General features: G+C 42.3%; 6 protein-coding genes and 2 pseudogenes across 15 annotated transcripts; 4 read left to right on the forward strand and 4 right to left on the reverse strand.

Annotated features, from left to right (window-relative positions):
• The first annotated feature begins 228 nt into the window (after positions 1-228).
• Positions 229-9,055, forward strand: CORO6 (coronin 6). Of its 5 annotated transcripts, none has more exons than XR_014298265.1 (12): positions 229-439; positions 1,595-1,849; positions 3,298-3,420; positions 3,857-3,986; positions 4,083-4,264; positions 5,394-5,535; positions 5,673-6,055; positions 6,142-6,287; positions 6,629-6,686; positions 6,785-7,015; positions 7,110-8,236; positions 8,925-9,055. XR_014298265.1 is itself a non-coding variant. In XM_082678056.1 (12 exons), exons 2-12 carry the CDS (start codon positions 1,652-1,654, stop codon positions 7,230-7,232), a joined length of 1,536 nt encoding a protein of 511 aa, XP_082534182.1. In that variant the 5' UTR covers positions 229-439; positions 1,595-1,651; the 3' UTR covers positions 7,233-8,247. The 5 variants fall into 5 exon arrangements, 4 of the variants coding, with proteins under 4 accessions (XP_082534182.1, XP_082534179.1, XP_082534180.1 ...); XM_082678056.1 differs by lacking the exon at positions 8,925-9,055 and adding an exon at positions 4,900-5,019 and having other exon boundaries at positions 5,394-5,513; positions 5,951-6,055; positions 7,110-8,247; XM_082678053.1 differs by lacking the exon at positions 8,925-9,055 and having other exon boundaries at positions 7,110-8,247.
• A 288-nt stretch (positions 9,056-9,343) lies between these two features.
• ANKRD13B (ankyrin repeat domain 13B) lies at positions 9,344-15,090 on the reverse strand (the record flags this gene model as incomplete). The annotated part of the gene is given in 15 exon segments (XM_082678057.1): positions 9,344-9,605; positions 10,087-10,163; positions 10,242-10,405; positions 10,523-10,675; positions 10,800-10,957; positions 11,051-11,181; positions 11,402-11,466; positions 12,194-12,322; positions 12,325-12,352; positions 13,377-13,443; positions 13,520-13,709; positions 13,799-13,942; positions 14,536-14,581; positions 14,669-14,793; positions 14,928-15,090. Coding segments are annotated over 15 exon segments (1,878 nt in total), but the record flags the coding sequence as incomplete, so codon positions are not given.
• Positions 15,091-29,403: 14,313 nt separating this feature from the next.
• GIT1 (GIT ArfGAP 1) lies at positions 29,404-44,676 on the forward strand. Of its 2 annotated transcripts, XM_082678370.1 has the most exons (21): positions 29,404-29,479; positions 35,009-35,142; positions 35,608-35,720; positions 35,842-35,947; positions 36,455-36,672; positions 36,758-36,852; positions 37,189-37,231; positions 37,870-37,974; positions 39,336-39,384; positions 39,854-39,926; positions 40,500-40,597; positions 41,022-41,133; positions 41,262-41,395; positions 41,502-41,654; positions 41,766-41,996; positions 42,087-42,140; positions 42,331-42,417; positions 42,537-42,610; positions 42,717-42,899; positions 43,030-43,093; positions 43,270-44,676. In XM_082678370.1, exons 1-21 carry the CDS (start codon positions 29,428-29,430, stop codon positions 43,480-43,482), a joined length of 2,391 nt encoding a protein of 796 aa, XP_082534496.1. In that variant the 5' UTR covers positions 29,404-29,427; the 3' UTR covers positions 43,483-44,676. The 2 variants fall into 2 exon arrangements, with proteins under 2 accessions (XP_082534496.1, XP_082534497.1); XM_082678371.1 differs by lacking the exon at positions 37,870-37,974.
• Positions 44,677-45,086: 410 nt separating this feature from the next.
• Positions 45,087-50,238, reverse strand: TP53I13 (tumor protein p53 inducible protein 13). 3 transcript variants are annotated; one of them, XM_082679555.1, is made up of 8 exons: positions 49,937-50,238; positions 48,858-49,429; positions 48,597-48,665; positions 48,314-48,355; positions 46,540-46,668; positions 46,203-46,403; positions 45,537-46,092; positions 45,087-45,450 (listed from the first exon to the last, which is right to left on the reverse strand). In XM_082679555.1, the coding sequence occupies exons 2-8, from the start codon at positions 49,170-49,172 to the stop codon at positions 45,338-45,340; spliced, it is 1,425 nt and encodes a 474-aa protein (XP_082535681.1). In that variant the 5' UTR covers positions 49,173-49,429; positions 49,937-50,238; the 3' UTR covers positions 45,087-45,337. The 3 variants fall into 3 exon arrangements, with proteins under 3 accessions (XP_082535681.1, XP_082535683.1, XP_082535682.1); XM_082679557.1 differs by having other exon boundaries at positions 48,858-49,312; positions 50,144-50,221; XM_082679556.1 differs by having other exon boundaries at positions 50,144-50,206.
• A 721-nt stretch (positions 50,239-50,959) lies between these two features.
• ABHD15 (abhydrolase domain containing 15) lies at positions 50,960-56,056 on the forward strand (the record flags this gene model as incomplete). The annotated part of the gene is made up of 2 exons (XM_082679798.1): positions 50,960-51,840; positions 53,882-56,056. 2 exons carry the CDS (start codon positions 50,960-50,962, stop codon positions 54,405-54,407), a joined length of 1,407 nt encoding a protein of 468 aa, XP_082535924.1. The 3' UTR covers positions 54,408-56,056.
• Positions 56,057-60,307: 4,251 nt separating this feature from the next.
• TAOK1 (TAO kinase 1) lies at positions 60,308-154,439 on the reverse strand (the record flags this gene model as incomplete). Its single annotated transcript, XM_082678589.1, has 19 exons — positions 60,308-70,134; positions 77,717-77,899; positions 78,792-79,004; positions 81,899-82,138; positions 83,957-84,160; positions 88,167-88,295; positions 90,716-90,952; positions 96,137-96,271; positions 99,873-100,076; positions 101,959-102,126; positions 104,594-104,675; positions 106,221-106,314; positions 117,402-117,493; positions 120,130-120,243; positions 122,258-122,354; positions 122,917-122,962; positions 124,609-124,710; positions 127,564-127,635; positions 154,308-154,439. The coding sequence occupies 19 exons, from the start codon at positions 154,437-154,439 to the stop codon at positions 69,673-69,675; spliced, it is 3,006 nt and encodes a 1,001-aa protein (XP_082534715.1). The 3' UTR covers positions 60,308-69,672.
• LOC309837648 (dynein light chain Tctex-type 1-like) lies at positions 72,140-72,494 on the forward strand (annotated as a pseudogene). The gene has a single exon. The product of its transcript is annotated as a dynein light chain Tctex-type 1-like (transcript).
• LOC309837776 (lysine-rich coiled-coil protein 1-like) lies at positions 113,479-114,291 on the reverse strand (annotated as a pseudogene). The gene has a single exon. The product of its transcript is annotated as a lysine-rich coiled-coil protein 1-like (transcript).
• Positions 154,440-257,962: the final 103,523 nt, after the last annotated feature.

Genomic DNA, 257,962 nt, shown 5'->3' on the forward strand with positions numbered 1-257,962 from the left:
CAGCGCCCAGCTCTGGGTCTGGGAACCTGGGCCTCCTCAGCCCACCCGCTAGGCGCGGAGCGCGGAGGAAAGCGCACAGCCGGCGCACACACGCAGAATTACTTTTGACGCTTCTCGAAGGCCCGCGGACTGGCCGCGCAGAGTGTGCAGCACTCGACTTTCCCGCCGCCGGAGGGGGCGGGGCCTATGTGACCCCGCCCCTGCCCTAGGTCCGCCTCCGCAGGTTGATGGCAGCGGCAGCTGGGACTGCAGCGACGCCCGGCCCCGAGAGTCGCAGGCAGCGGCCGGAGCGCGCAGCCGAACGCCCGGGCCCCAGACGCCGCGGACACCACGAGAGGCAGTTCCGGTGCCCTGACGCCTCCCTTGGTCCCCAGCGCAGCCCCAACCCCCTCCGCAGAGAAGTCGCAGCGTGAGCGCCCCTCGGCCGGCCCAGGACCAGGTACCCACCCCCCCACCGCCGCCACCGCAGCCAGTGAAGCGGGCGGGGTGTCTGGAGGGGACAGAGGTCTGCGCCCCCTCCCCCCCACCCGCCGCCAAATTCGGTCCCGGGCTGGGCGGACTTGGTGTCTATATTTGGCCGAACAGCGGCCCGCGCGCCCGCGGGGCGCAGACACCTCGTCTCGCAAGAACGCAGTGCCAGGGCAGGAGGCCGGAGAAGGGTGCGGGGAGGCCGGGCCTCAGGCCGGGAGCCGCAGAAGCGTCTTGAAGGGCACAAGGATGCCCGGGGCTGGGGAGGGGCTGGAGTCGGTCGCTGGGGCTTTGGAAGAGCTCGGTGTGTCTCCTGGGGAAGAGCTTAGCTCAAGCCCCAAGCGGGAGAAAAGGCACCTCGCCCTCCCCACTCCACGCCTGAAAATCTGGCTCTAAGCCGGGGGGAGGGGGGTCGAGGACCCCACCCCCAAGAGAATTTAGTAGGAGAGAGGACCCAGAGGAGAAGTGGGGCTGAAATATGGCCGGCAAAAGCCAGAACACAGTGGTGAGGGCCTCTTAGAGAAGCCAGTGCAGAGAGAAGTGGGAGGAGGAGAGATCCACCTTACACTGTGTCCCCCCCACCAACAGCATGGGAGGAAACTGATGAAAACAGTAGCAGGAAGAGCTCAGGTGAGCTAACAGGAGGAACTTCTCCTTGGCAAATTTTTAGAAAAAGGCAAAACCCCATCCACCTAAACTATGCCACAGATGCTGAGTTTAGGATCTTGAGTGGCTGCAGTCCTAGCCCCACAAATGGCCTTAAGCCAAAGCCTCTGATTCTGGACGAGATGCCTCTGGGAGATAAACCACTTCCGTGAAGAGATGCTCATCCAAGCCTGGCAGCGGGAGGGCAGCCTGGCATTGAGGCTCCTCCCCAAACCACTTCAACTTCCAGGAAGCTTTCAGGCCCAGTCAGGCTCCACTGTCCCCCCAGCCTGGCTCTCTAAGGAGAAGTCAGGCCCCAAATCCTAGCCCCTCGAACTAAGCAAAGAACTTTCCCATACATCACCTTGAAGAAAACTCCCTGCTTCTAGGACCGGACTCTATATTAATGTATAGCTGACTCTTGGTCAGATAACCCTTCTCACTTGCCACTCCCCCAACTCTTCCTCCCTCCCTCCCACAGCTACGGGACTAAGGACCAAAATTTGGGCACCGAGATCCTCCATCTCTGCCCCCAGCTATGAGCCGGCGCGTGGTTCGGCAGAGCAAGTTCCGCCATGTGTTTGGACAGGCGGCAAAGGCTGACCAGGCCTACGAGGACATCCGTGTGTCCAAGGTCACATGGGACAGCTCCTTCTGTGCCGTCAACCCCAAATTCCTGGCCATTATTGTGGAGGCTGGAGGTGGAGGTGCCTTCATCGTCCTGCCTCTGGCCAAGGTGAGAGATGAGGGGAAGGAAGCAGGTGGAGGACACTGGCTGTGACTCCTGGGGACTCCTGATAGCCGCCTGTGTTCTCACCTAGTTCCATTCCTCAGTCAGGAGGGCAGTCTATGTGGACTGACTACTCCCTGTTCCCCAATCACTCAGGGACCAGTTGGGAGGCTCTGTCACCCCTCCTAGAACAGCAGCATCACATCGGCCCCCACCTACTCACAGCCCATCCCTTCTCCATGCAGCACCCTGTTCCCAGCAGGGACCAGGAGCAGGTGATGGATACTTGGGAAGCAGTGGAGACAGAAGCTGGCCAGATTCTGTTCCTATCTGTCCTGATGCCACACCCCTTATGTTTTTGGTGTCAGGATTTTTGTACGCAGCCCAGGGTGAGCATTGGATTAAATCACACCCTGGAGCAGCACACTGAGGACAGGGTCAGGCTCTGTCTAAGGAGTTCTTGGCCATCTCCCCCATTCTGGTTCTTGCAGTGAGGTAGAATGAGAGCAAAGGGCCAGGGGACATGACATATAAGGCCAGAGCCCCCTCTACTCCAGGGATGGGGGCCAGGCAATGACCAGCACCTTTACTGAGTAGCTTCAAGCCCCTCAGCCATCTCTACCCACAGGATGGCCACTCCAAGGCATGACCTTGACCTGGATTCCGGCTCCTACACCTTGTTAGGGGAGGCCCCACAGGTGGCAAGGTCAGGATGAGGCCTGGCAATAGCCAGTGACTCACTCCAGGACAATGCAGACACCATCCAAGGACATCATCCCCTGGGCTCAAATTTCAGCCGGAGCCACCTCCTCCCCCAGTACAAGTGCCATTCCAATGCCACACGGCCACCCCTCTCCCCTACCGCCTGGTCTGGGTTGATGCCAGCCCCTGCAAAGGCCTCAGAGCCCCCACAAACATACCATAAAGATTAAAAATAGATGGGCCCCAGCTCAGGTTGGGAGACGGCAGGCACAAGGAATGCCTGCTGCTTGTGGTTCCAAGGTAAAGCCATTGACAAGGGGGAGATCTGCCAACTGTGGCTAGGAAAGGACTGTCAAGCACTGCATTGCATCTTACCTTGACCTATTCCACCAGGGGCTTCCCATGGACATTTCAGTTGGGAGAACAGGCCCAAGAACAGTCTCCTCCAAGTAGATGTTTTTAGAAGAGCACTGTACTAAGAAGTCAAGTCTTGGCTCTACCAGTATCTTGCTGTGTGTCCTTGGTTAAGTTATCTTACCTCTCTGTGTCTGATTCCTTGATGTGAAATGACTTCAACTCTGTCTTCCGTGAAGTAGAGGAAGTAGGCCGGATGGGGTTGGAAGAGCAGAAAGGGGGTGGGTTCTGCAAAGAGAAAACAGAAAATAGAGAATTGAGATGTAAACAGATCCACTCCCCACCCCCTGAAAACACACAGGACAGTGGCCCCACATCTCCCTCTCTGACCCCTGCAGACAGGGCGAGTGGATAAGAACTACCCACTGGTCACTGGGCACACTGCCCCTGTGCTGGACATCGACTGGTGCCCACACAATGACAACGTCATCGCCAGTGCCTCAGATGACACCACCATCATGGTAGGAGCCAGGTGGATGCTGCTGGGCTGTTGGGCAGGGGAAGCAGGGAGGGCTGCCTCACTTGTGCTGCAGAAGGTGGTGAGGGAGGTGCTGAGTTCCAGGGCCCTGCCCTGTCCAGCTCCCAGGCTATTTTTAGCTACATGTCCGCCCCCTCCCAGGATGAACTGCTTAGGACTAATTTTAGCCATGGCTACCTTGGGGCCTGAAGAGCAGGGGGGCAGTGCTTTGAAGTCTCCCTGCTCTTGTGAGTAGGCAGGTCTCTGGAAAGCTGACAGTGCCACCTCCTGGCTCCCAGCTGCTTCTGCCCTATGTGGGCAGCATCACATCTTGTCCTGCACTTGACCCTGGGGAAGGGGGGTGGGGGAAGTAAGGGAACAGCAGAGTGACAAAGTGGGCTCCTCATCCCACCTACCGTATGCCTTTTCCTTCTATCTAGGTGTGGCAGATTCCAGACTATACCCCTATGCGCAACATTACAGAACCCATCCTCACACTCGAGGGCCACTCCAAACGTGTGGGCATCCTCTCCTGGCACCCCACTGCCCGGAATGTCCTGCTCAGTGCAGGTCTGGGGGCCTAGGGAGGGGTCCCTACCATAGATTGGGGGGTGTGGGGAGTGGCAAAGGCAGGGCCAGGTGACGGTGCCTGGCCATTCTGGGCAGGTGGTGACAATGTGATCATCATCTGGAACGTGGGCACTGGGGAGGTGCTTCTGAGTCTAGACGACATACACCCGGACGTCATCCACAGCGTGTGCTGGAACAGCAACGGGAGGCTGCTAGCCACCACCTGCAAGGACAAGACCCTGCGCATCATCGACCCCCGCAAGGGCCAGGTGGTGGCGGTGAGTGTCTGGCCTGGCTACGTCCCGACCCCTGCCCCAGGAAGCAGCTGTCAGGCCACTGTACCCACAACCCCCTGAGCCCCTCGTCCCAGCTCTCACCTCCTCCACCTCAACCCCAGACACGAGCCCTACCCCGCCGTGTCTGCAGCCACAGCCCCTGCCCTAAGTAAGCCCCCAGCCCGCAATTCTCAGCCCCGCTCCTGTTCCCTCCCCTCCCCTGCATCTCAGAAGCTCAGAGGAGGGCTGCTCGATTTGTGACTGAGGAGGGGAGAAGCTGCAAACTCTACCCTCCCACCAGACCTGCATGAACCGAACCTGCGCCCCCGGACCCCTCTCCTCCCAGCCGGCACCCAGCGCCATCTTCCGGCGCCTGAGCCTGACACTGGCTCGCGGGCAGGCCCCTTTCCAACCTAGCTGACCCGCTGGGCGGGAGATTTGAGGCAACCCTCGCGCGTTGTTTGCCCCAGCTGGGTGCCCAGGGAGGGCGGCGGCACCTGCCTCACCAGCCTCAACCTAAGGCGGGGCGCTGGATGCGCGGGGCACGTGCACGTCTGCGCGGAGTGCGCGCGGCGGGCGCGGCGGGAGCGGGGCGGGGCGGCGCGGCGGGCACTCTAACCCACTAACCCCGCGAGCAGGAGCGAGCCCGGCCTCACGAGGGCGCCCGCCCGCTGCGGGCCGTCTTCACCGCAGACGGGAAGCTACTCAGCACCGGCTTCAGCAGGATGAGTGAGCGGCAACTCGCGCTCTGGGACCCGGTAGGCCAGGCCGCGCCGGGCGCACGCGCTCGCTCCTTCGCTGGGTCAGCCGGGAGCGCTCTCTCAGACCGTGGCCCGCGCCCAAGACAGCTGAAGCGGAGCGGGGAGCTCCCGTCTGGGAAGCGCCTCTCTGCTCCCCTGGGAAGCCCGCAGGCATCCCCTGCTCTGAGGGCGCTTAAGGGCTCAGAATCTGCAGAGAGAGGCCCGCGCTCTCCAGGCCTGGGGCCAGCCAGGAGACGCCAGGAAACTGAATATTTAAGACCCCTTTTGTCTCCGCCCCCCACACCCAAGTCAGCAAGTTGGTTGCCCGGCCCTCCAGGCTCCCCAGGGCAGGCAGCTGGGTGACGCCTCTCCCTGTCTCCCCCTCCCCCCAGGAGAGGTTTGCGGCCCACGAGGGAATGAGGCCCATGAGGGCCGTCTTCACGCGCCAGGGTCATATCTTCACCACGGGCTTCACCCGCATGAGCCAGCGAGAGCTGGGCCTGTGGGACCCGGTAACGCAGCTGGACGCTTGGGGTGTGTGCCCCGGGGACTGGCATCACGGGAGAGGGGCCAGGCGCCCCCCACCCGCAGGGCATGCCCACCTGGACAGGGCTGGAGGCTGCTGCCCTCTTTGCAGCGCCTGCCATCCTCACACCCACCCCTCTGCCCAGTTTTGCTGCGTCGCCTGAAGGAGCCCACGCTGGCGCCCCCGCCTGGTGATGCCGAGTCCCTGGGGGTGGTTTGCGGTGACTGCATGCGGCGGTGCAGGGGATATAGGTGCGGGGGACCGAGAGTGGTGTACAGGTGTGGGGTCTGCAGCTCTCTTCACCAGAGTTGCCTTGGGAATGCGTGGGTTTTGGGGAGGGCACGAAGCGTAAAGGAGCTTCAGGGGATCCAGAGCGGCACGGCGAGCGGGACAGGGCTGGTCACGCCTCCTGTGCTCGGGCAGAACAACTTCGAGGAGCCAGTGGCACTGCAGGAGATGGACACAAGCAACGGGGTCCTACTGCCCTTCTACGATCCCGACTCCAGCATCGTCTACCTGTGTGGCAAGGTGCTCGCAGCCGGGAGGGGAGAAGAGGGGGCTGGACCGAGATATCGGGGGCCCGCCCAGCATCTCCGAACCGACTGGTTTTGCAGGGCGACAGCAGCATTCGGTACTTTGAGATTACCGAGGAACCACCTTTCGTGCATTACCTGAACACGTTCAGCAGCAAGGAGCCGCAGAGGGGCATGGGCTTCATGCCCAAGCGGGGACTGGATGTCAGCAAGTGCGAGATTGCACGGTCAGCAGCTTTGCCCTTCCCGCTCACCTGCTTCTGTTCCCAGGTCCCATCCGGGAAGACTCGGGGGCTTCCCCGATAGTGTAGTCTCTGGAAAATAGTGGGTTTTCGGGGGTGGGGGGTGTCATACGGGCTTGTTTCCAGTGCCAGCCCCAATGCTACAGGCTTGACATTCTCTGAACTTCAGTTTCTTCATCTCTTAATGATGATAAACACCCCATTAGGGTGTTTAAAGTGCAATGCATGGTAGGCACTCAGCAAGTGTTGGCCTCTAACCCCTTGGTCCCGGGCAAAAGTTAAGGGAGTCGGAGCCTGAGCGTGTGCCGATCCCCGCTCCCTTATAGGTTCTACAAGTTGCACGAAAGAAAGTGTGAACCCATCATCATGACTGTGCCCCGCAAGGTGAGTGGCTGGGAGAGGGGTTGGGCAGGGCTCCGAGGCGGAAAGGAGCGGAGCAGTCCTGGCACCCTGCTCGTTCTCGTGTTCCCCTACACCTGCAGTCAGACCTGTTCCAAGACGACCTTTACCCAGATACGCCAGGCCCCGAACCGGCCCTAGAAGCGGATGAATGGCTATCCGGCCAGGACGCCGAACCCGTGCTCATCTCGTTGAGGGACGGTTACATGCCCCCCAAGCACCGCGAGCTGCGGGTCACCAAGCGCAACATCCTGGACGTGCGCCCGCCACCCGGCCCCCACCGCAGCCAGTCAGCCAGCGACGCCCCCTTATCGGTAAGGCCCCGCCCTGCTCCACCCAGGCCCAATCTTCACATCCCCCTACCGCACCCCGCCCAACGCCGCCTCTTCCGTCCTCTGCGTCCAACAGCAGCACACCCTGGAGACGCTGCTGGAGGAGATCAAGGCCCTGCGCGAGCAGGTGCAGGCCCAGGAGCAGCGCATTACGTCTTTGGAGAACATGCTGTGCGAGCTGGTGGACGGCACGGACTAGCGCATCGCGCCGGGGACGCTCCAAGCCGGGAGGGCAAAGTGGGGCGGAGCGCAAGCACTCCCGCGCCGCCCCGGCTTTGGGTCCTCTGGACCCCGCCTCTCTGGGCCTGGGCCGGGACTAGGGAGGGAACTCCGCCCCTCGCGGGAGTCCTGGACAAATGAAGCGTTGCGGACACTCGCGTCCGTCTGGCGCCTACCGGGCTGTGTGCCTCGTACAGGACTCAGCAGGAGCTGGCCTTGGAAGGCCCAGGGTGACGGGGGCCTCAACAATGGTGCTGCACGGCAGGCAGTGTCCCCTTTGTTTCCCTTCCCGCCCAGGGCAGGGAAAGTGCTTAGTATTAGCGCAATGCTTGGGGATGTTGGGGAGCTTGGGCTTGACCTCAAAGGGGTAGCGATTTGACGGGTCTCCCCAGACTGGGGAAAATTACAACGCTTCTCCCTGTAATCAGCTCACTTGACTCCACCACCCTGAGTGGTAAACTCAACGGGCGTCACCCGAGTGCTACGGACATACACAAACGTTGGCTGTACAGCCGGACCCACGGGCTACACCCAGCAGTCTACGGCAGAGGGCTCTCTTCCTTCTCTCCATCTGCAGGGGAGAGGACGGCTTCCTCGCGGCACTCCCGCAGGAGAACCAACCAGAGAACTGGCATGAGGAAGCAGGTTCACACCTCCCCCCTCCCAGACACACACACACACACACACACACACACACACACACACACACACCCCAGCCCTCTGTTGCGGCCTTGACTCTAGGAGGAAAACAAGACGTACTGAATGAAACATTTTACCAAGTGCTCAGTCTGTGCCTCCTGCATGGGTGGGGATGCTAGACCCCCAGCCCCTGTAAATGCCACCACCAGACTCCTGGGGGCCCTGACAAATGCAACACTCGGCTCAGGACCCACCAGACATCCTCTTACTTCAGAGCCCTCCCCACACTGAGGTTCAGAAGGAACCCTCAACCCGCAGATGGGCGTTCTTCCCCAGTAAAGGCAGGTAGGAAAAGCCTCGGGTTTGAAGCCTCTTTTATTTGTGCCTCAGAATCAGTCTGGTGCCCCTGGCATCAGGGAAGAGGGTGAGAGGAACAGCTTCCCTTTGTTGTTTTCTTCCATCGCTTTCGTGTCCCTTCCAAGCCTCACTGGCTGAGCCAGGAAGGCCAGTCCGAGAGAACCCAGACAAGGGTGTGCAGTGGGCCCCTGCCCCTGGCGGGGTCTGTGCTTCTCTGGGTGGTGGGGTGGGGCAGGGGAGAGCCGGGGGTTAGCACCATTGGATGAAGGGTTTCGGAGTCAGCCCCTGGGTGGAGGGAAAGTAGGATGCACAACCACAGAGGGCTAGCAGCAGCTGGTGGGAAGGGATGGATGGTGGTGCCAGGGCCCTGGGCGACCCCTGTGTCCAGTCTGGTGTTTGCCCCACGCCCACTATGCCTCCCCATTCGCCAAGACACCACGAGGGAGCCAGGCCTTGCCCAGACCTGGGGCCACCTTGGGCACCCTCCCTGATCACAAAAACGTGCCTTGGGGATGGGGACTCCAACCTCTGGTCACCCAAAGAGAAGCTGGGACCACCCTGAGACCCGGGAGGGGTGTGGGGGCTGGGGGAGCCGGGCACCCCGCTAAGTGCACTTGACGCTGAAATGCCGGGGTGGGGGAGGAGCTGGGCCCTTGACGTGCTGGTTTGTGTCTAGGACGAAGCAGCCACACAGCACGTGGGGAGCTCAGCTGCCCCCCAGGGGTGAAGAGCGGAGATGCAAAGGCTTCACGGGCAGTGTCCTGGAGTGGGGTCAGTGAGCAGAAAGGAGGACCGGCCAGAAGGAGCAAGGGATGGAGACAGTGCTCCTCTAAGGACCATCTCCTCCTCAAACGGCCTGTCTCCGCCCTTGGACCGGTCCGAGCCCAGGGGAGTGGGGTGGGGTCAGGATACAGCAAAGCAGGGGAGCCGTGCCAGCTGCCTCCAGGAAGGTACCCCACGGCCGGGCCGAACCCCTCCCCATCTGGTGCCGGGTGCGCCGCTACGCCCCCGAGGCGGCGGTTCGGGTCTCCGGACTCAGCTCGGAGAGCGTGCAGTAGGGGCGACTCTCGCTCCGGGGCGGGTCCCGCGGGGCGTGGCCAAGGGGCCCGGCAGTGGGCGCTACTGCTCAGTCAAAGAAAGCCGCAGGATGCGCTCCAGCTCCTCCTCCTCCTGGCGCGCGCGCCGCCGCCGCTCCTCCTGCTCCTGCGCAGACAGCTCCATTGCCAGCCGCAGCTGCTCATCGTAGCTCCGGAACACGTGGCCGCCTTGGCCTGGGCGCGGGCTCGGCCGAGGGCTGGGGACCGACGCCAGGCCCGCAGGGGTTGTGGACTGGCGCTGCGGCGTGGGCGGAGCGCTCCTGGAGGCAGGTAAGATACGTCGAGGGCTCTGGGCGCCCGTATGCGGGGCGGGAGACGGTGTGGAGGCCTCGGGACAGTGCAGGCCTCAACACTCTCCAGTGGAAGCGATGAGTCCCGCGTCACCTCCCTGGCTCCCTCCCACCCGGTAGGAGCTGACGCCAGCTCCTACAAAGCCCATCCTCCCAGTCTTCTAGAACCCCAGCCCCGACATTCTGTCTGGCGAGGGTCTGTGAAGGCTCTAAGGCCGCGTTTGGAGTACTGCTCACCCACCCCTGAGTCAGGAACGGGTGGTGGTGGTAGACGCCATCTTGAAACCAGTAGGGTCCCTGATGGCGGTACCACGGTTCCTCTGGGCCAAGAGGGGTGCTCATGCGGCAGTGTCCATACGCACCGTGACAGGGCCCTGGTGTTCTCTGTGCATGTGTATGGGAGTGGGGGAATAGGCGTCTCCAAACCCTCTCCGGACGGGCGGGCACTGACCTGTCCTGTCGGCGACCCTCGTAGGACATGGGGTGAGTGCCCGGTTTGCTGTTGGTTAGCGCCTCCCAGATGGTGACCTGGGCGGAGGCAGGGGTAAGCCAGTTAGCTGCGGCGGCACCGCAGTCCGGTGGCCCCGTGCGGCCGCGGGGACGCACCTGGTCATACTCACTGCCCGCCTCAAGCAGGCTCTGCTGGATGGCGAACTGCAGCAGGTCGTCATCGTCGTCGCGGGTGGCGGCCTCTCGCTGGCCGCCCAGCACACTGTAGCCGCGTGGGGCCTCGAACAACGCGGGGGAGATCTCGCAGCCGCGGCACGAGGCTGGGGGCGCCGGGCTGTGGGTCAGAGTGGACCAGACCTCCCCTCCCGGCCACTCCCGGGGAAGTGCTCGGTGGGGAGGGGAAGTGAGGGCGGGCTCAGGGCGGGACAGGGTCTCACTCGTGGAGCTGGAGCTGCTGACACTGGAGGAGTCACTGCCCGGGGAAGGGGTCTCGCTGCTGGGGCTGCCTCGCACCAACGGCACCGGCTCATCGCAGCCATTGAGGTTCCCGAAGGTGATACGGGCGTTGAGGATGTGGAAAATCGGGATTTCTGAGGATGCAGAAACCATCAGGCACCACCACCCACTCCCTCACACCTTAGGTACCCACTCTTTACCTCCTCTAAGCCCCATCCTCCCAATAGCTGCTCAAGGGAAATGGGGGTGGAGCCTCACCAATCTTGACAGGGAATCCTGGAGGCAGGCGCAGGGTAATGAAATCCCGGAGCTTGGCAAAAAGTGCATTGCTGACGGCCATGAGGTCAATGATGGGGGCCACCTGCTCACACAGGGACAGGGGATGCTCCTCACACAGCCACAGCTTGGCCTTGAACCTGCACCCCAGATCCCAAGGGGTGAGGGACATTGTAGAAGCCATGGCCTCCCAGCCCTGCCCACCCTTCCCCAGCACCACCACGGGGCCTCACTTCTGTGTCTTGGTGGTCAGTTCCATGGGTCGGCCCATGTCACGGTTGCCAAGCTCAAAGTTGGGATTGAAGTACTCTTCTGCGGTGATGGCAGTGGGGTTGGCTTGGCTCAGAGTCTGAGTGATCAGGGTCTGTACCACACAGGGAGGGGCTTATGAGCCCTTCTCAGTCCCCGAGGCCAGGCCAGCCACTTGGTATTACAAGCCCCGGATCTGTCCCCCCGCCACTGTGGAGCTGACAGGGCCTTGGGCATTGTGGAAAGAAAGAAAGTCCCCACAGGGTGCCTCCCAGACTTCCTCCTGATCCCCAACCAAACCCTTCCACAGAGGGGTACCCCTTGAACACACTCACCCCATTTTGGGGGCCCCCATGCTGCTCAGCAATTCCCAGGAAGGACTGCAGAGGTGTCTTACAGCCTGCAAGAAATATGGCATTTCAGAGGACACTGCAGTCCTCAGAAGTGACAGCACCCAAGACCCAGGGAGGAGGCTGGTCCCTGGAGGGAGGGAGGATTGCTCGCCCACACCACACACCCAGGCACCTTCACCTGAAGGTGATTGAGGACTCCAAGGGGCAGGGGCAGGGGCAGGACCACCATAAGCACAGCTGGAATAAAAGTAGGCCTGGGGCTCAGGAGAAACTTCCAAAAGTATTTTGGGGTATGCATGTGTATGTGTTTTCCTTCAGGTGCATCCACGTTAACTTCATTTTGTTCTCTTGTGAGGTGGGAATTATGTCTATCCACTTTAGACAGACTAACTGGTGCCCAGAGAGTCAGTTGTAGTATCAGTGGGCACAGAGAATCAGTGGCAGGGCCCCTGTCCTTCTGCCTAGGGTATGTCCCACTAGACTAGAATGGCCAACAAACAGTGTACATGACATTCCCCCCTGCCCCAAATCCAATGCAGATATTAGTAATCGATTGTAGCATTCCTTCCCGTTGAGCCCAAATGTTGCCTTAGAATCTTAACAGCACTCTAGGCAACAACTACCGATCACTAGGATTTGGCACTTGAATTGAAACCTATTTGCCTGAATAAGCTATCCTGGCTCTTGCTAGGATGTCAGAGGAAATACCGATGGAGGTGCTTGAGTGGGGCTGGTTCCTCCCCCCCACTCCCCCATCCACCTCTTCCTCATTACCTTTGACCTTGCCCTTGTGCTGTTCTGAAAGATGCTCTGTCCGTGTCCGGGTGATGAGCTCCACATTGGATGCCCCATATACCTGGGGACAGATGAGGAAAGGACTCACAGACAGCTTTGGTACCCCTACCCTGCCCCTAAGGGCGTTATGAACACTTCCTACAAAGAACGGTCAGGGGAGGGGGGTGCTGTCAGTTCCAATCTCCAGGCCTTTGGGCAAGTAATTATATGAAGTTATTCATTCAGTTCTCTTATTCATTCAACAAACATTTTGTGAGGAGCCTTTATAAGCCAGGCACTGAGGCAGCCGTCAGGGATACAGTGGTGAACAAGCATGGCCAGACATAATCCTTGCCCTCTTGAGGCTCACAATCAAGAAGACAATGGACAGTAATAACACAGTGTGATACATGCTCTAATGGGGAGAGCACAGGACTGTGGGACCAAAAACCAGAGGCCACAGCCCAGCCTGTGAAGCAGGGAAGGCTTCCAGGAGGAAACAACAATGACACAGAAACTTGCATTGGTTAGACCCTTCACCACATGGCCCCACATGGGTGATATGGGGGTCCCAGAGTGACTGCTGGGCGTCCCCCACAACAGTCTTCTTAGGGGTAAAGGCCTGGCTTTGGAGTCAGCCAGCTGGGTCTGAAGTTTAGCTCTGGGCAACCTTGTACTGGCCACTTAGTCACTCCAAGCCCCTGCTTCATCATAAAATGCGCCAGTACCCTACTTCATAGAGTTGTGAAGATTAAATGGGAAATGGTGGAAAGGGCTCGATAAACCTCTGTAAAATGGGAATAATAATGCATCTACCCGAAAGGGTTGTGGTGAGGATTAAATGAGTGTGTGTGTGTGTGTGTGTGTGTGTGTGTGTGTGTGTGAGAGAGAGACATACACACATATATACATAGACGTGTGTGCATGTGTACATAGACACACATACATACATACAAGTACATACATTTAAAATGTCAGAACAGAGCCTTGAACATGAACATAATATTTGGTGCTCAATAAATGCCGGCCATTCTCATCAGTTGCCTCTTAGTCTCATGACCTTGCCTCCACGCTGCATTGCCTCTGCACCTCCAAGGCCGAGAAAGCATGGTCAGGAAACCCCTGCCCAGCTCGCTATAGGCAAGAGTGTGGTGGGGCTGGCACCCGGGAGCTATGACCTCACCTTGGCTTCATACCCATTCACCATCTCGGTCTTCTCGCTGCGCCAGCCCAGGATGCCGGTCTTGTTCCTAGGGAAGCAGCGTGGTCTCGGTGAGGGGGCATCCACCGGGCTGGCTCCAGGCTTCCGAGGCCATGCCCACTCACCTCTCAAAGGAGATGTTCTTGGTGTCGAGCTGCGTGGTGACGACGGGTGCGGTGAGCCGGCTCAGCACCTGCTCCTCGGTGGGCTGGGCAGCAGCCAGCAGTAGCTCACGGTCCTGCCCAGCCAGAGCCAGGGTCTCTGTGTACACCACCCGGCGGTCGTGGTCAATCTCCATGACCACGGCGCTCGTGTCTGCCAGCCGCAGAATAGCACAGGGGGTCAGGGGTCTCAGGGGGCTGTGCCCAGCCTCCCCACCCTGCCCCATTTCCCGCCTGCCTGACCTTGGCCCCTGAAGACAAAGCTGCGGTTCCCTCGCTGCCACGTCATGTGGTCAAAGCCCAGAAGTGTGGTGTCTACCCGAAGGTTCTGCCCACTCTTCCACACTTTGTAGGTGTCACTGGGGCAGATCTTGGACACCAGGGGCACTAGGTTGAAGAGAAGGTCAGAGGTGGCTTCAGTTTGTCTGGCCCACCACTCTCGGCCACCTCAGAGCATGGGGGTCAGGGTCAGGAGTGTGGCTGGAAAAGGGTAAGGGAACCGGTGGGAAAGCAGCCCCTGCCCCAGTCCCCCCCTACAAATGTAGACCACAGGCACTCAGAAATGAACCACCTGAGGCTGGGGACAGGCATGACTCAGCCACCACCAAGTCCCTAGTATCCACCATTTAATTCACTCACTCAACCTTTCATCTAGTCTTCCAACAAATATTTATTAAACACCTGCTATGTGCCAGGCACTGGGGATACAACATTGAACAAGACAGGACCCCTGCCCTCTTGGAGCTCACCTTCTAGTAAGGGGTGACAGGTAACAAACAAATGAGCCAGTCATTACAAAGTGAAGGAAATAATGGAATCAATAGAGGCATCGTGGAAAGGCCTCAGGAAGAGGTAGCAATGAGCTGAGAGCTAAGAGGTGAGAAGGAGCCATGGGAGAGCGATGGGAAGAGTGCTCAAGACAGGGAAGCAGCAAGTGCAGAAGCCCTGAGGTGGGAGAGGCCCCCGTCAGCCCCTCTTACCCCAGCTAGTGAACTCCCATTTCATCTCCACGTAGAAGTCCTGGGCCTGGAGGATGAAGAGGAGAGTGGCTAAGCCTGCGGTAGAGATAGTGTTCAAAGACCGTGGTGGGGAGGCTGAGAAGCTGGACCTCACCTTGCGCAGCTTCTCCAGGAGCACAGGGATGCCTGCCAGCCGCTTCACCACCCGCTGGTAGTCCCGGTACCGCAGCACCAGCTGCACCAGCTCCAGGTCCCGGGTACTCACAGCTTCCTGAAGCACTGGGGGCGGGGTGTGGGCAAGAGGCGATGTCACAGGGCAGGACCCTGCCTTGGGCTCCCTTCAGCCAATCAGAGGTGAGGATATGATGCCGGGAGACCCAGGCTGTGGGGCAGGGGTGAGTAGGGGTGCCCACCTGTCCAGCCGCTGCGATTCTCCCTGCCCACATCTGCGCCGTGTGCCAGGAGCACGCGGGCACACTCGAGGTGCCCCAGGGTGGTGGCCAAGTGCAGGGGAGTCCGCCCACGGGGATCCAGCTGCTCGATGTCCACCTGGAAGAGGTGAAGAGGTTGCCCTGGTCACTTCTGAGGTAGCCCATTTAAGCCTAACAGCCGCTAGGCAGGCAGCAACCACCTAGCTGTCCTGTCTTGCCCATCTCAGAAGGCAATGGAAAAAACAGACACAATGAGCTGGGGTCAGGTGAGGGGAAAGGGGCTTGCAGGAGAGGGCAGGAAGTAACTCTGAGAAAGGGAAGGACTTCCTTTCCTGTCCACCTAGGTGCCCTGACTGGGTTCACTCTTCCAAGGCCCAGCGGGCTGCCTGTGAAGAGTAAGCCTGGGGCCAAAGTGTGGTCTAGAAAGACCCTTGGCCAGGGAGGGCACCTGAGACAGGACCTATCCTAGGGGTCCAAGATCACACCTTCAGGAAGGGCCACCAATTTAGATCATTGACATTATCCCTGAGAGGTTTAGCAAACAGTTGCAGTAATACATTGATAAGAATGAAAGAATATGTTCATGGTACAACTTCAAACCCATGTCCTATGCCTATGGGACACTATGTATTAACATTTTTTATAAATACTATTATTGTTTTGTGAATAACATGATTATATTACATGAGATTTTTGTTGCATGATAAAAGCACATGTTTGTTAAATATTTAGATATGTTTCAGGAAACTACGACTTCTGCTTAAATACGTGAACTGACTACATGTATGTAACTCCTTTTCTCCTCCCCAAAACTTGATTAAAATGCCAGGAAAAGGCTTCTACTCCAATATGGTGAGATAACTGAAATTACCCTCCCACAAAACAGAGAAAGCTATTGCTTCAAAATATATGAAATAATTGTTTTCAGACATTAGGCAACAATTAGTCCAGGACTGTGATCCCTGAAGTAAGAGAAGCAAACAAGGTGGGCTCTATGATTGCCTAAGTTTCTACTTGGAGGAATATTCCAGACAGCAGTTCAGGTAGGGGAATCCCCAGCAGAGCATGGTAGTCTTGCTGAGGAGTTAAGGAGAGAGATAGGAGTTCAGGGAGGCTGAGGTAGCTAGAAGGTGCAGGGCAGAGTTCCAGGAAGAAGTGAGCTATGTAAAAAAAAAAAAAAAAAAGCTCCAGAAATCTGCATATGGTCCCTTTGAGTCTTTGCTGAATACTAAACTTCACATGTGTGGAGTGAAACTCAACAAAACCAGGCAGAAAAGGAACAACAGGCTGATAAATTCTCAGAGCTCACCCATGGTAGGGAGACATTCAAGCTCCAACCTGCTAGAGTAGAGAGTCCTTGTTGATTACCCAGGGTATTCAAGAGACCCAAGAAGGGTTATACCTTAGGAGCAGGAATCCTATCCCAAGAGAAAAGGCTCACCCAGACCTAATCTAGTAAAGATTAAAAATAAGCTCCAAAGGATCAAACTGATTTGAAAGTAAGTTAGGCTGCCAGAACAAAGTCTAACAGTCTCTAATGGAAGACAACAATATCCCGATGCTTAACATCACAGCATTTACAATGTCCAACATCCAGTTAAAAATGACTAGACAAGCACAGAAGTAGGAAAATATAAAACCCATAATCAGGAGAAAAATCATTTAATAGAAACAAAGATGAATGGCTCAATATGCTCAAAAGTTTAAAGAAAAACACAACATTCACAGGGAAAGCAATGGGAGATAAAAAGTACAATATCTGAAATGAAATTTTCACCGGATAGCATTAACAGTAGACTAGACACTACGGAATAAAAAGAAAATCAGTGAATTTAAAGATACAGCAACAGAACTGTACAAACTGAAGAACAGAGGAGAAACAAAGTATCAAAAAACATTCAAACAGCCTCAGCAATCTGTGAGACACTATAAGGCATTCTAACATATGTATAATTGGAGTCCACAGGATAGGATAAGGAAGTGGAGGAATAAGACAAATTTAAAGAAATAGCCAAAAAATTTCCAAATTTGATTTTAAAAAAACTACTGTAGTAAGTTGAATGGTGGTGCTCCCACAAAACATATGTCTGCATCCTAACTGCTAGAACCTGTGAATGTGGCCTTAATTGGAAAAAGGGTCTTTGCAGATATAATTAAGTTAAGGATCTTAAAATGAGATCAGCCTGAATTATCCAGGTAGGCCCTAAATCCAGTTTATAAAACACACACACACAGAAGTTCCATGTGAAGATGCAGGCAGAGACTGAAGTTACGCAACCACAAGCCAAGGAATGCTTGGAGCCGCCAGAAGCTTGAAGAGACAAGGAAGGATTCTCCCCTAGAGACTTTGGAAGGAGTGGAGCTGATACCTTGAAGCTGGGCTTCTAACATGATGAGAGAATACATTTTTGTTGTTTTAACCCACCCAGTCTGTGGTAATTTGTTGCAGAAACTAATACAATGATAAATCCACAGAACCAAGGAACTCGATGAATCCCAAGGAAGAAAAACACCAAAAAACCTACGCCAAGGCCCATCATAATCAAATGCTGAAAACTAATGATAAAAAGAAAATCTTAAAAGTTTAAAAATTTTTTTTATTGGAGTATAGTTGATTTACAATGTTGTGGAAAGGATTTTGAGAATTGAGACACGCTATGTATATAAGGACAAATATAGGAAATACTACATAATTTTCACCAGTAACCATGCAAGCTAGAAGACAACAGAATGAAATCTTTGAAGTGCTGGCGAAACAACTGTCAACCTAGAATGCTATATCCTGTGAAAAATATACTTCAAAAATGAAATGGGGGAATAAAGACTTTTATGGACAAACAAGAGCTAAGAGAATTTATCACCAGAAGACATGAAAGAAATATTAAATGAAGTTATTCAAGTGGAAGGAAAATGATACCAGATGGAAACTTAGATCTATACAAAGTAATGAAGATTGCCTCAAAAGGTAAATGTGTGATGGACTTCCCTTGTGGTGCAGTGGTTAAGACTCTGCACTCCCAATGCGGGGGGCCCAGCTTCGATCCCTGGTCAGGGAGCTAGATCCCACATGCATGCTGCAACTAGGAGTTCACATGCTGCAACTAAGGAGCCTACCTGCTGCAACTAAGACCCGGCACAACCACATTAAAAAAATAAAGAAAAGTAAATGTGTGAGTAAGTATAAGAATGCCAATAAAATATTTAAAACCCACAAGAAAGTGGCTGGGGCATCACAGTTGACTTAAGGGAACAGAAGGTACTAGAACCCAAGCATTCACAGAGGGAAACCCCAGTGATTAGCAAGCTAGATTCCCCCCTTAGCACCCTTGACAGGTGCAGAACATGCAGGCAGTGGGAACAGCAGGGGTAGGAGAAAGGCTCAGGACTGAATACAGGGGGGTCTGGTTAAAATTCAGAACCCCCTCCCCAATCTTGTAAAGCTGGGAGATGTCCCCCCTTCCTCTCCACAGGATGCCAGGGGTGTATTCTTTATAGAAATTGAGCTTCAGATGTACTGAACTCGGACATTGGTCTGAGGATGAGGTCACGGGACTGAAAACTGGTGAACAGTGAAAGCCCAGTCCCTTCCCTGCCTCAAGTCCTGAACCACGGGCAGCCAGACTGCACATAACACTGCCCCTATCCTACCCCTAGCAGGAGACTGGAGAATTCTTTCTTGCAGGAACCAGAGGCACCACAGACCTCTGGGTACAGAAATCTGGGGATCCTACCAATAAGCAGGCCAGTCATCTTAGAGCAGCACCCATCCGTTAATAAGCTCCACACCCCCCATCCTTAAATATGCCCCAAGAGCCGAGGGTGACTGGACACTTGAGGAAAGCTGCCAACCTGAAAGATACCAAAACATGCAAATAGATGCTAAAAACCCAGAGGAAACAACTGCCAATGCAGGAAACAGAAGAAAAAAAATTTGGGGGGGGGACAGTAAGTTACACCCTGAGAAAAATATGGAAAGGAAATTGAATTCATGAAACAAAAGGGGACGTTCTGACCTGTGACTTCTTTCTCTTGCTTTTTTTTTTTAATTAAGGGTACTTGAATGAATTTATTTATTTATTTATTTATTTTTGGCTGTGTTGGGTCTTCGTTTCTGTGCGAGGGCTTTCTCTAGTTGTGGCAAGTGGGGGCCACTCTTCATCGCGGTGCGCGGGCCTCTCACTGTCGTGGCCTCTCTTGTTGCGGAGCACAGGCTCCAGACACACAGGCTCAGTAGTTGTGGCTCACGGGCCCAGTTGCTCCGCGGCATGTGGGATCTTCCCAGACCAGGGCTCGAACCCGTGTCTCCTGCATTAGCAGGCAGATTCTCAACCACTGCGCCACCAGGGAAGCCCTCCCTTGCTTTCTTTATGCCAGCCATACCTGGACAGCTTTACCTGCCCCAGTTCTCCCATCACAGTAAACGGCACCTCAGTTCACTCCCTTTCCAGGTAAGAAACATTAGGACTGTTTTTATCTCTTCTTTTTCTCTCACCTTCCATATCTAACCCATCAGTAAAATTTGACCTTACAGGCTGTACCTTCAAAATAGATCCAAAGTCATCTTAGTTTTCACCACCTTCAGGCTACCCTCCTGGTCGTGGCCACCCCATCTGTCACCTCATTCCGCCCACTCTTCTCTTGGTTCCTCAGGTCTGTTCTTCACAGGGCCCATCATAGGTGCTGTCCATTCTGTGAAATATTCCTCAGGTCCTGACGCCCCTTAGCTCAAAATCTCTCCACGGCTTCCCATCCAGTTGAGAAAAGAATCCTGGACATCTCTTTGAACTCACATGCTCTCCCATCTCTCCAAGCTCCACTCCTGCATATCAGCCTTCTCCGGAACCATCTTCTCCTGGGTACTAGCAGCCACAAAGCTGCTTCTCTCACTTCATTCAGGCCACCGCTCACATGTCACCTCCTTAGAAAGGCTGGTCCTGACAACCCATCTCAAATGTCAGTTGCTATCTATCTATCTATTGTCCCTTATCCTGCTCTAGTTCTCTCCCAACATTGAAGTGCTTATTTATTTTTTCATTGTCTCCCTCTCCTAGACTGTGAGCCCCACAGGGGGACGGTCTGTCTTGTTCAGGGCTACATCCCCAGTCTCTGGACAGCCTCTGGCACATAACTGGTGCTTGATAAATGCTTATTAAACAAATGCATAGATGACTTTTTAAGGGACATGGGGAAGGAAGGCAAGGCAGTAAAGTGTAAAATTGATTAACCGGTAAATACTTGTAGAGGTATATTGCTTATAATTATGGAGGCAAATACCAGAACAGCCTAAAGAGTTCAAAGTGGTTGCCTCTGGGAGGAGTGGGAAAGTAGTGAGGACTGCTACCTTCTAGCAACAGTTACATATTTTAAACATGAGTGGGAACTCCTTCGTCAAAAATAAGACATTTAAAATAATTCAGGTTTATATAATTTGTATAACCCTGTGTTGGCATTTCTTCATTTCTAAATATACTGGGAGCCTCAAAAAAACCCCAAAACTGTGCGTGGCCCCTGTGAGCGGCCCCCCTGCTGCTGCTCTACATGAGCTCCCCAGAGGGGAGGAGAACCTCTTACTGGTTGAGCTGGGCCCCTCAGGGTCCGACCTGGGTGGGGTCCTGAGTCCTGGGGTGGGAGTGATGCAGGATCCATAGACCCTGAGCTGGCTGGGTCATGGGGGGTGTCAGGAAGAGGCCTTCCCATGGGGCCGCAGCCCAGCCACCCATGCCTCCCACCGGCCCCGCCCCAGATGCTGCTGCCGCTAACAAGGCCCCAGGGAGCCAGCAGGGCCCGGTCCCAGGGCTCCAGATGCCGCCTGCCTCCTTCCCCCTCAGGTGCCCCAGCTCCAGGCTCCACAGAGAGGCTGGCACTGCCTGCCAGGCAGGGGTGCCCTCCCTACCCACACTCCACAGGAACTCTCCCGACTCCCCAGGGTCCCCAAGACACCGCTGTCTTCCGGGGCCGACATCAGCCCTGCGTACTATCAGCCGAGCCCCAGAGGAGTTTCCCCCTCCCGTCCCAAGCCGGGCCTGCAGTGGCAGAAGCACCTTGCTGGGGGCCCAGGCGGGAGAATTCATTAACTTCCTCGGCAGAGGCCTGCTATTTAATTGCTGGAATGAAAAGGTTTCCCAGGAAACCCAATAGCCAGCCCTCCCCACCAAGAGAGCGGAAACTCTGCACCCCAGCGGGCCTCAGCTGGAGCCCAAAGCAGGGGTCTTTCGAGCTTAGGAGCTGGGGCTCCCTGAGCAGAGTCTCCCTGCTTCCACTCAGGCACCTGCCTGCACACACACACTCGTACCTGCCTGCACACACACACCTGCATGCACACACACACTCGTACCATAAGGACACACACTCTTACTCCTGCCTCCACACTCACTGTACATGTGCACCCCTAAGTGTACAAGCACATGTGTGCCCAGCTGGCCTCTACTCATGTAACACACGTATTTGCTAGCACATTTGCACATGCACACTCCTTGAACCCACATGGGCTAGCAGGGTATTTTTCAAAGTTGTTTAGCATTAGCAGAGTCCTTTTGGTAGGTGAAATCTTATAAGAACATTCCGAATGTACAGACTAAACACAGGTGCTGGAGAAGCAAGGTGAGGGGCCCAGAGCCTGGGGCCCCTTGCCTGCTCAGCCTGCGGCTCCCTTCCTTGCCCCGCTCCATCCCCCAGCCCCAGGGAAGACAGCCAGAGTCTGGTATGGCCACTGCTCCTCTGCTCTCCCACCAGGCAGGCCTGAGCTCACTCAACGGGGGGAGGGAGGCAAGATGCTTCCCCAAGTGGAGTTGGGCCAGTGGGGGTGGCACCTGATGACTCCCCCTCCGCCCTGCCCCCTCCACCCGCCCCTCCGCCCACCCCCTCCATCCTGCCCCACACAGCCCCTCCCCCTCATCCCAGACACATGGATATTTGGTTTCTAGGGTTTGTGGCTCCCTCTCCTGAGCTTCCCGACTCATCAGCTGTGGTGACGGCCCATACCCAGGACTGCCTACTTTGCGAGGAGACGGGATCACAGGTGCTCCTGGCACAACAGGTACTTAGGGTGAGGCAGCCTCTGTCTGAGTATCCGGGGGCCCCACGATCCCATCTCACCTGCCTCTAGGTCAGAAGGATGAACCAGGGAAAGCAGGAAGGAGGACCATGGTGGAGGCAGCCGCCAGAAGAAAGAAAATGTTTCTCTAGGACCACAGTCCAGCCCCCTCCAGAGTGCCTGTTGCCTGGGAAGAATCCTGCTCTCCTTGGCCCTCCCACAGGGAGCTATTCAGTCTAACCTCCACCTCCCACCCCCAGGGAACACCAGGGACGCGTGACTCCAAAACCAAGGCCATGCCCAGCTGTCTGGACCTCAGGCCTCGTGCCAGCCAAGGGGGAACTGGCACATCCACTACCCTACAACCCCCTGCCCCCTCCCAACCTGGCAGAGCAGGTGTGTGGCAGGAAGCAGGGCACCCAGCAACCATTGTATTGCTGGGCATTGGCTAGGGGTGATCATGGACTCTTCCCTTCACCAAAAAACACCCGCTGAGCACCTCCCATCTCCCCGCCACTCCCTGCTTCCAGGCCCCATGAACCTGCTCAGAAGCCTGCCGTGCCATCCCCCTCATCCTTGGCCAGCATTGCCAAGCCTGCCCACGGGAGGGCTTCTGCAGGGCTTTCTTGGAGTGAAGAAGAGGCAGCTATGACAAGTGAAGACCAGGGAAACCCAGCTGCTGTGTGTTTGAGGAAAACCCAGCTGTTTTCTGTGACAGTGGGTGCCAGAAGGACCAGAGATCAGGGACCCCCAGATGAGATGCCTGGGGTCTACCGGGTTTCATTATGATGTTAAGTGGCTGCCCCCAGACCCATCACTGCAGGAAATGGCTGGGGTGGGCATCCTCAGTTCTCCCTGGGAGTCTGAGGCCCTGGGGACTGAGCAGTGCACATCTGGATGCAAGCATCACTCTGGGTCAGTCCTGGAGTCGAAATACAGCCAGGGGGCTCTCCCACCCAGACTGACTGGCATTCCCCTTCTTGGCACCCCTGACTCCTTTATGGTTGAAGAAGGGTTTAATCTCAACCAATGCCCTATATTCCCCCTGGCTGGATCAGGGCAGGCAGTATCCGTTTCAGGAAGACAAAAACTCACCAGGGTGAGGGGATGAGTGGGTGGGGATGGGGTGAACCTGGTCCCTGGTTTCTGTGGCAGCCTGAGGGGAGCAAAGAGGAACACACTCAGTGGTCCAGACCACCCCTACCTGCAGCGGGTTCCAGTGCTCCCCATGCAGCCTCACCCCAGGAAGATGACTGCTGACCTGAGGACTGTCAATCAGAGAGGCCTGGGTGAAAAAGCCTTTTCTTCTAAGGCATTCTGCCTCTCTCCAATCTCTGCAAGAAAAGGACCACCCACCCCTTGGGCAAGGGAGTGTGACTGAGGTGATCCGGACATTCAGCCACTAGCCTTCTTCCTAACAATTCTTCGACCAACCATCAACCATCCCATTGGGAAGTTCCTCTCAGATCATACTTAAATCCCTCCAGCTGTAACCTCTATCAGAGGCTTGTCTTCTCTTGCCCTCAAGGGGAGGAAAGCAGAGAATGAGCCAGAAGAGGCTGGACTGTTTTAGCACCCTGCACATCACACTGTACTTCCCTGTTCACACTTGCTTCACCAGAACGGGGTTTCCTGGAGGGCATGGGCTGTGCCTGGTTTGTTCATCTCTGTCCCGCAGGATCCACCACTCTGACCTCGCTTCCGTTACCAGTGGCTGCAAACCACTTCCTTTATGATGGATAAACAGAGATGTGGTCTGAGGAGCAACCTGGAGCATCCTTGTGAAAGCAGAGGTAGAATGGAAGTAGACACCCCGACCAGAGATGGAGGCTCAGGTCACCCCAACACTTCCTGGGACTGCTATGCAGAGCTGGGTGCTGCACTGGTCTGAGGGCTCAGTGGTGGAATTCAGAGACACACTCTGACCCTCACTTTGCTCACCATCTGGGGATGTCCTGCTCTCCACCTCACTCTTCCCTTGGGAAGCAGACAGCTCCTCAAACTGAACTTCCTGTGACTCAGGAAGTGGCCCTCAAAAGGCATATTCCCAAAGGGACAACGCCTTAGCAAACCACTCCCAGCCCAGGGCCCCAGGATCTCAGATCTAGGCCAAGTCTGCAGGCCTCAACTGGAGACAAACCAGGGCAGGCTGGGCCCAGCTCTCGCTCCTGCCTCCCCACCCTGGAGGGTTAGTCGTCCATGCCACGAGTGCCTACCTGTGCCTGAAGGCCAACGGTGGAGTTGGGAACTACTTGTGACCTGTGCCTGCCTGCCTGCCTGCCCTGGTCCTAAAGAACGGCCAGGAGACCCCATCCCTTACCTTATCTTCTTGGAGGCCACCGCCCAGCCAAAGCTGGCTGACCCACCCATTCTCACTGACTAGAGGAACCTGGTAGCCTGCTCTGTGTGCAAACCCTCGAATCCTGCCAGAGTCCAAAGGGCCCCTCGCTTCCTCAGCGCCTTGAAGCCAGGCCCCAGCACCAGAGGGCAGGAGAGCGCCTTTCAGCACCTGGACAAGGCCCTACAGGGCTAAAGCCAAGAGGGTCTCTCTCTTTACTCCCCATTCCTGAGCCGGGTCTGAGGGATCCAGGGGCTCTGCCCAGTCTGAGCAAACAGATAAGCGCTCATCGTGAGGGTAGAGGGCACTGGGTGGGGCTGGAATGTCTGGGAGTGTCACAGCCTCTTTGATCCTTGACCCGTGACCCCATCCCTACGCAGGCCTTGCCCACCTCCGCACACTCACGCGGGAGGTGTTGCTGCCGAGCTGAGTGGGGCGGACTCTCCTACCGCGTGGAACACAGATGGAGCCGACAGCCCCTCCCCGCAGCCCTCACTGCCCCCGCGGAGGAGGGGCACGGCGTCCCCTACCCCAATCTGGGAGGGTCCGGAGCACGTGTGGGCCGCCAGTCCGGGCCGGAGGGAAGCGGGCGGGGGCCGCTCCCATCACCCTCTCCGGGTCAACAGCACAAAAGCGGCGGCTGCGAACAAAGAAGCGCTGCAAACTCGCCAGGGGGGCGGGACAGCCCGCGCCGCGCCCCCTCCCCAAGCCGGGCGGGCGTGCCCGGCCATGGGGTCCTCGCGGCGCCCCGACGGCGCTCTTACCTGGCCGGCGCGGACCTCTTTCTCCAGCTCGCGGTGGCGGTTGTGCCACACGAGGTAGTGCAGCGGGTACTTGCCCTCGGGCCCCTTCCTGGCGGAGGCGTTGGCGGGGATCATCGCCCGCTCCTCATGCCGGGGCCGCGGCGCCCGGCCCGGGAGGAGGGACCGCGCCAGAGCCAGGGCCCGGAGCCGCGGGGCGGGGGGCCAGCGCTGCTTGTTCGCAGGGCTGCGGCTCGGGCATGTGCTAGCGGCGCCGGCGGGCGGGGGTGGCGCGCCCGGAACGGTGCGGGCGGCGCGGGCCGCGGGCGTCCTCGCGAGGCGGCGGGCTGCGCGGAGAGGCCCCCACCCGCCCGGAGAGGGCGCGGGCACTCGGCGGCGCGGCGCGGACTCGCGCCTCGCCTCCCACACCCCCGCGTACAAAGACGCTGCTCGGCCGAGGGAGCAGGCGCCCACAGCGGGCGCGGGGGCGCACGGGGCGAGGGCCCCAGGGACGCCGCCACCGCCGCCGCAGGGACGCGCGCCCGCAGCTGCATAGCCCGGCCCTCAGCCCGAGCGGTCGGCTAGGGATGCGGGGATGCGGGGGAGAGAGGAGGGGGACGTGGGTGCCCTGGGCAGTGCTTGTTATAACTCGGCCCCGCGGCATCATGGGGCTTGTAGTCCGCCTCGTGGAACTGGGGGTGGCGAGTGACCGGAGAAGGTCCCGCAGTGGCCCCCTGATTCACTGAGAGAGTGGGGAGGGAGTCAGGCCTGGCCGGAACGGAGGCAGTATCCTGACGCCAGTTGGACTGGGGCGCACCGCCACCCGCTGGCATCTTGCCTTTTGCTGGGGAAGGAGGGGGTTACAAGGCCTTGCTCAAGCCTTAGGGGTCGCGGGAAGGTGTGGCCTTCAGGATTGAGTTTGGGTCCTAGTGGAACGTGAGCAGGATCCAGATTCCAAGAAAAGAGTGACTGATGGAAGGAATCCTGAGAAAGGTGCGGGGCGTTAGTAAGGGTCACTGGAGCAACCAGGAATCTGGCACCTGAAATATTGCGTAGGAGTCTTCCCTGCCTTCTTTCAAAATTCAACTCCATCTTCCACATTTGACGTTAGAAAGAGAATGTCTATTAAGACTGGGAGAACAGACCCCTCCCCCCATACTCTGTCCTCTGCAAGGACCAGAGTGGGGCTGGGCAGAGACAGCAGCAGGTGGCAGCTCCCCACCTCCACCCCATGTGGTCCCCTCTGGAGAGGAAGTGACTGATTCCAGAGACTAACTCCTTCCTGAATAACCCCAGGGCAGAGAAGTCTTTCCAGAAGGGTGCCTGCAGATGCCGTGATAAGTGGAATTGCCCTCTGGGACAGCCTATTGCAAGGGCTGGTAGGACCTGGAGTGGATAGGGATTGGGGTGTCTGAGAGAACCTGAGTTTGAATTCCTCCTTACTATCTGCCTGACCTTAAGCAGATTGCTTAAATTTCCTGGTTTCTCGGACCACTCACCTCTAAAATGTGACACTAAATACTACCTCCTCGGGTGAGCTAAGGATAGTGACTGCCCTGGAAATGGCGCATCCCTCCCCCAACCAGGCGGACTGGGACAGGTGGCGGGACCAGGCACAGAGCCTTCTTGAGCCCACCTTATAACAAGACAGGAATAAGGGATTCCATACCAGCCCTACTTAGAACAATCCAGGAAGCATTTTTGTGAGAGGTGCTAGCAAAAGTTTGCAAACTCTCCGAGCCTCTCTCAGGTTTCTTTGTGTGGTCTTCGGTCCTTCCTCCTCCACACCCTGCAGTGCCAGGCCCCGGCGGGAAAGGATGAGGGAGGAGTGGACAGCCTCGCCCCTTTCTCCAGGCTGGGAGGAGCCAGCTGGCGTCTCCCGCAGCCGGAGACCGCTGCCCACCTCCACCACGAGGGGTCAGCAGAGTGTCGTGGCTGCTGCCAGAGTTGGGGAGGAGGCTGGAGCGGAGAAGGGACGGCTAGGAGTGGCCGGGAGAATGCCTGTACATTTCCTCATTAAATTGTTTTTAGAGTCTTTTTGTGATCTCTCTTTAACTGTCCTGCTTCCTGAGGTGGCAAAGTCTCCAAAGGGAAATTCTGAAACCCTTTTATCCCTAGCCCCAGACCCAGAAGCTCGTCTGTGGCGGGGCTGGGGGCTTCGGGAACAAAGTTTGGAGAGTGGAGCCCTGCTTCGGCCACTCCCAGGTAGTCCCAGGGCCAACCAGGAGATGGGGCTAGCGGGGTGGGGGGAACGGGGTGACTTATCCTTCCTCCCCTGAAAAGGCTTGGGGCTTAAGGAGGCGGGGAGCTCAGCCTGGATTGGTTGGGCGGGGGGGGGGGGGGTGCTATCCTCTGGGCAGCCGGAGTTTCTCTTTTTGCCAAGCGGCCCTGGACTCTAAACTCAGGTCGCTTTTCCTCCGGCCTGCGCGCTCCAGCTGCCACGTGCTCGAGACGCGCCCACACAGCAGAGAAACAAAGACAGCCAAGCAATGGGGTTGCCAGCAGCCGCCTCGACTTCTAATAAATGAAATTCCATAGCTGGGGGTCGATCGGGGGTGAACGGGCGGCCACAGCTCGTGGGCTGTGCGCCCAGGAAGAGCGGACAGGCCGCTCCTCCCATCGCCAGGGATGGGGCCACCAAGCCCATGGACAGACTCCTCGGTGGAGTGCAGCACAGGGCGGCAGGTGGTGTTCTCCCTCCCCCGCCCCCCCCCCCCCCCCCGCGAGGTATCTTAGCTCGCAGAAACCCTGCCAGAGGAGCTGCTGGCTATGGGGGGAGGGGGTGCCTGCAAGAAGATTTTTTTCTAAGGTGCGATTATAAATATACCTCGTGGATCGCAATCTCAAACAAACTTGTCAATCTGGGCTGCAGCGAAAGGCGATGGAGGCAGCTTTGCATATATTTCGGGTGGTGTGACTCATGAACATTACTTGTCTCCCCCAGGGAAGCAGCCTGCCACCCACAAGTCACTGCTGCTCTGGCACCGCTGGGATAAAATCAACCAACTCCTGCACCCCTGCCCAAGGACCCCCCTCCTGCTCCCTTGTTACACAGCAGGACTACATGCCGATGGGGAACCCTTCCCTAATCTGGGGAACCGTCCCTTAATCATGTCACCACTGACCTGGCCCTTGGGCCTGGGCCTGGGCACCCCTGCCCTCTCCTCACAGAGCTCTGGCCTTTTGCTGCTGCAGGGATGGGGGTTGGGTGCACGTGGGGCACACGTGTATGGGGGAGCATGCTCAGTCCAGGGGTGCACCCACGTGCGGCCTGCGCCTTCTCTCCCTGTCCACTCCCGCCCACCTCCAATGAGTCTCAGTGTGAAGTCCAGGAAAAAAGGCCACCACAAAAAAGGTCCCTGTATGTTATATGCACACGCCCTGGACACACACACCCCTGGTGGCTCAGAAACACCGTTGATATATACAAGACCGATGCGAAGTGGGTATTACTGCACACAGGCACAGTGGTCACTCCTCAGGAGGTCTTCAAAAAAAATTGCCCAGATTCTTTCCTCTCTGGATGAAAGCATGGAGGAGGGATAAATGTCTTTTTAGCCCGGTGGCAGGGGATACACTGCATGACCTCTGGCACCTGGGCGTCCATATTGCTGGCGGTGTGCGTAGTCAGCAAGAGTGTGACCACACATACACCTGGACACACAGGCGGACTCATGGGGGACCAGGATGCCCAACTCACCCCAAACAGAGACAGGTACCCTGAACCACAGCGGGTACCCTGAACCACAGCCCCTTGATGAGGAAGGGGAGCCCGGGCCTCCAGCTCCTTACTCTCTTCTCTGATCCCCAGGGGTCACTGCCCCCGGAAATGAAGGGGATGGGGTTGTGAGGCAAACTCACACCGTCTGGGGACAGGGGTGCGCCGGAGCCGAGGCCTGGGCCGTAGGAGGCACTGCCGGCTCTGGCCTTGCGGCGGCCGTGGCCCCTTTAAGCGCCCCCGCCCCCTCCCGCCCGCGCTCTCGGCTTCCTTTCTCCTGGAGGCGCGGCAGGCAGGGCCTGGCGGCGGGGCGGGTGTGCAGTCTGCCCCTCCCCCGGTGGGACGGGCCTGCGCCGCTTCCTGCAGGAGCGGCCGGGAGCCGCGCAGGGGGCGGAGAGAGAGAGCGGCGAGCGGCGGAGGGGCTGCGCGGGGCGGCGCGGGGCGGTGCGGGGCGGAGGGCGCCCGAGGGCGAGCGGGCGGGCGGGCACGGCGGGTTCCGGGCCAGCCTCGGGGGCGGACGGTTGGCCGGGCTCGCGGAGCCTAGCCGAGGCCTTGCCGGAGCTGGGCCGGGCTGCAGGGGCCGTCGCCGCCCGGGCCCGCCGCCCGCGCCCCCCACGCTGGCCCAGAGGGCTGCGGCCGCGTCGCCGCTGAGGATGTCCCGGAAGGGGCCGCGAGCGGAGGTGTGTGCGGACTGCAGCGCCCCGGGTAAGCGGGGCCGGGCCGGGGGCGGGACCGCTCACCGAGGCACCGCCGGGCGGGCGCCGGGGCCTGGCGGGAGCGCTTTGCGGGGCCGGAGGGCGGGGCGGGGCCGGGCCGGGGGCTGCGGCCTCCGGCCTCCGGTCTCGGCCCCAGCCCGGGCCACTGCGGAGCCGCGTCCTTGGCGGGAGGGAGGCCTGGGGGGCCGCTGTTTCCTCGCGTCCGTGGACCGGCGAGGAAGGACATTACCGGCGCCGCCTCCCACCCCTCAGTATGAGGGAGGAGGGCAGCTGGCTGCCCCCCCTTCCATCTCAGTATCCAAACGGAAGCGCCAGCCTGGGGTGGCAGGAGGGCTGTGGCAGAGGCCGGCCGGGTTTAGGAGGTGGGGGCGAGTGTGGTTTTGTGTCATTTCAGTGCCACCCCCGCGTCTTGCACCTGCTGCTCGCATGGTCTGCGCGCCCGCTGGGGTGGCGGAGGGCAAAGGGCAGAGAGCTGGGCAGATGGGCCAGGGGGGCCTGGATACTGTTTCCTCGGGAGCAGATGACGGGGTGGCTACTCCTAGGACTCCCTGCCCCGGGTTCCCAAGGCTCCTCGCAGGGCCTGGTGTTCAGGGCCACCACGAGCCTGGGCATCTTCCCCCGAGGCGTCCCCAGGCCTGGTGACTGGGAGCAACGAGACAGCTTTTACTGGGTTCCAGTAAGGCCTACTTGGAAGGTGGGCTTGGCGTTACCGCAGCCTGGGCACAGACCCCTCCCCATCCCCTAGCCCAGTCTGGCCAGAAATGGGTAGGGAGCAGTGCCGAGGGGTGCCTAGATTCCTGGGATCCACCTGGCTTTCTGGCCTGCCTCTTGGCTATATTTACCGTGGTGTTTCCCTTCTCCTTCCCAGCAGAGTCAGGTCCAGGCTGATGTAAACCCCCCTCCCCCGACCTACTGAGGAAGTGAGGATCAGTGACCCAGAGAGGCTGCTCCATTCTGATGTGGGAGGACACTGCCAGTGATGGGGCTCAGCAGCTGGCCTGGGGAAAGGAAAGCCCTGGCCCTTGACCGGCTTCTTTTTAGAAAAGGCGCCATCTCCCTGGGAGACCTCTGGGCAAGCTCGGGGGAGGGTGGGGTTGTCTGTGAACCTCTGGGCACAAAATAAGTGTGAGAGTGTGGGGTGCTGTTTTGTGGGCCCGTAACTTGCAGCCACCCTTTGGACAGGACCAGGACCCCAACAGGGAACTGTGGGTGCCTGGCAGAGGCACGGTGATCTGGGTGGTTTTGACCCTGAGGCCTCCTCTTAGGGCATGTCATGGTCTAGAGGGCCTTGAAGAAACTATCTGAGGCAGGGGGCGAGGGGAGGAGAGAAGGGGTGTCCCTACCCCTGATTAGTTAGAAACTCTCTCCTTACCCCAGCTGCAGGCAGGTCTGGGGATGGAAGGGCTGGGAGGAGAGCTTGCCTTCTGTCTGTCTGTCCGAGGCTGTTCTGCACCTCTGCTGGGCAGACGTAGCAGTGGGGGAGGGCAGGTAGGACTGGGAGGGGGTTGCTTAGTAAACACTTTATCAGGGAAGCCTGGATTTTGGTGTTGTTTTTGTTTCCAGCTTACTGTGTGACTCATGGCAAGACTTTCCTCACTCTGGGTCTCAGTTTCCTCAACTCTGAGGCAAAGAAGTTGGAGTAGAAATGGTTTTTGAGGACTGTTCCACCTCCAAGTCTGTGGTCCTGATTCTGGGCCAGGGGGACACTGGGCAGCATTAGCAAGGCAGTTGTCCTTTCTCTGCTGCATTTGACTGTTTGGCTGGAAGCCTCTGGATGTCCAGTGGGCATGGGCAGGAGTGGTGTGTATCTGTTGTGTTGGGGTGCCCAGCTCCCACCCCCAGTCCTCATCCCACAGAGCCATTTGTGCCCCCCTGGAATCTCCTTTTCCCCTGATCCAGAATACAGGTCAGGGAGAGGCAGATGGTGAGGTCAGGATGGTGGGGCGTGCAGGGTGCTGATGAAGTCTTGCTCATCCCCCCACCCCAGCACCTAGCATGGTGTCTGGCACATCGCAGGCATTCTTCAAGTGTCTGGATGCTTCTCAGGACCCCAGCTGACTCTTTGGGGCTACCCCACACCCCGACCCTATGATGCATGGCGTGGCATTTTCAGTTTGGGACCTGTAGCAGCCCAGGTAAGAGGCTTGAGGGAAACCAGCAGTTTGGAGCCCAGGCCCAGAGCCACCTCCTTGGTATATGCTTCCTACCCAAAGTCGTAGGCTTCTCATTGTGATAGGAGCCCTGCAGTCCCAGCCCTAGGAATGGGGTCGTGGCCTTTTTGTGGTTGGTTGATTTGCAGGGTCATGGAGGTGAAAGGTAAGATGCAGCCTGACCCAGAAGGGCCCTGTCCTCCCTCTGCTCACAGGCCTGGGCACACGGGACAAGTGTGAGTATGCTGTGAGACGGCTGGGCATAGCCTGGCTGCTCTGGCGGCTGGTGCCACCTCATTAGGCACCGTCTGTGTCCCTGCCTGCCTTGGGAATCCAGGAGAGGGCCAGGGGTCGGGGAACCCTGGAGAATGTTTTCCTGCCCCTCCACTCACCCTGCCGCACAGTCCTGGCTTCTCTGTCAGGGGCCTGCGCCTTACACCACAGGCCTTCAGGCAGCCTTCCCACTTTGGCAGCCCCAGGCACAGGCGTGAAGACCTCAAGATGCCCATCCTGCAGGCACCTGGAGTGAGCAAGGCTGGCCACCAGCTAGGGACATTTGGGAACTGGCAGGCTCATTTGTGTTCATAATGTAGATTATGGGGTGGGGTGAGCGATGGGCTTCCTCTTTTACTGAGGTATAACTTATGTATAGCAAAGTGCCTTTATCTTATTGTTCAGCCTGGTAAGTTTTTACCTGTGTATATACTTGTGTAACCACAGCTCCGATCAAGAGGTAGAGCATTCCTATCACCTTATAGGGCTTTCTTGTGTCAACGCCCCCCAGAGGCAACCGCCATTCTGACCTCTATCCCCATGGATTACTCTTGCCTGCTTTCAAGATGGTGGGCTTCTCCCTCTTGTCTAGTGAGGAAATGGTCCCTAGATAAGAAGAGGCTGGCTCCGGGCCCTGGAGGTCACCAGTGGCTTTGGGTGGTGATATGTATTCACCTTAATAGAGGCCTCCATGGGGTTGGTGCTGGTGAACATTATCCCAGGACCCCTCCTGCCACTTGCTCACACGTACCAGACGCCCCCCCACCCCACGACTGAGGCAGAAGCCCAGGGGGAAGGTTGGCAGGGTACTGAGGAGGAGACCACATCCCCTAACCCTTCTGCCCCCTACCCTTCTGCCCTGAGTTTGGTCCTGGAAGCCTGTTTGGGGGCAGGAGTCCCTTAACCTTAAATTACAATAGCCATTTGACTCTCAGAAACCCTTCCTGGCCCTTTGGCTTAGGAACTGGCCTAGGTGGGCCTTGGGGGCTCCTGCTTGGGTAGGCCCAGGCCTCTTGGACATAGGGAGTAGGTAGTAAGGTGACCCATCTGTGTCATCCAGAACTGAGCTGGCACCAGTGTGCCCCAGACCAGGACAGTGTCCCCTGCCCACCCTTCCTATTTCAGGTCACCGTGGAAGAGAGGGAGAACCCCTCCCCCAGGCTGGGGGAGTGCTGAGCAGAGCCTTGGACCCCTTTCCCCAGATCCTGGTCACTGCCTCATTCAGGGGCTCACCATGTCTGGTCTGGCCCTGGATATCTGGCCGCCCTTCCCAGGTCTGGCTTCTCCGGTAGGGCCACGGGCTTGGGGTGGAGGCCTTAGAGCTGCCCATTTATGATCCTGGCCTGGGCGGCTCCCTCCTGACAGGAAACCCCACCATTTCAACAAGAGGAATTCAGGCTGCGTCATTTCCAGCTTCCTGCCTGGGCTGGCGGAGGGGGCTGGCAGGCAGACCCCTGACCCAGTGGTGTTTGGGGGTGGGGGGGAAAGGAGCTTTACATGCCTGGGGGGGCCTCACCGTTTGGGTAAAGCCAACACTAAAGTTTGCTCTAGGGCTCCCCCTCTTGGCACAGATGGCGGGTCCTTTCCTCGTGGGCCCCTCAGCCTCCGAGGAAGGTGTATGGCCGGTACCTCCTGCATCCCTCTGCCCTGTGTTGGGGGGATCCCTAAAGAAGTCCAGACCCAAAGAACTGAGCCCTCCTCCTTTCACCTCCTGTTTCCATGCCATGGAGGGGACACTCACCACGGCAGAGCTCAGGCTGTATCCTGACTCAGTTTCCTCACAGTTCTCTGGCGAACACTGGTAGAAGTCCTTGCAGGGAAGGGTATGAGAATTGCCTTCTGGTTGGAGAGGCTCTCATTACCCCAAGCCTGTCCCCTCCCCTGGTGGGGGCCGCTCTGGACAACATGAGCACTAGGGGCGAGGCAGAGAGCCAGTCCCCACCCCCTCACCCCCCGCCAGGACGGGGCTTCGTGAGACAGGCCGGGGGCCTGGGCAGAGCACAGTGTCCTGCGAGAGAGGCTCCCTGCCCCCACTCTCCAGTGGCACACAATGGCTGCTTTCTCCCCCGTGACCTTTCTGCAGCCTGAGCTGTATGCAGCTGTCTCCTCCCCCTCTCCCAAGGGGCCTGGGATGGGTGGCATCTCCCCTGCCCTGGAGAAGGACCCCAGGAGTTCCCATCCTGCTCTGGTCCCCCTTCTTGCTTCTAAAGTTCACTTCTCCCCAAGGAGTGGAGAGTGGCTCCCATGGCCCTCGCCCACTTGGGGCTGCAACAGCAGCTGGTGTGGACATGGCATGGTCTCCAGCGTCTAAATGCCTGGGTTCACATCCCAGCAATCCCACTCATTAGCTGTGTGGCTTTGAATAAGCACCCTTACCTCTCTGAGACACTGCTTCCTCATTGGTAAAGCAGGGGTAGCATTTCCCACCTTGCCTGACAGTCATTAGAGGTACCGTACTTACGGCACCCAACTGGTACACAGTGGGTACTCAGTCAGTGTTAGTTCCTTTGCTCTCTCCATCCCCCTTAAGAGGGGCTCCAGCTCACCCCATCACTGGTGGTGTCAGGAGACTCGGTCATGAAAGGGGCTCTTACCTGCCAGGATGAGGACAGAGGCGGGAGCCCTCAGAGGGGTGTGATGGGTCAGGCAGGTGAGCTAGTGGTTCTAAAAGAAGCCTGAGTGTAGGAGAAATGTGGCACTGATCCGGACACAGGAGTGCCTAGAGATGTGTGGCGTGCAGTCCTTGGGGACTTCTGCCTCCCTGGGGCCGGGCTAGGGTGGCAGCCTTGTTCCCTGGGGAAAGGCTGTGGAACTGGTCGCAGTGGCTGCAGGACAGGAAGCTTTGCCCGCTGAGTAGGCCCTGGGGACCACACCTCCCCAGAGGGGCAAAGACCTGTAGGAAAGGGCTTGGCTCTGATGGGAGTCCCTCCCACCTCCAGAGCTCAGCGTCCTCATCGCTGGTCCAGCTCCCAGAGCCTTGGGGGACTGAGTGAGCAAATGTACGTGGAGTTCTAAGCGTCGTGCGGGCCCAGGGCGGTGTTCAGGAGGCCTCGCCCGTGTCTGGCTGTGGCTGACCCTTCCCCCCACCCCGGCAGACCCCGGCTGGGCCTCCATCAGCAGGGGTGTGCTGGTGTGTGACGAGTGCTGCAGTGTGCACCGGAGCCTGGGACGCCACATCTCCATCGTCAAGCACCTTCGCCACAGCGCCTGGCCCCCCACTCTGCTGCAGGTACGGGCTGTGCTGGGCCGTGCTTCCTTCCCCGTAGCGTGTGCTGAGCGCTGGCACGTTTCCCCACCGCACCCACATACACAGCTGTCTGGATCCCGCAGCTTCCGGGGGCAGCACCCACCCAGGGCAGAACCCAATCCTGACCCTCTCCACCCGGGCGCCGGCCCACACGGAGAGGAGGCTTCCAGGACCGGAGTCACACAGACCTGGGCTCTCACCCCAGCTCTGCCACCTAGTAGCTCGGCCATGTGGTGTTGAGTTTAACGTCTCAGAGCCTTGGTGTGCCCACCATGTCACCCGAAGTGCTAAGCAGGACCCGCATCCTTGGCTGGGATGGCCTGACTGGGTAGGGGTGCAGCGGTGCCAGGCACACAGTAGGCCTTTTAGTACTGTGTCCAGCCTGGTGCTCGGAGGTGTTCCCCAGCGCGCAGTGGGCATTCTCACTCTGGCACCTCTTCCCTACAGATGGTGCACACACTCGCCAGCAACGGGGCCAACTCCATCTGGGAGCATTCCCTGCTGGACCCCGCGCAGGTGCAGAGCGGCCGGCGCAAAGCCAACCCCCAAGACAAAGTCCAGTGAGTCGGGCTCGAGGGGTGGTGGCTGAGGTTGTGCGCTCAGGGGCAGGAGCCTGGGAGGTCGCTGGGCAACTGGCCTCTCCCGCTCTGCTCCCCATTTCCTCCTGCGTGCTCCATGCAGCCCCATCAAGTCAGAGTTCATCAGAGCCAAGTACCAGATGCTGGCTTTTGTGCACAAGCTGCCCTGCCGGGACGACGACGGAGTCACCGCCAAGGACCTCAGCAAGGTTTGCGGGGCCCCACAGCGGAGGGCTGGGCCTCTCCTCTCCTCACCCACAGTGCCATCACCACTGAGCCCTAGGCCCCCAAGGCAGCCAGGTCAGGCAAGCATGGTGGGCACGGTGGAGGGACGAGATTGCGTGGTCAGGCCGCGTGTGAATAAGGCCCCTCCGCTCCCAAGTGGACACACGAGGCTAAAATTCTTCAGCTGCCGCCCGAAAGGCAGAAAACTCTGGGCAGTTTCTGAGCCTCCCAGAGCCTCGGTTTCCTTATCTGTAAAATGGGAAAGAAATAGCATCTACCACAGAGTTAACAGCTGTGGTAGGTGGTGACCGACTGCAGCTGTGATTAATTGGCATGAACTCCTAGTGGGAAGCCCTCTGTCTCCTCGACAACCTAACTTCAGCTGGGCCCCTTGGAGCTGGTAGGAGTCCCAGGCGGGCCTGGACCAGGGGCCGCTGGAGGTGGGAGGGGCCCCCCCCACACCCGTTTGTGGCACACTCTGCTCCTCACAGCAACTCCACTCGAGCGTGCGGACGGGAAACCTGGAGACGTGTCTGCGCCTGCTGTCCCTGGGTGCCCAGGCCAACTTCTTCCACCCAGAGAAGGGCACCACACCGCTGCATGTGGCTGCCAAGGCAGGGCAGACGCTGCAGGCCGAGCTTCTCGTAGTGTACGGGGCTGACCCTGGCTCCCCTGATGTTAACGGCCGCACACCCATTGACTATGCCAGGTGAGGGTCCGCTGAAGGGTGAGGCTCAGGTGGGTGTGGGGAGCGGGCTGCGGCTGTAGGGCTGAGCCATGCCCCCTCCCCACAGGCAGGCGGGGCACCATGAGCTGGCGGAAAGGCTAGTCGAGTGCCAGTATGAGCTCACTGACCGGTTGGCCTTCTACCTCTGTGGACGCAAGCCGGGTGAGCAGTGTGTGGGGCAGGCTTGGCTGGGCCAGGCAGGTGGGACCCAGACACACCCCAGCAGCAGGTGCCATGGTGACAAAGCCGGCTGGGGAACAACGTTGCTAGGCAACTGGCTCCTGTGAAATTGCTGCAGGCTCTGGGCTGCAGCGTGTTGGGGTAGGGAGTGGGGGTGGGCATAACTTCCAGCCAGTTCCCAGGGCTCTTGGGGGTGGCCTGCCCTCCTCCCTTCCCCTGTCGCTTCTGGGTGCCAAGCCCTGCTCGTGGCAGTGAGGTGGGCTCCCAGCTGCTAAGGCCACCCAGCACCAGTGACTTGGCATTTTTATTTTTATTCAGATCACAGGAATGGGCATTACATCATCCCACAGATGGCAGACAGGTGAGTGCCCACCTGACACCCCTTCCCAGAGGCGGCTGGATGCCCTGTGGGTGCCAGACCCCCAGAGCCGCCCCCACCCCCCAACTCTTCAGCTTTAGGGGCCTGGGACCCCCACCCCCATTCCCCTTCGGGGCTGGAGGCACAAGCATATCGCAGTCCAGTCCTCACTCCCTAATGCTGGGCCCCAAGGCAGGTAAGAGATGTTGACTCAGCACACGGCCAGCACAGCCTAACCCCCGTGGCTGTCAAGCACATGGGGTTTGAGTACCAGAAACAGCCCCCCTAGGAGCAGCGGATCACTGAGTTCTGTTCCCAGTGGCACTGACCCCAACTGTAAAATCTTTAGACAAATTTTTGCTCTTCAGTGAAAAGGTGGTGGGCCCTGGGAGTTTGACTAACTTTGGGATTCTGCCAGGCCAAAATTGGGCAGGGGCTGCGGGCCCAAGGCCAGTAGAGGTGTTTCTGCCTCTTATCCAAGAGGCCCCAGGAGCTCAGGCTCGGGGTGGGGGTGGGGGGTGGGGTGGGGGGATGCTCACCCAGCTCACAAGATGGATGCTAGCGCCACCTGGTGGCTGCCCGCGATGGCCAAGCTGTGCCTGCTGGCCTGGATCTGGAGAGGAGGCTCCCTCCCTCTCCAGAAGCCAGTGTGGCCAGATGGGGATGGTCAGACCTGGGCACCTCGGATCCCTGAACGCCCAGATCTTCTCTCTGCTGAGACCCCAAGACACCCCGCTACTTTTCTGGTCTGATTTTGCCTGATGTGTCTGCCTGCTTGCGTGTGTGTTGTAAACGTGTTCTCAATGAAATGTTAACCGACCACCTTCCCAGTGCCAGCTGTTCTTGCTGCTGGACCCAGAGGTAACTCAGGCGTGATCCCTACCCTTAAGGAGATCACAGCCAAGAGGAGAGGCACCCTAGTCAGTTGTAGTCCATTGTGGGGAGTGCAGCAAAAGAGGCAAAGGCATAGACGTCAGAAATGCTGTGCCAGGAACTACAGGCAGACTGTGTAGCTGAAGCATGTGAGAGGCAGGGAATCCCAGGAGCAAGACTGGAAGAGAGACGGGGCAAGAGAGTGGCCGGTCCTGAGCCCCAACAAGAGCTGAGACCACCCCAAGAGCAGAGAGGTTCCAACACGGTCGTGTGGAGTCTGCTCTGCCGCTTACTGGCTGTGTGGCTTCAGGCAGGCTCCTTAATCTCTCTGAGCCTTAGTTACTGCTCCTGGAAATAAGGGTGATTTTCTTTCTGGGCTTCTGAGAGGATTAAATAAGATAGTGCCTGCAAAGCATTTAGCGTTTTTATTTCGTTTATTTTTTTGGCCGCACCGCGTGGCTTGCGGGATCTTAGTTCCCCAACCTGGGCCCCCGGCAGTGAAAGCACCGAGTCCTAACCACTGGACCGCCAGGGAATTCCCTAGCATATTTTTAAGTGAGCTTTTTGTTGAAGTGTGCCATACATAACCTGTTACTATTGAAAAGTTCTTAAGGCGAGGGGTAGCGCAGCCAGATGTGTCAAAAATACCTTGGCTTCTGGGTGAATAAAGGGGTGCAGGGGCAAGACTGGAAGCGGGAAGATGGGTGAAGAAATGTTGCAAAAGACCAGGCAGGAGGATGGAATGGCAGAACCTGGGGAAAGCCTGGCTAGGGCTTGAGGCTGAGGGAGGTTGCAGGTGACCCCCAGGAGCTGCCGCTGGTGCGGTGGGTCACTGAGAGGAAGAGCGAGCCGGCCGAGGAGGGGCTGGGGGGAAGACGAGTTGGGCTTGGTACACTCTGGGTCTGGTGTGTGCACGGCGACGGGTCTGAGCTTGACGTGGGAAGGCGTTTGCTGCCCTGCTCCTGGGTAATTGCTGCCTCTGTCCTGTTCTTCCCTCTGCTGCCTTCCTCTGGACTTAGATCTCGGCAAAAGTGCATGTCTCAGAGGTATATGGTGCCTGCTCGGGGACAGGCTCTGGAGGTTTGGTGGGGCAGGGAGGCGTTTGGTGTGCAGCACCTGGGGTGTCGTCTCCCTGGGATCCTGCATGTTTGGGAGGTCACTGGCAGGGGCCTGGCCACCGCTCACATCTGGCCCCTCCCCTCTTCCCCATCCCGTCTCCCTCCTTCGTCCACAGCCTAGACCTGTCCGAGTTGGCCAAAGCTGCCAAGAAGAAGCTGCAGGCGGTGAGTCTCCTCGGGCCCCTAAGGCTTGGAGCTGCCCTCCATCTCTGACCCGCCCCCGTCCCTGCGACGGCTGTCCCTGCGACGGCTCCCCCTTTCTCTGACCTGGTGCCCTCTTCTAAGTCTTGGACCTGCCCCTCACTCTAGTCTCCTCAGTCGCCTGTCCTCCACCTCCGCACCCCTCGCCTTTGACCCTGGCTCTGCCCTCCTAAGGCTCCCAGGGCACGAGGCGCATCTCTAGCTACCTGGGCACTAACCAGTCTGCTTTGGTCTCCCTCTGCCTCTCCCACCTCGGAGCTTGGCAGGCAGACCCCTACCCCAGTTGCCAGTTCTGAGACTGGGGGGAGGGCTGGGCGGCACAAGGGACACACAAATCGTTTTCGACATCTTCTAAGATCCTGGTGAGCTGGCTTGCTTGGCACTGGGGGGCCAGTTGATCTGACAAAGCCTGGGTCCCCGTCTCCGCCTCCAGCTCAGCAACCGGCTTTTTGAGGAACTTGCCATGGACGTGTATGACGAGGTGGATCGAAGAGAAAATGACGCTGGTGAGCCGGGAGGGGATCGAAGTCTTGGGCAGAGGGGACAGCGCGCCTGCCTGCTGGGGAGGGGCTGGGACCTGGTGTGGCTTTGGGGTCCTTTTACTGGGACTAGGAAGAGGTACCGGGGGCTGGTCTGCCCGGCAGGCCTGCACGTAAGCCCCGGCCAGCTGTGAGCCCAGCCCAGCAGGCAGAGCATGCTGAGCTGGACGCGGCCAGCTTGCTCCTCCCCCCAGCGCCCTGGACTGGGGCTCCTCTGCTCTGGCTGCCTCCCACTTTGGCTCTCTCCCCAGTCCCACTCCGCCCCCTACATCCCTTCTTCCTGGCCACAGCCAGATTCCAGCCCAAACTCCCGGTTGGCAGGGGCTGGCGGGAGGGAGTCGCCTTGTTCTGTTTGTCAGTCCCCAACCGGCCTCTCCCTGACCCAGCCTTACTTCCCCTGTCCGGAGACCACCCCTTTCTTGAACACCAACACTCGGTGGGCATGGGGAGGAGCTCGGAAGGCTGTGCTCCTCGCTTTCCCACCTCCACCCCGTGGGCCTGGCCACCGCGGACCATCCGCTCCCTGCCCCTCCCCCCCAGTGTGGCTGGCAACCCAAAACCACAGCACCCTGGTGACGGAGCGCAGTGCCGTACCCTTCCTGCCCGTTAACCCTGAATACTCAGCCACGCGGAATCAGGTGAGTGGGCTGGACCGGGGGCGGGGGCGGGGGGCTGGGGCGATGATCTCCCCTCCTGGGGTCACCAGCTCTATGGGTCCTGCCCTTCCTGGCAGGCTGCTGTCTGGGCCGAGTCTTCCCCACTCCTGGCTGCGGCCTCTCCCTGGCCCCGCTGGCTCTGGGATTTGGGGATGGGGAGGAGGCTGTTCTTTGGAGCATTTGGTGAGCAGCCCCCTGGGGAGGTGTTCCAGCCTCTTCCTGAGAGCTCCCCTAGGCACCCCGAATCTGTGTCATTCCCCACCCCCTGCCCTGGCCCGGCGAGCTGGTCTGGCACGTTTTAGCTGTGGTTAAGTCAACTGTCGGACGGCCTGGCTGCTTTGTCCCCATCTCTGTGTGTCAGCCCTAAGGGCTTTCTCACACCGGCCTGGCCCTTTCTGCCTCTCAGGGGCGACAGAAGTTGGCCCGCTTTAATGCCCGAGAGTTTGCCACCTTGATCATCGACATTCTCAGTGAGGCCAAGCGGAGACAGCAGGGCAAGAGCCTGAGCAGCCCCACAGGTGGGAAGGGCGTGGATGGGGGCGCGGTGGTGGGCACTGTTCCAGGATATTCTCTCTCATGGCTCCCTTCTGGGGGTGGCATGGTAGATGGGCCGTGTGAGCCCTGAGTGACAGGCCTGTGCCCTCAGACAACCTCGAGCTGTCTGTGCGGAGCCAGAGTGACCTGGACGACCAGCACGACTACGACAGCGTGGCCTCGGACGAGGACACAGACCAGGAGCCCCTGCGCAGCGCCGGTGCCACTCGGAACAACCGTGCTCGGGTCTGAGCGCTGCCCCTCCCCACACCTCCACCAAGGCCCTGCTCCATCCTCTCGTAGCTCGGGCCTCGGGGACAAGGGGACTGACGGCTCACATCTCCTTCTGCAGAGCATGGACTCCTCAGACCTGTCGGACGGGGCCGTGACGCTGCAGGAGTACCTGGAGCTCAAGAAGGCCCTGGCTGCCTCCGAGGCAAAGGTGCAGCAGCTCATGAAAGTCAACAGCAGCTTGAGTGATGAGCTCCGGAGGCTGCAGCGGGAGGTGAGGATGGGGGCCTCCCAGGGCCCCAGTGCGGGGAGGAGTTACCCCCTCCTGGAGGTGGTGGAGCTGCCTGGACCATCCGGAGTGTCTTGACACCACTCTCATTCTCAGATCCACAAGCTGCAGGCCGAGAACTTGCAGATCCGGCAGCCGCCAGGGCCAGTGCCCACAGCCCCACTCCCCAGCGAACGAGCGGAGCACGCGCCCATGGGGCCTGGCGGGAGCACCCACCGCAGAGACCGCCAGGCCTTCTCCATGTATGAACCGGGCTCTGCCCTGAAGCCCTTTGGAGGCCCGCCTGGGGATGAACTCACCACCCGGCTCCAGCCTTTCCACAGCACCGTGAGCTGCCTACGGGCCTCGGGGTGGGGGGTGGAGACGGGGCTGGGACCACTGCAGGGCCCTCCATGACGCCCACTGTGCCACCCCCAGGAGCTGGAGGATGACGCCATCTATTCAGTGCACGTCCCTGCTGGCCTTTACCGGGTAAGCAGGGCCTGAGGGAGGTGGGTCCGTTCCCACAAATAGGTTGTGAGCCCCAGCAGGTGCCAGGCTCTATGCTGGACGCTGGGCACAGGGATGACTAGACACACATGGTCCCAGCCTCACTGCAGGGAAGCCGCAAGGTGGGTGGGGGGGAGGAGGAGACTTGACTCCAGCCCTGCCTGGGTTTCAGGTCCGGAAGGGGGTGTCGGCCTCAGCTGTGCCCTTCACTCCCTCCTCCCCACTGCTGTCGTGCTCCCAGGAAGGAAGCCGCCACTCGGTAATGTGCATCCCCAGGGCCAGAGAGATGGGCTGAGTGAGATGTGTGCTTGGGAGGTGATGGGCGGGGGGTCTGTGAACGTGCACCTTACCTGCCACCCCTTCCCTGTACCCCTCCAGAGCAAGCTTTCCCGCCATGGTAGCGGAGCGGACAGTGACTATGAGAACACGCAAAGTGGGGACCCGCTGCTGGGGTGAGGCACCCGGGGGAGGGGGGGTGAGTGGCCCCTGAGCGTCTGTGAGGGTGTAGGCAAGCGGCCTCATGGCTGGAATGCCTCCCTCTCTCCTCTCTAACCCCAGCCTGGAAGGGAAGAGGTTTCTAGAGCTGGGCAAGGAAGAGGACTTCCACCCGGAGTTGGAAAGCCTGGATGGAGACCTCGACCCTGGGCTTCCCAGCACAGAGGATGTCATCCTGAAGACGGAGCAGGTCACCAAGAACATTCAGGAATTACTGCGGGCTGCCCAGGAATTCAAGCATGACAGGTATGGAGGTGGGCGGAGGCTCGTATGGACTTCTGGGGTGTTGCAGAGGGGAAGAGAGGGACCAGTGTTCCACTGTCCCTGGGAACCTTCCCTGAGAGCCCTCCTAATTTACCCTCCCCTCCCCCCATAGCTTTGTGCCGTGCTCAGAAAAGATCCACTTGGCTGTGACTGAGATGGCCTCTCTCTTCCCAAAGGTACAGGGGCCAGAGAGGGGAGCAGGACTGGGCGGCACCTCAGGTGGGGCAGGGCCTCAGGGCGGGGCAGGTGTAGAGGATCTGACAACTACCTGAGTGGAGCCATGGACACACTGGGCCATATCATGGCTCGTGGTTTGAAATCCAAGGCCCGACTCCCTCTGCCCTCCCTCCAGAGGCCAGCCCTGGAGCCAGTGCGCAGCTCCCTGCGGCTGCTCAACGCCAGCGCCTACCGGCTGCAGAGCGAGTGTCGGAAGACGGTGCCCCCAGAGCCCGGCGCCCCTGTGGACTTCCAGCTGCTGACTCAGCAGGTGATCCAGTGCGCCTACGACATCGCCAAGGCTGCCAAGCAGCTGGTCACCATCACCACCCGAGAGAAGAAGCAGTGACCACTCTCCCTGCACCCTCACCCGCACCCTGGGACCTCACTGGCCATGGGAGCTGGGCCACTCCAGACACTAATCCCCACCCCAACAGAGCCGCTGGCACAAGTGCCCTTAGTGCTGCCACTCTGACCTGGCAGCCAGGTGCCCTGGTGCCCGTACCCCTCAAGCCCCCAAGGATGGGGAGGTGAGGTGGCAGGAGCTTCTGTCCCCTACATTCCATGCACCTCTCCCTGTACATAGCATCCCCTCCCCCTCTAGTGTGCCGGGGCCTACAAGGCGTCACTCCCAGCCCCTTGCCCTCTAGGGCACCCTCAGCAAAGGGTCGGGTGGGGACACTCCAAATGGGGTGGTTCCCTTACATGCACCCCACCCCCATGAGCCAGTCCAGCCCTATTGGGGGCTGAGCGGGGGCATCCCCCCTTGTACATAATACCTGTGGATGTCCCCACCCTGTAGCCACCAGCCCCCTGCTGCTCTCCTTCAATGCCAAACGGCCCCAGCCTAGGGCACAGGCCCCAACCTGTGCTCCTGGGGTCCCCAGCAGCAAACACTGGAAAAGTCTTTTTTCTCTCTCCTCTCTCCCACCCCTTAATTTTAACGTTGTGGTAACTGAGTGTCCCTGCGTGCCTGCGTGTGAGTGTGCGGGGCGGCAGTGCCGTTCCGGAGGCCTGGCCTGACTGGAGTTTTGTGTGGGGGGGGAGGGGACCAGAGCAGCGGGACCCGTGTTGGGCATTGGCCCCTCCCCCCCCCATCCTGGGGCCAGGGACTGCCGGGTAACCAGCTGGGGTCCTGCCCTCTGCCTCCCCTCATTGTTCCCCCCACTCATACCCTTTCACTATGAACATAAAAGGAAAACCACTTGGCTCCATCTCTCTTCCCCTCCCTTGTGGAGGGGGACTGTGCTGGTTGGGGCAGAGAACTGAGCACCTGAGCCTGGGGCTGGCTCCCCGGGGTCCCTGACTCAGCTGAGAGCCCCCTCCCTGTAACCTGAGAGGCCAGTGCGTGCAGCATCTGGGTCCCTGGAGCCTGGGCTGCAGCCTGGGAAGGCTGAGAGGCAGATGGCAGCGCCCACCAGCTCCTCTCCCCGTCCCGCCTCTGTCCCCGGGGGCCAGGCTCTACCTGTGTGGTGGTGGTGGTGGGCTGAGTGTCAAGATGTGTGTCATGTACATTTGTATCAAAAATAAATAAGTGACCATGTGCCCTTTCTGATGCTTAGGGAACTGTGGGAGGGATTGGGGAGGTGGCAGACGTGAAACGGAGAAAGACCAACCTGGCAAAAGTATGAAGCAAGTGAAGACCACGACTCTTCCAGCCCCTGTACTTGAGGGAAGGGAAGCCCCTGTCATCTCTTAGAGGAGTCCTGGAAATAACAATGTTTCAGTAAATACCACCACCATCCCCACCACCTGCTCACCCCTGGTGGTGGGAGGGGTCTATCACGCTACTAAACCCCAGTGTCTGAGGCCAGGCTGGCAAGACGAGACAGGCCAGTGAGCGTCCAACTTGATACTAGAAACCCCCTACCTCAAACACGACCCAAATGGCCTAGGACAGTGCCCTGGGTGGGAGGGAGTCTGTGTGGCAGATGCACAAGCTCAACTCCAGGCTCTACTAAAATAATTTAATAAGAAAAACGGAGTTTTTGCAACGGAGGCTGAGACAGCTCCTTTTTCTCTCCTCCCTTTCCCCTTCTCCATCCCTCCCAGCAAACCACACACTAAGGACCAGCCCTTTTACAACGCTTGGGCAGGACTGCGCCATCTGGCCACCAGGGGGCGGCCCTGCGCGCGGTCCACGTGGCGCAGCCTCCCGGCGGGAGGAGTAGCCGGACCTGCCACAGTGGCAGGGCTGGGGCAGGTCACTCGGAGCTGTCCCCATCCGGGCCGCTGTCCGGCGTGGGCGGGAGGAGGGGTCTCCGGCGGGAGCGCTTGACCCGGCGAGGGGGCATCTGCAGCCTCCGCTTCAGCACCGCTATGGGCAGGGTGGGGAGCTGTCAAGGGCAGGGAAGCCATCGGGAGCGGGGCGGGGCGGGGCAGGTGAGGAGGGGAGCTTCTCACCAGCCACTGTGTCCTGGCTGTCCACTGTGGGCTCCCAGTAGATGCTGTCCCCACGCCTGAAGTTTCGGTGCAGCCGCGTGCAGAGCGTGGCCAGGGTGAGCAGCACCAACAGGAAGGTCAGGGCCATGGCAGCCCAGGCGGCCTCCTCCGTGCGCGGGGTGGGGCCCCGGGCTGCCCGCGGAGGCGCTGCTGCCCGAGCGGCCGGGGAAGCCTGACTCGGACAGGCACAGGCCCCTGGGCTGCTTTGCCCTTTGGGCACCTGAGCCTCTAGCCTGGAGCTGACACTGCTTCCAGGCCCCCCAGGCAGCAGTGGGCCAGTGGGCACAGATGGGGCATTATCCCTTGCACCCTGGGGTCCCAACACAGGCTGCTTGGCCTCCATGCTCCGTGGGGAAACAGAGCGGAACCTCAGGGCTGAGGGGGTGGGCTGGAGACCAAGGGCAGCCCGCAGCCCACGCCTCTTGGCACCACTAGGGAAGAGCTGCCTAGGCCCTCTAGATGCCACCTCTACGCCTGGGGGCCTCCAGCTCCGCAGAGTAAAGGCCAAAGCCGTGGCCTAGGAGGAGAAGAGACAGCAGTCACCCTTTCCCTGCCCAGATTACCCAATGACACCACCACCCTGGGCCACCAACCCAATGACCATCAAGCCTGGCCAGCACCCCTCACCTGCACACACCCTCTCCGGCACAGCCTCCCTCTGCCCGGTGTTGGCACCAAGGGATAGGGCCCAGAAAAACTGTCAGAGCGAAACCATGCTTTCTCCTTCTTTTGCTTCCGCCGCCTCCTCCTCTTCAGCCAGTGGGCAGCCCAGGCTGGCTCTACCCATGCCATCTCCAGTGCCACCCCCCATGCTGCCAGTACCAGGGGCTATGAAAGGAGGTAACTGTTAGAGCTAAGACAAAGATGGGGAGCAAGCAAGAGGAGGCCCTGAATTCCCCTTGCCCTGCACGTGGGGCTGCAGCCCCTGCCAGTGCCAGACAACCACCTTTCAGCAACCACTCACCCGATCCTGGGTGAGGCTGGAGTCAGGGGCCAGTAAGGGCTGGGCCATGCAAATGTGGGCCAGGAAGGCAAGCTGGAGCTTCAGCCAGGGGTGGGCACAGGGATGGTAGAGGAAGCTGACATCCTCAGCCTGGAGGAAAGGCATGGAGACATCAAGCCAGGTCCCTCCCTAAGAATCCCAAGTTCTCCCATCCTGGGGGGCCAACTTAAAGGGACTCCCAGGATGGCCAGATGACCCTTCCACCTTCAGGGCTCAGGAAAGGACAAAGGGCCCTGGATACTGGCATGCACCCCCTCTTGCCTCTGAGCATTCCTTTCATCCCTCCTCTCCATGCACTGCCACCCCTCAAAGCTCACAACTTCTGTGACAGCATGCGTGGTTAACCCTGCCAGACTCAGACCACACTCTTTAGCTGTATTTCTCTGGACCTGCCACGGTGGCTCTACAGGTTCCCGGTCTAGACTGTAAGCACCCCCCAAATAGAGACCAGCTCTTCTATGTATTGCCCCATCTATATATTCAATCTCATCTCCCCAACGCATCCAAATACAGGGCACAAAGGCAGCAGGTGCACAATCTCAGGATGGAAACACTTCATCAGTTATGAATTATTCTTTGATTGAGCTGACCTAATGCTCAGCACTTGTGCCAGATGCTGTAGGAGATGCCAAAAGAGAACTCCTGGACTCTCCTTGCAGGGAATGCAAAGGAAACTCAGGGGAACAGAACTAATGCAAATGAAAGCGCAAACTAATAAAACTCAAAGTGATTAGTTGTTAAATTACAAGAGATAGGTTATAAGCATTACACAAATTTGGAGAAGGTGATGAATAAATAAGGGCTAATATGATCAGGCAAGGTCTCAAGAGAGAGCTGACTCCTATGCTGGGTTTTGAAGATGGATGGGGATGGATGGCAGGAGGGCAGGGAGCTGCCCCCTTCAAGTCAGAATACGCCAGGTGTTGAGGGGAATAAGCAGGTGCAAAAGTACAGGGGTGGGAATAAGCCTCGAACTCATACGTGTGGTCAGCAGACCAACAAAACGAGAGGAACCAAAGATGTGGGGAGGTTGGATGAGGTTTACTTAACGAGGTAGAGCCTGAAAAACAAGACAGGGGAGTATGGCCATGATAAGGCGAGAAATAAGGAGCCACTGGTTTCTGAACAGTGGAATGAAAGGGCTGTTTGGGAAAAGGAATCAGGTGGGTGGCATGAGCTCTTTTGGCCTGGAGCTATTACAAGGATCAAAAAAATAGATATTTCAGAAGGAAAACCAAAGGGACAGAGAAGCTATCCAACCACTGGCAATGAAAATAGGCAGCCACACAAGGTGAACCCACAGTTTGGTTGGTAACCTGAGGTACACACACTCCTTACAGCTTCCTATTTTCCAAAGTGCTGTCCCACACTATTTGTTAACTCCTCATGGGGAGGGACGTTACTAATAACCTCTCTTACAGAAAAATGAGGCCCAGAGAAGTCAGGAGACTTCCAAAGTCACACAGCAGAGCTGGAGCACAGGTTGTTTTTTCCTACTACCCTCAGAGTTTCCCTTGCAGCCTCCTGCCCACACAGCCAGCTACTCAACAGGATGCCTGAGAAGCACTTGCAGAGGACCAAGGCCTGTGGCTCACTGTCCTGGGACTAAGAACATTGCCTCTTACTGGGGGGAGTGGTAAAGAATGGAGCTGGTGAGCAGAAAAGGTGGAGAAAGCCTGCGAGGAGCTCGCTGTTTCCAGTGCAGACACTGAGGATGCCTCCTGCTTGTACTTACCTGCCGTGGACTCACCCGTGTGTAGGTCACTCTTGGCGACACCTATACAGGGGGAGAGAAGAGAGCTTAGAGCCCATGGGGGACTCTGGGGGGGGTGGGGTGGGGAGAGAACAGCAGGCCCGTGCCGTCACATTGGAATGGAGACGTTGGTGGCTTGAGGGCCGGAGGAACCGGCAGAGGTGCTCAGAGGGTGGCTGTGGAAGGTGCCGCGAGGCCAGGGCGGGACTGGGCTGCCCCTTCACACTCCTCTCTCCCACTCTCCCACCGCCCTCCAGGCACCCACCTGTGGGGGCAGAGGCCACAGGCCCTCGGGACAACGGGCTCCCGCCTCCTCCGCCGGCTCAGCCACCACCTGTGGGTTCAAGGCGCAGAAGAGCTCGGGCGTTTGGCCTCGGCGCGGGCTCTGCCCTCTCCCTCCCAGGCCCAGCCCTCCAAGGGGAGAACTCCTAGTCCCCTCTCCGCGCGCCACTCCTTCCAGCACGAACTTTTGGCAAAGCGCTTTGAGATCCCGGGCCGAAGCCTTCTCGGGAGCGGGTCGCCTTACCTCACTGGGACCCAGGAGCCCCGCCAGGGCCGCCAGGAGCAGCAGTTGGGGCGGAGGCGGAGGAGGCGCCATCCCGGCCCGCCCCAGCACTGCCCGCAGCCCAGCAAGCCAGGGAGCGCGCGCCGCCTGGCCCTGCCCCCGCGCACCCACGCCGCCCGCGTGTCCACGTAGACCCCGGGCTCGCGCGCGCCGTCCCGCCCCGACCCCAGACCGCGCGCCGCGACTCTCCAGGCTCACGCGCCCCTCCCCTCGCCTCGCCTCGCCCCGCCCCAGTGCCCGCCCACAGCCCGGGACAGTGCGCGCAAGCGTCCTCATCCCCAAGCCGGAAAAATTGCTCGGAAGCCGGTCTTCTGCGCGCAGCGCTGCGAGGCAGGCGGGACCACCTCCTTCGCCCGGGCACTTGTCTCAGCGGGTCTCCGCGGCCTGCAGGGAGCAGCTGCAGCTCCTGGGTGGATCTTGGAGCGGGGAGGAGGGCGGGAATTGGGATTCCACTGTGAACTGGGTGGCCCAGGAGGGGAGACGGGTCCGCTCCTTCGGCAAACCCGCTTCAGACTTATCAATGTGACCTGCATCTAGAAGAGGGACCGAAGCCTGAAGTCCGAGCTGCAGAAGGAAGAGGGTCCCCACTCTAGAGCTACACCTTCATCCCATCCCACTCTTGCCCTCGCAAATAGCGCCCGAACACGGAGGAGTCTCCAAGGGTCTCAGGCCTCCACGCTCCCCAGACCCAGAAGTCCCAGGAAGCTGGAGCCGGGCTGGGGGCTGCTTTCTTGCCCACGTCCGCCTCCGCTTTCGTAATTAGCCCAGCGGGGACAAGCAGATGCCCAAGGAGACTTTGGTCACCGTGAGGTGGAGTCACAGGCCTCGCCCCCAGCAGGGAGCGCTGGCCAGACGTCACCTGCAGCGGGTGCCCGCTCTGCCGCCCTCTCCCCGGTGCCCTTCTCCTCGGCCCGGCTCAGGATTTTGAGGAAAGATGGGAAAGTGGGTGGAGGATGAGAGTTGAAATGCCCAGCCCAAAACTTTGAAATAGAGCAAGACCGTCTCCCACATAGCTGTGACTTGCAAGGGGTATTTCTTACCCTTCCCCCATTCCCCGGTAATTGCCAGTTATTGAGCTGATGAAGGGACTGCCATCTATCCCCTGCCACGGCCGGGTCGCGGGGTGATAGGCATCCCCCTCCAAGGGCACCTGAGTGCGTCTTTTCCTCCAGCCTATTCTCGGAGGTTTGGGGCTGTTTCTTTTGGGGAAGTCCTTCCTGGGGAGCGGTGGTGAGGATTTCCTCTACCTGAAGCCAGGTTCCAGGGGAGCCCCACGCTCCCGGGGTATCGGCACAGCGCACTAATGCAGGCAAGGGAACGAGCATTCCCCGGCTCTCCAGCCTCCTGCTGCTAACCCGCGGTCGGGGCACGACGCCGGCCCTGGCCCTCGCTGGCCCTGAGCCGGACCCCCGCCCGGCCGGGTTATTGCGCAGTTGCGGGTGCCCGCGGGGCCGAGACAAACACCGAGGTCAGAGAGCACAGCCGAGCCTGGCGACGGAGGTGCGGGTGGTGGCTCCGGCTGCACTGCAGCCGCCCCGCGGGAGCCCGGGAGCCCGCGCCGGGAGCTGCGGTTTATTCACTTCTCCCTTTTGCTACTTCTCAACAGCGGCCCCTGAGGGCGCAGCGACGCAGGTCTCCCCGGTAGCTGCACACCCTACACACCACGGGGATTCTGAGACTCATCCCCGTTCCCCAAGCCTCGGTCTCCAAGTCTCCCCACTTTTCTGCCCCCCACACCCCACTCCTCGGCTTGCTGCCCTCCCCACTCCCTTCCGTCTCGCCGGCGCGTCCTCGCTCCCTCCCCGTGGCCTCCGCTCCTTTCACCTCTTGCTCCTGCTTGTCGCAATCACTGTACAAAGGGCCGTGGGCGGGAGTGGGGGGCGGGTGAGGGGAGCCGGGACCGAACTGGCTGTCTCTGCGGGGCCGCGGCCAATCCGGAGTGCACCCCCTCCCTCCCCGCGGGAGGGCCCTGGGCGGCCGCCGCGGCCCGGCGGAGCCGCGGCCAGAGCGGGGAGCTCGACCTCCCCGCCGCTGCCGCCCGCCGGGGGCTCTCCGGCCTCGCCATGCCGCCGTGGGGCGCCGCCCTCGCCCTGCTCCTGGCCGCGCTCGCCCTGCTTGGCCTGCTCGCCGCGCTGCTGCGGCGCCCCGGGAGGCGCGCCGTCGGAGCGAGGACCCTGCCGGGGGCGCAGGGCCAAGACCACGAGGAGGAGGTGGACGGCGCAGGCCCCGCGGACCAGTTCAGCGACGGGCGTGAGCCTCTGCCCGGCGGGTGCAGGCTCATCTGTAAGCCGTCGGCGCTGGCCCAGTGCCTGCTGCGCGCCTTGCGACGCTCGACAGCGCTGGAGCCGGGCCCGCGCTCCTGGCTCTCCGGGCCCCACCTGCAGACCCTCTGCCATTTCGTGCTGCCGGTGGGGCCGGGGTCCGATCTGGCCCGGGAGTACCTGCAGTTGGCGGACGACGGGCTGGTGGCCCTGGACTGGGTCGTGGGACCTTGCGCCCGGGTTCGCCGGGTCACCAATGCCGGGGGCCTCCCGGCGGTGCTGCTGGTGATTCCCAATGCCTGGGGACGCCTCACCCGCAACGTGCTCGGCCTCTGCCTGCTGGCCCTGGAGCGCGGCTACTACCCGGTCATCTTCCACCGTCGCGGCCACCACGGCTGCCCACTGGTCAGCCCCCGGCTGCAGCCTTTCGGGGACCCGTCTGATCTCAAAGAGGCCATCACTTACATCCGCTTCCGACACCCCGCAGCCCTGCTGTTCGCGGTGAGCGAGGGCTCAGGCTCGGCGCTGCTGCTGTCCTACCTGGGCGAGTGTGGCTCCTCCAGCTACATGACCGGTGCAGCCTGCATCTCGCCGGTGCTATGCTGCCGCGAGTGGTTTGAGGCCGGCCTGCCCTGGCCCTACGAGCGGGGCTTTCTGCTCCACCAGAAGATCGCCCTCAGCAGGTGGGTAACGGCGGCTGCAGACGAGCAATGGGGGAATAGAGGTTTGGGGCTGAGAAACGGCTCTGCCTGGTTTTGAATCAAACAGGTTTAGAGCAATTTGGGCAAAGTTTTCCTCACACACTTCCTGAAGCGTCCAAACCCTCTAGTCTGGACAGAATCAGGGAAGCAGGTTTAAAAGCCACAGACGGACTCAGCATCATTAGCTAGAGCAGGGACTCCTGACCTGGGGCCCCCTGGCCTCACTCACCTCAGCCCCAGCGTGTCCTAGCAACCTGAGCACTTGCCCCACCCGCCACAAGAGGCAGCACCTGACACGGACATCGCTTAGTCCATAGCTTGTCAAATCAGCAAAGAGGGCTCTGGAAGCAATTGTGACTGGTTATCTGTCCAGAATGTTTCCTCTGAGCCTGGAGGTGACAGGAATCAGAAATTTGGTGGTATTTGATTGATTAAAATTCTTTAGACCTGACAGATGTTTTGCATATTCCCAGGTATATACTCAATATTTAATGCAAAAATTTTAAGAGTATTTAAACATTTTTTTTAATCTCCAAAAAGAAAAGAATCTACCACCAGGGTGACAGGGGAGAATTTTCCACTGAGAAGGCCTGAGTGACATTCCCACAGCAAATAACCAGGCCTCTGCTTACACCGTTGTTTTTCTAGGAGATGGAAGAACGAGGTCAAAGACATGATGGCAGCAGTGTGGTGTGGCAGAAAGACCTAGGATGTGGGGTCAGACCCACTTGGGTTCAAATCCTGAATTTCCAGCAAGTTAGCTAACCCCTTTGAGCTTCACTTCCCTCTTTAGTTAAATGGAGTTTATAATAACCACTTCCCAAGGTGGTTATAAGCATGAAATAAGATAATGAAAGTAAGGGGCCTGGCACCAATACATGGTGACAATTGTGATTTCTCTTTCTTTCCTTGCCCTATTTTGCCTCCTGTTCTAAGAAGGTCAACCCTGAGCTCAGCAACAGCCCATGTGCTACCATGGCAACCCAGAGCCGCTGGAACAGTCCAGGGGCAAGGTACTCTCACGTGGCTTAACTGCCAGTTTCCATCCCCAAATGACCACCCTCAGTACTGACCCTGGGCTCCAGCTGGAGGATAAGGTAAGGGAAGTGGAGAGGAAACCTGGGCCTTTAGGAACTGCCCTGCCCATGGAATTTTGGGATTGCCAACTTGGGGCAAGCCTCTTTGAATGTTTGCAGGAAACACCTATCCAAATTCAGCTGGCTAAGGCTGAATTAATCCAAATAAAGGACTGAGCTGCACATCCTGGCCTCCTGGTCAGGGTGCCAGGCCCTCTCCAGGGAGGTGGAAACAGCAAAGATGTCCCTCTTTCCCAGAGCAGTTGCTCTCAGGCTCCCATTTGGGGCCTCACCCAATTAATTACACTCCCAGTCACTTCCTCCGCCACTCAGTCCTCTCTAGGAATACCTGCCCCACTGATCAAGGACACACTCATTTGTCATCAGCTGGATAGCATAATATCTTTTTAAAAAGCAAACAAACTAATACAACTTAAAGTAAGATGTTAATGTTGGGGGATGTCACTTGCTAGTTTGGATAGTCTGAGCCACTGAGTTCTTCCAAGAGAGGTTCAGGAGGTGACATTTCATAGCAGGTTCCCTACAGAGGGTCTGAAGATGAGGTCTGGAGGAGAGCTGTTGCAATAACTCAGCGGCTGTAAAGTCAAATGCTGCCCCAGGGCTGGGGAGGTAATGCCATGAATGACTGTCCTGGTAGAAACTGTAACACAGGAAGGAGGGAGGAAATACCCTGATTGTTGCCATGCCAGCCCATGTCGCCAGATCTCCCCAATCCCCTCGAGAAGCCAGATAGATGCATTTTACGTGAAATCTCCTGATTTTAAATGATGGCAATGACATGGAAGTTTAATACATTATATGGCCAAAGAAAGCCTCTGTGGTCAGAATCTGGCCTGTGGGCTGCCACTCTGTAACTTCTGCTGTCAATTTATTTTCCAGTTCTTTCCTCTCTTTCCTTCCTTCCCCATTCAACTTCTTTCTGCCAGGTATGCCACAGCCCTGGAGGACACAGTGGACACTGGAAAACTGTTCAGGAGCCGCTCCCTGCGAGAGTTTGAAGAGACCCTCTTCTGCCACACCAAGAGCTTCCCCATCAGCTGGGACACCTACTGGGACCACAACGACCCCCTCCGGGATGTGGACGAGGCAGCCGTACCTGTGCTATGCATCTGTAGCGCCGATGATCCTGTGTGTGGGCCCCCAAACCACTTTCTGCCAACTGAACTCTTTCACAGCAACCCCTACTTCTTCCTCCTGCTCAGCCGCCATGGAGGCCACTGTGGCTTCCTGCGCCAGGAGCCCTTGCCAGCCTGGAGCCACGAGGTCATCTTGGAGTACTTCCGGGCCTTGACTGAGTTCTTCCGAACGGAGGAGAGGATGAAAGGGCTGAGCAGGCGCCGAGTTTCGTTCCTAGGGGGCCGGCGTCGCTGGGGAACCCTGCCAAAGCGGGAGGTCTCTCCCTCTTCCAACCTGGAGGAGATCTTTAGCTGGAAGAGATCGTATACAAGGTGAGACCTGACCCAAGAACCCGCCAGCCCTGCGAGGAAGAAAGAGCTGGGCACGGCTGAGTCCTGAAAAGGCATTGAGGACTGAATGGGGCAGGCAGCTTCAGCTCTTTGCCCCTGATTCAGCCCCTTCTCTCTTAAACTGGTCTGTGGAAAGAGATGGAACTTCAGCAAGCTAGCGTTCATTTGCCCCTGAGCAGAACTCCTGCCCAGGCCCTGCTCTACACATGCCAACTCATCCTGGTTCAGCAGCTGGGCATTCCCTGTCACTGTCCCCTGTCACCGACTTCATAAGCCAAAGAATATCTCCATGTACGTCCCTGGACTCAAGAGAAAATGCTCGCTTACAGCAAAGATACAAAGGAGATGAGTTTTGTGAGCCATTGGGCAGGTCTGTGCCACATAAATAATCAGCTCTGTGACGCTGGTTCTCAAGCTGGAGCCACTTGATGTAGTGAGGACAGGATGTTTGTGTCTCGATGCTACTTCCCTCGTTTTTTTCTGCGGCTGTGGCGTTCTGCTGACTTCATGTGGTGGCAGACGTGGAAGTGGCTCACAGAGCTAACGCGTCTTGCGTTGACTGTGAGATAGGCCCAGAGGCAGTAAGTGCTGTGCTGAGACTGGGTTGGGGAGGGCAACCAGCTAGACAGCGTGAACGCCTGCGTCTGGAATACCAAGGGCCAGTCTTTCGGTTGAGTTCTGCAGGTCCTGACTGGGAGTGGGGCTGATCTGGGGCTTCAGCCTAGGACCTCAAGACTCACTAGAGAGATCCCAAGGATGATTTTAGGAAGAGGAAATCCTCGCAGCGTCTGGTTGACCATGGCTCAAGGAGCCAGGCTCTCAGACATTCTAGCTGCTCCCTCCAGTACCATTTCGGGGGATTACTCCAGAGAGTTCTAGTGAGAGGTGTTTTTCTCCTGAGATGTGGGCTTTCTCTAAGTGGTAAAAGTATAAACCTCATATCTTAGGTGTTTTTTTGGTTAGTTGCCCTGTTTTCTGACACTACTACTAGCCTTTCCCTCTCCAGACCCTGGAGAGACATCTGGGACCAGAGAAAGCAAACAAAATTTCCAAGAGATTGGCTAGAACTGACTCAGTGATTTATGAATATTTCACATTACCATGCTTTTTCTGCTCAGTTATTCAAAAGGCCATCCATGTAGATGCAGGAAAAGCTTCCTCCTGGATCTGACCACTCAGTGACTGATAGGCTCTTTGGTTTTATGAGGACTAATGCTTAAGATCAGAGTAAAATAAGGCATTGTACAGATTGACCCACACCTTGGTTTGGATTAGGCCATTAAGCAATACAATAGGACATCCAGTTCCTCCCAGAAAATCCTTGCCCTGAAATTTTAATTGGTCATCAAGAAAGAAGGCACCTGTTTTGACAGGAAGCTCCATACTGGCCTCACAAATAGCAAAGCAATTTGAAGAAGGAGAGATGTTTACCAAAAGCCATATCCTAAGGCTTGGTATGAGGAACTTTTGGGGCCATGATTTTAGGTTTGGATAATTTTAGCCCATCCTTGTTCCTCTGGATCAAATAAAAAGAAACTCTGAACTATCCAAGAATCTAAACTGAAATGCAGACAACATTCAATTGTCTAAGGCACATTATCCTGTCATGAAAAAATTCCCTCCCTCCTTTCCCCACTTCTTGTTCCTCCTCCTCTATGTTCCTCATCTAACATTCTCTCACTATTTCTGAGCAGGAGAGATAATAAGGAAGTGAACCCTAAAGAAGCTGTTCTACTTCTGGTTAACGCCTGGGTATAAGGCTTGGCAAAGAAGAATTACTGACATCTGGCCAGCCCCCTCCCCCAGCATCTGGTACAGTGGGGATTTCAGCTTATTAGGTTTTGCAGTCCCATATGCAGGACCCTATAACCATTCAGAACTCACTGCAAAATGGGGAGCAGTCCAGTGGTTTTTAACCACCCCCACCCTCACCACCCAGGATTAAAGGGCCCCTAAGGGCTAAAATCCAGATTGTTTCTCTAGGCCAGATACCACGGGACTCTGGTTAAGATAATAGCTTTGGGAGAAATCATGGTTCCTTTTTTACAGGAAAGCCAGCTTGTGGGGTGGGGTGGGGGAGGATATATATATATATATATATATATATATATATATATATATAAAATTTTTTTTTCCAGTTATAGTCTTAAAGCTCTGTGAACAGCAGAACAGCCCTTGTCCCTTGGATCCCCTTGGATCCACAGCCCTAATGACCTAAACCCTAAAGTATTTCTCCTCCATGCCCCTGTGCCAGAGGTACTCATAGCCATTCTCAGGAAGCTACCTCTCTCTCATCTTCTCATCACCATTTGGTGACATCGCTGCTTTTCAAGCCATTTTTGCCAAGAAAGCGTAGTTCCTGTTCAAGCAGGTTTGGGTGACCCTGTCCTTCAGTGTAACGATGAAGGAATCACCCAAATTGGCTCTGCTTTGGTTAATAGCTAATTATATGAAACCAGATGGAGGAACCCCAGGCACACATTCTGAGAGAAGGCATGGCCCTAAAAACGAAGTGACAAATTATGAGTTTGGGGAAGCAAGAAACAAACAACAAAACAAACAAAACCCAAAGAAGTACCACTGAGTTGGGAGTTTTCCAGGTAGCAAGTCTTTAGCAATCCTCTCAGGTCTCATTCACTTGCTTGCCTCCCTTTTGGTCTCTTCATTATTTATAAACACCTTCAAATGGTAAAGGGGGAAAAGAAAACACAATCCAATTACAATAAAGGAGGCATAATCTCAGACCTGAGTTATCTGTCTCCACCCACTGGATCAGAATGCAGGAAGCAGACAACTGCTTCTCAAGGTTTTCTTGAGTCCTACTAAGTTCTGACCTCTGATACCAAAGACTGTGCTAAGCTGTAACTTAATTCTCTTAAAGATTTAGTATTTTATGTATTTATGCATAGGTTTCCAAGGTGGCTTGGCCAGAGATGACAATAATAAAAAAACATAGCACCAAATCCTCATTTTGAGATGTCATCTCTGTTTTGAGTGAAGATATCCTTGCTAAGACTTGAGTACTGTTAGAAAAGAGGTCTTGACACAGGAAGTGTCATCTTAGCTTTATATATAACCTCAAAACCACCCCAGAGTCAGAAGTTGCTCTGTACTCATCTTCCACCCAGACTGCAGGATCCTTTGTCAGTCAGTCACCCTCAGTAATGCCATGGTTTCTTCCTTTAGAAATGAACTTTAGTATAAAGTTCCCACCCTGCTTAAACAGGCAGAGATACTTGGCCACTTTGGCAGAACTTGCCAATGATACCAATGATTCAATGATACCAATGATCCTACAGCCAAGCCACAAAAGATGGCATCAGAAACTGTTTTCACTAGTTATGACAGTTTGTAGAGTTAAGATTAAGAAGTTATACCTAGGGAGTGTCCAAGTGCCCAGGGATGGAACGAATGCCTTAGGAAGCAGAAGGTCCTGCATCATTGGTGGTATACACAAGCTAGACTGCTCCTAGGCACATATCATGGAGGGGACATGTGCTGAGAAATAAGGGTGGCCTACATTAGATATAAGGTCTCTTCTCATCTGAGAGTCGGTGACTGGAAATAATGCTAACGAGCTCAGTGGGTTGTAAAGACTTCTGGTTGGTTTATGGGCTTGAGGATCAGATCATAGACCTGATCCAAATTCTGGGAGTTGGGAGATGATATAAAGATTTTAATGAAAATAACCCTACCAAAGTGACCAGAGGATGTTTTAAGACATCTAATAATTATGCTTTGAAGTATCCAGGAAGAGCTAAAAGTTTAGAGGAAAAGTAGAATTTCATTAAAACAAAAAATAAAAGATATTAACACTTAAAAAACAAATGTCTCTGGCTCCTCCAGCCTTCCTGTGTAATAAGGTATCTTGCTCTAGTGTCTATCACTAGTGAGATTGAAGAAAAAATTCTCTCAGCTTGTTTGCCTCTGAATAATAAATTGCAGTCTCCCTGCAACAATGGAACGTCATCCTTTTTTAAATCTCCACAAACAAATGTGCTGTTTGTCTTCTTCTTAAGTCGTCTATGTACTGAGCTGTGCTTACCTACCTGTGGAGTTAACGGAGCCTCACTGCACATTCTCTATTTGCTGGTTGTTGCTTCACTTCTATAGATCTAGGCTTGTGTCCCCTAACACTAACCAGCGGAACCTCTGTTTAATCAACAACCAGGCCTCCTGCTCTGGGCTAATAATTTCCCAGCAGGCTCAAAATTCCCTGATCATCAGTGGTACCTACACAGAGATATCTTCCAGTGGGCAATTAGTAATTTGTGTGTTGGATAGAGCACTGAAATAGTTTGGAGATGTGGGTTCTAGTTTCTACTTCACTTGTGACTCATATGAGTTTGGGCAAGTTATGAGTTATTCCATATGCAAAGACTGAGACTGTGAATAGGCCTTAATTAAGGTCTGTTAGGCTATAATGAAATAGTAAAAGCAGACGGATCCCATTCTTCAAGCCCATTTAATTCCTCAACCAGAGCTCAAAGACCTCTATAATGAGGTGGCATCTGCTTTCAGATCAGAGTCTATATTCTGATTCTTGTAAGGCCAAGGATTTCCAGTTATTAATTCCACTGCAAAGTTGGGAAGGGCCTGGAAGAGCAGCACCTTTGAGGCTTACAAACTGGGTGCTGGGTTGCCCAATTGAGGACAAACTCTCCCCACCCCCTTCCCAAACACACACACACACACACACACACACACATGCGCGCTCTCTCTCTCTCTGATAACCATGTTATGGCTAAGAGGTTATACATTGGTTCATTTGTTCCAGCCAAAAACTATCTGCTTTCCTATTTCTTGTAAGTGATGGTCAGAAAGGATGTGACTTTTAAGATCTCAGTTAGTAGTGATGGGGCTAAAGACCAGAACCCTAAACCACTGCTCTTTATGCCATACTTTGCCTTTTCCTAGTCAATCACTGGCTAAGATGACAGTAAATAATGCTCATTTTAAACTCCATAATGTAAAGGGTGTTAACAAAAGGAGAAAGAATTTGTCTTCAGAGCTGCTGCACAACTCTTGTGGCGGAGCCAACATGAATCTGTAAATGGCACCCCTAAAGTTATTACACAGCCTGCAATAAACAACACCCTCAGCAGCCTTGTCTCCCTCTTATCCATAAGAACAAGTATCTGAAAGTATAATTAAAGTCACTAATTGCCTAGGACATATATAGGAAAACCCTGGTTTGGCAGCTGGCATCACTGAGATGTAGATGATAGCACTAACTTATAACCCTGGGGCTGTGGAGCTAGCCAACCACTGTGGTGATTTTTTAATTTATGTTAAAATTTCTTTTATAAAAAAAAAATTTCTTTTATAGTCAGGTAGGATGGGCTTTAAACCCTATAAACCCTAAGCATAACTCAGAGCATCTCTGATGTGTTTAGTCAATGACAGCATTTGTTTTGGGTTGCTGACATGGTAGAAGCACCTAACTCTCCATCCACTGTAGTTTGAACCGCTCAATTGTGGGGATAAAGCAGAAAGAACTCTTGTTTTTTAAACCCCCTTTTAACTCAACCAAATTCAAGGTGGGATGTTGGGAAATGCTGGAGATAGAACACCTGGAATCAAATCTTGGCTCTGCCACGTAGTTGTTTGACCCAGGCAAATTAAACACTACATAAATGCTAATTAATCTCAAAATAGCTCAGCATCAACATTCTAGGAGTTTAGAAGCTATGTTAAAAAGTTAAAAGTGCCATTTTTCTGATAGTCTTCTATTCAATAAAGTAGGTAATCTCAACTACACTTTTTAAAATGACAACACTTAAAACTATTTTCTAATAGAAAACAACATATAAACCCCAGCCCAAGAAACTCCTTCCCTCCAAATTAAGCCTTCTGACAAAGTCATTTTAACAGGACTGGATTAGATACTCTACCCCATTCAGGGCTGAAATGTGATGATTTTCAAATCTGGGAAAACGAACCCAGGTGAAACCACCTTGTGAAGCTTTGTACAAGGTCCAAGAACTGCATACATCTATGTGTCCATGTGTCTGGGAGGAACTGTAGTTACACAGACCACAACATATGTCTATATAAAACTTAAGAACCTGCAACAAGCCATTAGAAGCTAAAGTAGAATCATCTCACATCCACAGCACAGTAGGCTACTTCACTGTCTGGGCACACAGAATTCGAGGCAATTAGTCTAGAGGGTTTTAGTCTACACTAGGGAGCTCATTCTTACCCATATCTTACTCATTTTTGTAACCCCCCAATGTACAGCACAGTGCCTGAGATTCAGTAATTACCTAGTAAATAGTCACTGAACTGAAATATACTTTATCTTTATGGGAATACAATTACTTAAAAAAACTGAGCAGACACTCTGTGTACTAAAATTACTTTATTACAGTTGATTTTTTTTAAACATTTCCTTTGCTATGATACAAAGGATACTTACAAACAAAATATTACATATGACCTTGTTTTCGCTCTTATGTTCTGACAACTTGGTAACAGCTTTAAATGCACAATCTATACAATTAATACAGGTTATATATGAACTATAAGGTATGTTGAACCAGAAGAATACTGACAATATACTGTACAATAAGCCTTACCAATTAGTGCTGCGGACCATTTCTACCAAAAGGAAAATGCACATCTGTACAGTCACCTTTACCAGCTGGTGCTGACAGTGAGGGAGAGGCTTCTTCCCCATTGCAACCCTTGATAAGCCTCCCCTGTGGGTGTCTGTTTGGTCCGAAAATTAAGAGGACTGTGTATATTTAAAATTAGTCTCCGGTAAAGTGGCAGAACATCACTTTCAACATGAGAATCTCTTGCCAAAAAAATCAGTCCTAGTTTTAAAAGACCACAGGTCCTTTGTCCACCATGAAAACCCTACAGGCTCAAGGGCTTTAGGAGATGAGAAGATGAAGGCTGCCAAAAAAGGAGGCAAGAAACCAAGCCAAAATCTAGGTCTTGCAAAATCATCATTTTTCTTCCCTTCACCAAAGGGAACTAGAAATGTACAAATTCATTGATGAACCTCAATGATAACATATCAGTTAGCTGATAACCCTCATTTTATCTGGACCCCTGACTTGTGGGAATAACTGAAAGAGATTGTGAATAATATATACCACTTTTAGAAAAGAACCTCTTGCTTAGTTAAAATATTCCCTTTAGCCACCAAAGCTGGTCCTGGGCTATTACAGGTGTGCATTCATCTCTCAATGGTCTACTCAGAAATGATAAGGTTACAGCTTTTTTTCTTTTCTTTTTTCTTTTTTTAAATAAAAAAGCAATTGACTGAAGCATTTTTCTTTTTTTAGGTAAATAGCAAAAATAAAAATAAAAACCAACCCTGGCATTTGCACGAATAATGCAAATGGAGCGATATGGCCTTTAAGGTAATGGGTTAGTAGAAAGGAAGAGAAGTGAAGAAAATCCAGAGAAAATGATGTACTGATTTTTCTTTTTAAAAATTTCTACAATACATGTGCAAAAAAATCATGCTGGTTGAGGAAAACAAAAGTAAATGAGTATATAAAACTAAAATCATAAATAATATGTTTGGATGACTGGTAAAAGCAGAAACCAACCTGGGTTACAAAAAGGATTATACATTCAAGATGCTCTTAAACCCAGTGGGATAACTTATGTTAAAACTGTGTTAATAGTTACGTTAAAAATCTCAAGTTTGTTTTTAAATCTTCACAATACAAGCAAAGCTGTTTTAAAATATACACTATACATATTTCTCATAGTCTCTCCAACCTCATTAATGCGCATTAGGCTATCTTTTTCATGTACTAAAACAAGGGGGTTTTGAAAGCTAAATTGCTCAGAGTAACTCATCCATTATTTAAATGTTTAAGTTTTAAATGGGTTAAAATTTTTAGCAGACCTACATAAATAGGATTTAGCAACACAAGTGTTAATAAAAAAACTCTAAAGCACTTACAAATTATCAGGTTGAAATAGTCTCGGGAACTTATGTGCACTATACTTCAAAATGTTATTTACATCAGACCATCACTTTTGTAAAAATTTCCCTAAAAAATAAAAAACAAAATAAATTTGGAGAATTAACCCACTCTAACCTAGCAGAGAAGGATCATAAAAGGAGAGGTAAAACAATAACAAAATTATCTCTTAATAGAAATCCCACATATCCCTCTCTACTTGGATTTTGCCCTATGAAACCACCTGCAATTCCTAATAGGCTCATTTATCAAGTGGCAAGATAACGTGGTAAAATACCTTGTCAGATAGATTACTGGCCTCGAGTGGACTTCCTAAAAAAAATTTTCCTACCTGTGTCTCCTGCTTGGATTATTTTAGGACACGTGTATGTAATTAATTGGAGGGGCACTCTAAGTAGGCACAACTCCCATTTAATGTGGAATAAAAGGTCTGACATAAAATGCTGCTGGGAAGAAGGGGTGGTGGTTTCTTTGATACTATGAAATGCAAGAAAGCACATTTGGAATAGGCACCAAAAAAGAGCTTTCTGGCAACATACCAGGGGCAGCCAACATCTTAATAAACTAAATATACTTGTCTATGACCAAAAAAGGGTTAGAAGGGTTCCAATATTTCCCCCCAGGTTTGTTTGATATGTGCCCAATAGTCACATGGCCAGCTGGAATCTGCAAACATTAAGCAGTTCCATCCTTTCAAATCACATAATTCATTCCATGACCATGTGTAATTTATAGAAACAATAATGTTCATGCTGAGGCAATGTATTTGAGGGCTCAGAAAAAGCAAACTGTGCCACTGAGAGAAACCTGTTCCCATACAACTGGTCTTCATGCTTTCAAGTGGCCCAAATATACCCTTGATGCTAAGCCAAGCCATGCAAAAGCGAAGAGTACACACTTTTCATTAACACTGGTATCTCATTTCTAAACTTCACTGACCTCAGAGTTGCCAAAGAAACATGAGTAATGAAGGCACACAAATGAAGGTTCATGGATTTAAAAAAATGCAATTCCCTCATCTATGTTTACCAGCTTTAATGACAAAGAAATTGTCAAAGGATTGACAAAGGAATACATGTAATTCTGGAAATAGGAAAATGCTCCAGAAATGGGATCAATGTGCCAGTAATAAGCATAGTTCATTTCATTTGAAAATTCAGCGAGAGCCCAATAAACAATTCCAAGCCATAATGTTATCACCTGCATAATTTACATAAACATTAAAACCCTTGCACTTTATAGACAAAACACACTTCTGTAAACATGGCCACTGGGGGAGGGAGGTTCCCTACCTCATTCATGATTGAGGACATGTAATCATTGTATTAAATAAAATGACTTTGCTTCAAAAGATTTTAAACCTGACCAATGGTTGAGCTTAATTTCTCCCTGTTTAACAACACTGAAGCATTAATTCTAAAAATGTTACCTAGGATGGTTTCAGGGTTAGATGCTAGGACCACAACTGGCAATGACAGCAACTCCTCTCTAGCTGGCACAGACTTATAAACTTTAGTACAAAAACAAAAAAATACAGAAACTAGGTCAATTTGTTAGCTAAATATTTACAGATAATTACATGATTTCTTCACTCACAATTGCTAAAAACTATGAGTGAAAAGGAAACTGTGCAGGTTGAATTACCCGTAATTTAGGGGGAATTCTGGGGTATCAAGATACCCTTTTCATTCATTCACAAGTCTCATCTTCTCTCTACTTTTTCATGGTAAACTACCTACAGATGTCCAGATTAGTATATCCAATGGGCATCCTGTTTCAGAGGATTAACCTTTTTCTCTATTTAAAGACTCTCTTGTACATTTAAAAACAAAACAAACCCAACACAATCAAACATAAACACACACACACAGACACATACACACACACAAGCTCTGAAACTTCAAGAAGTTCTGATTGCTGGGTAACAGTTAACAGTGATGGTGACATAGTAAATGGCTCCCCAGTTTTAATTCTCTGCCTTTATTTTCTTTAAAGGATATCTATTTTGGGGTGCGTGAGAGGGAAGTGCAAGTTTAAGAAACCCACAACAGGCAGATAAGGTGCATGCTAATTTACATATTTCTTATGATCTGAAGACTACCATTAGGCCAAATAGATTCTCTTCCCTTGCATGAGTGAAATTTTGGAAATCTGAATATAAACAAGGGAAGAATTAGTTAATGTGACTTTAAAGGGGGCTACCAGAATTCAGTAGAAAATATAAATGCACAATAAAGGAAGAGTTCTCAGCTTCACTTTCTTTTTCTAGACAGTGTTTAATAAAACTTCTTTACAAATTAAGTCACTTCCAATGTAGACTTACTGTAGTGATTTAATAAAAGTGCAGACAACATAACCAGACACACAGCAAAATAGACTTCAATCAGTAGTCCTTGCATACAAGAGGCAAGTCTGCTAAGTGTACAGCACACTCTTCATCCTTTAAGGAATCTGAGGATGGAAAATTTCCAGTTCTTAACAACTAAGAGTAAGTGAGTGCCTTTTAATAGGCAATGCTACAACCTGGTTGGGGGGCACTATCATGATAGATGAGGGAAAACAGAGAATTTGTTTCTCTTTAATAAGGATCTGTATTTTGGTAAGCAGCTCCAAGATGACAGCCCAAGTTTTAGATTTGTTCCTTAGAGAAAGCAGTTTTCTAAGAAATAAGAGCCTCCTCTTCCATCATTATAGGAGATTCACACTTATACACCTTAAATATATTATTTTCTGACTGGAACATACACTAGACACTTCACATTGTGAGCATGGAACAAAATGCAGGGCCATATAAACTACTTAGGAAAGGGTTGCAGTGTTGGGCCAAATCTGTGCTTGAAAAGTAGTGCCTCCGAAGGGGTGGAAGGTGCATGAAGAACTTACTATTAGCAAGCAAGAGGAGGCAGCTAAAAGGAGAAAGCCCCTTGCCAATACCAAATCCTTCTCTCCCAGTGGCCATTTCCTGTTGATTTTATAGTTTAGGAGAACCTTAGATGCTTTAGCAGTAATTCCTTTCTTGGATGTTTTGGTCCTTAGCAAAATTTATAATAATTATTATCAATGGAGTAAAAAGGGTAAGAGGATCAATGGCACCACTACTAAGAAATATGCATGGAGTGCACATGAAGATTATGTGACTTATTGGTTCTTTTTATCTTTGCAGAGGAATCACCACCAGTGTTTCTAGTTTCCATGGTTCATTTCTCTCTGCATCACCTATCTTTCATTGCATCATGACACAAACTCACAGAAACACTAACTGGCTCCTTCCCCAGCACTATTTTACTGCATTGCAACTTATGGTTCCACATTTTACTTAACTTTCTTTCCACCCACTCAAGTGCTAAGAGGGGATTAAAATAGAAAAGATTGCATCTAATGACCACCTTCTCATAAATATCAACCCAGAGTACTCATTGTTAAGAAACACATGCATTCTTGCCTTAACTGAGGACTAAAATAATGAAACAAAATAACAGAACCTTAAGTGCCCTGATGGAAATGTACAGTATGAATTATATTCATCAATCTATACACACATATAGACACTCATATGTATATACAATATATACATACAAATGATAATAACTATACCAAAAATGTGCATATTTAACACAGTTTTTAAAAGCCAGTAGATTATGGTATAATACAATTTATTTCCACTAGTGAATGGCACAAATGGAGAAATGCAAAGGAGGTGTTTCAAGTACAATAAAGTCATTTTTCACAGGTGAAAATAAACAGTATTATTCCAGTGTCCAACACAATGTATTCTATAAAAGTTTAAAATGCCATTTAGTTAAAGAAGTAGAAAGCTACTAAAGTCTGCCTTATGGTCTGAAAAAGACACTCATAGCGTTTTCAATTTTTGAAAAGGGGGTGAGGAAAAATAGGTGGGAGTGGGAGAGAGTCAAGGACAGTTTCTTTAGTGTACTGAATGATGTTTACCTGATGTCTAGGCAGCTGAAAATCATAATGACTATGCTAAAAAGTTCAACTCACCAATAAATCCTTGGCCTAGAGTACCAAGCATATCATATCTGTGGGTGTGGCTTCAAATGCAGGACTACTCATCTCTAGGCACAGAAATGACTAAAAAGAATGGCAGCTCTGAATAAAACTAATAAAAACATATTTTCCAACTAACTTTATCTATATAATGAAAATACTTTGATACTTTAATTTGGGGTTAGAGCTGACTTTAATAAGGGGAAAAATATGTGCAAAAGGAAGGGAATCCCATTAGGAACAATATATTTCAAGGTATGAGGTTTTGCATTTTTCTAATGCTAACTTAAAAAAGGGAGAGACAGTGAACACAAGAAACTTTTACTGCCAAGCTCTGGATACCAGACATAGCATTTACGACTTTCTGATATGCTGGACAAATATCCCATACTTTTTATTTTCTTAAACACATATATATCAAGTGAACACCAACAATGGGGAAGAGGTAGTAGTAATTTAATCAAATGTTGACGTCTGTACACTGATTCAGAAAGTGCCTGCTTCTTTCTTCAGAATCTCTCAAAACCTTTCAAATTTTCCTGCTACAAGCTTTACTCTTTGATAATTCCTACCATGTATGATATTCCTCAGAAGTTAGATCTTGCAAACACACACAAGTCAATTAAGTTGAACCATTTTTGCAAACTATATATATTTTAATTAAAATGAACTTAATGGAATAATCCAGGTATAGTCATGGCCTACATGTAAAACTGGTTGCCACACAATTAAATCAGATACAAAGACCTACTGGATAGACATTTGGAGTCAGTATTCAATCACAATTTTACAAGTACATATGATCTGCATGAACTCAATAACTCAATTTGACTAATTTAAGTCCACAAGTGGACTTTAACATGTATTATTGGTAGTATTTTTTATTTTAAAGAGTTTTGTATGTAAAACTGAGCTGCACTCCTATTCCATGCCTCCAGTAGTATAGAGGGGCCAGACCTAATAAGAATTTTTTTAAAGGTATCAAATTCATATTTTTGGACATTAATTTTAAAGCTCTCTCCTATCATTTTCCTCCAAATAGGTAAATATCTCAATTTGTTTGAAATCCTGTATAATAGGTGAATGCAAAATGATAGAAAATTAAAAGCTCCTTTCATTAGATAGACAAGAAGTACATGTCACGTTCACCTAAAAACTGGTGATCTCAAGCATGGCCAAGAGGACAATGTACCGGAGTGCTACCTGAAACACTGCCTAAAACTGTGTGTGAATTCTACTGTGATCTTGGTTTTTAAAAGATTTACATTAAAATATTAATTTTTCTTCTAGTTACCTTTAAATGAATGCCAGAAACTCCTAAAGGGGAGGATTCATGGAGATTAGACTGACATACCTGGGGAAGACTTAAATTTTGTTGAGAAAGCCAATATTTCAACAATTATAGATTACTGTTTGGTCATTAGCCTGGTCTAGGTGAAGAGTATCATTGAGAGGGACTCAGAAAATTCTACCTTGGAGTTCTCTGACTATTACAAAAAGCAGGATCCAGAGTCAGCAGCAAGGGTTCTTCAAGACAAGGGAGGGGTCAAGACAACTTGTAAGAAACTCTGATTTATCACTGAAAAGAAAGTTTTTTTCCTTCAAGTCATACTCACAGCTTCCTACCCACCTTCAACTCAATTTCCACACTAGCAGTGGAATACCAAGTAACATCTAACTTTCAGCATTGGGTTGATCCTTCATTGCAAAACAAAACAGAACAAAACAAAACAAAACAAAACACGCCCCTCTGTGGGAAAAAAAAAAGTTAGCGTTTGTCAAGAGATTCCCTGACCACTATAACTTACTTTACTTTTTTTTTAAAATTTGCCAAACTTGCTAGTTCCTTTTCAGTAGTACTTTAGCACTGAGGCTAGAGACTTCTGGAAGTGGTGTTTCCTGTTGTGTGATGTTAACATGATGCCAAATAGTCACTAAGTCTCAAGGAACTAGAAGTTTGTAAAGTATTGCAGCAACAAAAACAGCAATTAAAAAAAAAAAGAAAAAAAAAAGAGGACCTGCACATGCAGCAAAATCTACAGTGGTGATGAGGATTAGTCAGCAGCTGGTAAAGTCATTGGCTCAGTGACTCCTGGTTCACTATGGCAACTAAGCATTTAAATAATTGGCTATTCTACTTGTAAACAGGAAATCCCATAAGCCAAAAGGGGTAATCAAATTATGTCTATGTAGTGTGGTGAGAATTCCAATAGATGGCAGTTTGCAAATATGGCATCATTCAAAACTCTCTGGCATTTGATTTGTATTGGCTATATGTTCTTTGTTTCTGTACAAAGTAAAAGTACTGTTTGGGGTCTTGGGAGTTATAGAGCTTAGCTAGGATAAGATATCACAGTATAAGCAACAAAATGTCAGGATATAGAGGCTTCATCTCTTCACTATGCTGCTGAACATACCCACCATATGAACTTTCAGGGGTCTCTCTCACCCTTCTGGTCTTCCCCTTTAAAGGCTCACAGGTTCGTTGATGCAATTCCCACACAACTTGTCATCTCCTTACATCTCCCATCTCACCATGCCACAAAAAAGGCACAATTGAATGGACCAAAAAAAAAAAAAAAAAAATCACTGACAAATCTATGCAGCATTCAGAAAAAGAACTAAATTGTTTTCTACTCTCTGAAAAAGTCAATGGAACCCTTTAGTGTTCATGGATTTCCACATTCTTTTTCACTCCAAATGAGGCTGAGAAGTCAGACCAATTTAATAAAGAAAATACATTGGTGAGGGGACACAGATGTGTTTCCATAATAACTTGTTTCAGCATATGCTGCCTGCTGTGAGTAGCTTATAAGAATTTGGGGTATGGAGAAAGGCTTTAGATTTTTTCACGACCTTCTTAGGATATAATTGCCCCAAAGTGATGACTCAAGACACATTCCTGCATTCTATTTTTGCAGTGTTCAGAAAATACCCCCTAACTAGCCAATTTCTTGTAACCACATGCTTGAGATATATGTGTGTGTGTATGTGTGTGTGTGTGTGTGTGTGTGTATGTATATGTATACACACATACATATCTATTCCCCTTTTCAAAATTTCTCCGAAAGTTAAAAAACAAAAACAAAAAAACAAAACCCGGCAGCCAAATACTATGACATCTCAATTAGTAAACACAAAACAGAACGCTTTACAAAAATGAATAAAATATACCATATGCACTCAGCTTCCACACTGTAGTACCCAAGTGAGGAGGCTGCTGTGACGATGTCTGTAGGCAGTTTCTTTTGGCAGACAGCTCCAGCGGAATTGCCACTCTCAATTATTAAGTTATGTATAAGACATGTGTGACCCATTGGATATTTGTGAAGTGACACTCGTGCTTCTGCTCATGCCCTGCTCCGTCCGTCCCCCAGAAGCTGTCCGCCTTAGAGCCTGAGGGCTATTGCGGACTCCCATACTGCTACCTCGAGGTACCCCTTGCATTGGCCCTGAGGGGTGACCCCACGGCTGGGGTCCACCTTGCATTGGATGGCCCCAAGCCTGTGGTGGGCCACCCATGGGATGACCCCAGTGAGGTCCTGGACCCCCAGTAGGATTGTGAGACCAACCAGAAGCTCCTGGGTAGCTGTGGCTGAATGCCTCAGGGGAGAGATTAGAAAGGACCATGTTACTAAAACCTAGTCTCATGCTTTCAGAGTCAAAGGCTTCAATTTCTCTGGCTTGACGTTCCAGCAGGCTTCGTATTCGTTCTGTGCGTTCATTCTGCAAAGCCAACATTTCTTCTTCAATCTGATGGGGGTTAGGAGGAGAGAAGCAAAAAGAAAGCTGATTTATTTTTTAAAATCTACAAACTAAGGAAGTGATAATTACTCAGCTTTGAAGTGAATCATAAAAAAGTTCCCTCTGGCTATTTTATGGCTGTACATTCAAAAATCAAAGAGATGTACTATAGAAATAATACATAATTTATATTTCTAAAATGTATAAAATCAAGTTCTTAAAAGCAAAGGCAATAACCTCTACTGAAATAATAAATCAAGGCAATTATCACCAATGGCTACTAAATCATTAGGTAAAACACTGAATAAAAAAAAAGTGGGTGAAGGGAAACTAGCTTCATCAGACACAGCAAAATCTCACTCTAATAAAATAAATGTGGGGGACTTTCCTGGTGGTGCAGTGGTTAAGAATCCGCCTGCCAATGCGGGGGACATGGGTTCGATCCTTGGTCCAGGAAGATCCCACATGCCACGGAGCAACTAAGCCCGTGCACAACAGCTGAGCCTGCACTCTATAGAGTCCCAAAGCCACAACTACTGAGCCCACATGCCACAACTACTGAAGCCCGCGCGCCTAGAGCCCGTCCTCCGAAACAAGAGAAGCCACCGTAATGAGAAGCCCACGCACCAAAACAAAGAGTAGCCCCCGCTCGCAGCAACTAGAGAAAGCCTGCGCACAGCAATAAAGACCCAATGCAGCCAAAACTAAATAAATAATTAAATAAATAAGATTAAAAAAAAAAATAAATGTGGTATTGGTGTAGGGACAGACTATTAGTGAAACAGAAATAAAGATCTCAATTTGTAGGTTTTTAAAGCAGGACAAAAGCATTAATTAATTAATTAATTCAATGGGGGAAAAGATGGATTCTTAAACAAATGACACAGGCACAATTGGCCAACCATCTGGAAGGAAATAAAAATGGCACCCCATCTTATACCACATTCCAGATAGACCAAAGCCTTAAGTGAAAAGCAAACAAACAAAAACTAAAAAAAAGTTAGTTTCTAGGGCTTCCCTGGTGGCGCAGTGGTTGAGAGTCCGCCTGCCATTGCAGGGGACACGGGTTCGTGCCCTGGTCCGGGAAGATCCCACATGCTGCGGAGCGGCTGGGCCCGTGAGCCATGGCCGCTGAGCCTGCGTGGTCGGAGCCTGTGCTCTGCAAGGGGAGAGGCCACAACAGTGAGAGGCCCGCGTACCGTGCAAAAAAAAAAAAAAAAAAGTTAGTTTCTATATACCTAGAAATTAGTGGTTGGGTAGCCATCATCATCAGTTCTGAAAAACTGAAAGGTATTACAAATAAATGTAGTTGACTATACATATATTTTTTTAAATGTAAAATAATTCATAATAAAGTCAAGAGAATGAAAAAAAAAGTTGATGGAGAACTTTTTTATGACTGGTCAAATTGATAATTGCCTAAACCCACTGATCAATATTAATGTCACTTAAAAGGGGGACAGCTAGACATTATGTATCTTTTGATGTGATGCAAAAGGAAGTACACAGTAACCCTCATGAAAATTCCTTGCAAAACTTAAAAACTGAATCTAAATATAATCATGCCTCTGGATCTCATTACCAGTTTATATAGGAAATATGAAGTAAAAATGAGAATACATTAAACGACACCATGAGGACGCAATCAGCCAAATCCAGATTTTGAGAATTCCTACAGAACAAATGATCCAATCCAAATGGAGGGAAAAAAAAAGTGTAGGGGAGAGGCCCCTATTATAGACTAATTAACTTAAAAGACAATTAACCAAAGCAATGTCTGGACCTTGTTTGGGCCCCAATCCAAATAAGCCAACTTAAAGAAGACATTTCTGAGATAACAGGAGAAATTTAGGCATGGACTGAGTATGAGGTAATATTTAAATTTTATTATCAATTTTGTTAAATATTATGATGGACTTATGATTATATTAAAGTAAAAAAGTCCTTATCTATATTTAGGAGTGAAATGATGCTATGCTAGAATTTGCTTTAAAATATCCCAGACAGAAGGCAGAGGCAAGGCACTGAAGGAAAGATGGAAGACTACCAGGCTACCAAGGAGACTGCTTTTGTTGTTGATGAAGTGAGCAACATTGTAAAAGAGGCCATAGAAAGAGCCATTGGTGGCAATGCCTATCAGCACAGCAAAGTGAATCAGTGGACCACAAACATAGTGGAGCAAACCCTAAGCCAACTCACCAAGCTGGGGAAACCATTTAAATACATTGTGACCCGTGTAATCATGCAGAAGAACAGAGCGGGATTACACATGGCAAGTTCCTGCTTCTGGGACAGCTCTACTGATGGGAGCTGCACTGTGCGATGGGAGAACAAGACCATGTACTACATTGTCAGCGCCTTCGGGCTGTCCATTTTTTTTTTTTTTTTTGCGGTACGTGGGCCTCTCACTGTTGTGGCCTCTCCCGTTGCAGAGCACAGGCTCCGGACGCGCAGGCTCAGAGGCCATGGCTCACGGACCCAGCCACTCCGCGGCATGTGGGATCTTCCCGGACCGGGGCACGAACCCGTGTCCCCTGCAATGGCAGGCGGACTCTCAACCACTGCGCCACCAGGGAAGCCCCAGGCTGTCCATTTGACCACCTCGTCCAGCCTGTGATTTTCTCCTTTTGTCCCAACGTTTCTCTACCATCTTCTAACCACCAGCCATCTAGTCAGTGATCACCTGTCTCACTCTCTTTAAGTGTGTTTTTGTGGCACTCTCAAAATGCAGAGAAAAAAACCAAATAACCACACTGTTCTGTGACCTGCACATCCTAAGTCAGAGGAATCATCACTGAAGGTAGTCAGGAGCCTGTCCTGACACTTGTCTTAACTTTGAATGTTTCTTTTCAAAGGTGCTAAAAGCCTAAATCTGCTAAGTGTGAAACTTTCTCTAATCTGAAATGATTCAAACACACTAATTTTCCATACTTGTACTTTTGTTAGAATAATACATTATTCTAATTAAAAATATATATATATCCCAGACATTCTTTCCCCCAAGAGTGTGTGTGTGTATGTGTGTGTGTATGTAGTGGGGGGAATAGATAAGAAAATATTAGCAAAATACTGATAAATGTTGAAGCTGGGTGATGAGTACTTGGAATTTCATTGTACTAAGTCTCCCTACTTTTGTATATGTTTGAAAATTTCCATGAAAAAAAGTTTTTAAAAGATAGGAAAAAAGAGAATTTGTAAAGGAGCATTAAATAATCATGTTTCAAGATATTTGAGAACTTAAGCCAATAGTCATATTGCTATCTGTAGAAATCTAGCTCAATAAATGTTTACTTTCTATGTGTCATTTTTAAGTGCCCTTAAGAAAAACACAGTTTAGCATGGGAAACACATGCAAATAAAAATTACAATAGAATATGGTAAGATGTAATAATAGATTTATAAAGTATAGCAGAAATACTAAGGGACGGAGTGATTCACTCTACAGGAGAAGGAGACTAGGGCAAAGAAGTCTTCTTAGAGGAGGTGGTAGAGACTGGATTCTGAAGGAAGAATACAAGTTTACCAGGAAGACAAGCAGAGGGGAAAATATTTTCAGCAGAGAGAACATGTGGGAAAACATGGACAAATGGTAAAAATAAGAAGTGTTTGGAGAATTACAGATCGGCCAGATGGACTCCAGTAAGAAGAGTTTGAAAATTATCGAAAGTTCTAAATACTAGTGTTACAAAGATTTAGAGAGGGCCATTCATTTGAAGATTGAAGGAGAACTTAGATTAAACATGAATGCTTCCTGTGAGGTAAAGACATCAAATTGTTAACTGTGGTGATCTCTGAGTGGAAGGATTAAGGACATTTCTGTTTCTCTATATTTGCCAGGTTTTAAAAAATGACTGTGTATTTATAAAATAATTTCCCCACTCTTTTCATATCTATAGATAAAATACCCAATTCTTTGGAATTAAACTTATTTATCTCTAAGGATTCAGAGAACTTCAAATTTTTAAAGTATGTTATATGTAAAAAATTTTAAATCCATTTACTTAAAAGCACTTATTTTAATTTGAAGGATCTAATAAATGATGGGAAAGCACTCAGCATGTAACTGATCTGAATTCCTTGCATATAATCTGAAGGAAACTCATGATAAAAATATTAAACACATTAATGCTTATGAACCTTTTATCCAGTAAGTACTGCTTCAATTTCGTTTGCTGATTAGTTTTGCCATTCAAGAAACTCAGAACATTTTTCAATTAAAGAAAAATAAAACCTAAGATTTGTGATAGGTTACACTAATCCCCATTTCTTTTAAAACATGTTATTTATTACTGCAAATTAGAAAGGTGGTTTCACTGGGTAGATAAAAGTTACCATACTTAAGACTTGAGAGGCTCTCTCGACCTATCTTCTTTGAAATCAAATGTGATATTTTTGTGTGAATATTTTCAGTTCCACAAAGAAAGATCCTGTAAGATGTTCCAGTCGTCAATTCTCACTTAAAAACTACCAACCATGTTTGTTGATACTTAAGTGAAATACTGAAAGAAAATTAATTGAAATGATAAAACTAAAAAATGAAAACATTTATATTTTGGAAATACTGCCACTTTTCATGCACATATAAAATTCACAGGGAATCAACTAGGCGCCAATAAAAAATAAATTTTTTTTTAAATTCATAGGGAATTTAACATTTATAGTTATGTTGTCATTTTGCTGAAAATTTTAATGTAAATGAAATATGAGAAAAGTCATAAAAGGACCTTATGTGAGTCAAGTGAGGCCTACTTTTACTTTGTTGGTGCCTCAACCTACAGGAACAACTCTTGGTTCATTTCGAGATTAAAGCAAACTTCAAAGAGAACTATTCATCATGAAACAAGTAATATTCACTCTGGTTCCACCTCTATTTGTTTTCAGATTACTGTTTCTCATCTGTACAACGAGTAAGTGCCAAGTGCAGAAAATACAGCAGTTAAGATTTTTCAAAGTTTCTGTAGAGAGGATACCTGGGTTTGGTAGCTGCCAACTGACCCCAAACTGCTTTACATGCATGTCACTTGAAATGTAAATATTAGCCCTAGTAGCAACTCAAAGCACTATAGATTCATCACCCTACTGTTCCTTTATTATCTGTCATACTAAATAATCTTATGTATTTTCCCTTATCAAAGTAATATAAACCACATTAAAAAAGTAAAATATAGGGAATTCCCTGGTAGTCCACTGGTTAGGACTCTGTGCTTCCACTGCAGGGGGCACGGGTTCATCCCTGGTCGGGGAACTAAGATCCTGCATGCCGCGTGGTATAGTCCCCACCAAAGAAGTAAAACAGAAAAACAAACTATTCTATCATGTTAATATAGCCACTTCTAGCATTACTTCAATTCACTTTAAGTGTGATTGTTCTTTTTTATTTTAGTCAACACATCATAAGCATTTTTCTATATTAATACTGTCTTTGTAGCCATCATTTAAATGGCTGAATAAGATTTTATTAAGTGGCTTGGCCATAATTACTTAATTATATCTCTATCTTAGATGGTTATGTATTTTAAACCATTATAAACTATGCTATAATTACCATATTTAGCATCTTGCTTTTCCTATATTTGGATTTCCTTAGAATAAATTCTCAAACACTTAACATTTCCAAAGTACAATATATACTTCCAGAGGGAAGAGATATGGGGACATATGTATATGTATAACTGATTCACTTTGTTAAAAAGCAGAAAGTAACATACCACTGTAAAGCAATTATACTCCAATAAAGATGTTTTTTATATATATACACACACACACACACACACACACACACACACACTTCCAAATTGCTTTGCAAAATGCATTAACATTATATGAGAGTGCCACTGCACCTTCACCAATGTGTATCAGTTTTATGCCCATATTTTACTAGGCTCTGTAGAACATACAGGCTTGGTTCATATAGTGAAATAAGATTGTACCTAAGACACTAATCAGCCCTAACTCTGAACCACTAGGTGGAGCTAAAAATACAAATACACAGTCCTACCCCAGTATCCTTGGGGGAAGGGTTCCAGGACCATTCCTCAGATACCACAATTTGAGGATGCTCAAGTCCCTTATCTAAAATAGTGTAGTGTTTGCATATAAGCCACACAGATACTCTCATACTTTAAAATCACCTCTAGATTACTTACAATACTCGATACCATGTAAATGCTCTGTAACTAGTTGCTGGGGGCATGCAGCAGATGGCAGTTTTACTTTTTGGAACTTTCTGGAATTTTCTTTCCCCTAATACTTTCAATCAGAGGTTAGTTGAATCCATGGATGCAGAACCCACAGGTATGAGAGGGCTGACTGTAAATAGTACTAATATTTCTCTCACAACACTGTAGGGAGTTTTCATTTTAGTGATAATTTTTTGAAGCATAAGAGACAGAACTTTAGGTTGAATTTTAATAAGCAAGTTGGAATCAGACAGATTTATGAAATCTGTACATGGGACAAACTAGATTTTTCTCAAAATTTATATGTGTTTATATCTTTCCCATCTTGAATGAGAAACATAAGTGAGACAATTTTTAGAGGCAAGAACCTCTTGAAGAAGCCAGTAATGAGAGCTATGCCAGAAGAAGAGTAACATCTTATTTAGGTGGGTTTTTTTAAGAATGTATTTTTTAATTTAATAAGGAATTCTATTTTTATCACAAGAACTGCAGGAAACAGAGGAAAATCTATGGAGCAATGGTCTAGAAACCATGACAACTTTTATTAAGTTAGCCAAGTACTAACATACAAAAGGATCAATGGAGCTAAGACTATCACCTGTTGGGAACTTATGGCTCAGGAATTCTGGAACATAGCTCTGAATCCTAGATACAATTATATTCTACTACTTCTCATGGCAAAACTTTCCTCTTTATCTTTCAAAATCTAAAAATCTTCTGTCCATCAGTCTTTCCCCAAAATACACACACACGCACACGCACACACACACATGCACAGCTATAATACCTTAAAGGATGGAAAGGAAGTGAATCTGGGGATTTTAGTTCTATTCTCTAATATATCTGGCAAAGAATAAGTGAAAAAAGAGAGAAAGAAAGAAAAAAAGATACATCTAGAAGTAACATTTTCAGCTTGTGTAGAACTGGCTTTACCTTCTGTCCCCTAGTACTCTTCCACCAATCTGTATAGTTCCAGGCCCAGGATAGAAGAGTAAAGTATATATTCCAGATCCTTTGCCCCTGCCTCTCTCAGGCAATTACTAAAGTTCTTTTTCTTCACTATCCAAGTTTTTCTCCAATCTCTTTAGGTAGAGCTAGGTACACAAAAAAAGTGAGGAACATGGAGCCAGAGCTACTCTCTCACAATTCAACTGTCTTCACATAACACCATATCCTTCCTCTAGCAATTACTATTTAACTACATTCCTCTGATGTTTAGAATTCATTAATTATAATAAGGTTTATTACTGAAACAATAATTTTAAAGAAAAACACTACCAAAACTAGAATTAAGGAAATATGGTATGGTGAAAACAATCTAACGCCACCTCTGCTAATATGAAAATGTATTTATAAAATGTTTCTGATGAAGGCAAATACTAGCACAATTAACTTCCTTCTATTATCTATACCTTTTGTTCTAAGAGTGCCCTGCGGAGGGAGACCCTCTGTTCAAGTTCCCGAAGCTCTCGATCATGTTGTGCCTCAGCTTGCATCTTGATTTTGCTCTGATATGCATTTAACAGCTCCAGTTCCTGCTGCAGCTGCATCTTTAAAACCTGGCACTCTGCTTCCTGTGCTTCATCCAAACGCAGCTGAAAGAGAGGAAAAAACCCAGATATATCCTACTGTGAGCTATTTACCCATGACCTATGGAAAGGAGGTGTGAGAAAAGACAGACAACTCTTTTGTAGGATACACAATTGTTCTCTCTTGTATCTTGGAGTAAACATCTCTGGAAAAGGAAGGCACAGTAACCAGTGATGGTAATATGAAGATAAAAGCTATCATGATCTATTAGGAGGATGCCTGAATAATTATATTTTTCTTAAGAAAAATCTAGAATCTGATTAGCTGATGTAAGACTCTCAATCTCTTCTCTGCAATGGAAATAACTACAGAACAGGGACCAGCAAACTATAGCCTCCAGACCAAATGTGGACAGCTGCCTGTTTTAATTAATTAATTTGACAGTCCACTAGTTAAGAATGGCTTTTACATTTTAAATGGCTATATAAGTACCCACATAATTATCCTCAATTTTGTATCACGGACTACAAAACCTAAAATATTTACTATCTGGCCCTTTAAGAAAAAGTTTGCAAAACTCATATAGAAAATATTTTGTATTTGCCTTCACTAAAATGTGACCATTTGGATCCCCAATACAGTACTACTTTTTGCTCACTGCTTAACAAAGCTGCTGCTCTAATCCTCCTATACCGTTGGGATATGTGCTGAACACCTGAGGCAGTGGCAGAGAGCCTATTTAGAACCTCATGACTAAATGTATCAATGAGAATTCTATATAAATCATGCCTACCTCCAAGCAATGCAGAGAACAGGAAAAATATAGATAACCACCACTATTTCTCAAGCTGTAGGAGAGCTATCACTTCCAACCAGTATTTTAATTGCTGGGATTTCATTCAGGTGGTGGGATGAAAGGGGCACTGAATTTGTTTTGCTTAAATAAAATGAACTCACAGCTTGGGTGGACAGCATTTCATTAATGCTGTGGTCATACTGTTCAGCCAAGATGGCTAACTTCCGGGTCTGCTCCTCCTTGAGACGTTTCAGAACAGCTTTGTGCTCACTCTTTGGTGTAGTCTCCAGTAGGTGATTTCTTAATGCTTTGTACTGTCTGGTTTGGATTTTGCAGGTGTCCTGAAACTGCTTTTTTATTTGGAGTTCTTTAGACTGGGAAGGAAAAAAAAGATGTATATAATTTTTAACATATGGCATTTGTTATACCTTATGCTTGTATGAAAATAAAGGCTACTAGGAGACGAGGAGATGAAAAACAAAAAGGTCAGACCGTAAGGTTGCAGGTACAGTACTTTTCCACTTGGTTATTAGGTCAAACCATTGCATTCTATGTATTTCTGTGACAAAATCTCTAATTTAAAACATTAGAATATCAAGAACCTTACTTTTTTCATAGGACTTCAGGTCATACTCATTATTTTACTAGTACATTTAGTTACAAGTAAATTTTTTTTATAGATTTTTTTGATGTGGACCTTTTTTTTTTTTTTTGCATTACGCGGGCCTCTCACTGTTGTGGCCTCTCCCGTTGTGGAGCACAGGCTCCGGACGCGCAGGCTCAGCGGCCATGGCTCACGGGCCCAGCCACTCCGCGGCATGTGGGATCTTCCCGGACCGGGGCACAAACCCGTGTCCCCTGCATCAGCAGGCGGATTCTCAACCACTGCGCCACCAGGGAAGCCCGATGTGGACCATTTTTAAAGTCTTTATTGATTTTGTTACAATATTGCTTCCGTTTTATGTTTTGGTATTTTGGCCATGAGGCATGTGGGATCTTAGCTCCCGACCAGGGTCTGAACCTGCACTCCCTGCATTGGAAGGTGAAGTCTTAACCACTGGACCGCCACGGAAGTCCCAGTGGCACCACTCTTAAATACTGTCCTTGGTTAACAAAATTCTTCCAAGTTAGCCAGGAATGGGACAATGACATTTAGACATTCTCTTCTACCTCTGTATAACAGCCTCTATTCTTTTAAAAGTTTTTATTTTTAAAGGATTGTGCCAAGAAAACTAATTATTCCACATCACTAGCCTAATGAGGGAAAAAGAAAAGCTCCTTGAAAAATGTTTTTTCTATAAGAAGAGTAATACTTGTACCAAGAATAAACTATATCCCTCAATGTTTGACTCAAGTGAAAGCAAGATGAATGTAAGTTACAGTTGTTTCTACTCATTTAACACTGACAAAACATCATCTGGATGCCAGATGAAGAAACAACAGAGCAGGCGTATATCCAACCCATTCCATAGACATAGTACCCCAAACCCCCCACCCCAAATCCTAGTCAAATTACATAAGTGCTAAAACTGAAGTCCCCCTACCTCCCTTTAAAGTCCTGGAAAAAGTTGGAAGAGGCAACCATTACTTAGGTAAATAAAAATGGATAACTTGGCATTAAAATCAAGTCAGTTTTGTTCAAATTGAGTAAGCAGACAGAAATACATAACTAAGAGGAACATGATGGTTTTCTTCCCTAGTAAAGTATCAGAACAATCTCCTTTATGGAAAATCTTGAGCTCATCTGTCATCAGAAGGAGACATTCTATTCTAAATCTGACTACAATTGTGAAACATTATTTTTTGCCTCACGTTTTGTATAGTATCTGTGAAGATTACACTAGTATTTACAAGCTTTCAAACTGAAAAGGCAAAAACAAAAAACAGGAATGGTTAAACATCAAACAACTCTATGCCAAGCCCTACAGAAATGCAGTCATATTAAATTTATGGTATGATGATAGAAAACTAACAAGTTTTCAGTCTGGTTTATTTCTGGGTGCTGCTGACTTTAAAACAGTCATTAATTTCACAGACATGTTATTTAACTAATCTTTTGGTGGGAAATTGTCTATTCTATAGCCAAAAGAGTATATACCTCTCCACTACAAAGACAAAATAAATTTGAAAAATCATTATGAATTCCAATTTTCTAAGCAATGACTAATGAAGATTATGTGAGTAGTCAACATAAGCTACTCTGTAAATGATGTTAATTAGCTGTTCGGAAAACAAAGTGAAATTTTACTCAGGTTCACAAGGAAAGGGTAAAAACATCTTAACTTTGCTTCTATACTTTTGTTCAAGACAGCTTGTTTGAATGGAGTTGAGCGGGAATCAATAGGTACCATTCGGTGTGGTGTAGCTTCTAGATTTTGACACAGATTACCCCTGTGAATGAATTTCACTTCACTCCAGGACAGTTATTCAGATAAGGGGGTAGGGTTTTAAAAGAAAATACTGTGTTGGGCTTCCCTGGTGGTGCAGTGGTTGAGAGTCCGCCTGCCGATGCAGGGGACACGGGTTCATGCCCCGGTCCAGGAGGATCCCACATGCCACGGAGCGGCTGGGTGCGTGAGCCATGGCCGATGAGCCTGCGCGTCCGGAGCCTGTGCTCCGTGACAAGAGAGGCCACAGCAGTGAGAGGCCCACGTACCACAAAAAACAAAAAAACAACAAAAAAAACAAAACATACCCCAACTACCACGCCATGGTCTCACCTACACTACCAAATACATAAAGAAAATAAGCAGAATGGGAGTAACACTGTGGTGATTCCACTATTCCTCTTAAGATAAGCACACACAGTGAAGGGAGAGGGGGTAAAAGGCATTTTTTTTCATTCACTGGCTTCTGTACTGACTAGGAATTTACTGTCTTTTTTGGATACAAATCACACTAGGAGCAAATAAGATTCCAAAACTGTATTACTTGGAACAATAAAGAGAAGCCAACAGGTTACTTAGCATGTTGACGTGTAGACTGTAATGTCAGCATTGGACATTTGGGTACATTAAAATAAGAACTTTGATTCTTATTTATGGCATTTGCTACAGTTAAATTTTTTTCGGTACTCTACTGAGAAATACATGAGCAAAAGTCTGTAGCTACAGACACTCCATGTCAAAACTAATTAAACATGCTTAAAATGAAAAGAAAGAGGTTTATTCAATTTCTTTACGACAGATTTCTGTCTTAGACTTTTACTGCTTATATGGATGCCTTTTATCCCTATTCTCCTTTGTCAAGAAGCTTAGGCTAAAGGTACCTTCAGACTCTTAGGCTGTTGTCGAACCTCCATGACATGCTTTCGCCTTAGTTCTCGTTCTCTTCGCTTATTATATTCCAGCTGGTTAGTGAGCTCAGTTTGATGCTGCAGTCTGATCAACTCACAGCGCATCTTCTGAATTGTGTTGAGGTGGCGGAACTCCAGTTCTTGCATGGACTCATGCTGTCGCAGCAGCATGGCGTGCTCTAAGTCCTTTTGAGTCTGTCTTTTATTTAACTCCTAATCCATAACACAAAAGACAAAGGTATAATTTACAATGCTAGGGAAAAAACTCCTAAGAAATAGAATAATCAGGAAGTAGATGTAATCCTCAGATTCAATAATGACTGCATAGTAAATATTAGATTTTATGACCTTTACAGCAGTAAATGGGCAATTAGTAGCACCAATTTCCTTATTCTATTCATTTACTATTCATTAATACTATTTTATGCAATAAGCTTAAGACATAGCAAATCTATCTCAGTAGGCTGAATGTCCTTCCTTCTTTCTTTTCTTTCTTTATTGTTTCCCAATTTTATATCTGAAGAGAACTCGTAAGCCATTCTTTGAATTTCTTCAGAGTATCCTATTCAATTCTATTACAGGCAGTATACCCAGCACAGTATAGTGAATAAGAACATGGATCTGGCTCTGCTACCTATGAGCAGTCCTTGGGTTAATTGTTTAAACTCTCTGTGCTTCAGTTTCATCACTTTTCAAATGAAGATAATAATATTGCTATTTCACAGATTTAATGTGAGGATGAAGTGAGTTCACAAATGGAAAGTTCTCAGAACAATACGTCACACATGCTGCTCAACAAATGTTCTAATTCTTTTTTTTTTTTTTCAGATTAAAAAGAACAAGCATAAAACACACACACACACAGAAGTCAAACCTACCCCCTTTGCCCCTGCAAACCCCTTCTCCAGAGGCCAACAGTTTGGTGCAAATGCTTCCCAACCTTCCCCATGCTTATCGTGAAACATCTATTACACAAAAACATACAGTTTTAAAAACTGAATAACATACATTATAGGCATATAATGTGCTTTCTTCACCTAACAATATAATGGATATACATCCAGATCAGATCAGTATATACAGATCTTTTTTTTTTAAGTTTCATAGTAAGCTTCTGCTTTGCAATACCATAATTTTCCATTTTTTGCTTGATAAAGAAATTTTCATTAAATGTTTATTCATGATGCATCATATAATCATGTTATTATTTCTTTAGGATAGAGTTCTAGGAGTGGATTTGATAGATAAAAGCATATCTATCAATATATCAGTATCAATTTATATTCTTAGCAACACTGCACATTTCCCAATGCCACTACTAGGATTCAATGTTGCTAGTCTTTATATTATTTAATTGATGCAACTGTTTTAATTTGAATTTATTTAATTATTAGTGAATTTGAACAATTATGCTATACTTGAAGTTTATTTTAAGCCACTCTTGTAAATAAATTAATCTGTGCTCACAGGTATCCCTGATAGTGAGAATATGTTTTCACTGGCATAAGAGTTTCTACATTTGCTCAATTAATAATTACATGATTATAAAAAATGTGTTAAATGATAACACATACTTAATGGCACCCATTTCAGTTCAAAAGGTATAAAGTATCCAATAATTTTATGGTATTTAAAAATGAACACCCCTCTCATTCACAGACTTAATATGTATTTAATAAATATTTATTGAATACCTACTATGGGCCAGATACTAGGGGGATATAAAGACCGGAACAAAACCAGTGACTTTAGAAAATTTCCATTCTAGGCAGGACGAGAAACTTACCCCCAAAAAGTGTGTATGTGTAAGAGAGAGAAGTGCAAAGAAGAACATTTACAGAAGAAGGATTTGGACATTAGGGAAGGCACTTCTGAGGAGGTGGTATCTGAGGAGAGACATGAAGGGAGGAAGCAAGCCATGTAGATAATCTAGGGAAGAAGAATTCAGGCTGAGGGAGGTACAAATGCAAAGACCCTGAGTCTGGGAAATGACAAACATACTTTCAGGAAATATTCTCGTTTCAAACGTACCTCCCTGACAAGGTCCTGTTCCAAGTTATGGCGCCCAAGTAACATTCTTCTCTTGAAGCGACGGCATTCCAGCTCTAGGTATTGTCTCTGACGCCGTAGAAGATTAGCCTCTTCTTCTGCTTGGAAATGCTGTATATTCTCCTTCTGCTTTGAAAGCCACTCCTGTTTTTCTTTTTTTGGGGTGCTCTGATTTTCATTCAGCTCCTGGCAACATAAAAAACAACTCAGTTCGGGCTTCCCTGGTGGCGCAGTGGTTGAGAGTCCGCCTGCTGATGCAGGGGACACGGGTTCGTGCCCCGGTCCGGGAAGATCCCACATGCCGCGGAGCGGCTGGGCCCGTGAGCCATGGCCGCTCAGCCTGCACGTCCGGACCCTGTGCTCTGCAACGGGAGAGGCCACAACAGTGAGAGGCCCGCGTACCGCAAAAAAAAAAAAAAACCAAAAAAACCAAAACTCAGTTCAAAATACATAAAAATTAATTGCATGAACATATCATCTGGTATTTGGTGCATTTAAATAAAAGTACTTAATCTGTGTCCTTTCTAATGCTCAAGGCAGGGCAATGACCTTAAGGAGGTAGGTAATATTTTCCTTTTCTTGAGTTAACCGGTGAAGTAGGACAGGAAAGAGAAATGTATGCTAGAAAACATGCATACCTTTTAGCTTTACACAGCTACATTTATGATGGTTACTAGTTTTAAAAGAATACAATATTGGTAAATGAAGTAAAACACATCATTCTTTAAATGCTTCCCAAGAAGAGACATAAGGCAGTGCTTTCAGGTAAAAATTATTTATATGAATTAATATTAGGGCAAATATACATCTAATGTGTCACTTCTTGGTTTCTGACATTCTAAATATTAAGTTTTTGGCAAATTATGGATAGACTCAGTATAAAAGACTTAGAAATTAAATGGAAAATCAACAAAACCATGGGAGAATAGAAACCCTTTTTATGAATCGTATTTAACTAAACAAATCAAAACCAGTGCTTTTCTATAGCATTTAAAATATCACCTTCCACGGTCCTGTGGACACAAGGGGGGGGAAGGGGAGGGTAGGAAGAATTCGGAGATTAGGATTAACATATATACACTATCATGTGTAAAATAGAGAGCTAGTGGGGAACATGCTATAAAGCACAGGAAACTCAGCTCGGTGCTCTGTGAAAACCTAGATGGGGGAGATGTGGGGGGCGGAGGTGGGAGGGAGGTCCAAGAGGGAGGGGATGTAGGTATACATATAACTGATTCATTTCATTGTACAGCAGAAACTAACACAACATTGTAAAGCAATTATACTCCAATAAAAAAATAATAAAAGTGAAAATAAAATATTACCTTACATGTGGTACATATATACAATGGAATACTACTCAGCCATAAAAAAGAATGAAATAATGCCTTCTGCAGCAACATGAATGGACTCAGAGATTATCATACTAAGCAAAGTAAGTCAAAAAGAGAAAGACAAATACTATATGATATCACTTATATATGGAATCTAAAATATGACACAAATGAACGTTATCTACAAACAGAAACAGACTCACAGGTATAGAGAACAGACTTGCTGGTGGTGGTGGGGAGGGAAGGACTGGGAGTTTGGGGTTAGTAGATACAAACTATTACATATAGGATGGACAAACAACAAGGTCCTACTGCATAGCACAGTGAACCATATTCAATATCCTGTGATAAACCATAATGGAAAAGAATATGAAAAAGAATATACATATGTAGAACTGAGTCACTCTGCTGTACAGCAGAAATTAACACAACATTGTAAATCAACTATACTTCAAAAATATATATATATATTATCTTACAAACTATCTAAATGAAAATGCATTTATATTGGGCCAGATGAGAACACTGACAATGCGCTCAATGAGGCAAACTCTAGGATGATAATTAATACTAATATATCTTCAACCTAAAAAGCAACAATGTTGCACAGTATATAAATAAGCCATCTTTCCTAGGTATAAGATAATTTTTCAAAGACTACTAACCTTATGGTCCTTCCCCTGGTTTTCAAGAAAGAGATCAGTTCTTTATAACTTTAGTTCATAAGATATACAAACACATAAAAAAAATTTTAGTAGTTCTAAACTTAAGGGTATATGTGTACACACGGAAGAGAAAGGGCACATAAATAATCACCTGGGTATATTTTTCAAAATCTTTTGCCAGGGAACTTCTCCACTAAGATTCTAGTATATCCCTTCCTCTATGCTAAAAATGATTGTTTTAAATGAACTCACACACATAAATACACACTAATTTGGCTTCTAAAAGAAAACGAATTTATTAGCTGGACTACCTGTTATATGCTTAAAGGATTACCTAAAGCAATGCACCCATAAAACGAAAATCTCATTTCACTGGGAAACGGATCTGTAAAACTGCATTTTGTTGGATATTTATTTACAGTTGGGGACCTATTTACAGTCTTTTCAAACCCAATGTGCCAATATAGAGTTTGGCTTTTGTATTACAGTCACAGGAATATATTACAGGTTATACCCTTTAGAGTTAGAAAAATCTTTTCAATGAAGCTCAGTTAGCAGCGTATACAGAGCAAGCTTTTGTGCCAACAATATGTCCATAATAACATTTAAATAAGTGACTATAAATTCCTACACAAACAAAAGCATTACTAGCAAAGAGATTACTATTATTTTATCAAGACCAATTAATTTATCAGTGCCCTAATAATTAATTACATGGACTAAAAATTTCAGTCAATCAGTCTGTAAAAGGGGGTCTAAATTGAGACATATCATTTCTCTCTCCTGACTACTATCCTGAATAGTTACCCCCTTTCAGAAACTGCCTTGAAACAATCAAGGTGTTCTTCAAAGTCAGACTACATCTGCTTTTAAAAGAAGTTCAAAAATGCAGCACATGGAGAGCAAATAAATATGAAATCGTGGAATCGTAAATAAATAATCAGCATGTTTTGCTATTAAAGAAAATGTGATGAGCAAATATGCCTCTTATCCTTACTCTATGAACAAATTATTGTAATCTTCTGAGCCAAAAGTAAGAAGGAATGGTCTAAGTTTTTCTTTTTTTTTTTAATATATTTATTTATTTTTGGCTGCGATGGGTCTTCGTTGTTGCACGCAGGCTTTCTCTAGTTAAGGCAAGCAGGGGCTACTCTTCGTTGCGGTACACGGGCTTCTCATTGCGGTGGCTTCTCCTTGCAGAGCATGGGCTCTAGGCGCGTGGGCTTCAGTAGTTGCAGCACACAGGCTCAGTAGTTGTGGCTCGCAGGCTCTAGAGCACAGGCTCAGTAGTTGTGGCACATGGGCTTAGCTGCTCCACGGCATGTGGGATCTTCCCGAAGCAAGGCTTGAACCTGTGTCCCCTGCACTAGCAGGCGTATTCTTAACCATGAGCCACCAGGGAAGCCTGGTATGGTCTACTTTTAGAAAAAGAAATGTGTGGCTTCCTTTCACAGCTCAAGTATATTTTGGGGGGGACTCCCTTCCTCCCCAAAGTAGCGGGGGCTGGGGCAGGAAAGGGATGCTGCAGGTGACAATGAGGGCCTGGTCTCACCCTCCCTCTCTCAGCTGCCCCTGCCCTGCCAGTCCCCACCTCGGCATTGTGGCTCCCCTGTAACCTTTAATTTCATCTGTCTCGAGGGGAGCTCTGTCTGTCCGCGTTATTTATTGCTACCCCTGCCTGGTCTCTTGCCCCCACACCTGGCCCCAGGGCCTGTACGGAGGGACATGAAATAAATGTCCTGAAGCCCAATACCCGTCTAGATCCTGATGATTTCAGACCCGTCCTTGGGGAGCCTGCCACCCGCCTCCTTGCCCTTTCCTGGGTCCTCAGGGATTCTAGCCCTGAGCCCAGGCCAGCCGCCCTTAAGTTGCTTCCACATCGATCACAGCTCAAGTATTTTATTTCTCGTGAGTCAGTTATTTAGTAAGTGCATACGAAAACTATTATAAATAAAATAATTTAGATTTTTAGGAGATGATTCTTTTTAGATCCTACTCAATTGAAGATATCTGTTGAAGAGTAACTGTTGAAGAATAACTGATTAAAGTTTGCCTTCATTCAAACTGGTAAACATTTAGTGGCCACAAACAACAGAAGAAGAATTTATCCTAATGGTTCTATGAGTCAATCAACATCAATAGATAAAATCAGTAAGTAGACAACTGGCGTGAAAATTTTTATAAAATAGATACCTCCTTAAGCTGTTCTTTTCGAAGTTTATATTCTCTTTTCTGGGACTCCAAAAAGCTGTTTAGTTCTTTCTTCTGTTGGGCCTGAATATGTTGCTGAAACTTTTTCTCTTCATTGGCCATCACTTTAGCCTATGGGAAATTTAAAAAATGGATCAAATTAGTTAAGTAGATTCAAAGCAACAGTTTAATATATACCACTAAGGATATTTTTACCCTTAAGAACATAAAATCAGTATAAGCATTACCAATACCAATTACTCAGCATCTTATTATTTGAATTTCAGAGAACCAGTAAAATGGAACTCATCTTTAATATGTTGATCTTTTACAAAATCAAAATGTTTTCACCTTTTTAAAAATTTTACATGTCCTCCCCCAAGAAAATAAAACAGATATATATCTATCCACAAATATAATTAAGTAATGACCTTTTATCTAGATTGATTTGTATATTAAATAATGTAATATACTCCTCTTCAAATTAAACCCTGACCTTTTTTTTTTTTTTTTTTTTTTTTTTTTGCGGTACGCGGGCCTCTCACTGCTGTGGCCTCTCCCGTTGCGGAGCACAGGCTCTGGACGCGCAGGCTCAGCGGCCATGGCTCACGGGCCTAGCCGCTCCACGGCATATGGGATCTTCCTGGACCGGGGCACGAACCCGTGTCCCCTGCATCGGCAGGTGGACTCTCAACCACTGCGCCACCAGGGAAGCCCCAAAACCCTGACCTTTAACTTATATATTAAGTAATATGAAAATATTAAATATTAGATACATATCATACTGTTTTATTTTTGATTATATAGGCAATGCATATTCATTGTAGATCATTTAGGAAATACAAGAAAACACAAAAAAATCTTGTATGATTTTACCACCCGGAGATAACCAATATAAACATTTTGGTGCACACCCTTCCTATTTACTTCTATGCATACATACATTTTAAATAAATCTGTAATCATATTGCACATCGTGTTTCATGATTTGCTTTTCTAAATATGTATCTACCTCTTCCCGAGTTATTAAAAATACTACCCCATGTCCAACAGGATTCTAAATATCTATACATTCTTTCATCAAATTACTTCAAAAGCAAATTATTTACTCTGTAAATTATTTTGCCAAATTCTCTATTATGAGAGAGTAGTTCTTCTATTTTAGGGGGAAAGGCTGAACAGGGTAACTATAATAAATAATGCCTCAATGTGGACAAGCCAGACACATTTCTAGATATTGTGTGAATTTACAGAGAAGCTTACATTTTACCTGACAAGTGTGACTATCAAAATAAAATTTAACTGATGGGACATCAAAAACATTAAAAGAAAAGGTCTCACGTAACAAGAATCCTAAAAAAATATACTTAAATCATATAGTAAAATGACACTTATTTGTAAAAAAACAAATGGGCTGGGACTTCCCTGGTTGTCCAGTGGTTAAGAATCGGCCTTCCAATGCAGGGGACGCAGGTTCAATCCCTGGTTGGGGAACTAAGATCCCACATGCTGCAAGGCAACTAAGTCCACGTGCCTCCACTAGAGAGCCCGCGTATGGCAAACTACAGAGTCCACGGGCTCTGGAGCCCACGTGCCACAACTACAGAGCCCATGCACTCTCGAGCCCATGCGCCACAACCAGACAGAAGCCTGTGAGCCGCAACGAAGACCCCGGGCGCCACAACGAAAGATCCCACGTGCCGCAACCAAGACCCAACACAGCCATAAATGAAAAAAAAAACCAAAAAACAAATGGGCTGGGACTTCCCTAGTGGTGCAGTGGTTAAGAATCCGCCTGCCAATGCAGGGGACACGGGTTCGAGCCCTGGTCTGGGAAGATCCCACATGCCACAGAGCAACGAAGCCTGTGTGCCACAACCACTGAGCCTGAGCTCTAGAGCCTGTGAACCACAACTACTGAGCCTGTGTGCCACAACTACTGAAACCTGCACGCCTAGAGCCCGTGCTCTGCAACAAGAGAAGCCCTGAACTGCAACAAAGAGTAGCCCCCGCTCGCTGCAATTAGAGAAAGCCTGCGTTCAGCAATGAAGACCCAATGCAGCCATAAATAAATAAATATTTTTTAAAAAACCCACAAATGGGCTAAATCTTAATCTGAACCTCTTTTATTATCTCTAACATTCTCTATAATCTTCAATTATTCTCTGATATTAAAATGCTGCTATAAATTTAAGATAGGTCTCCAAAAATCACAGAGAAGAGAATCATGAATGATTTTTCGAGACCTAAATCACCTATTGATAGGTGATTAACAAACTCCTCAGATAATCAGGGTACCTAGGGCCTAGAATGGTTGCATGATTTACCCACTGTGATACTATAAAACTATCAGTGTCAGGAAATAATCCCACATCTGTTGCTTCCCAGACTCAGTACTTAATATTACACAATTTATATAAATGTTTCTTCTTTTCCCCAACTGATTTGCTTGGTTCTGGGGAAGATATATCCTAACATCACAATGCCATCTTGGTTAATTCTGAGATGGTTACAATCTAGAGTAAATAAAATAGTAATACTGAATTGGCCACCTCTTTTTCCATAGCAGCCTGATGTTTCTTGATAAGTTTCTCCATTTCTGCAGCAAAATTGTTACGTTGTGTTTCAAGATCTTTGTCTAATCTGAGGCGATGTTCATCCATCTCAGCCTTTAACTTATTTTCCAGAGTCATCAGCTGCTTTTGATGTTGCCTCCTCATTCTCTTATAGCCAGACATTTGTTCTCTAAGCTCAGAGTCCTGCTCATGTTCTTGCATTTGCCTTGTAACCTAGACACACAAACAATGGAGAGAAAAGAATAAAATTAAGGAAAACATTTTTATTTCAGAAGCATTTTAGAGCACTCTACTACTTAGCCAAGTAGACAATCACTGTAAGAGATTCCAGTGAGCAGTTTCCAATTAAATTTCCAGGCGGTCTCCTAAAGAAATAGACACGCTGGTTCTAAAATTTATATTGGAATGTAAAGGACCTACAACAGCCAAAACAATCTTGAGGGAAAAAAAGTTGGAAGACACACATTTCAGTAATCCAAACAATGTGGAATTGGTGGAAGAATAGGCTGAACAGATCAAAGGAACAGAATAAAATCTAGAAATAGACCCAAATATATTTAGTCAATTGATTTTCCACCAAAAAGTCAATTCAAAGAGGAAAAAATGTGTTATCATCAAATTCTGCGGACGCAACTGGTTCTCTGTATATAAAAGCAAAAACAAAAATCTTGACTTCTGTATCACTCTATATACAAAAATTGAGAATGATTTGACATAAACACAAAATCCAGAATCATAAAGTAGAAAAAAAACCAAAATATCTTCATGACCATAGCGCAGGCAAATATTTCTTGGGCAGGACACAAAAAGCACTGACTATAAAGACAAAAATGTATAAACTGATTTTTTAAATTAAGGTGAAATTCACATAATATAAAATTAATCATTTTAAAGTGAACAACCCAGCAGCATTTAGTATATGCACGATGTTAGGCAACCACCACCTCTATATACTTAAAAGACAGCTGTTATGCAGCTGCTCCCGATTCTCCCCTTTTGGTAACCACCAACCTGTTTTCTGTCTCTATGGATTTATCTACTCTGGATATTTCATATAAATAGCATCATATGTGACCTTTTGTGTCTGGCTTCTTTAATTTAGCATGTTTTCAAGGTTCACCCATGTTGTATATAGCATGTATCAGTATTTCATTCCTTTTTATAGCTAAATAATATTCCATTATTTGCATATACCATAATTTGTTTATCCATTCATCCACTGGTGAATATTAATATCTGTGTTGTTTCCACTTTTTGGGTATTGTGAATAGTGCTGCTGTGAACATGTGTGTAGTGTACTTGTTTGAGTAACTGTTTTCAATTCTTTTGGGTATATACCTAGTAGTAGAACAGCTGGGTCATGTGGTAAATCTATGTTTAACTTTTTGAGGCATCATCAACTGTTTTCCACAGCAGCTGAACCATTTTACATTCCTACCAGCAATATACAGGAGCTCCAATTTCTCTGCACTCTCTCCAACACTTGTTATTTTGGTTTTTTTCCTTTTCTTTTCCTTTTTAAATTCATTTTTATTTATTTATTAAATTTCTTTTTTTTTGTGGTACACAGGGCCCCTCACCGTTGTGGCCTCTCCCGTTGCAGAGCACAGGCTCCAGATGCGCAGGCTCAGCGGCCATGGCTCACGGGCCTAGCCGCTCTGCAGCATGTGGGATCCTCCCAGACCAGGGTATGAACCCACGTCCCCTGCATCGGCAGGCGGACTCTCAACCACTGCGCCACCAGGGAAGCCCTTTCCTTTTTTTTTTTTTTTTTTTGCGGTACGCGGGCCTCTCACCGCTGTGGCCTCTCCCGTTGCGGAGCACAGGCTCCGGATGCGCAGGCTCAGCAGCCATGGCTCACGGGCCCAGCCGCTCCGTGGCACGTGGGATCCTCCCAGACCTGGGCACGAACCCGTGTCCCCTGCATCGGCAGGTGGACTCTCAACCACTGCGCCACCAGGGAAGCCCTCCTTTTTTTAAAAGATATTTGTACCTTCCTGTTCACTGCAGCATTATTATTATTTTCTAAAATTTATTTATTTATTTATTTTGGGTTGCATTGGGTCTTCATTGCTGCACGCAAGCTTTCTCTAGTTGCAGCAAGTGGGGGCTACTCTTTCTTGTGGTGCACAGGCTTCTCACTGCAATGGCTTCTCTTGCTGCGGAGCATGGGCTCTAGGCGTGCGGGCTTAAATAGTTGCAGCATGCAGGCTCAGCAGTTATGGCTCATGGGCTCTAGAGCACAGGCTCAGTAGTTGTAGCACACGGGCTTAGTTGCTCTGCAGCATGTGGGATCTCCCCGCACCAGGGCTCAAACCCATGTCCCCTACATTTGCAGGCGGATTCTTAACCACTGTGCCACCAGGGAAGGCCCTCTTTTTTTTAAAAAATAGCCATCCTAGTGGATGTGAGGTGGTACCTCTTTGTGGTTTTGATTTGCATTTCCCAAATGACAAATGATATTGAGCACTTTCATGTGCTTGTTAGCGACTTGTATTACATTCTTCGCAGAAATGTTTATTCAAGTCCTTTACCTATGTTTCAATTTGGTTGTTTAAATTGGAATTTAAAACTAAATAATTTTAACCTCTCATCAAGACAACAGTAAGAAAAAGACTAGGTAAACCACAGATGAAGAGAAAACATTTGCAAGATATATATGAGATATAATACTTGTATCCAGACTATACAAAGAACTCGTACAAATCAATATTATAATGTGAACATCTGAGTAAGAAACCAGGCAAAAGAGTTGAAGAGACACTTCACTAAAGAAGATATATGAACAGACAATAAGCACATGAAAAGGTGCTTATTATGGTGACATCTTTAGTCACAGGGAAATGCAAAAAACAAACAAAATAATCCACTATGAGATTCTATTTCACACCCACTACAATGGCTAAAAAAAGTGACAACACCAAATGCTGGAGCGGATATAGATCAACTGGAACTCTTACACATTGCTGATAGGCACGTGTAACGGTACAACCATTTTGGAAAACTTTTTTTTTTTTTTTTTTTGCGGTACGCGGGCCCCTCACTGTTGTGGCCTCTCCCGCCATGGAGCACAGGCTCTGGACACGCAGGCTCAGCGGCCATGGCTCACGGGCCTAGCCGCTCCGCGGCATGTGGGATCCTCGGACCGGGGCATGAACCCGTGTCCCCTGCATCGGCAGGCGGACTCTCAACCACTGCGCCACCAGGGAAGCCCTGGAAAACTTTTTGACAGAGGAAGTTAAACATATATATACCCCATGACTCAGCAATTCTACTCTTAGGTATTTACCAAAAAGAAATTAAAACATAATGTTCACATAAAGGCTTGTATAAGAATGTTTATAACAATCTTATGGGTAATAGCCCCAAACAGGAATCAAACCAAGTGTTCCTCAATAGAAGAATGGATTAAAAAATTGTGGTATATTCACACAATGGAAATATATTTACAGTAATAAAAAAGAATGAACTTTGATGAACACAATATAGATGAATCTCAGAAACATTAAGCTGAGCAAAATAAGCCAGACACAAAAGAGTACATTCTGTGTGATTCTACCTATATAAAATCCAAAAACAGTTAGAACTAACAATAGTGAAGAAACGGAAAGTGGTGGTCATGAGAGTGGAGACTTGACTAAAGAGGGGTATGAGGGAACTTTGTGGGATGACAATAAATTTTAATTTTTTTTTTTAGTCGATGGTTAACATAATGTGTACCACTAAAAATACTTCAAATTGAATACCTAAGATCTACGCATTTTATTGTATGAAAAAAATCCAAGGCATAAGTCAGCCTGAGTTATGGTACGTGGTAATCATATTGAATAATATAGTTACTCATATCTTTGTACACAAATATACCTACTCTCTGAATGTTTTACTTGAAATAAATGGACTTACTAGGTTTAAGGATATGGATCTTAAGTTTTCTAAAACTTTTTTTTTTTTAATTTATTTATTTTTGGCTGTGTTGGGTCTTTGTTGCTGCGCACAGGCTTTCTCTACTTGTGGTGAGCGGGGCTACTCTTTGTTGCGGTACAAGGGCTTCTCACTGCAGTGGCTTCTCTTGTTGCAGAGCACGGGCTCTAGGCACGCAGGCTTCAATAGTTGCAGCACACAGGCTCAGGAGTTGTGGCTCACGGGCTCTAGAGCACAGGCTCAGTAATTGTGGCGCAGGGGCTTAGTTGCTCCACGGCATGTGGGATCTTCCCGGATCAGGGCTCGAACCCGTGTCCCCTGCATTGGCAGGCGGATTCTCAACCACTGCGCCACCAGGGAAGCCCTAAAGCCATAACTTTTTAAGACTGTCCTTACGGAACTCCCTGGCGGTCCAGTGGTTAGGACTCCTGGTTGGAGAATTAACATCTGCAAGTCATGCAGCGCAGCACAACTAACTAACTAACTAACTAACTAATTAACTGACGAAATAAATAAATAGTGTCCTTAATTAATTTGAGGGAGCCAAAATTTGAGACAGAAGGCTTGCTTGGGAAACACTTAATATGTGCCCAGTCACAAAGATGTTTTCCCACAAGCTGGCCCCTGTCCAGGTATTTATTAAAATAGTCATGAAAAAATTAAGCAATCATTGTTTGCTACTTGCTCTCTTCAAAGAATTATTTACATGTTGTAGAATAGTAGGAATGACTTGACTTATGGCAGGGGATGGTGTTCTTGACCTTAGACATCATTCAGATTCATGGGCCACAGCATGGGATTTATAAGAGCTGCTATGTAGTTGATAATTCAGATAACTCCTATATATTTTTTTCTTTCTGTCATATTTTCTACTAACCTATTTTCCCTTTGATATCTTAACGTATTTTCTTTCTATCCCTAGTAAGGATCCTTTATCATGTTTTGGACTTACATATCTGACTGATTAGGGTTATGAGTACCCCAGTAAAACAACATCCTTGTAATGAACAAATAATCCATTTTTATTATTTGGGAAATCAGAAGAACTACATTTTGAGTACATCAAATTGGATTACCTGCTATTTCCCAAACATCCCCTCCCTCATTTTGGTCAATTCTTAGGTGGAAATTACATTTTTCCTCTCCCCTGCGCCTAAAACCAACTAATTATTAAAGGCTCAGATGATTTATTTTATAAATACTCCCTTTATGCCCCGATTCAAAGGTAATCTGAATTCCTATTTAGTACCTTTTAGCCCTCTCAAGCTAATTCAATATATTCAAATATATTTCTTATTTGTGTACACATCTCTCAGAGTGCTTTGTATAATATCTTTCTCATAAGAGGAAATTAAATGTTAAATAAATGTTTTGCAAAATAAACCCAGAATAAAAAAAAAAAGAGATAATTATACTTGAGTATAGGTGCCAAGGTCCAACATGAAAAATATATTTCTAATTTGCAGTAGTACATACCAGTGATGCCGTCCGTATAGTAGCAAAGTGTTCTCGATTACGGTAGTGTGATTTATGACGAGATACTTGGGGTGGAGATTGTGGATCTGATGCCCTTGTTCTAGGATCTCCCTCTTCTCTGTAATTTTCTTCCTCCTAGGCAAAGAAACAGACATTACGACCTAAGGCCAACACAGTTCACGTGAACTTTCAAGAAAGTTAAAGTTTAAACACAACTTGATCAATAAATCTCAAAGACATAATCTTAAAAAGCAAAAACAAAAAATGGGAATGCTGACATTTTATTTTCAACACAATTTGAATCAGGAGACATTATTTCCTCAGTGTATGAAATAGCACACAGATTCATGATAAGGAAATGTATATGGCTAGAGTTATTAACAGTCATTAAATGCAAAATTAAAAAGTTTTAACATAACTTAAAAACGAAGATAATAAAGCATGCAGCCAGTATTTTAAACAGCAGTAATAAAATTAATTACTCTAAGGCTCTTGGGCTTTAAAAGTAATAATATAGTTTAAAAAGATCTTTATAATACTTCTGCCATTTGTCCAAGTAAACAAAAAATAGTTATACAAATTTTGAGAACTTATGTCTTTCTTGACATATACCTTAGTTCATTAACTGAAGAGGAAGTCAACTAGCAACCAACTAATTGTGGGAATAATCTTTTTACAGCTAATCCTCTTACCTAAGAATATAAAAATTAAACATGGTTTTTCCCTAAATAACACTACTTAACTAAATCATTCTTGAAAACTGTGTGTTAAAACATTTGTAATATAAATTTTTCCATTTTAACCATTTTTACGTATACAATTCAGGGGCGCTGATTACATTTTCAATGCTGTGCCACCATCCCCACTATTTCCCAAACTTTTCCATCACCCCGAATGGAAATTCTGTATCCATTAGCAAAAATTCTCCATTTCATCCTTCAGTCAGCCCCAGGTAACCTCTAATCCACTTTTTGTCTCTATGAATTTGCCTATTCTAGATAGTTCATATAAGTGGAATTATACATTATTTGTCCTTTTACATCTGACGTATATCACTTAGCATAATGTTTTCAAGGTTCACTAATGTTGTAGCATATATCAGAATTTCATTCCTTTTTACAGCTGAAAAATATTCATCGTATGTATATACCATGGTTTTGTTTATCCATTGATCTGTTGAGGAACACCTGGATTGGTTCCACCTTTTAGCTATTGTTCCTAATAACTTTCTAGGTAACACTAAGCTGTGAAGTTTAAAAGGAAGCATTCCTATTAACTGCTAAAAGGAGTTATCTGATCTTCAAATATTTTCAAGAAAATTCAAAATGTTGCATTTGAAAGTATGAAGACTAATGTACTAAACACCAGTATTTCCTAAACCCAGAATTTATACTTTTCTTTAATTACACTATATCTTAAAGATGTAAACATTATGGATAACGCAAAAGTCACTTTTGGTCACCACCCATCCTAACCCATTCTCCCACTCTTCAAAGGCAACTGTTATATTATAATGAATTTCATTAGTAAACCTACTAGTTTTTTTTTAATCTACTGTTTTTAAATACTTTATTTTCCATCTAAGTAACTTCAAATAATACATTATACATAGTATTTCTGTATTTTTTCTTCTAAGATTTTTAAAAATATTCTTTTTGTATTCTCAAAACATTAGTTTCCCAAATGCAGACATTACATTGGGAATTAACAAGCCTACTGCCATTCTAAAATAAGTTACCTAAAATTGTTCAAAACTTCTGAAACAGCAAAGAAAATAAAAGAAAAATCTCGAAGGGGATTAGGAACCAAGATGGCGAAATAGAAGGACGCGCTCTCACTCCCTCTTGCGAGAACACCAGAATCACAACTAGCTGCTGGACAATCATCGACAGGAAGACACAGGAACCCACCAAAAAAGACACCCCACATCCAAAGAAGAAGCCACAATGAGACGGTAGGAGGGGCACAATCACAGTAAAATCAAATGTCATAACTGCTGGGTGGGTGACTCACAGACTGGAGAACACTTTTACCACAGAAGTCCACCCACTCGAGGGAAGGTTCTGAGCCCCACGTCAGGTTCCCAACCTGGGGGTCTGGCAACGGGAGGAGGAATTCCTCGAGAATCAGACTTTGAAGCCTAGTGGGATTTGACTGCAGGACTTCGACAGGACTGGGGGAAACAGAGACTCCACTCTTGCTGGAGGAATCAGACTTCCTGACTTCAGACTATACTACAAAGCTACAGTAATCAAGACAATATGGTCCTGGCACAAAAACAGAAACATAGATCAATGGAACAAGATAGAAAGCCCAGAGATAAACCCATGCACTTACGGTCAACTAATCTATGACAAAGGAGGCGAGGATATACAATGGAGAAAAGACAGTCTCTTCAATAAGTGGTGCTGGGAAAACTGGACAGCTACATGTAAAAGAATGAAATTAGAACACTACCTAACACCATACACAAAAATAAACTCAAAATGGATTAGTGACCTAAATGTAAGACCGGACACTATAAAACTCTTAGAGGAAAACATAGAAAGAACACTCTTTTACATAAATCACAGCAAGATCTTTTTTGATCCACCTCCTAGAGTAATGGAAATAAAAACAAAAATAAACAAATGGGACCTAATGAAAGGTAAAAGCTTTTGCACAGCAAAGGAGACTATAAACAAGACGAAAAGACAACCCTCAGAATGGGAGAAAATATTTGCAAACAAATCAATGGACAAAGGATTAATTTCCAAAATATATAAACAGCTCATGCAGCTGAATATTAAAGAAACAAACAATCCAATCCAAAAATGGGCAGAAGACCTAAAAAGACATTTCTCCAAAGAAGACATACAGATGGCGAAGAAGCACATGAAAAGCTGCTCAACATCACTAATTATTAGAGAAATGCAAATCAAAACTACAATGAGGTATCACCTCACACCAATTAGAATGGGCATCATCAGAAAATCTACAAACAACAAATGCTGGAGAGGGTGTGGAGAAAAGGGAACCCTCTTGCACTGTTGGTGGGAATGTAAATTGATACAGCCACTATGGAGAACAGTATGGAGGTTCCGTAAAAAACTAAAAATATATTACCATATGATCCAGCAATCCCACTACTGGGCATATACCCAGAGAAAACCATAATTCAAAAAGACACATGCACCCCAACGTTCATTGCAGCACGATTTACAATAGCCAGGTCATGGAAGCAACCTAAATGCACATCGACAGACAAATGGATAAAGAAGATGTGGTACATATATACAATGGAATATTACTCAGCCATGAAAAGGAACGATATTCGGTCATTTGTTGAGACGAGGATGGATCTAGAGACTGTCATACAGAGTGAAGTAAGTCAGAAAGAGAAAAATAAATATCGTATATTAACACATGTATGTGGAACCTAGAAAAATGGTACAGATGAATTGGTTTGCAGGGCAGAAGTTGAGACACAGATGTAGAGAACAAACGTATGGACACCAAGGAGGGAAAGCCGCGGGGCAGGTGGGGATGGTGGTGTGCTGAATTGGGCGATTGGAATTGACATGTATACACTGATGTGTATAGAACTGATGACTAATAAGAACCTGCTGTATAAAAAAATAAATAAAATAAAATACAAAAATCCAGAAAAAAAAAAAAAACTCCTCTTAAACTAATCAGATGAAGAAAATTATTTACCAAAGTTGAAATTTTTTTTCACTGAAATCCAAATACTCACAGGTTTTAAATGGATGACAGAACTATTAGACATCACTGTGTGGTCTCCCTCCATCATGTCTAGCTCACTCTTGTCATCCGAGGCATCTGGAAGACTGTTAACACTACTGCTTTGGCTACTGGCACTGATGGACATACTGGGAATAGACTGATTACTTCCAACACTATTCACTGTTCCTGTCCGTCCAACACCATGATCTTGTTCCTAAGGAAAAAGAGCATTAGGTTCAAATATCTGTATCTCTTCCGATTTCTTGAACATAAGCACCAAGCACACTGCTTGGCACACAGTCTTTAGAAAGTCAGAGGTGTATCATGAGACATTTCCTTTATTTGGTGAGACCAGGAAGTTAACCAACTGCTAACAGAAAAATAAACAAATAAAAATGACCAACAGGTAAATAAACAAAAACCAAACCAACTGTGTGAAAAAGGCAGTTTATCAGTTTTGGGTTATTTCCAACGTACAGCATTTTCTCTAAATTGTTTGACACTTTTTGAAATTCATTTTTACCACACATCTCATGGGTTATATAGAGAGATTCTGCTCATTTCTCAATGATTCCCATCGTTAAAAGAAGCTTTACTATGTATGCCAATGTGCACTATGAAGGGACTGGATTTAAAGAACACAAAACCCTTTTTTCCCACCTGGGATCTTACACGGGAATTCCGTGTCGGTCCAGTGGTTAGGATTCTGCGCTTCCAAGAAACAAAAGACAAGCCCCAACCTTTAAAAAAAAAAATCCTAGAAACAACTCCTTTTAGTTGTTATTTTTTTGTTGAAGCCTTTTGAAGTGTATTTTTCTTTCTTATTTAAAATATAGTCTCTAGCCTATCCTTCTACCACCAAATAATTTAATTCCTATTTTTCTGTAAATTAAAAATTATGTATTACATATATATTTAATCACAATCACAAGAATGTTTTTGTGAAGTAACCAGGCAAGCCATGGTATCTGGGTACCAACATTACAATAGTCTTACCATACCAAAATTCTATAAGATATGCAGAATTTAATAAATATGGACACATGGTATATATAGAGGAACTTTTCTTATGTCTCTAGCCTAACGGAGATGCTGTTATAGATTAAACTACATGAGAATCTTATTAATTTCACAACTTTACTTTACCACAACTTTGTTTCATATATCTAGAATAACCCAAAACAATTTTCAAAAGACTATCAAAAGAACTAAAAAATAAAACAAAAAATACCCAAAACTGTAGGTTAATAAAATCTTGCATTTTATAGTTCATTAATTACGTAGCACTATTAAAAATAAAAGTAATTAACTGCTGCTCCTAGTTTCAGAATGCAAAGTGATCTCTCTCACTGGAAAACAGAAAAAACAAATCAAAGCTCTGGAATTCTGACAGAAGCAAAGAAGAAAACTGAAAATATTTACAGTAAAAAAGATAGCTTTATATGTATATTTCCATGTGAGAAAGTTCTGTAACATATCCATTGCAAATTTATATTTCCATTCTCCCTAAAAGGCAACAGGGAAAGAACTTGACCTTAAGAGTGACAGCTATTTGAATTTGAACCCATATGGCTCTACCTACAGTGAGTTAACCACTGACCCTTGCTTTTACTCATTTGTAAAATGAGTATTTTAGAACTGCGTAGATGGAATCAAAGTATGCAGAACTGAAAAGAAGTGTCCCTGGAAGAATGCTTGGTAACTTTCTAATGACTTGTGAGTGAGTACTGTCAACTTCCAGAGTCTATAGTTTCAAATACTTTCAAAAGCATGTCCCACACAACTGGACAAGCAGGCAAAAAAAAGGGTTCAGTGTCCAAGATATTTGAGAGGGACCAGATTAAACAAAGTTGAACCAGTTTCTTTAATACAAGACTTCTCAGAGCTTTACTATGTATGCCAATGTGCACTATGAAGGGACTGGATTTAAAGAACACAAAACCCTTTTTTCCCACCTGGGATCTTACAGGACCAGTGTTAAGAAAACACAACCTGAGAACCACTGATGTAAGAGATTCGTGATGTAAAAGACAAGTTGCATAAGTAAAGAAGCCAATGAAGAGAGCTCAATATTTGCATCATTTCTAAATTATTACCTCTTCTTCTTCCTGTGCTTCTACTGCTGGTCCATTATGTGCCTCCTGGAAAAGGAGTTTCTTCATCTTTCGATACTGCAGATTGTCCAGCTCCCTTACTGCATCCTTTGTCCTCTGAATAAGATCTATTAACACCGTTTCAGGGCGCTCCCGAAGAACAAACATGTGCTGGATAAGAGAATGTAAAAGTCAAGTTGAAATCTATATATTTTTCAGTTAGTACAAATGTACCCCTTCTTAGACCCTAGAGATACTATCCTGAATAATCATGATAGATAACGCATATAATCTATAGCTATTTAATTCTATTACATTTCTGACATCTTATATTTATGAAACTGTCATTTACATATATTCACTCTCTGCCTACGTAACTACCCCCGTACATTTTATAAAAACTTTGCACATCATACTTTTGTTGGTCAACTGAAAATGCAGAGTTGAAATGATAAAAGGGTTTAATTAAACACTAAGAGGTAAGTCCAGTTAGAGCCCTAAACAAAGGCTAAATAAAGGTTTACATATTCTTATAACTGTTGATTTCACAGAAAAGGCACGTCAGTTCTGAGTTTTATTAGGTTTCAACAGAAATGCATTTACTGATGGTGAATTATGTAATATAAACCTGGATATTATGGTTTTCTTTGTATGTTGCATAAACAATACTCTTCATAAAACACTAGCAGTTGATTAAAAGCCATTATATTATTAGTGATTTTTACCACTAACATTTAATAAAGCTTAACGTTATCAAATAAAGTAGAAAGAACAATTCCAACTTTAGAATATCACTGCTACATTTTGATACCTTTCTTTTCAGAAATTTTCTATGTATAGACTTTTGTTTTGTAGATACAGTTAGTATATAGATTGCAGAAAGATACCTTCTGTCCTTGAGTTCATGAGATACCCTTGAATTTTTGTAACACTTTTACGTCCTTTGTTAGCCAAATTTATTTCTTCTCTATGCAGAGTCCTAACTATATCATATTTGATTCTACTTTCACTATCATAAGTATTGTTATTTCAAACTCATAAACATGATGCCTACAGAATATTTCATCAAATCTTTATGGCATAATTATTTAACCATTACCCTAATTCTGGACAGTTTATTTCCAACTTTTAATTCTGAGATAAATAGCTTCATATGTAAAAAACACCTTTTTTCTATTAATTTTTTTCTTTATGATGGATTGTGAAAGAAATGTCATCAGGCCAAAGGGAAAGAAGCACTTGATAGCTACTTCCTATCGTTTCCAATAAGGCTGTGCCAATACACACTATGGACCAGGTAAATGAATACTATATACAGACTTGGGACCTAATCACCAAATACCAAATACCTAGGCCTGGTGGGTTGGGTTATACCCAAAGAGCTTCTTTCACCTATATTAGACAAGTGTAAGAAGCAAATCACATTCTTCCTTTTTCCTAAGCCTTAGCTTGGTATGTACCACTATTTACAATATTCAGTCTTCTTACCCAAAAATAATATATTTAGAAATATTTCTAAGTTTGACAGTTTTCTACATATAGATCTTGCTTATTTTTCACTAATATAATTCCTAGCTTTACTAAATCTTTTGTTGCTATTGTGAGTACCAATTTATTCAAGCTTTCATTTCTGACGGTATGAGTGCGCTTACTGCCTAAAATTCCCCAAGCATTACTGAAACTTTATACTGCTCTTCTACATGCTAAAGTTGCAAATAATACTATTGAATATATATAAGATCCTTTCAATTTCTTTGTATCTTTAATTGATGTGCATTGGTGAAAATAAACTGAATCCCTCTGAAATTCTAAAACATTCATATAAAAATAGGCTACTTAAATTTTAGAGTGAAAAATCAACAAGATTTCTTAGGGTCACAAAGAGAATCAAATCTACTTACTATTGCTTTATGTAGATGTTTTAAGAACTATATTAAGTTCAACAATACTATTACTGCTATTAATAAGACAGTCAACTGCCAAATGAAGTAAAATTTTTGAGAACAGGAAGCATATACCAATCATTTATTTAAATTAGGCAATGAAAGTTAGTGAAAACTGAATAGAATTTACATGATTTAAAAAATATTTTCATTGCTAAGTTAGAAAAATGTATTTCCAAAAAGGATAAATGATATCCATTTTAACAGTTTCTTTTAAAATCTCTTTCCTCCCACAATATTTTTGTAAATATATTACATGTCATTTCTTTCTTTCATATTATTTTAATACAGGACAGAAAAATACATAAAGTATGGTAGATATAAAAATTAGATCCAAAGTTAAACTATGCTTTACCAACTTTGAAATATGATATTGTTCCACATGAATTAAAATTTGTAATTATAACTCATGAATATATTATTGCACATATAAAAATTTAGCCATTTGGTACTATTTTGGATATTTAACTATATCCAAAATAACTATCCAGACACAGTAAAAACAATCAATTTTCAAAAAATAAATGAAAAAATTTAGCATCTAAGAAGAGTCTCAAGAGAGAACAGTATACAAAATTAGCAATTTAATTAAAAACTAGTAGAGAATACTTAATACTGATGCAGAATCAAAGAAAAATAAAACACATTCTTAAATAATTTCTTAGGGGTAGAAAACAGAGTATAATTTAACTGACCTTTAAAAGTTCCTCTGATGTAGGGCGATCTTGAGGGATTTTCTGGAGGCAAGAATCTACAAAGTTGCGAAAATAATCAGACCTATTGTAAAGGAAAGTATCAAGTGAACATATTGCTATTTCCTTTAAAAACATCCACAAAACAAGGCATGTGCCTACTGGTGGGAGGGGGGATGGAAAAGAAATGATAAAAAAAGGAGATACTATATACATTTCATATATATCTATGAAAAGTTATCTAAAGCAACCAATGAATCTTCACCATTTTCCGAAGATAAATTTGCACAGATTATTTTAAAATTCTGCTCCCACATTTAAAATATCATAACTCATTCTATATTGAGGGAAAATTAGAAAAGCCAATATTTTCCTTTTAGCATTCAAATCTAAGATAACTTTATTTTCTTTTCCTTTCTATAAGCCACCTTTCTTTCTTCTTTGCCCCCTGGATCATCTTCTGTATAGAGTGATTCAGAATATCACTCCATTTGCTTTGAAGGGAGCATTTTGTATACCTAAGTATTTGATGTCCTAGAGCAAATGGATAAAACTTCCATTAAATCCAGAAAACCAATTGAGATATTTTTTTAAAACATCAGAAGTCTTAACACATTATTATTATATAGGGTTACTGATGAGAGTTCAATGAGTAAGCCAGTAATAATTTCTCCATCGATGTTTGTAATATTCAAAGAAGACCTTAAGTTCTTTACAAGCAAAAAAGGAACTCTTTTTTGAATCCCCAACGTATCAATTGAACACAGTGTGAAGACAGTCTGTGTTCAATATATTTATTACTTATATGTACCATAATACTAAAGTCTGAGCCAAAAGATTCCTTCTATGTATATCTACAAAACTACTAAGAACTATGAATGTGTGTTAATTAATCCTTAAAAAATAAAGTATTGCTAACTTATGCATCTACCTTTTTAAAAATATTTATTAAATATGCTACATATACCCCTGGAATTTTTCAAATGCTAGATACACCTGAGGAATTAATTTCCCAGTAAAATTTTCTGATAAAAATCCTCATTTTCTAAAACTGTCAATCAGTTCTCCATAAACTTTTTTACATGAATGAATGTAATTTTATCACAACAAGGAAGCACTAGAAGAAAAAAAACATTAAGCAGTCTGAATAACAAATGTCATAATAACAATTAGAATGATTCCAAAGTTATGAATTATCTGGTAATTCTGATAAATCAAACCATTTTACCTATGTCTTATACTATATAAATTATAAACCATTCTCCAACTGAACTTCACTACAGGTTGTGGCAATCTATATTTTAGTTATAAAATATTATGTTTAAATCATGCTATTTATTATATAATCAGGGTTATGTATGTTCCTAAAGTTCAAAAAACTAAATATAATTTTTTTGTGAAAAGCAAATACTTTTTGTTTCCATGTGGCATCATCTATCCTTTGTTTCTGAACTAAGTTATATATATGCTAAGAAAGCAGATATAATAAAGGATAAACATGATATAACCTATTTTAATATCTTTTCAGGTAATACATTTTACCTAATTGAAATGAAATCACTTTGATAACATTATGAAAAAGCATTTAATTTATACAATGTCGAGTAATATATCTCTTAGCAATACTCACCATTCATTAGACTGTAGTGTAGGGGATTCATTTTGGGCTATGTGATATAAGGCACTCATTGCATTCATATTAAATAAAGGAGGCTTCCTTTCCGCTGTAAAAGAAAGAAAACTTTCCTGTTAAAATATGTGCCTGTTATACAGGGACATACAAGTATTGTTAAAGTTTTTTTGTTTTTGTTTTTTTTTGAAATAATTTTAAACTTAGCAAAAAAAATTTCAAGTAGAGTTCAAAGAACTTTTTCAAGTGAGTCAATGTACAGTAAATTGCTGGCATGATGCCCCACCCTTCCTAAATACTTTAGTGTATATTTCCTAAACATATTCTCATACTAAAAAACCATAACACAGCCATTAAACCGACCATTAATACTGATACATGACTATCATCTAAATCCTCAAACCCCATTCAAGTTTCAATCGAGTATCCCAATAATGTCCTCTGTAGCAAAAGCGTCCTTTGGTCATTTGCATCCTTCAAGGAAATTATCTATTTTATCTAACTTGTTAAATTTATTAACAAAGTTGTTCATAGTATTTCCTTATAATTCCTTCCTTCCTTCCTTCCTCCTTCCCTCCCTCCCTTCCTCCCTCCCTCCTTTCTTTTCTTTATTTTTTGGCTGTGTTGGGTCTTAGTTGCGTCACAGGGCCGGGGGGGTGGGGGTGGGGGGGTGGGGTGGGGTGTCTTCGTTAAAGCGTGAGGGATCTTTCATTGCCGCATGGGCTCTTCGTTGTGGTGTGCAGGCTTCTCTCTAGTTGTGGCATTTGTGCTTTCTCTCTCTAGTTGTGGTGTGCGGGGGCTCTGTAGTTTGTGGCACGCGGGCTCTCTCGTTGAGGTGTGTGAGCTCAGTAGTTGTCACGCATGGGTTTTAGTTGCCCCCACGGCATGTGGGATCATCGAACCTGCGTCCCCTGCACTGGAAGGTGGATTCTTTACCACTGGACCACCAGGGAAGTCCCTATAATTCTTTTAATACCTGTAAAATCTGTAGTGATGTCACCTCTTATTCCTGATATTGTGTCTTCTCTCTTCTTTTCCTGATCAATCTGGCTAGTGGTTTACCAATTTTATTAATTTTCTCAAACAACTAGCTTTTGGTTTCACTGATTTCTCTATTGCTTCTCTGCTTTCTATTTAACTGATTTCTGCTTTGATATTTTATTCTCTTTCTTCTGCTTATTTTGGGTTGAATTTCCTCTTCTTTTTCCAGTCTCTTAAGGTGAGCTGAAGTCATGACCTTGACAATTTTGAAGTATAAAAGACTCTTGAATATCCCTCAATTTGGGTTGGTCCTAATAATTAAATTTGGGCTATACAACTTTGGCAGGAATATCACAGAAGTAAATGTTATATTTTTCTAATTTATTCTATAAGATGATGTATGATTTCAAATGGTTTCATTATTGATGGTGTTCACTTTGATCACTTACGGTGGTGTCTACCAGGCTTCTTCACAGTAGTTTCTCTTTTTGTCTTTGTAATTAATAAGTATTTTGTGAGAAGGTACTTATATAAATATCCTGTTTTTCATAAAACTTTCATTTTATTCTTTATTATATGGACTTGTAGACTTATATTTATTTAATAAGTTATAACCTGCTATTATCATTTATTTTGATGTTCAAACTGCCTCACATTTGAGCATTAAGAACCTTTTTATGATGGCTTCTATTTTTTTCACGTGGCCCCATCACTCCTTGATCCTTCCTTGCTTTCTGGCACACTAAGATGTTCCAGGAGCATCTTGTACTTTCCCCACTCCAAGAAACTATGGCAACGGATGTACTCACTGCTACTGAGGTGTCACTGTTCTTAGATCCTCTCAGTGGATAGAGTTAGGGCATACATGCACATTAAATATCTATATTTGTTTATTGAAAACAATTGAGTTCACCATAATATCACAAATCCAACCCAATACCATAGTATTTATTCCAGCTTATCCTCTTCCCATGATTTGTAATACCCCTCTCTGACAATGAAAAACCTCACTCTCATTATCTTTAATATATTTTCTTATTTGATAAATTTCCCCTGTATGTAACCAGCTGATTTTTGTGTATGATATAAGATAGTGGTCCATTTTCTTTTCTTTTCGTTTTTTGGCCATGTCATGTGGCTTGCAGGATCTTATTTCCCCAACCAGGAAATTGAACCTGTGCCATGGCAGTGAAAGTGCTGAGTCCTAACCACTGAACCACCAGGGAATTCCTGATACTGGTCCATTTTCACTCTTTGCATGTGGTTTTCCAGTTTTCCCAATACCATTTACTGAAGAGACTGTCCTTTCCCCATAGTCTATACTTGACCTATTGCTGTAAATTAATTAACCATATAGGCATGGGTTTATTTCTGGGCTCTCTATCCTGTTCCATTGATCTATGTGTTTGTCTTATGCCAATATCATACTGTTTTGATTACTAAAGTTTTCTAATACAGTTCAAAACAGAAGTATGATGCCTCCAGCTTTCTTCTTCTTTATCAAGATTGCTTTTGCTATTCAGCGTCTTCTGTGATTCCATACAAAGTTTAGGATTGTTAGTTTTATTTCTGTGAAAAATGCCATTGGAATTTTGATGGAGATGGCACTGAATCTGTAGACTGCTTTGGATAATATGGACATTTTAACAATATTTATTCTTCCAATCCATGAGCACAAAATATCTTCCCATTTATTTGTGTTCTTTTCAATTTCTCTCATAAAAGTCTTATAGTTTTCAGTTTACAGGTCTTTAACCTTCTCAGTTAAATTTATTCCTAGGTATTTTATTCTTTTTGATATGATTGTAAATGGGATTGTTCTCTTAATTTCTCTTTCTTATAGTTTGTTATTAGTGTACAGAAATACAACTGATTTTTGTATACTGATTTTGTACCCTGCAACTTGACTGAACTTGTTTATTAGTTCTAACAGTTTGCTGGTGGAATCTTCAGGGTTTTCTGTATATAATACCATGTCATCTTCAAATAGCGACAGTTTTACTTCTTCCTTTCTGATCTGGATGTCTTTTATTTCTTTTTCTTGCCTATCTGGACTTCCAATAAAAGTGGCAAGAGTGGGCATCCTTTTCTTGTTCCTGATCTCAGAGGAAAATATCTTAGCTTTTCACTGTTGAGTATGATGTTAGCTTTGAGCTTGTCATATATGGTCTTTATTATGTTGAGGTATGTTTCCTCTATACCCACTTTGTTGTGAATTTTTATCATAAATGGATGCTGAATTCCGTCAAAAGCTTTTTCTGCATCTACTGAGATGATCATATGATTTTTATCCTTCATTTTGTTAAAGTGATGTACCACACTGATTGATTTGTGCATTTTGAACCATCCTTACATGCTTGGAATAAATACCACTTTATCATGGGGTATGATCCTTTTACTGTATTGTTGAATACTGTTTGTTACTACTTTGTTGAGGATTTTTGCATCTATGTTCATCAGGGATATTGGCGTGTAATTTTCTTTTCTTATAGTGTCCTTGTCTGGTTTTGGTATCAGAGTAATGCTGACCTTGTAAAATAAGTTTGGTAGTGTTTCCTCCTCTTCTGTTTTTTGGAAGAATTTGAGAATGACTGGTATTAATTCTTCTTTAAATGTTTGGTAAAATTCACCAGTGAAGCCATTGGGTCCTGGACTTCTGTTTGTTGGGAGGTTTTTGGTTACTGATTCAATCTCCTTACTAATAATCAGTCTGTTTAGATTTTCTGTTTCTTCATGATTCAGTATTGGTACATTGAATATTTCCAGGAATTTGTCCATTTCTGTTAGGTTGCTCAATTTGTTGATGTATAACTGTTCATAGTAGTTTCTTGTGATTCTTTAGTATTTCTGTGTTATCAGATATAATGTCTCCTTCATCTCTTATTTTATTTGAGTTCTCTTTCTTTTATGGAAAGTCTATCTAAAGATTTGTCTATTTTGTTTATCTTTTTAAAAAAAAACCCAGCTCTTAAGTTTCACTGTTCTTTTCTATTGTCTTTTTAGTCTCTATTTCACTTATTTCTGCTCTGATCTTTATTTCCTTCCTTCTACTAACTTAGGACTTAGCTTGTTCGTTTTTTACTAATTCCTTGAGGTGGAAAGTTAGGTTGTTTATTTGAGATTGTTCTTATTTATTAGAGTAGGTATTTATCACTATGAGCTTCCCTGTTAGAACTGCCTTTTTTAATCATTTAAAAAAATTTTATTGGAGTATAGTTAATTTACAATGTTGTGTTAGTTTGAAGTGTAGAGCAAAGTGAATTTGTTATACATATATGTATATCCACTCCCTCTCTCTCTCGTTTTTTTTTTTTTAGATTCTTTTCCCATATAGACCATTGCAGAGTATTGAGTAGAGTTCCTTATGCTATACAGCAGGTTCTCATTAGTTATCTAGAACTGCTTTTGCTGCATCCCATGTTTCGCTGTTTTTTTTTTTTGAAATCCCATTTATTACTTTGATTTTCCATTGTCCCTTAGTGGTTTTTTTGGGGGGCTGCATCGGGTCTTAGTTACAGCATGTGGGATCTTCGTTGCAGTGCACGGGCTTCTCTCTAGTTGCAGTGGCGCGCGGGCTTCTCTCTAGTTGTGGTGTGCGAGTTTTCTCTCTCTAGTTGTGGTGCGTGGGCTCCAGAGTGTGTGGGCTCTGTAGATTGCAGCACATGGGCTCTTTCGTTGAGGCACGTGAGCTCAGTAGTTGTGGTGTGCAGGCTTAGTTGCCCCGAGGCATGTGGGACCTCAGTTCCCTGACCAGGGATCAAACCGGCGTCCCCTGCAACTGGAAGGAGGGTTCTTCACCACTGGACCACGAAGGAAGTCCCTGCTTAATCCCATATGTTTTAGTATGTTGTACTTCTATTTTCATTTGTCTTGAGATATTTTTTGATTTCTTCTTTGACCCACTGAGTGCTCAGTACCATCTTGTTTACTCTCCATATATCTGTGAATATTCCAGTTTTCTCCTTATAATTGATTTCAAGTTTCGTACGACTGTGGTTGGAAAGGAAGTTTGATGCGATGTTAATAATTAAAAAAAAAACTTAAAAAAAAATTTTTTTGGCTGCGTTGGTTCTTCATTGCTGCGTGTGGGCTTTTCTCTCTAGTTGCGGTGAGCGGGGGCTACTCTTCATTGTGGTGTGCGGGCTTCTCACTGCGGTGGCTTCTCTTGTTGCAGAGCACAGGCTCTAGGCGTGCGGGATTCAGCAGTTGTGGCACGTGGGCTCAGTAGTTGTGCCTCATGGGCTCTAGAGCACAGGCTCAGTAGTTGCGGTGCATGGGCTTAGTTGCTCCGCAGCATGTGGGATCTTCCTGCCCAGGGATCTTACCCACGTCCCCTGCATTGGAAAGTGGATTCTTTACCACTGGACCATCAGGGAAGTCCCAGGTATTTTCATTTGTCTTGAGATATTTTTCGATTTCTTCTTTGACCCATTGAGTGTTCAGTATTGTTTTGTTTAATCTCCATATATCTGTGAATGTTCCAGTTTTCTTCTTATAACTGATTTCAAGTTTCATACGATTGTGGTTGGGAAAGAAGTTTGATGTGATTTTAATCTTCTTAAATTTATTAAGACTTGTTTTGTGGCCTAACATAAGATCTATCCTGGAGAACATTCCGTATACGCTTAAGAAATACGTGTATTCTGTTGCTTTGAGATGAAATGTTCTGTGTGTGTCTGTTAAGTCCATTTGGTCTAATGTGTCATTTAAGGTCAATGTCACATATTGACTTTTTGTCTGTGATCTAGTCACTGATGAACACGGGGTATTAAAGTCCCCTACTATTATTGTATTGCTGTCGATTTCTCCCTTTAGGTCTGTTTATGTTGTTTTATATATTTAGGTGATCTTATGTTGGGTGCATAAATATTTACAAAAGGTATATTCTCTTGCTGAACTGACTTCTTTAATCATTATGTAATGCCTTTCTTTGTCTTTTATTACAGTCTTTTTTTTAAGTCTATTTTGTCTGACAAAACTATAGCTACCCTAGCTTTCTTTTGGTTTCCGTTTATATGGAATATCTTTTTCCATTCCTCACTTTCAGTCTCTATGTGTCCTTATATCTGAAGTGACTCTCTTGTAGGCAACATACAGATGGGTTTTGTTTTTTTATCCATTTAGTCATTCCATTTCTTTTGATTGGAGAATTTAGTTCACTTACAATTAAAGTAATTATTGATAAATATATGTACTCATTGCCATTTTGTTAATCGGTTTCTGGCTGTTTCATAATTCCTTTGTTCCTTTCTTCTCCTCTCACTCTCTTCCTTTGTGAATTGATGACTATCTTTAGTGTTAAGTTTGGATTCCTTTCTCTATATCTTTTGTGTATCTACTAGAGGTTTTGCTTTGTGATTGATATGAAGCTTACAAAATATGTAAAACAACATATTTATAATAGTCTATTTTAAGTTGATAACAACTTAAGTTAGAAAAAGCTCTACACAGGGCTTCCCTGGTGGCGCAGTGGTTGAGAGTCCGCCTGGCGATGCAGGGGACGCGGGTTCGTGCCCCGCTCCGGGAAGATCCCACATGCCGCGGAGCGGCTGGGCCCATGAGCCATGGCTGCTGAGCCTGCGAGTCCGGAGCCTGTGCTCCGCGACGGGAGAGGCCACAACAGTGAGAGGCCCACGTACCGCCAAAAAAAAAAAAAAAAAAAAAAAAAAAGCTCTACATTTTTACTCCCCACCACCACGTTTTATCTTTTGTTTGTTGGTTTTGATTTATGTACTTTTTTGTAGAAATTAGAACTTTATTATATTATAAACATTTCCAGAATATAAACTCATTTTGTATCAAGACTTTTTGAAACGTTTAAAACTGTATGTAACTTAAGCTTATTATATAATGTATGTCATTTTCCACTTTCCAATCTAGAAAATAGACTGCAAGTTAGATCTAATGAAGAAAAAAAAATCAATGTAAGCTGCTTCACAGAGAAAACTAATGAATATAAAAACACCCACCCCAAACTAACACCCAATCAAGAAATAGATTCTATAAAGCCTATTAATCCTCCAATTTAAAATAAATGACCTCCCAAGGGAAAAATACTTCCACCATCATAGCAATTTGATGAATAAAAGCAGAGCCACCCTCATTAAGGGAAATTACATTATGTATAAGAAAAATGTAGTAATGATTTTAGGAGCAGAAAAGTAATTTCCATTTTGGAGAGCAAGCACACTAAATGTTTTCTGTTCACTTAGCCTTTGTACCTGTTCACATGAAAAGAGCGATATGAACATAAACATCATAAAACCAAGCTCCTTAACTATTTCTTCAGTTTAACCTCAGGAGAACCAATGCAAGAGCTTCAAAATCCAAGGGCAGACTGGTCCCAAAGCATCTCCTCTTCTGTCCTTTCTTTCCCTTGTTCCTTTTTCTCTTTTCTACGCTTATGCTCCTCTTTCTTAGAGGCTACACCTCAGCTTTTTTTCTCCTTTCGGTTCTTAAGCTTTTCTGTACTGACTCTGACTGTTTCCACCTCTGTTTCTTTGGATGCTCTTGTGTTTGTCTAAATCTATTTCCTCATAAGCTTTCTTCCTCTTATGCTTGGACCACTCCTCCTCTGGTTTTTCCTGGCCTTCCTCTGGGTATCTTTCTCTCTTCTGATGTATCTGTTTATAACTAGCTTGGCACTGTTTTCTGAGGAGAGGTGCCTGTAAACTCCAGATCGTACACTGTATGAGCCACAGTTTTACTCTTGTTGACTAAAGTTCAGGGATACTGGTTTTCCTGAGAAACAGTCCCTGGTGAATTGACAGTAGTTCAGGGAGTCCAGTCTCAGCCTGCTGTCATGAGCTGATAGTCACTGAGGTAACCGCTTCTCCACTGCTTGTGAAATATTGCACGGTCTTCGGTAGGTCTGGACGGGTTCATAAGGGAGTCTTTGATCAAACATTCTACACCTGGGTCTAGAATTAACCTCTTATTTGTATCCACAGGTTTCCAAATAATCCGCTCTCACCTTTCTGAAACAAGTCTTTGGCTCTAAGCCTCTGGCTTTCTGCACTTTGATATAATCTTCAAGTTCATCTTGAAAAGAGTCAGATGTCTTCCTTGAATACTTCATTAGGTTGACAAAGGATTCTGCTTATCAGGTTGAGAACTTGGTGGAAAAATTTGATCATATTCACCCATTAATTGCTTCAGTTTTTTAGCATGAACTTTCTCCAAATAGTGAGACTGTGCAACAACTGAGGAGCTAAAAACCATGATGTAGAGATTAAAAAATCTATTTTTGTCCAATACTTCACTCCCATTCACCTCATAATGTGAAATCCATTGTGATTCAAATTATGGCACTATTCCTTATAAGCCTTTTATAAAAGGTATCTGTAAAAAGTTCATTCTTTGCTCATTCAATGTGGTATCTTCTCTGAGGCAGGGGTGGCCATCTACAACTACCATCTGCCTCTCCGCCAATGCCAGCTGGTGGATAGGCCAAGGTGGAGGAGGCGGAGAGGCAGGGACAACCGCTGCCTCTGCCGCCACCGAGTAAGCGTGGTGGGAGCAGGAGGTGGAGACCGGACTTCCTGAGAGGAAGTCGCCACCACCACCAGTGGCTGAATGGACAGCACCACCACAAGGCCGCCATAGCTGCAAGGTGCACCACTGATTTATGTTTTTGATGTCACAGTTTACATCTTTCTATCCTGTGCACACATTAACAAATTACTGTAGTTATATTTATTTTGATTTATTTTCCTTTTACTCCTTTTAAAGTTCTGAAATTTTACATCCTCAATATATACTTTTATAATCAGAAAAAAGTGGTAAATTTATTTTTATAAACACGATTGTACAATCATTCCTGAAAACAACAAACCAGGGATCTTTTCCATCAGATTAACTGTAATCAAACATATAAACTCACCTATGAAAAATCCTGCACTTTAAGATTTCTTGGTCATAGGACATAACCAAGCTATGATAAAACAGTTTGCTTTAATTCACTATCTTTAACTATTTTAAAGTAAAAGCATGTAACAGATTTAGTTCCCAAGACTACAAATCTAATTTGCATGCCTATAGACCTGTACTGTCTAACAGGGTACCCCCTAGCCACATGTGACTATTTATATGTAAACTTATTGAAATGAAATACAATTTTAAGGGACTTCCCTGGTGGTCCAGTGGTTAAGACTCAGAGCTCCCAATGCAGGGGGCCCGGGTTTGATCCCTGGTCAGGGAACTAGTTCCTGCATGCCAGAACTAAAAGATCCTGCATGCCACAACTAAAGATACCGCATGCCACAACTAAAGATTCCGCATGCCGCAACGAAGATCCCACACGTGGAAACAAGGAGCCTGCATCCCACAACTAAGACCCAGCACAACCAACTAAATAAATAAATATTTAAAAAAAAAAGAAAAATACAATTTTAAGTTCAGTTCCTCAGTTACATTAGCCACATTTCAAGTGCTCAAAAGGCATGGAGACACAGAATATTTCTACCAATGCAGAGTTTTATTTGCTTGTGCTCCTCTAGACCTTTCCCTTGGAACCCAAAGCAGGCTTAAAATATAGTTCCTGAACTTAGAACAACTTCATAATTCAAAACATTTGTAAGTAAAATTTTTTAAAGTGATTATGAAAGACTATTTATAAAAGTTGAAGATGCCAAATGTATGCCTAAAACTCTAAGAATTTCTTTAAGACATCTCACTCATTTGAAATTATCCAAAGGCAGTCACATCTTCTGAAGTTGCTTTATTATATAAGCATAAAAACTCTCACTGTGAAGTAATTCTATCTTGTGAACTACAATAAAAAGAAGCTAGAAAAGTCTGGAAAAAAGAAACCATTTCACAGAAACTGCAGAGTTTAGAGAGGTTTCTTTCCGAGCAGTACAATTAGCCAATGAATACTTTCTAATCAGATAAATACTAAAATATATCAATGATATCTAACAGGACCATTAATGCAATTTCGCTATCACCAAGGGGCACATATATGCATCAGCCAGCATAAGAGTGTAAAAATAACCCATGGGCAGAATATATTAACCAGCTTTTTTACATTTATACCCAGGTTTCTTAAGAAAGTAATTAGGATCTACCAGTAGGAAGAAGAATCAAGAGAAAAAGAATTTAAGACACTTAAGGATACTTTCAAATGGAAGAAACATTTTGCAAACCTCAAACTGAGATGAAGAGATCAGAGGAGAATGGCATTATGGTAATCGCCAAATCTCTATTTACTGCTGTTATCAAACTTTAAAATAAATATGATTTGTCAAAATTACACATGGTTTTTTTTTTTTTTGCAGTACACAGGCCTCTCACTGTTCTGGCCTCTCCCGTTGCGGAGCACAGGCTCCAGAGGCGCAGGCTCAGCAGCCATGGCTCACGGGCCCAGCCGTTCCGCAGCATGTGGGATCTTCCCAGACCGGGGCACAAACCCGTGTCCCCTGCATCGGCAGGCGGACTCTCAACCACTGCGCCACCAGGGAAGCCCTACACATGGATTTTTACTTTAATGTGTTGTTTTCAATTCTTGGTCACTCCTAGAATGGTTCAATTAAATATTCTTGTTTTTAAATAAAGTTTAATGGAATGCTCTTATAAGAAGGAAAAAAGAAAAGGATATTGGGCTTGTGGGGGGAAGCCTGGGGAATCAAGAGCAAGAGGATGGCCATCATCTTCAGTTACAGTGACAGTTCAATTACCCACCTGGCTCACTTACATTGGGAATGTTAGTGAAGTTATGGTGGTCCGCTGCTTTAAGCATAGTTCAATTTATGGGCAACAGAATGTGTGCATAAAATTAAACTACTACAATATGTATGCAGCCTGACAGCTAATTCTTAAATCTAACTCAAAGTAGTAAGTATCCTAGGTAAAGGTAAGTAACTCATAAATGCTTCAGAGACCATCTATAGATGGTAAATCTACTAATCACATACATATTCCAAGTGTTTAACAAATACTCATTAATAATAAGACATAGATACCTCAAATTTAATTAATACTATAGTGGAAATTATTTTAGACCTAATTTTAACAGAGCAAATACAATATACCTAAGCTAATATATATAAAAATTACCAGATAACCAAAATGAAAACTATGTAATAAACATATTGCTCCCCTTAGCAACCAACATAAAAAATAAAAAGCTGTAATTTGGTATAGAAATTGAGGTAAAACTTTGATCAAAATTTACTACATAGTAATAAAGAACATGCTTACCTAGTTCAATACACGTTATACCAAGAGACCATACATCTACTTTTCCATCATACTGTCCTTCATCCATGGCTAAAATTACTTCTGGGGCCATCCTAAAAAATAAAATGTCATTTAAATTAAAGTTAAAAGAATGTATACTATTCTTTTAAAATGTAATGACTATCTACATGGAGAACACCTGGTGTGAATTCCAGGCAATATATCTGGACATTAAGAATTTTTATAATATGAAATAAATGTATTACAGGTTGTGAGGTAAATATTTACCTTTGCATATACAGTGTGAGACTCATTCTCACCATGTGTCATGATCATATAACAGCATCCTAAAGGAAGGATCCCCTAGAGGAGGGCTGTATTCTGCATCCATTCAAGTCTGCAAATTCTAATACTGTATAGCCTTTAGGCCAGTGATTCTCAAACATTTTGGTCTCAGGATTCCATCTAATTTTTGCTTGAAAGATGGAATTTTACCATTGGCATTGAATACCATAAGTTGTTTCCCTTGAAATGACAAACTCACTCCATTTATTTCAGGAAGTACCTATCACAATATCCAACGCTGAATAAGCATAGCTTGTCAGCCTTTCTTTCAAATTAGAATAGTGTCCCATGATAAAAGTGGCTAGGGCAGCTCACAACTAAAACAATCACAAAATTATCAACTTTATAACCAACCAACGACGGTGTCTTGGTGATAAAATGAAACACAGGACTTCCCTGGCAGTCCAGTGGTTAAGACTCCACGCTTCCATTCATTGCAGCGGGGGTGGCAGGTTCGATCCCTGGTCGGGGAGATCCCACATGCCACTTGGCGCAGCCAAAAAAACACAAAAACCAAAACAAAAAACCCCCAAAAAAGCCTACAAAAAACGAAACACTAATTCACGTCTTCAACTAGAGTCTGTGGTTCTTGATGATACTTTACCTTATACTTCATATGTATTTGGTATTAAGCACAGATAGGTACTTATAACAGTTGCTGACGGCTTCAATAAGATTATTACCAGGTATCCCTGTGTGTGTGTTTGTGTGTGCGTGCACATGTGCATTTGTGTAAAGACATATAAATATGAACCTAGTTCCTCTGTTCCAAGTACACTATATACAAATTAACCAATATGTTTACTTTATTGTAAACTTTCAATTGTCAATGTGTTCTTTAAGATGCTGAAGGAAGTTTGAGAAATTATCAAGAAAAGTTAAACAAGTAATTTGTTTTTTTATTGCAGAACTTTTGAGGGCCTTTTTAATATCTAATATTCATCATTAATATCTAAAGAGGGGAAGCACTGAGAAATATTATACACTCACAGAACCCTTTTTTATGGGGGGGACTCTATCTAAACTAGGGTTTTACATAGAAATTTTTGGTCATCTAGAGCAGTGGTCTTCAAATTTTTTATTCATTTATTTACCTTCAATGAATTTATAAAAACTGTGTATCCCTTGCACACTTTTGAGTTGATATGTAAATTTTATAAATTTAATAGCTGCAAAGGATATAATGCACAGTGTATGTATGTATATTGTGTACGTGCTTTAAAGATATTAAAAACTTGGAGCTGCAGAATTAGTTCATTCAATTTATTAAAAACACTGCCCTATAATCTAGTTAGCAAAATCAGTCTTCATGGTCATATCAATCAGTCAAATCAGAATCACCTTCTGCCAGAAAAAAGTCTGAATTCAATGCAAATAACATGTTTATGTGTCCCCACGACAACCATGTCAGTTATGAATTCTGCACTAGAAAAAAAGGAGAGAAGGAAGATAATTGGGGAGAAAGAAAAAGCAAAGGGTAAAAGGAATGGAAGGCAGATGACTGGAAAGGTACAAGGACCTGCCAAGAGTTTTGTCCTGACTCTTCAATATCTGACAGATGCTACATCTTCTCAAATTGTTCCTCTGGTGTTACTTTGAGGCTTTTACACCACAGAGCAATGCATCACTGTAATATTCAGGGTGGGTTAGAAGCCTTTCTTTTATGAGGCAGGAGAAGGGAGATTTGAAAGGCAGGTGAGAAATATGACGTAGTGGGCCTAAGACACAGCTCTCAGCATACATAGAAAAAGAGGATACATTTGAAAGTTGAAGATCTGGAAAATTATTCCCTTTAAACTTGCTGACATTAATAATGAATTATTCATGGATAAAATTAGATGATGTCTAGAATGTTTCAAAATAACTGAGGGGAGAGGAACAAAGGGAGAGGTGAGTGCATAGGGCAGGACTAGCCATGGGGATAAAGTTGCTGGGCTGAATGAATGATACGTAGGGTTCATTATACTTTTGTCTAGTGTTATATTTGAAATTCTCCATAATAAAAAATAAAAACAAAAAACCCCAGAGAACTCCAAGTCCACTACCAGTCTTTAGGTACTCCTAGTCTGAAGATCAATGATATATAGTAAATATAAATCTAAAGAAAACACACACATTTCCACTTAGCATTTCTATCTTTTCCCCACTTGAATTTTTATTGAATGTTTTCACTCCCACACCCAATATATGATGCAGATAATCATAGGAAGGAAACTGTAGGGGGGACAAATTTTAAAAATGGGGGATGTAAGGGGAGCACTCCAAATCTATATTTGAAACTAACTGTAATGCTTAAAGTTAAAATGTCCAAAATAACATAGTATTTTCAGGAGAAAGACATCTTAAAGACGCGCAACCACACATATCAATTATGAAGATCAAATCCAGGTAAGATTATTCTTACCAATATGGCGTTCCCACAAAAGAATTGGCAGGAGATGCCATGGAAGCGGATCCAAAGTCAGCAAGTTTCACCTGGCCTGGCTCTGTCAGAAGGATATTTCCTGCTTTGATATCTCTGGGTTTAAGGAACACAGAAAATTATTTCTCTTTCCTTCACTGGGTTGTGTAAAAAAATGATAAAAATCAAATAAAAATTTGTAAAACAGAGAAGGAGAAATCAAAATAATTAAGTCCTAGGATAATCTCTCAATTGGGATGAGAATTAAGATCCAAATTAGCATACAAAAAATACAGAATTCATATATAGTAACAATTTTGTAAAAGAGAAGGCAAAATAGCAGTAAAAACAAGACAGAAAATCAGGTAATTAAAGTGTATAGTCTTCATTTGAGGTCCTGTTTATTGGTACAAATAATGGTTTTAAAAATTAAATTTAAATAGCAGACCACTCCTTCATAATTTTAAGATTTCTGAGTAACCTACTTAATGTAAAAAAAAAAAAAAAAAAAAAGAATTTCATGCCCCCAATTTTTAAAAAAGGATTATTCATATCATTTCCACCCTCAGGATATGAAATGAAAACAAACATATGGATAATGTAATATCCATGATCCCAGAAAATTATGGATATTTATAAAATGGGACTGTATGTCCAACGGGCACCATAACATACACTTAACCTTTCAAAAACAGAAAAACTAAGCTTCCGAGCACTTGTCAATTCTTACTATTGTAATGGACATAATACTAAATTAATCTATTTTCCTTCCATTTGTTTTTTAAAAATGAAGAGATATTTTAGGGAATTCCCTGGCAGCGCTTTTACTGCCTTGGGCCTGGGTTCAATCCTTGGTAAGGAAACTAAGATCACACAAGCTGTGCGGTGCGAAGACCTTAGGTTATAATTCTAAATCTTCTATTCACTTACTTACTAGTATGTAAATTTCTCTTGGACCTTACAATCCTAATCTTAAAAAAAAAAAAATCACATTAACTCACAATTGACTCTACTATATAGTTTAACATGTATTGCTTGATTCACATATATAATCAAAAAATGTTAATTTCCTTCTAAAACAGGTAAAACCAATACCAATGCTAAAAATGCATTATGGAATGGCTTAATTTTACTATTCATTATCAAGGATCATCAAGGATTAATACTCAAAGCATAAAAAGTATTAAGTATCATTTATTTATCCCTATCATGGAATAAATCTGGCATTATCAGTTACCAGGAAGACAAGATCTAGGTTTAGTTCTAGTCTAAATCCACCTGGCTTTGTAAACTTTGGGAAATTAGTCACAAATTGGGGCATCAGTTTCTTCACTGGTAAAATGAAAAAAGTAAGACTATATAATCCCTAATGTCTTTTCCATTCCCCAAATTAAATGATTCTACAATTAATTTCAATTAAATGTGCACAAATCTATAAAGTGCACATACAGGCATACCTAAGAGATGCTACAGGTTTGATTCCAGACTACCCTAACAAACAGAATACACAATAAAGCAAGTCATATGAATCTGTTGGTTTCTCAGTGCATATAAAAGTTATGTTTATACTGTAGGCTACTAAGTGTGCAGTAGCATTATCTCTAAAAAAACATTGTATATACCTTAATTTTAAAATATTTTACTGCTAATAAATGGCAAAACAATCATAATGGTAACATCAAAGATCAATGATTACAGATCACCATAACAAATAAAATGATGAAAAAGTCTGAAATACTGTGAGAATTACCAAAATGTGACAGAAACACAAAGTGAGCAAATGCTGTTGGAAAAATGGCACCTAGAGTCCTGCTTGACACAGGGTTGCCACAAACCTTAAATTTGTAAAAAAACGAGGTATCTGTGAAGTGCAATAAAGCAAAGCATAACAAAATGAGGTATGCCTGAACTTCGGAAAATCCAGCAACATGTGTAGACAAAGATAAAAATTATCCTAAACAAAGAGATCAAGTGTACTAGTATGTACTTTTAAACATGGACAATCTAAAACACCTCAGTTTATAAGAAATGGTTTTATTTGGCTATAACCAACAAAACTTTCAGGGTTAATAAGTGAATAATGTAACAAGCCATTTGCTTGTTAATATATAATAATTTTCAAAGTGCTTACCTATGGATCATGGTATGAGAATGTAAGTAGGCTAATCCCTGGAGAGCACCATGTGTAATTGCTGCTATTTCCACTTCTTGTAATGGCTTTTTGTGAACTTAAAATAAGAAAGTTATTTGAAAATATTTTTATAAAGAACATTTTTGTTTAAAAATACATACCTAATATATAGGGCAATTTTTAAAAACTAACATTTAGCAAGACGGGATTTCCTTCCAAAGATAAGAAAATAATGCTATTGAACTTTTCAACTAGTATACAGTTGTGCCTAGCTGTTAAAGTATATAGTCCACAGCCAATTTTCCTCTAAGCTAACAACATTAAGCAATTATTTGGTGATTACAAAAACAAAAGTAATAAAAGTTCTCCCTTTATTCTAATATCTTCATTCTGAACAGAAGGAACAGATGGAGCTGAATGACAAAGATTCCAAAAAAACTTGAGTCAAAATGAGAGAAAAATCCCTTTTTTTTTAAAATCCCTTTTTTTATGCTATTACATTACATTTAATGAGGATAGTGCATACTATGCAGAGAATATAGAAAGGTTAAGATTTTTATTCTTTCTGGAAAATTTGTACATTACTTAAGAAACCTCTTATTGAATTCTCATTTTATTTTGCTAATACTATTTTTTCTTAATGATTAAAGGGAACCTACCTTCTAGTAAATCTGAAGCAGATCCTAAACAATATTCCATTACAAGCTACATGGGAAGAAAAATTATATAAGTATTAAAATATATTATTAAAAAGATTCTACTTGAGATAAAATAAATTCACCAAGGAGATCAAGAAGACAGTTTGAAATAAAACAAACTCTAGTCACCATTTACCTTAAAAAATGAGTATTTACGTATCTAGTAATATATTAAGTGCATATGTAAAGTTAAGCTAATGATACATTAATCTTTTACAATACCAACATATAATCATTTGTATAAGATGTGTATTTCATATATAACTACTACTAAAATTATAAAGGAATATACACATTCTGTTACTATTAATCTATAGTACTAAAGCAATACTTTAGTAATCGCTAGGAAGCAAAAAACTGTCCTTTGGAACTATATATACAAAGCTTAGGTTATAGTTAAAGCAAACACAGAGCACCTTCTATGTGCCAGATATTTTATATATATTAAAGCTAATTAAGGGACTTCCCTGGTGGCACAGTGGTTGGGACTCCACGCTCCCAATGCAGGGGGCCCGGGTTCGATCTCTGGTCAGGGAACTAGATCCCACATGCATGCAGCAGCTAAGAGTTCGCATGCCACAACTAAGGAGCCTGCCAGCCACAACTGAGGAGCCAGTGAGCCACAACTAAGGAGCCCACCTGCCGAAACTAAGACCCAGTGCAACCAAATAAATATTTAAAAAAAAACGAATTAAATCCTCACAACCACCTTATGAGGTAGGCCCTATTACTATCCTTATTTTACAAATGGAGAAACATGAGAGACAGAGAGGTAATCTCCCCAATGTCACTGCTTTTTCTTTAACCACAGCCTTGTATTTAGGAGTACTGCCATCACCACCAAAATTAAACTGGATAAAAATGCACCAAACATTACAAATCTAGGTTCAGGATACTAAAATGATAATTAGCTGTGACTTATTAATTATTCAAAATAAGGGATCATTCCCATTTAAAGAAAATTTAGCCTCTCTCTTAAAAGATACAGTTATGCCCACAATGCTACAGTATTACTACCGTGTCACCTCAGCAGTAACAATGGGGCAATATTAATCACCACTTCTTGTAACAAAGTGTCTCAATTCTCTAGCATTAGTATTATTCAGCCAAGGAATCATAATCAGTTCAAATTTCACCAGGACTCAGCAGGACTTCACCAAGATCTTTGTGGTTAAATAGATTACAATATGTTTATGTCAAAGATAGGCTACCTTTCATCCTCAAGTAACAGGATTGCTTTCACAATGTCTGATAAACCATTTGAAGAATGATACTACTAAAAAATGTCAGAGAACATTTTACCATGTACCATGTAATATATTATTAAAAAGATTCTACTTGAGATAAAATAAATTCACCAAGGAGATCAAGAAGAGTGTTTGAAGTAAAACAAACCCTAGTCACCATTTACCTTAAAAAATGAGTACAAGAAATGTACATAAAGGTCAGCTAAATCTCTGCAGTAAACTCACAAATCATACATTCCCTCTCCTGCCTAGGAGCTCTAGGAAAAGCTGCTCTCCCTCTCAGAATGAACTAACATTTCAAGGTGTTTCTGCATGGCCTTACACAACCATTTTGAGACATTCTTGAAATAATTAACTCTAAACAGAAACCAACTAAAATTACAGCAAGGAGGAAGCATATACCTACCCATGCTGTGTGCTCACGTAAATAGCAGCCTTTGTATTCTATACTGTTGGGATGTTTTATTCTTTGTAGAAACTTGACTTCCTTAATAATATCCTGCCATTTCTATGGGGAGGAAAAAAACGAATAAAGGAAAAAATTATGAACAGCTGCTTTTCCTGAGAAAGTTATATAAGAAAAAAGTTATCAGATTAAGAAGGGTTATTGAGAACATTAAATTTCATTTGTAATATGTAAATATATAAATAATAAATTAAAAAGTTATGTTCATATAGTTTATAACTCAATTACATAATTTATAAAATTGTTTCATTCAAGGTAGGACAAATTTTAGTTTGGTAAAACTTATCATCAGTGAGTCTTATTAAAATTTTATAACCACACACCAAACATGCTGATGAAAACTATATACCATATTTAGTGATTTTTCTTCAAAAGTTCATCTTCCCTTCTTATTTGCAGCTTTTTCATGTATAATTTACATACCATAAAGTTCATCTATTGTGTTTTTGGGTTATGTGTTCTACCAAACGTTAAGGTTTTGTTTGCTTTTTAAATTCAAACGAAGATTTAAACCCGTAAGTGCACACTTCCTAAAATAAAATGCTAGAGAACAATTAGTTATTATATGGGAAAGTTCACAGAAAAAAAAAAAAACAGTATGAAAACATTTCCCTACATATTTTACTAAGAGCATTCCTCAATGACACCTACCAGGAAATACAGATAAACCTTCAGCCATAAGCTACTCCATGACAACCTTAGACACTTAGGCCATGTCCTAAACATAGTTACTCTTAAGAAGCAACCAGAGAACTCTAAAAATACTGTTTACTGGGTCTACACCCAGAGACTCTAGAGGCTTAGCAGCTGTGGGGTGAGAATGAGGAATCTATTTTTTGTTCTTGTTTTCGTTTTTTCAACCTTTACCACTGACTTGGGCCAGATTTCTAAAAGCAGGGAAACTGGCATAATAGGAAACTTTAAAAAACGTTTTGTACTAGAATGTAAGATCATACATCGCCGATGTTATTTCACAAGCCCTCAACAAAATACAGCAAAATATGTTCACAGTGTTTTATATAAAATGTGTAAGATATAAGATGCTAAACTGAGAAAATGTTTCATGGCCTTTAAATTTCAAGTCTGAATGATATTTGAAACTTTCAAAACAAAACAAAACCCTGCAATTTTCAATTGAAAAAAATTTCATGAAAGACGTTAATATTAGATGTGAAAAGATGATGCCCTAAATGAAACTTTTTGTTCTAGGTGTGACTACTCAAACAGACTCCAACACAGTACAAGTTTGCCTATGAAAGCTTAGTTCAGAAGTTGTGCTACAGAATAGAATATAAATGAGAGTAATCCTGTAAGAAACTGAGTTTTTTAGGTATCAAAATGATGGAACAGTGATACAATCATAATAGTGTTATCATATTCATAGTATGATCATTACAAAAACAAGATTTATCATAAAATAAAGAGATTCCAAAAAAGTAGAAAACCAAACTCTTTAAAAACTAAAGACTGATCCAGCAATTCCAACTCTGGGCATATACCTAAAGTACTGAGACTAAGGACTCAAAAAAATATTTGTGTAACCCATATTTACAGTAGCATTATTCACAATAACCAAGAGGCAGTAGGAACCTAAGCATCCATTGACAGATGAATGGATGGATAAATAAAATGTAGTGTTTTACACACACACACACACACACACACACACACACACACACACACACACACACACACTAGCTTTAAAAAGGATAGAAATTTTGACACATACCACAACATGGATGAACTCTGAGGACATTATGTAAAGTGAAATAATCCAGTCACAAAAGGACAAATACTGCATGATTTCACTTACATCAGATACTTGAAGTAGTCAACTTCATAAAGACAGAAAATAGAAGAGTGATATCCAGGGGGTGAGGGGAGGAGGGAGTGGGGAGTTATTGTTTAATGGGTAAAGAACTGCAGTGTTTCAAGATGAAAAGAGTTCTGGAGATGAATGGTGGTGATGGATGCAAAACAATGTGAATGTCCTTAAAGCCACTGAAGTACATACTAGAAAATGGTTATGATGGTAAATTTGTTATGTGTATTTTACCACAATTAAAAATAATTACATTGAAAAATTAAAGACTGACAGATTCTATTTTTTAAAAGTAGACTATATTTCATAAAATAAATTTATGCAATTAAACAAAATAAATATACTAAAAAGCACTACTCACAATATTAGTGAACTAAAGTACACTCAGTGTAGTATCAATAATTGTATTTTTTTTATTTTTCAGACTAGATATATATTGTCTGCTGATTAAAGTTTGCTTAAATCAGCCCTTAAAGTCTGAATCATTAAAAAAATTACATCCAATATAATTTACTGTTAAATGCATCTTATTCTAGTTTACTCTTTTAGAAACTGATAAGCCTTCTATGATAAAGATAAAGTAATGTATTATACCACAGTTAAAAAATTAAAAGCAGGGGGACAGGTAGGCTTTTGGAATGCCAGTAATATGCTGTTTATGGCTCTAGGTACAAGTTAAAAAGGTACACTCAGTTTGTGAAAGAAAATACACTGAGATATATTCTTAATATTCATATAATTTTAGGTATGCTACACTTTTTTGAAAAAATTCCCAGCTACCCTCAATTAAAAACAGGATGTCGGGCTTCCCTGGTGGCGCAGTCCGCCTGCCGGTGCAGGGGACATGGGTTTGTGCCCCAGTCCGGGAGGATCCCACATGCCGCGGAGCGGCTGGGCCTGTGGGCCATGGCCACTGGGCCTGCGCGTCCGGAGCCTGTGCTCCGCAGCGGGAGAGGCCGCAGCAGTAAGAGGCCCGCGTACCGCAAAAAAACAAAACAAAACAAAAAACAAAAAAAAACAAAACAGTATGTCTTTTTCTAACATGCCAAGAAGAATATAAATATTTCACCTACCTCAGTGGACTGCTTTCCACTATAAGACATTTTCTTGATAGCCACCACTTCATTGGTGCGCACATCTCGTGCCTAAAAAAACAAAGAAAGAACTATTGTAAAAATTAACAGATTAAATCTGGGCAATAATTTCTTTGAGAATAAAAGCATTTATGAGCTACCATGTCAAAAGGAACATCGAAACTGCCTTTAAAGAACATTAAAAACAAAAGAACCCAATAACCATATAGTGAAACTTATCAAATCATCCAGAAACTGGTACTTTGGAAAGAAATATAAAGCAGGGTTTATCTTTGAGAGATCTAGTTAAGAGGAAAAAACAGAAATTTGAATAGTACTATAACAGAGAGACAAAACAAGACTAGTATATGTACAAGCCTACGCTAATCAATTTTGAAATCTCAATGAAAGGGACAATTTTCTGGAAGGAATAAATTACTAAAACTGATCTAAAGAAGAAAATGTAAGAAAAACAAACAATGGTGGCAGACTGAAAAGAACACCAATGAATTGTCTTTAAAATACTCTTGAGTGGGGATTTCCCTGGCAGTCCAGTGGTCAGGACCCCGGCTTTCACTGCCGAGGGCACGGGTTCGATCCCTGGTCAGGGAACTAAGATTCCGCAAGCAGCCAAAAAGCAAAACAAAACATAGGGACTTCCCCAGTGGTCCAGTGGCTCCGAGCTCCCAGTGCAGGGGGCCTGGGTTCGATCCTTGGTCAGGGAACTAGATCCCATGTGCTGCAACTAAGAGTTCGCATGCCGCAACTAAAGATCTTGCATGCCACAACTAAAGATCCCACATGCTGCAATGACGATCCCACACACAGCAACAAAGATCTCACTTGCCACACGAAGACCCAACTCAAACCAATAAACAAATATTAAACAAACAAACAAACAAATATAAAATACTCTTCAGTGGTGGGCTTCCCTGGTGGTGCAGTGGTTGAGAGTCCGCCTGCCGATGCAGGGGACACAGGTTCATGCCCCGGTCCGGAAAGATCCCACATGCCGCGAGGCGGCTAGGCCCATGAGCCATGGCCGCTGAGCCTGCACGTCCAGAGTCTGTGCTCCGCAATGGGAGAGGCCACAACAGTGAGAGGCCCGCGTACCAAAAAAACAAAACAAAACAACAACAACAACAAAACTACTCTTCAGTGGAAAATAGTTTTACCAGGTGAACTTTTCAGGATGTAAGGGGGGAAAAAAAGGAAAGTTAGCCCATTAATTTTAAGAAGGCAGTATAACCCAATAACTAAAACCTCACAAACAGGTTCCTTAAAAAACTACAAATAGAACTACCATATGACCCAGCAATCCCACTACTGGGCATATACCCTGAGAAAACCGAAATTCAAAAAGAGTCATGTACCAAAATGTTCATCGCAGCTCTATTTACAATAGCCCGGAGATGGAAACAACCTAAGTGCCCATCATCGGATGAATGGATAAAGAAGATGTGGCACATATATACAATGGAATATTACTCAGCCATAAAAAGAAACGAAATTGAGCTATTTGTAATGAGGTGGATAGACCTAGAGTCTGTCATACAGAGTGAAGTAAGTCAGAAAGAAAAAGACAAATACAGTATGCTAACACATATATATGGAATTTAAGAAAAAAAAATGTCATGAAGAACCTAGGGGTAAGGCAGGAATAAAGACGCAGACCTCCTAGTGAACGGACTTGAGGTTATGGGGAGGGGGAAGGGTGAGCTGTGACGGGGCGAGAGAGAGTCATGGACATATACACACTAACAAACGTAGTAAGGTAGATAGCTAGTGGGAAGCAGCCGCATGGCACAGGGATATTGGCTCAGTGCTTTGTGACAGCCTGGAGGGGTGGGATAGGGAGGGTGGGAGGGAGGGAGACGCAAGAGGGAAGAGATACGGGAACATATGTATATGTATAACTGATTCACTTTGTTATAAAGCAGAAACTAACACACCATTGTAAAGTAATTATACCCCAATAAAGATGTTAAAAAAAAAAAAAAACTCACAAACAGCACAAAATAGAAAGTTAGGTATCAATTTCACTTGTAAATATAGACAAGAAAACTCTAAATAAAATTTTTAAAATATTATAGAGCATTAAAATAATTTTTCATTTGGATAAAATACACAAATATATACAGTTTTTCATTTGGATAAACTTACAGAAATGCAAAAGATTCTAATACTAGAAAAAAACATTTCATAATTTACCACAATTTGTAAAAGTTAAAGGGGGAACAAACAAATTATACACACACACACACACACACACACATATTTATAAATGCTCAATAAATCCTGAAAATGCAGAAGTGCCCAACTCTAAATGTATTCAATTGCAAAGAAGGCCAAACTCTTAGGAAACAAATTAGAAAGGTAATTCTTTAACATGATAAATCACCTCTATTGTAAACTACTGCTAATCAGGCTTAAGAATGCTAAAATGCTATCACAATTATTACTTAACATTGTTGAGGTAATTCTGAAAAAAGGTAATAAAAATGTAACAGAAACACGACAGTTAACTAGAAAAGCTAAACTTCCATGTGTTAAAAAAATGATTATATATTAAGAAGGCACATGAGACTAGCTGCAAAATATTTTAAATGGGTTCACTAAAAGTATCAGAACCACCTCAAATCATCTGTTGGAAGACTCATCTTCAATTCAGATTTTTAATGAGTTCCCAAAGATAAAATGTTCTAAATTAGATTATGGTGATGGCTGCAAAACTCATATTTACTGACAATCGTTGAAATGTAGGCAGTAAATTGGTGAACTTATGGTATGTAATTTATACTTTAAAACTTGTTAAAAAAAAGACAGCACATATGTGAATTTTATCTCAACAGGGTGGCTTGGGGAAAAAAAAAAAAAAGGCACTCAGTTAAGTGGGCCCTGGGAAACCTAATCACATTCCAATTTCAATTACCGGTGTACTGGTTAGGAAACTGGCACCACTTATTGTAATGGGTGAAGCGGATCTATCCACAGACATCCTGCTTGAATATAAATTTATTTTTCCAAAATGTTCTCTGCTTATCTATCTACGAACCTCTTTATTTTAATCATGTCTAAACAGCTATACTGCGCTCTTCTATAAGAGCTGAGATATAATTTACATGCCATACAATACACCCATTTTAATGTGTACAATTCAGTGGCATTTAGAACATTCACAGATATATGCAACCATCATTATAATTTTACAACTTTCATCACCTCAAAAAGAAACTCCAAATTGTTCATTTAGAAATGGTCAAACGGTAAATTTTATGTGTATTTTATAATAAAATTCTTTTCTTCATTAAAAAAAAAAAAAAACCCATTCGGCCCTAAGCAACAACTAATCTACTTTTCCATGTCTCTAGAGATATGACCATTCTGGACATTTCATATAAATGGAACTATGTAATATGTGGTCTTTTGTGACTGGCTTTTTTCAAGATTCATGACTAATGATATTATCTTTTCATGTGCTCCTTAGCCATTTGTACATCTTTCTTTGAGAAATGTCAATTCAGATGCTTTTCCCATTTTTAAATTGGGTTGTCTTTTGATTGAGTTATAAGAGTTCTTTATATATTCTAGGCACAAGTCCCTTATTAGATATATGATTTACAAAATTTTTTCTCCTATTCTATAGGTTGTCTTTTCACTACTTTGAAGCACAGAAATTTTTATTTTTGATTAAGGTTAATTTATTTTTTTCTTTTATTGCTCATGCTTTTGGTGTCACATCTGAGAATGCTCTGCCAAAACTAAAGACATGCAGATTTACCGCTATGTTTTCTTCTAAGAGTTTTATAGTTTTAACTGTGACATTGAGGTTTTGATCCATTTTGAGTTAATTTTTCTATAGTTTCTATAGTATGAGGTAAGGACCTAATTTCACTGTTTTGCATTAAACAGCTACACTTTTAATTAGCCTAAGACAAAGCTTAATTTAAAAGCGGGTATACTAAATGCAATGAAGTATACTGGGTTAGATTCTAGAACAGAGAAGAGACAGCAGAAAAACTGGTAAAATTTAGTACACAGAATATAGTACATAGTTTAGTTACTAGTATCCTATCAATGTTGATTTTTTAGTTTTGATAAATGTACCATGATTACGTAACATATTAACATTAGGGGAACTAGATGAAGATTATAGGGGAAAACACTGTACTAACTGTGAAATCTGCAAATCTAATATTATTTTAAAATACTAAATTAAACTAAAATTTGACTATTAAAATCCAAATGTACTAGTAATGATGATTAAAATTAAATGACCAAGTTAAAAGGAGATACGACTTTTGCTTATTCATGTTTTTAAAAAGCAAAAAGTAAAAATACTTAATGTTCACAAACATGTTTTTCCCTCCCTTCAGGATCACATATTGTGCTTACTTAGTCTTCTCTAATCTAGAACAATTCCATAACCCCTCTTTATCTTTCATGATATTGACAGTTTTGAAGAATACACAGTGGTATTTTAGAGAATGTAACTAAATTTGTACTTGTCTGACATTTCTTCAAGATTAGATTCTGATTATACACCTCTGGCAAGAATACTATAAGAGTGATATTGTGTCCTTCCCAGGGTATCATATCTGGAGGTATACAATGTGTCCACTCCTCATTGGTGTTATCAATTTTCATCACCCACTAAAGGTGCTGTCTGTGTTTTTCCAATGTGTATAGTTAAAGTTACTGTTTCCTACCTTGTATCTAACAATCTGTGGAGAGATACTTTAAAACCATGTAAACATCCTGCTCATCAAAATTTTCCCTTAGATTTAGCAAACATTAAAGATAATAGCCCAAAACAATCTTCACTATGACAATTACAAAATGCTCATTTCCTCCCCCCACCTCTACCATTCCCTTCACATTTATCAGTCAGGCATTCTATTATAAGGAAAACACCCCCCTTTTCATCCATCCATCCATCATCTATCATGGAAATTATGAAGTCCTATTTTATTAAATGGGTTATAATCCATTACTATCTTTATAAACTGATGTTCAAATTGTTCCAGATTTGGCCAGTGGGAGCCCCTCTAAGCTGGCTCCAATGTCTTTTTGACAGGCCCCATTTTTTTTTTCTTTCTTTAAAGCACTTTTTAACTTTCTGGCACAAGGTCTTCTAAGGCTTATCATTTATGTTCCCTGCCCACTGCAACAAAATGAGACATTCCTCCAATAAGTTCTTGTTCCTTTTAGTTAGGAATTAAATTCGAGATCTGAGTGCTAAGTGTGCTCATTACTACTGGGTGTCATTACAAATAGAATCTTGCAGCAGACAGAGCTAGGAGATGCACACACACATATATGAGATATAATTATTTCATATTAACACTGTTAATTCCTATCCAATCAAACACACAGGGTTCTTCCTTACCTTCCCCACTTCCATATTTCTTTCCATATTTTCACAGTTAGGATCCTGACCCCAAACAACATCAACATTATTCATTACTCAATCCTCCTCCTTTTTTTTTTTTTTTGGTCACACCACGTGGCTTGCAGGACCTTAGTTCCCCGACCAGGGATTGAGCCCCGGCCACTGCAGTGAAAACGCCCAGTCCTAACCGCTGGACCACCAAGGAATTCCCACTTAATCCTTTAACATATAGTTTCAGATCCATCACACCCATACAAATATGAAACAAGTCTATTAAGAAGGGTTCAAGATTTGCCTACAGTTTCCCTCTCCCAACCAGACTGAGAGTATACAGTTAAAATACTACGTACAAAAGTTACTCCTATTAGTTCTATTTTTCCCTTCAATGTGGTTATGTCTGAAATACAGTTGGGTTCATTGTTCCTGTTTGCCTTTGATGTCAGTGACAACCTTCCCCCCATACATATTAATTTTAATTTTTAAGTATATAAAGTATTTATTATCCAAAGAGGTATATTCAAACAAGAATCATTCCATCCTCTATCTCTTCATATCCATTCCTACAACTATCACCATTTTATATGTTGAACTTGGTTGTATAATTTCATCAAACTATATATTTAATATCTGGATATTTATTATATATGAATTAAATTAAATAAAATCAATTTTTAAAATTCCTACCAGCATATTGAATGGCTATTTTTCAGGGATTTTCTCAGTGGGGTTCTTTTATTGGGCCTATTTCTAAGATTCTATGTATATTTTTCCTTTTCTCTATATTTCTCTATATTAGTGTATTTGGAGAGGAAAGGTATAAGCATAAATTCAGACAAAACTGTAATATAGAAAAAGGGTTGTTTCTAAAATATCAATATCCTGGGTCCCTCTTCTCTATTTTGTGTCCAATCCAGAAATTAAACAAACGTGAACAACATCAAACACACACATACACATGTGTACACAAAATTCTACAACTTATATACCTAAATGTTAATAGTAGCTGTCCGTGGGTAGTGAAATTATAGATGGAGTTTTTATTATTTTTGTCTCCAATTTATAATTGGGGTATAAACCAAAAGCTCAAATTGTTAAGAATTTGAACCATATATTCTCAAGGGAAATAACATTTTATTATTAATAAATTACTAAATTTATTAATTAATAAATTGTAGTTTCATTCCTAAGGTGCCCATAAAAAAAGACTAAACCCGTAATACTGCCAAAATATTAAACATCTGTACAATACTTACTGTTTGAGGGGGAAAAAACAATTTTTATACAAAGAAGAAATCAATGAGTGGAGTTTTCCACTATAGATTAAGAAAGGAATACTTAGAGATGTTTTATGACTTTAGAATAGTATATCGCTGGCTCAATCTTAAAGTTACAGTCTTTAAAATAATAAAATATATTCCTTAACTACCAATTTTATTTCCTAGAAATTTTAATTTCTGAAGTGTATATTATCTTTCTGAAGTAAAAAAAAAAAAAAAAAAAAGAGTCAACTTACATCCTCCCCACTTTTTGGGAAAAAGTCCCTTTCTGGTTACTAGTGAGTTAAAAAAACTTTTTATCTTTGAAATTATTTTAGACTTAGGGAAACGCTGCAAATATAGTACAGAGAGTTACCATATACCTTTCACACAGCTTTTGCCTAATGTTAATATCTTGCATAGTAAAATTATCAAAACTAAGAAATTAACACTGGTAAAATTATTAACTACTAACCCCAACCACTATGCCACCAGGGAAGCCCGATTTTTCCATTTTAATTAATAAATATCTTTGGGGCTATACTTGAGATTATGCATATATCCTGTTTCATCTCAAACTTTAACCTACTAATTTTAGCATCTACTAGTGGATCTTGGCTGCAACAATTATTTCCCTTAGTTCTTCTACATTTAATAAAAGGAATTTTTATTCTTTATAAATATGTGTATATCTGTGTGTGTGTGTGCGCATGAGAGAGAGAGAGAGAGAGAGAGAGAGAGGAGTGCGCATGAGAGAGAGAGAGAGAGAGAGAGGGAGAGAGAGAGAGAGAGGAGTTCCTACTGATACCTCCAATTCCAATCCAACATACAACAGGGTTGTTTCTAGCCTTCCTCATTTCCTTACTCCTAACTTCTTTCTTGGACATTAAGAAAACCGCTTCTCGAGATAAAGATGGCAGAAGAGAAGGACGTGGAGCACACCTCCTCCCACAAATACATCAAAAATACATCTATAGGGCTTCCCTGGTGGCTCAGGGGTTGGGGGTCCGCCTGCCGATGCGGGGGGCACGGCTTCGTGCCCCGGTCCGGGAGGATCCTGCGTGCCGCACAGCGGCTGGGCCCGTGAGCCATGGCCGCTGGGCCTGCGCGTCCGGAGCCTGTGCTCCGCAGCAGGAGGGGCCGCAGCGGTGAGAGGCCCGCATACCGCCAAAAAAAACCAAAAAACATCTTCATGTGGAAGAATTCTCACAGAATACCTACTGAACGCTGGCAGAATATCTAATACAACTAAAACTGCAAGAAAGAGCACCACGTAACAGAGTCGAATGAAGAAAAAAAAAAAAAAAAAAGGAATCAGGATGGGACCTGTGCCCCTGGGAGGGAGCTATGAAAGAGGAAGGTTCCCTCAGTCTGGGAACCCCTTTCACTGGTTGGGAGATCAGCTGGGACAGATACGGAGCTTCACAGGCTCAGAGGAGAGTGCAGCAACCAGACTGTGGGAGGCAGAACAGAGAGAAACCAGCACAGATGGTCCTGGACACCTCGCTGCACTTCCCAGCCCGAGATGCACATCTGCTGGTGCGTGCAGGGGCTGAGTGCTGCAACTTGGGCTTCAGTGGACAGACCTGGGGAAAGGGCTGGGGATGGCTGTGTGGAGACAGACGGAAGGAGCTGGAGGGTGCTCTGGGCTGCAATTGGGGGTGTGCGCAGGATAGAGCCTGGGGCCACAATAGAAGCCACATAGTTAAACACACATGCAAAGGGAGGGACGGGGCCCCACCATAGCAGCCTCATTCTCCACGAGCTCACCTGAGCTCACAGTCAATGTGGCTCCACCTCTACCACCTCTGTGCTGGTGGGTTGTCCCCATGCAGAAGTGGGGCTGAAATCTGAGCCTACCCTCAGGGGCTGTGAGACTGGTGGATTTACATGGCTACTGGCAGCTTTGTAAGCTCTGTGCCTGCCGGACATCCCAGTGGATTACTGTTGCTTCCAAGGCTGGGGTGGTCCTGTGTTAGTAGCTACAGGCTTTGCGGACACAGGCATGCAGAGGCAGGGCCAGGACCTGGGCTGATTCTGTAGCCCCCATGGAACGTCCAGGTGCCTGACTTCAGTAGATCTGCCCTACTGGCTTTGTGAGCACAGACCCTGAGGGATATCCAGGCTGACTGCCTGCATTCCCTTGACTGAGGCAAGGCTGAAGGTAGTGCCAACAACAGTGTACTTTGTGAGTGCACATAACGTGGCAGGCAACACCACAGAGTGCAGTTCCTGGTGGACAGCTCCTGTAGAGGAATACTCAGTGGCTCCTCTCCCAGCGGAGGTGCTCCAGTCCCACCTACCTCACATCACAGCTCAGAAACCGATCTAGGGGCTTCTATTACAACAACTGAGGAGCAGACCTTACCCCCGAAAGGGCTGTGACAATTACAGAGCAAATGCGAGGCCCCACTCAACATCCAGTGCAGGCTATCTGCTCACTACACCACCAATCACACCTCCTATCAAGAGGATAAAAACCACTACACACTGAAGAAAGACATGGCAGGAACCCATATTAAAAACAGTCCTCGCACCAAAAGTATCAGACTCACACAGGCTACACAAGGATGCTCCCACATAAAAACAGCCCTTCAAGACCACAGTAGATAAGGGTTTCTCTTAAATGCACGGAGTCAGAGAAATATAAGTAAAATAAAGAAGCAGAGGAACCACTCCCAATTAAAAGAACAAGAAAAATCTCCTGAAAGAACAAGCAATGAAACAGACCTCTCGAGACTTCCCTGATGGCACAATGGTTAAGAATCTGCCTGTCAATGCAGGGGACATGGGTTCGAGCCCTGGTCCAGGAAGACCCCACACGACGCGGAGCAACTAAGCCCATGCACCACAACTACTGAGCCTGCGCTCTAGAGCCCACAAGCCACAACTACTGAGCCTGCGTGCCACAACTACTGAAGCCCGCGCGTCTAGAGTCTATGCTCCACAACGAGAAGCCACCACAATGAGAAGCCCGCGCACCACAATGAAGAGTAGCCCCCGCTCGCCACAACTAGAAAAAGCCCACGCACAGCAAAGAAGACCCAACGCAGCCAAATAAGTAAATAAATTAATTTAATTTAATTAATAAAAAAAGAAACAGACCTCTCCAGTCTATGAGATCCCGAGTTCAAAAAGTAATAAAAATACTGAAGGAATTAAGAAAGCTATTGATAAAAATGCCACCCACTGTAACAAGGAATTAGAAACTATAAAGAGGAGCCAATTAAAATTAGAAAACTCATTTGCTGAGATGAAAGCTGAGCTAAAGGCAAAGAATAGCAAGCAGGGGCTTCCCTGGTGGTGCAGTGGTTGGGAGTCTGCCTGCCGATGCAGGGGACACGGGTTCTTGCCCTGGCCTGGGAAGATCCCACATGCTGCAGAGCAGCTAGGCCCGTGAGCCATGGCCGCTGAGCCTGTGAGTCCGGAGCCTGTGCTCCGCAACGGGAGAGGCCACAACAGTGAGAGGCCCGCGTACCACAAAAAAAAAAAAAAAAAAGAGGATTGAGTGACGAATACTCAATACTGCAACTACTGAAGCCTGCGCACCTAGAGCCTGTGCTCTGCAACAAGAGAAGCCACCGCAATGAGAAGCCCACCCGCCACAATGAAGAGTAGCCCCCGCTCACTGAAACTAGAGAAAAAGCCCGCATGCAGCAATGAAGACGCAACGCAGCCAAAAAATAATAATAATAAATAATAAAATAAAAATTCATACATAAATATTATAATATTATTATCAAGCATCTTTCCCAACCACAACAGTATGAGACTAGAAATCAATTACAGGAAAAAAACTGCAAAAACACAAACACATGGAAGCTAAACTATATAATATTAAACACTAAGTAATCAGTGGGTCACTGAAAAAATAAAAAAATACCTGGAGACGAATGAAAATGGAAATACAATGAACCAAAAGCTATGGGACATAACAAAAGCAGTTCTAAGAGGGAAGTTTATAGCAATACAAGCCCACGTCGAGAAACAGGAAAAATCTCAAATAAACAACCTATCCTTAAATGTAAAGGAACTAGAAAAAGAAGAACAAACAAAATCCAAAGTTAGTAGAATGAAAAAAATTATAAGATCAGAGCAGAAATAAAGGCTAAAAATACAATATAAAAGATCAATGAAAATAAGAGGTGGTTCTTCAAAAAGATAAACAAAATTGATAAACTTTTAGCCAGATCCGTTAAGAAAAAAAGAGAGGGCCCAAATAAATAAAATCAGAAATGAAAAAGAAGTTACAACTGACATCACAGACTACAAATGTATTACAAATGAGATTACTAGGAACAATTATAATAAATAATATTATAATGGACAATATAAATGTCCAATGTCCAATAAAATGGACAACCTAGAAGAAATAAATAAATTCCTAGAAACATACAATCTCCCAAGACTGAATCAGGAAGAAATAAAAAATAGGAAGAGACCGATTACCAGTAATGAATTGTATCAGTAATCAAAAAATTCCCAAGAAACAAAAGTCTAGGACCAGATGGCTTCACAGGTGAATTCAACCAAACATTTAAAGAGTTAACACCTATCCTTCTCAAACTATTCCAAAAAGCTGAAGAGGAAGAAATGCTTCTGAACTTATTCTACAAGGCCAGCAAGATTTGACAAAAATCAACATCCATTTACGATAAAAACTCTCAACAAAGTGGGTATAGAGGGAATATACCTTAACATATTAAAGGGCATATATATGACAAACCTGAAGACAACATTATACACAATGGTGAAAAGCTGAAAGCCTTTCTTTTAAGATTAGGAACAAGGATGACTACTCTCGTAACTTTTATTCAACATAGTACTGAAAGTCCTAGCTAGTGCAATTAGGAAGGAAAAGGAAATAAAAGACATCTAAATTGGAAAGGAGGAAGCAAAATTATCACTTTTTGCAGATGGCCTGATACTATATATTAAAAAATCCTAAGGATGCCACCAAAAAGCTATTAGAACTCAACAGTGAATTCAGTAAAGTTGCAGGATACAAAATTAATGTACAGAAGTTTCTTGAGTTTCTATACAAATAACAACTATCAAAAAAAGAAAGCAATTAAGAAAACAATCCCATTTATGTAAAATTACGTCAAAAAAAAAATTACCTAGGAATAATTCCTCCAAGGAGGTAAAAGACTTTTCTCTGAAAACTGTAAGACATTGATAAAAGAAACTGAAGATTACACAAATGGAAAGATGTATTTACTCATGGATTGGAGAAATTCATATTGTTAAAATGCCCATACTACTCAGGGCAACCTACAGATTCAATGCAATCCCTATCAAAATACCAATGGCATTTTTCACAGAACTAGGACAAATTATTCTAAAATTTGTACGGAAACATAAAACCCCAAATAGCTAAAACAATACTAAGAAAGAACAAAGCTGATGGTATCATACTCCCTGATTTCAAACTGTACCACAATGCTACAGTTACCAAAACACTATGATACTGGCACAAGACAGACACACAGATCAATAAGAGAGAAAAGAGAGCCCAGAAATAACCCACATTTATATGGTTAATTAATCCATGACAAAGGAAGCAAGAACATACAATGGGGAAAAGACAGCCTCTTCAATAAACGGTGTTGGGAAAACTAGAAAGCTACATGCAGAAGAATCAAATTGGACTACTCTCTCACACCATATACAAAAATAAACTCAAAATGGATTAAAACTCCTAGAAGAAAACATAGGCAGTACACTCTTTGAAATCAGTCTTAGGAATATTTTTTCAGATATGTCTTCTCAGGCAAGGGAAACAAAACAAAAAATAAACAAATGGGACTACATGAAACTAAAAAGCTTTGCACAGGGAAGGAAACTGTCAACAAAGTGCAAAGGCAGCCTACTGAATGGGAGAAGATATTTGCAAATGATATATGTGATAAGGGGTTAATATTCAAATTATACAAAGAAATCATACAGCTCAACATCAAAACAAACAACCGAATTAAAAAATGGGTAGAGGGCCTGAATAGAAATTTTCCCAAAGAAGTCATAAAGATGGCCAACAGATACATCAGGGAAATGCAAATCGAAAGCACAGTAAGATATCATCTCACACCTGTCAGAATGGCTATTAAACAGACAACAAATAACAAGTGTTGATGAGGATATAGAGAAAAGGGAACCGCCGTGCACTATTGCTGGGGATGCACACTGGTGCAGTCAATATGGAAAACAGTATGGAGCTTCCTCAAAAATTAAAAATAGAACTGCTAGACAATACAGCAATTCCACTTCTGTGTATTTTTTCACAGAAAACAAAAACACTAATTTGAAAATATTACACGCACCCCCATGTTCACTGCAGCTTTATTCACAATAGCCAAGATATGGAAGCAACCTAAGTGTCCAATGGATAAAGAAGATATGCTGCATATATACATACACACATATATATAATGGTGCGTGTCTGTGTGTGTGTGTGTGTGTGTGTGTGTGTGTGTGTGTGTGTGTGTGTGTAATGGAGTATTACTAAGCCATTAAAAAGGAGTGAAATCTTGCCATTTGTGAAACCATGGATGGACCTAGGGGATATTATGCTAAGTAAAATAATTATGCTAATTAAAATAATTATATGCTAAGTAAAATAAGTCAGACAGAGAAAGACAAATATATGATTTCATTTAACATGTGGAATCTAAAAAACAAAACAAACAAAATGGAAACAGACTCATAGATACAGGGAAGGTACAGGTGGTTTGCCAGAGGAGATGGGGGTGAGGGGGTGAGTGAAACAGGTGAGGGAGATTAAAAGGTGCAAACTTCCAGTTAGAAACTAAGTGAGTCATAGGGATGAAATGTACAGCATGGGGAATACAGGCAATGATACTGTAATAACTTTGTATGGTGACAGATGGTAACTAGATTTATCACGGTAACCATTTTGTAACATATAGAAATATCAAATCACTATGTTGTGCACTTGGAACTAACATAGTATTGTAGGTCCATTATAATTCAAAAAATAAAAAAATTAAAATACTATTTAGAACAGAATTAAATGAGCTATGAGTAATTAAATAAGAGCACAATACTACATGTTATCTCTTCTCACCATCTGAAAGTAAAGGAGTAAAGGCAAAATTGGCTACAGGCCTAAGGACAAACTTCATGCTGTAAAGAGCAAAAAAAGACAATATATACAACCAATCATTTTGTTACAGACCAGGAAACTGTGAATATCCATTTGAGAGCTATTTTAATGAATTAATAAGAATGATCTGAAATCACCATATCAATTAATTATATGTAAATTGTCTTTCTATAATTCTTTCTCTTAAATAAATTTATTTATTTATTTTTGGCTGCATTGGGTCTTCGTTGTTGCACACGGGCTTTTCTCTAGTTGTGGCAAGCAGGGGTTACTCTTCGTTGTGGTGCACAGGCTTATTGCTGTGGCTTCCCTTGTTGTGGAGCACGGGCTCTAGGCGCATGGGCTTCAGTAGTTGTGGCTCACGGGTTCTAGAGCACAGGCTCAGTAGTTGTGGCACACGGGCTTAGTTGCTCCACGGCATGTGGGATCGTCCCGGACCAGGTCTCGAACCCCTGTCTCCTGCATTGGCAGGCGGATTCTTAACCACTGCGCCACCAAGGAAGCCCTTCTTTTTTATATTTATATCTTTTTTCTTAAAACATTAAACAATTTGCTGTACCAGTGAAAATATAAAACTTGCCAAGCCCCTAAAAGAATACAGATTAATAAAATCTTACACTAGGAAATAAGAGGTAAATATTACATCTGTTTTTAAAATAAAGAAAAAAACTTTTACAAAGTAAATAAATGACTTCACTGGGATCATACATGGTCTGCCACATTTGTTAGGAAGCTTGGTTCCAAAGCCAGTGTTCTATGGCCCATCTACAGACATCATGTTGGTTCTATGTAAGGTACTGGAAACTAAAAGAGAACGTTTATCTTCCTGGCAATCTAGAGATAGTGGTCCTTTTGGATATCTGACTCTTTGGTTTGGTTTCAAACACTTTATTATGATGCCAGTCCTTGATTAGCTTGTCTGAAGACAGCCAGAATACCTGGCTCAATTGAAGTATTTTAAAATTTAAGGTGACCCCTACTGTCAATTAATGAAAATTCAGACCTATATTTTAAGAACTATTTTTAGTCACCTAAAAAAATTTGATGAGAAGGTCCTTCCTGTATATACTCTATAGAAAGACACTGCACATTTAGCCCTGTCATGAGGCTGGGGTGAGAGAGCACATAAAATCAGAAGCACACTTTCAGGTGTGCACACTCACATATGCAACACACACATACACACACTGCCACATGGGTTTAGCTGATACTACAAAATATGAATGTTAGTGACCTAGAAATAGAATGACAGCAAAGTTAGTCAGTTGTGAGCTACAGTTAAACTTTGCTCATCTATATGGTACATGTTTCCCAGACATCAAAACAATTAACAGAAAACACCTGCTCTGAGCAGTTGTCCCTGACCCCTCTAAGCTTCCATGCAATGGTTCCTCAGGCGGCCCTAACCAGAACCTAGGTTTCTTTTCTTTATATACATACATACATATATATATATATATATATATATATATACATTTTTTGGGGGGTGCTGCACCATGTCTTAGTTGCAGCGTGTGGGATCTTTTAGTTGTGGCAGGCACACTTCTTAGCTGCAGCACGCATGTGGGATCTAGTTCCCCGACCAGGAATCAAACCCGGGCCCCCTGCGTTGGGAGGGTGGAGAACAAGATATTAAACATTTTAGGCCTTGTGGGCCAAATACATTTCTTCTTTTTCTGTTGCATACTCTTCCTTTTGTTTTTCCAAATGTAAAAATCATTCTTAGTTTGAAAGCTAAATGAAAATAGTTCACAGGTTGGACCATGAGCTATACTATAGATATAGACCATGGCACCTACTATAGATAAATCCTTGGTTAACATTTTGCCACATTTGCTTTGAAACTCTTTATCTAAAAATATATACTGTTATCATTACATTATCATTCTTTTATTATTGAATAGGACTTGAGATAAATTCCTACTCTTGGTTCCAAAGAACTTCATATATTTCCTGAGAACAAGAACATTCTCTTGAAAAACAAAAGATCAAATTTAGGAAATTTAGCATTGATATAATACTATTATACAGTGCATATATAGTCCATATTCAAATTTCACCAACTATCTCAATGTACTTTACAGGAATTTTTTCCCAATCCAGGATCACCCATTGTGTTTAACCACCAGGTCTCTTCTAAGCCAGCTCCTGATATCTAGCTTAGAACAATTAGCTTTTGTTGCCCCTGCTATACTTAACTCTGGGACTATGAGACTTTCTCTCCCAACCACAGCTCTCTAAAATAATCCAGCCTGGGTAGGACAAACCCAGAAATACTGCACAAGGAGGTCCAAGCACTAGAGAATCTCTCCCTGCCCACCACTCCCCCATCCTCAGTAAATAATTCTCTTCCGTGAGTGAGGCACCACAGTGTCCACCCTCTTATCTTGTCAGAAAACAAGTTCTTTTGATTCTATCAATTTAAGCTTTAAATTCACTGCCACTATCTAGTTTGAGCTCTCAGCATTTCTTTCCAATTATAAAATCTTCATAATCAGCCTCCCTTCTTTTATCTTTGACACTTGCCAATCTCTCTTCTACACTGCTACAAAAATAAACTTTCTATGTCACAAATGGAAATATAATATTTCTGTTGCACTTCAGTGTTCCCTCAAGACTTCAGATTAAAGCCTACATTTTTTAGTATTTAGTGGAGGAGGTTCCCTTCAGGAGCCTTGCTTGTCTTTCCTTTTTACCTTTCTCTAATCCCATCCTTAGTTCTCATTACAACCTTAATTCAAAACACACCCACTTCAGTTCTGGATTTTGGATAATGCAATTTTATAGTTTTATTTAAAATTTTAAAATCATTGATAATTTGCTAATACGTGATTTAACTCAGTCCCTTTAACGAAAGGAAAAGGACAATAACTTTCCTCACTGGATAGATCATATGGGCAGGTCTGAAGAAGACAGAAAACCTACTGAAATTCTCTACTTTTCAATATCAACAATGAAAGACCAATTGCTCCAAAAACACATATCTTGGGCTTCCCTGGTGGCACAGTGGTTAAGAATCCTCCTGCCAATGCAGGGGACACGGGTTTGAGCCCTGGTCTGGGAAGATCCCACATGCTGTGGAGCAACTAAGCCCATGCACCACAACTACTGAGCCTGCACTCTAGAGACCACAAGCCACAACTACTGAGCCTGCACGCCACAACTACTGAAGCCCGCGTGCCTAGAGCCTGTGCTCCGCAACAAGAGAAGCCACTACAATGAGAAGCCCATGCATCGCAACGAAGAGTAGCCCCCACTCACCACAACTAGAGAAAGCTCATGCACAGCAACGAAGACCCAATGCAGCCATAAATAAATAAATAAAAATAAAAAAACAAAACCACATATCTTTAGAGTAGGATATATGAAAAGTCTACGCAAGTACAAATAATATCAAACATAAATCAAGGGAAACTTCACCACTAATTTTTGCCATGTTTCTGTTAGACTGTCCCAAAAGCCCAAACAAGAATCAAAGCAGTCAATGTATGTAAAACAATTGTATGAAACTACTGGAGAGCAACAAATGTAGGCAAAGCTTTAGAGACCAGAAGCCTTGAGAGAAGAACAGTATCCAATGTGAGCAATAAATTTACTCCAGCTTCATCCTTGAACTTGTGGTATTACAGGAAAACAAGAGTCCAAGGAGGAAGCTAGGCTGAGGAGAGAAGCCAGAGACAGGAGCTTCCAAAGCGTCTGGAACTTAAAAAGCACAATCATGGTTTAAGAAGATGTGGTATATATATGATGGAATATTACTCAGCCATAAAAAAGAGTGAAATATTGCCATTTGCAGCAACATGAATGATGCAGAAAATACCATACAAAGTGAAGTCAGACAGAAAAAGATAAATATTATATGATATCACTTATATGTGGAATCTAAAAAATAATACAAATAAATCTACATACAAAACAGAAACAGACTCACAGACATAGAAAACAAACTTCTGGTTACCAAAAGGGAAAGGGAGGGAGGAAGGGATAAATTAGGAGTGTGGGATTAATACATACAACTACTATACATAAAATAGATAAGCAACAAGGATTTACTGTATAGCACAGGGAACTATATTCAATATCTTACGATAACTTGTAATGAAAAATAATCTGAAATATATATAACTGAATCACTCTGCTATACACCTGAAACATAATATTGTAAATCAACAATATTTCAATTTTTTGTAAAGGTTAATATATTGGAAAAAAAGGCATAATCACAGAAGAGGGAGCTGAAAAGAAGCAGCTCAAAAATCTGCGAATTCTCCTCAAGTGAACAGTCAACTCCTAAGTATGTACTGCCTAAAACTCCCAGAAACCCAAAAGAAAACAGCAGTTGGAAGACTAAAAAGGTAAGCAGAGCTTTCAGAAGACAAAAAGTGCTGGAGAGGAGGTTGGAATTCAAACCCCACCAAACTGCTTGAGCTTTTTTTTTTTTGGTAATAAATTAATTAATTAATTAATTAATTTTATTTTGGCTGTGTTGGGTCTTCGTTGCTGTGCACAGGCTTTCTCTAGTTGCAGCGAGTGGGGGCAACTCTTCGTTGCAGTGTGCAGGCTTCTCACTGCAGTGGCTTCTCTTGTGGAGCACGGGCTCCAGGCGCGTGGGCTTCAGTAATTGTGGGTCTCGGGCTCTAGAGCACAGGCTCAGTAGTTGTGGTGTACCGGCTTAGTTGCTCCGCGGCATGTGGGATCTTCCCGGCCCAGGGCTCGAACCCATATCCCCTGCATTGGCAGGCGGATTCTTAACCACTGCACCACCAGGGAAGCCCTAGACAGTCAGTTGGGATTCTAGAAGAGCCATGGTTTAAGAGTAAGGGCAAAGGCCTAGTAATAAGGGCAAAACTGACATCAACTAGCCCTAATAAAGCCTAAAACCAAGCCTCAAGGTGATTCAACACTATACTATCAGCTTACCAAAAGAAACCACAACTGTCTTTGAAGAAAAATAGAACCATCCAAAACATCTACAAATTCTCCTCTAAAAAGAAGAGTAACCAATCACAAATTGTAAGGCATGCTAAAAAGTGGACCAAATACTGAAAAGGAAAAAACTGGAAATATAAATAGGCCCAATGTAGACTCAAATACTGGAGTTACTGACAGTCTTAAAAAAAAGCGGGGGGTGGGGGGGTACTTCCCTGTTGGTCCAGTGGCTAAGACTCCAAGCTCCCAATGCAGGGGGCCTAGGTTTGATCCCTGGTCAGGGAACTAGATCCCACAGGCTGCAACTAAGAATTTGCATGCCACAACTAAAGATCCTGCATCCTGCAACTAAAGATTCTGCATGCCACAACTAAAAGATCCTGCACGCCACAACTAAAAGATCTCGCATGCTGCAACTAAAAAAAAAAAAGATCCCTCATGCCTCAATGAAGATCCCACACACTGCAACTAAGACCCAGAGCAGCCAAATAAATAAATAAAATATTTTTTAAAAAAAAAAGGGAATCAAATGGACATTTTAGAAGTAAAATGTATGAGAAAAACTGCACAAAAAACAGGAGAAAGTTGAAATACTGTACAGGTTTTACATTGTTTGAGAAGTGGTAAAAGTGCTCATTTAAGTTAACTATAATAAGTCAAGAATATATAGTACAATCTCTAGGGTAACAATTAAAATAATAATAAAGGACTGTATAACCAAAAGGTTAATTGTGAGAAAAAATATATTAATCATATCTTCTAAATTGCTGTAATCTGACGCTTTGACAGCTAGGGCCTTGCTAACAGGAAGAGACTATACTCCCAGAGCTAGCTAATTCCTAGAGAGAAAAAACAAGCACTTCTTTCATATACAAACCACAAATCCAGAGCCTGTATCTCCAATGCCTTCACACTATGAGCCCCTACACCATATTCTAATCACCACAGGGCCAAGAGCCAGACAACCAGGGACAGCCCCTCTACCCACGGCCTGCTAAAATTAAAGTAGTTAATCCAAAACTTGCTTACCCTGCTTCACTTGTTTATTCCCACAGAAACCACAAGGCTCTTGCCCATGCTTTTTCCCTTGCTTTCTCACTTATACCAGTGCTTCCCCAAGTGGCCCTCTCTGGCATGGCATGCCCTCTTCTCTTGGAATCTATGAGTATAATAAACTATCTTTTCTTTTTTTTTTAAAGACTTATTATTTATTTTTGGCTACATCGGGTCTTAGTTGTGCAGCACTCAGGCTTCCCTCTAGTTGTGGTGTACAGGCATAGTTGCCCCACGGCATGTGGGATCTTAGTTCCCTGACTAGGGATCGAACCCGTGTCCCCTGCATTGAAAGGGGGGATTCTTTACCACTGGACGATCAGGGAAATCCCTAAACTATCTTTTCAATGGCAGTTGTTACCTGGTCTTTGGTCTTTCCATACCTGAATTAAAACCTATATTTTAAAACAAAAAAACAATAAACACTTGATTAATTCAAAAGATGGCAAGAATGAGGAATAAAGAAAGAACAGATAGGACAAACAAAAATCAAATAGGAAAACAGACTTATGCCCAACTATGTTAGTAACAGCATCAAATATAGATGGGCAAAACACTCCAGTTAAAACAGAGATAGAGAAAAAGCTCCTTGACATTGGTCTTGGCAGCAATTTTCTGGATATGACACCCAAAGCACAAACAACAAAAGCAAAATTAAATAAGTGGGACTGCATCAAATTAAAAAGTTTCTGCACAGCGAAAGAAACAATCAACAAAATGGAAACGTAATCTATGGAATGGGAGAAAATATCTGCAAATCATGTATCTGATAAGGGGTTAATATCCAAAATATATACAGAACTCATAAAACTCAATAGCAAAAAACAAACAAACAAAAACAAAAAACCAACCTAATTAAAATATAGGTAGAGGACCTGAATAGACATTTTTTCAAAGACGACATATGTCAACAGGTACAGGAAAATATCACTCATCATTAGGGAAATGCAAATCAAAACCACAATGATATGTCACCTTACGCCTGTCAGAATGGCTATTATGAAAAAGACAAGTGATGACAAGTGTTGGCAAGAGTGTGCAGTGGTCATAAACTGGTATGGCCACTATGGAAAACAGTATGGAGGCTCCTCAAAAAATTAAAAATAGAACTACCATATGATCCAGCAATTCTACTTCTGGATATATATCCAAATGAATTGGAACTGCGATTTGAAGAGATATCTGCACCTCCATGTTCATTACAGCATTATTCACAATAATCAAGACATGGAAACAACCATATCTTGAAGTGTCCATCAAAGGATAAATGGATTAAGAAGATGTAGTGTGTGTCCATACAAACAACAGAATATTATTCAGCCATGAAAAAGAAGAAAATTCTGCTGTTTGCAACAACCTGGATGAAACGTGAGGGCATCATGCTATGTGAAATAAGTAAGACAGAGAAAGACAAATACTGTTTATTATCACTTATATGTGGAATCTAAAAAAGCTGAACTCAGAGAAACAGAGAATAGAGTGATGGTTACCAGGGGTTGGGGGTAGGGAAGATAATGGCCAAAGGGTACAAGTTATAAGATTAACAAATTCTGGGAATCTAATGTACAACATGGGGATTACAACTAATAATACTTTATTATATACATGAAAGCTGCTAAAAGAGTAGATCATAAATGTTCTCACTACAAAAAGGAAATGGTAATTATGTGGTGGGATGGAGGTGTTAGCTAATGATATAGTAGTAATCATTTTGCAATATATAAATGTATCAAATTAACACACTGTACACCTTAAACTTACACAATGTTATATGTCAATTATATCACAATAAAGGTGGAAAAAAATTCGTGGGGGAAAAAACAACAAAGATGAGAAATACTTTAGAATAAAGTTCCAGAAATAATAAATGAAAAGGAAAAAGAAATACACTACATAAGCATTAACCAAAGAAAGCTATCATTAATATCAAAGGAGATTTTAGGGCTTCCCTGGTGGAGCAGTGGTTGAGAGTCCGCCTGCCAATGCAGGGGACGCAGGTTCGTGCCCCAGTCCAGGAAGATCCCACATGCAGCAGAGCGGCTGGGCCCGTGAGCCATGGCCGCTGAGCCTGCGTGTCCGGAGCCTGTGCTCCGCAACGGGAGAGGCCACAACAGTGAGAGGCCCGCGTACCACACACACACACACACACACACAAAAGTGGATTTTAAAGCAAGAAATACTAAGAAAGGTAAAGAGTGGAATTTTAATGATAGTGGGACAATTCAACAAGATACAATAATCCTAAATTTGTACATTCCCAGTAACATAGATCAGAAATGTATAAAGTAAAACAAGATGCAGCTAAAAAGCAAATTAGATAAATCCACTATCAGTGGAGATTTTTAAATACCTTTCAGTTACTGATAGAACACACAGACCAAAAACAAACTAGTAAAATCAGAAAGAACCCAAAAGATCTGAAGAATATAACCAAAAAATGTTACCTACTTGACATACATAGATAATCACGCCCAATAAACTGCAGAATATATATAATTTTCCAGTGCACATACTAGAAGAAAATATTCACAAAACATATATTGATTGACCAAGTATCCTGGAAATTCTACAAACTCAATTTAAAAAGAAAGCCTGATTTTCAAAAAATGGGCAAAATATTTGAACAGATACTTCCAAAGATATGTGAATGATCATTAAGTCTGTGAAAAAGAGCTCAACAACATCAATCAGCAGGGAAGTGTACATTAAAACCTAACTGAAATACAATTACACACCCATCAGAATAACTCAAATTAAAATGACTGTCAACATCTAATGCTGGCAAGGATATGAAGCAAAAAGAATTCTCATACACTGTAGATGGGAATGTAAACTTTCTACTTAGTGAAAAAGTCTGGCAATTGGCATAGAACTAAACATACACCTGCCCTATGATCCAACAACTCCAACAAATCTTAGGTATTTACTTAAAAGAAATGAAAAATTGGGTCCACAAAAAGACTTGTAAATCAAGACTTTAAATCAAAAAAGGTTATAAAAAACAAAGAAGGACATTATTTATTAATAAAGGTTCAATACAGCAAGAAAATATAACAATTATAAACATTTACACACCTATGGACAGATCAGTAAGTATATACAGTTCTACAATAATAGTTGGAGACTTCAATAACCCACTCATAATAAAGCAGAGGACAACCAGACAGAAGACAAGCAGGGAAATAGAGGACTTAACACAATAAACCAACTAGATCTAACAGAATACGCATTCTATACACAACAATAGAATACACATTCTTCTCAAGTGCACATGGGACATTTTTCAGGACAGACCATATGTTATGCCAAAAATCAAGTCTCAGTAGATTTTAAAAGATAGATATCATACAAAGTATCTTCTCTGACCTCAATGGGATAAAGTCAGAAATCAATAACGAAAATGGAAAAATGGAAAATTCACAAAATTGTAAAAATTAAACAGCACACTTTTAAACAACCAATGTATCAAAGAAGAAGTCACAAGGCATATTAGAAATACTGAGAGCTGAATTAATACAAAAATACAACATATCAAAACTTATGGAACCAAGTGAAAGAAGTGCTCAGGAGGAAATTTATAGCTATAAACACATTAAAAAACAAGAAAGATCTCAAATTAACCTAATTTTACAACTTAAAAGCCAGAAAAAGAAAAACTAAATGCAAAGCTAGCAGAAGGAAGGAAATAATAAAGATTAAAGCAGAGATAAGTGAAAGAATCAAAAAATAGACAAAATAATTGAAACCAAAAGTTGGTTCTTCAAAAAGATCAACAAAATTGATAAACCTTTACCTACACACACTAAGAAAAAAGAGAAGACCCAAATTACTAAAATTAGAAATGGATGTGGGAACATTACTACTGATTCTACAGAAATAAAAAGCATTATAAGAGAGTACTATGCCAACAAATTAGACAAAATGGGCAAATTCCTAAAAACAAAACCTACCAAGACTAAAGGATGAAAAAATAGAAAACCTGAATAATATTACTTATTATTATTACTTACTGTAACTAGTAAAGAGATTGAATAAGTCATCAAAAATTTCCCAAAGGGCTTCCCTGGTGGCGCAGTGGTTGAGAATCTGCCTGCCAATGCAGGGGATGTGGGTTCATGCCCCAGTCTGGGAAGATCCCACATGCCGCGGAGCGGCTGGGCCCGTGAGCCACGGCCGCTGAGCCTGCGCGTCTGGAGCCTGTGCTCCGCAATGGGAGAGGCCACAACAGTGAGAGGCCCACGAACCCAAAAAAAAAAAACAAAATTTCCCAAAAAAGAAAAGCCCTGGACCCACTGGGCGCTTAAATGAGAAAACAACCTGATTAAAAAAATGAGCCAAAGACCTTAACAGAGGTCTATATACCAGGTATATATCTGTATATATCAAAGAATATATACAGGTGGCAAATAAGCATTTGTAAAGATAGTCCACATCATATATTATCAGGGAAATGGAAATAACAATGCGATAACACTACATACTAATTAGAACGGCCAAAATCTGGAACATTGATAGCATCAAAGGTTGGTTAGGATTCAGAACAACATGAACTCTCATTCACTGCTGGTAGGAATGCAAAATGGTACAGCCACTTCAGAACATAGTTTGGCAGTTTCTTACAAAATTAAACACACTCTTACTTATCTTATCCAGCAATAGCACTTGGTATTTGCTTAAAGGAATTGCAAACTTACGTCTACACAAAAACCTGCACACAGAGCTTTTTTCAGGGCAGTGAAAATACTCTATATGATACTATAATGATACTTGTCATTATACATTTGTCCAAACCCAAAGAATGTACAACACTAAGAATGAACCCTGATATAAACTATGGTGAGTATGCTACGTCAATGTAGGTTCATCAGAACATAGTTCATTGAACAGTACAAAACATTGCTAAACAAAATTAAATAAGACCTAAATAAATGTTTAGAAAGACATGCTGTGTTCATGGATTGTAAGACTTAATATTGTTAACATGCCAATACTACCAAACATGATCTACAGATTTAAACAATCCCTATCAAAATTCCAACAGGCTTTTTCACAGAAATGGAAAAGCTACTCTTTAAATTCATACAGAATTGAGAGGGGTCCCAAATAGCCAAAACTGTCCTTAAAGAGAATAATAAAGTTATTCCTGATCTCAAACTCACTACAAAGCTACAGTAATCAAAACATGCTAGTATGCTAGTGTGGTACTAGCATAAAGACAAATGGAATAGAACAGAGAGTTCAGATATAAATGTATACAATATGGCCAAGTGATTTGACAAGGATGTCAAGACAATTCAGTGGGGAACACAGTCTCTTCAACAGATAGTACTGGGACAAATGGATTTCCATATGCAAAGAATGAAGTTGGACCTCCACCTCACAACATATACAAAAATTAACTCAAAATGGATCAATTACCTAAATAGAAGAGTTAAGACCATAAAACTCTTAGAAGAAAACACAGGGGTAAATCTTTATGACCTTGGATTTGGCTATGAATTCTTAGACATGATAGCAAAAGCATGAGCAACGAAAGAAAAAATAGATAAACTGCACTTCATTCAAGGTTTAAACTTTTGTATATCAAACGACATTATCAAGAAAGAGAAAAGATAAACTACAGATGCAAGAAAATATTTTCAAATCATGTATCCAATAATTTAATATTCAAAATACATAAAGAACCCTTACAACTCAACAACAAAGAGACAAAAAACCCAACTTTTAAAACAGGCAAAAGACTTGAACAGACATTTCTCCAAAGAAGATACACAAATGGCCAATAAGCACATGAAAAAATGCTCGACATATGTCATTAGGGAAATGCAAATCAAAACTACAAGATACTACTGCAGGCCTAGTAGGAGGGCTAAAATCAAAATAACAGACAATAATAGGCATTTGCAAGGACATGGAGTAATTGGAACAATGGTACATTGTTGATGGGAATGGAAATGAAGCAGCCACTCTGGTGCAGTTTGGCAGTTCCTCAAAAAGTTAAACATAGAATTTCTATGTAATTCAGTATTTTCACTTCTAGGTACATACCAAAAATTGAAAACAGGGACTCAAATAGATACTTGTACACCAATGTTCATTGTAGCATTTATTCACAATAGGCAAAAGGTAGACATAATCTAGTGCCCATCAACAGATGAATGGTTAAACAAACCATGGCATATACAAACAATGGAATATTATTTAGCTATAAAAAGGAATGAAGTACTGATACATGCTACAACATCAAAGACCCACCAAGTGATTATGCTACACATTATGCTAAGTGAAATTAGCTATACATGCAAGTACAAATATTGTATGATTCCACTATATGAAATATCTAGACTAGGCAAATTCATAGAGACAAAAAGTAGATTAGAGGTTACCACCAGCTGGGTAGAGGGGGAAATGAGGAGTTATTGCTAATAGATACAGAGCTTCTGTTTGGGGTGATGAAAAAGTTTTGAAAATAGATAGTGGTAATGGTTGTAAACATTGTAAGTATAATTAATGCCACAAATTGTACAGTTAAAATGGTTAAAATGGCAAATCTGGTGTTTTTTGGGGTTTTTTAAGTACAAAATACACACATACGCACACAAGAAAAAAAACTTTGGTACATATCCTTCTGCCAAATAATAATCCTAGATTTCCACAAAACTAAAACTGACTCTGTAAGGAACTTTACAGAAGTCAGTGTTCTGCAATATTTAATTCTATAGCAATGCAAGTCATATGACTCCTAAAAACAGTGTGCTAAAAATTCTAAACACTAAGTCAAAGTAAAATAATATTCGTTTCCATTTTTTCAATAATCCAAGAAACTCAATAAATAAAGCTATTTTCATATTATACACACACACACACCTATGCATGTAACTATATAATGGACTATGGCCTCTGTCTGTCTCTTTATATTATTGTTTTTCATTTTGCCAGGACTGGATTTTAAGTAAATCCTGGTCACTGACATTAAGCCTTTAACACTTACAAAATACACTGCTCCAAAGCTTCCATGGCCAATTTCTCTGAGATCTGTGAAGAGCTTCTCTGGATCTTCTTTGAAGAAGAGCTCTGCAATTTCAGGGTCCTTCAGGCTGCCCGCACGGTTAGTTGATGGCATCCTGCTGGGCAATCAGCTGTCTGATTCTAATTTTATTTTGCTATCCCAATCCTTGGTTCATCTGTATGAATGAAGCCACGCTGGCATAAACTATTGTAGAGAAATAAGAAAAGAAAAAAGTCAGGAAAACCAAAAGCTGCTAAGAATAATTAGTATAAGATCATTTTCTGATAGTATATACAAAATTATCTCAGGCCTAGAATTTCACTGAGAAGGAAGTGTGATCTACTAGTGCAGTAGTTCCTAAATCTGGCTCATCATCACGATCACCTGTGGTGCTTAAAAAAATGAGTCCTACTATACATAGGGTATTACTGTACATATACTTTTAAAAATTAACTAAATCTTTGTATCTTGGAAGGCTTATCTAATCCTTATCTAATTCTGAGGTAGTGAGCCCATTGGCAGAAGAGATAATAGAACACACAGACCATTAAAAAAACATGCATGACAACTTAAGATGTACCAGTAATAGGTTTCTAACAACAGGATGATTTTCAAATATAAGAAAATACACAAAGGATTTAACTCAGTTAGCTGTCTTTCTTTTCCTTTCAGATACCATATGCCAGTGTTCAATCAACTCTAACACAAACATTCCAAAGAAAAATGCAGTAGGAGAAAGTAATGAATTTAATGCAGACAACTGCTTCCCCTGTAAACCTGATTCACATTAAAATATGGCCTTTATCAAATCTGCTGCATTAGATAAGTAGACATTACAGATAACCAATAAATTCCCTGGTGGTTCTGCTATCAGTTCCTCTATATCAGATACCCAATTTAAAAAATGGCTGTCATTACTGAGAAACTTCAGAACCTAGGTTCTGGAATGTTACTACCTGGATATGAATCCTAGCAACACTATTTATAAACTGCGAACTTGAGTAGCCTTATTTTCCTAATCTGTAAAGTGAAAATAATATCCTACCTAATACAGTGGTTGTAAAGGTTAAATCAGTTAATAAATACAAGCATAGACTAGTACTCAGGCATAGTAAGCACTACATTAAATGTCAGCTATTTTAACCTAAATAAATTCACCAATCAAAAAAAAAAAAGAAAACCCTCCAAAATGTATTTCATTTGCCTCCTAATTGATTTCATTAGACTCTAGTCAATTCTCCCCCACTTCACACAACTTTTAAGCAGGTAACTACTGGTCTCATTTTTAGTGAAGTCAACTGAACCAATTTTAATTTTTGGTAGAAAACTTCCTTGTAACTACACAAAACATATTTACATGTCTTTTGTACCTCCTTAAATTAACACTCCACTGCAATAAAAACATTTAAATTATTAATTTGTATTTCATTTCTAACACACTTTCTAGGCTGCTCCATATACATTTACCAATTTTCCTGCTCTGCAAGTTCCCTGCAAAGTGTTTCAATTATAGTTCTAAGAATATGTGATCACAGAAGATTGAAGTAAATTCCATACAAAGTATTATTATTCAATTAATCCACCTATTTTTTAAAAACCTGCAGTGTTACTTAAGACTTATTTAAGAACTCTGAATGATCAAGTTATAGTACCTTTATTACCAGAATTATTTTACATTAAAATTCTCTAACCAGTTCCATGATTTGCATATTCCTATCTGCCTAACAAATTCCCACTCAAAATCTTTCAAGATTTAGATTAAATGTAATGTGTAAAATTTTAACTAGACAGGTAGGCACAATGTGTCTCATTCATCTTTATATTACCTGTCTACATCCTACACCATACCTCCAACAGTTAATATTACATAAATATTTGTTGAACTAAAAGAACACACTTAATTCTTCTCTAACACCCCTTAAAATGATTTCGTTTCCACAAATATTTACCAAATAGTATACATGAGAATATGATATGCGAAATATTTAAGTTAATAGTAGAGAAACAGAGTAAATTCATAAGGACAGCACCCTCCAGAAAATCAGAGAAAAAAGAAATGAAGGAACTGGAAAATCTGCTGTACCACATACCGAAAGATAATACAAATCTATTGCTATCAGTAGAATGTTAAAATAAGACAAGTAAACCATTAATCTAAAAGAGTCCAGAAACAAACCCATGTATGTGTATCTCGGAATTCAGCATACAATTAAAGGAGAAGAAATAAATTTTGTTAAGAAAACTAAGAACCCATTCGGAAAAAATTATAAGAATTATATAATGATATCCCTATCACATACCTTACATAACCATTACTGCTAAATGGCTTAAACAAACCTCTCAAATCAATGAAGAAAAAAAAGTATTTGATAAAATAAGTGTTGCCGGGAGACCCCAATAGCTATTTGGAAAAATATAAAATAACACCTGTTCCTCAAACTGTAATATCAGAATTACATATGGGTCAGAAATGCAAAAATTAGAAAAATGAAACTATATAAGTACTAGTAGGAAATGTAAGTTCCTCTGTAATCAGGGAATGTAGAAACTTTCCTAACTATGATCCAAATCCAAAACAATAAGGAAAAAGACAGATATATTTAACAGGTTAAAAAAAAAAAACTTGGGAGAAGGGGCCATGGAAAAAGACACTCCAGACAAAAAGGACAAATGATAGACTTGGAAAAAAATGTCTGAAACTTACGTTTACAAAGGGTTAGTATTCCTAATATGTAAAGAATTTCAAAAAAACAAGCAAAAAAAGACAACAACCTAACATTCTTACATTCTTAATTGGTAGTTTCTAAAAACAGCACCCCTCCCCCAAGAAAACACCACCACCACCAACAACAACCCGGAGGAGATATGGGAGGAAGGAAGGAAGGAAGGGAGGGAGGGAGGGAGGGAGGGAGGAAGGGAGGGAGGAAGGAAGGGAGGAAGGAAGGAAGGAAGGAAGGAAGGAAGGAAGGAAGAAAAGAAACAACCATGAAATCTATGAAAATACATTCAACATCACTCAAAGTCTAAGAAATATAAATTAAAACTATCCTAAAATTTCATTTTGTACCTATCAGAATGGCAAAAATTCACCACACACTGATGGTGGGATGGAAGAGAAATCTGCACTCTCATATAGTAGCAGTGGTAATGCAAAAACAGTACAAAACCTGTGGAGAAAAATCTAGCAAAATCAAATATGCACTTACCATTTCACACAAAATTCCCACTTAAAGAATCCATATCAAAAATACTTATACAAAATATAAGAAATGATAAATGTACAAAGTGAGGAACTAGGGGAATCCCCTGGCAGTCCAGTGCTTAGGACTCCTCACTTCCAACTGCAGGGGGCCCAGGTTTAATCCCTGGTCAGGGAACTAAGATCCCATAAGCCATGCAGATGTCCAAAAAAATAAAAAGATCAAAAAAAACCAAAGTGAAGAACTGGAACTCATTACCTTGGTGATGGGAATTTGAAATGATACAACTGTTCTGGAAAACTGTTTAACAGATTCTTATCAAGTTAAATAAACATTTATTATGAGATGGAACAGTTCCTTAACTAGTTATCACTTACTCAAAAGTAATGAAAACAAAGGCACACAAAAGGACTTGTACACAGCAGCTTTATTCATAATAGCCCCAAACTGCATATAATACAAACGTCTATCAACAAATATATGTATAATAAAATTGTGATACATTCACACAATGAAATTCTTTTCACAGCAATAAAAAGGAATAAAACTACTGATCCATGCAGCAACCTAGATGAATTTCAAAAGCATTATGCTCCAGCAAAAAAAACCAGAAACCAAACAGTAAAAACTGTATGATTCCCCTGAAAAATTCTCAAATAGGCAAAACTAGTATTGTGACAGAGTCACTGTTGTTTGGGGTCAGTTGGGGGAAGAAAAGGGGAACTGACCATGAAAGGGCTCACAAGGACTTTCTGGGGTAATAGAATCTTCTATTACCTTGACTGCAGCAGTGAATTACTCTTGTCAAAACTCCAACTATATTAAAATAGATGCCTTTATGTATATTATACCTCAATTAAAGTAATAACTTTAAAAAAATTAAATAAATGTCTTAAAATCTAAGATAAATATATGTAGGGATTTCGCTGGTGGTCCAGTGGTTAACACTCCATGCTCGCAACGCCAGGGGCCCGGGTTCGATCCTTGGTCAGGAACTTAAAATCCCACATACCACAAGTAGAGAAGCCCACGTGCCGCAACGAAGACCCAGCACAGCCAAATATTAAAAATTAATTTAAAATATATATATATGTGTGTATATATAAGTATATAAATATATGTATATATATACATATTTATATATATAAGATATATATATAGCAAATTTATAAACAAGGTATGGAAAGATATGTATTAAAATGTTATTATTTTCTCTGATAAAGTAGGGCTGTGAAGAACATTACTTGTTAACCTAGACATCTATATTACCTGAATTTTTATAGCAACCACTTTCAACGTTTTAAAAAATTTTAAATTTGAGAAAAATAAAATAGAATACTTTTTAAACTAGAAGAATACACACTCCAAATAGAGAGAACATCCAAAAGGCTATTAGTACTTTAACTTACAAAAGACTAATGCATTAAAAAAATCTGTATATCAAAAAATTGAGTTGAATGCAAAAACTGAAACATCCAGAGCACCCAAAATTAAGCGTTATTATTATTCCTTAAAGATAGAGATATCATCCAAATCACTAATCAAATACCTAATCCACCAAAATATAAATGGCCAAAGGATATATATATATCAACATGCCATAAACAGGCAATACAAATGATTGGGGAGAGAAGTCAAAACTTGAAGAATAATGGGTATGGCCACGAGTTTTCTGATTCCATTTTCCTCCTTTATCTCCCGTCTCTGACAGAAGAGTGTGGCCTCAGTTACAAAACTATGTTCAGGGTGCTGACAAGAAAACACTTAAAGAAATTCTCCCCCTGTCCAAAGGAGCAGGAAAAGGGAACCCTGTGATCTGGAGATTGTGGGGGGAAATGCCTTCTTTTGGTCTTTTCTTTTCTCTCCTCAGCCATAGAATTGCACTGCCCCAGCAACAGAAAAACCCAATGAGAAAACCAATCTCTCTGGCCAGAAAAACTGGGAAAACAGACTCTCTGTCATCCAAAAAGTATTAGGGGAATTCCCATTATTTTTTTTCCTCCTCTCTCTTCTTTCCCCACTTCACTTAAGGGCAGCCCCAGTTACAGCGAACTGTACAATGCAGAGGTGTAAAAGCTCTGAGAGAAACCTGTCTTTCTGGAACTGGGAAAAAGGCCACTGGAAACTGAAGAGTATGGGGGAAATTATGGAGAGGAGAGAGCTGGAAAAGAGATCCCCTAATTCTGTGTACAAACCAATACAAATAATGATTTACGTTTGTGTAAAACAGTCTCAAAGAGGTGCAGCAGAGGCTACGCTAAAGAGAACTAATCTATGATATAAACCACTGCCCAAGTCCCAGACTATCACTGAGAGGCACAATGCAGGGCAAATCCAAAGAGCACAACAAAGCTTTGTAAACAGAACTGATATTAGAGCCACCACCCACAGAAAGTGAGACAACTTGCCATCTAAACTGGTAGGTGTCTGCTAAAACAAACAAACAAATCAACACTCTCCAGAGGACAGTAACAGGATCAGAAATGACAATACTCAAAATGTCCAAGATAAAATCCGAAATTACTCTACATGCAAAAACAAATAAACACACAAAACAGACACACACACACACAATTGGAAAATGTGACAAATTATCAAGGGAAAAGAGGACCAACAGATGCTTATTTTGAGATGATGCATGTTGGAATTATCACATAAAGACTTTTTTTTCTTTTTGGCTGCATTGGGTCTTCGTTGCTGCGCTCGGGCTTTCTCTAGTTGCAGCGAGTGGGGGTTACTATTTGTTGCGGTGCACGGGCTTCTCGTTGTGGTGGCTTCTCTTGTTGTGGAGCCCAGGCTATGGGTACATGGGCTTCAGTAGTTGTAGCACGTGGGCTCAGTAGTTGTGGTGCATGGCCTTTAGGGCACGCGGGCTTCAGTAGTTGTGGTGTGTGGGCTCAGTAGTTGTGGCTCGTGTGCTCTAGAGCGCAGGCTCAGTAGTTGTGGCACATTGGCTTAGTTGCTCTGCAGCATGTGGGATCTTCCCGGACACAGGCTCAAACCCATATCCCCTGCATTGGCAGGCGGATTCTTAACCACTGCACCACCAGGGAAATCCCCACATAAAGACGTTAAAGTGGCTATTATAATCATAATAAATGAGATGATGGTTAACACTCTTGAAACAACTGAAAAGACAAATTCTCAGCAGAGAAAGAGAAACTATAAAAAAAGAACCTCATGGGAAATTCAGAACTGAAAAATACAGTATCAGAAATTAAAAAAAAAAAATCATTGCATGGGGTCAACCACAGAACATAGATGATAGAGGAAAGAGTCAGTAAACTTGGAGAGAGCAAATGAAATTATCTAAATTGAGGAAAAGAAAAAATGATTGAATGAAATGAATGGAGCCTTAGTAACTCATAGGACTATATCAAATTGTCTAAGTTTCACATTACTGGCATTCATATAAGGAGAGGAAAAATAAATTGGTAGAGAAAAAAAACTTTCTTGGTAATGGCAGAAAACTTCCCAGATTTGACATAAAGATATAAATTTAGAGATTCAAGAAGCTCAGTAAACCCCAAAGAGGAAAAATTCAAAGAAAATCAGGCCTAGACACATCATAATCAAAATGCTAAAAAACAAAAATAAACAAAAATTTGAATGACCACAGATTTTCATAAAAAACAATGAAGTCCACAGAAAGTAGAATAATAGCTTTTAAAGGTGATAAAAGGAAAGAACTGCCAACCCAGAACAGAATCCTTTAATCTATCTTCTTTACGAATGAAAGCCAAAAAAGAGAGAGAGAGAGATTCTTACCTAAGGGAAAACAAAGAGAATCCGTTCCCAGCAGATCTGCTCTAAAAGAAATGCAAAATATTAAACAAAAGAAATCTAGAGTGGCTACATTAATATCAGACAAAACAGACTTGAGAACTAGGAAAATCACAAGGGATAAGGAGGGACATTACATAATGAGAGGATTCCACTATCAAATCCTAAATTTGTATTCACCTGACTGACAAAAGAGCTTCAAATAAAATGAAGCAAAATTGATACAAATGAAAAGAGAAATAAGACAAGTCTATAATTATACTGAGAGACACCAATACTCCTCTCAGAAATTTAAAGAAAAACCAGTCTGAAAACACACAGAACAACACTGTAGAACACCACTATCAATCAACCTGACCTAATGACATTTCCAGAATACTACACCTGACAGAATATACATTCTTTTCAAGTGCATATATGATAGTCCCACAGAGAGATCATATTCTGAGCCATAAAACATATATTAAGCGTGAAAATTTTCAATTCATATAAAATAAGTAATCTGACCATAGTGTAATTAAGCTTAAAATCAGTAACAGAAAGATAACTTAAAAAAAAATTTATTTTGAAATGACTCATGTTGGAATTATCACATAAAGACTTGGTTTTTCCCCAAGTAACCCATGGTTCAATAAAGAAGTTTCAAGGAAAATTAGAAAAGAATGAGTTGAGTGAAAATAAAAATACAACATAAAACTTGTAGGATACAGCTAATGCAGTGTTTACACAGAAACACTGATTCTGTATTGGAAAAACAAGACAGATCTCAAACCAATAATCTAAGCCTCCACCTTAAGGATCTAGAAAGAGAAAAGCAAATAAAACCAAAAATAAATGTAAGGAAGTAAACACTAAAGAAGAGAGTAGAAATCAATGAAATTAGAAAACAAAAAGCCAATAGAGAAAAATCAATAAAACCAAAAGCTGTTTTTTGGTGTGTGGGTCGGGGGGACAGGACAGCGGGATCAATAACACTGAAACCTCTGCCCAACTAACCAACGAAAACAAGAACAGAATCAAATTACCAAAAACAGAAATCAAAGGGGGGAATATTCCCATACACCTTATGACATTAAAAGGGATAAGGAAGTACAATGAACAGCTCTAAGCTGATAAATTTGATAATATAGATGAAGTAAAGTACTTGACAGATATAAACTACCAAAACTCAATCAAGAAGAAATAATCAAGAATAGGTAAGAATAGACATATGTATATAAAGAAATTAAATTCAAATATTTTCACATAGAAAACTCCAGTCCATTGAAATTGGACAGTTTCATTGTCAAATTCTATCAAACATTAAAAGAATAATACCAATTCTACATAACCTCTTCAAATTATGAGAGAACATTCCCAATTAATCTTATGAGGCCACAACTACCCTATCAAAACCAGACAAGAACATTAGAAAAAAAAGGGAAAATTTCTAACTAATATCCTTAATGAAGATAATAGCTAAAATCCTCAACAAAATATTAGCAAATCACAGCAACATGGATGCAACTCGAGATTATCATACTAAGCAAAGTAAGTCAGAAAGAGAAAGACAAATACCACATGGTATCATTTATATGTGGAATCTAAAAGATGACACAGGGACTTCCCTGGTGGTCCAGTGGTTAAGACTCTGCCCTCCCAATACAGGGGGTCCGGGTTTGATCCCTGGTCAGGGAAACAGACCCTGGATGCCGTAACAAAGATTCTGCGTGCAGCCAAATAAATAAATTAAAAAAATAATAATAACTAAAAAATAAAAGATGACACGAACCTATGAAAAAGAAACAGAATCAGGGACATAAAGAATAGACTGGTGGTTGCCAAGGGGGAGGGGGATGGGAGAGGGTTGCATTGGGAGTTTGGGATTAGCATATGCAAACTGATACATATAGAATGGATAAACAACAAGGTCCTACTGTATAGCACAGGGAACTATATTCAATATCCTGTGATAAACCATAATGGAAAAGAATATGAAAAAGAATGTATATATATGTATAACTGAGTCACTTTGCTGTACAGCAGTAATTAACACAACATTGTAATTCAACTATACTTCAATAAAAAATGTTTTTAAATTAGCAAATCAAATCCAGAAATATATAAAAATGATACTACATCACAACTAAGTAGCATTTATCCCAGAAATGCAAGGCTGATTCAGCAGTCAAAAATTAACATAATTCTCCCATTCTAAACAGACTAAAGAAGAAAAAACACAGGATCATATCAACAGAGGTAGAAAAAGGATTTCACAAATTCAACATCCATTCATGGCAAATACTCTCAAAAAACTAGGAATAGAAGGGAACGGCATTAACCTGGTTAATGCTATCTACAAAAAACTACAACTAACACAATACTTAATGATTCAAGACGGAAAGCTTTCCCCTAAAGATACAGGGAAAGCAAGGTAAGAATCTCCACTATAATCACTCCTATCCAACATCACACTAGAAGTTTTATAAGTAAAGAAAAAGAAAGAAAAGGAATAAATAACAAAAAGGAAGAAAAAAAACACCTCTAGTTGCAGACATTACTGTGTACACAAAAAACCCCCAAGGAACATACAAAACAGCAAGGGAAGAAAATGGAATATTCAGATATAAGTCTAAAATATTTGAGTAGGGGCTTCCCTGGTGGCGCAGTGGTGGAGAGTCCGCCTGCCGATGCAGGGGACATGGGTTCGTGCACTGGTTCAGGAGGATCCCACATGCCGCGCGGCTGGGCCCATGAGCCATGGCCACTGAGCCTGCGCATCCGGAGCCTATGCTCTGTAACGGGAGAGGCCACAGCAGCGAGAGGCCCAAGTACCACACAAAAAAAATAAATAATAAAAAAAATAAAATATTTGAGTAGAATTTATATAGTAAGAACGATAAAACCCTGATGAAATAAATCAAAGTTGACTAAACAGATGTACCATGTTCATGAACTGAATGATTCAATATTGTTATAAGGTCAATCCTTCCCAACTGATTTAAAAATTTGACAATTCATAGATTCAAAGCAATCTCAATCAAAATCCAACAGAATGTTTTTGTACATATCAAAAAACTGATTGTAAAATGTTCATAAAAAGGCAAAGAATCCAAATTAGTCAAGACAATTTTTTTAAAATGTATTTATTTATTTATTTTCGGCTGGGTTGGGTCTTCGTTGCTGCATGTGGGCTTCTCTCTAGTTTTGGCGAGTGGGGGCTACTCTTCATTGCGGTGCACAGGCTTCTCGTTGTGGTGGCTTCTCTTGTTGCCGAGCATTGCTCTAGGTGTGCAGACTTCAGTAGTTGCGGCGTGTGGGCTCAGTAGTTATGGCTCTCGGGCTCTAGCACGCAGGCTCAATAGTTGTGGTGCATGGGCTTAGTTGCTCCGTAGCATGTGGGATCTTCCCAGACCAGGGATCAAACCCGCGTCCCCTGCACTGGCAGGCAGATGCTTAACCACTGCGCCACCAAGAAAGTCCCTGGTCAATTGATTTTTGACAAAGGTACAACACAGAAAAAAGATAATCTTTTTTGAAAAATGGTGTCATAGCAACTGGACATCCATATGTATAAAAATGAACTCTGACTCATACCTCATACCTTACAGAAAAATTAAGTCCAAACATGGTTCATTTATCTCAGTGTTAAAAAGTTAATGCTACAAAACGTTGAGAAGAAATCACAGGAGAAAATCTTTGTAACCTTAGGTTAGTTAAAGAGTTCTTAGATTTGACACCAAAAGTATAACCCATAAAAGTCAAAACTGATCATTTGGACTTCATCAAAATCAAAAACTTTTACTCTTGCAAAGGACACTTTTAAAAGAAAAGAATGAAGTCAAGCCAAAGACTGGGAAACATTATTTCAAGTCACATATCTCAAAATAGATAAAATATATAAATATATAAAGAACTCTCAAAACTCAATAATGGAGTACAGAGATGCATACTTGAATGATAAAACTATAAAGAAACTCCCAGATGTTATCACTATAAAAGTCATGATAGGGCTTCCCTGGTGGCGCAGTGGTTGAGAGTCCGCCTGCTGATGCAGGGGACGCGGGTTCGTGCCCCGGTCCGGGAAAATCCCACATGCATTAGAGTGGCTAGGCCCGTGAGCCAGGGCCGCTGAGCCTGCGTGTCCGGAGCCTGTGCTCCGCAACGGGAGAGGCCACAACAGTGAGAGGCCCGCGTACAGAAGAAAAAAAAAAAAAAAAAAGTCATGATAGGACTTCCCTGGTGGCGCAGTGGTTGAGAATCCGCCTGCCGATGCAGGGGACACAGGTTCGTGCCCCGGTCCAGGAAGATCCCACATGCCACGGAGCGGCTAGGCCCGTGAGCCATGCGCGTCCGCTGAGCCTGCACGTCCGGAGCATGTGCTCCGCAGTGGGAGAGGCCACAACAGTGAGAGGCCCGCGTACCGCAAAAAAAAAAAAAAAAAAAAAAAAAAAGTCATGATAGTGGTTACTTTAGGGGAAAGGGGGAGTTGTGACTGGGAAGAGACACATGGAGGAAATTCTGGACTGGCTGGCAAAGTTCTATTTCTTGCCTTAGATACGGGATTTCATTTACAATAGTTCATTAAACAAATTCATTTATTTTGTGAATTCTCTATATCTATGTTTGATTTTACTCCCCCAAAACTTAGCTACTGATAGCCTACTGTTGAACAGAAGCCTTACTGATAACATAAAGTCAATTAACACACACTTTGTATGTTATATACATTATACACTATATTCTTACAATGAAGTAAGCTAGAGAAAAGGAAATGTTATTAAGAAAATCATGAGGAAGAGAAAATACATTGACAGTACATACATGTATTTACTGAAAAATATCTGCGTAGAAGTGGACCCGTGCAGTTCAAGTCCACGTTGTTTGAGACTCAACTGTAGTTTTTGCAAAGAGGGCAATACAACAAAATCATATGGATTATTTTTAGTTAATTATGGCTGGTATTTTGAAAAACATTCACAAGTCTATAGCTTTCTTACATTCCAAATTTTCAACAATAATCATATGTTTGATTTCTACAACCAGGAAAAAAGATTTAAAAAAATCCAACAACATTTGTGCATATTCTTTGGATTGTTAGAAGACAGAAGAGATGAACATAAAATGTATAAAAAGTGAGAACGCCAATAAAGTTAGAAATCCCTGAAATATATCATTACACTGTTAAGCTAGAGTTAATAGTATCCACTGCATAACTGCTTCTTTTCTATACATCCTCAAATTTCCAAAAGTAAAGTACTTTATTATAAAAATCAGCACCATACTGGTTGCCCTGTACCCATGCAGAACATTGCTACAATAGAGTCATCAATGTAAAACTGACAAAGGTACTTGATTTGAATCTTGTCCATTTTTATAAGCTGTCATGAAAAACTAGGAAAAGAATACAGCACAGAGGAACTTTCACAGCAACCCTAATCATAAACTCCATAATTTCTGCTGAAAATGAATATTAGGTACATGAATACCCTAAGTACAGGACTAATATAGCCTGATAAACTACAGATCAGGCTTAAAAGATATAAATATTTGTAAAAAGTTCTTAAAGGTACTATGAGACTGCATATACAATCTTCTTCAAAAAAAAAAAAAACAAAAAATAGGCTATTAGGTTACATTTTAAAGATACCTAATCTGTCCTTCGGGGAAAATATCATTATTGTAACTCACCATATCCTTCCTACTAAAAGAGAAGAGTAAAAGACATTAACAATCCTATAAACAGCAAATGAGATCTAATTTGTTTCTGGTTCCACAAAAACAGATCAGAGAAGCATATCATTTATTAAGCTACTGAGGGCTGAATGTAAAAGATACATAATTTTTGTAGGTGATACCATTTTATTCAATCCTAAAACATAGATCGCTAAGAAAGCTGATGAAACTAGAATAAAAACCCAATATACTTTAAAATCTCAGACCCAAAAGGATTTTCAGAATTAAGTAACTGCTCCACATTTGCAAACCACAGTCAAATAATTGACAATAACATCAGTCAAGCCACAGAAAGAAGATGGGGGAAGGGTGCTGATAATCACAGCATATTCAGTATTACTTGAGGAATGCTCCTTGGAGGAACGGTGATGATGTCATAGTATTCCATCTTTTAAGAACCTTCAGATTTTCACAAAAAGGACATTGTTGGTCTTAAGCAACTGCTTCAATACCATAACGCCCTTTTCCCTACATGTTACTCAGAGGGTTCAGGCTTAGAAACCAGCCAACTTAGTCAAATGTTCAATTACTTTAGAGAAAGAAAAATTGTCTCTTTACACAGAATTGGCAGAGACAGATTACACTGTCTACTATGTCTTCCCTCAAAAGAAACACACATATACACAAATCACTTTACCAATAACTGAGAAATGTCATCAGTAAGATAAATTTGACATTACAGGAATTCACATCAACCTTAATTGACAGAGAACTGATTTGATGTCTGGTGCTTCAACCTACTTGTAAATATTATACATTATAATTAAAAAAGTTTAAGGTTGGAAGAAATTAAGAGAGTATTTGGTTTCAAAATACTTTTCTCAAAATGGCATTTTGAGAAAATGCCTTTTCTCAAAATCACAGGGCAAATTAGTGGTGGGAAATACAGAATCAATTACCTGAACCACTGTTTACTACTTCAAACTGAAATGAAGAGAAAGGTGAAAAGCAAAAATAATATTATTAAAGAAGTCACTGGGTTGTTGGGTAGGAGAGAATGCATAGGGCAGTATTATGAATATTGTTTAATTTTGAGCATTGATAAAGATATGAAGATTCAATTTTTTTTATAAAACAAGATATAGGTGTATAAGTAATATGTAACCATTTATATAAAAATAAAAAATATATCTGTATACACACAGGTAATCTATGGAGGGATTCATCAGAAATAGGGGTGTTTAGGAGACTTTTTTTTTCCTATGAATCCTTTCTACCTTTCAAGTTTTTATTCCCCAAATGCATGTATTATTCTTCTTTTAATTTTAAAGAGAGATACAGGTAATACTCTTTTCAAGAAAGGCCTTACAGGGACTTCCCCGGTGATCCAGTGGTAAAGAATCCGCCTTGCAATGCAGGGGACGCAGGTTCGATCCCTGGTCAGGGAACTAAGATTCCACATGCCACGGGGCAACTAAGCCTGAGCGCCACAGCTACTGAGCTTGCGCACCTCAACCAGAGCCTGCATGCCGCAAACTACAGAGCCCAAGTGCTCTGGAGCCCACACGCCACAACTACAGAGCCCACACGCCCTGGAGCCTGCGACAGAGAAGAGAAGAGAAAAAACAACTAGAGAAGAGAAAAAAACCCGCATGCCACAACTAGAGAGGAGCCTGCGCACCACAATGAAATAGCCCAAGTGCCTCAAAAAAAACAAACAAACAAACAAACCAAAAAAACCCCCACGTGCAGCAACTAAGACTCGATGCAGCCAAAAATAAATAAAACAAATTTTTTAAATGTATTAAAAAAAAAGGTCCTTACTTACACAACCTTATTAGTTACTCCAATTAGACTAACCAAGTGAAACTTTTGCGCACCTTTCACATCTTAGATGTAACAAGCACTTAAAATCTTTATAATTAAGATTAGGGAGGGACTTCCCTGGTGGTCCAGTAGCTAAGACTCTGTGCTCCCAATGCAGGGGGCCCAGGTTTGATCCCTGATCAGGGAACTAGATCCCACATGCCTCAACTAAAGATTCCACATGTTGCAACTAAAGATCCCACTCACAACTAAGACCTGGCAGAGCCAAATATATAAATTTTTTTTTTAAATCACAATAAAAGAAAATTACACACCAATATCCCTTATAAGTACAGATACAAAAATTTTCAACAAGATATACCATGAGCAAATGAGATTTATTCTAGGAATGTCAGGGTAGTATATGAAAATAAATCAGTGTACCATACCATATTAATAAGATGAAAGAAAAAACAATCATCTCAACAGAAGCAGAAAAAGCATTTGACAAAATCCAATACCCTTTCATGATAAAAACACTCAACAAACTAGGAAAAGAATGGAATTTCCTCAACCCACAGGTATCGTGATAGTTAATGGTGAAAGACTGAAAACTTGCCCCCTAAAATCAGGAACAAGACAAGGATGTGGCTCTCAATACTTCTATTCAACATTGTACAGGAAGTTCAAGTCAGGGCTTGACAAGAAAAAGAAATAAATGGCATGTAGACTGGAAAAGAAATAAAATTATCTCTTTTCACAAATGACATAATCTTATACATAGAAAAACCTAAAGAATCCACAAAAAACTATTAGAACAAATGAGTTCAGCAAAGTTTCAGGATATATCAATACACAAATATCAGTTGTACTTCTATATACTAGCAATGAATATTCCGAAAATGAAATTAACAATTCCATTTACAATGTCACTAAAATAAAACAAATATTAATAATAATATATTTTAAAAGTACTTAGGAATAAATTTAACCAAAGTGCAAGACTTAGAAAATGACAAAACATTGTTGAAAGAAATTAAAGACCTAAATAAATGGAACAACATCATGTGTTCATGGATTGGAACACATAAAATGGTAATACCACCTAAACTAATATATAGATTCAAAGTAATCCCTAACAGTTTCCAAGCTGTCATTTTGCAGAAATGAACAAGTTCTTTCTAATATTCATGTGTAACTGCAAGTGACACAGAATAGCCAAAACAATCTTTAAGGATTTAGAACAAAATTGGAAGACTCACCCTGCCCAATTTCAAAGCATACTACAAAGCTACAGTAATCAAGACAGTGTGGAACTGGCATAAGGATAGGCATATATACCAACAGAAAAGAACTGAGAGTCCATATTTACAGTCAAATGTATGGGACAATAAACCCATATATATGGTCAAATGATTTTCAGCAAAGGTGTCAAGACCATTCAGTGGGAAAAGAAGTCTTTTCAACAAAAGTTGGTGAGATAACTGGATATCCACATGCAAAAAAGAATGAATTTGGACCTCCTCTTCACACCATATATAAAATTTAAATCCAAATGGACCAAAAATGCAAAAGCTAAAACAATAAAACCCTTAGAAGGAAACATGGGTGACAACCTGCAAGACCCTGGATTAGGCAACAGTTTTTCAGATATGATTCCAAATGCACACGCAAAGAAAAAATAGATAAAATGGACTTCATCAAAATTTAAAAACTTTTGTGCATCAATGGACACCAATCAAGAAGGTAAAAAGACAACCCACAGAAAGGGGGAAAATATTTGCAAGCAATATATTTGATAAGGGTCTAGTATCCAGAACATATAAAGAACTCTTGGGACTTCGCTGGTGGCGCAGTGGTTAAGATTCCACACTCCCAATGCAGGGGGCGCAGGTTCAATCTCTGGTTAGGGAACTAGATCCCACACGCATTCCGCACCTAAGAGTTTGCATGCCACAACTAAAGAGGCTGTGTGTCTCAACTAAGGAACCCACATGCCACAACCAAGACCTGGTGCAACCAAATAAATAAATATTTTTAAAAAGAACTGTTAACTGGGTTAATCCAATTAAATAACTCAATTAAAAATGGGCAAAGGATTTGAACAGACATTTCTCCAAAGAGGATACACAAATGGTCAATAAGCACATGAAAAAATTCTCAACATCATTATTAATTACAAATCAAAACTACAATGAAATACCATACCATACCCACTAGAATGGCTATAATCAAAGAGGCAGAAAATAACAGGTGTTGTGGAGGATGTTAAGAAATTGGAACCTTCACACATTGCTGGTAGGAATGCTAAATGGTACAGCCACTGTGGAAAAGTTTGGCAGTTCAAAAAGCCAAACACAGAATTACCACATGACCCCACAATTCCACTCAGCAAATCCATCTTGCATTTCCCACCCAGGATAATGGCATGGCTATTCCTTGTGTCTCCGAGGTCAGAAAACTAGATGTGACCTAAAAAGAAACGAAATTCAGTTGTTTGTAGTGAGGTGGATGGACCTAGACTCTGTCATACGGAGTGAAGTGGGTCAGAGGGAGAAGGACAGATACCGTATGCTGACATATATATGAAATCTAAAAAAAAAAAAAAAAAAAAAAAAATGGTTATGAAGAACCTAGGGGCAGGACAGGAATAGAGGCGCAGATGTGGAGAGTGGACTTGAGGACACAGGGAGGGGGAGGGGTGGGCTAGGACAAAGTGAGGGAGTGGCATGGACTTGTGTATACTGCCAGATGTAGAATGGATGGCTGCTGGGAGGCAGCCGCATGGCACAGGGAGATCGGCTTGGTGCTTTGTGACCACCTAGAGGGGTGGGATGGGGAGGGTGGGAGGGAGACGCAGGAAGGAGGAGATATGGGGATGTGTGTATGTGTACAGCTGATTCACTTTGTTGTAAGGCAGAAACTGGCGCACCATTGTAAAGCAATTACACTTCAATAAAGATGTTTAAAAAAAAAACCCAAAAAACTAGATGTGACCTTTTAATTTTTTTCCCTTCCTCTTTTTCTCCTCTAACATCAAGCTAATACATTGGTAAACCCAACAGACTTGCATCTCCTCTATTCACTGTGGGTAGCCTAGTTCAGGCCTTAATCATATCTCACCTAGACTAATGCAGTACCTCCTATCTGGACTGTTTGTAGTTTCATTCTCTCCAATTCATCTTTCTTACTGTTTCTCTAATTTTTTCATTAATATATATAAGTACAAACTAAGGCAGGAAATTCTTTTTTTTGGCCATGCTGGGCGGCATGTGAGATCTTAGCTGCTTGACCAGGGATCAAACCCATGTCCCCTTGCAGTGGAAGTGCAGATTCCTAACCACTGGACCACCAGGGTATTCCCAGGAAATTCTTAAGAAAAGTCACAAAGTTACTGCTCACCTTTTTATTAAATTCAAATAATACCATAACACTTAAAGAATAAAGTTCAAACGGTATATAAGGCATTCAAGAACTCCACAATCTGGCCAAATCCTTCCTTTCCAGTCTTTTCTCTTAGTGTATCTATCCCTTAATCATAGCAATGTCCAGCAAAAGCCTCCATGACACCTGAAATACTGTCTACATTCTTAACCAACCTATCCTACTATTTCCAATACAGCTTCAGAACTTCAATTTGAAATTAGTGATTCCTTTCTCTTTACTATATAAATTTTCATTTTGTATCTCTATTTTAATACATATTTTTAATCTCGTTGTTTTTTTTTTTAACATCTTTATTGGGGTATAATTGCTTTACAATGGTGTGTTCGTTTCTGCTTTATAACAAAGTGAACCAGTCATACATAAACATATGTTCCCATATGTCTCCCCTCTTGCATCTCCCTCCCTCCCACCCTCCCTATCCCACCCCTCCAGGCTGTCACAAAGCACCGAGCCAATATCCCTGTGCCATGCGGCTGCTTCCCACTAGCTATCTACCTTACTACGTTTGTTAGTGTGTATATGTCCATGACTCTCTCTCGCCCTGTCACAGCTCACCCTTCCCCCTCCCCATAACCTCAAGTCCGTTCTCTAGGAGGTCTGCGTCTTTATTCCTGCTTTACCCCTAGGTTCTTCATGACATTTTTTTTCTTAAATTCCATATATATGTGTTAGCATACGGTATTTGTCTTTGTCTTTCTGACTTACTTCACTCTGTATGACAGACTCTAGGTCTATCCACCTCATTACAAATAGCTCATAATCTCGTTGTTTACATGCCTTATATTCCCAGGCGGTATCATAAGGTTCTAGAGCTCCTGCATACATAGAGCCTAACAGTTTTACACAGCCAATCAAAAAAAGAACAGTTTGTTGAATGACTATTTAAATACCCTATCATTTCATTTATTTCTAAGACTCTATGCAAGTTTAGGTACGGGTAGATATTTTTAAACTCATTCCAATTATAAAACCAGATAATTCATTTTTTTAAAAATAAAAATAATTTTATTAAGCATATAACAGTTATTTCCATGTAGATTTCAAAATAACTTCAAATCTATCTGCTTCCTACATATTACCCATCTTGCTTCTGGTGTCTGCCCCCTACTGGGTGAGGCTGGTCTAGAGGCTTGTGCAGACTTCTTGGTGGGAGGGGCCAGTGTCTGCCTATTGGTGGATGGAGCTGGGTCTAGGCCCTCTGGTGGGCAGGGCCATGTCAAGGCCTGTGTCTAGAGGTGGCTGGGGGCTCAGGAAGTCTTCAGGCAGCCTGTGTGCTAAAGGGTGGGGTTGTGTTCCCACCCTGTTGGTTGTTTGGCCTGAGGCATCCCAGCACTGGACCCTACAAGCTGCTGGGTGGGGCCAGGTCTTGCTGCTAATGACCCAAGCAAGATGTCTGCCTCAAGCAAGAGTTCACAGAAGAACATTACCCGATACCTCTGCCACCAGCGTCCATGCCCCAGGGTGAGCCTCAGCCACCCGCTACCTCCCCAGAAGACCCTCCAAGACCAGCTGGTAGGTCTGGCTCCTAGGAAATCACTACTTTTGCCCTGGGTCCTGGTGTGCACGAGACCTTGTGTGCACCCTCCAAGAGTGGAGTCTGTTTCCTCCAGTCCTATTGAGCTCCTGTAATCAAGCCCTAATGGCCTTCAAAGCCAGTGCTCTGGGGGCTCCTCCTCCCGATGCCGGACGCCTAGGCTTGGGAGCCTGACGTGAGGCTTAGAGCTCTCGCTCCTATGGGAGAACTTCTGAAATACAATTATTCTCCAGTTTGTGGGTCGCCCAATCAGGTGGTATGGGATTTGATTATATCACAAGTGCACCCCTCCTACCAGCTGTCTCATTGTGGTTTCTTCTTAATGTCTTTGGATATAGAATACCTTTTTGGTAGGTTCCGGTCTTTTTTATTGATGGTTTGTTCAGCAGTTAGTTGTGATTTTGGTGTGCTCGGGAGAGGAGGTGAGCTCAAGGTCCTTCTACTCCACCATCTTGTCTCTCACCCCCACATATTACCCAGCTTAATTGCTTGAATTACACTGAGCACGTACTTTAAGACAAAATTTTTCTCTAAGTTAAAATTTAAATTTAAATCTGTGATTACTTTCCCAAGATCAAATCTACCATTAAATTGTTTTGCTTACAAATACAGTCATGTCCCAAGGAATTACACTAATGTAAAATCTATATAATAGAATTTGCATGATTAATTTTGCAAAGGAGGGAATGGTGACTCAAATACTGTATCCTACTTTGTACAGTCAGTTCTGCTATAACATTTAGTTTTAAAACAATTGTAGTACAATGTGAATTATTCATTTACTTATGTGCAATTTCATCCCTGAGAAACACTAGATGAGTGCAGCAAACTGCACCCAGCTGAACCAAGTCTATTAATTGTGTTTTCTTATTTTCTGTATTTTCAATGTTCTGGTCCTCTCAGGGCCAGTCAATTCTTAGAGACAGCAAACAACTAACCTGAGATCATATCTTTCATATGTAAACCAATCAATCCAAAATCCATATTTCCAACTACGTCTTTTACCTAGCTCTTACACTCCAGGCCAGTATTCCCCTGCCCTAATCACTCCAGGGCCAGGTACCAGACCCTTCCTTAGGACAGCCCCTATAGCTCAGAGACCACTGAATTATTAAAAGTAGCCAATCCTAAAACTGCTTAACCTGCCTCGCCCAGTTCCTCCCACAGAAACCACAATAAAGGCTCTTGCCATATTTTCCTCCTGCTCCCTCTGCCTCCTGACCAACCTGGTGCTTCCCTGTGTGGCCTTAGATGGCTTGGTGTCCCACCTCCTCTTGGGAACTGAAACAAACTATCTTTTCAATGACAGTCATCTTCTGAACTGTTGGTCTCATCATACCTGAAAAATAGTAAAACCTACATTTTAAAACACCAAGCCATATAAGAATAAACAAAACACACACACACACCTTAAACATATATTAGCTACCTTAGTTCACCGCATGTGTTATATACATGCCCAACCACATCTGGTGTTAAAGTTTTCTATCTGATTTTAGATAACCTGTCTTTTGTCACTTCACAATAACTCCCACTAAATCAACTTCCACAACAAACCTAAGGTCTCTTTCAGTAAGTTCTGTATTTATTGTAAGATTTATATATTTATTAATCATTTAACATGTGTAAAACTATGCTGTTTTTATTAGGTTCCTATCTTTTTTTATGTGACACTAAAGTTTTTGAGTGTTGGGCTCCTAACCCCATTTTTCCCATAAGCCCTGTAGTTTTCACTACATAATTTAGCATAACATGGTGATTTTTTTAGGAACACACATGTTGTGTTATAGCAGAACTGACCATACTTGTATCTGAGGTTCAGTATTATTTTCTAAGAGATATAATGACTCTGTAAACTGTATTTTCTTTCTAATAATATTGCAAATTCCTTAATCGTAAGATACCAATTATATAGTTCTCTGGTATATATCAATAAATATTAATTTGCTACTGAACCCAAATAACTGTTCTAAATACCTTCTAATAGGGTTCACTGAGGTATAATTTACATTCAGTAAGATCCACCCATTTTAAAGGTACAGTTCTGATATATGTATATACGGTCTTGATATCACCACCACAATCAAGAATACTTCCATCACCCCCAAAAAGTTCCCAATACCCTTGGTCCAATTTTTGTCACTATAGTTTTGTCTTTTCTAGAACTTCTTATAAATGGAATCATACGGCCTTTGGTGGCTGGCTTTTTTCATTGAGTATAATGCCTTTCAGATTCATCGACGTTATTGCTGAGTAGCATTCAAGTGTATGGATATAATACAATTTGTTTATCCATTCTTCAGTTGATGTTCACTTGAGTTTTTCCATTTTCTGGCTAATATGAATAAAGCTGTTATGAACATTATTTGTATGTGTCATTGTTAGCACATGTGTTTGCATTTATCTTAGGTAAATTCCTAGGATAGGGATTGCTGGTAAACATACATTTAACTTTCTAAGTACGAACTGGCCACAACATTTTGCTTTCCCACCAGCAATATATGTTGTTAACATCCTCACAAACACTTGGAGTTTGTTGGTCAGTCTCTTTTCATTTTAATATGAACTAAATAAACATTCTTTACTTTTCCATATAATTAATCTGATAAACCACTGAAATTAATTAGATGTCAAAGACTGCTAAAATGGCATCAAAGATACAAAAAGTAATCAACCTACAATAATTTAAAACTTAACCCTACTCCAGGGTTACAGAAATAGAATTTGGAACTGCAAGAAACCATGGAAGTAAAGCCTATACTTTTAGCTGAGGAAACAAAGACAAGAAGTAAAATTACTCAGACAATAATAATAATAGGGACTTCCCTGGTGCTCCAGTGGTTAAGACTCTGCGCTCCCGATGCAGGGGGCCCAGGTTTGATCCCTTGTCAGAGAACCAGATCCCGCATGCCACAACTAAAGAGCCTGCATGCTGCAATGAAGATCCCACATGCCGCAACTAAGACCCGGCACAGCCAAATAAATAAATAAATATTTTAAAAAAGAATGTATGAGAAATAAGAATGTATACTGATTCACATTTCTGGAAAGCAATGCAGGACAAGGTATCAAGAACCTGCAACGAAGACCCAACATAGCACACACACACAAAAAAAGAACCTTAAAAATATTCCTGCCCTTTGACTCAATTCTACCTCTGGGAATTAAAGAAATAATCATAACAAATATGTTCATAACACCATTTAATGATCTTTATCACTAGAGAGGTGACTAAATGAATCCATTTGATGAACTTCTTTAAAGCCATTTAAAAATTTTCATTTTCCAAGAATATTAATGGCATGGGGATGTTGCCACAATAAAAGCTTTAATAACAGGTTGACTATATTGTATAAATGCAATTTTGAAAAAGAATAAGTAATGTGCCTTAAGCACATTATTGTGCCTTAAGCACTATACTAAGTATATTGCATCCATTATTTAATTTATCCTCTTAAAGGCACTAAGTAGCTCCTAAGTAGAGATGTTATGAAAATTAAGATTTTACATATAATATACTTAGCAAAGTACCTGGCACAAAGCAAACAATAATGTTTACTTTTACTATCCCCACATTAAAGATGTGAAACTCAAGATTCAGAGAAATTAAGTGATTTGCTAAAATCACACTGCTAATAAGTGGTAGAACAGAAATCTGAACTCAGGAGGTTTAATTCTAGAATCCCCATTCTTAACTACTACCCCATATACTGCCTACATATTAAAGATACAGAGAAGCAATAGTAAAGGAAAAATACACAAACAGTGATATTTCTAGGTGGTAAAAAATCAGGTTTTTATCTTCCAAATGGTCTACATCTATACACGAATTACTTTTTAAAAAAATAAATTTATTTATTTATTTTTGGCTGTGTTGGGTCTTTGTTACTGTGCACAGGCTTTCTCTAGTTGTGGCGAGCGGGGGCTACTCTTCATTGCGATGTGCCGGCTTCTCATTGCAGTGGCTTCTCTTGTTGAGGAGCACGGGCTCTAGGCGCGCCGGCTTCAGTAGTTGTGGCTCGCGGGCTTAGTTGCTCCATGGCATGTGGGATCTTCCCAGACCAGGGCTCAAACCTGTGTCCCCTGCATTGGCAGGCGGATTCTTAACCACTGCGCCACCAGGGAAGTCCCTATACATGAATTACTTTTAAAACTACTTTTTTTCCAGAGAACTTTAAAATATCAGTAACACAAATGCCAATATTACAATACCTAGAAGTTTAAAAATCTGCAACAAAAGCTTAGTCTTGCTAGTTCAGTATCACAGTACTTTCAAGAGCGGCAATATATTTTCTGGTAAAGAGGAACCACTGATCTAAGCTCAACAATAAAAATCTAACAACTTGAGAATAGTTTTTAACTTATTTAAGAACTATTCATCAGATCTCTTTTGTTTTCCAAGAAAATTTTAAAATAATTAAAATACCCAATATGCCCAAATATATAAAGCAAAACTGGGGTGATTTATCAGCTCATCATCAAATGTGATGGGGAAATAAAGAAAAAACACTTCCCTTCCGGTATAGCTATTCCCATTGCAGATCTACAGTAATTTGGGTAACTGTAGTTTAGATAAGCCAGGAATAGTTCCTTTGTTACCAAAAGGAAGGAAATATTTAACTTCAATATTGAAAAGAGATTACTTTTAAATTGTTATTTTAGACTTAGATTAGCACTTTGTGCCTTCTTTTCACTAGTCTTTCTCCAGGATCTATTCTTGGTTCTGTCATTCTCCAAAGGAGAACTGTCCTAATATACTTGCCTTGTGGCTTTCTAGACTGCAGAATCTTTCCACATTCTTTTATTAGCTCTAATGATTAAGAGTCAAACTCTATTTACTTTCTTTTTTATTACCAGTAACTCAAGAGACTACAACTGTGATGAAGCCCTGAAAAAGTTGTTATTAGGAACAAAAGAATGAGCAAGCTTATTTATTCACTACATAGAAAGTTCAAAGGTACTATTAACACCATGTGTTTGACATCTCCACTTGAATAACTCAAAGACACTTCTAACTCAACATAATCTAACCTCTTAGATTAGATAACATAATCAATCAACAACATAATCAATCTTCTTTCTGTGCGTCAAATATAAAATAAAATGAACCAATCTAATGTATCCAACTGGACAATTCAGAAACCTAAGAGTTATTTTTTGACACTTCCCTTTCCTTCACTCATAACCCAATCCATCATCATGTCTTGTAGTTTTGTCCTTTTATATCTTTCTTAAATCGGTCCACTTTCCTCCATCTCCACAATCACCTACTTATTCTATCCAGGCTATTACTTTACCTTACCCGGGCTACTTATTATAACAAACTCCTAAAGGGTGCCACTGCATCCACTCTCGGTCCCCCTCCAATTCATTTCATCTACTACAACCAGAATGACCTTTCAAAACGCAAATCTGATTATGTCATTCCCTCTCTTTAAGTGCTCGATGTTTTTACACTTTACTTTGGTTGAAACAAAAATCCTTACCATGACATTCAAGAAACTGAATGGTCTGACACTACCTACCTCTTTAGCCTCATCTCCTTCCAACCTCCAGTGCTCTGACGACATGAGCCTCTCAGTTTATCACTATGCTCCTCTTTCTACAGAGCTCTGAACACACAGTGACTAAAAACACAGGTTCTGAAATCATATTATTTAAGTCCCCAAACTGGATCTGCCAACATACTAGCTGTCGGCAGTTAACTTCTTGGGCAAGTAACTTAATCTCTCTGACCTCAGCTTTCCCATCTCTAAAGTAGGGGAAATGATAATACCTATGTCATGGGGATTTTGTGAGGTCTGAATGAATTATGTGCAGAAAACACAGTGCTCAAAATTATTAAGTACACTTCATGCCAAACTCCTCTCCATTTCAATTTCTGGTTGTCATCTCCACTGGGAAACTTTTCCCAACCCAGTTCTTCTTCCAGGCAAAATTAATTGGTTTTCTCTGTGAGTGATACCTCCATTAAATTTGCTTATACTCAATTAGCACTTACATCATCTCACTGTACTGAATTATTTGTTTACATATGTATCTCACCTAACCACTAGGTGAGTTCCTTAAAGGAAGAAGCTACCTTATTTATCTTTGAATCTTACGTACCTAAAAATGTCTCTCATAGGGCTTCCCTGGTTGTGCAGTGGTTAAGAATCCACCTGCCAAGGCAGGGGACACAGGTTCGAGCCCTGGTCTGGGAAGACCCCACATGCCGCAAAGCAACTAAGCCCATGCGCCACAACTACCGGGCCTGAGCTCTAGAGCCCGCGTGCCACAACTACTGAAGCCTGTGTGCCTAGAGCCTGTGCACCTAGAGCCCATGCTCCGCAACAAGAGAAGTTACAACAATGAGAAGCCCGTACACCGCAACAAAGAGGAGCCCCCTCTCGCTGCAAATAGAGAAAGCCTGCGCACAGCAACAAAGCCCACATACAGCCAAAAATAAATAAATAGATTTATTTTTTTTAAAAAAGACATACCATGCAAACACTGTTAAGGGTACCAGGGTAGCCTTAGGTATACACCCAAAAGAATTGAAAGCAGGGGCTCAAAGATACATATACCAATGCTGGAAACAGCATTATTCACAATAGCCAAAAGGTGGAAACAACCCAAATGTCTATCAACAGATGAACGGATAAACATGTGATATATATATACAACGAAATATAATTCAGGCTTTTAAAAAGGAATGAAATTCTGAGACATACAACAACATGAATCAGCCATGAAAACATTATGCTAAGTGAAATAAGCCAAACACAAAAGGACAAATACTGTATGATTCAATTTATATGAGGTACCTAGAATATGCAAATTCAGAGACAAAAAGTAGAATAGAGATTACCAGAAGCTGGGGGAGGGGGAATGGGAGTTATTTTTTAATGGATACATAGCTTCTGTTTGGGATGATAAAGTTCTGGATACGAATAGTGGCTCTGGTTGCACAACATTGTGAGTGTACTTAATGCTACTGAATTGTACACTTAAAAATGGTTAAAATGGTACATTCTGTGTTATGCATATGTTAACACAATCTTCAAAAAATGTTTAAAGATTGCTGGAGTAGCCATATTACCAAAGGACCTTCCAGAGACGGAAAATTACCAAAGAAAAAAAGGGGTATTTCACAATGAGAAAAGGACAATTCATCAAGAATTTACAACAATTCTAAATGGGTATGCACCTAATAACAAAGGTTCAAAATACATGAAGCAAAACTGAAAAGAAAAATAGAGAAATGAATAATTATAGTTGACATTTCAACATTCCTCTCTATAACTGAGAGAGCAAGTACAGAAAAGCAACAGGTGTACAGAAACTTAACACTCAAAATAATTTGACCTAATTCACATTTAAAAAGCACACCATCAATAAATGCAGAATACATATTCTTCTTAAGCTTTATGGACCATTAACCAATCTAGACTATACACTGGGCCATAAAACAAGTTTCAGTAAATATAAAAGAATTAAATTCACACAGAGTGTGTTCTCTGACCACACAGAATTAAATTAAAAATTAAATTAGGAACATTGCTGCATATCTGTATATTAAACAACATATTTCTAAATGACATGATTAATCAAAGAGCAGGACACAAAGGAAATTAGAAAATATTCTGAACTGAATAAAAGTGAAAACATGATATACCAAACTCTGGTTCACAGCTAAAGAAGTACTTAAAGGGAAATTTCATAACATTAAATCCTTATATTAGAAAACAAGAGGGTACCTTCCCTGGCAGCCCAGTGGTTAAGAGCCCTCACTGCCAATGCAGAGGACGTGGGTTTGATCCCTGGTCAGGGAACTAAGATCCCACGTGCTGTGCAGTGCAGCCAAAATATAAAAGAAAAAAAAAAGGAAAAAAGATTTGAAATCAGTAACGCAAGCTTCCAACTTAAACAAACAAGAAAAGAGCAAATTAAACACAAACATAAAGAAGGTAATAACAGGGATTTCCCTGATAGCGCAGTGGTTAAGAATCCACCTGCCAATGCAGGAGATACGGGTTCAAGCCCTGGTCTGGGAAGATCCCACATGCCGCGGAGCAACTAAGCCCGTGCACCACAACTACTGAAGCCCACGTGCCTAAAGCCCGCGCTCAAGAAGAGAACAAAGAAGCCACCTCAATGAGAAGCCCGCGCATCACAACGAAGAGAAGAGTAGCCCCTACTCTCTGCAACTAGAGAAAGCCCGTGAGCAGCAACAAAGACCCAACTCAGCAAAAAATAAATAAATAAAATACATTAAAAAAATTTTGTGACCTTAGTTTATAGAAAAATTTCTTAGATATAAAACCAAAAGCACAACCCATAAAACAAACTGATAAAGTAGACTTCATCAAAATTGAAAACTTCTGCTCTTTAAAAGATACTGTTAAGAAAAAACCAAGCCACAGACTGAGAGATAATACTGGCAAAACATGTATCTACCTAATAAAAGGCTTATATACAAATAAATAATTCATGACTAAATAATAACAAACAATCATAACTAAATAATAACAGCCCAATTTTAAAATGGAGATGGGCAAATAATTTGAACAGACACTTAGCTGAAGAAAAGTATAGATGGCAAGTAAGCACATGAAGAGACATCAAGGAAATGCAAACCAAAATCACATGAATCTCCTCCCCATTTAAGGGATGGGCTAGACTTAGTGACTCACTTCCCAAGAACAGAGTAGGGAAAGGGAATATTAGTAACTTTACAGTGGTGAAACCTGGCAAACACTACATTAACCAAGCGAGGAAGGCTAACATCATCAGTGTTGTCATGTGGCTATCTTGTACCTCCAGATATGACGTGATAAGAAAGGCACTAAGGGACTTCCCTGGCGGTCTACTGGTTAAGACTCCGTGCTTCCACTACACGGGGTGCAGTTCGATAAGATCCCACATGCCGCGCAGCAAGGCCAAAAAAAAAAATAAAAGCACTACACCTCTACAGTATTCTTCCCCAAAACCCATCATTTCAGGCTAATCATGAGAAAAACACCAGACAAACCTAGACTGGCGGACATTCTTTCAAACAAGAAGGACATACAGGACTGAGAAACTATCATATTCCAGAGGAGACTGTGACAGAAAGAGAACATTAACGGAAAAACTGGTGAAATCCAAATAAAGTCTGTGAGTTAATAAGTAATATGCTCATGTCAGTTTCCTTCTTTCTTTTTTTAAATTGAGGTATAGTTGATTTACAATGTTGTGTTACTTCACGGTGTACACCAAAGTGATTCAGTTATACATATATATACATATTCTTTCCCATTATGGTTTATTACAGGATATTGAATATAGTTCCCTGTGCTATACAGTAAGACCTTGTTGTTTCATGTCAGTTTTCTTAGTTTTGACAAAAGTACTATTAAACACACAGTCTCAGGATATTTATTAATTATAAAGGGGAAAATCACAGTAGAGAAATCCAACAGATACCACCTTAAGCAAAAAAACCACGTTAACATCAACAGTAAAACATACCAACATCATGTATCATATCCCTGATATGATGCACTGAGAAGGCCACAATACACTCTGCAATATTCTTAGCAAAAACATATCCTCAGTCTAATCATGAGAAAACACCAAAGAAGTCCCAAATTTTTGTTAGTGTTGTAACGTATTTTATTTTATTTTATTTTATTTATTTATTTTTTTTGCGGTACACGGGCCTCTCACCGCTGTGGCCTCTCCCGCTGCGGAGCACAGGCTCCAGACGCGCAGGCTCAGCGGCCACGGCTCACGAGTCCAGCCGCTCCGCGGCATGTGGGATCCTCCCGGACCGGAGCAAGAACCCGTGTCCCCTGCATCGGCAGGAGGACTCCCAACCGCTGCGCCACCAGGGAAGCCCCAGTTGTAACGTACTTTAATTAAATGTGTGTATTTTAATTTTTTGGCCATGCCACGCAGCATGTGGGATCTCAGTTCCCCGACCAGGGATTAAACCCGTGCCCCCTGCAATGGAAGCACAGAGTCGTAACCACTGGACCACCAGAGAAGTCCCCAAAGAAGCCCAAATTGATAGGCATTTTAAAAGTAACTGACCAGTACTCATTAAACATGGCAAGGTTAAAAAAAAAAAATCAAGGTCATGAATGACAAGGAAAGACTGAGGTTCCACCAACAGACTGGAGGAGAACAAGGTCTTACAACAAACTGCAGAGTGCAGTCCTGGAACAGAAAAGGGTTATTAGTGAAAAAATGTAAAATTCAAAGGAGGGCTGAGGTTAAGATCACAGGATTATAACAATGTTGATTTCTTTGTCTTGGTAATTATTTTATAGTTACGAAAGATTAGGGAAAGCTAGATGAAGGGCATACCTGAACACTCTACTAACTTTGTAACTTTTCTGTAAGACAAAAATTATTACAAAAATTTAAAAAATACATTACATGTCAATTATATCTCAATAAAACTGAGAAAAAAATTACAAAAAATTCCTGGCCATCATCAAAACATCTACAAACAATAAATGCTAGAGAGGGTGTGGAGAAAAGGGAACACTCCTACACCGTTGGTGGGAATGTAAATTGGTACAACCATTAGGGAGAATGGTATGGAGGTTCCTTAAAATACTAAATACAAAACTACCGTATGATCCAGTAATCCCACTCTTGGACATATATCCAGAGAAAACCATAATTCGAAAAGATACATGCACTCCAATGTTCACTGTAGCACTATTTACAATAGCCAAAACGTGGAAGCAACCTAAATGTCCATCGACAGAGGAGTGGATAAAGAAGATGTGGTACATATATACAATAGAATATTACTCAGCCATAACAAAGAACAAAATAATGCCATTTGCAGCAACATGGGTGGACTCAGAGATTGTCACACTGAGTGAAGTATAAGTCAGATAGAGAAAGACAAATATATGATACTGCTTATATGTGGAATCTAAAAATGGTACAAATGAACTTATTTACAAAACAGAAACAGAGTCACAGATGTAGAAAACAAACTTATGGTTACCAGGGGGGAAGGGGGGGATAAATTGGGAGGTTAGGATTGACATATACACACTACTACATATAAAATAGATAACTAATAAGGACCTATTGCATAGCAAAGGGAACTCTACTCAATACTCTGTAATGCCCTAAATGGGAAAAGAATCTAAAAAAGAGTGGATATATGTATATGTATAACTGATTCACTCCTCTGTACACCTGAAACTAACACAACATTGTAAATCAACTATACTCCAATAAAAATTTAAAAAAAAAGAATTCCTGACTCTCTAGTAAAATCACCAAACTTATAAGCCCTTACCCAATAGCTATGTATTAAAATGATATTCCAGCATTTACTTTGATTTTTATAAATAATCCTATGGAAGAAATATTAAATTTTCACAATACCTATTCCTTTGTAGTTAATGAATTTTTATGGTATGCCAGAATATTAGCAAACTGAGAGATGCATTTTATTCTAAGCAATTATTGTAATACTTCTTTAAGTAAAAGGACGATTACCAAAAAAGAGGGGCAAAATATCCTTTAAAATGTGTAAAACTTTAGGGGGAGATATGTCAGTTTTGACCATACATTAAAAGATATAATTATCTTAGCAAATCATTAACAATAAGGTATAATAATGCTCCAAGTGCCAATATCAAATATATATAATAACTCATGTGGGAAGAGGAACTTCATGTAGATAAAGCATTCTTATTTGTCAAGCTTGAACCAACTTGCTTTCATTTGACACAACTAGACAACATGAAAACCAACCAGAAGGGCTTCCCTTGTGGTGCAGTGCTTAAGAATCCTCCTGCCAATGCAGGGGACACAGGTTCGATCCCTGGTCCGGGAAGATTCCACATGCCACAGAGCAACTAAGCCCGTGTGCCACAACTACTGAGCCCGCAAGCCACAACTACTGAAGCCTGAGCTCTAGAGCCCACAAGCCACAACTACTGAGCCTGCAAGCCACAACTACTGAAGCCCGCACACCTAGAGCCCATGCTCCGCAAAAAGAGAAGCCACCACAATGAGAAGCCCGTACACCCCAACGAAGAGTAGCCCCCACTCGCTGCAACTAGAGAAAGCCCACCACGCACAGCAACAAAGAGCCAACACAGTCAAAAATAAATAAATAACTTAATTAAAAAAAAAAAAACCAACCAGTAAACCAAATTCATTCAATATTTACTAGGCCGCTACCAAGTCCCAGGCCCTTTCCAAGATGTGGGAATTCAGAAATGATTAAGTGGGAAGGCAAATACACGAACAACTGAAATTTCACTTAACAAATACTTATTAAATAATAGAAGACAAGTAAAAGATCACCCTACTTTGAAGAAGCATACCCCTTTTAGAAAATCAATGAGTTCAAATCTGCCTCTCTAAAGTACCAAACAAGGTACTGAATTTAATTCCAAAGAGAGAAACTAAAATCTTGAATCATTTTTTAAAATTTTACTCAACATAGTTTTTTTTTTTTTTTTTTTTTCGGTACGTGGGCCTCTCACTGTTGTAGCCTCTCCCATTGCGGAGCACAGGCTCCGGACGTGCAGGCTCAGCGGCCATGGCTCACGGGCCCAGCCACTTCACGGCATGTGGGATCTTCCCGGACCGGGGCACAAACCCATGTCCCCTGCATCAGCAGGCGGACTCTCAACCACCGCGCCACCAGGGAAACCTTCAGCTTTTTTTTAAAACTGAAGTTTAGTTGACTAAACAAACAAATAACACGACAAAAGAACATAAGGAAATTTTTGGAGGTGATGGATACTCTGGTTGTGGTGATGGTATCACAGGTGTATGCTTATGTCCAAATTCATCAAAATGTATACACTAAATATGTGAAATTATTTATATATCAATTACCGCTCAATAAAGCTAAAAAAAAGTGAACATCATGGATACTTTCAGTGTATTTTACTACAGCACTTATCTTAGTATCCTACCTTTATTTTCATCTGCTTATTTTTATTGTCTATTTAATGTATTATATGTTTTTATGTTAGTCACCTGAAATCAAGTAATTTGATATGCATAACTTCAAATGTTGTGCTTTTTTTCATGCACAAAATCAAACGAACATCTTTCAATGCCAAGTCAGAGGACAATATTCAAATATTTGAAGTGAGAAAAGCCCCCAAATTACTTTACCTGCATTAAAATTTATAATTGTACACAATATTAGAAGGGGTTTTAAACTCAAAGTTTAAACTAGTCTCACCACATCTCCTTTTTTTTTTTGCGGTACGCGGGCCTCTCACTGTTGTGGCCCCTCCCGTTGCGGAGCACAGGCTCCGGACGCACAGGCTCAGCGGCCATGGCTCACGGGCCCAGCCGCTCCGCGGCATGTGGGATCTTCCCGGACCGGGGCACGAACCCGCGTCCCCTGCATCGGCAGGCGGATTCTCAACCACTGCACCACCAGGGAAGCCCCACATCTTTTAATTACGCATAGTATGTTGTATTTGTACCAGTTTGGCACTTAATTATACAGTAACACCAAATATTTTACATCTTCAAAGATTTTTCTTGGTAACTAAAATATTCTTCTTTGAGAATCAAAAGTTTATATTTGTCCAAAGAAGATATGCAAAAGGCCAATAAGCAAATGAAAAGATGTTCAACATCATTAGCCACTAAGGAAATGGAAATCAAAAGCAAAAGAGGTAGCATTTCATACCCATGAGGATGGCTTATCATTAAAAAAAAAGTTAATGAAAAATAACAACTATTGGAATGGATGTGGAGAAAGTGGAACCCCTGTGCATTCAGCCACTGTGGAAAACAGTTTGCAGTTCCTCAAAGTTAAACATAGAATTACTGTATGACCCAGCAATTTCACTCCTAGGTATAAACCCATGAGAACTGAGAACAGGTACTTAAAGAAGTACACGTATACACATGTTCACAGCAGCACTAGCACAACAGCCAAAAGGTAAAAACAGCCCAAATGTCCATTAACAGATGAACGGATAAATTGTGTATACAATTCTGTATACAACAGAATATTACTCACCCATAAAAAGGAATGAAGTACTAAATGTGGATGAACCTCCAAAACATTATGTTAGTGAAAGAAGTTAGATACATACGTTCTATGATTCAATTTATATGAAATACTGAGAATAGGTAAATCTACAGAGACAGAACACAGACTGGTGGTTATCAGGAGCAGGAAAAGGGGAAAACAGGGAGCAACTACTTAATGTGTAAATGGTTTGCTTCTGGGGTAAGTAAAATACTCTGGAACTTAGAAAGAGGTGGTAGTTGCACAATACTTTGAGTGTACTAAACGTCACTTAATTGCTCGCTTTAAAATTATTAATTTAATGTTATGTGAATTTCATCTCAATTTTTTAAAAGTTTGTTTTAACCATCTGGGACAGAAACATTTCCTAACTGTATTAGAATCTTCCATACAGTCTTGTTTCTCTTTTTTTAAAGAAAAGCACACCGAACATAATATTTTCCTGTTGACTCAGGATCATCACTGTGAATAACAATGACTATATGAGTAAGCGTCTTATGTCTTAATTATCTCCGAGCCTCAGTTGTCTCATCTGTGAAATGTCATATTTTGGCTAGATCACAGGATATTTAACAGTTCTAGAGCCACAGATACCTGTGAAAATCCAATTAAGCTACAGATTATCACCATAGAAAAATGCACGTGTGCACATATATACATGGCAAATTACATACAATCTCAGGAAGTTCAGACCTACTGAACTCACAAAGGCAATTCCCATGGGTTCAGCATTAAGGAGGGGGTAAGAATAACCTAATTAGATTATTTCTGTGATCCTTTCAGTTCTAAATTTCACATTCTACTGCAGTCTAATACACTGGAATAGCCTCAAGATCTACATAGGTTCATGAAGATGTGCTTTTTACTTTGTGTAGTTTTTTTTTTTTTTTGAAGATGTTGGGGGTAGGAGTTTATTAATTAATGTATTTATTTTTGCTGTGTTGCATCTTTGTTTCTATGCGAGGGCTTTCTCTAGTTGTGGCAAGTGGAGGCCACTCTTCATCGCGGTGCGCGGGCCTCTCACTATCGCAGCCTCTCTTGTTGCGGAGCACAACAGGCTCCAGACGCGCAGGCTCAGTAGTTGTGGCTCACGGGCCTAGTTGCTCCGCTGCATGTGGGATCCTCCCAGACCAGAGCTCGAACCCGTGTCCCCTGCATTAGCAGGCAGATTCTCAACCACTGCGCCACCAGGGAAGCCCTACTTTGTGTAGTTTTATAAATAGTTGTCCTAGTTCACTGTCAAGCTGTCTACTACGACTGCTAGTTGCTATCCAACACTTAGGAGAACTTAAACTTTAAAAATTCAATTAGATTCTCATCAACAATTAGTCCTATGTATACTATGTTAGGCATCATACGGGAGAAATAGAAAATAACCACTGTCCCACTAAAGTTAAGACAATTACGTAATTACAAAAAAGGAGAATATCTCATTAAGTACTAAACTGGGATACTGATAATGAGCCAAAAAGTACTTAGATAAGAACAAGGACAGGGAAAATTCCCTGGCAGTCCAGTGGTTAGGACTCTGTGCTTCCACCGCAGGGGGCACAGGTTCAATCCCTGGCCCAGGAACTAAGATCCCACATGCTGTGTGGTGGGGACAAAAAAAAAAAAAAAAAAAGAACAAGGACAATATAAGCTGGAACAGTTGGGGACAATTTCATGGAAGAACACTTGAATGGACAGGGAGAAAAGGGCAGATGAGATCAGAAGGGCATCCAAGGGACATCATGAACACAGGCAGAGCAGATGCAATAAAATCTGTGTGCTGAGCAGTAATGGGAAATAAGACTGCACAGATATGGAGGGGCCAATCACGGATAAGCTTAAAATTAAACAAATAATTATTTGTACCAACAAGAAAATAAAGACAACCTACAGAACAGGAAAAAAATATTTGCGGGCTTCCCTGGTGGCGCAGTGGTTAAGAATCCGCCTGCCAGTGCAGGGGACACAGGTTCGAGCCCTGGTCCAGGAGGATCCCACATGCCGCAGGGCAACTGGGCCTGTGCACCACAACTACTGAGCCTGTGCCCTAGAGCCCGCAAGCCACAACTACTGAGCCCGTGAGCCTGGAGCCCATGCTCCACGACAAGAGAAGCCACCGCAATGAGAAGCCCACGTACCGCAACGAAGAGCAGCCCCTGCTCGCCGCAACTAGAGAAAGCCGCGTACAACAACAAAGAACCAAAGTAGCCAAAAATAAATAAATAAATAAATTTATTAAAACAAAATATTTGCAAATCATATATCTGATAAGGGGTTAATATCCTAAATATATTTTTAAAAACTCGTACAACTCAAGAGCAAAAAAACATACAATCCAATTTAAACATGGGCAGAGGATATGAACAGACATTTTTCCAAAGAAGACATACAGATGGCCAACAGGTTAATTGCTCAATTAACCTGTTGCAGCAGCTTTTAACCTGTTGGTTAATTGCTTTAACCAACAGGTTAAAAGCTGCTCAACATCACTAATCATCAGGGAAATGGAAATCAAAACCACAATGAAATATCACCTCACATCTGTTAAAATGGCTATTACCCAAATGAAAAGAAATGTGCTGGCAAGGATGTGGAGAAAAAGGAACCCTTGCACACTGTTAGTAGGAATGTAAATTGAGGCAGCCTATGGAAAACTGTACAGAGGTTCTAAAAAATTAAAAAGAGAACTACCATACGATCCAGCAATTCCACTTCTGGGTATTTATCTGAAGAAAATGAAAATACTACAAGATATATGCATCTCCACGTTCACTGCAACATTTACAACAGCCAAGATAACGGAAACAACCTAAGTGTCCATCAATTAATGAATGGATAAAGAAAATGTGCGATACATACATACACACATATATAAAATGGAGTATTATTCAGCCATAAAAAGACAAGAAAATCCTGCCATTTGCAACAACAGGGATGGACCCTAAGTGAAATAAGTCAGACAGAGAAAGACAAATACCATGTGATCTCACTTATATGTGGAATTGGGGTGTGGGGCGGAGCTCTAGATACACATAATAGATTGGCAGGTGCGAGAGGCAGGGGCTGCGGGTGGATAAAATGGGTGAAGTGGGTCAAAAGGTACAAACTTCCAGTTATAAAACAAATGTCATAGGGATGTAATGTACAGCAGAGTGACTAGTTAATAATATTGTATTACATACTTGAAAGTTGCTAAGAGAGTAGATGTTAAAAGTTTTCATTACAAGAAAAACGATCTGTAACTATGTATGGTGACAACTGTTAACTAGAATTACTGCAGTGATGATTTCACAATACATACAGCTATCAAATCATGTTGTACACCTGATACTAGTATGTCAATTACACCTCAATTTAAAAAAGGACAGAGACTTCCCTGGTAGTCCAGTGGTTAAGAATCCGCCTTCCAATGCAGGGGATGCAAGTTCGATCGTTGCTCAGGGAACTAAGATCCCACATGCCACGGGGCAACTAAGCCCATGTACCACAACTACTGAGTCCACACGCCACAACTAGAGAGCCTGCTCACCATGACAAAAGATCCCGCCTGCCACAACTAAGACCCGACGCAGCCAAATAAATAAATATTTTTAAAAATAAATGAAAAATTAAAAAGGACATATTTGCAAAAATAATCTATGGTAAAGAAGTCAAAACAGATGTGGGAGGAGTGGTTACTGAAGGGAAAGAGACAAGAGGGAAGCTTCTGTAATGTTAGAAACTTTTATAGCTTAGTCTGAGTGGTAGATACATTTGTAAAATTTAATTTGTACACTTTACTGTTTGTATATTTTACCACAATTGAAAAAAAGGACACACAAATAGTTGCCAAATAATACAGCAGCTTTATAGCTTTGAACAGGTAGCCAAAGAGTGGTGTGTTAGGAGATAAATCTTACATTAATATGTAAGAGGAACTGAAATGGGAGAGAAAAAGACAGCCTTTTAAGTAACTTAGAATTAAGGTAATCATACTAGCTAACACTGATAGAACACAACATGCCAGGTACTGTTCTAAGAGCTTTACATATAATAACGCACCTGATCTTCTTAACAACGCTATGTGACAGGTATTAATTATTATCCCCATTTTACCGATGATGAAGCCAAGGCCCGGGTTAAGTAGTCACATAATGAGAATATCCGTGAAAAAAACCTTTCTTTTTCACCACTCACACTACATATATACCCATGAATATACAACAAAACAAAAATCAAAACAAGCTAAAAAATGGCAATCTCAACCTACCAACAAAAACAGGGACTAAAACAGTGCTTTACCAGGGATAGAGAGCATTCAGCAGCAACATTCCTTTTCCCCATCCTTCAATGTCAGTACCATCTTCTCACCAATTTCAGTCAGCATTTCCACCTGACTATAAACCTCACTCAGCAAGGACTCCATTTGCATAATCACCCTTCTATCCCTTACTCCTAAAATAAGGCTTCAAGAAAAAAAAAAAAAGTTTCTCACAACACTGTTAAAGATCCCTGGAAAAGGGCTTCCCTGGTGGCGCAGTGGTTGAGGGTCCGCCTCCCAATGCAGGGGACGCGGGTTCGTGCCCCGGTCCGGGAAGATCCCGCATGCCGTGGAGCGGCTGGGCCCGTGAGCCATGGTCACTGAGCCTGCGCGTCCGGAGCCTGTGCTCCGCAGCGGAAGAGGCCACAACAGTGAGAGGCCCGCGTACCGCAAAAAAAAAAAAAAAAGATCCCTGGAAAAGAGAACAAAGGGTTAAACATATTTCAAAGGAAGAAACCCCATGACTTCACAATCTGTTGGATGAATATAGGTGAGGAAAGAGATTAAAAGAATCAAAACAGGGCTTCCCTGGTGGCGCAGTGGTTGAGAGTCCGCCTGCCGATGCAGGGGACACGGGTTCGTGCCCCGGTCCAGAAAGATCCCACATGCCGCGGAGCGGCTGGGCCCGTGAGCCATGGCCGCTGAGCCTGCGCGTCCGGAGCCTGTGCTCCGCAACGGGAGAGGCCACAACAGTGAGAGGCCCACTTACCGCAAAAAAAAAAAAAAAAAAAGTCAAAAACTGGAAAAGATTCAAATATCAATCAAGTGAATTAATATATTATGGTATATCCAAACTCAGGAATATTACTAAGGAACAGAAGAAATGAACTGCTGATACACGCAACAAAATGGATAAGTATCACAGACATTATGCCAAGAGAAAGAAGCCAAGCACAAAACCACATATTGTGTGATTCCATTTCTACGAAACTCTAGGAAAGACAAATCTAATTCATAGTAACAGAAATCACATCACTGGCTGCCTAAGAATAAGAGTGGAATGAAACTGATTGCTAGGGAATTTTCAGATGAAATAAAACTGTTCTACATCTTCACTAGGTTGATGGTTACAGCCATTGATCTCTACGCTAAAAATGTGTGAATTTTACTGCAAGTAAATTATACCTTGGTAAAGTAAGCTGACTTTAAAAAAAAGTGTTATTAGCATTGAAGCAGGTGGGTAAATAAGGGGAACCTTTTGCGAAAGAGGATGAAAAAGATGAGTTCATTTTAGATGTGTTGAACCTGATGTGCCTATAGATATCCAAGAAGTACAAGACATCTCAGACAGGCAGTTGGGCATATAGGATGGGGATGGGAGAGGCACTGGAAAGAGGAGAGAGAGAAAGAGGAGCAGAGAGAGAAAGAAAAGTATCAACTGCTGAGACATCTACAGTTAGGGGCAGTCAGAAAGAAGAATCAGTAAAATAAAATTTTTAAGAAGGAAGGAGATGGTAAATAGTGTTAAGTATTACAAAGAAACAGAGGGCATAAAGGACCACACATGAATTTATTTTTGTGAATTCTAAACCTGTCTTTTATGAACATTTTTTTTTCTAACACTGAACACAGTGTTTTGCAAACAGAGAGAGAGTCTCCCTCTCTGAGAGTCAAAGTCCTGCTCCCTGAAAATCTACCTAATAAACAAATTGATGTTTTAGGCACTTGAGATATAAAAAAGAAAACAGGGTCAGGAGGACTGATGTCACAAGTAGATTTATGCTCTTAGAAACGTTTTTTCATATGTTTTTGGACACACTAAATGACTAAGAGAATACTAATAACATTTATATATCCAATATTAGCTATGCACACCATACAGTTAATTTGCTAACTATGTATTTTTCTTTTTTCTCTTTTTTTTTTTTTTTGGCCGCGCCTCGTGGTACGTGGGATCTTAGTTCCCCGAGCAGGGATGGAACCCACACCCCCTGCAGTGGAACCTCAGAGTCTTAACCACTGGACGGCGAGGAAAGTCCCATCTTTTTGTACCTTCTGAATTTTATATCATGTATTGTTACAACTTATTCTAAACAATTTAACTTTTTTCCATTATTTGAGGACTTTAAAATTTTTAAGGCAAAAGTTGATTTTCCAAAGGCCAACCATGGTCCAAGGATGCAAGGACAGCTTGGATGATGGAAATGCTTTGACTAACTTATTTTTCACAGACCTTGCCCACTACAGAGAGCTTTAGCTCTGCCCATTAACTTCATGTTGAAGTACTGTCAGCTTCTCAAAAATAAGCCCTTTCCTTCCAATGGAGGTAAGAAGACAGTTTTACAGATCAGATTTACTTGTTTCCTTTAATCTTTCCTAAGGTTTTCTTACAAAAATCCCTACTCCTGACTCAGCCTTCTACTTGAATTTTCTATTCCCAACAGCCAGACTCCCTCTTATTCTAATTACCAACATCCCCATGACTAGCAATTCACATACCTGAAAGGAAATTCTCACTAAGGGTAGTAATAGAGAGATAAATCACATACACTAGAATTTCAGATACAAAGAACTGACGAAAGATTCTCACAATCAAAAAATTAGACAAGGGCTTCCCTGGTGGCGCAGTGATTAAAAATCTGCCTGCCAATGCAGGAAACACGGGTTCGAGCCGTGGTCTGGGAAGATGCCACGTGCCACGGAGAAACTAACCCCGTGCACCACAACTACTGAGCCTGCGGTCTAGAGCCTTCGAGCCACAGCTACTGAAGCCCACGAGCCTAGAGCCCATGCTCCGCAACAAGAGAAGCCACCGCAATAAGAGAAGCCACTGCAATAAGAGAAGTCACTGCAATGAGAAGCCCATGCACTGCAACAAACAGTAGCCCCCGACTGCCGCAACAAGAGGAAGTCCGCGCACAGCAACGAAGACCCAACGCAGCCAAAAATAAATAAATAAATTTATTTAAAAAAAAATTAGAGAACAGGTTAAGTAGAGCAATATACGCAGGAATCAGACAGAAGGCGGTAAAAAACAGAATAAATGAATAACAAACAGCAGCTTCTAATCTGTGAATCTTTAAAATGCAATTAAATAGTCTACACTTGTGAAATTTCAGAAAAATCTTGGAGGACAAAATGTTATTTATAAGAACAATACCACTGTTAATTCATTTAAGCCTAATTAACAACAAGTCGAATTAACAATATTTGATTGATTATTCAATCAAAGAGGTTTTGGGTTTTTTTCCCTCCTTCTACCCTACTGCCAAGAAGGTTCTACTCAACCAAATAGAGTACAACTAGCTCAGGCTTTACATATACTCCTGGCTATGTGATCTTAAGTTATTTAACCTCATGAGCATCAGTTTCCCCTCTATAAAATGCAACTGCCATCTACCTTCCAGGGATGTTGTAAAAAACTGAAATGAAAAATATATCTTAAAATACATAAATAGTACCTGGCACACAGTAAATGCTCAATAAATGGTGGCTCTTGTTACTACTAAAATTCTTACCATAAATTTCAATATTATTCACTTTTTAACTGACTAAATAAGCTGTAAATCAAAACGACATATATTTACCATAGCTGAAATATTTCAGTTCTCCCCTTCAGGACATACTGCACTTTCTTACCCTCTCTGTGAAATCTCTTAAGACCATATGACTTGCTTTGGCCAATGAACAATAAGCCAAAACGACATGACCCTCTTCTAGGTAGACACTTTAAGAGCCAATAAGTTATTAGCAACAGTCTCCTTCCCATTGCCACGGAGATCATGGAACCATGTGATGGAGCCTCCATCAGTCTGAGACCCTACGTAGTGAGATCAAACAGAATCCCCCACAAACCCACACTACACATACATCATGTCAAGCAAAAAATGTTTGTCCTGTTAAAAGTCACTGAAATCTTTGAACTGCTTGTTACCAAGAGTCATTCTCAACATATCCTGTCCCTTACCTCTAGTAAACCCTTGATTCCATCAATATTTCCACCTTAGTCTCTCTAAAATCCATCATGTCAGCTCTACTCCTTATTTAGACTTCTCTAATAACCTTATAACCAAACTCCCTATGTGTAATTTTTGCCCATCTATTCTCCACAACTCCAGAGTAATCTTTTTAAAACACAAATCTGATGATACCACACCCCTGCTTTTATATGATTTTCACATCAAATAGGAGCACAGCAACGGCCCTTCAAGAAACGTAAGAGATGCTAGAAATGTTCCATATGTTGTTGTGCACGGTGGCTACATGAGAATATACATCTGCAAAAATTCAACAAGCTTACACTTAATATTTATACACTTTGCTGCATTAATTATGCCTCAATTAAACAGTTAAAAAAGATATGGCCCCCAGAGGGCAGACAGCAGAAGCAAGAAGAATTACAATCCTGCAGCCTGTGGAACAAAAACCACATTCACAGAAAGATAGACAAGATGAAAAGGCAGAGGGCTATGTACCAGATGAAGGAACAAGATAAAACCCCAGAAAAACAACTAAATGAAGTGGAGATAGGCAACCTTCCAGAAAAAAAATTCAGAATGATAGTGAAGATGATCCAGGACCTCGGAAAAAGAATGGAGGCAAAGATCGAGAAGATGCAAGAAATGTTTAACAAAGACCTAGAAGAATTAAAGAACAAACAAACAGAGATGAACAATACAATAACTGAAATGAAATCTACATTTCATTTAGAAGGAATCAATAGCAGAATAACTGAGACAGAAGAACGGATAAGTGACCTGGAAGACAGAATGGTGGAATTCACTGCCACGGAACAGAATAAAGAAAAAAGAATGAAAAGAAATGAAGACAGCCTAAGAGACCTCTGGGACAACATTAAACGCAACAACATTCACATTATAGGGGTCCCAGAAGAAGAAGAGAGAGAGAAAGGACCCGAGAAAATATTTGAAGAGATTATAATCAAAAACTTCCCTAACATGGGAAAGGAAATAGCCACCCAAGTCCAGGAAGCACAGAGAGTCCCATACAGGATAAACCCAAGGAGAAACACGCCAAGCCACATAGTAATCAAACTGGCAAAAATTAAAGACAAAGAAAAATTATTGAAAGCAGCAAGGGAAAAATGACAAATAACATACAAAGGAACTCCAATAAGGTTAACAGCTGATTTCTCAGCAGAAACTCTACAAGCCAGAAGGGAGTGGCATGATATACTTAAAGTGATGAAAGGGAAGAACCTACAACCAAGATTATTCTACCCGGCAAGGATCTCATTCAGATTCGAAGGAGAAATCAAAAGCTTTACAGACAAGCAAAAGCTAAGAGAATTCAGCACCACCAAACCAGTTCTACAACAAATGCTAAAGGAACTTCTCTAAGTGGGAAACACAAGAGAAGAAAAAGGACCTACAAAACAAACCCAAAACAATTAAGAAAATGGTCATAGGAACATATATCGATAATTACCTTAAACGTGAATGGATTAAATGCTCCAACCAAAAGACACAGGCTTGCTGAATGGATACAAAAACAAGATCCATCTATATGCTGTCTACAAGAGACCCACTTCAGACCTAAGGACACATACAGACTGAAAGTGTGGGGATGGAAAAAGATATTCCATGCAAATGGAAATCAAAAGAAAGCTGGACTAGCAATACTCTTATCAGATAAAATGGACTTTAAAGAATGTTACAAGAGACAAGGAAGGACACTACATAATGATCAAGGGATCAATCCAAGAAGAAGATATAACAATTATAAATATATACGCACACAACACAGGAGCACCTCAACACATAAGGCAACTGCTAACAGCTATAAAAGAGAAAATTGATGGTAACACAATAATAGTGGGGGACTTTAACACCTCATTTACACCAATGGACAGATCATCCAAAATGAAAATAAATAAGGAAACAGAAGCTTTAAATGACACAATAGACCAGATAGATTTAACTGATGTTCATAGGACATTCCATCCAGAAACAGCAGATTACACTTTCTTCTCAAGTGTGCACGGAACATTCTCCAGGATAGATCACATCTTGGGTCACAAATCAAGCCACAATAAATTTAAGAAAATTGAAATCACATCAAGCATCTTTTCTGACCACAACGCTATCAGATTAGAAATGAATTACAGGGAAAAAAACGTAAAAAACACAAAAACATGGAGGCTAAACAATACGTTACTAAATAACCAAGAGATCACTGAAGAAATCAAAGAGGAAATAAAAAAATACCTAGAGACAAATGACAATGAAAATACGATGATCCAAAACCTATGGGATGCAGCAAAAGCAGTTCTAAGAGAGAAATTTATAGCTATAGAAACCTACCTCAAGAAACAAGAAAAATCTCAAATAAACAATCTAACCTTACATCTAAAGGAACTAGATAAAGAAGAACAAACAAAACCCAAACTTAGCAGAAGGAAAGAAATCATGAAGATCAGAGCAGAAATAAATGAAACAGAAACAAAGAAAACAATAGCAAGGATCAATAAAACTAAAAGCTGGTTCTTTGAGAAGATAAACAAAATTGATAAACCATTAGCCAGACTCATCAAGAAAAAGAGGGAGAGGACTCAAATCAATAAAATTGGAAATGAAAAAGGAGAATTTACAACAGACACTGCAGAAATACAAAGCATCCTAAGAGACTACTACAAGCAACTCTATGCCAATAAAATGGACAACCTGGAAGAAATGGACAAATTCTTAGAAAGGTATAACCTTCCAAGACGGAACCAGGAAGAAATGGAAAATATGAACAGACCAATCACAAGTCATGAAATTGAAACTGTGATTAAAAATCTTCCAACAAACAAAAGTCCAGGACCAGATGGCTTCACAGGTGAATTTTATCAAACATTTAGAGAAGAGCTAAGACTCATCCTTCTCAAACTCTTCCAAAAAACTGCGGAGGAAGGAACACTCCCAAACTCATTCTATGAGGCCACCATCACCCTGATACCAAAACCAGACAAAGACACTACAAAAAAAGAAAATTACAGACCAATATCACTGATGAGTATAGATGCAAAAATCCTCAACAAAATACTAGCGAACAGAATCTAACAACACATTAAAAGGATCATATACCATGATCAAGTGAGATTTATCCCAGGGATGCAAGGATTCTTCAATATAAGCAAATCAATCAATGTGATACACCATTTTAACAAACTGAAGAAGAAAAACCATATGATCATCTCAATAGATGCAGAAAAAGCTTTTGACAAAATTCAACACCCATTTATGATAAAAACTCTCCAGAAAGTGGGCATAGAGGGAACCTACCTCAACGTAATAAAGGCCATATACAACAAACGCACAGCAAACATCATTCTCAATGGTGAAAAACTGAAAGCATTTCCTCTAAGATCAGGAACAAGACAAGGATGTCCACTCTCACCACTATTATTCAACATAGTTTTGGAAGTCCTAGCCATGGCAATCAGAGAAGAAAAAGAAATAAAAGGAATACAAATTGGAAAAGAAGAAGTAAAACTGCCATTGTTTGCAGATGACATGATACTATACATAGAGAATCCTAAAGATGCCACCAGAAAACTACTAGAGCTAATCAATGAATTTGGTAAAGTTGCAGGATACAAAATTAATGTACAGAAATCTCTTGCATTCCTATACGCTAATGATGAAAAATCTGAAAGAGAAATTAAGGAAACACTCCCATTTACCAAAAAGAATAAAATACCTAGGAAGAAACCTACCTAGTGAGACAAAAGACCAGAAAACTATAAGACACTGATGAAAGAAATTAAAGATGATACCAACAGATGGAGAGATATACCATGTTCTTGGATTGGAAGAATCAATATTGTGAACATGACTATACTACCCAAAGCAATCTACAGATTCAATGCAATCCCTATCAAATTACCAATGGCATTTTTAATGGAACTAGAACCAAAAATCTTAAAATCTGTATGGAGACACAAAAGACCCCGAATAGCCAAAGCAGTCTTGAGGGAAAAAAATGGAGCTGGAGGAATCAGACTCCCTGACTTCAGAATATACTACAAAGCTACAGTAATCAAGATAATATGGTACTGGCACAAAAACAGAAACATAGATCAATGGAACAAGACAGAAAGCCCAGAGATAAACCCACGCACCTATGGTCAACTAATCTATGACAAAAGAGCCAAGGACACACAATGGAGAAAAGACATTCTCTTCAATAAGTGGTGCTGGGAAAACTGGACAGGTACATGTAAAAGAATGAAATTAGAATACTCCCTAACACCATACACAAAAATAAACTCAAAATGGATTAGAGACCTAAATGTAAGACCAGACTCTATAAAACTCTTAGAGGAAAACATAGGAAGAACACTCTTTGATATAGATCACAGCAAGATCTTTTTTGATCCACCTCCTAGAGTAATGGAAATAAAAACAAAAGTAAACAAATGGGACCTAATAAAACTTAACAGCTTTTGCACAGCAAAGGAAACCATAAACAAGACGAAAAGACAACCCTCAATATGGGAGAAAATATTTGCAAACGAAATCAACGGACAAAGGATTAATCTCCAAAATATATAAACAGCTCATGCAGCTCAATATTAAAGAGACAAACAACCCAATCCAAAAATGGGCAGAAGACCTAAATAGACATTTCTCCAAAGAAGATATACAGATGGCCAAGAAGCACATGAAAAGCTGCTCAACATCACTAATTATTAGAGAAATGCAAATCAAAACTACGAGGTATCACCTCACAGCAGTTGGAATGGGCATCATCAGAAAATCTACAAACAACAAATCCTGGAGAGGGTGTGGAGAAAAGGGAACCCACTTGCACTGTTGGTGGGAATGTAAATTGATACAGCCACTATGGAGAACAGTATGGAGGTTCCTTAAAAAACTGAAAGTTGAATTACCATATGATCCAGCAATCCCACTCCTGGGCATATAGCCAGAGAAAACCATAATTCAAAAAGACACATGCACCCCAATGTTCACTGCAGCACTATTTACAATAGCCAGGTCATGGAAGCAACCTAAATGCCCATCAACAGATGAATGGATAAAGAAGATGTGGTACATATATACAATGGAATATTACTCAGCCATAAAAAAGAACGAAATTGGGTCATCTATAGAGACGTGGATGGATCTGGAGACTGTCATACAGAGTGAAGTCAGAAAGAGAAAAACAAATATCGTATATTAACGCATATATGTGGAACCTAGAAAAATGGTACAGATGAACCGGTTTGCAGGGCAGAAATTGAGACACAGATGTAGAGAACTAACAAGGGGGGAAAGAGGTGGGGGGTGGGGGGGGCGGTGATGAATTGGGCGATTGGGATTGACATGTACACACTGATGTGTATAAAACTGATGAGGACCTGCTGTATAAAAAAATAAATAAAATCAAATTAAAATAAAAAAAAGTTTTGGCCCCAAAGTAGTTTTTCAGCTTCATTTTACTGAATTTCCATCCCAAACCACATAAATAGCCTATAGCCACAAACTATTACTAATTACATTCATAGACATTGATCTTTCATGCTCTCAGGTATATAATTCCCTTTCCACTCCTACTTTTCTTCAAGACCCATATAAAACTGCACTCCCTTAGGGGTCATTCCACCTAAACATCCCTTCACTTTATTTCACTTGTCTGATGACAGTTCTTTGTACCTTAGTATTCACTACACCAGTGAGTCTCAATAACAGGTGATTTTACTCCCCAGGGGACTTCTGCCAATATCTGGAGACATTTTTAATTGTCACAACTGGGGAGAGGGAGTGCTTCTGGCATCTAATGGGTAAAGGCCAGGGATGCTTCAAAATATCTAATAATACACAGCACAAATCCACACAATAAATTATCCTACCTAAAATGTCAACACTGTCATGTTTTCGAAACTTTGCATTGCATTATTGTATGATATATTTATTTGCAAGTCCGTATCCCTGTTGAACTGAAAAAACAGGAGAGATTAAATCGTACTCATTTCTGTATCCCAACACAGTATCTAGCAAATAGCAGTCAAAAATGTATAATAAATAGATGTGTCATCACTGAACCTATTTTGATAAGTATAGTGCCTAGAATGCAGCACTCAAAAGATACATGATAAGTACATGTGTTATGACAATCTTATTTTGATACTAAAGCTATGTAGATAATGGTTATACTGGTAGTCTTTAAATTCAAATTCCATCAATCACTATTTTGATTTGGTGTTTTCATAGTACATACCGACAAATCATAAATTATAACCTATGTATCTCAAAGTGTTAAACTGAAATTGATTTCTATATTAAGCTTAAACCAAATATGAGTAAACCAAAGAGCTTAATGACTATGCTTCAAAAGGATTTAACAAAGAACACTTTTTCAAAAAAAAAAATGTTATAATCTCATATCACAATGCCACTTGAATGAGATAAAGTAGAATAATAGATACTAAAATTTGGGATACCATTTCACCTAATATTAATCCAATATAATTCATGTTAAAAAAAACAGAATGGTGGTGTACCTTAATATATTAATTGTCAAAAACAATTAGACAGTTTTTGTATTATTTAATAAACATGTCGTACGTCAAAAGCAGAACCATTATATTGTTAATGACTGGATTTACCACCTCAAAGATAATCATAAAACGCATTTTCGATGTTTGCTTACTGTATCTATTTCACCATTCCTCCCCTAATATATTCCATGCCATCTCCAGGAAGGTTGAAAGAAAATGTGTATTTACAAGGCTCTTAAATTAACCAGATGTCTTGTTAAATTTAGTTCTTTAGAGTAGACAGACTGTAAAATGTTAGGAGACTAAGTCTCCAACTTAAATTTTTGAGAGAATGATACATTATTAATACATCTACATTTCAAATCTGATAAATAAAAATGAAAGTTCTTTATTTGATTCCTATTTAAAGTTCTCAAAACATTTAACTTCCAACATAGGTTCATTCTTGTTGACTGAAAAAAACAATTGCAAAAAAATCACATTTGGTCTTCCTTAAAGACACAAAATCTAATTCACTTCTGATACTGAAACTACTAAATGCAGAAAGAAAACAAAAAACAAATTTTAAAAAGCCCACCACCCTTATCATTTATTTGATTATCAGATAATAAACAACACGTATTTCACATGTATTCAACCAGAGAAAGAAAAAAATTCATTTGGTAACAATGCATTATTTAGGATTTTGGTATAACATCATTTACTACAGTAATAAACTCTCTTGTGAAACTTATTCTTCTAATTTATCAAATTATCTAATACATATTACAAAAACAAAATTCGTGGATCAATATTTTTGTTTTCCCCTAAAACCATGCTATTCTTGAAGGCAGTGGACCTCTCCAACCAGTTTACCATACATTTGTATGCATATGCATAATCAGTTCAATCAAAATGCCACATAAACAAAGAAATATCCAAATTCTATACTTTCTATTGCTAGCATTCAAGTTTCTCTACTACAGAACATTTCTTTCCTAAATAGAAAATTTTCCCATCTTTTCCTTAAAATCTTTTTACTCTTGATTTAAGTTTTATGGCATTATTTCATAGAACTGAACTTTCACACATAATACACAAAAATATTTTGTCAGTATCTAAACTAAAGATAAAAGGATCTTTTCATTACGGTATTTTCAAATTACTTGTGCTTTTCTGGGTAATGGAAAAATTATCATCAGTAACAAGCACATATGTCAAAGTAAAGAATCTGAGAGTGAGCACATTATACTGCGCCCCCAGGACTCAAAACCCTTGAATTGTAAGAAACAAAACCAACTGAAATACCGTACTCCAATAATGTGATGTTCCCTATAAAAAACATCACAATCATCATCTACCATTTACACAGCATGAGCTTCCTTAACCGCAGTATATTAAATACTGTAACACATACTATACAGAGTGCAACAGTGAAGAGTAAAGTTTCCTTATCAAGTACCATTATAGGTTAATAAGTAGTTTTAGTCTTTACAATCAAAAATATGGATGCTTTTGGCAAAGAGACAAGTTTTCCAATTTTGAGTGACACTAAATTCCCAAGTGTAAAAAAGGAAAAACCTTGACCTTGTTTAGTCATGCTGTTCATCAACTTTTTCTAAAACCTTTCTCTGCTTCAGTGGAAACAAACTGGAAAAAATCAGTCCAAAATACAAACTAGAGACTCGTAACTACCACCATAAGTGAACTAAAAACATCAACCAAAATATAAGGATATCATTAGATGTAATGCACTGAAGCACACTGAAATTTTTTAAAAATACTTAATAGGGCGGCGCAGTGGTTGAGACTCCGCCTGCCGATGCAGGAGACACGGGTTCATGCCCCGGTCTGGGAAGATCCCACATGCCGCGGAGCGGCTGGACCCGTGAGCCGTGGCCGCTGAGCCTGCGCGTCCGGAGCCTGTGCTCCGCAACAGGAGAAGCCACAACAGTGAGAGGCCCGCGTACCGCAAAAAAACAAACAAATAAACAAACATATATATAGTGCAATTAATAGTTTAAAATTAAATCTATATATGACTCAAATAAAAATAAAAGATATTTTCTTATTATGCTCCAAATAAAGTTTTCTTTTTTTAAAATAAATCCTGCAATTCATGAGAAATTGCCCTCACATACATAAGACGTGACATTAGAGCATGTGATAACATGCTCCCCAATATAAAAACCTCAGAAGTTATCATCATACCCAAAACTGCTGGTATCCTGCCCAGGACCTATCAGTACCCCAACAAGCTTTGAGACCTAGGAACGGTAAATATGTGCAACATAACTAACAAATAGACTAGAGACTAGAATCAGGAGAGATTGAAAGGAGAATTGTTGAAAGAAAAAGAAAAAACAAGCATATTCATACTTCAGAAATATGCAGTTAGAAGTAAAAAGCATGAGTTCAAAAAGAAACTTCAAAAAAATTTATCTGTGAACCCAGAACACATAAAAATAAAGCCAAAAAAAGTTTCCCATTACAATGCTCACCCTTACTTACACAACACACTCTGGTATTTCCCATTATTTTTTATTTAAAAAAATTGGTGTTGTGACCCAGTAAATTGAACTGACAAGTCACTAATGGGTCACAACCTGAAGTTTGAAAAGCACTGGCTTAGAGGAACTGACAACCACAGGAAGATCCTTGCTTTCCTCTGAATATCTGGTTTGAGAAAACTATTTAGGAAGTGGAAAAAGTGAGAAGACAGAATTCCTCCAGGGCAGGGACCAAACCTTATTGGCATGTAATCATCACTTAACATTTGCTGAATTAATATACTGTGGAATATAAAGCACTTTCAAGATGAGACATACCTACAAAACATACCTAAAAAAAACGCTTAGGAGAACATGAGTACTTTGGATTCCCTCAAAGCCAGGGATGGTGAAAAGAGTTCCAGGAAGTAGAAGTATGATAGCAAAAGACTTAAATAAACAAATGAAGTACCAAAGAGGAAGGAAATTTTGTTCTTTAGGACAGGTTTTACATCCAGCAAAGGAAAAAGAAAATCTCTTATAGAACTACATAGTAGTCCATTTCAGGTACAAAAAAGTTTGTAAGCTATTCTTGGTTAGAAATTAGAACCATTTCTTTAAAAAATATACGTTGAGCTCCAAATGTATAAATCCAACTTCAAATCAAAATTATGGAATGTAATTCATTCTTAAATATTAGACTCACTATTTTCATTTGTAAACATTTATTAAGTGGCTAATATGTGACAGCCAACAACTTATTGGGTGCTTACTATGTATCAAACAATACATTAGGTACTTAACAAGGGTTATCCCATTTAAACCTAGCAACCTTATAAAGTAGGCATTATTTTCATTTTATAGACAGGGAAAGTGAGGCTTAAAAATGTTATATAAAGAAGTTACACAGCTAATAAATGGTAAAATTAAGATATATTAAGTGACAGTTGTATTATTGGTGGCTGCAGACCCGAATATTTTGTTCCATTCCAGTATCTGTTGATGTTTTTCTTAGAAACTAAACTTTGCATGTCTTTCTAAATGAAGTAATGCATCTACTTCTGAATCTGCACAACATAATCATATTGAATAATTTTATCAAAAAGAAAATTCAGCCCCTTCTCAGCTTTAAAGATAAGTTAGAGGCCAATTAAATGTAGTTATGCTTTTATAACAATGTCACTGCTACTGGCATTTTTAACAGGCTATATATTAATTATGCAAAGTACCTAGTAACCTGTACTTTTATTAACTTTATTTACATGACACATAAATTTTTTATATTGTGAAAAACCTTTCCACCTTTTATGGGCCGCTTAATTTTGTCACTAGTTAAGAAAATGCAGCCTTAAACTGTATTTCAGAACAAAAAGTCTGCTTCTAGCACAAACAGAAGAGACTGATACAGAAATAATTGTTACCAAATGTTAAAAGAACATCCCAATTGAAAGTAATTGTTTCTAGCCCCTCCACACAACATTTAAATTCATGTGGATTTTTTAAAAAGGTATGAAACACTTTAATGATATTAAATATCAATTTTTATCATTAAAATTAAAATATTTTAATCCAATATAATGGAATGAATAGAGGTTTGTATCTTTTACACTTACATTTTTAGAATTTGAAATCTTGAAGAATATAAAAAAATAATCCAGCCATGAACAAGTACAGAAACCTAAAGGCAGACGAACATACGTTGGCACTCTGCTTAATGGAACAATCTCAATTTTATGCAAGACTTAACTACAGAATTGACACTTTTTAGAAGAGATGCATTCATATATGATCCTGAACTGAATAGCAGCCCTTACCTTATACATAGAAAAAAGCTCCTAATTTCTAAAAGGTTAAATCAGTATGAGTACAATTATTACAACAGACTACTGATAACCAAAAAGATATACAGAGGAGAAATAAAATGATTTTACTATACAGAGCAGTCAAATGAAAAACAAAGAATTTATTAATCTGAATAACAGATTAATCTCAAATCTAATTTCAATGCCAACAGTTGGCCCCCTAGATAACTTCTGGATTTACTAAGTATTCATATCTACTAAGTACCAGCAAATTCTTAAAATAAATTACACTTTTTATGGTTAGTTAAGAGTATTCAGTCCTAGTATTCTGTAAGTAATCAGTTTCTTTCTTACTACTGGGATGGCATCACAGCATGGGACCAAATATCATGTATATACCTTGATGTAAAGAAAACTTGTTTTATATTAACATGGTCAGTTAACTGCCACATCTACAGTTCTCCCAAAATATATATTACAGAAAATACAATAATTATTTTCTATTCAATTCACTCATACTTTTGGTCCTGTATATTGCTATATTTCTTTAAAACCTCTCAGTTTAAATCTGTTTGAGAAACTATCCTTTAATTTGGAAGGAAATTTAGTTACTGTCAAGATAATCCTACACTATACAAAGCCTTTAAACCCAATTGATTCTTAGAAATTCTTCCATCTATAAAACATGAGAATTATAACCAAATTAACAAATCAGGTATCAGAATGCCAAAAATTAAGTCACTAAGAGGGAATTCAGAGAATCAGTTGTGAAAGAACAGGAAGTGATGTACACTGCCATTTTGTAGATAACTAGAAACCCAAGAGGTACCATATAATCTGGAATCAATTAACTCAGACTAACAGCTCTTAGTTTCTCTTTCTGACAGGGGCATCAGAACTCACCTGCAATAACCCGCAGACAGTTTTTCCTTAATAATGAATTTATCTAATTGGTCATGAACATAGTTTTACCACCTTTAACCAAATTCCTACCAACTACTGAAAAGGGTTTCTTCATAGTTGTTCTAAAGAGTACCTCTTAGTTCTAGTATGCTGATATATAGCAAGTAGTTTACCTATATCCCGTGTACATCCTTAAGTTTTGTAGCCCTTATTGATAAATCCCCTCTGCCTTCACCTTTCGAAGACAAAAACAGTCACTTTTTACTGAGCAGTATGCTTGGGTTTATACATGCTAGTATATATGAATTAATTACCAACAAGCCATAACACAGGAATTAGACTTTACCTCACAATTTGCCAAAGAGGGGAAAACTACACACCACAACATGCAGCTTTGTGCCATGAAACAAAGATTCAAATGAGAAGTGCTGTTTAAGTTAAAATGAGTTCAGATAAAAATCAAAAGAGAATAAAGTAAGGAGAATTCCATTTGCTGAGGAAAAACAATAAAAACTGATTTAACATACCATTAATGTGTCTCCCTATATTAAAATCATGAAATAAGATGACAGAAACTAAATTAATGCTTAACACCACTACTACTAACATCTTTAAATACCTGTCTTAAAACAGGTTTCAAAATACAACAAACACCAAAAAAGCTCTGATGGACAATGTAATATGCAGATGGCATTTGGAAGTATTTAAAAACAAGTCACCCACTAAGTAAAGCTTAAACACCAAATACAACTTGCTAGTAAAACGTCAAGACAAGATCTCGGTAGTTAGTTTAGTCACCTTCATCACTTTGTATAAAAGTTATTTAATTATATGAATATTCATGTACGGAACATTTTGAAATCACTTCATCAGTAACTCTAAATACTTAAAGAAAAAAGTATCAACTGTAGATTTCAAGACTACTCTTTGGTCACAAGAACTTGGCAACACACTTCCAGAATGTTAATTTTTTTTTAATTTATTTCTACTCTACTAAACAAAACCAACAAGTACTACTGTAAACCAGATAAGATGATTTGTTTTAAACAAATATGACATGAAGCAAAAGAAGTGGAAAAACGACTTACTGACTACAGAATACAGATCCTATCACAATATCATTAGGCAAATTAATCTTTATTAATTTTTATTACCTTAAGAAACAAGGCATTTTCAACAGAAAGGTTTGTAACCTAATCATTTTCGGAAAATTCCGATTTCAATGTATACAAAATAGTATTAACCCTAAAAATTCACAGCTCAGGGAGAAGGAATGTCCATCAGACAGCCTGTCTGTATACAATAATCTTTAATAATTCTTCAAGAACTACAAAAGTCATAGGAAGAAAAAAAAAGAGGGAAATGAGGGAGTACAAAATTATTTTATTTTAATCCTAACGAAAACCCAATATGCTCACACACAAAAAAAGTCAACCCAGTGTTTTGAAAAGAGAGAGACATCAAAACTGTTCTAACATGGCAGGGTCTCTCTTGAGAGGCCGTAGCCCCCCCAACAGTAACAGACATACTTCCCAGGGACAGATCTCAGGGGAAGAGTATTAAACCAGTACCGTTATCGATTTAAAACCAAAGGAAAAGGGGTAACCTTTCTAAGGGAAGCGCCATTACTTCCCTCTCTTGCTCCCCCTCCCTTCAGTGTATACACGGGCCTGTGTATGAAGAAACTGCCTTGGACTTCTGCAGCACTGCAGTAGACTAAAGAATGGGGAAGGGTTGAGGGAAAGAAACGCTTCCATCATCCCTAGAGAAGAGGGGTACAGATTTCCCGAGCAAGGAGGGAGGGTGGGAATCCACCCAGTAGACTACCCAGAGCGGTCTCCCTTCCCAAGAATTCACAGACACTACAAAGGAGGAGAGGGAGGAGCAGAGGAATCAGAAGGGAAAGGGACCTCGCGCCTTTAAATCGGGGTGCACATCAACCCAGTCTCCCTAGGAGGGCCACACCTTCCTCGAGACATCCTCTTCTACCACCCCTTCCGGTAACCCTCAGGAAAGAGGAATGTAATTGCTCTTGCCCCTCAAAACGGGAGGGCGCCCAGCTCACCAGCTTCTTCACCCCACCCACGGAATCACAGACCCTCCTTGTCTCCCTCCCCCACCCCACCCCCACATCCCTTCTTCCGCGCAGCGGCCAAAGTGGGCCGAATTTCCCCGCCCCCTCCATGTCTCCCTTTCCCAAGGCAGAGGTGCCCTTACCCTTTCGCCGACAGGTCTGGGGCGGAGTAGGCAGCCACAGCCCCCTGCAGCGCTTGGGTAGCCGCTACGCTGGAGGGCGAGGAGTGAGGAGGAGGAGGGGGCCAGGCGACAGACCGCCGCCCCCCCCCCCGGAGCCCCAGCAAGCCGCCCAGCCCAAGCTCTGCGACAAGGGGCGGGGGGGGGGGGGCGAAGGGACTACCGGGGTCGAGGAGGCGCCCTCAGCGCTTGGACTCAGCTAAGATGGCGCGGGGAAGTGCCGGGAGCAGCCGCCGCCGCCTCGGGGGAACCGGCCCGGGCCTCGGCCGCCTCCCGTCCTCACACAGCCGAGGCCCTCTCGGTCCCCCGCCGCGGCCCCTCGGCGGGCGGGCCCACGCACAGACCTCAGCCACCACCACCCCTGGGAAGGGGGCGCTCACAAAGGGAAGAGAGGCCCCGGGCCGGCCGGCCGGCGGGGCGGGGTCCCCAGGGGCTGGAGGTCTCAGAGGTTCGCGGGTGCCTCGCGCTCTCGGCCCGCGAAGGGCGCAGGCAAGCAGGACCCCTCCTCTCTCCTTAGGCAGGCGGCGGCACCGACTCACTCTCTTTGCCACCCTCCCTCTCTCTCTCTCCGAGCCCTGAAGCCACAGAGCCCGGCCGCTGCCCAGATTCCCCCCCCTTCCCAGACACCACTCCCCTCCTCCCGACAGTCATCCCAGTCTCCAATCTCGCGAGATTTCCCGCCTGACAGGCTCGACCCTGCGCGAGGCAAGACTGCGTACGCGTGCACGCCCTCACGGGAGCGCGCGAGTGCTTACACTGGGCGGAGTCTCCAGAATGGCCCAGAGTTCCGTCCTGTCTCCAGTCCGGCCTCGCTCACCTGGCGGAGCCGTTCTGCCACGTGGGCGTCAGGTACATTCATTTCACCCTGAAATCTAAGAAAGAAGCGTCAGGTGCATTCATTTCACCCTGAAATCTAAGAAAGAAGAGCTTATCTGCTCTTCTCCTTTGCTTTTCCCACTCCCAAAATATCCGTCCCCCCCAGAAAACCCTGCGAATGAGAAGCTTGCCCTGACATGTTGAATAGCCCCCTTCTTACACACCTTATTTCAATCCCTCCGTGGAATTCAGAGGTAAGCTGGTCAGCGTAATCAGTATGTAACTGAGTTTTTCAGATTCTAAACGTTTATAATAATTTTTGGAACTGTAACAAGAGTTGGAAATACAGAGCTAAACCATCCTATAGTTAGCGATGGTAGGAAAGGGACAAATTCTTGAAAAGTTTTTGTGGATTGAGTAGGTTGAGTAACAAGTGCAGTAAACAAACTAAAGAGTTCTAAGGGAAGAGGTAGTGCTTCTCATTTTTTTAAATGAAAAACATTTTTTTAGGGGAAAACCCCTCCAGTGGGCCACAAAGAGAAATTTTATTCAAGAACCAAAAGGTATGCCTAAGGTGCAGTCATAAAAAATCTTGGTTCTTCAATCAGTAAAACAACTGAGATGAATAGATCTGTTGTGTGAGATTTGTGAGTGAAAATGTACACCAGAACAGTTGTTGGAAGTTACAATAAACTAGGAAAGTACATTGGCTGTGATCAGAAAAAACAAGCTCTCTGCTTCAGCCGGATGTACATGTAATTTGTTCTAAATGTTCCCTCTCCTAGTAAGGGTCCTTGCTTTGCAAGTCAGTCAGTCATTACTCTTTTCACCTATATCGTCAACCATTCTCAAACGGCAACTTCCCCTCAGCATTAAAAACAAAACAAATAAAACAAAATAAAATTTAAAAAAACAAGCCCAAGTTTCTCCTTCTCTGAGGGGAAAAGAAAGATTATGATCTTCACCTCTCCTGTCCTTCACAGACAAAGTCTTGGAAAATTTGTCTATCATCCCACCTCCACAGAAAACTAAGAATTTGATCTCGCCAAGGTCAAGAGTGTCCTCCTTAGTTATGTCTAGTGGAGTATTCATTTTAATCCCTTCCTTCTTGACATCTACAATACTTGACACAGTTGATACTCCTTCCATCTTGAAACTTGTGTTCCTCTTTGGCTTTTCAGCACCACTCAAAACCAGTTTTTCTTGTACCTTCCTGTCCCTGAAGCCCCTCATCCTCCACCCACTCCTTAAATGATGCCCCTCCAGTCCTGATCCCATCTTCTGAAAGTGTTACAGCAAGAATGTTCTAGTTACTTCATACATTTGGGAATGGAAAGAGATTCATGCTTTCCCATAGTATTTGTTCTTAATCTTTTTATAGAAAATTTCACACATACAAAAAAAGGAGTCAGATAGAATAGTAAACCATGTGTCTATCATCCAGCTTCAGCTGTTATCACACTTTATCAATCTTGTTTCACCTATTCTCCCACAACCTTTCCCCTCACCCCATGTACTTTTAAGTAAATCTCTAATAAACCATCATAACATTTCACCTGTAAGTACGCACTTTAATACGTATCTCTAACAAATACTTTTGTTGTAACATAACCTTGATTTCATTATCACACCTTTACAATACTTCCTTAATATTATTTAATACCCAATCCGTGTTCAGTTTTTCCCAATAGTTTCCAAAATATCTTTTCATAGCACATTTATCTGAATCAGGGTCTGAACAAATTCTCCACTTTGCATTTGATTGATAAATATGTCTCTTAAGTCTCTTTTCATGTTCCCCTTCCTTTTTTCTTCCTTCCTTCCTTTTTTCTTTCTTTTTCATATGTAGTTTATTTGTTGAAGAAATCAGATTATATATCCTAAGAATTTTCCACATTCTGGACTTGGCCAGTTGCCTCCTCATGATGTCATTTCATATTTGCTTCAATGATTATATTTCTTATAAACTGGTAGTTAAATCTAAAGATTTGATGTTGTATGTGTGGTGTTTTTATAGTATTTTGTATCTGCCACTACCTCGTTCTCACACTTACCTCCACCTCTACCACAAATTGTAGTTCCCCCCGCCCCATTTCCTCAGCACATGGGGCATCTTAAGAGATTCTGGCTGTCTCATTATTATTATTATTATTCCAGATCTGTGCCTATGATCTGGTGCAAATAGGCCTCCCTCCTCAAATTCTTCAAATTTCACACACACACACCTACACATGGGCTTATCCCAATGTCAAATTTGTTCAACAGGAAAGTACTGTTAGTAGATACTGCAAAACATATCAGTTATTTAATTTTTAGAATTTATCAAAAAAAAGAAAATTATACTCATCGATGGTAGGAAGATAAGTCAATGCTTAGAATGGTTGCAGATATTGCACTTTCTGTGGATTTAACTCCTGAACACTTCTTGGATTGGTCTCGTTCTTCATCCCCATTGCTTCTGCTGTGGTGGTTCATACCTCAGTTTCTCACCTGAGGTACTGTAATTGCCTTCCAACTACTCTCCTTGCTACCCCTCAGGATGCCCCATTCTCTGTCCTGAGCTAAATGGTTTTATTCTTCCTAAAGTGCAATTTCTAAAAGCTGAATGTTTAATTTCTCTGCTTAAAACTCTTGCATGACTCGCCAAAGCCTTCCAAATTAAATCCAAACAAAACCCCTGCATACCTCTCTAACCTTAGGATATTCCTACCATCCTGATATTATTCACTCTTCTGCTAACGGCTAATATGCTTCAAGTGTCACCTCCCTGAGAGGCCATCTCATATCTCAACTAGGTATTCTTTTGAGCCTATAAATTGGGGTCAGAAAGCTGTGGGAGATGAATGGGTACCAACCATGATTTGACCTTGACAGAAAAGTTACCCAAGCAGTGGCAAAACCAAGAATAAGTTCTTTCCAAACATTGTCTCATTTAATCCTCACAACAAACTTGTGATGTACTATTATTATTACCTCTGTTTTATAGGTAAGGAAACCAGGGTTCAGAGAGTTTATGTCACTTCTCCAAAATCAAAAAACTAATAAGTAAGTGGTGAGCTAGAATTTGAACCCAGTTGTGAATGAATCCAAAGCATGCTCTCTTTCTACCATATTATACTCCTGGTACCACCAACCGAGGATAGCTTGATGCCACGTACACATTTGGAGTGTTTAAGAGATGCCTGACCGTGTAATGTCAGTGTATTTGTTGTTGCACATGTATCTGTGTGCAAAAAGATAGCTTGTCAATGTGTGGGTGGGTACACTGACTGATATGATATCTAGCTAATGAAACTATCTGTTCAGTATTGTCACTCATTAAAAGACCAAGTCATGTTCAACTCAATTTAACAAATACTTGTTAAATTTGTTGACAGCTTGAAGTCTGGTGGTCATACCTCATTCAGATGTGTCTACAAAAGGCTGCCTGATAGAAGCATGGTTTCACAGACTGCAAAGTAACACTCATCATATACAGAGTTGGTTCTTGAGCTCTGCATCCCCGTATTTATCGGGTTCATTTTGTGAACCTTTTACAAATGCCACATTTGAAAATGCCCTGCATGTGGAGGCAGCAGATTATTCTATTTTAACCCACAGAAATAGACAAATGCTGGGCCAAGGTCCCCTAAGGATGGTAGAATACAATTCAGTTCAAGAAAGTCCTGTCCTAGAAACCTTTCAGTCTCATGTATCTATCAGATAAGCATCTGCAGCAAGCCATGAATAAATTAAAGCAGCCGCACCGGAGTCTAAAAGAAAGCCAGCCCTGAAGATATCAGGCACTGGATGTGAAGGTAGTACAGCCGTAGTTAAAAACATTGACTGTGGAGTCCCACCTCCATCTCTTACTCCTGTCAGTGAGTATGTTACTTTGTGCCAGTTTCATAACCAGGCTGGGTGTTGCTTTCCTTACCTGTAAAATGGGGTTAACGTTACCTTCCTTACAGGGTTGTGTGAGGATTTAAATAAGATACCATGTAAAGTGCCTAACCCATGGGAAATGTTTTAAAGTGTTAGCTGTTATTGTGTATGTGTCAGGAGGTAAATATCCATTGCACTGCTCTGACACTACCCTCTGGCAGGCACCCATGATCAGTGCATCACGACTGTCTGGGACATCTGTGAATATGGCAAGGGTTGGGCAGCATGTCTGTGGACTGAGAGGTTTTTGGAATGTATCTTCTGGACCAATTGGTGATTTTGTCATGCCCGTGTCTTTGGCTGACATCTGCCACAATTGAAAACACAAATTCCTACCAGAGTTCTGATATGTAGGATATGAAACAAACAGCTGGCAATCAAAACTTAAAATAAGTTGTTATTTTATTGGCCTAGGATTGTCTTTGGGCCTCCTCTTTAGCCTTCTCTTTGCTAGGCAGTAATATGATACTGGTAAGAAGTCTTTGGTTGAAAGTGACAATTGAAATCACCTTACAGGGGAAAAAAAAAAGGAAGTTTATTAAACCCTGTAACTGAAAAGTCCAGTGCTTTAGGAATTAAAAGAATTTTGTCAGGTGTTTGCCTCTTTTTGTTTCCCGTTTTCAGTCTCTCCACGCACCATACCCAGCTCCCAATTGCTTGGCTATTTTTCTCCATAGATTGGATTTTGTTATAAGGTTGTCTGTGTTTGTATTGGAGTGGGGAATGCAACTGAGGATCCGAGTGCTTCCCACTGCTGTCATCTAGTTTAATATACCCCAACACTGAATGCTGCCATTAATACTGTCTATACACAGGAAACGAATCAAGGGCATTTCTAATATTGGTTTTAACCAGATGCTTCCTTTGCTGATATGACACTGTATTATGATCACTAGTGACAGGAGCCCCGTCCCAAAATTTAGGTTTATACAACCACTTAATCTCTCCTGCTATGTGGCCTTTCCTGCATAACCTGCTCTCTCTCACCTGTTGCCCAAAACCCCCGAGCAGGGGACAGAGGTCTAGTCTAGTGATCAAATGGCACCATATAAATGGTTATCATGAAACTCATCCTTTATTTCTCCTCTTCACAAATGTTCTCAACACAAAAATATAACAATATTGTAAATGTAGAAATTGAAGTCATTTGGTACTTTGTGAGGACGAGCAGATCAGAACTAGGGTCTTATGGACCGGAGACAGTGTTTCCATGAGAGGTGCAAACAGGCTTCACATAGATCATATTAGATGAACTTTCATCTTAGTAGTTTATTCACGTAGCAGAGGCATGGATGCTGGACTGAGGCAGGGGGCAGAGTGGAATGGGAGGAATGGCCACAGAAGTCCAGATTTACAGTTCATCCCAGTTTAGTGACCCTAAAGGCAAAGGAAAGCTTCTCACTCTCACCTAACAGTATATAATATCCAAAGGAACATCTTTGAGTGGCCCAAATTGGACCCTGTGTTATATGCCCTTCTCTGGGCTAGTCATTTCACCAAGGGGTGAGACATTTTGATTGCCCTAGCTAGGATTGTGTGTCCACTCTGTGGCAAGAGGCTCCGAGTAACAGTTCCACAAAACTACACAGAGTGATGGAGAGGAAATTCCTTAAAGGAATGTAGGGTACTTTCTGCCAGAAGATGAGGGAGAAATTCTGGACAGACAAAAACAACAGATGTTCACTACAAGAAGAATAGAACTGCTGGCAAGGCCAAATGATATGGTGTTGTGGGGATGCTAGCTAGAGTACAATATATTGGCACTTGCTGTGGCCAGGTAAAAGAAAGCAACTATCACCTGGACACAACAGAACTTTCATATCTATGACCTCTTTTGATCTTCACCATAACTCTGAGAAATGGTCAGGGCATACTTATTTTACAGAATGCACTTTTGAGAGTCAAGCAACAGAGAGAAGCACAGTGGAAAACACATGGTTCACACGACAAGACCAGGTACCTGGTATTTATGTATCTGGTATGTACGTCAGTTTGGGAGGCGGGTGCCTTCCCAGACATTCTTAGAACGTTAGACAATTCTGAAAGTATCTGGCATGTGCAGGAACCCAGAAAATGCCCAGCATCCAGGTACATAGTGCCAAGGTGACTGCAACTTCCTGGGAACTCTAGCACACATATGCATCTTTTCCTAGATTTCTCTATCACATTAACATTTATAGTTGCTATTCTTCCACATACTCCAGGATAACAGCCTTCATTCACTCTACTTCCATCTCCCACATCTAACCCAATTTCTGACACACAGACAACCCACAATAAGTGTTTATGGAATAATGAATTGAAAGATAGCAAGCATTATTGAATGTCAGTTATGTGCATTATGCTAGGCTCTATGGATATAGAGATGAATAAGATACAATTCCTATTCTTGAGATCACAGCCTGATGGAAAAGGCCAATGAATAAACAGTCCTAAGTCATTTAGGACTCTTTGGCTGTAAGTGACATAGACCCAAAGTAGTTTAAGAAAAAAATGGGAATATTTTGGCTCACACAAGCTAAAAAGTCCACAGTTCGGGCCGGCTTCAGGCAGAGTTAGTTTAGGGCTTAAATGCTCTGGTTTCATCTCTAGGACTTCCACCATGTTAACTTTGGTCTGGAGCCTTCACAGCAAGAAGCATCAGCAATTCCAGTCCTTACATCCTTTCAAGGCAACAGACTGTAGTGGTTCAGAGTGAGACCTGGTTTGACGCCTGGCCTCACCACATACCGGCTATGAGAACTTCAACAAGTTAATTGAAACACTCTGTGCCTCAGTTCCACCATTTGTAAAAGTGGAATAATAACTGTACTTACCCCGTATAGTTATTGTGAGGGCTAAAGAAAATAAATTGTGTTCAGAACTCTCCCTGGCACGGGATAAGCACTTAATAAGTGTTAACTATTTCATTATTTTTGTTATCATTATTGTCATCAAATTTCAGGAAAAAAATAAGAGAATTTTTTTCCCCAAAATGCCAGAGAAAGTTTTATTGCCTCTCATTGGCTCTATCTGGATCATGTGCCCATCCCTGAGCCAGACACCAGGGAATGTCATACACTGCACACACTGGGGGCTTAGGCCTGATAAACGTGCTCCATCTCTGGAATGCAATGTCACAAGAACCACATAGACTATGAATAGAGGACAGGCTTGTTCCCAGCAATGGAAGTGGATGCTAGGCAGCAAAAACAAGACATGAGCAGCAAAATAGGCTTGATGGTACAGTCTGGCCAGTGCTGCGAACAAGGTAAGTATGCGAGCCCATCTGAGGAGCTTCTGGGAAGAACTGATTTCTTTTAATCGACTACCTAGGTCCCCTAATCCAAAAGGGACTGTGGTAAAACATACATAACAAAATTTACCACTTTAACCATTTGAAAATATACAGTTCAGTGGCACTAAGTACATTCACATTGTTGTACAACCATTGCCACTATCCACCTCCAGAATTTTTTTCGTATTCCAAAACTGAAACTCTGATAGGCTATACTACAATATAAAATAAAGAGTGAAAAAAATTTTTTAAGAAACTTAAATTCTGTACTCTATACCTATTAAACAACAACCTCCACCGTCCTGCCCACCCCCCGCCCCCGGTAATCTCTAGTCTACTTTCTATCGCTATGAATCTGATGACCCCAGGTACATCATATAAGTGGAATCACATAGTGTTTGTCTTTTTGTGACTGTCTTATTTTACTTAGCATAATGTCTTCAAGTTTCATTCATGTTGTAGCATGTGTCAGAATTTCATTCCTTTTTAAGGCTGAATAATATTCCATGTATGTATGTATCACATTTTGTTTAGGCATTCATCTGTCAATGGACATTTGGGTTGTTTCCACCTTTTGGCTATTGGGAATAATGCTGTTATGAACATGGTGTACAAATATCTGAGTCCCTGCTTTCAATTGTTTGGGTGTACAGGGGTTGAGCTTTTTAAGAGCAAAAGAAAAAGCAACTTTATTAGCTAATTTTTTTCCTCTCTTTTTGATTATGTCAAATTCCCAAACTCCCATGCCGCCTCTGACTTGGACCACTCCCACTCTATTGCCCAATTATATGCCCTTACTGCTGAGGATATACATGAATACAGAGGTTTCCCCCATCACCACCACGGGACCCAAGAGTCTGCTTTGGAATTGGATGATGCACTGAGAGAGCTATCCTTCCACTCACATCAGACTTTGAATGATAGGAGGAGCTTAGGATTTGAGAAACTTTGCTTTCCAGGGAGGGAACATGCCAGCTGTGAAAAGCCCACAGGTGTAAACTGTCAGATGGTGACTGCCTGTGAAAACTGTCAAGATTCCTGACAGCTCAGCTGAGAACCTAATTACCAGTTACAAAGAAAGACAGGAAAAGCGTGTTGTCAGAGAGCACCTGGTCAGAGAGAATGAGGTACAGTGTCCTGGCCTCGTCATCAGCCTCCTTGTTTCAAATAGAGCAAAGCACATTAGTATAATTGACATTACACATGTTTATTATCGGGAAAAAAGAGACCATGTCAAACCACAGCCCTGTATCATCCGAGTCTTTGGTAATCACATAAATTGAACAGTGGCATTTGACCTGATTGTACAAACACTTATGGTATTCTCAGTGCCAAGGATAATACCAAACCATACTTAACTTTTCTCCTGGAATTTACACAAACTTCAACCAATCCTCCTCCTTTCCTAAACTGAAGAGGAGCAGTGATCCTTTGTTCTGGTGATGCTTAGAGAGGGATAAAAACTTACCTAATCAGCAACCCAGCATCTTATCTTCCAAGGAAAATAAATTAATATCAACCACACTGCAGCAGCAACATGAGGAAACCAGCAATCTTTACCAAGAATCTTTAAATTGGGGGAAATCAACATTAGCGTATTCACATGCTAGTTATTACAAAGTCTTGGTCCTCTAGTCTTGCAAAAACACTCACACACACCTCCCACTCGCCTTTCTTTCTTCAATTGCAGCACCTGAGCATGGATGCTGACTTTCTCAATGGGAAAAATTTTCTTCAGATTCTTGAAAATCAGGGACCTTGTATTTATTGCAACAGGAGACTGGAGGAAAGAGTTAACATTTACTGGGCACATCTATTATGTCCCAGATACTATGTTTTACCTCTGTCTAATTTAATCTATAAATCAACTGGCAAAGTAGATACTATTATACACATCTTCAGATGCCATATCTGCAGCTCAGAGAGGTTAGGTAAATTGCCCAAGATGACGCAGCTAGTAAATGACAGAGCAGTTTTTTTTAATGTATTTATTTATTTCCTAGGACAGAGCCTAGAACCCACTTTCTGGCTCCAAAGCCTGTTCTCTTTGTAATTCATTATGCTGCCTCAGTAGAAGAAACTAAAGGGATTCCCAAGAGATAAAACTGATAAATGCATTTCTAGTGCATTTGATTTTCTTATACATGTATGGATTACAATTGCCTGATTAAATAGAAGACATTCAACAAAATACTCCATCAGATTCAAAGATGCTACAGAGAATAGAGAACTGGGAGGGAAAAGAAGTGGATGTGAAGAAAGAAGGACCAGAAAGAAGGACCAGGAAAATGCTTGGGAAATGTAATGGCTAGCAGGAGGTTAGGGTTGTTCTCAGATCCAAGATCCTAAGACCCAAGGAACCAAGCAAAAGCTGATACTCCTTTTTTGCTTCATTCACCATTTATTTCCTCTTCTCCTATAAAAGGATTAGCAGGATGGGCTCAGTGGGAAAGGAGGCCCCTGTGGGATCCTGTTACCAGCCATCTGTGTTCTGTTCTTTACTTTTGAACAAGACAGCTCCAAAACTCTGAACTGGAGAGGGAGTTGGAGCTGCATACAGATCAGCAGAGCTGTTGCTAACAGCTCTGACGCCTGCAGAATGACTCAACCCTCTGTGCCTGGCAGAGTCAGCTGTGGTCCCCTGGAGCCTCCTACTCTTGGGAGAAAATCAGAGATGTGGGAAAGTGGCTTGGGGAAAAGATCCAGATCCTGCATCTTGAGTAGGAATTCAGGCTGAAAGGATAGGTAGGGGCATCTTCATTTAAGAGTACCTGCTGGGGACTTCCCTGGTGGCACAGTGGTTAAGAATCCGCCTGCCAATGCAGGGGACACAGGTTCGATCCCTGGTCTCAGAAGATCCCACATGCCATGGAGCAACTAAGCCCGTGCACCACAACTGCTGAGCCTGCGCTCTAGAGCCCACGAGCCACAACTACTGAGCCTGAATGCCACAACTACCGAAGCCCGCGCGCCTAGAGCCCGTGCTCCGCAACAAGAGAAGCCACCACAATGAGAAGCCTGCACACCACAATGAAGAGTAGCCCCCACTGGTCACAACTGGAGAGAGGCTGCACGCAGCAACGAAGACCCAACACAGCCGTAAATAAATAAATAAATAAATAAATAAATAAATAAATAAATAAATAAATAAATAAATAAATAAATAAAAGAGTACCTGCTGATGATGGGGGAGGGAGTAAAGGTGACGGTGAGGGAAGCACAGTTCTCTATACATTTTAGCTGCTCTGCAAAAGGAATATACTGTCTGGAGGATGGCAGTCAGCAAAAGCCATATGGCTGTGTCACCAGGAATTCAGCCCGAACACAAATCGCACTCACTTCCTGGGGAAATTTTACTCAGGTATAGGCATCTCCTGCCGTTCCCTCACTTTCTGGGGAACCTAAAGACTCTTCCTGTTCTTACACAGCACCATTACTATTTAAGAACATTCTCATGCTGAACAGTTGCTACTGTCAGACCTCTCCCCTGGTAACTCAGATCTCTGAGATATAGGCAATTAGGAGGAAGTTACTTGTGTATCTCGCCAGGAGGCATCTGGATTTACCCTATACCAATACATACACACCCTGCTCCACTACCACCCCAAACAACACCAGGCCTCCTCAAAGAGTTTTCCTTTCAATTGGCTCCTTACCACTCGTCAATATATAGCCCCCGAAGTTCGGCTTCCTGTTGTCATGGTAACTCAGAAGAAATAGTTGCAGCTGCCAATATAGGCATCTGCAAGAGTCCCTAAACTCAGACTCCTTTAAAAACAATAGCATAATGTGGCATCACCACTCTATCCACCCTCCTCACAACACCAAATACACACTCTCAATTGTAGGTTTTTTTTGTTTGTTTTATTTGCGGTACGCGGGCCTCTCACTGTTGTGGTCTCTCCCATTGCGGAGCACAGGCTCCGGACGCGCAGGCTCAGCGGCCATGGCTCACGGGCCCAGCCGCTCCGCGGCATGTGGGATCCTCGGATCGGGGCACGAACCCGTGTCCCCTGCATCGGCAGGCGGACTCTCAACCACTGCGCCACCAGGGAAGCCCTCAATTGTAGGTTTTATAGACAGACTCAGTTCTTGGAATAGCTGAGAAAATGGCTGTTTTGCCCCAAATGAAAGGTTTCCATATTCTAATACAATTCTTTCTTTGGACACTAGCCTAGAAACCTGACCAACCTACCAAGAGTATTAACATCTCTAAAGGTCCATGGAGTTTACAAAATACATCCATATGTGCCCTTTACTTATACTTCATTTTTTCCTGTGCCTGTAGGGAGAATCTGGGCATTTAGTATTTCAAGGCTAGGACTGCTGGCTAGTTTCCCACGAAGGGTGAGGGGACTTCTGATGTCCTCATATGATACATGTGGAAGTTCTTTGTACCCTGTAGAAGAGTGTTCAAATATTCATTTTTAACTACTCTTCCATGCCCACATTCCCCTTTAGTTCAAAGCTATATTGCATAGGACTCTGGTGCCAAACTTCCTAGTATGAATTCCTTCTCTACCGTTCACTTTGCACTTTTGGCAAGGCTTTCTCTGTGCTTCACTTTCCCCATCTGTGAAATGGGGAAGATAATAGTACCCTGTTCAATATACACACTACTATATATAAAATAGATAACGATAAGGACCTACTGTATAGCACGGGGAACTCTACTCAATACTCTGTAATGGCCTATATGGGAAAAGAATCTAAAAAAGAGTGGATATATGCATATGTATAACTGATTCACTTTGCTGTACACCTGAAACTAACACAACATTGTAAATCAACTATACTCCAATAAAAATTTTTTTAAAAAAGAACTTCTATCAAATGACAGTCAGAAAAAGTAGGAGAAACTAAAATTACCAATATAGGCTAAAAGTTCTGTCTACAGTTTGCTAAAGCAAAGCATTGAGAGTGTGGTTTTAAAAATTAAATCCTTGGGAATTCCCTGGTGGTCCGGTTGTTAGAACTCCACGCTTCCACTGCAGGGTGCACGGGTTTAATCCCTGGTCAGGAGCTAATAGCCATAAATAAATAAATAAATAAATAAATCCTCAATATTATCTATAGAAAAAATAGTACCCTGTTCAGAGGGCTTCCATAAGGATTAAATAAATTAAAATGTGTAAAGTACTTTGATCAGTACCTGGTTTTATATATCAAGTATGCCTCTGGACAGAGTATGTTGCTGAGAAACACAGACAAATTACCTGACCTCAAAGAGTTCAAAGGCTGATATCCATATGACACAGATAGAAAAACCAATAATTACAGGTAATGTGACAAGTACTTCTCTGAATGGAGAGACAGAAGAGACAAGAGGGCCAGAAATTCAACCTTGAAGGATGTCTGGGTTTTCCTAAAACAAATGGCTTATTAGTTACGCACTTTGGGTTGCAAAGGATGACTCACCCCATTTAGCTCAACAATTTTGTTTTAAAGATATATGTCACAAGAAACCCAGGAAAACTAACAGCCCAGAAGAGCAAGAGACAGCATCTTAGGAATTTTCATCCTGATGCTTAGGATGCCAGTGACTATTAGCACGACTTAGCTATCCTCCAGGCAGGACCTCTTTTCCAACTGGTTCCTTATTCTTCACTTTGTATTTATGTTCTCTAATTTATAGTTTCTATATCCTCACAGCTCTAGCTTGCCTTGACCCCTCATGACTCTGAGTTTATCTCATGACTTCTTTTTTTAATACAAATTTTTTAAAAATTTTATTATTATTTATTTTATTTATTTTTGGCTGTGTTGGGTATTTGTTGCTGTGCGCAGGCTTTCTCTAGTTGCAGTGAGCGGGGACTACTGTTTGTTGTGGTGCGTGGGCTTCTCATTGCCGTGGCTTCTCTTGTTGCAGAGCACGGGCTCTAGGCGTTGGGCTTCAGGAGTTGTGGCTCGCGGGCTCTGGAGCGCAGGCTCAGTAGTTGCGGCGCACGGGCTTAGTTGCTCCGTGGCATGTGGGGTCCTCCCGGACCAGGGCTCGAACCCACGTCCACTGCGTTGGCAGGCAGATTCTTAACCACTGCACCACCAGGGAAGCCCTCATGACTTTTCTTTACATGTCATTTTAGCTCTTGTTCCTGTCATTAATAGCCACATTCTTGGGCTTCCCTGGTGCCACAGTGGTTAAGAATCTGCCTGCCAACGCAGGGGACATGGGTTCGAGCCCTGGTCTGGGAGGATCCCACATACCGTGGAGCAACTAAGCCCGTGCACCGCAACTACAGAGCCTGCGCTCCAGAGCCCGCGAGCCACAACTCCTGAAGCCCGAGTGCTACAACTCCTGAAGCCCGTGTGCCACAACTGCTGAAGCCCACGCGCCTAGAGCCCGTGCTCCTCAACAAGAGAAGCCACCGTAATGAGAAGCCCGCACACTGAAACAAAGAGTAGCCCCTGCTCACTGCAGCTAGAGAAAGCCCGTACACAGCCAAAAATAAATAAATAAATTTATTTAAAAAAATAACCACATTCTCTCCTTTCTCTAACTCATGTTTAGAGAGTAAGAGAGAATCTGATTGACCTAGTCCTTTTTTGGTGCCAGGTATGTTGTAAGTTGCTGGCCAGGTTCTGGATTGTCCACCATTGCATCAGATGCCAATTCTGGTCTGGTCAGCTAAGGCAAAAGTACCTCCATGAACTGTACATGAACTATGGCTACCTAGGGCTGCCTCTTCAACAGTGGCTGTAGGTGGGGAATTTTCCCTTGGAAAGGAAATATGGATGTAGCGGTCATGAAGTTCTGTTTAGAACAGAAAGAAGAAATAACATAACAAAGAGCATGGGAAAGAGAAGTGCAGTGGGTGTAGAGTTGGTTCAAGACATTTATTTACTGAGGCGTTGCTAAATGTCAGTCACTGTGCCAGGAGCGGATAACAAATGCCGTGATAAATGGTATATAGGGCGCTATGGGAAGCCATTGCAGGGTCACCTGAAGCAGACAGCAAGTGTCAAGAAAGCCTTCTTAGAGGAAGTAAACTCTACACTGGGACAGAAAGAGGAATAGGGGCACTTCCCTGGTGGTCCAGGGGTTAAGACTCCGAGCTCCCAATGCAGGGGGCCCAGGTTTGATCCCTGGTCGGGGAACTAGATCCCACGTGCACGGGGCAACTAAGACCCAGCGCAGCCAAAATAAATAAATAAATAAATAATTTAAAAATAAAAAAGAAGTAAGAGGAATAGGAATAAAAAGGAGCATAGCACATTCCAGGATCTGAAAGTAGCTTAATGAAGCTGCCAGAAATGAGAGGGAATAATAAGAGACAGGCAGGAACTATGTCATTCAGGACCTAATAATTGTAATTACCATTTATTGAACACAGAACTGAACATTATGCTAAGCATTTTATATATATGAATTGGCTTATTTAATCCTCCCAATAACCCTATGAGGTAAGAATAATTATTGTTCACATTTTTTAGATGAGGAAACCAGGATTCAGTGAGATTTAATAATTTTCTTATGATCACTTAACTAGCAAGTGTCCAAACTGCTAAATTATACTTAGTGTATGGGCCATATTAAGGGTTATTGTCTTTATTTTAAGACCAGTGGGGAAGCCATGGAGGGATTTTAAGCGAATTTGCATTTCAGAAAGATTGCTCTGGTTGCAGAGTATAAAACGGGTTACAGGGAATAAAGGGGGGACACAGGGAGACCCTTTGAGTTCTTATTGCAGACCAGGTAAGAGATAGTAGTAAGTTGGACAGGACGGTAACAGTGACATGGATGTATTCATTCATTTATTACTCTGATCAATACATATTTAATAAGCTCCTACTATGAGTGCTAGGCACCAAGGATATAAAGATGAACAAGGCAGATGGGGTCCTGCCTCACAGAGTTTATCTGTGATGGAATAGACAGGAATTAGTGGAGTTGGATGTGAGAGTGATGGAAAAGAGAGAGTCTGGGATGATTTACTGGCTTGTGATTGGCTCCAGCACCCTCACCCTTTCCACCTCACTACTCCCTCTAAGGTTGTGTATGTTCAGGTGGGGAACAGGGAGTTAACCAATAAAGTTAGGAAGGAAGACCAAGGATAATTAGGAAAGAGTTTTGTATGCCATTCTCATCAGCTCAGACTTTACTCTGGAGACTTTAGGGAGCCATTGAAAACGTGTCATCAGGGAAATGGTTTGACCAGATATACATGTTAGCAAGACCAAGATTTATCCTTTCTGAAACTTAGAATTCCTCCAGGGCTGTATAGCCAGTTTGAAAGGGTGATGAAGCTCAAATCTTCTTTTCATATTCTGTCCTCTAGTGGCAAGAGGAAAATTAGCAAGTTCTAGCTCCACAGGTTTATAAGGAGCAGCCAGCTTTGATTTGCCCTGAATGTCACAGCTCTTGTATCTCCGAGCAAGTTCTGTTGCTCCGTCTTCAGCAAAGATCATCCATTTATTCCAGGATTCCCCCAGTTCCATGGACACAGCTCTGTCTCCCATTTTAGAAAGCCCTCTTCTGAGAACTCTTACCAGCCTTGTTCCCAACCTCCCATCCCCACCTCCACACTCTTCCTCTCTTCAGTGCCCTTGAAATGCAGATCTGGCAGTGGGCAGCCCTAAAGAGGCTGCAAAAGCTAGCACTGCTGCCCTCAAGTGGAAACCTAGGGAAGTGTGCATTGCATTTTTTCCGGAACCACTCCCTCTCAGAAAGTCAATTCTTTAAACTTGGTATCTTATGGAGCCCCCGTTTCATTTGCATCCGAGTTATAAAAAGACAGTGCCCCCTTCTACTCTAGGACTCAAACTTAAGGAAGCAATGTGGAGGAGGAAAAAGCAGGAGCTCCTCCCTTCCATGAATTCAGCATCGTCATCATCACCATTACCAGTAACAGACTTGGAAAACAACTTATCAAAGGCTTGAAAACAGAGTAGGGCAGATATAGGGTAGCCTCGTCAAAGACATCTCCTGCTTTCCTTGAAAAGAGTTTTTGTCTTTCTCTCAAACCTTAATTCTTGTCCTTTTGTCCCAGAGTCCCCACGCTTCTAAAATGGAGTTCTGATAATGCCCATCATAATGAAAGAGTCACATCCAAGTGTATGGATCTTGGAAATAAATACTGGAATCGCTTCTCAAAAATCCAGATTGATTTAAATGCCTCTGGCAACGTTCCTTTGGCATCCTCACCAACGCTAATGAACTTGGGCCACAGTCTCCTCCACTCATTGACTCAGCACTTAGTGGCAAAGTGACCCTTTAAGTCTCATCTCAGCTAAGACAGCTCCTCTACCTGCTAAAAGGATGACTTTGTGAATTAAAAACTGATGCTGTTTTTCTGATTTAGCACATACACACCACCCACAGGCAATTTATTCCAGAATTTCTTTTAAAGCCAGAGGCTTTAAGATTTCTGACCAACAGATCCCTCCCCCATGCAGGCCCTCTATTCACCCAGGAATTTGAGATGGAAATAGTACTGCTGGCTAGAGTAGAGCCGCATACCAGTGCTGCTGAGAGCTGAGTGGCCGTTGCCATGGGGGCGAGAGTGTTTGTATAGAACTGCCTATACAAGGTGGTAGGCTTGAGGGCTGCTTAGCTTCGGAGGATTCTAGAACTGAGCCAGCTCCCTCATTTTACAGATGAGGAAATTGAGGCCCATAGCATCAATTCAATGACTTATTTAGGGTCCTAAGGCAAGTTAGAGACAGAGTTGTGCTCTTTGCGATATTACATCACCTTTTTCCTGAAAACACTCATGCTGGTTGAGTAGGTGCTCCTCCACTCATTTCCACTAATGCCACTGTGCTATTCCAGCACCACCAGTTTCAGATAGAAGTGCCAGGAAATGTGGGACTGGCAACGATGAGCGTGTAAATATCCTTGCATATGTTTGCATTAAATTACATGTGCACACCTGTGGGTGACTGAGCTAACTAGGTATCCATATAGCTCTCTGATTCCTGGAATTCCTCAAACCTCAGTTTCTTCATGAGTGAAATTCAGGTAAGAAATAGTACCTATCTCAAAGGATTAAATGAGATAAGGTATTTAAAGTACCTAAGCACAGTAGCTGGCATATATTAAGTGTTGGATATTATATTGTTTCTATTATGTTTTTCTGTAATGGAACGTGTCAGGGATTGCCTTTAAGGCACTGGGTTAAACGCTTTAATTTTTTCATTTAATTTTCACAATAACCCTTTGAAGTAGGTTCTTTCATTTTCTATATAGCACTGATGAGAAAACTAGGCCTAGAGAGGTTGAGTAACTTGCATAAAGTCACAGGGCTAGGAAGTGGCCGAGTAAGAATCAAAACCAGGTCTGTCTAACGTTAATGTCCTCAATCTTAATAATTAGGTTATAGTAACTCTCCTATAGAAAAGTAGAAAATCAACTGGTCTATTCTAGTGTCTTTGAGTTTGTTTCCTAGAACTCTAAATCCAGATAACTTTAGATACATATTACATGTGTAATGGGCTGGCTCATCCATATATATATATATATATATATATATATTTTTTTTTTTTTTCAGTACGCGGGCCTCTCACTGTTGCGGCCTCTCCCGCTGCGGAGCACAGGCTCCGGACGCGCAGGCTCAGTGGCCATGGCTCACGGGCCCAGCCGCTCCACGGCATGTGGGATCTTCCCGGACTGGGGCACGAACCCGTGTCCCCTGCATTGGCAGGCGGACCCTCAACCACTGCGCCACCAGGGAAGCCCCACATAAATATATTTTAATTAAACCCACTGAAACTGTAAGCAAAGAATTTGTTTTCACGCCCCTTTAATTACAGTTCTTTATAGAGACCCTACTTAGCCATTTTGTACAAGAGACAATGACTGAATGCCATTTTATTCAATATTCTATTGTTTTAAAAACACCTAGTTGGTCCTGGCAAGACCTATGTAAAAAACACCAATGTAATTGAAATCGTGTCCCCAAATGCTTGAGATTCTTCTTATCTAGTAGGCTGTCTATTCTTAAAAATCTCTTTGGGCGTAAGAGATAGAAAATTAAACATGTTTCTTTAACAGATATTCTTCCATTCTTACTAAAAATATCAACTTTAAGATCTTCCAGAGTCTAAGTCAAATTTCTCTTGTGGTCACACCATTCAGTTTATGTCAGATCAATTCCAATCAGAACTTAGTTGTTCTTGGCTGTTCCCTTTTCCTTCTCTCTCTTTTCTCCCTCAGTGGTTTCATCCACTCCTATACCTTCAACTACCCTTGCTAGATAGAGAATTACCACATCAATCCTATTCATTCAATAAATTTAATTAACTACTTGCTATTGTTAACGTCAGTTTGTGAGCCTGACGCACAGTGAGGCCAAACAAACTGCAATGTCGGAATTTGAAGCAGAGAAAGGTTTATTGCAGGGCTATGCAAGGAGATGGGTGGCTCACGCCCTAAAAAGCCCTGAGCTCCCAGAAGGGTTTCGGCAAAGCATTTTTAAAAAATATATTAATTTATTTATTTAGCAGTGCCATGTCTTCATTGCAGCGTGGGGGGCTTTAAGCTGCCGCATGTGGGATCTAGTACCCTGACCAGGGATTAGAACCCAGGTCCCCTGCACTGGGAGTGTGGAGTCCCAGCCACTGGACCACCAAGCAAGTCCCTCAGCAAAGCAATTTTAAAAAACAGGTGAGGGAGGGAGGTCACAGGGTACGTGATCAGCTCATGTACAATTCTCTGATTGGCTGATGGTGAAGTAACAGGGCGGTGGCACAGGTGTTAACATTATCAGTCCTTAGGCTCCAGGAGACCTGGCCCTATGTGCTCATGGTCATCAGATAGTTAACATCTTCCATTTGGTGGGGGTTTTTCACACCTGTAAAACAACTCAGGAAATGTACCTCAGATACTATTATCTAGGTACTTCAGAGAGGAGCTAAAGCAGAGGATATGGGGGAGAGGCCTGTCCCGGGAAGGCCCCGTAGGGTCCTTCTCGGTTACATGATGTGCTACAACCTGGATCTTACTGGTCTAGTCCAGTTTGTGGAACATCTTCAACAGGATAATGTGAGGTATTTGACAGCCCTGTAAAAGTAGCTCTGGGCAAAAAAATACCTTGGCTTCTCTGTACTCCAGTCAAGGCATTACCTCTCTGACCCTTCTTATCCTTACATTAGCTGTCCACAGTCTGTGCAATTCTCTATATTGACTCTACAAATCTCCTTATCTCAGTTCCACTTGGAGCTATGCTAGAAATAACTAACATATATCGCCCCAAAGTCAACAAAACGTAAACCTACATCATCAACTCCTTCACCAAACCACTCTGTGCTCTTAATTTCCTTCAGGATTTCATTTGACAGAAGCATTGGTCCTCCAAAAATTTCTCGAGGCCTCCTGATTGCTCTGACACAATCCACTCCACTTTCAGTAACTAATGTTGAAACACAAATCCAGTCATGTTATTCCCCTGCTTAAAACTAGTCTACAAATTCCTATTGCTCTAAGAATATAATTCAAATTCCCTACCAGGGCCTAGAAGAAACCCTCAATGATTTGGACTCTACCCAGCTATCTATTCTAACTTCATGCCACTCTCTCCTGCTGTGCTCCAGCCACACTGGCCTTCTTTCAATTCCTAGAACAGGCAAAACTCTCTCTTGACACAAGCTTTGGCAAAAGCTCTCTTCCCTCTGCTCTTGTCATGTTCTATTCCTTATCCTTTGAGTCTTGGTCCGAAGCTATTCCCCTTCTCCAACCTGGCCTTCATCCCTAACCATTCCTTTACATGATACCATTTGTTTCTTCATATGTTTATCTCAACAATAATGTTATATATATTTTAGAATACACCTATTGGTTCTCTGCCTCCCTTCCTAGATTGGAGGCTCCATGAGGGCAGGGACCATGTCCACCTAGTTCATCAATGCATATCCTGCATTTAGCACATTGCCTGGCACATAGTAGGTGCTCAGAAATGGTAACTGCTACCTTCATTCCTAGTGAACTCCCTTTCTCATTCTGTAAAACGGCTGTTTCAAAGCTTTACTACTCTCTTTAAACTACATCTTCTAATCTCTATCTCCTCTAAAATCTAACCAGAAATTACCATCCTATTCTCATTTTCTACAATTTCCTTAAATGCCCTACATTTGAGTGACACTGGACCACTCAACATTCCATCACATTTCAGCCCATTGTTCACATTATTTATCTGCCAGAAATACCCTCTCTACCCACTCCCATCCCTTGTTATCATTTGTCCTTAAAGCCCAGTGCTAATGGCATACTCCCTCTCCAGTTTTCCCTAATAGACTATAATTAACTGCTCCCTTATGAGCATTCTCAAACCTTTCACAATATTTTTACATAAAAGTTTCCACTTTTTATCTGTGTTATTTGTGTGGGTCTCTTACCCTGGAGGGTGAATTCTTTAGGAACAAAGTATTTGTTTTCTTCTTTAAATCCCCACCACCCAGCACAGCTCTGGATATACAGTCAATATATCGTAATCAAATTAATAAATCCAGGGACTTCCCTGGCTGTCCAGTGGTTAAGATTCCCTGCTTCCACTGCAGGGGGTGTGGGTTTGATCTCTGGTCGGGGAACTAAGCCTGCATGCCGCACAGTAAATCAATCAATCAATCTGGAACAGAACATCTCTACAAGAAATTCAAAGCTTGCCCCAGAAACTAGTAATAAGAGACCTGATAGGACTCTGAGAAAAAGTAAGCGCTGTGTTAACCATGCTTCAGATACATGTTTTCTTCAGAAGTCACAGAAATAATTAAAGAAGTATCTCTTCGGATTTTCTTCCTATATGGAAAAACAAAGAAATCCAGGAATAAAGTGAAAATTGGGTGCATCAGGGCTCCTTGGGCTTTATGAATTTGGGTACTCATTACTTAGGAAAAATGTGAATGCTACCTCTTTCTAACTCTCCTTTATTCTATAATGAAGAACTGGGCCTACCTCCAGATATTCTGACTTAATTGGTCTAGCATATAGACAATGATATTTTTTAAAAGCTCCCTAGATGATTAATGTGCAGTAAAGATGGAGAACCAATTCCTAGAATGAGGTTATGGACTGAATGTTTGTATCCCCCTCAAAATTCATATGTTGAAGCCCTAACTTGCAATGTGATGATATTTGGAAGTGGGACCTTCAGGAGGTAATTAGGTTTAGATAAAGTCAAGAGGGTGGGGCCCCCATGGTGGGATTAATGTCTTTGTAAGAAGAAGAAGAGACCAGACTTCTTCCCCTTAACCTCCATGTAAGAATACAGTAAGAAGGTGGTAATCTGCAAGCCAGGAAGAGAGTCCTCACTGCAAATGTGACCACGCTGACAGCCTGATCTTGGACTTCCCAGCCTCCAGAACTATGAGAAATCCACGTCTGTTGTTTAAGCCACCCAGTATACATACTTTGTTATAACAGTCCAAGCTGGCTAAGAAAATTGATAATCCATTGGTCTTTCATATAGATGTACTGCTGAGCAGTGATTCAACAAATAATCACAGGACTTCCCTGGTGGTGCAGTGGTTAAGAATCCTCCTGCCAATGCAGGGGACACGGGTTAGATCCCTGGTCTGGGAAGACCCCACATGCCGTGGAGCAACTAAGCCCTTGTGCCACATCTACTGAGCCTACGCACAGCAACTACTGAGGCCATGCGCCTCAACTACTGAAGCTGGCGCACTCTAGGGCCCACGTGCCACAACTACTGAAGCCTGGGCACCTAGAGCTCATGCTCTGCAACAAGAGAAGCCACCACAATGAGAAACCCATGCACCACAACAAAGAATAGCCCCCGCTCGCTGCAACTAGAGAAAGCCCGCATGCAGCAACCAACACCCAACACAGCCAAAAATAAATAAATTTTTTTTAAAAAAATCACAATCTTTATCATAAAAAGCACTTTGGAACACTGCCTGGCACATAGAAAATGCTCAATAAATGTTTGCTATTAGTATTAGCATCATCATCACCATCATGAAGCAGATAACCAGGGGTTGTTACATACTTTACTTCCTTTAACTTTCAATAAAGAATGAAAGGCAGATTATTTTTCTGATAAAGAGATTAAGATTTAGGAGATTTAAGTGGTTTGACCAAGGTTTCAGAGTCAGGACTGAAATTACGTCTTTACACCAGGTTAATGGCTGGAGAAACAGATTCCTGTTTAGAGTTACTCAGAATAACAATTCCCAAGACGAATATTACTATTCAATATTTATGCTTACTTTGTTTCCTTGGCCATCATCCACTTTAAAAAAATAAATTTATCATTAATTTTTGGCTGTGTTGGGTCTTCGTTGCGCGCGGGCTTTCACTAGTTGCGGAGAGCAGGGGCTACTCTTCATTGCGGTGCGCGGGCTTCTCATAACACTGGTTTCTCTTGTTGTGGAGCACAGGCTAGGCATGCGGGCTTCAGTGGTTGTGGCTCGCGGGCTCTAGAGTGCAGGCTTAATAGTTGTGGCACATGGGCTTAGTTGCTCCGCGGCATGTGGGATCTTCCCAGACCAGAGCTAGAAGCCGCGTCCCCTGCATTGGTAGGCAGATTCTTAACCACTGCGCCACCAGGGAAGTCCCATCATCCACTTCTGTTTTCCAGATTAAGTCCTCCAAGAAAGGCTTAAATAGCAGTCAGTATGGGCTAAACCCAAACACAAGTGGGCAGAATTTTTGGACCTAAAAACCTAATGGTTTCACTTTGGAACAATTTACTTTATTTACAATTCAGAGCCTCCAGCTCTTAGGCTATCCTCCGGGACTGAAGAGATCAGATTGCTAAAGATGGCCTTTTTCTGGAGGTTCATTTGTTGTCTAGTATTCATGCCCTTGTGCCCTTGTTAATTTCTACGACTGTTCATTTCCTAAAAACTCAGAGGATAATGCCCGGAAATGAGTCCAGAGAGGGAAAAGGTGAAGAGAAGTGCTGTTGTTAACATTATTCCAACATCCCTAGGAACTCAGGTCAATCCAGGACAACTTTGTGCCCTGATTATTTAACTGAGTCCAAAATTGGATATGGTTTTTTGACAGTCTGACTTCCTTGAGGTGAGAGAAAAACCCAGAGATGGGCCAGATTCCTACCAGGAAGCCCAACATTTCACTTGGCTAATATTCTTTCTTAAAGAACCAAATCAAGGTCATCTCTTTTGTGACAGCATGATCGCATTTTCCTCAGTGGTCCCACGTTGGAACTACCTTTATTACAGCACTTAACATTGTATTAGAATTATTTGATTACCTATCACTTCCCTTCCTCTTGCCATGAACAAATAGAAGAATCTTATTTACCTCTAGTATCTAAGAGTAGCAATTACACAGTTGCTGATACATTGGATGTGCTCAATAAATGATAGTTAAACAAACCGATGCATAAATAGATAGTAAGCTTTTGGGTGTCATTTAAGCCTGAAGTGATGACACAACTGCAGAAGATGTACTTTTGCATTATTTGGGCCTGTATCTGTGCCTTGTACCAGATGATTAAATAGATGATGAACTTTATTTTGCTCTATTCGACTTGGTATCTTCCGTATCAGTTTTCAAGAAATATATGTTGAGGATCTGTTCTGCTCAGAAATGGAGTAGAATTCACATGTTTTAACTGGGGCAAAGTCCATGCATAAACTTAATAGACATTTTTTGGATTTTTGCTGTATGCAAAATATAATGGGAGGGACTTCCCTGGTGGTCCAGTGGGTAAGACTCCACGGTCCCAAAGCAGGGAGCCTGGGTTTGATCCCCGGTCAGGGAACTAGATCCCGCATACATGCCACAACTGAGTTCTCCTGCCGCAACTAAGAGTTCGCATGCTGCAGCTAAAGATCTCGCATGCTGCAATGAAGATCCTGAGTGATGCAACTAAGACCCAGCACAGCCTAAATTAAAAAAAAGAAAAAAGAAAAAAGGATGGAAGATAGGATGTATAAAAGGTTGGGCCAGGATTAGTCTTATAGGGGATGCAAATCTAGAAATAGATTTTTAAAAATTGTAAATTTGGGATCATAAAATAACAGGGCATTTTAGGTTATAGGAAGACTATCAAGAGCAGAAAGGCAAGAATGAGTATGGCATATTTGGGAGGCATTAACTTTGTAGTCATGGGTTCTCACCAAAGAAGATATATGAATGGCTAACAAGTGCAGGAAAAGATACTCAACATTATTAGTCATTAAGGAAATGCTGATTAAAACCACAATGAGATGCCACTTCGCATCCACTAGGATGGTTATAATCCAAAAGACTGACAATGCCAAGTGTTGATGAGGATATGGAGAAATTGGAACCTTCATACATCATTGGTGGGAATATAAAATGACACAGCCACTTTGGAAGATAGCTTGAGAGTTTCTGAAAATGTTCAACATAAACTTACTCTGAGTCAGAAATTTCACTCTGAAGAACTACCCAAAAGAAATGACCATATACGTGTCCACTCAGAAATTTGTACGTAAATGTCATAACGGCATTATTCATAATAGTCCCAAGGTAGAAATCACCTAAATGTACGTCAGCTGGTGATGGTTTATGATAACCATCATAAACCACCCAGCCAACAGATATTGTTCAGCAATAAGAAGGCATGAACTACTGACACACTATGCAACATGGATGAACTTCAAAAACATCATGCTGAGTGAAAAAAGCCAGACACAAAAAGCTCCACTTAAATGCAATGTAGGATTCCATTTACATGTGTTCCACAAAGGGCAACTCTATAGAGACAGCTGATGAGTAGCTGTCTGGAGCTCGGAGTAGGAGCAGGAATTGACTGCAAATGACCGCAAGGGAGCTTTTTGGGCTTAGGGAGATATTTCAAAACCAGATTGTGGCAATGGTCGTACAACTCTATAAATTTACTAAAAATCATAGAATTGTATATTTACAATAGGTGAATTTTATGATATGTAAATTATGCCTCAGTAGACCTGTGGGGGTGGTGGTGGAAGGTTTAAATCAAATCCTGGCTCTATTACTATCTAGCTATGAGACTTGGACAAATTATGTTAGCTCCGTAAACTTCTATTTTTTTCATCTGTAAAATAGGGATGATAAAAATAGTACTGTAGCTACCCAATGAAGACTAAGTAAGGTCATTCAGTAAAGCACATAGCACATAGTAATTACCCAGTGAATGTTAGTTCTTGTTATTATTAGTGTTATCAGAAGGTGGTGAGATCTGCCTGATAGGATGAGCACATGGCCCATATAGGGAGCAGGAGCACTGGGGTGCAGTAAGCCAGGTGGGACTAGATGATGGAGACTGAGTTATTTGTATTTATTTTCAAAAGGTGCATGGAGATTTAGAGGGAAGAGATCTCAAATCCCAAGAAGGAAAAGAATTAACTCTGGGGCTTTTCAGGAGATAAAACAAAGAAGCAGATGGTAATAAAAACACAGATGAGGGCTTCCCTGATGGCGCAGTGGTTAAGAATCTGCATGCCAATGCAGGGGATACGGGTTCGAGCCCTGGTCTGGGAAGATCCCACATGCCGCGGAGCAACTGGGCCCGTGAGCCACAACTACTGAGCCTGCGCGTCTGGAGCCTGTGCTCCGCAACAGGAGAGGCCGCGACAGTGAGAGGCCTGCGCATCGCGATGAAGCGTGGCCCTGCCTTGCCACAACAAGAGAAAGCCCTCGCACAGAAACCAAGACCCAACACAGCCAAAAATAAATAAATAAATAAATTTATTACAAAAAAACCAAAAAACACAGATGAAAACTGAAGATAGGCAAATAAAGAGGGAAAAAAAGATAAGAAGTGATCACTAATTGGATGAGTAGAGCATTACTGAGAACTCTTTACTATAATAAATTAGACTTATGTACAGGTAAAAAAATTATTTACTCATGTAGTCACTCATTCATTCACTCAACAAAATGTACAAATCAGACATAATAAGAGTACCTACCAGGCTTCCGTGGTGGTGCAGTGGTTAAGAATCCGCCTGCCAATGCAGGGGACACGGGTTCAATTCCTGGTCCGGGAAGATTCCACATGCCGCAGAGCAACTAAGCCCATACGCCACAACTACTGAGCCTGTGCTCTAGAGCCCGAGAGGCACAGCTACTGAAGCCAGCGAGTCACAATTACTGAAGCCCGCATCCCTAGAGCCCATGCTCTGCAACAAGAGAAGCCACCACAATGAGAAATCCGCACCCAGCAATGAAGACGCAATGCAGCCAGAAATAAATAAATAAATTTATTGGAAAAAAAGAAGAGTACCTACCAGGGTTGTCATGAATTAAATTGGTTAATTCTTGTAAAGCATAGTTCATAAAGATTTTTGTATATCATATTAGGAAATGGAATTGGATTTGAGCTTCAAGAGTTGTTTTCAAACTGTTAATATTAAGACTGTAGATAACTGGCAGCTCAGAACTGTTGTACTCCAATTTCTTATCAGAAATATATCCTAGAACACACTGCCATTCCATACTTTTCAGTAGCTTAACTGAGGGACTTCCCTGGTGGTGCTGTGGTTAAGAATTCACCTGCCAATGCAGGAGACACAGGTTCAAGCCCTGGTCCGGGAAGATCCCACATGTCGCAGAGCAACTAAGCCAGTGCGCCACAACTACTGAGCCTGTGTGCCACAACTACTGAAGACTGCGTGCCTAGGTCCCGTGCTCCGTGACAAGAGAAGCCACCGCAATGAGAAGCCCGCGCACCGCAACAAAGAGTAGCCCCCACTCACTGCAACTAGAGAAAGCCCGTGAGCAGCAATGAAGATCCAATGCAACCAAAAATAAATATAAAATAATAAATAAATTTATTAAAAAAAATCTTAACTGAGAAAAATAAGCTTTGTGGAGAATATGCCATCAGTTCATCCATTCCTTTCTAAAAGTCTGAAGTTCTTAACCATTTTGAGGTCTTGGACCTCTTTGTAGTTTAATGAAAGTTCTAGAGCAAGCAGTTCTCAGACCAAAAAGTCTTAAAAATTAATGAGCTTTTGTTTATGTTGGTTATATCTATCAGTAATTACTGTATTAGAAATTAAAGAAATAATGATTTCATTTTAAAATAGATGTAAGCTTATTAGTACATGTTAACATAAATAATATATTTTTATGGCAAGTAGCTATATTTTCCAAAAAATGTAATAAGAAGACTGTCAATGTTTTATATTTTTACAAATTTCATTAATGTCTTCTCTAGCTAGATTCCCATATATATATATGCACATTGTCTGTTACAATATATTGTTTTAGGTGAAGTATATGAAGAATATTGGACCTCACACAGCTATGTAGCTGGAAAAAGGAGACATACTTTAATAGTCTTTTCAGATAATTGTGGTTATTTTTTGATATTATATGGAAATTCAACAAGTAGTCATTTCTTAAAGGTTACTTGCAGTGTAGAATCTGAAACCATATCAATGAACTTTTTGTTCTCTGTTTCATTAAAATCCATTGGTCTTTCTTGCTCATTGAATGGATCTTTTAACCATGCATGATTTCATATGCACTGGTCATTTGAAAATATTGGTTCACTGAGCTATGCAGATCTTCCAACTGTTGACACATTTTATTGTACAATATTTTAAAAAACACATTTATCATCATCAGAAAAGTCTTTAAAGTATTGGGAAGCTGTTGAGCTCATGGTGGTAAAAACAAGTTTCCCAAAATCCTAAGTTTTGTTTGAAAACTCAAATTTTATCAATGGCAAGGAAGCCCATCAGTTATTTTCCTTGACACGCAGGCTCACTTTGTTCATTTTTCAGAAAATTTCAGCCAAATTCACAAGTCTGAATAGCCAGAGTTTGTCTGTTAGTCATTCTTCCAAGTAAAACTGATAGTCAATGAGAAAAGCAGCCAGCTCAGATCACAACTCAATGAATCACATAAATGTTTTTCCTCAAGACAGCCATCGATCCTTCTTACACATGCAGCACAAAAGTGCCTCATGCACGCTTCCCATTTTGTCATACAAAATAAAGACACATGTACCGAGGGGTCAAGATTTAATAAAATTCATAATTTTTACTGCATCGTCATTTATTCTTAAGTAAAACTGCACTTTTAAAAAAAATTGCAAGCAGATGGCAGTAAAGAATACAATGAGTACGAATACAGTTGGTGCTACCCACCTCGATTTGTGCTAAGGCACCAGCAGCTTTACTCACCACTGTTTTGGCACCGTTAGTGCAAATGCCAACGTAGTGAGAAAGGCAAATAATATCTTGGTTTTGTTATGCAAATAAGCCATTCCCTCCACCTTAAGCATCCCCAGATCACACTTTGAATATTACTGCTCTAGAGCCTTACTACCGAAAGTATGTTCTGAAGATCAGCAGCAGTAGAAGCTTTTTAGAAATGCAGAATCATTGTAAATCAACTATACTTCAATAAAATGAGTTAAAAAAAAAGAAATGCAGAATTTCAGACCTAATCCCAGATATACTGAATCAGTATCTGCATTTTCACAAAATCTTCAGGTGTTTTGCATTCACAGCAACCTTGCACATTAGAATCACCTGGTGAGCTTTTAAAACATAGCCATGTGCAGGCTCCTCAAGATCAAATCAGGATACCCAAAGTTCCCACCATTATAGTTTTAAAGCTCCCTAGGTGGCTCTAATGTGCAGTTAAGCTTAAGAACGACTGCTCTAAACTTTCTCCTAGGAAAATGCATTTACTCCTGGACATAATTTTTTTTCTTAAGACTTTACCTTTTTTTTTTTTTTTTTTTTGCGGTACGCGGGCCTCTCACTGCTGTGGCCTCTCCCGTTGCGGAGCACAGGCTCTGGACGCGCAGGCTCAGCAGCCATGGCTCACGGGCCCAGCCGTTCCGCGGCATGCGGGATCTTCCCAGACCGGGACACAAACCCGTGTCTCCTGCATCGGCAGGCGGACTCTCAACCACTGCGCCACCAGGGAAGCCCAAGACTTTACCTTTTAAGAGCAGTTTTAGGTTCACAGTAAAATTGAGACTAAGATACAGAGATTTCCCATATACTCCCTGCCCCACATATGCATAGCCTCCCCCATTGTCAACATTCCCCATCATAGCGGTACATTTGTTGCAACTGCCGAATCTACCTTGACATGTCATAATCCCTCAAAGTGACACAATATTTTTGCATACAATTTCAGAGAATTTAAATACTCTAAATGTTGTCCATGAACCTTAGATTAAGAACTTTCACAAGAGATCCCTTAAATAAAAGAAGCATAGATTGAATAAAACCAGGAGAGTTGCTTATCTTCTGGGCATCATCATCATCATCATCATCATCATCATCATCCTTTACCTTTACTGAACTATACATGGCTGTCATGTTCTCAGCCTTTATTATAGGCACTATAAGAAACAGCCCTTCAAAATGTATCTCCATGCTTACTATAAGGAGGATGCTGTTGGAGGTGACATTGTTCACAAGATTTGCAGTCAGAGAAAGCACAGCAGAAATTTATGTCAAGTTTTGGGTTTTTTTTTTTTTAATTTTTAAATTTTATTTATTTTTTTATACAGCAGGTTCTTATTAGTCATCAATTTTATACACATCAGTGTATACATGTCAATCCCAATCGCCCAATTCATCACACCACCATCCCCACTCACACGTGGCTTTCCCCCCTTGGTGTCCATATGTTTGTTCTCTACATCTGTGTCTATCTGTGTCTCAACTTCTGCCCTGCAAACCAGTTCATCTGTAGCATTTTTCTAGGTTCCACATACATGCACTAATATACGATATTTTTTTTCTCTTTCTGACTTACTTCACTCTGTATGACAGTCTCTAGATCCATCCACGTCTCAACAAATGACCCAATTTCATTCCTTTCTATGGCTGAGTAATATTCTATTGTATATATATACCACAACTTCTTTATCCATTCGTCAAGTTTTATCTCCAGGAAAGGTGGTGATTTCCTTAAGTAACCAGACTGTTTTTGCCTATGAACACTGCAAATATTGTTGCAGCTGATCACATTCTCATCTTTTTTTCAGGTTGCCAGGGAGCTTAAAATCAAAATTGTTTTTTGTCCTTATTAGCAAGTGTATATAAAACTTCGTGGTATGCACTTTTGGAGATTTCCTCACTCTTGGCTCCATTTTCCTACCCTTATAGTCCCTTTGCTTTACGTTTCTTATATGGAATATATTTTCTCTTGCTATTTGTTTTTGCAACTTACTAAGCCACCTTAAGTTTTTTGTTGTTGTTGTTTGCCATATTGTGCAACTTGCGGGATCTTAGTTCCTCGACCAGGGATTGAACCCAGGGTCATGGCAGTGAAAGTACCGAGTGCTAACCACTGGACCACTAGGGAAGTCCAAGGTCTTGTTTGTGAGAAGACAAACTATAGATGAATGAATGAATGAATGAATGAGTTCAATTAAAATCAGGCAATTCCTTGAAGCCTCATCCTTGAATCTTCATTAAAGACAGACCTAGTCATTTTTCTTTCTTTCTTTTTTTAAAAAATATTTATTTATTTGTTTGGCTGTGTCGGGTCTTAGTTGGGGCATGCGGGATCTTTAGTTGCAGCTTGTGGGATCTAGTTCCTTGACCAGGGATCGACCCCGGGCCCCCTGCATTGGGAGTGCAGAGTCTTAGCCACTGGACCATCAGGGAAGTCCCTACTCATTTTTCTTAGATGGGCTTTTAGATAAGATACTCTAAATATATTTGGTACTCATAAAGCAAATATTTATTAAGGATCTACTGTCTGTCAGGCTCTGGGTTGGGCAGGTCATCAGGAAGGGAAGGAGCCCACTTTTCTTTTTTAATAGAAAAGTTGACTATGAAGAAAGAGAGCAAACAAGTCCTCCAAGTGAGCCTAGAAAAAAGTTATTGATGGCTTTAAAAGTTTTATATTCTTTGACCCAGTAATTCCACTTTGGAAAATTATCCTAAGAAAATAATTTAACAGAAGAATAAAAAAATATATGTGTGAACATGCATTATCTTGATAATAGTAAAAGTAAGTTTTTAAGCAAACATGTTAGGTGAGCAATAGTAACAGCTACTCCTTAGAGAGGTGTGATGATTAAATGAGATAATGCATGAAAATTACTTAGTGTAGTGCAAGGTACAAAGTAAATGCTTAATAAAAGGTGGCTGTCAGGTACAGTCAACTAATATTTGACAAGGATCCAAAAACACTCAATGAGGAAAGGATAGTCACTTCAGTAAACAGTGTTGAGAAAACTGGATATTCACATGCAAAAGAATGAATTTGGACTCCTATCTCACACCAGTCACAAAAATTAACTCAACATGGAATAAAGACTAAAATGTAAGACCTGAAACCTTAAAACTCCTAGAAGAAAACATAGGGAAAAATCTCCTTGACGGTGGTCTTGGCAATAATGTTTTGGATATGACATCAAAAGCACAAGCAACAAAAGCAAAAATAAACAAATGACACTATATTTGTAGAGGGACTACATCAAACAAAAAGCTTCTGCACAGCAAAAGAAACAATCAACAAAATGAAGAGGCAACTTACAGAACGGGAGAAAATATTTGCAAACCACACATTAAATAAGGGGTTAATACTGAATACTTAAAATACATAAGGAACATGTAAAACTCAGTAGCAAAGACCCAAAAGATCCAATTTAAAAATGGGCAGAGAACATGAATAGATATTTTACCAAAGAAGACATACCAATGGCTAACAAATACAGGAAAAAATGCTCACCATCTCTAATATCAGAAAAATGCAAATCAAAACCACAATGAGATGTCACCTCACACCTCTTACACACCTCTTCAAAAAGAAAAGAAATAACAAGTATTGGCAAAGATATGGTGAAAAGGGAACCCAAGTGCAGTATTGGTGGAAATGTAAATTGGTACAGCCACTATAGAAAATGGTATGGAGGTTCTTCAAAAAATTAAAAATAGAACTACCATATGATCCAGCAATCCCACTTCTGGGTATTCATCCAAAGGAAATGAAATCACTATCTTGTATCTGCACTTGCATGTTCATTGCAGCATTATTCACAACAGCCAAGACATGGAAACAACCTAAATATCCACTGATGGAAGAATGGATAAAGAAAATGTGATATATATAATATATATATATTATATTTATATATACACACAAAATGGAATATTATTCAGCTACAGAAAGAGAAGAAAATGCTGCAATTTGCAACAACATAGATGGACCTTGAGGGCATTATGCTAAGTGAAAAGTTCAGACAGAGAGACAAATACTGTATGATCTCACTTACATGTGAAATCTAAAAAAGCTGAGCTCATAGAAATAGAGAGTAGATTGGTGGCTGCCAGGGGCTGGGTGGCAGAGGAAATGAGTGAAGGTGGTCAAAGGGTACAAACTTCCAGTTATAAGAGGAATAATTTCTGGGGATCTAATGTATAGCATGTACTGTCTAACAGTACTGTATTGTATACTTGAATGTGGCTGAGAGAGTAAATCTTACATGTTCTCACTTTAACAACAACAACAAAATGATAATTATGTGAAGTGAAGGATGTGTTAACTAACCCTATTGTGGTAAGCATCTTGCAATACATACGTGTATCAAATCATCACAATGTATCAACTTACACAATGTTATATGTCAGGTACATCTCAATAAACCTGGAAAAAAGGGGTGGCTGCTATGAATGCTAGGAAGCAATCTCACCAACCCTCCATACTTAACACTTAACAGAGATCTGTACACTTGAAAAGCTGCCTTAGGAAGGCAGGAGAACCATACCAAATCTCTCCTTCCCCATCTCTCCAGTGGGTCCCTACCACCTCAATTCCCCAACTTTCATATATTCACTACCTTAGAAGTAGAACCAACAATACCTGCAGATAGATTTCTTGGGATATACAAGGTCAGAGAAAGAAAAGAATCAAGAATGACTCAGGGGACTTCCCTGGTGGTGCAGTGGTAAACAATCTGCCTTCCAATGCAGGGGACGTGGGTTCGAGCCCTGGTCAGGGAACTAAGATCCCACATGCAGTGGGGTAACTAAGCCCGCGTGCCCCACCTGCTGGGCTTGAACGCCCTGGAGCCCGCGTGCCACAACTAGAGAGAGAAAACCCGCACGCTACAACTAGAGAGAAGCCCGTGCGCCACAACGAAGACCCCGAGTGCTGCAACTAAGACCCGACACAGCCAAAAAATAATAATAGTAATAAAGAAAACAAAAAGAATGACTCAGGCTTTTCGTAACTGAGTGAATGGTAGTGTCACTTACGAAGAAAGGGAAAGCTAAGGGAAGATGGGTTTTGTAAGAAAATCAAGACTGATAGAGAGGAAAAGAGGATTCAGGATCAAATCTCAAGAAGTAACAGTGGGCTTCCCTGGTGGTGCAGTGGTTAAGAATCTGCCTGCCAATGCAGGGGACATGGGTTCGATCCCTGGCCCAGGAAGATCCCACATGCAGTGGAGCAACTAAGCCTGTGCACCACAACTACTGAGCCTGCGCTCTAGAGCCCGTGAGCCACAAGTACTGAAGCCCACGCACCACAGCTACTGAATTCTGCGTGCCTACAGCCTGTGCTCTGCAACAAGAGAAGCCAGGACGATGAGAAACCCGTGCACCATAAGGAAGAGTAGCCACAACTAGAGAAAGCCCTCTCAAAGCAATGAAGACCCAATACAGCCAAAAATAAATAAATAAATTTATTTTTTAAAAAAGAAGTAACAGTGTGCCAGGTATTTGTTGTGGTTTTAAAATATATCCACAAAATCTTTGACACTCCTCTCTTCAAGAGATTGAGCTTAATCCCATTCTCCTTGAGTGTGGACTGGACTTAGTGACTCGCTTCTAATGAATGGACTACAACAGAAGTGATGGTGTTTGACTTTGGAGATAGGTCCTAAAAGACATCACAGCTTTCTCTGACCAATCACTCTGGAGAAGCAGCTGCCACATTGTGAAGTGGCACACACAACAGCCCCGTGGAGAAGTTCACGTGTCTGGAAACTGAGGCCCTCTGCTATCAGCCATACGAATAAGCTCTCTTGGAAGCAGATCCTACAGCCTTCAGAGGACCACAGCCCTCACTGACATCATGATCTCAACTTCATAAGAGACCCTGAGCCAGCTAAGCAACTCACTTCCATATTTCTGACCCCTAGAAACTGTGAAATAATAAATTACTATTGTTTTCAACAGTTAAATTTTGGGATAATTTGTTGTACAACAAAAATAATTAATAAAATACTTTTCCTACATTTTTTCTCTATTTTTACAGCACTCTAGGTAAATGGTATTATTTACACCCATTTTACTAAAGAGAGAATTGAGGTTCAAAAACATTAAGTGATTTGTCCAGAAGACTCTTAGCTAGTAATTTTTGGAACAGATAGTAATTTATGGAACTAGAATATGAACTCAATCTAGCAACAAACCCTCATGTTTTCTGTGTGTTGTGTTCTCAGTTCCTTTTCCTTCACCCTCTCTTCTTTCCCTCTACCCTCTTTTCTTTGTGTAATTTCAACTCTCCCTCTGTGAATGACCCCAAATCTTCATATTTCATTTCTTTCCTGAATTCTAGTCTTATGTCTTAACCTGTTCCAGACTAGAAACACTGGCTCCTCATTCAGCACCCTCAAGTCTGTCCCAAGAAAAAGTTCATCCTTCTGAGTTCCCTTTTTCTGTTCAATGACAACATTCTAGTACCCTTAGTCAAAACTCCAATATCATTGCTTTTTCTCTAACTTTTTAAAAACTTTATTAATGGTACCTGCCTATTCCTGAAAATGTGGAAAGCAATAAATTTTTAAAATTCAAAATTATCTATAAACAATAGTATGATAACAATAAATAACAAACTTCTGAAATAAGTCATGAAATTATTACATCCATACAGTGGAATATCATGCAACAGTTTAAAATTTTTTTAAGAGGAGCAAAATTAAAATTTTATGTTACAGATAAAAGTCAGTTTTTTAAACTATCTGTAATACTTGCAGGGAAATCCTCTTTTCCAGAGATGTAGGCAGAAAAATAAAATAAATGGGTATTAAAAAAAAAAAAGAAATGGGTGTATTCTCTTCATGTTCACAGACTTGCTTCTCTTACGTTCTTTAGCTTGGAGAATGGCAGTACCATCCACCCAGTTGCCGAAGCCAGAAACTTGAAATTTATCTTCAAGTACTCCCCCTCTTTCACTGCTGCAGTTGATAGGCAACTTCTTTCATAGCTCTTTGTTTTCTTCCATACCTCAACAGATTCTTTGTGCCTCTTGTCTAGGCAACCACAATATCATTGCAGATCTCCAGGATTTAAGAATCTCCCTCTTCCAAACTATCTTCCACGTTACCATCACAGGTATCAACCATGGACCCGAATAATAAAAGGTAATTTTCTGCTGTTTGCTTCTAAGACCTACAGGAGAAAGTTTAACTAGATAACAGATTCTGAAAATGCCATGTCTTTACTTATGCATGGTATAACTGTTTTTTTTCTTCTTTGCCGGGAAAATTCCATTTCATCTTTTAACACAGCTCAAATGTCACTTCCTCTCTGGCTCTGCCAGCATTACTCTATCCTCTGTGCTTCCAAAAGCACTTTGCATATGCCCTTTTTTTTTTTAAGATTTTTTTTTTTTTTTGGTGTGGACCATTTTTAAAGTCTTTATTGAATTTGTTACAATATTGTTTCTGTTTTATGTTTTGGCTTTTTGGTCACAAGGCATGTGGGATCTTAGCTCCCTGACCAGGGGTCAAACCTGCACCCACTGCATTGGAAGGCAAAGTCTTAACCACCAGGGAAGTCCCTGCATATACCTCTTTAATGACATTATGACATTATGTTGTGAACGCTGCTTATTTAAGACTTATCTGTATCTCACTTTTATTTTACTTATTTATTTACTTTTAAAAATATTTATTTATTTTGGGTTGTTGCATTGGTGATCTGATAGACTGAGTTGACTCCTGGAATTTGCAGTGGTCTGAAGTGCTGAATGATGGTGAGAATTAAAAATGGTGTAGCCACTGTGGAAAACAGTTTGGCAGTTCCTCAAAAAGTTCAGGTTAATTATCATATGATCCAGCAAAAAGAAAAAAATTCCTTTTTTAGGTGTATACCCGAAAGTATTGAAAGCAAAGACTCTAACAGATATGTGTACACCCATGTTCATAGCAGCATTATTCACAATAGCCAAAAAGTGGAAACAACCCAAATTTCCATTAACAGATGAATGGATAAACAAAATGTGGTATATACATACTGTGGAATATTATTCAGCCTTAAAAAAGGATGAAATTCTGATACATGCTGCAACATAGATGAACTTGAAGACCTTATGCTACATGAAATAAGCCAGTCACAAAAGGACAAATCTGTATGATTCCACTTACATGAGGTAACGAAGGTGGGCAAATTCACAGAGACAGAAAGTATAACAGAGGTTCCTAGATGCTAGGGGGAGCAGAGAAAGGAGTTATTGTTTAAGGTGTACAGAGTTTCAGTTTGGGATGATGAAAAAGTTCTGGAAATGGATATTGGTGATAGTTCTACAACATTGTGAGTGTGCTTAATTCCACTGAATTCTGTACATAAAATGCTTAAAATGGCATATTTTGTGTTGTGTATATTTTACCTGCACACACACAAATTTCTTTTTTTTTTTTTTGCGGTACGCGGGCCTCTCACTGCTGTGGCCTCTCCCGTTGCAGAGCACAGGCTCCGGACGCACAGGCTCAGCAGTCATGGCTCGAGGGCCCAGCCGCTCTGTGGCATGTGGGATCTTCCCGGACCGGGGCATGAACCCATGTCCCCTGCATCGGCAGGCGGACTCTCAACCACTGCACCACCAGGGAAGCCCCACGCAAAATTTTTTCAAATTAGCACAGAGTTAAAAAAAAAAAAAAAACCTGCCATCTTCAGTAGATGTGCCAATCATTGTCTCCTCACTTGAATCCCATCTTTAGTGAATTTGTTCTTCCCATATTCCCTAGAAGAGAGTGTAACCTGAAGCAAACTAGACCAATCAGATTCCCTCTCTCAGGAATATGGAACTGAGAAGCTGAGAGACCAAGGCAATTAGCAGGTGGTGGGTGCTTGAATGAAAAGGTACTATAGAGGCTAGGCCACAGTAGATCAAAACCATGTGAGGGCTAAAGTTTGGTGGATGCACAGAAACTCATCTGCAGAGCAAATGGAGACAATAGACCAACCATTACTATGAGAGGTGGAGCAAGGAGCCCAGATTACCACTCCATAGGTTGTCTTGTTCTAGCTGGTAGTATTTAATTTTAAGTGATAGCATTTGTCTTATACTTCTTTGATATCATAAATCTGTTCAAGTATCTTCATTACCGTTGTTATTACCCCAGACTAAAGCCTCATCATCTTTCACCTGGATTGTTCCAATAGTCTGCCCATTAGTCTCCTTGCTTCAACTCTTGCCCAATCCATTTGCCACCTTACAGCAAGCTTTAGAAACAAATTAGATCATGCTACGTCTCAGCTTAAAATCCTTAATGGCCTCTATTGCTTTAAAATGAAAACTGAGCTTCCTTATATGACTTCAAGCAACTATATGATTGGGCCCTTGCCTCCCTCTCCAATCACATCATATATCACTCCCCTCCACATGAATAATCTTCATATCTATAGTCTATTTGTGTGTGTGTGTGTGTGTGTGTGTGTGTGTGTGTGTTCTGTAATCTACTTTCCTACCTGGAATACACTTCACTAGTTCTGAAGGTTTATTTATGTCTTGTCTTCCGGTTTCAGCTCATGTCACAAGTTCAAAGAGGTAGTACTTTAACACAGTGGTTGTCAACTGGGGGTGATTTTGACCCCCAGAGATTTGGCAACGTTTAGAGCCATTTTTGATTAACACAACTGGAGGGGTTTGTTACTGGCATCTAGTGGATAGAGGCCAGAAATGCTACTAAACAACCTAGTATACACAGGACAGCCCCCTGCAAGAAAGAATTATCCATTCCAAAATGACAGTAGTGCAGAGGTTGAGAAACCCTACAAACAACACTTTAAAACACCCTATTTAAAGTGACTCTATTTCATTGCCCTGTTTATTTCCTTCACAGCACTTATCACAGTCTGAATTTACCTTTTTTTGGCTGTGCCATGCGGCAGGCAGGATCTTAGTTCCTCAACCAGGGATCGAACCTGTGCCCCCTGCAGTGGAAGTGCAGAGTCTAACCACTGGACCGCCAGGGAAGTCCCTGAATTTATCTTTTTGTTTGCTTGTGTGTTAATTCTCTGCATGTCCCATTAAAACATAAGCTTCATTAAGTCAAGATCCTCATTTGCCTTGTTCACTGCTGATTGAATGAATGAATGAATTTCATGCACATGTACCTACTCAATACACTTTCCCCACTATTTAACGTTTTATTTTACAAATTAATCTAATTCATTTCCAAAAGCATCTACTTTTATTCATTACTTCAACCATTATTTTTTTGAGCACCAGCTACGTGCCAAGCAATGAGCTAGGTACTGGGTAAGTAAAAGGGAATGAGACACGGCCCTTGGTCTTAAAAAGCTTATAAGTCAAGGGTTTGTTGGGGATGGATACATGTAAGTAAAAAGGCCATTTATAGTTTGGGATGCTATAGAGAATCAAGGAGAATATATGTTCTCTGCTCTCAAGGGGCTTAATCTCTTCTGGGGGGAAGGTGAAGTGGATGAAAGATGTACACAAACAACTACAAATACCAGAGACGAACACAAATAAGAAAAGCAAGAAATGTACTAGCTATGGAAATCAGAGAAGGCTTTGTGGAAGAGGTGTTATTTGATTTGAGACATATAGGAAGACAGACGTGAGTTTGATAAAATAGAAGGAGGAAATCGAGAGAAGGGGAAAGGGCATTCCAGGCAGAGAGATGGGAAGAGCCAAGGCACAGAAGAAGTGTGTGTGCCAGGAGCACGTAGACGTGTTTGGCTAAAGCACCGGAGATCAGTGACAGCTTAAGCTGTAAAGGGAGACTGGGTCCAAACTGGGTCAGTTGAATACGAATACAAATGACCCAAATCTTGCCCACATTTCCTAAAATTTGGGGCAGCATTTACCCCATGCACACTGGGAAAGGGAAGCTTAGAGAAATCTGGTGACTCACAAGTCATTAGTAGACCTTCATTGTTTCGACTGTCAGGATTTGGGGGAAGTTTCTGGCTTACCATACCTCCATGATGACACTCTTGGAGGGACAGAGTTTCTGTATAATACGGACACTTTCCATCTCAGTGTATGAACAAACAAGGTGTTACCAGATTTTATTTGGTGGGGGGGAGTAAAAAGTCTCAAAAAGGAATACTTATCCTTTTCTTTCCAAGGTATGATAGGAATGACTGTACACTAATGAAGGGAGAATAAGGAAACAGAAGGGGAACCAAATAACGGAAAGAATAGGTCAGTTTGTTTGAGAAACAAGCTATGCTGAAGTATTTATTTGCAAAATTCCAGTTGCCATAGCAATTGGATGCTGCTCTTTCCTCTGTTCCTCCTTTTATCCTTTGCATGGCCTTTAAAAAAGTCATTTCCTAGGCAGATGTAGTCCTTGCCGTTTAGCTTAAAGAAGATTTTGGAACATTTCTTTCCACCTGCTTTTCCTTTTCCTTTTCCTTTTTTTTTTTTTTTTTTTTTTGCAGTCAAAATCCAGCCACTCACCTGGGAAGAACCGGGTGGTGCTGGCCATTTCAGGAGCAGGATCTTAGGATCAGAGGAGCATAATCAAGCCAGATCCAAGTGGAAATGCCCAGCTGTTTCTTTCTGTAGCATTTCAGCATATACATAAGTGATAAGTATAGGGATTAAGTAAAATGTAGAATGGCTTAAAAAAAAAACCAACCCTAAAACAGCTTGCAGGTTACAGACAACATAGTCAAAATTCTCTAAAACTCAAAGTCAGAATTACTCCCTATTGGAAGGGAACAATAATGATTATGAGTATCACACTATCTTATCCCACTGGATCCTCACAGCAACACTATGAGCCAATCATAGCTAATATTTACTGAGTGCTTACTTTGTACCACAGACTCTTCACATCTAAGCTCTCACTACAACGTTTGTTGCAGATAATTATCCTTATTTCAAAATTGAGAAAAGAACATAGATTTAACAATTACTGAACATACAGTGGACCCTTGAACAACACATGTTTGAGCTGTGTAGGTCCATATATACATGGATTTTTTTCAATAGTAGATAATACGGTACTACACGATATGATCTGCAGTTGACTGAATCCCCGGATGCAGAACTGTGGATAGGGAGCACCAGCTGTAGATTATACATGGATTTTCCACTACATGAAGGGTCAGTCCCCTTAATCCCCACGTTGTTCAATGGTCATCTTACTATGTGTCAAGGCACTGTGCTAAGCCCTTGAAATGCATTTTCCCAGGACAAACCTCTGAGGTGGGTCTCTATTTTACTGAGGATAAAGAAGGTTAAATACCTTGCCTAAGTCTAAATATCAAAGCAGAGAAAGAAGCAAGATTCAAAGCTTGGTTTTCTTACTCCAAAGCTCATGAGTTTGAGCACTCCAAAAATAGAAATAAAAGTTCAGAGAGTTTAAGAGACTTGCTCAATGTTACACAGCCAGCAAATCACAGACTGATATCTGAATCCAGGTTTGCCTGATTCCAGAATTAAAATGTTGACATTTTGCAGTAAGAAAAATAATTTAGTTCTCTGATCTGAAGCTAGTTCTGAAAGCAGAGCAATCTAACTGGGTTTTATTTCATTGTACTCTTTGAATATATTTCCCTTAGAAGTTAGTTTGTAAATCGATAGCCAGACTTTTCGTTATTTGACTAAACTGTAGACTTATAGGGCAAATGTTTTCTATTCTAAAGGTGTTTACACCCTATTTAAGGGAACTAGACATTTAAAAAGAAGAGAAGGAAGGGAGAAGAGGAGGGAGGCAGACAGGCATATAGAAAGGGAAGAAGGAAGTGAGGGAATAAAAATAATAAATAATAGCATGTGAGGTGAGATAGATGAAGTATTTACTTTTATCTTTAACTTCTGGAGTTAGTGAAGAAGGATTTTTACTACTTACATTTTGTAGGTGAGACCAGGATGGATTTTGCCAACAAATGGTGAATGTTCAAACTCGGTGCTTTTTAAACTTTAGCGAACAGATGAATCACCTGGGGGATCTTGTTAAATGCAGATTCTGATTCAGAACATCTAGGGTGGGGACTGAGATTCTGTATTTCTGACAGGATCCCAGAAGATGCTGATGCAGCTGGTTGTGGATCCTACTTTGAGTATCAAGGCTCTAACTTAAGAGATGTGATTTATTTTAACTTAAAAATTATGAACATAAATATTTAGAAGGAAAAATCCTAATTCACATTAACCTCTAAGTATTAATATTTACCCTATTATTTAAAGATCGTAGTGAAGGTCTGCTTCCTCCAAAATATAATCTCCACTGGTCTGACCCAACGTCCAACATTTCTCACTCTTATAGTTCTCCTTTGGGTTAGAGTACTGTCTCTTAAAACATAAATATATGGCTTGCCTGCTTTCCCAACTGCCTTCTTGCCTGCCTTCCTGCCCTTCTGACTTCCTCTCCTTCTGAATATTCAATCCAAAAGCCATTATGGGGGGTGCAAGCAAGATAGGTGTCCACAAGGAAGGGGGGTGAAGAGCAGTGGCAACTGGGTGCAGGTTGTTGATGTATGAGTGGGAAGAAGAGAATGTTTGCCTGAGCAGGGAGCATCATGAATTTGGGCAATTAGTCATTTTGGAGAATATGGGGGGAATTGACTCAATGAGTAAATATTGAGGATATTTTACTATGGGAATTACAAATATGGAAGGGGAGAAAACTAGAAAGGCCTTCTAATGTTATATTAGAATTGAACTTATCGGTGTGAACTCATGGTTTAAAATACAGAGAGAGACATAAAAACAAATATAGATATAAACGTACACATGCAGGGCTTCCCTGGTGGCGCAGTGGTTGAGAATCTGCCTGCTAATGCAGGGGACACGGGTTCGAGCCCTGGTATGGGAAGATCCCACATGCCGCGGAGCAACTGGGCCCGTGAGCCACAACTACTGAGCCTGCGCGTCTGGAGCCTGTGCTCCGCAACAAGAGAGGCCGCGATAGTGAGAGGCCCGCTCACAGCGATGAAGAGTGGCCCCCTGCTTGCCGCAACTAGAGAAAGTCTTCGCACAGAAACAAAGACCCAACACAGCCAAAAATAAATAAATAAATGTACATATGCATATACATATAATACATATATAGGTACACAATATTATACATTGTATACGACATATATGTGTACATAATTTATATTTACATATAGATATAGATATCCATTAGCTTAGAGGGCCTTAGAGCAGCAACAATCCAATAGCAATGAGTACACAAGTGCCATATCTTGGTTGCTAAATAGTACTCTCTGTTAAACGATATCAGGGATGCTGGGAGAAATAGCTTATTCCAAACTATTTGGAATATGGAAAGCACAAGATAAGCTTGGAACATCTTTTTGTACACAAAAAATAAGGTAGTATTCAAAGAATGATGAGGGTACATCAAAAGGATACAGAAGCCACCTCAAGGGGGCTAAATCTGGCACAATTTGGGTATCAAAATAAATGATGATAGTAATGGATTATATAAACAGCAATGCATAAGTCTACACTGATATAAATAAATACATGAAAACCAATGGGAAGACTAGAAAGATTTTCTTTACACTCGAACACTAATACATGTAGAAAGAATACTGGAATTAGAAAATCACCATTTGGCAACCTGTAGTAATAGTTAATTAAACCAAGAAACATTGTGGATACTAAAGTTACTGGGTGAAAATTTGATGAGGAACAGGATATTTACATAGTCTCAAAATACCTCCTTACAAAATACTTAGTTACACAGTGAAAAAGAGTAACTTTGGAATGGAGAAACCTGGCAAATATCACATTAACCAAGTGATCAAAGTTATCATCAGCAGCAACGGGACAAACTGAAATTGTGTATCACCTGATAGGATGCAATGAGAAAAACACAGTATCACTTTTGTGATAATTCTGCCAAAAATGCATTACCTGAATCTAATCATTAGGAAACATGAGAGTAACCCAAATTGAGGGATATTCTACAAAATAATTGGTCTGTAGTCTTCAGAAGTGTAAGGTATTGAAAGTCAAGGAAGATTGAGGAACTACTATTCCAGATTGAAGGTCACAACTACACAACATAAGATCTTGGATTGAATTGTATACCTACAAAGGACATTATTGGAACAATGGCTGAAAATGGAATAGATTCTGAATATTAGGTGGCGGTCACGTATCAGTTTTGATGGTTGTATTGGGGTCATATAGGAAAATATCCATGTTTGTAGGAACTACACTCTGAAGTATTTCTGGATAATGGCTCATCATGTTGGCAATTTTTACCCAAATGGATTGGGTGGGGGGAGGAGTTATTTGTATTATTCTTGCCGCCCCCGCCCCCACAAAGTAAACCTATAATGTTGAAGAAGTGACTCATTACAGAGCTCCATTATCAATAACATCTATCATGGGTATAGGATATTAGTATTAGCCAATGGGTATGATAACATCAAATAATAGCTATTTAGCAGTGTGGTAGACCCTGTTCGTTGCCTACCCAACTGTTGTCCCTTTTCCCATTCTTGTTTTCTAACAGAACCCCAGTTTTATTAAGATATGGACATCTGGGTCCTTCCTGTCTGCAGGATGTGAATTTTTATTGATCTAAGCCAATTATGGCTCAGGCATGAGCATGTAATGTAATTCTAATTAATGATATATGAAAGAGGTCTTCTGGGTGAGGGGGCAATATTTGGAGGAATATTTTTCACATGACTATCTTATTATTAAAAAGAAAAACCATTAAATTTCTAGAAACATCATGTTAAGCTTCATGTGTGAGCTAAATAAGTGATCATTTCACTATCTTCTTCCATGAGCTCAAATTCCATCCAAATTTGTGGAAATAGGGTACATGTTAGTTTGTCTAGGCAGAGGGCAATTTCTCTTAGGAGAACTATATCTGTCTTTGAAAATCAGTGAGCTAAAAAGTTCTCTTGGCAGACTTTCTCAATTAGGCTGCTTTTGATTACAGGTAACAGAAAACTCCAGCTCAAATTATTTAAATAAGGAAAATGTATTATCTCACCTAATAGGAAAGAGATAGAATAGTTACTAGGATGGTTAATTTAGCAGCAAATAACGTTATCAAGGATGTAGGGTTTTGGGTTTTTTTTCCTAACTTTCTGCTCTTCAGTGTGTTGGCTTTTGTCCTCGGGCTTATCTCCTCATGGCTGCAGGATGGCTGCCGCAGTTCCAGGGGACCACATGTAGACATAACCATAGAAAGTGATCTATTTAATGCCACGTTTTTTGCATTTTTGCACTTTCTGTTGGTGATTTTACTACTTAATATGGCCCCCAAGCTTATTGCTAAAGTGTTGTCTATTGTTCCTAGGTGCAAGAAGGCTGCCATGAAGAAGAGATGGAGAAAATAAACATTAGATAAGCTTCATTCGGGCATGAGTTATAAGGCTGTTGGCCATGAGTTCAATGTTAAGGAATCGACAATATATAATAAATATGGTGTCTTTAAACAGAAACACACATAAAGCAAGGTTATATATTGATCAGTTGATAAAAATATTATAACCAGAGGTTTGTAGGAACTTAACCTTGTGTTTCCCTTAGGAGCAATGGTTTGATAGTCATTAATTCAGTGCTTGTGGCCACTTTAATAGAATATAACTACCAAAAATAATGAGAATTGACTGTGTCTCATAGGGTTGTTATAGCAGGGCTTAACTAAAAACTATTGCATGCAAGAGTTCAGCATTGTGCCCAGCAAGGGACTTAGGACTAGTGCAGGGTTGGGGTGGGGGTGAGACTCTGGATATATTATTGTCAGTTTGACTCTGACACTTATCTAAGTACCACACGGTTCAAAGCAGGAGTATATTTGAGTGAAACACATGTTGATTTAGAGACTTCACAATGAAGCTCTGAGGCTAAGTCACTGGATTCCCCTTGAGAAAGCTTCAAATAGACCATCTTCTTGCAAATAACAGTTTACTTTCACAAAAATAGATGACCTAGCTCATGATCATAATTAGCCTTCTGGAATTAAATGACAATTGCAAATGAGTGAATATAGTTCTCTCTTTTCACTTTCCTAAACCGGCGGGTAGCTCCTACTCTTTTGCCTCAGAATGTGCATTTTAATAGTAAAAGTGCCACATTTTGTCAATTATTACATTACACATATGATTATGTAACATCATAAAAAGGGCAAGTATTTTACAGATGAAATATAATGAAATTTCACAAGAGGTTCAAGAAGGAACTCTGTAATTCTCATTTCAAAGATGCTGAAAAAAGGCCCAGACATCAGGTTAAACAGCTAAGTGACAGATGTGATTAAGACCTGTGCTGCTGCCACCTGTGCGTTGTCTCATTGCATTGTGCTCTGTTCTCACTGGGATGAGGAAAAGTGGAGCCTAGACATGCTTTTCCATAGGAGACTGCAGTGGTCTTGCAATTACTCCTAAGGCTTCAAGCTTTTTTCTGCCTCATGGCATTTGCATATGCCACTTTTCCTTCCTAGAATACTCTTCATCATTCTTCCCCTAACTCTTACTCATCTTTTGACTGAAATGTCACTTACTTAGAGAGGTCATGTCTGACCACTCCCTTCTCCTACTCTAAAATATCCCTTCCCCCAATTCTCTTTCAAAACATTCTGAACTTTCCTCCATAGCACTCATCACAATTTGCAACTGCATGTCTATTAGTGTATGTATTTGTCTATCTTCTCCACTAGGCTCTCAGCCCTATGCAAGCAGAAACCTCATCTGTTTTGTTCTCCACTGTAAACCCAGTGCCTAGCACAGTGCTGCATGCATAATAGGCTCCTAAATAAATATTAACTGAAAGAATAAATGAATGAATGAAGTGTTGTTTATCGCATACTACTCTGGTAAAAGATAGCTGAGGTGGAAATGGATGTTACTAACAATATTTAAAAGATTGGTGTTTGGTTTCATCATCCTGTACTCCCCACAACCTCTACCCTCAGCATCAAGGAGTGTTTGTCTAAAACATCCAATCTCCTAGTGCCAGACCTAGACTCTCTAAATTTGGAGACTGGTTTCTGGAACAGATACATGTACTAGGACTGATTCAATTTGTAGGATTTTAGGCTTAAAAGTTATTACTGAAATAAGGTTTGATTTCATATTATTTTGGAGTAACTCCAGGCATTCACCATTCAATGTGAATAATTCAATATTATTCTGGAGTAACTCCAAGGCATTCACCATTCAGAGGAAAAGACATTTGTTTTATTTTGCTAAAACTGAACCCAAGCTATATGAAAGACACTGCTGTATTTATAGATAATTTTGTGCCTTTTAGGTATCTAAGAATGGATATTGCTTTTGGACTGTTATATTTTTCTATCTGTATTGCTATCCTACAAAATTTTACTATGTATTTTAATTTTAATTAATCTTTTTAATAATTGTAAAAGCAAGCATATTCTTTGCAGAAATTTTGGAAAATGCAGAAAAACATGAGGGAGAAACAAAAAGTATAAAGAAACAAACAAAAAAAATCACTCAAAATTCCACCACCTAGAGATAACCATAGTTGTTTTTTTTTTTTTAATTAATTAATTAATTAATTTTTGGCTGCATTGCGTCTTTATTGCTGCGCGCGGGCTTTCTCTACTTGTGGCGAGTGGGGGCTACTCTTCGTTGCGGTGTGCGGGCTTCTCATTGCGGTGGCTTCTCTTGTTGCAGGGCACAGGCTCTAGGCGCGCGGACTTCAGTAGTTGTGGCACGCGGGCTCAGTAGTTGCGGCTCGCGTGCTCCAGAGCGCAGGCTCAGTAGTTGTGGCACACGGGCTTAGTTGCTCCGCGGCATGTGGGATCTTCCCGGACCAGAGCTCGAACCCGTGTCCCCTGCATTGGCAATTCTTAACCACTGTGCCACCGGGGAAGTCCCACCATAGTTGTTTTTAATTGAAGTATAGTTGATTTACAAAGTTGTGTTAGTTTTAGAGATAACCGTTGTTAAAACTTCTGTATAGGGGCTTCCCTGGTGGTGCAGTGGTTGAGAGTCTGCCTGCCGATGCAGGGG

The sequence above is a fragment of the Grampus griseus genome (assembly GCF_964374135.1).
Source record: "Grampus griseus genome assembly, chromosome: 20".
Classification (NCBI taxonomy): Eukaryota; Metazoa; Chordata; class Mammalia; order Artiodactyla; family Delphinidae; genus Grampus; species Grampus griseus.

Bases quoted from the DNA above. Each gene is read 5' to 3' on its own strand.
- TP53I13 (XM_082679555.1), bottom strand. From the start codon at position 49,172: ATGAGGACGCTTGCGCGCACTGTCCCGGGCTGTGGGCGGGCACTGGGG. The intron at 48,666-48,857 runs GTAAGGCGACCC...TTGAACCCACAG, and splicing joins GGCTCCTGGGTCCCAGTGAG to GTGGTGGCTGAGCCGGCGGA. The intron at 45,451-45,536 runs GTGAGAAGCTCC...CCCTGCCCATAG, and splicing joins CAGCCAGGACACAGTGGCTG to CGGTGCTGAAGCGGAGGCTG.
- CORO6 (XM_082678053.1), top strand. From the start codon at position 1,652: ATGAGCCGGCGCGTGGTTCGGCAGAGCAAGTTCCGCCATGTGTTTGGA. The intron at 1,850-3,297 runs GTGAGAGATGAG...TGACCCCTGCAG, and splicing joins TCGTCCTGCCTCTGGCCAAG to ACAGGGCGAGTGGATAAGAA. The intron at 5,536-5,672 runs GTGTGTGCCCCG...CCCTCTGCCCAG, and splicing joins AACGCAGCTGGACGCTTGGG to TTTTGCTGCGTCGCCTGAAG.
- GIT1 (XM_082678370.1), top strand. From the start codon at position 29,428: ATGTCCCGGAAGGGGCCGCGAGCGGAGGTGTGTGCGGACTGCAGCGCC. The intron at 42,141-42,330 runs GTAAGCAGGGCC...CCTGGGTTTCAG, and splicing joins TCCCTGCTGGCCTTTACCGG to GTCCGGAAGGGGGTGTCGGC. The intron at 42,418-42,536 runs GTAATGTGCATC...GTACCCCTCCAG, and splicing joins AGGAAGGAAGCCGCCACTCG to AGCAAGCTTTCCCGCCATGG.